General features: G+C 51.8%; 11 protein-coding genes, 2 long non-coding RNA genes, 1 other non-coding gene and 4 pseudogenes across 41 annotated transcripts, besides 79 other annotated features; 7 read left to right on the forward strand and 11 right to left on the reverse strand.

Annotated features, from left to right (window-relative positions):
* Positions 12,185–12,685: an enhancer, noted in NCBI's record as "H3K27ac hESC enhancer chr7:100727119-100727619 (GRCh37/hg19 assembly coordinates)". NCBI's record gives its function as "activates a minimal SCP1, AML or CMV promoter by ChIP-STARR-seq in naive H9 embryonic stem cells {active_cell/tissue: H9 hESC(naive)}" and the evidence as "EXISTENCE:reporter gene assay evidence [ECO:0000049][PMID:30033119]".
* Positions 13,389–13,438: an enhancer, noted in NCBI's record as "active region_26398". NCBI's record gives its function as "activates an Ori minimal core promoter by ATAC-STARR-seq in GM12878 lymphoblastoid cells {active_cell/tissue: GM12878}" and the evidence as "EXISTENCE:reporter gene assay evidence [ECO:0000049][PMID:35858748]".
* TRIM56 (tripartite motif containing 56) lies at positions 13,828–26,314 on the forward strand. Of its 2 annotated transcripts, NM_030961.3 has the most exons (3): positions 13,828–13,918; positions 15,353–15,515; positions 15,659–26,314. In NM_030961.3, exon 3 carries the CDS (start codon positions 15,660–15,662, stop codon positions 17,925–17,927), a length of 2,268 nt encoding a protein of 755 aa, NP_112223.1. In that variant the 5' UTR covers positions 13,828–13,918; positions 15,353–15,515; position 15,659; the 3' UTR covers positions 17,928–26,314. The 2 variants fall into 2 exon arrangements, with proteins under 2 accessions (NP_112223.1, XP_011514891.1); XM_011516589.4 differs by lacking the exon at positions 15,353–15,515.
* Positions 15,520–16,160: an enhancer, noted in NCBI's record as "H3K27ac-H3K4me1 hESC enhancer chr7:100730454-100731094 (GRCh37/hg19 assembly coordinates)". NCBI's record gives its function as "activates a minimal SCP1, AML or CMV promoter by ChIP-STARR-seq in naive H9 embryonic stem cells {active_cell/tissue: H9 hESC(naive)}" and the evidence as "EXISTENCE:reporter gene assay evidence [ECO:0000049][PMID:30033119]".
* Positions 16,161–16,800: an enhancer, noted in NCBI's record as "H3K27ac-H3K4me1 hESC enhancer chr7:100731095-100731734 (GRCh37/hg19 assembly coordinates)". NCBI's record gives its function as "activates a minimal SCP1, AML or CMV promoter by ChIP-STARR-seq in naive H9 embryonic stem cells {active_cell/tissue: H9 hESC(naive)}" and the evidence as "EXISTENCE:reporter gene assay evidence [ECO:0000049][PMID:30033119]".
* Positions 27,739–28,446: an enhancer, noted in NCBI's record as "H3K27ac-H3K4me1 hESC enhancer chr7:100742673-100743380 (GRCh37/hg19 assembly coordinates)". NCBI's record gives its function as "activates a minimal SCP1, AML or CMV promoter by ChIP-STARR-seq in primed H9 embryonic stem cells {active_cell/tissue: H9 hESC(primed)}" and the evidence as "EXISTENCE:reporter gene assay evidence [ECO:0000049][PMID:30033119]".
* Positions 28,447–29,154: an enhancer, noted in NCBI's record as "H3K27ac-H3K4me1 hESC enhancer chr7:100743381-100744088 (GRCh37/hg19 assembly coordinates)". NCBI's record gives its function as "activates a minimal SCP1, AML or CMV promoter by ChIP-STARR-seq in primed H9 embryonic stem cells {active_cell/tissue: H9 hESC(primed)}" and the evidence as "EXISTENCE:reporter gene assay evidence [ECO:0000049][PMID:30033119]".
* Positions 28,515–28,809: an enhancer, noted in NCBI's record as "tiled region #10406; HepG2 Activating DNase matched - State 5:Enh, and K562 Activating DNase unmatched - State 1:Tss". NCBI's record gives its function as "activates a minimal TATA promoter and a strong SV40 promoter by Sharpr-MPRA in HepG2 and K562 cells {active_cell/tissue: HepG2 | K562}" and the evidence as "EXISTENCE:reporter gene assay evidence [ECO:0000049][PMID:27701403]".
* Positions 28,562–28,706: an enhancer, noted in NCBI's record as "145 bp enhancer 54 fragment used in the MPRA reporter construct; PK_construct_3480". NCBI's record gives its function as "activates an SV40 promoter by MPRA in HepG2 and K562 cells {active_cell/tissue: HepG2 | K562}" and the evidence as "EXISTENCE:reporter gene assay evidence [ECO:0000049][PMID:23512712]".
* Positions 28,607–28,751: an enhancer, noted in NCBI's record as "145 bp enhancer 153 fragment used in the MPRA reporter construct; PK_construct_3835". NCBI's record gives its function as "activates an SV40 promoter by MPRA in HepG2 and K562 cells {active_cell/tissue: HepG2 | K562}" and the evidence as "EXISTENCE:reporter gene assay evidence [ECO:0000049][PMID:23512712]".
* Positions 28,629–28,639: a transcriptional cis regulatory region, noted in NCBI's record as "NFE2L2 motif; enhancer 54 activity is reduced when this motif is scrambled". NCBI's record gives its function as "necessary for full enhancer 54 activity {active_cell/tissue: HepG2 | K562}" and the evidence as "EXISTENCE:site-directed mutagenesis evidence [ECO:0005528][PMID:23512712]".
* Positions 28,674–28,684: a transcriptional cis regulatory region, noted in NCBI's record as "NFE2L2 motif; enhancer 153 activity is reduced when this motif is scrambled". NCBI's record gives its function as "necessary for full enhancer 153 activity {active_cell/tissue: HepG2 | K562}" and the evidence as "EXISTENCE:site-directed mutagenesis evidence [ECO:0005528][PMID:23512712]".
* Positions 36,156–37,106: an enhancer, noted in NCBI's record as "H3K4me1 hESC enhancer chr7:100751090-100752040 (GRCh37/hg19 assembly coordinates)". NCBI's record gives its function as "activates a minimal SCP1, AML or CMV promoter by ChIP-STARR-seq in primed H9 embryonic stem cells {active_cell/tissue: H9 hESC(primed)}" and the evidence as "EXISTENCE:reporter gene assay evidence [ECO:0000049][PMID:30033119]".
* Positions 36,156–37,121: a biological region, named in NCBI's record as "H3K4me1 hESC enhancer GRCh37_chr7:100751090-100752040".
* Positions 36,902–37,121: an enhancer, noted in NCBI's record as "active region_26399". NCBI's record gives its function as "activates an Ori minimal core promoter by ATAC-STARR-seq in GM12878 lymphoblastoid cells {active_cell/tissue: GM12878}" and the evidence as "EXISTENCE:reporter gene assay evidence [ECO:0000049][PMID:35858748]".
* Positions 37,107–38,057: an enhancer, noted in NCBI's record as "H3K4me1 hESC enhancer chr7:100752041-100752991 (GRCh37/hg19 assembly coordinates)". NCBI's record gives its function as "activates a minimal SCP1, AML or CMV promoter by ChIP-STARR-seq in primed H9 embryonic stem cells {active_cell/tissue: H9 hESC(primed)}" and the evidence as "EXISTENCE:reporter gene assay evidence [ECO:0000049][PMID:30033119]".
* Positions 40,259–40,760: an enhancer, noted in NCBI's record as "H3K4me1 hESC enhancer chr7:100755193-100755694 (GRCh37/hg19 assembly coordinates)". NCBI's record gives its function as "activates a minimal SCP1, AML or CMV promoter by ChIP-STARR-seq in naive and primed H9 embryonic stem cells {active_cell/tissue: H9 hESC(naive and primed)}" and the evidence as "EXISTENCE:reporter gene assay evidence [ECO:0000049][PMID:30033119]".
* Positions 45,771–46,004: a silencer, noted in NCBI's record as "fragment chr7:100760705-100760938 (GRCh37/hg19 assembly coordinates)". NCBI's record gives its function as "represses an EF-1alpha promoter that drives an FKBP-Casp9 reporter gene in an ReSE screen in HepG2 liver carcinoma cells {active_cell/tissue: HepG2}" and the evidence as "EXISTENCE:reporter gene assay evidence [ECO:0000049][PMID:32094911]".
* Positions 45,771–46,472: an enhancer, noted in NCBI's record as "H3K27ac-H3K4me1 hESC enhancer chr7:100760705-100761406 (GRCh37/hg19 assembly coordinates)". NCBI's record gives its function as "activates a minimal SCP1, AML or CMV promoter by ChIP-STARR-seq in naive H9 embryonic stem cells {active_cell/tissue: H9 hESC(naive)}" and the evidence as "EXISTENCE:reporter gene assay evidence [ECO:0000049][PMID:30033119]".
* Positions 50,089–50,708: an enhancer, noted in NCBI's record as "H3K27ac-H3K4me1 hESC enhancer chr7:100765023-100765642 (GRCh37/hg19 assembly coordinates)". NCBI's record gives its function as "activates a minimal SCP1, AML or CMV promoter by ChIP-STARR-seq in primed H9 embryonic stem cells {active_cell/tissue: H9 hESC(primed)}" and the evidence as "EXISTENCE:reporter gene assay evidence [ECO:0000049][PMID:30033119]".
* Positions 50,295–50,589: an enhancer, noted in NCBI's record as "tiled region #9046; HepG2 Activating DNase unmatched - State 1:Tss, and K562 Activating non-DNase unmatched - State 8:EnhW". NCBI's record gives its function as "activates a minimal TATA promoter and a strong SV40 promoter by Sharpr-MPRA in HepG2 cells, with weaker activation in K562 cells {active_cell/tissue: HepG2 | K562}" and the evidence as "EXISTENCE:reporter gene assay evidence [ECO:0000049][PMID:27701403]".
* Positions 51,329–51,946: an enhancer, noted in NCBI's record as "H3K27ac hESC enhancer chr7:100766263-100766880 (GRCh37/hg19 assembly coordinates)". NCBI's record gives its function as "activates a minimal SCP1, AML or CMV promoter by ChIP-STARR-seq in naive H9 embryonic stem cells {active_cell/tissue: H9 hESC(naive)}" and the evidence as "EXISTENCE:reporter gene assay evidence [ECO:0000049][PMID:30033119]".
* Positions 54,327–55,106: an enhancer, noted in NCBI's record as "H3K27ac-H3K4me1 hESC enhancer chr7:100769261-100770040 (GRCh37/hg19 assembly coordinates)". NCBI's record gives its function as "activates a minimal SCP1, AML or CMV promoter by ChIP-STARR-seq in naive H9 embryonic stem cells {active_cell/tissue: H9 hESC(naive)}" and the evidence as "EXISTENCE:reporter gene assay evidence [ECO:0000049][PMID:30033119]".
* SERPINE1 (serpin family E member 1) lies at positions 55,451–67,594 on the forward strand. 12 transcript variants are annotated; one of them, NM_001386459.1, is made up of 10 exons: positions 55,451–55,591; positions 56,740–57,011; positions 58,768–59,001; positions 60,222–60,416; positions 62,042–62,240; positions 63,841–63,941; positions 64,062–64,148; positions 65,348–65,431; positions 65,752–65,774; positions 66,355–67,594. In NM_001386459.1, exons 2-10 carry the CDS (start codon positions 56,741–56,743, stop codon positions 66,442–66,444), a joined length of 1,284 nt encoding a protein of 427 aa, NP_001373388.1. In that variant the 5' UTR covers positions 55,451–55,591; position 56,740; the 3' UTR covers positions 66,445–67,594. The 12 variants fall into 12 exon arrangements, with proteins under 12 accessions (NP_001373388.1, NP_001373395.1, NP_001373394.1 ...); NM_001386466.1 differs by having other exon boundaries at positions 56,740–57,035; positions 65,752–67,594; NM_001386465.1 differs by having other exon boundaries at positions 64,062–64,163; positions 65,752–67,594.
* Positions 55,887–56,666: an enhancer, noted in NCBI's record as "H3K4me1 hESC enhancer chr7:100770821-100771600 (GRCh37/hg19 assembly coordinates)". NCBI's record gives its function as "activates a minimal SCP1, AML or CMV promoter by ChIP-STARR-seq in naive H9 embryonic stem cells {active_cell/tissue: H9 hESC(naive)}" and the evidence as "EXISTENCE:reporter gene assay evidence [ECO:0000049][PMID:30033119]".
* Positions 56,667–57,446: an enhancer, noted in NCBI's record as "H3K4me1 hESC enhancer chr7:100771601-100772380 (GRCh37/hg19 assembly coordinates)". NCBI's record gives its function as "activates a minimal SCP1, AML or CMV promoter by ChIP-STARR-seq in primed H9 embryonic stem cells {active_cell/tissue: H9 hESC(primed)}" and the evidence as "EXISTENCE:reporter gene assay evidence [ECO:0000049][PMID:30033119]".
* Positions 63,669–64,170: an enhancer, noted in NCBI's record as "H3K4me1 hESC enhancer chr7:100778603-100779104 (GRCh37/hg19 assembly coordinates)". NCBI's record gives its function as "activates a minimal SCP1, AML or CMV promoter by ChIP-STARR-seq in naive and primed H9 embryonic stem cells {active_cell/tissue: H9 hESC(naive and primed)}" and the evidence as "EXISTENCE:reporter gene assay evidence [ECO:0000049][PMID:30033119]".
* Positions 66,459–67,234: an enhancer, noted in NCBI's record as "H3K27ac-H3K4me1 hESC enhancer chr7:100781393-100782168 (GRCh37/hg19 assembly coordinates)". NCBI's record gives its function as "activates a minimal SCP1, AML or CMV promoter by ChIP-STARR-seq in naive H9 embryonic stem cells {active_cell/tissue: H9 hESC(naive)}" and the evidence as "EXISTENCE:reporter gene assay evidence [ECO:0000049][PMID:30033119]".
* Positions 72,102–73,042: a silencer, noted in NCBI's record as "S6 fragment used in the reporter construct". NCBI's record gives its function as "represses activity of a beta-globin enhancer-driven SV40 promoter in transfected K562 erythroleukemia cells {active_cell/tissue: K562}" and the evidence as "EXISTENCE:reporter gene assay evidence [ECO:0000049][PMID:30886051]".
* Positions 72,395–72,689: an enhancer, noted in NCBI's record as "tiled region #4233; K562 Activating DNase matched - State 5:Enh". NCBI's record gives its function as "activates a minimal TATA promoter and a strong SV40 promoter by Sharpr-MPRA in K562 cells {active_cell/tissue: K562}" and the evidence as "EXISTENCE:reporter gene assay evidence [ECO:0000049][PMID:27701403]".
* Positions 82,565–82,804: a silencer, noted in NCBI's record as "silent region_18474". NCBI's record gives its function as "represses an Ori minimal core promoter by ATAC-STARR-seq in GM12878 lymphoblastoid cells {active_cell/tissue: GM12878}" and the evidence as "EXISTENCE:reporter gene assay evidence [ECO:0000049][PMID:35858748]".
* Positions 82,565–82,909: a biological region, named in NCBI's record as "Sharpr-MPRA regulatory region 5920".
* Positions 82,615–82,909: an enhancer, noted in NCBI's record as "tiled region #5920; HepG2 Activating DNase unmatched - State 4:PromP, and K562 Activating DNase unmatched - State 1:Tss". NCBI's record gives its function as "activates a minimal TATA promoter and a strong SV40 promoter by Sharpr-MPRA in HepG2 and K562 cells {active_cell/tissue: HepG2 | K562}" and the evidence as "EXISTENCE:reporter gene assay evidence [ECO:0000049][PMID:27701403]".
* Positions 82,823–89,623, forward strand: AP1S1 (adaptor related protein complex 1 subunit sigma 1). Its single transcript, NM_001283.5, has 5 exons — positions 82,823–82,864; positions 84,941–85,119; positions 85,724–85,832; positions 87,406–87,543; positions 88,866–89,623. The coding sequence occupies exons 1-5, from the start codon at positions 82,862–82,864 to the stop codon at positions 88,911–88,913; spliced, it is 477 nt and encodes a 158-aa protein (NP_001274.1). The 5' UTR covers positions 82,823–82,861; the 3' UTR covers positions 88,914–89,623.
* Positions 83,229–83,729: an enhancer, noted in NCBI's record as "H3K27ac hESC enhancer chr7:100798163-100798663 (GRCh37/hg19 assembly coordinates)". NCBI's record gives its function as "activates a minimal SCP1, AML or CMV promoter by ChIP-STARR-seq in naive H9 embryonic stem cells {active_cell/tissue: H9 hESC(naive)}" and the evidence as "EXISTENCE:reporter gene assay evidence [ECO:0000049][PMID:30033119]".
* Positions 84,708–85,907: an enhancer, noted in NCBI's record as "BRD4-independent group 4 enhancer chr7:100799642-100800841 (GRCh37/hg19 assembly coordinates)". NCBI's record gives its function as "activates an origin of replication core promoter dependent on BRD2, P300/CBP, MED14 and CDK7 cofactors, and independent of BRD4, by STARR-seq in HCT116 cells {active_cell/tissue: HCT116}" and the evidence as "EXISTENCE:reporter gene assay evidence [ECO:0000049][PMID:35650434]".
* MIR4653 (microRNA 4653) lies at positions 87,820–87,902 on the forward strand. The gene has a single exon (NR_039797.1). It is a non-coding gene; the product is annotated as a microRNA 4653 (primary transcript).
* Positions 90,856–98,299, reverse strand: VGF (VGF nerve growth factor inducible). Of its 3 annotated transcripts, XM_011516549.4 has the most exons (3): positions 98,251–98,299; positions 95,494–95,571; positions 90,856–93,210 (listed from the first exon to the last, which is right to left on the reverse strand). In XM_011516549.4, exon 3 carries the CDS (start codon positions 93,188–93,190, stop codon positions 91,343–91,345), a length of 1,848 nt encoding a protein of 615 aa, XP_011514851.1. In that variant the 5' UTR covers positions 93,191–93,210; positions 95,494–95,571; positions 98,251–98,299; the 3' UTR covers positions 90,856–91,342. The 3 variants fall into 3 exon arrangements, with proteins under 3 accessions (XP_011514851.1, NP_003369.2, XP_005250618.1); NM_003378.4 differs by lacking the exons at positions 95,494–95,571; positions 98,251–98,299 and adding an exon at positions 93,721–93,916; XM_005250561.6 differs by lacking the exons at positions 95,494–95,571; positions 98,251–98,299 and adding an exon at positions 93,333–93,916.
* Positions 91,085–91,174: a silencer, noted in NCBI's record as "silent region_18475". NCBI's record gives its function as "represses an Ori minimal core promoter by ATAC-STARR-seq in GM12878 lymphoblastoid cells {active_cell/tissue: GM12878}" and the evidence as "EXISTENCE:reporter gene assay evidence [ECO:0000049][PMID:35858748]".
* Positions 91,735–91,784: a silencer, noted in NCBI's record as "silent region_18476". NCBI's record gives its function as "represses an Ori minimal core promoter by ATAC-STARR-seq in GM12878 lymphoblastoid cells {active_cell/tissue: GM12878}" and the evidence as "EXISTENCE:reporter gene assay evidence [ECO:0000049][PMID:35858748]".
* Positions 91,945–92,084: a silencer, noted in NCBI's record as "silent region_18477". NCBI's record gives its function as "represses an Ori minimal core promoter by ATAC-STARR-seq in GM12878 lymphoblastoid cells {active_cell/tissue: GM12878}" and the evidence as "EXISTENCE:reporter gene assay evidence [ECO:0000049][PMID:35858748]".
* Positions 93,847–93,946: a silencer, noted in NCBI's record as "silent region_18478". NCBI's record gives its function as "represses an Ori minimal core promoter by ATAC-STARR-seq in GM12878 lymphoblastoid cells {active_cell/tissue: GM12878}" and the evidence as "EXISTENCE:reporter gene assay evidence [ECO:0000049][PMID:35858748]".
* Positions 97,161–97,331: a silencer, noted in NCBI's record as "fragment chr7:100812095-100812265 (GRCh37/hg19 assembly coordinates)". NCBI's record gives its function as "represses an EF-1alpha promoter that drives an FKBP-Casp9 reporter gene in an ReSE screen in phorbol 12-myristate 13-acetate-treated (for megakaryocytic differentiation) K562 erythroleukemia cells {active_cell/tissue: K562(+PMA)}" and the evidence as "EXISTENCE:reporter gene assay evidence [ECO:0000049][PMID:32094911]".
* A 543-nt stretch (positions 98,300–98,842) lies between the features above and the next one.
* On the reverse strand, positions 98,843–108,640 carry NAT16 (N-acetyltransferase 16 (putative)). 3 transcript variants are annotated; one of them, NM_001369694.1, is made up of 5 exons: positions 108,389–108,640; positions 107,444–107,483; positions 102,843–103,158; positions 101,643–101,867; positions 98,843–100,998 (listed from the first exon to the last, which is right to left on the reverse strand). In NM_001369694.1, exons 3-5 carry the CDS (start codon positions 103,152–103,154, stop codon positions 100,426–100,428), a joined length of 1,110 nt encoding a protein of 369 aa, NP_001356623.1. In that variant the 5' UTR covers positions 103,155–103,158; positions 107,444–107,483; positions 108,389–108,640; the 3' UTR covers positions 98,843–100,425. The 3 variants fall into 3 exon arrangements, with proteins under 3 accessions (NP_001356623.1, NP_940973.2, NP_001356624.1); NM_198571.3 differs by lacking the exon at positions 107,444–107,483; NM_001369695.1 differs by lacking the exon at positions 108,389–108,640 and having other exon boundaries at positions 107,444–107,583.
* Positions 99,900–100,514: an enhancer, noted in NCBI's record as "H3K27ac-H3K4me1 hESC enhancer chr7:100814834-100815448 (GRCh37/hg19 assembly coordinates)". NCBI's record gives its function as "activates a minimal SCP1, AML or CMV promoter by ChIP-STARR-seq in naive H9 embryonic stem cells {active_cell/tissue: H9 hESC(naive)}" and the evidence as "EXISTENCE:reporter gene assay evidence [ECO:0000049][PMID:30033119]".
* Positions 100,515–101,128: an enhancer, noted in NCBI's record as "H3K27ac-H3K4me1 hESC enhancer chr7:100815449-100816062 (GRCh37/hg19 assembly coordinates)". NCBI's record gives its function as "activates a minimal SCP1, AML or CMV promoter by ChIP-STARR-seq in primed H9 embryonic stem cells {active_cell/tissue: H9 hESC(primed)}" and the evidence as "EXISTENCE:reporter gene assay evidence [ECO:0000049][PMID:30033119]".
* Positions 101,129–101,742: an enhancer, noted in NCBI's record as "H3K27ac-H3K4me1 hESC enhancer chr7:100816063-100816676 (GRCh37/hg19 assembly coordinates)". NCBI's record gives its function as "activates a minimal SCP1, AML or CMV promoter by ChIP-STARR-seq in primed H9 embryonic stem cells {active_cell/tissue: H9 hESC(primed)}" and the evidence as "EXISTENCE:reporter gene assay evidence [ECO:0000049][PMID:30033119]".
* Positions 101,881–102,093: a silencer, noted in NCBI's record as "fragment chr7:100816815-100817027 (GRCh37/hg19 assembly coordinates)". NCBI's record gives its function as "represses an EF-1alpha promoter that drives an FKBP-Casp9 reporter gene in an ReSE screen in K562 erythroleukemia cells {active_cell/tissue: K562}" and the evidence as "EXISTENCE:reporter gene assay evidence [ECO:0000049][PMID:32094911]".
* Positions 102,393–102,898: an enhancer, noted in NCBI's record as "H3K4me1 hESC enhancer chr7:100817327-100817832 (GRCh37/hg19 assembly coordinates)". NCBI's record gives its function as "activates a minimal SCP1, AML or CMV promoter by ChIP-STARR-seq in primed H9 embryonic stem cells {active_cell/tissue: H9 hESC(primed)}" and the evidence as "EXISTENCE:reporter gene assay evidence [ECO:0000049][PMID:30033119]".
* Positions 102,542–102,601: an enhancer, noted in NCBI's record as "active region_26400". NCBI's record gives its function as "activates an Ori minimal core promoter by ATAC-STARR-seq in GM12878 lymphoblastoid cells {active_cell/tissue: GM12878}" and the evidence as "EXISTENCE:reporter gene assay evidence [ECO:0000049][PMID:35858748]".
* Positions 108,421–109,143: an enhancer, noted in NCBI's record as "H3K4me1 hESC enhancer chr7:100823355-100824077 (GRCh37/hg19 assembly coordinates)". NCBI's record gives its function as "activates a minimal SCP1, AML or CMV promoter by ChIP-STARR-seq in naive H9 embryonic stem cells {active_cell/tissue: H9 hESC(naive)}" and the evidence as "EXISTENCE:reporter gene assay evidence [ECO:0000049][PMID:30033119]".
* Positions 108,515–108,809: a silencer, noted in NCBI's record as "tiled region #2161; K562 Repressive non-DNase unmatched - State 20:ReprD". NCBI's record gives its function as "represses a minimal TATA promoter and a strong SV40 promoter by Sharpr-MPRA in K562 cells {active_cell/tissue: K562}" and the evidence as "EXISTENCE:reporter gene assay evidence [ECO:0000049][PMID:27701403]".
* Positions 110,877–111,094: a silencer, noted in NCBI's record as "fragment chr7:100825811-100826028 (GRCh37/hg19 assembly coordinates)". NCBI's record gives its function as "represses an EF-1alpha promoter that drives an FKBP-Casp9 reporter gene in an ReSE screen in HepG2 liver carcinoma cells {active_cell/tissue: HepG2}" and the evidence as "EXISTENCE:reporter gene assay evidence [ECO:0000049][PMID:32094911]".
* On the reverse strand, positions 121,233–129,383 carry MOGAT3 (monoacylglycerol O-acyltransferase 3). 5 transcript variants are annotated; one of them, XR_001744700.2, is made up of 7 exons: positions 129,093–129,383; positions 128,755–128,862; positions 128,581–128,651; positions 126,973–127,177; positions 126,538–126,712; positions 124,209–124,447; positions 121,233–121,254 (listed from the first exon to the last, which is right to left on the reverse strand). XR_001744700.2 is itself a non-coding variant. In NM_178176.4 (7 exons), exons 1-7 carry the CDS (start codon positions 129,199–129,201, stop codon positions 124,293–124,295), a joined length of 1,026 nt encoding a protein of 341 aa, NP_835470.1. In that variant the 5' UTR covers positions 129,202–129,383; the 3' UTR covers positions 123,354–124,292. The 5 variants fall into 5 exon arrangements, 3 of the variants coding, with proteins under 3 accessions (NP_835470.1, NP_001274076.1, XP_005250366.1); XR_001744701.2 differs by having other exon boundaries at positions 121,234–121,251; NM_178176.4 differs by lacking the exon at positions 121,233–121,254 and adding an exon at positions 124,534–124,736 and having other exon boundaries at positions 123,354–124,447.
* Positions 124,018–124,518: an enhancer, noted in NCBI's record as "H3K4me1 hESC enhancer chr7:100838952-100839452 (GRCh37/hg19 assembly coordinates)". NCBI's record gives its function as "activates a minimal SCP1, AML or CMV promoter by ChIP-STARR-seq in naive H9 embryonic stem cells {active_cell/tissue: H9 hESC(naive)}" and the evidence as "EXISTENCE:reporter gene assay evidence [ECO:0000049][PMID:30033119]".
* Positions 130,160–131,622, reverse strand: DGAT2L7P (diacylglycerol O-acyltransferase 2 like 7, pseudogene; annotated as a pseudogene).
* Positions 130,535–131,342: an enhancer, noted in NCBI's record as "H3K27ac-H3K4me1 hESC enhancer chr7:100845469-100846276 (GRCh37/hg19 assembly coordinates)". NCBI's record gives its function as "activates a minimal SCP1, AML or CMV promoter by ChIP-STARR-seq in primed H9 embryonic stem cells {active_cell/tissue: H9 hESC(primed)}" and the evidence as "EXISTENCE:reporter gene assay evidence [ECO:0000049][PMID:30033119]".
* Positions 131,343–132,149: an enhancer, noted in NCBI's record as "H3K4me1 hESC enhancer chr7:100846277-100847083 (GRCh37/hg19 assembly coordinates)". NCBI's record gives its function as "activates a minimal SCP1, AML or CMV promoter by ChIP-STARR-seq in naive H9 embryonic stem cells {active_cell/tissue: H9 hESC(naive)}" and the evidence as "EXISTENCE:reporter gene assay evidence [ECO:0000049][PMID:30033119]".
* On the reverse strand, positions 131,947–132,918 carry RPSAP46 (ribosomal protein SA pseudogene 46; annotated as a pseudogene).
* Positions 134,331–145,928, reverse strand: PLOD3 (procollagen-lysine,2-oxoglutarate 5-dioxygenase 3). Its single transcript, NM_001084.5, has 19 exons — positions 145,513–145,928; positions 145,042–145,133; positions 144,757–144,893; positions 144,510–144,673; positions 144,255–144,367; positions 143,436–143,499; positions 141,454–141,551; positions 141,189–141,290; positions 140,877–141,002; positions 140,600–140,721; positions 140,193–140,297; positions 139,938–140,063; positions 138,879–139,020; positions 138,678–138,791; positions 138,440–138,508; positions 137,200–137,304; positions 135,925–136,071; positions 135,126–135,251; positions 134,331–134,783 (listed from the first exon to the last, which is right to left on the reverse strand). The coding sequence occupies exons 1-19, from the start codon at positions 145,619–145,621 to the stop codon at positions 134,628–134,630; spliced, it is 2,217 nt and encodes a 738-aa protein (NP_001075.1). The 5' UTR covers positions 145,622–145,928; the 3' UTR covers positions 134,331–134,627.
* Positions 145,034–145,556: an enhancer, noted in NCBI's record as "H3K27ac-H3K4me1 hESC enhancer chr7:100859968-100860490 (GRCh37/hg19 assembly coordinates)". NCBI's record gives its function as "activates a minimal SCP1, AML or CMV promoter by ChIP-STARR-seq in naive H9 embryonic stem cells {active_cell/tissue: H9 hESC(naive)}" and the evidence as "EXISTENCE:reporter gene assay evidence [ECO:0000049][PMID:30033119]".
* Positions 145,034–145,584: a biological region, named in NCBI's record as "H3K27ac-H3K4me1 hESC enhancer GRCh37_chr7:100859968-100860490".
* Positions 145,355–145,474: a silencer, noted in NCBI's record as "silent region_18479". NCBI's record gives its function as "represses an Ori minimal core promoter by ATAC-STARR-seq in GM12878 lymphoblastoid cells {active_cell/tissue: GM12878}" and the evidence as "EXISTENCE:reporter gene assay evidence [ECO:0000049][PMID:35858748]".
* Positions 145,535–145,584: a silencer, noted in NCBI's record as "silent region_18480". NCBI's record gives its function as "represses an Ori minimal core promoter by ATAC-STARR-seq in GM12878 lymphoblastoid cells {active_cell/tissue: GM12878}" and the evidence as "EXISTENCE:reporter gene assay evidence [ECO:0000049][PMID:35858748]".
* Positions 145,725–146,004: a silencer, noted in NCBI's record as "silent region_18481". NCBI's record gives its function as "represses an Ori minimal core promoter by ATAC-STARR-seq in GM12878 lymphoblastoid cells {active_cell/tissue: GM12878}" and the evidence as "EXISTENCE:reporter gene assay evidence [ECO:0000049][PMID:35858748]".
* Positions 146,105–146,224: an enhancer, noted in NCBI's record as "active region_26401". NCBI's record gives its function as "activates an Ori minimal core promoter by ATAC-STARR-seq in GM12878 lymphoblastoid cells {active_cell/tissue: GM12878}" and the evidence as "EXISTENCE:reporter gene assay evidence [ECO:0000049][PMID:35858748]".
* Positions 146,318–146,859: an enhancer, noted in NCBI's record as "H3K27ac-H3K4me1 hESC enhancer chr7:100861252-100861793 (GRCh37/hg19 assembly coordinates)". NCBI's record gives its function as "activates a minimal SCP1, AML or CMV promoter by ChIP-STARR-seq in primed H9 embryonic stem cells {active_cell/tissue: H9 hESC(primed)}" and the evidence as "EXISTENCE:reporter gene assay evidence [ECO:0000049][PMID:30033119]".
* ZNHIT1 (zinc finger HIT-type containing 1) lies at positions 146,512–152,537 on the forward strand. 2 transcript variants are annotated; one of them, XM_011515739.3, is made up of 5 exons: positions 146,512–146,832; positions 150,951–151,121; positions 151,824–151,903; positions 152,020–152,189; positions 152,284–152,537. In XM_011515739.3, exons 1-5 carry the CDS (start codon positions 146,766–146,768, stop codon positions 152,303–152,305), a joined length of 510 nt encoding a protein of 169 aa, XP_011514041.1. In that variant the 5' UTR covers positions 146,512–146,765; the 3' UTR covers positions 152,306–152,537. The 2 variants fall into 2 exon arrangements, with proteins under 2 accessions (XP_011514041.1, NP_006340.1); NM_006349.3 differs by having other exon boundaries at positions 146,512–146,564.
* Positions 155,400–155,576: a silencer, noted in NCBI's record as "fragment chr7:100870334-100870510 (GRCh37/hg19 assembly coordinates)". NCBI's record gives its function as "represses an EF-1alpha promoter that drives an FKBP-Casp9 reporter gene in an ReSE screen in HepG2 liver carcinoma cells {active_cell/tissue: HepG2}" and the evidence as "EXISTENCE:reporter gene assay evidence [ECO:0000049][PMID:32094911]".
* Positions 159,897–160,818: an enhancer, noted in NCBI's record as "H3K27ac-H3K4me1 hESC enhancer chr7:100874831-100875752 (GRCh37/hg19 assembly coordinates)". NCBI's record gives its function as "activates a minimal SCP1, AML or CMV promoter by ChIP-STARR-seq in naive H9 embryonic stem cells {active_cell/tissue: H9 hESC(naive)}" and the evidence as "EXISTENCE:reporter gene assay evidence [ECO:0000049][PMID:30033119]".
* On the reverse strand, positions 160,441–167,167 carry CLDN15 (claudin 15). 2 transcript variants are annotated; one of them, NM_001185080.2, is made up of 6 exons: positions 166,285–167,167; positions 165,712–166,171; positions 162,625–162,789; positions 161,180–161,261; positions 160,951–161,067; positions 160,441–160,862 (listed from the first exon to the last, which is right to left on the reverse strand). In NM_001185080.2, the coding sequence occupies exons 2-6, from the start codon at positions 165,926–165,928 to the stop codon at positions 160,757–160,759; spliced, it is 687 nt and encodes a 228-aa protein (NP_001172009.1). In that variant the 5' UTR covers positions 165,929–166,171; positions 166,285–167,167; the 3' UTR covers positions 160,441–160,756. The 2 variants fall into 2 exon arrangements, with proteins under 2 accessions (NP_001172009.1, NP_055158.1); NM_014343.3 differs by lacking the exon at positions 166,285–167,167 and having other exon boundaries at positions 165,712–166,149.
* A 651-nt stretch (positions 167,168–167,818) lies between these two features.
* FIS1 (fission, mitochondrial 1) lies at positions 167,819–173,428 on the reverse strand. Its single transcript, NM_016068.3, has 5 exons — positions 173,307–173,428; positions 172,354–172,486; positions 169,177–169,253; positions 168,489–168,594; positions 167,819–168,250 (listed from the first exon to the last, which is right to left on the reverse strand). The coding sequence occupies exons 1-5, from the start codon at positions 173,349–173,351 to the stop codon at positions 168,153–168,155; spliced, it is 459 nt and encodes a 152-aa protein (NP_057152.2). The 5' UTR covers positions 173,352–173,428; the 3' UTR covers positions 167,819–168,152.
* Positions 168,267–168,810: an enhancer, noted in NCBI's record as "H3K4me1 hESC enhancer chr7:100883201-100883744 (GRCh37/hg19 assembly coordinates)". NCBI's record gives its function as "activates a minimal SCP1, AML or CMV promoter by ChIP-STARR-seq in primed H9 embryonic stem cells {active_cell/tissue: H9 hESC(primed)}" and the evidence as "EXISTENCE:reporter gene assay evidence [ECO:0000049][PMID:30033119]".
* Positions 173,072–173,121: an enhancer, noted in NCBI's record as "active region_26402". NCBI's record gives its function as "activates an Ori minimal core promoter by ATAC-STARR-seq in GM12878 lymphoblastoid cells {active_cell/tissue: GM12878}" and the evidence as "EXISTENCE:reporter gene assay evidence [ECO:0000049][PMID:35858748]".
* Positions 173,212–173,451: an enhancer, noted in NCBI's record as "active region_26403". NCBI's record gives its function as "activates an Ori minimal core promoter by ATAC-STARR-seq in GM12878 lymphoblastoid cells {active_cell/tissue: GM12878}" and the evidence as "EXISTENCE:reporter gene assay evidence [ECO:0000049][PMID:35858748]".
* Positions 178,757–178,896: an enhancer, noted in NCBI's record as "active region_26404". NCBI's record gives its function as "activates an Ori minimal core promoter by ATAC-STARR-seq in GM12878 lymphoblastoid cells {active_cell/tissue: GM12878}" and the evidence as "EXISTENCE:reporter gene assay evidence [ECO:0000049][PMID:35858748]".
* Positions 178,955–179,908: an enhancer, noted in NCBI's record as "H3K27ac-H3K4me1 hESC enhancer chr7:100893889-100894842 (GRCh37/hg19 assembly coordinates)". NCBI's record gives its function as "activates a minimal SCP1, AML or CMV promoter by ChIP-STARR-seq in naive H9 embryonic stem cells {active_cell/tissue: H9 hESC(naive)}" and the evidence as "EXISTENCE:reporter gene assay evidence [ECO:0000049][PMID:30033119]".
* Positions 180,337–180,736: an enhancer, noted in NCBI's record as "active region_26405". NCBI's record gives its function as "activates an Ori minimal core promoter by ATAC-STARR-seq in GM12878 lymphoblastoid cells {active_cell/tissue: GM12878}" and the evidence as "EXISTENCE:reporter gene assay evidence [ECO:0000049][PMID:35858748]".
* Positions 180,777–180,906: a silencer, noted in NCBI's record as "silent region_18482". NCBI's record gives its function as "represses an Ori minimal core promoter by ATAC-STARR-seq in GM12878 lymphoblastoid cells {active_cell/tissue: GM12878}" and the evidence as "EXISTENCE:reporter gene assay evidence [ECO:0000049][PMID:35858748]".
* Positions 194,332–194,509: a silencer, noted in NCBI's record as "fragment chr7:100909266-100909443 (GRCh37/hg19 assembly coordinates)". NCBI's record gives its function as "represses an EF-1alpha promoter that drives an FKBP-Casp9 reporter gene in an ReSE screen in HepG2 liver carcinoma cells {active_cell/tissue: HepG2}" and the evidence as "EXISTENCE:reporter gene assay evidence [ECO:0000049][PMID:32094911]".
* RNU6-1104P (RNA, U6 small nuclear 1104, pseudogene) lies at positions 198,288–198,388 on the reverse strand (annotated as a pseudogene).
* AZGP1P2 (AZGP1 pseudogene 2) lies at positions 215,826–218,122 on the reverse strand (annotated as a pseudogene).
* Positions 218,231–218,781: an enhancer, noted in NCBI's record as "H3K27ac-H3K4me1 hESC enhancer chr7:100933165-100933715 (GRCh37/hg19 assembly coordinates)". NCBI's record gives its function as "activates a minimal SCP1, AML or CMV promoter by ChIP-STARR-seq in primed H9 embryonic stem cells {active_cell/tissue: H9 hESC(primed)}" and the evidence as "EXISTENCE:reporter gene assay evidence [ECO:0000049][PMID:30033119]".
* Positions 218,916–219,025: an enhancer, noted in NCBI's record as "active region_26406". NCBI's record gives its function as "activates an Ori minimal core promoter by ATAC-STARR-seq in GM12878 lymphoblastoid cells {active_cell/tissue: GM12878}" and the evidence as "EXISTENCE:reporter gene assay evidence [ECO:0000049][PMID:35858748]".
* Positions 219,839–220,748: an enhancer, noted in NCBI's record as "H3K27ac-H3K4me1 hESC enhancer chr7:100934773-100935682 (GRCh37/hg19 assembly coordinates)". NCBI's record gives its function as "activates a minimal SCP1, AML or CMV promoter by ChIP-STARR-seq in primed H9 embryonic stem cells {active_cell/tissue: H9 hESC(primed)}" and the evidence as "EXISTENCE:reporter gene assay evidence [ECO:0000049][PMID:30033119]".
* Positions 220,749–221,658: an enhancer, noted in NCBI's record as "H3K27ac-H3K4me1 hESC enhancer chr7:100935683-100936592 (GRCh37/hg19 assembly coordinates)". NCBI's record gives its function as "activates a minimal SCP1, AML or CMV promoter by ChIP-STARR-seq in primed H9 embryonic stem cells {active_cell/tissue: H9 hESC(primed)}" and the evidence as "EXISTENCE:reporter gene assay evidence [ECO:0000049][PMID:30033119]".
* Positions 221,659–222,567: an enhancer, noted in NCBI's record as "OCT4-NANOG-H3K27ac-H3K4me1 hESC enhancer chr7:100936593-100937501 (GRCh37/hg19 assembly coordinates)". NCBI's record gives its function as "activates a minimal SCP1, AML or CMV promoter by ChIP-STARR-seq in naive and primed H9 embryonic stem cells {active_cell/tissue: H9 hESC(naive and primed)}" and the evidence as "EXISTENCE:reporter gene assay evidence [ECO:0000049][PMID:30033119]".
* Positions 222,568–223,477: an enhancer, noted in NCBI's record as "OCT4-NANOG-H3K27ac-H3K4me1 hESC enhancer chr7:100937502-100938411 (GRCh37/hg19 assembly coordinates)". NCBI's record gives its function as "activates a minimal SCP1, AML or CMV promoter by ChIP-STARR-seq in naive and primed H9 embryonic stem cells {active_cell/tissue: H9 hESC(naive and primed)}" and the evidence as "EXISTENCE:reporter gene assay evidence [ECO:0000049][PMID:30033119]".
* Positions 225,297–226,205: an enhancer, noted in NCBI's record as "H3K27ac hESC enhancer chr7:100940231-100941139 (GRCh37/hg19 assembly coordinates)". NCBI's record gives its function as "activates a minimal SCP1, AML or CMV promoter by ChIP-STARR-seq in naive H9 embryonic stem cells {active_cell/tissue: H9 hESC(naive)}" and the evidence as "EXISTENCE:reporter gene assay evidence [ECO:0000049][PMID:30033119]".
* Positions 227,960–229,693, forward strand: LNCPRESS1 (lncRNA p53 regulated and ESC associated 1). Its single transcript, NR_146480.1, has 2 exons — positions 227,960–228,213; positions 229,116–229,693. It is a non-coding gene; the product is annotated as a lncRNA p53 regulated and ESC associated 1 (long non-coding RNA).
* Positions 228,289–228,954: an enhancer, noted in NCBI's record as "NANOG-H3K27ac-H3K4me1 hESC enhancer chr7:100943223-100943888 (GRCh37/hg19 assembly coordinates)". NCBI's record gives its function as "activates a minimal SCP1, AML or CMV promoter by ChIP-STARR-seq in primed H9 embryonic stem cells {active_cell/tissue: H9 hESC(primed)}" and the evidence as "EXISTENCE:reporter gene assay evidence [ECO:0000049][PMID:30033119]".
* Positions 230,454–231,155: an enhancer, noted in NCBI's record as "H3K27ac-H3K4me1 hESC enhancer chr7:100945388-100946089 (GRCh37/hg19 assembly coordinates)". NCBI's record gives its function as "activates a minimal SCP1, AML or CMV promoter by ChIP-STARR-seq in primed H9 embryonic stem cells {active_cell/tissue: H9 hESC(primed)}" and the evidence as "EXISTENCE:reporter gene assay evidence [ECO:0000049][PMID:30033119]".
* Positions 231,156–231,858: an enhancer, noted in NCBI's record as "H3K27ac-H3K4me1 hESC enhancer chr7:100946090-100946792 (GRCh37/hg19 assembly coordinates)". NCBI's record gives its function as "activates a minimal SCP1, AML or CMV promoter by ChIP-STARR-seq in primed H9 embryonic stem cells {active_cell/tissue: H9 hESC(primed)}" and the evidence as "EXISTENCE:reporter gene assay evidence [ECO:0000049][PMID:30033119]".
* Positions 236,654–239,686, forward strand: EMSLR (E2F1 mRNA stabilizing lncRNA). Its single transcript, NR_110115.2, has 2 exons — positions 236,654–236,895; positions 238,831–239,686. It is a non-coding gene; the product is annotated as an E2F1 mRNA stabilizing lncRNA (long non-coding RNA).
* Positions 237,325–238,152: an enhancer, noted in NCBI's record as "H3K27ac-H3K4me1 hESC enhancer chr7:100952259-100953086 (GRCh37/hg19 assembly coordinates)". NCBI's record gives its function as "activates a minimal SCP1, AML or CMV promoter by ChIP-STARR-seq in naive H9 embryonic stem cells {active_cell/tissue: H9 hESC(naive)}" and the evidence as "EXISTENCE:reporter gene assay evidence [ECO:0000049][PMID:30033119]".
* IFT22 (intraflagellar transport 22) lies at positions 239,261–250,170 on the reverse strand. 6 transcript variants are annotated; one of them, NM_001287525.2, is made up of 6 exons: positions 250,018–250,159; positions 249,774–249,846; positions 247,303–247,379; positions 246,471–246,560; positions 244,687–244,889; positions 239,261–243,629 (listed from the first exon to the last, which is right to left on the reverse strand). In NM_001287525.2, the coding sequence occupies exons 5-6, from the start codon at positions 244,862–244,864 to the stop codon at positions 243,481–243,483; spliced, it is 327 nt and encodes a 108-aa protein (NP_001274454.1). In that variant the 5' UTR covers positions 244,865–244,889; positions 246,471–246,560; positions 247,303–247,379; positions 249,774–249,846; positions 250,018–250,159; the 3' UTR covers positions 239,261–243,480. The 6 variants fall into 6 exon arrangements, with proteins under 6 accessions (NP_001274454.1, NP_073614.1, NP_001124293.1 ...); NM_022777.4 differs by lacking the exon at positions 249,774–249,846; NM_001130821.3 differs by lacking the exon at positions 249,774–249,846 and having other exon boundaries at positions 247,303–247,410.
* Positions 249,882–250,001: a silencer, noted in NCBI's record as "silent region_18483". NCBI's record gives its function as "represses an Ori minimal core promoter by ATAC-STARR-seq in GM12878 lymphoblastoid cells {active_cell/tissue: GM12878}" and the evidence as "EXISTENCE:reporter gene assay evidence [ECO:0000049][PMID:35858748]".
* Positions 250,171–260,972: the final 10,802 nt, after the last annotated feature.

Consider the following 260,972-nt stretch of genomic DNA (forward strand, 5'->3'; position numbering starts at 1 on the left):
AAAGTACAAAACTAACAGCCGAAAATGTAGGAGAATCCCTTTGAGACTTTTGTATAGGGAAAGACTTTTTGAGCTGGATCCCCCGAACACAAACCATATGGAAAAATAAGTTTTCTGTTCAACAAAGAGCACTGCAGAAACAGTTAAGATACGAACATCTCCCTGGGAAAAGACCCGTGCAATGTCTGACATTGACAAGCGATGAATATCCAAGAAACTCCCATAAATCAATAAGAAAATGACAAGCAACCCAGCCGGGCGTGGTGGCTCACGCCTGTAATCCCAGAACTTTGGGAGGCCGAGGTGGGTAGATCACTTGAGGGCAGGAGTTTGAGACCAGCCTGGGCAACACGGCAAGACCCTGTCTCTACAAAAATAAAAACAAACAAACAAACAAACAAACAAACAAAAAGTAGCCAGGTGTGGTGGCATATGCCTGTATTCCCAGCTGCTTAGGAGGCTGAGGTGAGAGAATCACTTGAGCCCAGGAGGTTGAGGTTCAGATCGCACCACCGCATTCCAGCCTAGGTAACAGGGCAAGAACCTGGAAAGAAAGAAAAGAAGAGAGGGGAAGGAAGGAAGGAAGGAAAGGAGGGAAGGAAGGAAGGGGAACAACTCAAAGAAAAATAAGAAAAGATAATTATTTCTTTTTTTTTTTTTTTTTACTTTTCTTTTAGATGATATTATTATTCTACTCACTAGACCACCAGGGAAGGCAAAGATTATGAAACCTAAATGGCTAACAAACATGTTAGAAGGTATTCAGTCTCACCGGTAATTGGTAATTTTATACCCATCTGATGGCAGGGCGACTCTGGAGACATGGGAACTGGCGGGAGCACAGGTGGGCACAGTCATCCGGACAGCATCTGGCTCAGTAGTAAAAACTAAGTTATACGTAAACCGAATGACCCAGCAATGCACCTCCTAGAGAAACTCGCCTGTGGATAGGTCTTAAAAACCTGAAAGCAGACTGCCTGGCAAAGGGGCTCACCACCGTAAGCCCAGAGCTTTCCGTGGCCAAGGCAGGAGAATCGTTCAAGCACAGGAGTTTGAGACCAGCCTGGGTAACCTAAAGAGATTCTGTCTCTACAAAAAATCTAAAAATGAACTGGGCATGGCGGCAGGTGCCTGTAGTCCCAGCTACTCGGGAGGCTGGGGTGAGAGGATTGCTTGAGCCTGGGAGGTCGGGGCCTCAGTGAGCCATGATGGCACCACTGCACTCAAACCTGGATAACAGAGCAAGACCCTGTTTCAAAAAATGTATGTATAAATAATTGTCATTAGTTCATGTTTATCAATAGTTTATTCAAATACTCCATTTCTTGGCAGGGTGCGGTGGCTCACGCCTGTAATCCCAGCACTTTGGGAGGCCGAGGCGGGCAGATCACGAGGTCAGGAGATCGAGACCATCCTGGCTAACACAGTGAAACCCCATCTCTACTAAAAAATACAAAAAATTAGCCGAGATCGCGCCACTGGACTCCAGCCTGGGTGACAGAGTGAGACTCCATCTCAAAAAAAAAAAAAAATTTAAAAATTAGCTGGGCATGGTGCCACACACCTGTAGTCACAGCAACTTGGGAGGCTAAGGAAGGAGGATGGCTTGAGCCAAGGAGGCTGAGGCTGCAGTGAGCTATGATTGCACCACTGCACTCCAGCCTGAGTGACAGAGCGAGACCCTGTCTCAACAAGAAGAAGAAGAAGAAGACGAAGAAGAAGAAGAAGAAGAAGAAGAAGAAGAAGAAGAAGAAGAAGAAGAAGAAGAAGAAGAAGAAGAAGAAGAAGAAATAATAGAGAGGAATTAAAAGTTATAAAGTTGATTTAATGAATATATATATTCATTATATACACACACACACACACACACACACACATATATATATACACACACACAATTCTGGTCCCAGAAATTGAAAGAAGATGCATTTTTCTCAAGCACGCATGAGATGTTTATAAGTCCATAATTAGTCCAATAAAATATATCTCAGTAAATATCAAAGGAAAGCAAGAACAAAAACACTCAAAGGCCAGTGAGGAGGTTACTGCAGTGGTTCAAGCCAGAGGTGACAGTAGCTCTTCTCTGTGTAAGGTTGGTGGAGGAGGGGAGGAGAGGTTGGATGCTGGATGCATTTTGAAGGCAGAGCTGACAAGTTCGCTAATGGTCTGGGTACACACTGCAATGGAAAAAAGAGCAGTCAAGGATGACAACGAGAGATCTGGCCTGAGTACCTGGAAGGATGGATTTGCATTTCAGAGATGGTGATGTCTGGGAGAGTGGGGAGGGAGCAGGTTGGGGTGGAAGAGACTAGAGATCCATTTTGGGGCATATTAAGAATGGGATGCCTGTTAGACCTACAAGTAGATAAGTCCAGTGGGGCCATCCGTGGGACATGAATCTGGAAGTCGGGGGGAGGTCTGGTCTGGAGATGAAAATTGAGAAATACCATTCTAGGCCAGGCACAGTGGCTCACACCTGTAATCCCAGTACTTTGGGAGGCCAAGGCAGGCGGATCACCTGAGGTCAGGAATTCGAGACCAGCCTGGCCAATATGGTGAAACCTCATTTCTACTAAAAATACAAAAATTAGCCAGGTGTGGTGGCATGTGCTTGTAATCCCAGCTACTCGGGAGGCTGAGACAGGAGAATCACTTGAACCCAAGAGGCGGAGGCTGCAATATGCCAAGAATTCACTATTGCACTCCAGCCTGGATGACAAGAGCAAGACTCCATCTCAAAAAAAAAAGAAATTACCATTCTATAAAGGATGGATATAATATCATTGCTATGGTTTGGGTGTTTTACACCTCCAAACCTCATGTTGAAATTTGCTTTTTTTTTTTTTCTTTTAATAGGGTCTTGCTCTGTTGCCCAGGCTGGTGTGCAGTGGCATGATCATGGCTCAGTGCAGCCTCAAACTCCTGGGCTCGAGTGATCCTCCCACCTCAGCCTCCCAAGTAGCTAGGACTACAGGCATGCACCACCACACTCAGCTAATTTTTGTATTTTTTGTAGAGATGAGGTCTCACTGTGTTGCCTAGGCTGGTCTCAAACTCCTAGGCTCAAGCTATCCATCCACCTTGGCCTCCCAAAGTGCTGGGATTACAGGCGTGAGCCACCACATCTGACATCATGTTGAAATTTGATCCTAGTGTTGGAGGTGGGGCCTAATGGGTGGTGTCTGGGTCTTGGGTCAGATCCCTTATGAATAGATTAATGTCTTCCCTGAATGGGAAGTGAGTGAGTTCTTACTCTATTAGCTCCCTCAAGAGCAGGGTTGTTAAACAGAGCCTGGCACCTCTCCCCCGTCGCTCTTGCTTTCTCTCTCATGATGTGATTTCTGCACACGCCAGCTCTCTTTCACCTTCCTCCATAATTGGAAGCAACACTTTGGGAGGCCAAGGTGGATGGATAGTTTGAGCCCAGCAGTCTGAGACCAGCCTAGGCAACACAGTGAGACCTCATCTCTACAAAAGAGGCCCTCACCAGATACAACTGCCCAGTTTTGAACCTCCTAGCCATCGGAATCATGAGCCAAATAAAACTTTTTTCTTTATAAATTACCCAGCCTCTGACCAAGCGAGGTGACTCACGCCTGTAATCCCAGCACTTTGGGAGGCCGAAGGGGGTGGATCACCTGCGGTCAGGAGTTCAAGACTAGCCTGGCCAACATGGTGAAACTCCGTCTCTACTAAAAATACAAAAATTAGCTGGACATGGTGGCACGTGCCTGTAATCCCAGCTACTCAGGAGGCTGAGGCAGGAGAATCACTTGAACCTGGGAGGTGGAGGTTGCAGTGAGCTGAGATCATGCCACTGCACTCCAGCCTGGGCTACAGAGTGAGACTCCATCTCAATCAATCAATCAATCACCCAGCCTCAGGTATTTTTTTTAATAGCAACACAAAATGGACTACGGCAGTCATTTAAAGCCGTAAGACCGGATGGGATCCCTCAAGGAGGGAGTGTGGACAGAGAGGAGGTCTAAACGCATGCTGATGTTTAGGGTCAGGATGGTAGAAGAACCCAGAGAAGGAATAGCCAGGGGGTAGGAAGAGAACCAACGGAGATGAGAGGCCAAGATACCAAGAGAAGAGAGTTTCAAGGAGGAAGCGACTTCCTCTGTCAAATACTACAGTTGAGTAAGAGGAGCACAGACAATGGGGAGGTGATTGATGACCTTGTCCAGAACAGCTTCCCTGGAGTGTTGAAAACAAGAGCCTGTCTGGAGTGGGTCCCAGAGAAAAAGGAGAACAAAGGCAGACATTGTTCACTGGTAGGGGCATGCAAGGTCAAGCAGGGAACTGGCTTTCTTGTGTTGTTGTTGTTGTTTTTTTAATTTTTATTTATTTTTGAGATGGAGTCTCACTCTGTCGCCCAGGCTGGAGTGCAGTGGAGCGATCTCGGCTCACTGCAATCTCTATCTCCCGGGCTCAAGCGATTCTCCTGCCTCAGCCTCCTGAGTAGCTGGGATTACAGGTGCCGGCCACCACGCCCAGCTAATTTTTGTATTTTTAGTAGAGATGGGGTTTCACCATTTTGGCCAGGCTGGTCTCGAACTCCTGACCTTGTGATCCCCTCACCTCGGCCTCCCAGAGTGCTGGGATTACAGGCGTGAGCCACTGCACCCGGCCTCTTGTGTTTTTAAGATGGGAAATAGGCTAGGCACTGTGTCTCTACTGTGACCCCAGCACTTTGAGAGGCCAAGGCGGGAGGATCACTTGAGGCCAGGAGTTTGAGACCAGCCTGGGCAACACAGTGAGACCCCCCCCCATCTCTACAAAAGATAAAATAGCCGGGTGCAGTGGCTCACTCCTGTAATCCCAGCACTTTGGACTTTGGGAGGCTGAGGCGAGTGGATTGCCTGAGCTCAGGAGTTTGAGATCAGCCTGGGGAACACGGTGAAACCCTGTCTTTACTAAAAATACAAAAAATTAGCTAGCTGTGGCAGCATGTGCCTGTAATCCCAGCTACTCGGGAGGCTGAAGTGAGAAAATCGCTTGAGCCTGGGAGTTCAAGCCTGCAGTGAGCTATGGTCACAGCACTGCACTGCAGCCTGGGTGACAGAGCAAGACCCTGTCTCTAAAAACAAAAACAAAAACAAGAACAAAAGATGGAAAATATGCTAAAAGGATCTAGTGGCAAAAGGAAATCTCAGTAACACTGACTCTGTCTTTACTTAAAATTGTGATATTATGTTTATTATGGATGTCTTGTAATTTTATTTTTTAAGTATTGCATTGAAATATTAATTATTAACATATCCACAAAAAATGTATGCTGATTAGTAACATTTTTGGTGCTTCTTTAGATGTTATATCTGAGACCCTGGTGGAAGGAGTAGTAAAAGGAGAAAATGGAATCTTTGAGGGAGTTTTCCTGGTATAAACAGGAACTGGAGGCCAGGCACTGTGGCTCATGCCTGTAATCCCAGCACTTTGGGAGGCTGAGATGGGCGGATCACCTGAGGTCAGGAGTTCAAGACCAGCCTGGCCAACATGGTGAAACCCCATCTCTGCTAAAAAATACAACAATTAGCCAAGTGTGGTGGCGGGCGCCTGTAATCCCAGCTACTCAGGAGGCTGAGGCAGGAGATGCATGAACCCAGGAGGTGGAAGTTGCAGTGAGCCGAGATCACGCCACTGCACTCCAGCCTGGGCGACAGAGCAAGACTCCGTCTCACAAAACAGAACAAACAGGAACTGAGGATGGGCCCCTGGGTCTGGCAGCCTAGAAGGGACACATAGGGCCTATGATGATTGGCAGGAGCAACCACAGGCTGACAGGGACCTCCCCAGGCTCTGCCCACTGGTCTATGCACCGTCCCTGCCCTTCTCCAGCTGCCTGGCACAGCTGAACATGCAGGGACATGGTATTGTCATGGGGTCTTATAAGAGCTGCTATGGACACTGATGGGGAGAGTGACCACGCAAGAACAGTCATTCTAGAATTAGTCCACAGAATTGGCTAAGGAGGAAAAGACAAGGAAGGCAGTAGTTGCCGTGGCAACATTATGGTTTACTGGATGAAGGAAAGGTGGTTTTTATGGGTGACTGGGTAATTGACTATCGCCCGGAGCCAGCAGGCAGCGTTAGCAGGGGACAGAGCTCCCTCTAGTGGGCCTGGATGGCAAAGATGGTTCAGAGTGGATGGTGCTGCGGGCACTGGGAGCACAGGTATGCCTAGCAATTGGGGAACAGGCAGAGGAAGAGAAGCCAGCAGGGCAGAGGGGAGGGGGCAGAGGAGGAGGGGGAAGAGGGGGCGTCGACCTAGAGAGGCGTGAGTTTTGAGAAGGAAGTGATCACAGCTTCAAAAGTCAGAGAGGTTTATAGGATAAAAGGTAAAAAGAGGCTACCTGGGCTGCCACACATGTTTCGCTATCACTACACATCTGATCCTGAAGCCTTGGCACTGGGAGAAGAGGGATGGGCCTAGGATTACAATTTTACTTTTTTTTCTTCTTTTCTTTTTTTTTCTTTTTTCTTCTTTTTTCTTTTTCTTTTCTTTTCTTTTCTTTTTTTCTTTTTTTTTTTTTTTTGATGTAGAATCTCACTCTGTCGCCCAGGATGGAGTGCAGTGGCACGATCTCAGCTCACTGCAACCTCCACCTCCCAGGTTCAAGCGATTTTCCTGCCTCAGCCTTCCAAGCAGCTGGATTACAGGCGCCCGCCACCAGGCCTGACTAATTTTTGTATTTTTGTAGAGACAGTGTTTCACCATCTTGGCCAGGCTGGTCTCAAACTCCTGACCTCAAGTAATCCACCTGCCTTGGCCTCTCAAAGTGCTGGATTACAGGCATGAGCCACCACGCCTGGCCTAATATTTTATATTTTAAAATTTGCTTCATTGGGCTATAATTTATATAAACTAAAAACCATCCATTTAAGTATATAGTTCAATGAGTTTTGACAAGTGTACATAGTCGAGTAATTGCCAACACAATCCTGATACAGTACATTATAAAAATAAAGAAATTGACATTGGTCCAATACCATTAACTAGACTACAGATCTTACTCAGATTGCAGTAGTTTTTACATGCACTCATGTGTGTGTGTGCATGTATGTGTGTGTGTGTGTCTGCATAGTTCTATGCAATTTTTAAAAAATATTTTTTATTTTTTTGGCTGGGTGCAGTGGCTCACGCCTGTAATCCCTGAACTTTGGGAGGCCAAGGCTGAGGTCAGGAGTTCAAGACCAGCCTGGCCAACATGGTGAAACTCCATCTCCACTAAAAATACAAAAATTAGCCAGGTGGGCGCCCGTAGTCCCAGCTACTCAAGAGGCTGAGGAAGGAGAATCTCTTGAACCCGGGAGGTGGAGGTTCCAGTGAGCCTAGATCGTGCCACTGTACTCCTATTTCTTTCTTTCTTTTTTTTTTTTTCCTGCTTTCTGGATGATTTCCTTAATTAAAACCTTCCAATTACTATGGCTTCAGGCCAGGTGCAGTGGCTCACACCTGTAATCTCAGCACTTTGGGAGGCCGAGGTGGGCGGATCATGAGGTCAGGAAATCAAGACCAGCCTGGCCAATATGGTGAAACCCCATCTCTACTAAAAATACAAAAATTGGCCAGGCGTGGTGGCACGCGCCTGTATTCCCAGCTACTCGGGAGGCTGGGGCCGAAGAATCTCTTGAACCCAGGACGCAGAGGTTGCAGTGAGCTAAGATTGAGCCACTGCATTCCAGCCTAGGCGACAGAGCGAGACCCTCTCAAACAAACAAAAAACCGTGATGGCAGATTTGAAAGACACAATAGAAGGGTTGGAAGGTTTTAATTAAGGAAGTCATCCAGAAAGCAGGAAAAAAAAAAAAGCCGGGCGCAGTGGCTCATGCCTGTAATCCCAGCACTTTGGAAGGTCGAGGCGGGCGGGTCACCTGAGATCGGGAGTTCGAGACCAGCCTGACCAACATGGAGAAACCCCGTCTCTACTAAAAATACAAAATCAGCTGGGCATGGTGGCACATACCTGTAATCCCAGCTACTCGGGAGGCTGAGGCAGGAGAATTGCTTGAACCTGGGAGGCGGAGGTTGCGGTGAGCCGAGATCACGCCATTGCACTCCAGCCTGGGCAACAAGAGCGAAACTCCATCTCAAAAAAAAAAAAAAAAAAAAAAAGAAACAGGAAAAAGAAAAGAGAAGAGAAAATATAAAATTAGAGGAATCACTCAGGAGGCGCAACTCTGAATGGTGAGAGCTCAGAGGAAGAAGCAGAGAAAATGGAGGGGAGAGAATTTCCACAAAATCCTTGAGAGAATTTCCCACACCTCAAGGCACCTGTTGGCAGATTTTTTTTTTTTTGAGATGGAGTCTCACTGTGTTGCCCAGGCTAGAGTGCAATGAATGCAATGGCACAATCTCACCTCACAGAAACCTCCGCCTTCCCCACTCAAGGGATTCTCCTGCCTCAGCCTCCAGAGTAGCTGGGATTACAGACGCCCCGCCACCACACCCGGCTAATTTTGTATTTTAGTAGAGATGAGGTTTCACCATGTTGGCCAGGCTGGTCTCGAACTCCTGACCTCAAGTGATCCACCCACCTCAGCCTCCCAAAGTGCTGAGATTACAGGCGTGAGCCACTGTGCCCAGCCATGTTGGCAGATTTAAAAGAGCCACTACATGCCCAGCAGGATGTACTCACTGTGAAATTCTGAACACTGGGATCAAAGAACATTCTGAAAGCTTCCAAAGGGTACTGGATCCTTGAGAGCTCATTGCTTAGCACTTTGGGAGGCTGACACGGGAGGACCACCTGAAGCCAGGAGTTCAAGACCACACTGCCCAACATAGCGAGACCCTGTTTCAATAAGAAATAATAAATAAAAATTATTTAAAAAAGAATTCTATGGGCTGGTTGTTAAATAGTGGTGGTGTGCATGATTTTTGTTTGTTTGTTTGTTTGTTTTTTGAGACGGAGTCTCGCTCTGTCGCCCAGGCTGGAGTGCAGTGGCGCGATCTCGGCTCACTGCAAGCTCCGCCTCCTGGGTTCATGGCATTCTCCTGCCTCAGCCTCCTGAGTGGCTGTGACTACAGGCATCCGCCACCACGCCCAGCTAATTTTTTCGTCTTTTTTAGTAGAGACGGGGTTTCACTGTGTTAGCCAGGATGGTCTTGATCCCCTGACCTCGTGATCCACCCGCCTCGGCCTCCCAAAGTGCTGGGATTACAGCTGTGAGCCACTGTGCCCGGCCCAGGGTTTTTTTTTTTTTAAGAGGAGGTGACAGTTTACTAGCATATTACTAAATCGTTAAGTAAATTACGGCAGATAATTTATGAAGCCATTAATTCTAAAAACTACAAAGAATATGTAAAATCCTAGAAAATATCTTGTCAGCTGGGCGTGGTGGCTCATGCCTGCAATCCTAGTACTTTGGGAGGATGAGGCAGGCAGATCACCAGAGCTCAGCAGTTTGAGACCAGCCTGGCCAACACAGTGAAAAAAAAATTTTAATATCTCTACAAAAAAATACAAAAATTAGCTGGGCATGGTGGCATGTGCCTGTAGTCCCAGCTACCCGGGAGGCTGAGGCAGGAGAATTGTTTGAGCCTGGGAGGAGGAGGTTGCAGTGAGCTGAGATTGAGCCACTGCACTCCAGTTCGGGCAACAGAGCAAGACCTTGTCAAAAAAAAAAAAAAGAAAGAAAAAGAAAAAGAAAAAAAAGAAAAGAAAATATTTTGTCAAATGACAACATTACAACAATTCTAGTTATAGATCTAGTGGGCTTTTGCCATTCATGAAGGGAGCCACCTGCCATTCTAAGAAATATGCTGAGATCTCACACTGTAACTGCAGAACAGTGAGTTTGTAAGGAAGGAACAAGGAAACAGAAGAGTAGAAAAACAAGCTAATTGGTTAACCTTAGGTTACTTCATGTTGCTTTTGTGGAAGGTTAAAGCAGTGGGGACTTCCTTATTATGTTCACTCAAGTAGATTGGAATCCCTTGTTTTCAAGAAAAACTGGTCTGTTTGGGAATCTGTCTGCTTCCTCAAACTCTCGGTTTGATGATGTGGCATTTAGCATGAGTGACTCCATTTTGGTTTGGTCTGGTTGGCAGGAGTCTAATGTAGGAGTTCAGTCCACACAATAGCCTCCCATAATTTTGTTTGTTTGTTGTTGTTGTTGTTGTTATTATTATTATTTAAGACAGAGTCTCACTCTGTTGCCCAGGCTGGAGTGCAGTGGTGCGATCTTGACTCACTGCAACCTCTGCCTCCTGGGTTCAAGTGATTCTCCTGTCTCAACCTCCCAAGTAGCTGGGATTATAGGAGCATGCTACCACGCCTGGCTAATTTTTGTATTTCTAGCAGAGACGAGGTTTTGCCATGTTGGCCAGGGTGGTCTCGAACTCCTGACCTCAGGTGATCTGCCCACCTCAGCCTCCCAAAGTGCTGGAATTACAGGTGTGAGCCACTGCCTGGCCTGTTTGTTTTTAGAGATGAGATCTCTGTATGTTGCTGTGGGATGCAGAGGACTAGAGAGACCAGTATGGGTGAATACAGGAGGATATTTATTTTAAGGTGTGTGCTGGCTCAGTGGATTCACATCCAAAAAGCTGAGCCTTAAACAAAGACTGAGCGGGATTATTATAAGCAAACTTATAGAAGCAAAACAAAGACAGTTAATCATATAATAACAGGTCATATAATCTATAGCATAACTGATGGCTTGGCATAACTCATGGCCTTGCATAGCTGGTGGCCGTATAGCTGCATTGAAAGAAAAAACAAGAACTGGCTAAATACAGACATTTGTCCTTCTTTTTTTTTTTTTTTTCCTTCACCTTTGCTTCGGAGGGGGACTGTCTGGAACCTATTCCTTTGGTTTTGACTTCTCGAGCAGCGTTATCTTATAACTGTCCTTGAAGTGAGTTTGTTAGGCAGAGGAAAATTTGTTCTTCTTTTCTTTTTAACCCTTATCTTCCCACATTCTGGGCCTTGGCTTTTACTTTTCTTGGAGTGAATGAATGCAGTACTTATTATTACTATTATTTTTAAATTTCTGCCTCAATGTTAACCCAGGCTGGTCTTGAACTCTGGGACTCAAGCGATCCTCCCACCTCAGCCTCCCAAGTAGCTGGAACTATAGGCACATTATTTTTTTTAATGACTTGTGACACAGCCCCGGGAGATCCTGAGAACATGTGCCCTCTTTCTAATTTTTTATTTTTTCCGTAGAGACGGGGGTGGTCTCAGTATGTTGCCCAGGCTGGTCTCAAACTCCTGAACTCAAGCAATCCTCCCACCTTGGCCTCCCAAAGTGCTGGGATTACAAGCATGGGCCACCACACCTGGCCTCATAATTTTGTTTACCAGTTGGTATAGGGCTAAGTTTTATAGACAAAATTATATGTACCCTGTAAATATAATTATGTAAAATACGGACAGAGACCAAAGGACATACACACAGGAAAGAAATAGTTAATTGTGTTACAATGATGATATGAGTGTTTTAAAGTATCCACATTATAATTTAGGATTAAAAACCTCTGCTGGGGGCCGGGCCTGGTAGCTCATGCCTATAATCCCAGGACTAGCCTAGGCAACATAGAAAGACCCCATCTCTGCAAACAAACAAACAAAAAACAAACAAACAAATGTCTGTGCTGGCCACTCCCTCTAATACCTATAGGACAAAGTCCAAACTTCCCTGCTGGAAGCCTTATAATGGCCTTCCTTGACCATTATATTAAGACCTTACGAGATTCACAACAGGGAATTTAATTTTAATTTTAATTTTTTTTTTTTGTAGAGAGAGTCTTGATCTGTCACCCAGGCTGGAGTGCAGTGGCATAGATCATGGCACATGCAGCCTTGAAGTCCTGGGCTCAAGCGAACCTCCTGCTTCAGCCTCCTGAATAGCTGGGACTTCAGGTGTGAGCCATCAGGTAGCTAATATATATATTTTTTGAGATGGAGTCTCACTCTGTTGCCCAGGCTGGAGTGCAATGGTGCGATCTAGGCTCGCTGCAACCTCTGCCTCCCAGGTTTAAGCAGTTCTCCTGCCTCAGCCTACCGAGTAGCTAGGAAGGCTAGGTTTTGTTTTGTTTTGTTTTGTTTTTTAGTAGAGACGAGGTTTTGCCATGTTGGCCAGGCTGGTCTCGAACTCCTGGCCTCAAGTGATTCTCCCAAAGTGCTGAGATTACAGGTGTGAGCCACTGCACCTGGCCTGTTTTTCTGTCTTCACCTTGGTTGCCCGTCTGGTTGGTAGCATTCAACAGTGCTGACCCCCTCGTCCTTCTAGAAGTGCAGCATTTCCTGCCTTGGCCTCTGTGACCCTCTCTCTTTTGGATTTCCACCTACCTCTCTGGCATCTATGTCTCAGCCCCTCCACCTTTCACCTGGACCCTGAGGTCAGGCTCCCTTCTGTCCTCTCGGCTGCTGCCAGAGTGAGCTCTTACAGCTTCAGTTTCCTACTTAAATTCCGCCATGTGGATAAAAAGGTACAAACATGCATAGGTATGTCATGAATTAATTACGGTAAAATGATAATTGTAGAACAGAAGTGGTGGAGATATGGGTGTTCACCGCAATTCTTTCAACTTCTTTGTGCTTTGAATTTTTCATAAAATGAGGCTGTGCATGTTGGCTCACGCCTGTAATCCCAGCACTTTGGGAGGCCAAGGTGGGTGGATCACTTGAGGTCAGAAGTTCGAGACCAGCCTGGCCAACATAGTGAAACCCCATCTCTACTAAAAATACAAAAATTAGCTGGGCGTGGCAGTGAGTGCCCGTAATCCCAGCTACTTTGGAGGCTGAGGCAGGAGGATCGCTTGAACCCGGGAAGCGGAGGTTGCTGTGAGCTAAGATCACACCACTGCACTCCAGCCTGGGCGACAGAGCGAGGCTTTGTCTCAAAATAAAAATTATTTTTTCATGAAATGTTGAGGGAAATCTCCTGCAATGATTCTTTTGTCTTTTTTGATAAAATGCAGGCTTCTCTGCCAACACTCTCGTATCCTCTCCACACACATCATCCTAAATGGGGATGTACCCTTGCTGCTCCCAGTACCTGGAACAGGAACATTCTTCTCAGTGTTCTCCAGCCCTCTATGCCCTCTTACTGTTTTATTTTTTAGACAGGGTCTTGCTCTGTCATCCAGGCTGGAGTGCAGTGTCACCATCATGGCTCACTGCAGCCTCGACCTCCCAGGTTCAAGTGATTCTCCTGCCTCAGTCTCCTGAGTATCTGGGATTACAGGTATGCGCTACCATGCACGGCTAGCGAATTTTTTATGGAGACTGGGTCTCACCATATTGCCCAAGCTGGTCTTGAACTCCTGGGCTGAAGCAATCCTCCCGCCTTCTTTAAACTCATCTCATTGATGCCTTCTCCAGGAAGCCTGTGCTGTTCCCTCAGCAAGAGGCTTCTTACCTGATCCCCCACAGCCTCTCCTACAGCTCAGCAACGGTTTATGGAATGAAAGGCCTCTCTTGAAGCTTTGCAGGCACCTGCCTGCCTGAGGTGTTAGCAAATCTGCAGACCCGCCCTGAGGCCATGTGTCTAGTTACCCTGGTCTCTGAATCACAGATGAGCTCTCATTTCTTCCCACAAATAAACCCTGTGACCCTCCACCCTCTACTCAGAGAACCCGCCCTCAGGTAGTTCCCTGTTTGTGACATACACACACTTAGCCCTGAGGCTGGACTGACAGGCCGACCTGGCTGGTGGACTCCAGCCCAAGCCTGCCAGCTGCCTGCCGGGGTGGGGGCCTTGGCGGGAGAGGACGGGGCCGGGTGGGGAGGAAGGCGGGGCCTGAGGCTGTGCGAGGCGAGTCGGTGTGTCCCTGGCTGGGACGGAAGTTGCACCACAAGTACAATTAGTTTCAGTTTTGTTTCTTTTCCAGGCACCCAGCAACGGCGGCCTCCAGGCCTCAGGCCCCCTCACCATCCTAGAGGTCAAGATCAGCTCTGGCTAGGTAAGGGGTGGGGGGCGGCACAGCTATAGGAAGGACCGAGCGGAGGGAGTAGGGGGAGGGGAGTGGAGAGAGAGCGCGGGAGGAGGAGGAAGGGAAGGAAAGGGAGGGCGTGAAGAGGCACCCGGAAGGCAGGAGGAGAGGGCAGGAGGGAAACTGCACTCGCCTCCCTCCCGCTCCGTGGCCACAGGTCCCCGCAAGAAAGACCCCGTCCCACTCTCTGAGGTCTCCTCCCAGCTCCAGAAAAGGGGACATTCCACCTAGTCTGCCCAACAAGTAGGTCTCAGCCACTGTGCCAGGAGCTCGGGACTCCCTCCCTCCAGAGGTTTCTGGAATGCATTCAGCAGGAAAAGCTAAAAGAACAGGACTCCAGGAGATAAGCCAAGGCCAAGTCTATCAGAGGGTGAGCCAGCAGCGGGAAGGGGACCAGCCCTTCCCCTAGCGTTTTTTCTGCCCGCTCCAGAATCCGCTTTAGAAACTGTTAAATGCAGAAAGTGGGGCCTCCACCACCCGCGATGCTGCCCCAGGTCTAGCAGAAGACAGGTGTAAGGCCAGGCGGGTGCGGTGGCTCATGCCTGTAATCCTAATGCTTTGGGAAGGCCGAGACGGGAGGATAGCCTGAGGCCAGGAGTTGGAGACCAGCCTGGGCAACATAGCAAGACCCCATCTCTACAAAAAGTGATAATTTTTAAAAAATGGGCTGGCTGGGCCCCTGGGCATGGTGGCTCACGCCTATAATCCCAGCACTTTGGGAGACCGAGGAGGGCGGATCACCTGAGGTCAGGAGTTCAAGACCAGCCTGGCCAATAGGGCCAAACTCCATTTCTACTAAACATACAAAAATTAGCCGGGTGTGATGGTGCGCACCTGTAATCACAGCTACTCGGGAGGCTGAGGCAGGAGAATCACTTGAACCTGGCAGGTGGAGGTGGCAGTGAGCCAAGATCGCACCACTGCACTCCAGCCTGGGCAACAGAGTGAGACTCTGTCTCAAAAAAAAAAAAAAAAAAAAAAAAGGCTGGGCATGGTGGCACATGCCTGTACTCCCAACTACTCAAAAGACTTGAGTCTAGGAGTTTGAGGCTGCAGTGAACTACGATCACGCCACTGCACTCCAGCCTGGGTGACAGAGGGTGACCCTATTGCTAAAAACTAAAATAAAATAAAAAGAAGGCAGGTGTATGGGGCTTGGAGGATTAAAGCCCCCTAAGCTACTGCAAGATCCTACCCCAACTGGCAGGACCTAGGCATCTCTGCCCACTGGGATCCCCGTCTGTGTCCTTACTGCCTGCTCCTCGCACCCTGGCACCCTATACAGCAGGACCCCAGTACCTGTGCACACAGGAGGGCTTCCACCATGTTTGCCACAAGGCCTGTGGACTGGGGACACTGAGGATTCGATTATTAGCTAAGGCCAGGGACTCCTGGTCTTGTCAGTTCTCACAGGTCTGACCCAACAAGTAGCACTGACATTTTTACGTTTGCTGGATGTACACACGGAAGTGGAGGAGGAGGAGGAGAAGGAGGAGGGCAGCTCCTTAGCTCAAGAGCAAGTGGCCCAAGGCCTCAGAAGACTAGAAGGAAGTTCCTGGCCATTCAGGTGAGACCTCAGGTTCCTTCCCGGCCATTTGGGTCAGCCCCTAGCCCTGGGGATCCGTGGGGCTTGAGGACGGGCGGTAGAAGCTAGAGGGTGAGCTGGTGAAGGTGCCTTCTCAACTCTGATCCTGACGCCTCTGCCTGCAGCATGGTTTCCCACGGGTCCTCGCCCTCCCTCCTGGAGGCCCTGAGCAGCGACTTCCTGGCCTGTAAAATCTGCCTGGAGCAGCTGCGGGCACCCAAGACACTGCCCTGCCTGCATACCTACTGCCAAGACTGCCTGGCACAGCTGGCGGATGGCGGCCGCGTCCGCTGCCCCGAGTGCCGCGAGACAGTGCCTGTGCCGCCCGAGGGTGTGGCCTCCTTCAAGACCAACTTCTTCGTCAATGGGCTGCTGGACCTGGTGAAGGCCCGGGCCTGTGGAGACCTGCGTGCCGGGAAGCCAGCCTGTGCCCTGTGTCCCCTGGTGGGTGGCACCAGCACCGGGGGGCCGGCCACGGCCCGGTGCCTGGACTGTGCCGATGACTTGTGCCAGGCCTGTGCCGACGGGCACCGCTGCACCCGCCAGACCCACACCCACCGCGTGGTGGACCTGGTGGGCTACAGGGCCGGGTGGTATGATGAGGAGGCCCGGGAGCGCCAAGCGGCCCAGTGTCCCCAGCACCCCGGGGAGGCACTGCGCTTCCTGTGCCAGCCCTGCTCACAGTTGCTGTGCAGAGAGTGCCGCCTAGACCCCCACCTGGACCACCCCTGCCTGCCTCTGGCTGAAGCTGTGCGTGCCCGGAGGCCGGGCCTGGAGGGACTGCTGGCCGGTGTGGACAATAACCTGGTGGAGCTGGAGGCAGCGCGGAGGGTGGAGAAGGAGGCGCTAGCCCGGCTGCGGGAGCAGGCGGCCCGGGTGGGGACTCAGGTGGAGGAGGCGGCTGAGGGCGTCCTCCGGGCCCTGCTGGCCCAGAAGCAGGAGGTGCTGGGGCAGCTACGAGCCCACGTGGAGGCTGCCGAAGAAGCTGCTCGGGAGAGGCTGGCGGAGCTTGAGGGCCGGGAGCAGGTGGCCAGGGCCGCAGCCGCCTTCGCCCGCCGGGTACTCAGCCTGGGGCGAGAGGCCGAGATCCTCTCCCTGGAAGGGGCGATCGCACAGCGGCTCAGGCAGCTGCAGGGCTGCCCCTGGGCACCAGGCCCGGCCCCCTGCCTGCTCCCACAGCTGGAGCTCCATCCTGGGCTCCTGGACAAGAACTGCCACCTTCTTCGGCTGTCCTTTGAGGAGCAGCAGCCCCAGAAGGATGGTGGGAAAGACGGAGCTGGTACCCAGGGAGGTGAGGAGAGCCAGAGCCGGAGGGAGGATGAGCCGAAGACTGAGAGACAGGGTGGAGTCCAGCCCCAGGCTGGAGATGGAGCCCAGACCCCAAAAGAGGAAAAAGCCCAGACAACCCGAGAAGAGGGAGCCCAGACCTTGGAGGAGGACAGGGCCCAGACACCCCACGAGGATGGAGGACCCCAGCCCCACAGGGGTGGCAGACCCAACAAGAAGAAAAAGTTCAAAGGCAGGCTCAAGTCAATTTCCCGGGAGCCCAGCCCAGCCCTGGGGCCGAATCTGGACGGCTCTGGCCTCCTCCCCAGACCCATCTTTTACTGCAGTTTCCCCACGCGGATGCCTGGAGACAAGCGGTCCCCCCGGATCACCGGGCTCTGTCCCTTCGGTCCCCGGGAGATCCTGGTGGCGGATGAGCAGAACCGGGCACTGAAACGCTTCTCCCTCAACGGCGACTACAAGGGCACCGTGCCGGTCCCTGAGGGCTGCTCCCCTTGCAGCGTGGCCGCCCTGCAGAGCGCGGTGGCCTTCTCCGCTAGCGCACGGCTCTATCTCATCAACCCCAACGGCGAAGTGCAGTGGCGCAGGGCCCTGAGCCTCTCCCAGGCCAGCCACGCGGTGGCGGCACTGCCTAGCGGGGACCGCGTGGCTGTCAGCGTGGCGGGCCACGTGGAGGTGTACAATATGGAAGGCAGCCTGGCCACCCGGTTCATTCCTGGAGGCAAGGCCAGCCGGGGCCTGCGGGCGCTGGTGTTTCTGACCACCAGCCCCCAGGGGCATTTCGTGGGGTCGGACTGGCAGCAGAATAGTGTGGTAATCTGTGATGGGCTGGGCCAGGTGGTTGGGGAGTACAAGGGGCCAGGCCTGCATGGCTGCCAGCCGGGCTCCGTGTCTGTGGATAAGAAGGGCTACATCTTTCTGACCCTTCGAGAAGTCAACAAGGTGGTGATCCTGGACCCGAAGGGGTCCCTCCTTGGAGACTTCCTGACAGCCTACCACGGCCTGGAAAAGCCCCGGGTTACCACCATGGTGGATGGCAGGTACCTGGTCGTGTCCCTCAGTAACGGGACCATCCACATCTTTCGGGTCCGTTCTCCGGACAGTTAAAGGGGCTAGGACTAGGGTGAGAGGGAGTGGGGAGGGAGAGGGCAGGAAGGAGGCAGAGCTGTCCGTGGGAGGTGGAGGCCGAGGACATTTTCCTGAAGGGCAGGGGTTGGCAACTTTTCAACATGGAGTGCCAAACTGCTAACCCGTCTTCTAGTGTGTGAGAATAGGGACCAAGGTGGTGGCGTGACCTTAACTCTCAGAAGCAGAGGAGGCAGGTGGGTGGAGGGGGATGCTGGGAGTTCACCTGCCTCTTGCTTTTTGTGGGTGGCTGCTGCCACCACCGCCGCTGCTATATAGTTTAGGTTTCTGAGGTTTGTGAGCCTGTCCTGCTTTGCATTCTTCAAAACCATTCCTGATAGAGTAGCCGAGGGAGAGTCTTGGGGCCAAGAAGGGCCCAGGGTGGGTCAGGCGTGTGCACTGTGGAACAGAGCTGAGACCCCGGCCCCCCTTGGACTGGCACAGGGTCCTACAGAGTCAGAGGAGGCCTGAGATTTCGAATGGGCAGTGAATGGCCTCTTCTGCCAGCCACAGGCAGGATGCTCCTTGATCACGGCATCCCCCGGCGGTAGTACAGGGTGAGCTTGCAGGAGGGTCTGCAAGTGCAGACAGCAGCTGGGGCCAAAGAGGTGTTAGGTTCAAAGGCTGCGAAGAGAATAGGCTACTGGAAAACCAAACCCAACAGAATTCACGTCCAAAAATCCACATTCTCCATCGCTTCTCAGCCTTTTGGCTAAGATTAAGTATTAAAAAAAAACCAGGCTCTGCCAGGCGCAGTGGCTCATGCCTATAATCCCGGCACTTTGGGAGTCTGTGGCAGGAGGATTGCTTGAGGCCAGGAGTTTGAGACCAGCCTGGGCAACATAGCGAGACCCCATCTCTACAAAAGATTAAAAATTAGCTGCGTGTAGTAGCATATGCCTTTCAACGTAGCTACTCAGGAGGCTGAGGTGGGAGGATCCCTTGAGCCGAGGAGTTTGAGTCTGCAGTGAGCTATGATCGCACCACTGCATTCCAGACCCCATCTCGAAAAAAAAAAAAAAAAAAAAAAACAGAAACAACAGAAAAAGCAGGTTATCCATCACTTCTCAGCTAAGATCAAGTGTTAAAATAAATAAATAAATAAATAAATAAATAAATAAATAAATACCAAGTTATGAGTGTCAGAGCAGGGGAGCCCTCCACGCAGCCACGGAGCCAGTCTGAGGGAAGAGGTACATAGGATAGAAAAATCTCTAGGCTCCAACGCTTCTGCTTCGGTGTCTTTCCATTTCCCAGGGTCTATGTGTTGCCTTCTCTTCATTTTCCAGCAAAATTCCTTTTGAGATATGTTGGCCTTCACTCGGCTGAACTAGGGGGTGAAGGAAGGTTGTCCTCTGTGGGCCACTATTGCTGGGGAAACAGCTAAACCCTGCAGGCCAAGTGGAACTTGGAGGTGCCAAGAAAACCTAGAAGGTGCAATGGGGCTGCGACGGATAGAGGTGTCAAACCAGAAGGGAGGAACCCGTCGGAGGTGGGCTGTGACCACCGGACCTTTTCATAAGTGGTGGCAGTGGTAGAATTGAGGGGGCAAGTAGGCTTGGAGAATGTTTTTAGCCAGGGGCTGTTGAGAGATGGCAGAAGGGGGTCTTAATGTGGGGACTGTGGACAGTGGGGCATTCGTGGGAACCAGAGGGATTTTGGACAAGTCCAGATGGAATGTGCAGGGCATAGGTAGAGGGAAAAGAAAATCCCTTTCTGGGAAAACCATTTCTTGTTTATTGAAACAATGCAGGACATCATCAAAGTCCGGGTGGACACATTCCATTATCTACAAATTACAAAGGTAGGCACAGCAAAGAATAATGAAGATTATAAGAAAACCAAGCGCCAGGCACGGTGACTCAAGCCTGTAATCCCAGCACTCTGGGAGGCTGGGGTGGGTGGATCACTCAAGGTCAGGAGTTCGAGACCAGCCTGGCCAACATGGAGAAACCCCATCTCTACTAAAAATACAAAAATTAGCTAGGCGTGGGAGCGGGCGTCTGTAATCCCAGCTACTTGGGAGGCTGAGGCAGGAGAATCATTTGAACCCAGGAGGTGGAAGTTGCAGTGAGCTCAGATCGCACCATTGCACTCCAGCCTGGGTAACAAGAATGAAACTCCATCTCAAAAAAAAAGAAAAAGAAAAGAAAGAAAACCAAGGTCCCTCTCCCTCTCCCTCTCCCCACGGTCTCCCTCTGCCTCTCTTTCCATGGTCACGGTCTCCCTCTGATGCCGAGCCGAAGCTGGACTGTACTGCTGCCATCTCGGCTCACTGCAACCTCCCTGCCTGATTCTCCTGCCTCAGCCTGCCGAGTGCCTGCGATTGCAGGCGCGCGCCGCCACGCCTGACTGGTTTTCGTATTTTTTTGGTGGAGACGGGGTTTCACTGTGTTGGCCGGGCTGGTCTCCAGCTCCTAACCGCGAGTGATCCGCCAGCCTCGGCCTCCGGAGGTGCCGGGATTGCAGACGGAGTCTCGTTCACTCGGTGCTCAATGTTGCCCAGGCTGGAGTGCAGTGTCGTGATCTCGGCTAGCTACAACCTCCACCTCCCAGCCGCCCGCCTTGGCCTCCCAAAGTGCCGAGATTACAGCCTCTGCCCGGCCGCCACCCCCTCTGGGAAGTGCGGAGTGTCTCTGCCTGGCCGCCCATTGTCTGGGATGTGAGGAGCCCCTCTGCCCGGCTGCCCAGTCTGGGAAGTGAGGAGCGCCTCTTCCTGGCCGCCATCCCATCTAGGAAGTGAGGAGTGTCTCTGCCCGGCTGCCCATCATCTGAGATGTGGGGAGCACCTCAGCCCCGCCGCCCCGTCTGGGATGTGAGGAGCGCCTCTGCCCGGCCGCGACCCAGTCTGGGAGGTGAGGAGCGTCTCTGCCCAGCCGCCCCGTCTGAGAAGTGAGGAGCCCCTCCGCCTGGCAGCCGCCCCGTCTGAGAAGTGAGGAGCCCCTCCGCCCGGCAGCCGCCCCGTCCGGGAGGGAGGTGGGGGGTCAGCCCCCTCCCGGCCAGCCGCGCCGTCCGGGAGGGAGGTGGGGGGTCAGCCCCCGCCCGGCCAGCCGCGCCTTCCGGGAGGGAGGTGGGGGATCAGTCCCCGCCCGGCCAGCCGCCCCGCCCGGGAGCGAGGTGGGGGGCGCCTCCGCCCGGCCGCTGTCCCGTCCGGGAGGTGGGGGGTCGCCTCTGCCCGGCCGCCCCGTCTGGGAGGTGAGGAGCCCCTCTGCCCGGCCACCACCCCGTCTGGGAGGTGTACCCAACAGCTCATTGAGAACGGGCCATGATGACGATGGCGGTTTTGTGGAATAGAAAAGGGGGAAAGGTGGGGAAAAGATAGAGAAATCAGATTGTTGCCGTGTCTGTGTAGAAAGAAGTAGACATGGGAGACTTCATTTTGTTCTGTACTAAGAAAAATTCTTCTGCCTTGGGATGCTGTTAATCTAAGACCTTACCCCCAACCCCGTGCTCTCTGAAATATGTGCTGTGTCCACTCAGGGTTAAATGGATTAAGGGCGGTGCAAGATGTGCTTTGTTAAACAGATGCTTGAAGGCAGCATGCTCCTTAAGAGTCATCACCACTCCCTAATCTCAAGTACCCAGGGACACAAACACTGCGGAAGGCCGCAGGGTCGTCTGCCTAGGAAAACCAGAGACCTTTGTTCACTTGTTTATCTGCTGACCTTCCCTCCACTATTGTCCTATGACCCTGCCAAATCCCCCTCTGCGAGAAACACCCAAGAATGATCAATAAAAAATTAAAAAAAAAAAAAAAAAAAGAAAACCAAGAAGATGGGAAAACCATGCAGAATTGATTTGACGAGGAAAGCCTTGGTCTCTAATACATGCAATGACTAGAACAGTATTTGGTCAAAGAACCACATAAGCTCTGTACCCTGGAGGAAATGTATGCAGGCAAGGACTAGTAAAATAAAAAATAATAATAATTAAAAAAAAAAAAAAGAAAGGCTGGACGCGGTGGCTCACACCTGTAATCCCAGCACTTTGGGAGGCTGAGGTGGGTGGATCACCTGAGGTCAGGAGTTTGAGACCAGCCTGGCCACTACGGTGAAACCCCATCTCTACTAAAAATACAAAAATTACCCGGGTGTGGTGGCGCATGCCTGTAATCCCAGCTACTGGGGAGTCTGAGGCAGGAGACTCGCTTGAACCTGGGAGGCAGAGGGTGCAGCGAGCCGAGTTCACCCCATTGCACTCCAGCCTGGGTGTCACAGTGAGACTCTGTCTCAAAAAAATAATAAATAAATAATTAAATCCACTTGCAGTGGTCAAAAATAAATGTTAAATAAATGGGTGAGAAATCTTGCGGAGAAATAGACTCCTGGCACTATAAAAATGATCCTGGAGAATAATTTGGCTAGACTTTGCAAGAATGACAAAAATGATTATAAGAATCAGTTGTCTCACTTTGGGGAATACATTCTGGGAAAATAATGTAAGAGAAAAAATATTTGCATACAGACATTTGAGGCTGCTCTGTATATTACAGGCAAGAACTGGAAACTGTTCGGCTGCAGGGTGACAGCTAACTAGATTGTGGTTTATTAGGGGAATGAGCCTTTCTTTGTGTATGACAACTATGAAAACTATTGAGAAGAAATAGTTACGTGATACAGTCATAATCCTCAAAAACGGAGAATCAGGAATTATGATCAAATAGTGATAGTAACAAGGAAAACATCTGTCTAAATAATTACTGAGTAGAAATAGGTTCGGAATTTGTAAATAGTCATTAATTTGGGAGATTGGGGTTTTTTTTGTTTTGTTTTTTGTTTGTTTTTCATTATTTTGTGCTATTATTCATACGTGTACATTTCTACTTCAGTTTTTATTATCCATTACATAACATACATGCTTGATTATTTGCTTCAAGGAAATACACCTTTATAAGTAATACTCAATAACTACTGGGTTTGAGAATGAAGGTGTCAGAACGAATGAGATTGTCCTATGAAAGAAGAGGCAGGAGCCAGGGAGGAGGATCCCACCCGGCCGGGGCTCAGCCAGGAGGCAGGGCCATTGGGGCAGGGTGGCAGTCCAAGGAACCGCTCTGGGAAGGTTTGCAAAGGTCGGGGTCCCCCCTGCCAGGTGATCGAATTATCGTGGAGTGTCTGGAAGGCGGGGGAAGTTTTGTTGAGTTCACCAAATAACTCAGACCAACTGGAAACCAAGTGGAGTTTCTACAGGACCAACTAGAATAGGGATCAGCTACATGGGGGCGGGGGGAGGGGGGCAGGGAACGGTGTCTGTCTTCATTGCAGCTCTGTCTGCAGAGCCAGCACTGTGATACCTCATAGTAGGTGCTCAGTGAATGTCTGTGAAGTGAATTACTATCTAGACAAGGATGAGACTGGTATGACTCTCCAAAGCTTTCCCACCTCCAAAACCTCGGCTTGTGGGGAATCTCCAGTAGGGGGCACTGTGGACACGGTTCGCATCTGCCTCCCAAGGCTGGGCTCCGCGTCAAAAAAAAAAAAAAAAAATGAGACTGAGCCAGGTGCAGTGGTCACTCCTGTTATCTCAGCACTTTGCGTGGCCAAGGCGGGAGGATGTCTTGAGGCCAGGAGTTCAAGACTAGGCTGGGCAACATAGCAAGACCCCATCTCTACAAAAAAATTTTTAAATTAGCCAGAGGTGGTGGCATGCACCCGTAGTCCCAGCTGCTCGGGAGGCTGAGGCAGAAGATTGCTCGAGCCCAGGAGTTCAAGGCTGCAGTGAGCTCTGATTGTGCCACTGCACTCCAGCCTGAGTGACAGAGCAAAACCTGGTTTCCTAAGGGGGGGATAAAAGAGGGAGAGATGAGATCGGGGTGTCCCGCTTCTGTGCATGTGGAGGGGGTAACTGGGAACCGTGTACTGTAGGGGATCGCACACCTTGGGGTGGAAACAGCAGCTCTCCGGAGTTGCATGGGAGCCATGGGCAGTGGTCCTGGCTGGTGAAATGATTCTAGCCACGTGGCCCACCCAGGGGGCAAAACAATAGAAACCTTCAGAAATGAAACGTCACCTGGCTGCAAGAAGATAGTCCCACAGGCGCCCTAGAGATGGGGATGCCAAGTGGCTTCTCGGGAAGCTGTAAGAATCCACAGGGCATTGTAAGATGGAGGGAAATATTAAGTTTTCTTCGTAAAGAGGTGAGGGGGGCGAGAGCAGCAAAGGACACTGGAAAATGAGAAGCATGGATGGGAAGTGTTGCATTGAGCATAATTTGGAGGTAAAATCTCCAACACCGTAACTGAGTGGCCTGGGGACCTGATAGAAAGCCCTGCTCAGGACTAAGGCAGAGTTCCCAGTTATATCGCAGATACAAAGAGACCAGGAACACGCTTGTAATCACAGCACTTAGGGAGGCTGAGGCGGGTGGATGACCTGAGGTCAGGAGTTCGAGACCAGCCTAGCCAACATGGTGAAACCCCCATCTCTACTAAAAATACAAAAATTAGCCAGGCGTGGTGGCACATGCCTGTAATCCCAGCTACTCAGGAGGCTGAGGTGGGAGAATCGCTTGAGCCCGGGAGGCAGGGGTTGCAGCGAGCTGAGATCGTACCACTGCACTCCAGCCTGGGCAACAGAGTGAGACCCTGTCTCAAAAAGAAAAAAAAAAAAGAGAGAAATCAGGAACATCATGAAAGATACAGCAAAATGTTTTACCCCAGCCCACTGCACCACACCTGGGATTGTGACAATTAACTTGATAAATTGTTCCTTTTCCTGTTCGGAACTGACTAGGTTGTGCGTGGATGGACCAGTGAAAAGAAAATCCTGTTTGGGTAGGGAAGAGGGAAGTAGAAAACCTCTTTCGTATTCTTGGTGTCAAGAAATGGGAAGAGAATGAGGGAGCAGAGACCTGGGTTGAGTGTTGGCTCTGCACTAAACAGCTGTGTGATCTTGGTCTAGTGCCTTAACCTCTCTGAGCCTCAGTTTGTACATCAGTAACATTGGGATAATGACATCCACATGCCCACTTCACAGAGCTGCTGTGAGGACTGGATGAGAAATGTAGAGAAGTATTTCGGACACCATAAAGCTCAAATACAAGGTGTTGGTTAGGAAAAGTTTCAACTGACTTGTACCCACCTGATACCCCTCCATCAGCATAAGCGTGTATGAGGATGTTAGGTACATGTGTTGTGAGTGAAAGCTCTGGAACACCCGAGTAGAGCTTTCTGCAAATCAGCTTCTCCTTCAGAGGAGACCATTTTGTTTTGCTTTCCAGCAGTTACTTGAAGAAGCCTTATCTGAAGTCACAACAGTGACTTCAGGAATAGAAGGGACCAATGGCCAGCTTGCTGAAATGTAATGCCATTCTTAAAAGCCAGCTAAGAATCAGACCGTATTAGTTAAGGACCCATAAGAGTAGACATTTAGAAAAAGTGAAAAATGGCAAGAGTGGCCCAATCTTTTGAGAGTTTAGAGAAAATATCATTTGGAAAGGGAGTAGCTCTCCTTCTATTTTAGCCTTATTATTACGGTATCTATAAAGCAATGCCATATTCTAAATCTGCAGAAATAAAATTCTAAGGGGCGAAAGTCCAAGGCAGAAGTCAAAAGTTTTGCAAGGAAACCGATGAGGTTGCTGACCTGAGCTGGGCAGGGTTGAACAGGCGAGTGCCAAGATCAAGGTCTCTGATTGTCTCTCCTTGAAAGGTAAGCAGAGAACTAGGGCTATCCCATAAATTAAGTGGGAGATTGGAAAGGGGTGCGGACTTCTGTATTGGGGAGAAGGTCTTGGATGAACTGGGGCAGAGAACTGCCAGAGAGAGTACCTAGGAATACGTTGTTAGCAGGAGAAAGACCAAGTTCAGATGCAGACTTGGGAAAGTAGGTAACTTGACCAAAGGTAGCAAAATTAGACTACCCAACTGGATTGTGAATGCAGTTTATGAAATGGATCAGGACAGGAGCAAAAATAGATTTTCTAGAAACTGCAGACTCCTGTGATTGGAGCAGTATACAAAGTACAGCAACATCAGACTAGATCTCACCTGAGGTGCTGGGTGAGAAATCTTAGGGACCAGATGGAAGAGGGCCTGTGTATAAAGACATTAGGAAGGAGGTTTGGGAGGGCAGCCTGACTTGTCTCCAGAGAAAGTTAGAACTGGTTGACTTAGCAACCAAGGGACACTGGGTCAAAGACGAGGAATCAGGACGTCGGTGCCTAGTGACTGAGCGCCAGCCCAGCCCATTTCTCTACATTGCCATGGGCTAAACCCAGTGTGCTGTAAACTCTTCAGTTCCTTTGGTTATGGATTTTGTATCTTTTCTGTGTTTCTTAATAAAGTTCTTTTGAAAAATGGGAACCTTTCTCAGATGGGAATTTTGTATCTTTCCTCTGTTTCTTAATAAAGTTCTTTTGAAAAATTGGAACCTTTTCTCAGAAGGGTTTATGGATACGGGGAACCTTTTTTTTTTTTTTTGAGACGGAGTTTCGCTCTTGTCGTCCAGGCTGGAGTGCAGTGGCACGATCTTGGCTCACTACAACCTCCACCTCCCAGGTTCAAGCAATTCTCCTGCCTCAGCCTCTTGAGTAGCTGGGATTATAGGCACAAGCCAACACGCCTGGCTAATTTTTGTACTTTTGGTAGAGACGGGGTTTCACCATGTTGACCAGGCTGGTCTAGAACTCCTGACCTCAAGTGATCCACCCGCCTCAGCCTCCCAAAGTGCTGGGATTACAGGCGTGAGCCACTGCACCCGGCTGGATACAGGGAACCTTTAACAACCAGGCCCAGATAGTGAAGGAAATCAGGTCATCAAAGCCACCCAATGGTAGGTAGCTCCCAGGGTGGCCACACAGATTCCTTGGGGACATTGCAGAAGCATGCACCTTCTGGGTGGGAACCAGTAGGTGATCTGGCCCATGCTGGCGCATGCAGGGCTCCACCTGGGCACACGCAGGTGTGATATGCAGGAAGTACATGAGGGACCCAGGTCATGGTGGCTGTGCCCACCACGTGGGGCTTTGTTTTGGGGTTTGTGGAAGCCAAACAAGCACCTGTGGGTACCTTCCCTTTTCTATTTTTTCTATTTATTTTTTTGAGACGGAGTCTCTCTCTGTCATCCAGGCTGGAGTGCAGTGGCGTAATCTCGGTTCACTGCAACCTCCACCTCCCGGGTTCAAGTGATTCTCCTGCCTCAGCCTCCCGAGTAGCTGAGATTACAGGCACCCACCACCATCCCCTGCTAATTTTTGTATTTTTAGTAGAGACAAGATTTCACCATATTAGCCAAGCTGGTCTCCAGCTCCTGACCTTGTGATCTGCCTGCCTTGTCCTCCCAAAGTGCTGGGATTACAGGCGTGAGCCACCGTACCTAGCCCCCTTTTTTTATTTTTTATTTTGTTTTTTGAGACAGGGTCTCACTTTGTCGCCCAGGCTGGAGGGCAGTGGTGCGATCTCGGCTCACTGCAGCCTCAACCTCCAGGGCTCAAATGATTCTCCTGTCTCAGTCCCTCAAGTAGCTGAGATTACAGGCACTCACGACCATACCTGGCTAATTTTTGTAGAGATGGCATTTTGCCATGTTGGTCAGGCTGCTCTCAAACTCCTGGGCTCAAGCGATCTGTCCGCCTCGGCCTCCCAAAGCACTGGGATTACAGGCGTGAGCCGCCGCATCCAGCTGCATCTGTGGGTACTTTCCAGCCTGTGGCATTTGGGGTCCTCCCTGCAGGGGGGGCGGGTTCTAGGAACATCTACCTACTGGCCAAACCCACTCCCCTAACCTGGTATCCAAGAGCCCCCAAAAAAGCTTCCTTCCTCTCCCCTCCAAGTTTTCCCAAAGAGGAAGAGGAATGATCTCAGCCTCTGGCCTCCCCATCAAATACAGGAGAACCGATAGCAGTGGCTGAGATCTTGCCTTCGCCTGCTCCCCATCCATTGACTCCCAGAAGCCTTCACATTCTGTTACATATGAGAAAACCAACCGAGGCTTGGCGAGGCTTGCTCAGAATAAGTCGATTTCAATTTAGACTGAGAACTGTCTGACTCCAAAGCTGCCCTTCCTAGCACCCAATGCCCAGTTCTCTGCCTTCTCAAGCAGCTCAAATCCTGGCCGAGTCACTTGAGCCTATCTGTATCTCTGTTTCCTCATTTATAAGATGAGTGAGTGGATGAAATAAGATCTGAGATGCTAAGCCGGGTACAGTGGCTCACGCCTGTAATCCCGGCACTTTGGGAGGCCAAGGTGGGCAGATCACCTGAGATTGGGAGTTGAAGACCAGCCTGACCAACATGGTGAAACCCCGTCTCTACTAAAAATACAAAATTAGCCAGGTGTGGTGTCGCATGCCTTTAATCCCAGCTACTTGGGAGGCTGAGGTAGGAGAATTGCTTGAACCCGGGAGGCAGAGGTTGCAGTGAGCCAAGATGGCACCTTTGCACTCCAGCCTGGGTAACAACAGTGAAACTCCATCTCAAAAAAAAAAAAAAAAAAGATCTGAGATGCTGCCCCGTGCTAATAAACCAGGCCCTGGTCCCTATTAGGAGAGGTCTGGAATTTTGACCTAAGGGGGGTGCTCAGAGACACACCATGCACCCTGCTGGCATCCTGTTCAAGGCCCCCAAGACGGAGATGGAGAGACACAATGACAAGCGGGGAGGGAATGCTTTGAATGGCTTGGCGGGGGAGAGGGCCCTCGGCTGCCGGTGACAGCCTGAATAAGAATTCTGCAATTCATCCTCTGATGACTCAGCTAGTTGGACCGGCGCCTCTGCCAACCCTGGGGAGCATGAGTCAGCAGCTGAGGGGGCCGATGGCAGGAGAGATCGCTGTGGTCCATGTGAGCAGTGACTGTAGGGAGAACGGCCTGTTCCCAGCTCCTAACCCCAAGGCGGAGCATCTGCCTCTGCGGTCGGACACACACGGGCCTCAGGTTCTTAGCCATGTGGCCAAGCCTCCTCCCTCAGACCCGATCTCTCCTCCTTTGCACTAGTGCAGTCACAGCCCCAGAAACGCAGGGGTCACGTCTGCTCCCCACAGCCTTGGTGAGCAGCCGTATCTGCAACAAGAGACTCTGCTCCTCCCTCCTCTTCACTCTTTCCGTGGGGTTAGATTGACCTCCCAAGCACAGCAACGAAGCCCATGCCGGAGAAGAGGAGAAGGAGGGACGTGGCGCAGGCCAGGTACATGGCTGGGCAGATGGCCACGGCGTCCTTCCCTGCTTCTGGGGGTTGGGGAATGGGTTTCTCGGGGGTTGATATTTTTGCTCAGGGGCCAACTCAGAAAACCTTCCTTCACACTTGGAAACAGCCGTATCTATGTTGCCTCCCGTGATCGTAGGTTAGGGACGGTCCATCCACTTATTCACTTATTAGAAGAAAACAGCCAAAGCAAGCCAAGGTGCAGCAGACCCCCGAGTCCAGAGAGCTGCTGGTGGCACAAGGCCGCAGAGTGAGGCGCACACGCAGACCTCACCCCCTCCAGCAATGCCTGCCTGCCATGCCTGGCAGCTCTGATCATCATCTAACTTTTTTTTTTTTTTTTTTGAGACAGAGTCTCTGTCACCCAGGCTGGAATGCAGTAGTGCAATCTCAGCTCACTGCAACCTCTATCTCCCAGGTCCAAGTGATTCTCCTGCCTCAGCCTCCTGAGCAGCTGGAATTACAGGCACCCGCCACCATGCCCAGCTATTTCTTCTATTTTTAGTAGAGACGGGGTTTCACTATGTTGGCCAGGCTGGTCTGGAACTCCTGACCTTTAGTGATCTGCCCGCCTCAGCCTCCCAGAGTACTGGGATCACAGGCATGAGCCACCGCACCCGGCTTCACTGCCTAACTTAGATTGTTCACATGCAGCTCCTTCCCTGCCTACAAAACCCTTCAGGAGGACAAGGGCTTCTAATTCATAGTGGGCACTCCATAATCAGGTATTTTGGAGATATCTATTGGTTGAAATAACGAATGAGTGAATGTATGCTAAAGCCTAGTCACTTTCGTTCAGATCGCATATACACTCCAGGGCAGGTGGCAACTCTATTGAGGGGGTGAGACCCTTCTGCAAAAGAGATTTATTAATTATTCCTTTCCTTGGAAGGGAGGCATGAGTAAGAATGAAGTTATTTAAGCTCAGTGGCTCATGCCTGTCATCCCAGAGCTTTGGGAGGCGAAGGAAGGAGGATTGCTTGAACCCAGGAGCTCGAGACCAACCTGAGCACTATAGCGAGACACCATCTCTACAAAAAGTTTAAAAATTGGCTGGGTGTGGTTGTGTGCACTTATAATCCCAGCTACTTGGGAGGCTGAGAGCAGGAGGATCGCTTGATCCTGGTAGGTGGAGGTTGCAGTAAACTGAGATTGTACCACTGTACTCCAGCCTGGGTGACAGAGCGAGACCCTGTCTCAAAACAAAACAAACAGAAAGATAATAACCCCTCCCTGCTGGGCTTTTTATTTTTCCATACCTCTCTAACCTTCTAACATACTCTACCCTTTCATTATGTATTCTGCTTATTGTTACCGATTTTCAACCCCTGTAGAATGCAAGCCCCATGAGGACGGGGGACTTTGTTTTGTTCACTGATAGGTCCGGAATAGTGCCTGGGCTATAGTACATGCAGAATGAGTGAATGAGTGAATGTATGCAGGAATGAGAGTGGGATGCAGTGTACATTTCCTCCCAGCCAGGCTCCTTTCTGCCTGCCATGCATACCACATGGATTCTCTTTTGGTCCTCTCAGGAATTCTATGTGGGGGGGGTATCACTCCCATCCCCATTTTATTTTTTTTATTTTTTTATTTTTGAGATGGAGTTTTGCTCTTTCGCCCAGGCTGGAGTGCAGTGGTGCGATCTCTGCTCACTGCAACCTCTGCCCCTCCAGGTTCAAGCGATTGTCCTGCCTCAGCCTTCCGAGTAGCTGGGATTACAGGCATGTGCCACCACACCCGGCTAATTTTTGTATTTTTAGTACAGACGGGATTTCACCATGTTGGTCAGGCTGCTCTCAAACTCCTGATCAGCCTCAAGTGATCCACCCGCCTCAGCTTCCCAAAGTGCCGGGATTACAGGCGTGAGCCACCACTCCTGACCATCCTCGTTTTAAAGATGAGGAAGGTAGCCGGGTGTGGTGGCTCATGCCTATAATCCCAGCACTTTGGGAGCCGTAGCCTGTGTATCGCTTGAGCCCAGGAGTTTGAGACCAGCCTGGGGAACATGGTGAAATCCCATCTCTACAAAAAATACAAAAAATTAGCCAGGTGTTGTGGCGTGTACCTGTAGTCTCAGCTACTTGGGAGGCCGAATTGGGAGGATCATCTGAGTCCGGGAGGTTGAGGCTGCGGTGAGCCATGATTATACCACTGCACTCCATCCTGGGCTACAGAGCTAGACCCTGTCTCAAAAACAAACAACCAAAGAAATAGGCAGCGTGCGGTGGTTCACGCCTGTAAACCCAGCACTTTAGGAGGCCAAGGCGGGAGGATCACAAGGTCAGGAGTTCGAGACCAGCCTGGCCAATATGGTGAAACCCCGTCTCTACTAAAAATACAAAAAAAAGTTAGCTGGACTTGGTGGCAGACGCTTGTAATCCCAACTACTCGGGAGGCTGAGGCAGGAGAATTGCTTGAACCCGGGAGGTGGAGATTGCAGTGAACTGAGATCACGCCACTGCACTCCAGCCTGGTGACAGAGCAAGACTCTGTCTCGAAAACAAACAAACAAAAAAACCATGAGGAAGGTGAGGCTAGAGAGATTATGCAACAAGGTCACCAGTAGTTAGGCAGAGGTGAAAGTCCACATGGCCACTCCTGGGCCAACTTCACCACACCCTGGGGGTCTGCACGAGAGACCTTCTGGGAATGCCACACCCCACTTAATCTGCCCAGGGTATTTCTCTATCTCCCTGCCCACCAATTTCATATGTGATCCCATTCCATCCCACAAAATATATCTGTGCCCTGAGGTACAGTTTCCCCTCAGCTAAGATTTTTTCCTGGTAGGAAAACAGGGAGTTCATGGAGACATAGAGGCAGCCTAGGACTGGGCAGGTGAGGTGTAAGGAGAGTGGGTCTGGGTTCAAGCTGGCCCGAGGCTCCCAGGCCTGGCACCCCCTGCCTTCCACCTGCAGAACAGGTCTTCAGAGGGAGGTATGTCTTGGAGCAGAGGGTTTTTGGGGTGGGCAGAGCTGTCCCTACAAGTTCAGCTCCAGGCAGCAGGAAATCCACAGAAATGTGAACAGGGGTTGGGTGCGGTGGCTCACGCCTATAATCCCAGCACTTTGGGAGGGCCAGGCGGGCAGATCATTTGAGGTCAGGAGTTGAAGACCAACCTGGTCAACATGGTAAAACGTCATCTCTACTAAAAATACAAAAATCAGGCTGGGCGCAGTGGCTCATGCCTGTAATTCCAGCACTTTAGGAGGCCATGGCGGGTGGATCACTTGAGGTCAGGACCAGCCTGGCCAACATGGTGAAACCCCATTTCTACTAAAAACAGAAAAATTAGCCGGGCCTGGTGGCACACGCCTGTAATCCCCGCTACTCGGGGGGCTGAGGCTCAAGAATTGCTTGAACCGGGAGGTGAAGTTTGCAGCAAACTGAGATCGCGCCATTGCACTCTAGCCTGGGCGGCAGAGTGAGACTCTATCTCAAGAAAAAACAAAAAACAGAAAAACAAAAACAAACAAACAAAAAATTGGCCAGATTAAGTGGGGTGTGGCTTCCCCGGAAGCCTTCATGCGCAGGCTTTGCCAGGGCTGACAAAGTTGTCCCAGGCTGGCCACGTGGGCTTTGATCTCTCCCCAACTATTTGCTCCCGTGTGATCCCTGGAGAGAGGAATGGAGACACTTGAATATCAGCAACAGGGGGCAGGATGCAGATCCTCCCTGCTCAGGAAGACACGCGTGGGTGTCTCCACCCACGGGAGAGCCTGTTGCAGGCGCCGGAGAGAGCTCCTGGTGCCTCCTGTGGGGGCTCCTGCACTTGGCCAGGGAAGGGCCTCCTCTTTGGTGTTTTTTTTTTTTTTACGTTTATGTTTATGTTTATTTTTCGAGATAGGGTCTTGCTCTGTTGCCCAGGCTGGAGTGCAGCGGTGCGATCTCAGCTCACTGCAACCTCTGCCTCCCGGGTTCAAGCGATTATCCTGCCTCAGCCTCCAGACTAGCTGGGACTACAGGCCCCTGCCACCATGCCCGGCTAAGCTTTGTATTTTTAGTAGATTTTAGATTTTACCATGTTGCCCAGGCTGGTCTCAAACTCCTGACCTCAGGTGATCCGCCCACCTCAGTCTCCCAAAGTGTTGGGATTACAGGCTTGAGCCACCACACCCGGCCTCCTTGGTGTTTAGATGGGGAAGGGGGTGTATCTCTGTGATCTGTCAGGGTGTTCCCAGGCAGGGCACTAGGCCAGCTCCTGCCTCATCAAAGGATCAAGACTGGAATTTCCCTCCATTTCCTATCATTTTAGTCCTCATCTGAGGACCACAGCTGCCAAGTCTGTCTCTCACGAGCACATGCTGGGCATAGGTGAGGGGCAGAGCCCTACATAAGCACCCCTATGCCCTGTCCAACCTCCCTCCAGAAGCCCCTGTCCTCAGACAGAAGGTGCATCCTCTCCACTTTGGGTCCTTCTCCCCTTCCAAGAAAGGGGTTCAGGGCAAGGAGAGCTTAACGCAGCTCCACCACTCACTAACTGGGTGACGTCTGCAGAGGTTACTTAGCCTCTCTGAACCTCTGTTCTTCGTCTGTAAAATGATCACAGTAAGATATGCCACGGGGTTCCTGGAATAAATGAGATTAATAACATAAACAAACCAGGTGCAGTGACTTGTGCCTGTAATTCCAGCTACTCAGGAGGTCGAGGCAGGAGGATCACTTGAGTCCAGGAGTTCAAGACCAGCCTGGGCAACATAGTGAGACCCTGTCTCTACAAAATACTTTTTTCTTTTTTGAGACAGGATCTCGCTCTGTCAGCCAGGCTGGAGTGCAGTGGCGCAATCTAGGGTCACTGCAACCTCTGCCTCCTGGGTTCAAGCCATTCTCCTGCCTCAGCCTCCTGAGTAGCTGAGATTACAGGTGCCTGCCACCATATCCAGCTAATTTTTGTATTTTTAGTAGAGACGGGGTTTCACCATGTTGGCCAGATTGGTCTCAAACTTCTGACTTTAAGTGATCCACCCTCCTCGGCCTCTCAAAGTGCTGGGATTACAGGCATGAGCCACTGTGCCTGGCCCATCTCTACAAAATATTTAAAAATTAACAAGGCATGGTGGTGCGTGCCTATAATCCCAGCTACTCAGGAGGCTGAGGTGAGAGGACCGTTTGAGTCTGGAAGTTTGAGGCTATAGTGAGCTATGATGGCATCCCTGCACTCCAGCCTGGATGACAGAGCAAGACTGTCTCTTAACAAAACAATAGGCCAGGCGTGGTGGCTTATGCCCGTAATCCCAGGACTTTGGGAGGCCAAGGTGGGCGGATCTCCTGAGGTCAGGAGTTCGAGACCAGCCTGGCCAACATGGCGAAACCCCATCTCTACTAAAAATACAAAAATTAGCCTGGCGTGGTGGCGCTCACCTGTAATCCCAGCTATTCAGGAGGTTGAGACAGGAGAATCACTTGAACCTGAGAGGTGGAGGTTGCAGTGAGCCGAGCTTGCGCCACTGCACTCCAGCCTGGGTGACAGAGCAAGTCTCTGTCTCAAATAATAAATAAGTAAATAAATAAATAAATAAATATAACAAGGCCAGGGCGGGGTGTTGGATGATCCTAATCACTGCTGTTGTCTAGCAATGACAATCAGAGACATCCTCACCACTTGGAGACACATCTGTCCCATGGCCTGGACAGTGACATTTTCGGGACAGGACACCAACTCTTCTGAACAATTGGAGACCCCATGCCAAGCATGATCTCTCTGGATTCCCCCCTTTCTGAAGCCTGCAGAACACCCTCCTAACGCCCGCAGAACGCCCTCCTCGAACTGGCATTTTCCTTCAGACGGACAGTGATGCTGTTGCTTCTCTAAGTTGCAATCACAATTGCGTCAGCTCCTCTGAGGTTCCTCCCAGGTCTCCTTAATTGGATTTGGAACATTTGCAGACAGACAGTCGCCTAAGGTAACTTCTAGAAGGCTAATATCCTCTCCTAAACTGAGTTTCTTCCTAATTAAGTTCTCAGAAGGAAATGTTCACTTTGGAGTACTTCACTGTTGGGCCCAAGCACTGCCCATTGTGCAGTATTCAGTTTATCTGTTGTTGGCTTTTTTTGTTTTTGTTTTTGTTTGTTTGTTTGTTTAAGACGGGGTCTTGCTCTGTCGCCCAGGCTGAAGTGCAGTGGTGCGATCTCAGCTCACTGCAGCCTCCGCCTCCCAGGTTCAAGCAATTCTCCCACCTCAGCCTCCTAAGTAGCTGGGATTACAGGTACCTGCCACCATGCCCGGCTAATTTTTGTATTTGTAGTAGAGACAGGGTTTCACCATGTTGGCCAGGCTGGTCTCAAACTCCTGACCTCAGGTGATCCACACACCTCGGCCTCCCAAAGTGCTGGGATTACAGATGTGAGTCACCACGCCCGGCCCGTTTTTGTTTTTTCAGAGATAGGGTCTCACTCTGTCGCCCAGCCTGGAGTGCAGTGGTGTGATCATAGCTCACTGCAGCCTCCAACTCTTAGGCTCAAGCAATCCTCCCACCTCAGCCTTCCGAGTAGCTGGGACCACAGGTGTGCGCCACCATGCCCAGCTAATCATTTTATTTTTTGTAGAGGAGGGATCTCATTGTGTTACCCAGGCTGGTCTTGAACTCCTGGGCTCAAGTGATTCTCCTGTCTCAGCCTCCCAAAGTGCTGGGATTACAAGCATGAGCCACTGCACTTGGCCCATATCATGCAGTATTAAGGGGCATAGGAGGAAAGTGTAGACCCAAACAGTTCCTAACCCCTAAATTCTTACCATCCAGTAGGGAAAGCAAAATGAATACATGGCAGTATTTTCAGTAGAGACAGGGTTTCACCATGTTGGCCAGGCTGGTCTCAAACCCCTGACAATGGAAAGCAAGCCAGTGCTGAACTCTGTGTGTGATCCTGTGGGTCCTATTGCAAGAATTTTCAGGTTCAAAGGACAGACAGCAGAGGGTGGTTTGGGGGGAAAGGTGGAAGCCCTAGAAGGCTCTGTGGACCACAGATCTGCAAAGGAGGGGAAACATTCCAGAGAGGAGTGTGTGTGGCCGGAGACTGGCCACAAAAGACCCCCAGAAGTTGAAGTGGGGGCAGCGAGTGGACCTGCCTAATTGCAAGAGATGGATGGCAAAAACAAAAATCAGATCTTGTGATGGGAGGAGAGGAACAGATGTGGCAAATCTAGATGTGCCCCCAACCCCGTGTTTACAGATAACTTCCCAGTTTCCCCTTTCACCCACACAGCTTCTGCTCATCTTCTGCAGAACAGGCACGGCGGGGTGGGGGCCAGGCGCAGTGGCTGACACCTATAATCCTAGCACTCTGGGAGGCCGAGGCAGGTGGATCACTTGAGGTCAGGAATTCGAGACCAGCCTGGCCAACTTGGTGAAACCTGTCTCTACTAAAAATACAAAAATTAGCCAGGCGTGGTGGCGCATGCCTGTAGTCCCAGCTACTTGGGAGGCTGAGGCAGGAGAATCGCTTGAACCCGGGAGGCGGAGATTGCAGTGAGCAGAAATCGCATCGCTGCACTCCAGCCTGGGCGACAGGGCAAGACTCTGTCTCAAAAAAAAAAAAAAAAAAAAAAAGAGGCACTGGGTTTGTTGGGAAACGTGGGGAGCCCTGGGGAGGCCCTGCAATTACCACAGCCCTGGCAGACGCCCATTACAAAAGCACAAACACACACACACACACGCACGCACGCTCATTCATCCAGCCAGCGGAACTAACGGTCTACTGGACAGGAAAGCCCTGTTGGAGAGAGAGGGTGGGGAATCCCGCCCAGGCCAAGGGGGACAGCCCTGCTGCCTTCCACCTGCTGCAGAGCTGCTGACCGGCTCTGATTCAACCCGGAAAACCAGCCCGGTGTTTTGGACACAACATGACCTTTTACCTGTGGGCCTCTCGGGATTCTCAGAAACAGCAACAGGTGGGGGGTTGGGGGGTTCCCGAGCCTGGGGCTTTCCTTCTGGGCTCAGCCCCCACCTCCGCCCCCACTTCCCTGATGAGCTGCTACCAAAGATAGACAAGAGCAAATGGAGTTTGGCATGTCATTTCCTGAAAGGATGGGGACTTGAAGACAAGGTCCCCTGGGCCCAGTTCCCGGAGTTTAGGTTCAAGAACGAGATGCTTGATCCACCCAAAGCAGAACGGCTTCTGCTAGCTCTAAATCGGTGGCTCAGAAAGAGAAGGGGGCTCCCAAACCTCCTAGACCCTAAAGCTCCTCTGTTGGTCTCTCTAATTTCCCTGGTGTCCCCTGTCCAGGAGCAAGGCCGTGGACACACAACAACTGCCTCTGCTTCCTGAGATGCTGATCCTTGGACCAAGCTGGCCAGTCCAGGGCTGAAGGGCTCAGGAGGAGGGAGAGGTCTCTGCCTGCAGGGCCCCAAGCATCTGCTGTCCCTGGCACGACCCGGGTTGTCTGGGTCTGGGGCCAGTCTCCTAGGGGAATGAGCTGGCAGGCTGGGTTGTACCCAGGGAGTGTGCCTGGAGGGAGACAGCCGTCGTGGTTCAGGCTGTGAATAACAGGAGCCTCATCTCTGCCCCAGAGCTTCAGGGAAGGGAGCACCTGGCACAGAAGTGACTAAGAGAGCAGGTCTGGGCGGGTAGCTGACGTGCAGCAAACAAGGGAATAGGAGGTTCCCCCAGGTTCCCACACACGGAGCAAATCCCACGGCCTGCCCTTTGGGGTCCTCCATGTCCAGACCCTCCAACCTGGTTTCTGCACACAACTGCTTCTCCAGGCTGAGAAGTCCTCCCGACCAGCCCCCAACCATACCCCTCTGCTCTATGCCAAGGTCACTGGACCCTTCCTTGTCTGCTCCAGGCCTCACACATCCCCTCTCTAGGGGCCTAATCTGATCTCATGTGTCACTCAAGAGCCTCTTGGTGTAAATCTCCTTAGAACCTTTTTTTTTGAAACAGGGTCTCACGACCAGGCACAGTGGCTCACGCTTGTAATCCCAACACTTTGGGAGGCCAAGGTGGGTGGATCACAAGGTCAGGAGTTCGAGACTAGCCTGGACAGCTTAGTGAAACCCCGTCTCTACTAAAAATACAAAATTAACTGGGCATGGTGGCAGGTGCCTGTAATCCCAGCTACTCAGGAGGCTGAGGCAGGAAAATCACTTGAACCCAGGAGGTGGAGGCTACAGTGAGCCGAGATGATGCCACTGCACTCCAGCCTGGGCTACAGAGTGAGAGTCTGTCTCTTTAAAAAAAGTTGTGAAGGAAGGGGCCAATGAAGGAACTCATAGGGAGCAGTGGGTCACACGGTGAGGGGCTTGAAGTATCCTGGGTTGGGGATAGGGGACAGGCATGCAAGGGTCACGTCGGGGGAACAGCTGAGATACGGAGAAACAGGATGAAGTCTGGTTAAGAGCTGGGGCTGCTGGAGCCAGTCTCTCTCTTAGCTGAGTGACTTTGAGCAGGATAGCAAATCCTCTATCTGTCAGTTTCCTCATCTTTCAGATGAGAATAGGACCAATACCTTATTTTGTTATTTTAAGAGAAAGAGTCTCTCTCTGTCATCCAGGCTGGAGTGCAGTGGCATGATCATAGCTCACTGCAGCCTTGAACTCCTGTCCTTAAGCTACCCTCCCTCCTCAGCCTCCGGAGTAGCTGGGACTACAGGTGCATGCCACCACACCCAGCTAATTATTAGTATTATTACATTTTTTTCTTTGGCGGACAGAGTCTTGCTATGTTTGCAAGACAGAGTCTTGCTGTGTTGCCCAGGCTGGTCTCCAATCCCTGGCCTCCAGTTCCTGGCCTCAAGTGATACTCCAGTCTCAGCCTCCCAAAGTACTGGGATTACAGGAGTGAGCCCCCACATCTGGTCCCCAATACCCATTTTTAATTAATTATTTATTTATTTTATTTTTTATTTTTTCTTGAGATGGGAGTCTCCCTCTGTCACCCAGGTTGGAGTACAGTGGCGTAATCTCGGCTCACTGCAACCTCCACCTCCCGGGTTTAAGCATTTCTCCTGCCTGAGTCTCCCTAGTAGCTGGGATTACAGGCACCCACGACCATGCCCGGCTAATTTTTATATTTTTAGTAGAGACGGGGTTTCACCATGTTGGCCAGGCTGGGCTTGAACTCCTGACCTTAAGCAATCTGCCTGCCTCAGCCTCCCAAAGTGCTGGGATTACAGGTGTGAGCCACCGTGCCTGGCTGTCAATAACCATTTCTTAGTTGTATGAAAATGAAATAGAATAATGAGTATGAAACAGGGCCTAGCAAACAGCAACTGCTATATGTATCTTAGCCCTGTTATTGCTGCAGTTTGGGGATGGGAACTTCAAAAACTCTAAAGAAAAGGCAAGCAGGGCCGGGTGTGATGGGTCACGCCTGTAATCCCAGCACTTTGGGAGGCCGAGGCTGGCAGATCACCTGAGGTCGAGAGTTCGAGACCAGCCTGACCAACATGGTGAAACCCCATCTCTACTAAAAATACAAAAATTAGCTGGGCGTGGTATGGGAGGCTGAGGCAAGAGAATTGCTTGAACCCGGGAGGCAGAGGTTGCAGTGAGCCGAGATCGCGCCATTGCACTCCAGCCTGGGCAACAAGAGCGAAACTCCATCTCAAAAAAAAAAAAAGAAAGGCAAGTAGACCCTGAGAGCTGAAAAACAAATGGATTCGCTGATCAAAGCCACCTAAACAAATTACAGAAGCAACCACAAATCCAGACTAAGGCGGGCAGGAATTTTTAGACTCTTTGCCTCAATCTTCCCTCCAGCCCTGCCAGCATGGGAGACTGGCCTGGGGAATCCCGGGGGCACTGTGTCGTTTCTTCTGTCCCTTCCAGATGGAAGCTTCTTTTCTAGCCCTGGGAGAAGGCTCATTCCTGCTCTGCTCAAGGCTAGCCTGGTCTGGGCCCTGAAAGAAAAGGAAATTGTCCCCTGTAGTACCACAGAGGGTGGCCCTAGACTGACCTCTTTCACCCCTAATGGAGCTTTCCACAAGCTCTGGCTCCTGAAAATCCTGCCCTGAAACCTGGAGCCCACTGGGCATGGTGGCTCACGCTTGTAATCCCAGCACTTTGGGAGGCCGAAACAGGAGGATTGCTTAAGCCCAGGAGTTTGAGGCCAGCTTGAGCAACACAGCAAGACCCCATTTCTACAAAAATTTTTAAAAATTTTTTGAGTGTGCTGGGTGTGCTGGCGTGCGCCTATGGTCCCAGCTACTAGGGAGGCTGAGGTGGGAGGATCACTTGAGCCCGAGAGCTTGAGGCTGCAGTGAGCCATGATCATACCTCTGAACTCCAACCTGGGTGACAGAGAGAGACCCTGTCTCAAAACAAAATCGAAAACAAATGAACAAAAAAAAACAAGGGCTGTCTTATTTGGTGGCCAGCAGCTGACTGGCCATTGAGGGCTATGGCCATTATGGCCTCAGCCACAGTGGAACCTCCTTAGCTGGATCCTCCTCCAGTTCTTCCCTTGATCCCCTGACTTTGGCAGTGGAATCCTGTTCCTCCCCATAGGAGCATATCAGCCTTGAAAGGCCAGAAAACAGTGCAGGGACCCATTTCTTCCAGCTGGTCCAACGCGGTGCCCCACCCAGCACTCCAGCCCTGCCTGGAAGACGCTAGATGCTGTGAGCTTCCCCAGGCCTGGGTTGTTTACCCCACTTGGGGCAGGAAGGCCCTGTCCCTTCCCTTGCCCCCGTGGGGATGACTCTATCCCCTACGCATTGTTTCCCTTCCGCTGGAATTTCTGTTCTTGAGGACTTCATGTTCTACCCCTCGCATAACGGTTTCCTCCTGTCCAGACAGGGCTGGCCACCAGCCAGGACCTTGACCATTCGTGCAGAGGATGGGGGCCGAACACAGCAAAGGGTTGAAGCAGGAAGAGGGAAGCTGGAATTCCTCCTTGGTCAGGGCCTTGGGGCCCCTTCTGCAGGGGCCTGCGGTGCATCCACTGTGGATGGGACTTCAGGCCCAGGCCACCACGCCAGAATACATATGTATATATATTTGTATTTTCTGTGGAGACGGTGTCTCACTATTTTGCCCAGGTCAGTCTCGAACTCCCAGGCTCAAGGGATCCTCCTGCCTTGGCCTCCCAAAGTGCTGGGATTACAAGCATGAGCCAATGCACCTGGTCCCCAATACCCATTTTTTTAGTTTAGTTGTATGAAAATGAAACAAAATAATGCTATGAAACAGGGCCTAGCAAACAAACAGCAAGTGCTCTGTGTATACTAGCCCTGTTATTGCAGAAGTTAGGGGAAGGGAACTTCTAAAACTCTAAAGAAAGCCGGGCGCGGTGGCTCACGGGTGGAATCCCAGCACTTTGGGAGGCCAATGCAGGCAGATCAGTTGAGGCCAGGAGTTTGAGACCACCCTGGCCAATATGGCGAAATCCTGTCTCTACTAAAGATACCGAAAACAGCCGGGCGTGGTGGCGCATGCCTGTAACTCCAGCTACTCGGGAGGCTGAGGCAGGAGAATCGCTTAAACCTGGGAGACGGAGGTTGCCGTGAGCTGAGGTTACACCACTGCACTCCATAGCAAGACTTTGTCAAAAGAGAAAGAGAGAGAGAGAGAAAGAGCGAAAGCGAGAGAGAAAGAAAGAAAGAAAGAAAGAAAGAGAGAGAGAGAGAGAGAAAGAAAGAAAAGAAGAGAAAGAAAGAGAGAGAGAGGGAAAGAAAGAAAGAGAGAAAGAGGGAAAGAAAGAAAGAAAAGAAAGAAAGGAAGAAAGAAAGAACTGTAAAGAAAAAGCAAGCCAGCTGGACGCAGTGGCTCATGCCTGTAATCCTAGCACCTTGGGAGGCCGAGGCAGGTGGATCACCTGAGGTCAGGAGTTCAAGAGCAGCCTGACCAATATGGTGACACCCCATCTCTACTAGAAATAAAAAAATTAGCTGGACGTGGTGGCACGTGCCTGTAGTTCCAGCTACTTGGGAAGCTGAGACAGAAGAATTGCTTGAACCTGGGAGATGGAGCTTGTAGTGAGCCCAGATTGTGCCACTGCATTCCAGCCTGGGCAACAGAGGGAGACTCCATCTCAAAAATAAAATAATAATAATAATAATAAAATAAAAAGTAAGCTGGCCGGGCACAGTGTCTCATGCCTGTAATCCCAGCACTTTTGAAGGCCGAGGCAGGTGGATCACTTGAGGTCAAGAGTTCGAGACCAGCCTGACCAACAAGGTAAAACCCCGTCAACTCCACCTCTACTAAAAATACAAAATTAGCCGAGCGTTATGGTGCACGCCTGTAATCCCAGCTACTTAGGAGGCTGAGGCAGGAGGATCACTTGAACCCGGGAGGCGGAGTTTGTGGTGAGTTGAGATTGTGTCATTGCACTCCAGCCTGGGCGACAGAGGGAAACTCCGTCTCAAAAAAATAAACAAAAAGAAGAAGAAAAAGCAAGTGGTCCTTCCCCTCTGCAGTGGAGCAGTGTGAGTCCATGGAGCAAACCCAGACTGGACAGATGAGGAAGTTCCACGCAGGTGGGGACACACCTTACCACCTTGAATTTCATACTCCCAAATCGGGTTCTCCCACCATTTGCTGCAAGACTCTCCCAGCTAATGAGGAAGGCAAGCAGCTCAGATGGACAGGTAACAGTTGAGGCTAACCTCCAATGTCATCACAGGGCGGGGGTGGTTCTGCCCAATACCTGTGCCAACTCTCCCGCCCATGGCACTCCCTGTAGGGTTTTGTGAGGTGGGGAGAAGGGGGAGATGCGGTGGGGATGGCGATGGCCTCCTCTCCCCTGTCTTAGCCCCTAGCCTGAGTGCTGATTGCAGGAAAGAGCCCAAGTCTGATCCCGGGGGTGCTCAATGCGCCCAGATCATCCTGCCCTCCCAGACAGAGCAGAAGGGGCCCCGGAGCCCTCTGTCAAGTCTTAGCTGCCTCATATCTGCCACCTCAGCCCCCCTCACCCCAACAGCCCCGGCTCCCTCCCCCAGGCACCCGGGAAGGCAGTGCTGTTGTGTGAATAACAGTTACTTGTCCTGCCTGCATCAGCCGTTACTCACACAGTCCCGGGAGATCCTGACACAGATGGGGGTGGGGGCACAGAGGGGACTCATCAGAGCCCCCCAGGAAGGGGACTCAGGGGGAGAGCATGTCATAACTCTCAGATGGGGCTTCGGGCCCTGGGAGTAGTGGGGGCATCAGGATTGCAGCCTGGAGGGGTCAGCTTTGGATCCGAGTTCTTTGTTTGCTTCTTGTCTTTTTAATTTGTTTTTATTTTTTAATTTTTATTTATTTATTTATTTTGAGACCGCTCTGTCACCTAGGCTGGAGTACGGTGGCGCGATCTTGGCTCACTGCCACCTCTGCCTCCTGGGTTCAAGCAATTCCCAAGCCTCAGCCTCCCAAGTAGCTAGGATTACAGGCGTGTGCCACCACACCCAGCTAATTTTAGGATTTTTAGTAGAGACGGGGTTTCACCATGTTGGTCAGGCTGGTCTTGAACTCCTGGCCTCAGGAGATCCACCTGCCTTGGTCTCCCAAAGTGCTGGGATTACAGGCATGAGCCACCACACCTGGCCTTTTTTGTCTTTTTTAGAGACAGGGTCTTGCTCTGCAGCCTAGGCTGGACTAGAGTGCAGTGGTGTGATCACGGCTCACTGCAACCTTGACTTCCTGGTCTCAAGAGATCCTCCCGCCTCAGCCTCCCCAGTAGCTGGGACCACAGGTGTGCACCACTGCACCTAGCTAATTTTTTAATACATATATTGTAGCGACAGGGTCTGGCTATATTGCCCAGGCTGATCTCAAACTCCTTGCCTCTAATGATCCTCCAGTCTTAGCCTCCTGAAGTGCTGGGATTACAGGCATCAGCCACCTCACCCAGCCTAGATCCAAGTTCTTACTGTGGTATTAATGACCTAGTTGGGCCTCCTTTTCCACAGTTCTTACAGGCCAGTGCCAGACACAGGCCAGAGCCCTTGGTGGCCTTCCCTGCCCCAGCAGGCCCTGGCCCAGCACGACCTGCTGACTGTCTGGAGTTTCATCACCTTAGAGCCTCATTGGTGAATCCCCTTCTAGCACAGGAGACCCTCAGGAAACCAGTGGGCTCAAGAAAAGATATATTTTTTAAAATAATTACTTTTCTTTTTTTTTCTTTTGGAGACAGAATTCCACCCTGTCACCCAGGCTGGAGTGCAGTTGGGGCGATCTCACCTCACTGCAACCTCCACCTCCCAGGCTCAAGCAATTCTCCTGTCTCAGCCTCCCGAGTAACTGGGACTACAGGCGCGCACCACCACACCTGGCTAATTTTTGTATTTTTAGTAGAGACGGGGTTTTGCCACGTTGGCTAGGCTGGTCTCGAACTCCTGACCTCATGTAGTCCGCCCATGTGAGCCGTACGCCACCAGCCACGATGCCCAGCCAAATAATTACTTTTTTTTTTTTTTTTAATGAGATAGAGTCTTGCTCTATCACCAGGCTGGAGTGCAGTAGTGCGATCTCAGCTCACTGCAAGCTCTGCCTCCCAGGTTCAAGCGATTCCCCTGCCTCAGCCTCCCAAGTATCTGGGACTACAGGCGGCCGCCACCATGCCTGGCTAATTTTTTTTTTTTTTTTTGTATTCTAGTAGAGATGGGGTTTCACCATGTTGGCCAGGATGGTCTCCGTCTCCTGACCTCATGATCTGCCCGCCTTGGCCTCTGAAAATGCTGGGACTACAGGCAAGAGCCACTGCCCCCGGCCACCATTTTTGCAACCTACTAACGACTTTCTATGGATGGATGCAGTTGGTCATTTCATTCATACCATCCGCTGAAATCCTAATGCCACTGTTATGGAATTGGCATCATTATCTCTACTTTACAGGAAAGAAAATTAAGACTCAGGGGAGAAATGGGAGTTGCCCAGAATTTCCTGCTTGTACATGTGCCCTGTCGGCTTCTTTCTCCAGAGACTGGGGCTCTAGAAGGTAAAGGACCTGTTCACGATCGCCCAGCTCACTGGAGCCAGAGCTGTCTGGTTATAGCAATGGCCATGGGAGAAGTCTGCGTCCAGAGCAAACACAAAGGGCTCAGTAGCAGGTTGGATTTGAATCCTTTTTTTTTTTCTTTTTTTTTGGAGATGGAGTCTCGCTCTGTCCAAGCAGGAAGAGGCCAGGCGAGGTGGCTCACCCCTGTAATCCCAGCACTTTGTGAAACTAAGGCGGGCAGATCACTTGAGATCAGGAGTTCGAGACCAGCCTGGCCAACATGGCAAAACCCCATCTCTACTAAAAATATAAAAATTAGCCAGGCGTGTTAGCATGGGCCTGTAATCCCAGCTACTCGAGAGGCTGAGGCAGGAAAATCGCTTGAACCCGGGAGGGGATTGCGCCATTGCACTCCAACCTGGGTGATAGAGCAAGACTGTCTCAAAAAAAAGGAGGAGGAAGCCAAGTGTGGGCAGCCTCGGGAAAGTCCTCCTACGTGGCATTCGGTCTGCACTGGAGTAGAGGGCGTTGCTCAGGACAGAGACTACCTCACAAGCTCCTGAGACAAGGACAGTGTTGGTCCTATGCATCTGCGAAGGTCCCATAACAACCACCCCAGAAAAGACCCTAAGATGCCACTCCATGCTCTCACTGGCTGTGTTGGAGGAAAGCAGGAGGCAGCCATCCCATGTCCCACACCCCCGGCCAGGTCAGGCTCCCTGCTCCCCTCCTCTCCTACACCTCACTGCTCTCCAGCCCTCCAGCCACAAACCTACACAAGGGGGTCTGGGATGGGCTCTGGGCCCAGACAGATCCAAGCAAGCCAGCAGCCCAGCTGCATGACAGTGGTGAGGAGAGCTGAGGGGGCCCAGGGTGACTCAGATGAAGAGACATGCAAGAAGCCTGCTCCCATATGGAGGGGAAGCTGGGCAGATAAGAATGGCCAGTGACTCTGGGCATGCTGGCATCCCATGGTGAATTCCATCTGCACTGTATCACCCAGACGGCTTCATCCCTGGGACCTCCACCCCCACCCATCCCCCACTGACCTTGGGTCACCGTCTCTCTGGACACCTGCCCAGCTCAGTGGGAGCTCAGTCTTTATAGTCACATCCAGAGCCAGAATGGAGACTAGCAAAAGAACGTCTGTGTCCAAGCCAGGCGTGGTGTTGCGAGCCTATAGTTCCAGCGACTCAGGAGGCAGAGGTGAGAGGATCACTTGAGCCCAGGAGTTCAAGACCAGCCTGGGCAACATAGTGAGACCCAATTTCTTTGTTTTCTTTCTTTTTTTTTTTTGAGATGGAGTCTTGCTATATTGCCCAGGCTGGAGTGCAGTAGCATGATCTCGGCTCACTACAACCTCCACCTCCCAGGTTCAAGCAATTCTCCTGCCTCAGCCCTCCTGAGTAGCTGGGACTACAGGTGTGCATCACCACACCCGGCTAATTTTTGTATTTTTAGTAGAGACGGGGTTTCATCATATTGGCCAGGCTGGTCTTGAACTCCTGACCTCGTGATCCGCCCGCCTCAGCCTCCCGAAGTGCTGGGATTACAGGCTTGAGCCACTGTTCCCAGCCGAGTGAGACCCCATTTCTACAAAAATGTTTTAAATTAGCCAGGCCTGGTGGTGTGCGCCTGCAGTCCCAGCTACTCAGGAGGCTGAGGCAGGAGGATGGCTTGAGCCCAGGAGGTAGTGGCTGCAGCGAGCCATGATCGTGCCACTGCACTCCAGCCTGGGCAACAGAGCAAGACCCTTTCTCAAAACAAACAGGAACAACAACAAAGAACAGAATGTGTCCAGAGAAAGGCGTAAAGAGAGACACAAGAATGTAGAGAATGAGGAACGAGTTCTGGTAAAGATGAACGAAAGTGAATCAGAGTCAGATAAGCCACATATGTGGGTAAAGAGAAGTGGATGGAGGGATGGAATCTGGCCAGTGGCCTGGAGGCACCCTGCAGGCCTGCACTACCTCATCAGCCTGACGTAATCAGCTCCATGTTCACATCTACCCCAGGAGCCCGGTGCTCCACCATTCCCTGCCATTGAAATTCCCCTTGGTGACCACACTGGGGGCACATTCCTTTTCTCTTTTTTTTTTTTTTTTTTTTGAGACAGAGTCTCACTCTGTTGCCCAGGCTGGAGTGCAGCAATGCAATTACGGCTCACTGCAGCCTCAAACTCCTGGACTCAAGTGACTCTCCTGTCTTAGCCTCCCAAGAAGCTGGGACTACAGGCACATGCCACCATGCTTGACTCATTTATTTATTTTTTGTAGAGGTTGGGGGGGGGGGTCTCCCTGTGTTGCCCAGGCTGGTCTCGAACTCCTGGCCTCAAGCAATCCTGCCACCTTGGCTTCCTAAAGTGTTGGGATTACAGGCATGAGCCACTGTGCCCGGCCAGGAAGGCTCATTCTTGCCTGATGGTGAAAGGACATTTGGAATACCCACATTACAAAAGACCCAGCACTAAGTGCCCTCAGGAAATAAGACACTTTGATGGCCACATAAGTTTAAATACAGAAATAACTGTAAGACAAGGGAGAATGCAAATATATAAAAGTGATAAAAGCTAAAAATTAGCTGGGTGTGGTCGTGCATGCCTGTGGTCCCAGCTGCTCAGGAGGCTGAGGTGAGAGGATTGTTTGAGCCCAGGAGTTGGAGGCTGCAGTGAGCCATGATCACACAACTGCACTCCAGCCTGGGCAACAAAGTGAGACCCTATCTTAAAAAAAAAAAAAAAAAATAGACTGGGCGCGGTGGCTCATGCCTGTAAACCCAGCACTTCGGGAAGCTGAGGTGGGAAGATCAGTTGAGCTCAGGAGTTTGAGACCAGCCTGGCCAACATGGTGAAACCCTGTCTCTACTAAAAATCCAAAAATTAGTTGGGCATGTTTGTGCAGGCCTGTAGTCCCTGCTACTCAGGAGGCTGAGGCACGAGAATTGCTTGAACCCGTGAGGTGGAGGTTGCAGTGAGCTGAGATCGCGTCACTGCATTCTAGCTTGGGTGACTGAGTGAGACTCTGTCTCAAAAAAAAAAAAAGATAAAATTGGCTATGGTAGAGCATACATTTTTTTTAAGTGATTAAAGCATTATAGGTGCCATAGAGGAATCGATGAGAGATGGGAGATGGAGGCTGCAGGGGCCTAGCCTGGAAGAGTGGGTCGAGCTCAACTCCATTTTGGTAAATCAAGTCTCCTTCCTCCCTGGTATGCTCAGAAAATAAGGATACACTTGGGACAAAAGCGGGGTACATCCATGACCTGCAGCCCAGAGGGGAATATCTTCCTGGGATCTGAAACCTGCAAAGTCAGCCAATGGGAGCGTGTCAGGACCAGGGAGACAGCAGAAGGATCTGGTATGAAACAGATGAGAGGGGCTGCCAGGCATCCCCTCGGGTAAGCAGCCAGCCCACTTCCGAGGCATTTAACGCCCACGCTCCGCTAAATGCTGAGAGACGTAAAAACAAACACCTCAAACATCCATCCCTCAAGGAGCTTGCATTATATCAAAATGAACAGCTCAGACTGTCTGGGTTCCTGTCCTGGCTCTGCTGCCCACCAAGAGCGGCTGCCACAAAGGAGAACATTTGTTCTTGCCAAATGTGTTGGACATTTGGCAGATGACGTTTTATGTAATTCTCATTGCAACCTTGAAAGATGGGAATCGTTATCTGTCTTTTACAAATAAGAATACTGAGGCTGTGATCCCTAAATCATAGGGAAGGAAGGAAGGGAGGGAGGGGGAGGGGAGGAAGAGGAGGAGGAAGAGAAGGAGAAGGAGAAGGGATTAAGTTTTACCTAGTCACATAGCCAATGTCAGATTCCTAACTAGTGGCCGGGTCTGTCTGATCCAATGATCACTATTCTCTCATTTATGGTGTAGTCACTGTGTGGCTTCAACCACAGTGGACCTCTCTGGACCTAAGTGCCCTCACTTGTAAATTAAAAGAACTGGGTTAGGGCCAGGCATGGTGGCTCATGCCTGTAACCACAGCACTTTGGGAGGCTGAGGCAGGTCGGTCACTTGAGCTCAGGAGTTCAAGAACAGCCTGGGCAACGTGGCAAAACCCCGTCTCTACCAAAAATACAAAAAATTAGCCAGGTGTCATGGTGTACATCTGTGGTCCCAGCTACTGGGAGGCTGAGGTGGGAGGATCACTTAATCCCGGGAGGTAGAGGCTGCAGTAAGCTGAAATGGCACCACTGCACTCCAACCTTGAGCCCAGGAGTTTGAGACTAGCCTGGGCAACATAAAGAGACCCTCATCTCTGAAAAAAAAAAAATTAGGCGGGGCACAGTGGCTCACATCTGTAATCCCAGCACTTTGAGAGGCTGAGGAAGGCGGATCACTTGAGGTCAGGAGTTCAAGACCAGCCTGGCCAACATGGTGAAACCCCGTCTCTACTAAAAATACAAAAATCAGCTGGGCGTGATGGCAGATGCCTGTAATCCCAGCTACTTGGGAGGCTGAAGCACTATAATTGCTTGAGCCTGGGAGGTAGAGGTTGCAGTGAACTGAGACCACACCATTGCACTCCAGCCTGGGCAAGAAGAGCGAAACTTTGTCTCAAAAAAAAAAAAAAAAAAAAAAAAAAATTGGCGGGGCATGGTGGTGCACACCTGTAGTCCCAACTAGCAACTCCTCAGGAGGCTGAGATGGGAGGATCTCTTGAGCCTGGGAGGTCGAAATGCAGTGAGTCATGACTGTGCCAAGGCTGGGAGCCATGATTGTGCCACTGCACTCCCACCTGGGCAACAGAACGTGGCCCCCACTCAAAAAAAAAATGCAATTGTGGACAAGCAAGGGCTACATTGGGTAAGGCAGCACCAGTTAGAGTGTTAGGGAGTTTAAAGAGAAATGACCGGCCAGGGGCTGGCAGGGGAGAGGGGATACAGCAGGAGAGGAGGGGGAAGTCAGTCACAGAGCCAGGGTAAGGAAGGGCCCCTGGACAGGCTGTCCCAGAGCCACGATCTTAAATAAAAGGCAGTGGAGGGCCAGGCGCAGTGGCTCACGCCTATAATCCCAGCACTTTGGAAGGCCGAGGTGGGTGGATCATGAGGTCAGGAGATCGAGACCAGCCTGGACAACATGGGGAAACTAGTCTCTACTAAAAATACAAAAATTAGCCAGGCATGGTGGCGCATGACTATAATCCCAGCTACTCGGGAGGCTGGGGCAGGAGAATCGCTTGAACCTGGGAGGCGGAGGATGCAGTGAGCCAAGATCACACCTCCGCACTCCAGCCTGGGCAACAGAGCAAGACTCCATCTCAAAAAAAAAAAAAAAAAAGGCGGTGGAGACACCCAGCACTGGTTCCCTCCTAGAGAAGGGGAGAGAGCCGAGCCCAAACACAGGCTATTTTTGGAGTTGTGTTGTTTGGAGAGCAACCAAGCCAGAAATAGTGCTGTTAGCAAGACCCTGCCTTCTCCAACCCCCGGCTCTCCCAGTGAAATCACCAGGAATCAGGGAGGCTGGGCCCCACATTCCAGGGAGCCTGTGTAACAGGCAGTGCTCTCTTCCCCACCGGAAGGGCTTGGGAGCTGAGCATTTGACTGTAAAAGGGATTCTGGGATTCCAGAGGGACAGAGGGACTGAGTCAGAGAGAGAGAGAGAGAGAGAGTGGAAATGGGGGGCAACCTCCTGCAGCGGAGGAGAGGGGACAGGAGGGAAGGCTCGGGGAAGAAAGGGTAGGCAGGAGGTCAGAGAGAAGGGAGCAGGAAGCGGGAGGCTCAGAGAGAGAAAGGGAAAGTGAAAAAGAAAGCGGGGAAGACAGAAGCAAAGAGGAAGAGCAGAGATCGGGCCAGAAGGCGGGAGGTCAGGGGGCGATGGGTGGTGGGAAGGCCAGTGTCCACCCAGGGCCCACCAGTGGGTGGGGGACAGAGGGACAGTCATGGAAAATCTGAGTGTGATCTACAGTCACGAACCACCTGCTCAGGGACAGATGGAGACATCTTTCCCAGTAGCTGGAATCAGAACTTTCCCCTGAAATCCACAGCCCGGTAACTCACTCTCTTATCTCTGACCCTCCGGAAGCCAGAGATCTAGCTATTTCATCAGCATGGACTTTTCTTTCTGTGCCCGTGTGACCCCTTACAAAAGAGCTCAAGCTGGAAAGAGAGGATTGGATCAAGAAAGAGAGAACTTAGGATTCAGGGGAAAAGGGGAAAGTGATAACCCCTTGAGTCAGATTCTGAGAAGAGGGTTTCTCTGAGAGGTCGGTGGGGAGCAGCCCGCAGGCAGCTGGACCCTGGTATGGAAGGGCTCGGCTCCTAAGGCAGGTAAGAGAAGGCAGGGCCACGTGCATGAAGTAGAGGCAGGGGTCATGGCCAAGTCTGGGTTCTTTTTATTTATTTATTTTTTTGAGACAATCTTGCTCTTTCGCTCAAGCTGGAGTGCAGTGGTGCAATCTCAGCTCTCTGCAACCTCCACCTCTTGGGTTCAAGAGATTCTCCCACCTCAGGCTCCTGAGTAGCTGGGACTACAGGTACGTGCCGCCATGCCTGGCTAATTTCTGTACTTTTTTTTTTTTAGTAGAGACGGGGTTTCACTCCAAGTCTGGGTTCTAGAGTAGCTAGGCAGCCCCAGCTCATCAGAGTCAATGGAGAAATCGGAAACTTCACATGGACCCGATAACACAGGTTTTGCCTCAGTTTCTAATACACATCTTCCCTATGCCTACAAGTTTCCACCGATTTGGGAAAAGACCTCTTAGTAAGTCAGCCACTTCTGAGTCCAAAGTAAAACGCTCCCCACCCTCCACCCCAATCAGGACTAGAGCTGCTCCCCAGCTCTCCCGTGCCCAAGGATGGAATGTCCTTTTTGCTCTTTGCTTTGTCCTTTGAGACAGGGTCTCTCTTTGTCACCCAGGCTGGAGTGCAGTGTTGCAATCATAGCTCACTCCAGCCTTGAGCTCCTAGGCTCAAGCGATCCTCCTACCTCAGCTTCCCATGTAGCTGGGACCATAGGCACACGCCACCACACTGGGCTAATTTTTTTTTTTTTTTTGGTAGAGATGGGATCTCACTGTGTTGCCCAGGCTGGCTCAAATTCCTGGGCTCAAGTGATCTTCCTGCCTCAGCCTCCCCAAAGACTGGGATTACAGGTGTGAGCCACCACACCCAGCAGGGGTGTCTATTTTGGATTGGCATCAGGATCATCCACCCAATCTATGAGTGGGGACTAAATTGGTGACTGCTCCTGCAGAGCTCTGGCTGTCCACAGAAAACAGCAGAGACCTGGCAAGGTATGGGACAATGGCTCCTGGTATGACAGGCAGAGGAAGGGATGGAGGCTAAGCTGCAGCCTGGAGAGGCTGGCGTCAGACACCTGAGGAGGCCACATCTAGCTATGTCTAGACCCATTGAACTTTCAAGTCTTCGAGGCTTGGTACTGCCTGATCCCTGTTCCCCTCTGATCCTTAAGGTCAGAGAGCAAAGCCTTGCGGGGTACTTTTTTTTTTTTTTTTTTTGAGACAGATTCTTGCTCTGTCACCCAGGCTGGAGTGCAATAGCATGATCTCGGCTCACTGCAACCTCCACCTCCCAGGTTCAAGCGATTCTCCTGCCTCAGCCTCCCAAGCAGCTAGGATTACAGGCACGCACCACCATGCCTAGCTGATTTTTATATTTTTAGTAGAGATGGGGTTTCATCATATTGGCCGGGCTGGTCTTGAACTCCTGGCCTCAAGTGATCCACCTGCCTTGGCCTCCCGAAGTGCTAGGATTACAGGTGTGAGCCACCATGCCCTGTCTTGGGGTACTTTTGAGGACAAGAGTTAAGTTCGGGACTGGGCATGTTGGCTTATACACTTTGGGAGGCAAAGGTGAGAGGATTGTTCCAGCCCAGGAATTTGAGACCAGCCTGGTCAACATAGCAAGACTCTGTCTCTATAAGAAAAAATAATAATTAGCTGGGCGTGGTGGTGCTTGCCTGTAGTCCCCGATACTTGCTTGAGCCCAGGAGTTCAAGTCTGCAGTGAGCTATGATCACATGACTGCACTCCAGCCTTGGTGACAGAGTGAGACCCTGTCTCCAAAAAAAAAAAAAAAAAGAGATGGGTTTGGGGCTGGACTTGTCTTCTTCCAAGAGGTCAGGGCAGTTGCTTCTTCCTCACCGCTAACCACACTCTCAGGGACTCCAAACCACAACTAAGAAAAGGAAAAAGACATAAACAAGAGGCAGTTTCACAGGAAGAGTTCTCCTAATGTGTCTGTGAGCCTAACTTTCCGACTGTGGTTCTCCTCTCTTTCCCTGCCAGCTGTGAGAAAACAAAGCCTAAGGCAGATTAAAAAGCAGGAGGGCTGCTCAGTGTGGTTGCCCTTGGTATCTGTTTACTGAAAAAATCCAAAACAAACATCCGACGCTTCCACCCACTGAAACTTCCTGTGACTCTGCTATCAGCTGTTGCCATGGATTCTCCCAACTGAACCCCACCACATACACTAAACCCAACAGTCCGTGGACCCCAAGTATGCCATCTCTCCAATACAGGACCCCCTGGGCAGCACCCTGGCCACCCTTCCATCCACAACATCCAGACCACACGGCCAAGGGCACCTGACCCTGTCAAAACCCCAAATCCAGCTGGGCGCGGTGGCTCATGCCTGTAATCCCAGCATTTGGGAGGCCGAGGCAGCCGGATCACGAAGTCAGGAGTTCGAGACCAGCCTGACCAACATGGTGAAACCCCGTCTCTACTAAAATACAAAAATTAGCCGGGCGTGGTGGTGCACACCTGTAATCCCAGCTACTCGGGAGGCTGAGGCAGGAGAACCACTTGAACCTGGGAGGCGGAGATTGCAGTGAGCCAAGATAGTGCTACTGCACTCAGCCTGGGCAACAAAATAAGACTCCGTCTCAAAACAGAAAAACAAAAAAAACAAAAAACAACAACAACAACAAAATCCACTAGTCTAGCCCTACATGCTCACCCACTGCTAGCCAGTTTCCACCCTCTACAGCAGAGGTACCCAACCTCTGGGCCAGGGGCCCGTACTGGTCCATAGCCTGTTAGGAACCAGGCTGCATAACAGGAGGTGAGTGGCAGGTGAGTGAAATTTCATCTGTAGTTACAGCCACTCCTCATCACTCGCATTACCACCAGAGCTCCACTCCCTGTCAGATCAGCGGCGGCATTAGATTCTCATAGGAGCTCGAACCCTATTCTAAACTGTTCATGTGAGGGATCTAGGTTGCAAGCTCCCTATGAGAATCTAATGCCTGATGATCTGTCACGGTCTCCCATCACCCCTAGATGGGACCATCTAGTTGCAGGAAAACAAGCTCAGGGCTCCCACTGATTCTACACGATGGTGAATTGTGGAATTATTTCATTATATATATTACAATGTAATAATAATAGAAATAAAGCACACAATAAATGTAATGTGCTTGAATCATCCCGAAACCATCCCACCCTGGTCTGTGAAAAAATTGTCTTCCATGAAACCAGTCCCTGGTGCCAAAAACGTTGAGGACCACTGCTCCACAGAATCTATCGGTCACTCTTCCTCCCCTCACCCCCTTGCCCTAAAAGCACACCCTGCAAACCTGCCATGAATTGACACTCTGTTTCTATCCCTTTTCCCCTTGTGTCTGTGTCTGGAGGAAGAGGATAAAGGACAAGCTGCCCCAAGTCCTAGCGGGCAGCTCGAAGAAGTGAAACTTACACGTTGGTCTCCTGTTTCCTTACCAAGCTTTTACCATGGTAACCCCTGGTCCCGTTCAGCCACCACCACCCCACCCAGCACACCTCCAACCTCAGCCAGACAAGGTTGTTGACACAAGAGAGCCCTCAGGGGCACAGAGAGAGTCTGGACACGTGGGGAGTCAGCCGTGTATCATCGGAGGCGGCCGGGCACATGGCAGGGATGAGGGAAAGACCAAGAGTCCTCTGTTGGGCCCAAGTCCTAGACAGACAAAACCTAGACAATCACGTGGCTGGCTGCATGCCCTGTGGCTGTTGGGCTGGGCCCAGGAGGAGGGAGGGGCGCTCTTTCCTGGAGGTGGTCCAGAGCACCGGGTGGACAGCCCTGGGGGAAAACTTCCACGTTTTGATGGAGGTTATCTTTGATAACTCCACAGTGACCTGGTTCGCCAAAGGAAAAGCAGGCAACGTGAGCTGTTTTTTTTTTCTCCAAGCTGAACACTAGGGGTCCTAGGCTTTTTGGGTCACCCGGCATGGCAGACAGTCAACCTGGCAGGACATCCGGGAGAGACAGACACAGGCAGAGGGCAGAAAGGTCAAGGGAGGTTCTCAGGCCAAGGCTATTGGGGTTTGCTCAATTGTTCCTGAATGCTCTTACACACGTACACACACAGAGCAGCACACACACACACACACACATGCCTCAGCAAGTCCCAGAGAGGGAGGTGTCGAGGGGGACCCGCTGGCTGTTCAGACGGACTCCCAGAGCCAGTGAGTGGGTGGGGCTGGAACATGAGTTCATCTATTTCCTGCCCACATCTGGTATAAAAGGAGGCAGTGGCCCACAGAGGAGCACAGCTGTGTTTGGCTGCAGGGCCAAGAGCGCTGTCAAGAAGACCCACACGCCCCCCTCCAGCAGCTGAATTCCTGCAGCTCAGCAGCCGCCGCCAGAGCAGGACGAACCGCCAATCGCAAGGCACCTCTGAGAACTTCAGGTAGGAGAAAAGCAAACTCCCTCCAACCTCTTACTTCGGGCTTAAGGCAGAGAACTCGCCTCCCCAGAATCTCCTCCCTCCATGATCCCCCGCTATTCCTCTATTTTCTTTTCCTCGGACCTGCAGCCTTGGGTCGACCCTGCCCTAGGGGTGACTGCAGGAGAGCAGGGAGGATGGTCAGGCGTCACCAACAACCCCATCACCCAGTAACAAGAACCTTGACTCTCTCAGTCCCTCTGCATCAAGACACTTACCCATTTCCCACCTCATGCCTGCTAACTTGAATGAAACAATCGCTGGGAAAGCATTAAGAGAATTAAGGCTGGGCACTGTGGCTCATGCCTGTAATCCCAGCACTTTGTGAGGCTGAGGCAGGCAGATAACTTGAGCCCAGGAGTTTGAGACCAGCCTGGGCAACATGGCAAAACCCTGCTCTCCCAAAAAAATACAAAAATTAGCTGGGCGTGCTGGTGTGCCTGTATTCCCAGCTACTTGGGAGGCTGAGGTGGGAGGATTGCTTCAGCTGGGGAGGCGGAGGCTGCAGGGAGCCAAGACTGAGCCATTGCACCCAGCCTGGGTGACAGAGCAAGACCCTGTCTCTAAAAATGAATGAAAGGAAGGAAGAAAGAGAGAGAAAGAGAGAGAGGAAAGAAGGAAGGAAGTAAAGAAGAAAGAAAGAAAGAAAGAGGAAAGAGGAAGAAAGAAAGAAAAGAAAGAAAAGAAAAGAAAGCAAATTTAAAGCTTATGCAAATCAAAGATGTTGTGATAATTGATAATTGAGTCTGGGCTAAATTCCCCCTGGGCTGCAAAGGCAGAGAGTGGTAATGACTTCTCACCTGCTTTTCTTCTAAGGCTTTTTTACGGGACACAGAGGGAAGGGAGATGGACTGGATTCCAAGATTCCCACAGGGCAAGATGGGCGAAGACTCCCTGCCACTGCCCGGGGATAAGTCAGTCTGAGTGAGACGGAGTGGGATGGGCTTAGAACCTGAACATGTCATGGTCTCTTCCTGCACCTTGCCCTAGTGTTCACTTACCACCTGCTTGCAGGAAACAAGAAGAGCAGGGCCCACAGCTGGCCAGCTCCCCTCCCCTCCCGCCTGTCTTCCAGAACGATTCCTTCACCAGCCCTCTTTCCATTGCTCTAGGATGCAGATGTCTCCAGCCCTCACCTGCCTAGTCCTGGGCCTGGCCCTTGTCTTTGGTGAAGGGTCTGCTGTGCACCATCCCCCATCCTACGTGGCCCACCTGGCCTCAGACTTCGGGGTGAGGGTGTTTCAGCAGGTGGCGCAGGCCTCCAAGGACCGCAACGTGGTTTTCTCACCCTATGGGGTGGCCTCGGTGTTGGCCATGCTCCAGCTGACAACAGGAGGAGAAACCCAGCAGCAGATTCAAGCAGCTATGGGATTCAAGATTGATGGTGAGCCACGGGACACCAGGGGAGGTGGGTGGCATGCAGAACAGACCTACCAGAAGCCAAGGAAAGGCTGGCTCTGGCTTAGCCGAGCCAAGCCCCATACAGCTGTGCTGCAGGGGCCACCCCATCTTCTTCCCACTACACTCCAAGTCACTGGACCCTTGAATCTCCAAGGGTGTCTGACCAGTAGATTTACCGCTTATTCACCACCGTGTGATCTTAACCTCGTTAAGTTTGCCCATCTACAAAATGAGGATTATTTGCTGTCCTAAAGAATTCATGAGCCGGGCGCGGTGGCTCAAACGCCTGTAATCCCAGCACTTTGGGAGGCCAAGGCGGGCGGATCATGAGGTCAGGAGATCAAGACCATCCTGGCTAACACAGTGAAACTCCATCTCTACTAAAAATACAAAAAAAATTAGCCAGGCGTGGTGGCAGGCGCCTGTAGTCCCAGCTACTCGGGAGGCTGAGGCAGGAGAATGGCATGAACCCAGGAGGCAGAGCTTGCAGTGAGCTGAGATCGTGCCACTGCACTCCAGCCTGGGCGACAGAGAGAGACTCCGTCTCAAAAAAAAAAAATAAAAGAATTCATGGAATTACACTTGTGAAATACTTAGCATAGCCATCACTATAGGAAAAAAATCTAAGGCCAGGCACAGTGCCTCATGCCTGTAATCTCAGCACTTTCGGAGTTTGAGGCAGGAGGATCACCCAAGGCTAGGAGTTCAAGGCCAGCCTGGGCAATACGGTGAAACCCCGTCTCTAATAAAAATATAAAAATTAGTCTGATGAGGTGGTGCACCTGTAATCCCAGCTACTCAGGAAGCTGAGACACAAGAATCACTTTAACCCGGGAGGTGGAGGTGGCAGTGAGCTGAGATCACACCATTGCACTCCAGCCTGGGTGACAGAGTGAGACCTGTCAAAAAAAAGAAAAGAAAGAGAGAGAGAGAGAGAAGAGAGAGAAAGAAAGAAGAAGAAAGAAAGAAAGAGAGAGAGAGAAAGAAAGAAAGAAACAAAGAAACAAAGAAAGAAAGGAAAAGAAAAAAAAAACTAAGGCCAGGCAAGGTGGCTTATGACTGTAATTTCAGCACTTTGGAAGATTGAGGCAGGAGGATCACTTGAGGCCAGAAGTTCGAGACAAGACTGAGCAACAGGGAGACCCCTGCCTCTACAAAAAAATTTACAAATTAGCCAGATGTGGTGACACATACCTGTAGTCCCAACTACTCAGGAGGCTGAGGTGGGAGGATGGCTTGAGCCCAGGAGCTGGAGGCTGCAGTGAGCTATGATTGTACCACTGCACTTCAGCCTGGGCAACAAAGGGAAGCCCTGTCTGAAAAAAAAAAAAAAAGAAAAAGAAGAAGAAAGAAAATATTTAGGGTTCATCCAGGAGGCAGAGGTTGCAGTAAGCTGACATCGCGCCATTGCACTCCAGCCTGGGAGACAAGAGCAAAACTCCAACTCAAAAAAAAAAAAAAAAAAAAAACAGGAAGAAAATATTTAGGGTTCATAATTTAAGAACAGAGAAAAATATTCTAGCCCAAAGAAAGGGTTGGGATCTGAGACTTTTGAAGAAAGGAAGGAGATACAGAAAAGAGATTTCATCCTGGAATGAAATCTCCCTCCAGAGAGCCCTGGGAAAGCACGGTAGCCCCCATCCATCAGAGTGGAGCCCCTTGTGGGGGAAGTGGGCTCGGCTGGGAACCCTCAATTCAGCATAAGCCTCACATGTCCTCTCCTCTCTGTCCCGGTGCAGACAAGGGCATGGCCCCCGCCCTCCGGCATCTGTACAAGGAGCTCATGGGGCCATGGAACAAGGATGAGATCAGCACCACAGACGCGATCTTCGTCCAGCGGGATCTGAAGCTGGTCCAGGGCTTCATGCCCCACTTCTTCAGGCTGTTCCGGAGCACGGTCAAGCAAGTGGACTTTTCAGAGGTGGAGAGAGCCAGATTCATCATCAATGACTGGGTGAAGACACACACAAAAGGTGAGCAGGCAGGGAAAGGAAACCCATTTCCTGGGCCTCAAGAGAAAGGGAATTTGGAAATAAATCCACATATCCCAGTTGGGTGCAGTAGTTCACACCTGTAATCCCAGCCCAACACTTTGGGAGGTCTAGGCGAGAGGAAGGCTTGAGGCCTGGAGTTTGAGACCAGCCTGGCCAACATAACAAGACCTCATCTCTTCAAAAAATTTAAAAACCAGCCGGGCATGGTGGTGCACACCTGTAGTCCCAGCTACTTGGGAGGCTGAGGTGGGAGGATCACTTGAGTCCAGCAGTTCAAGGCTGCAGTGAGCTATGTTTGCACCACCACACTCCAGCCTGGGTCACAGAACAAGACCTCATCTCTAAAAAACAAACAAAAACCAAATCCACATATCCTAAAAAATGCTCCTTTTCAGCATTCTCTTCTCTATGGACAAAGGGCTGGATGCTTTAAGAACCAAATCTTAGGCTGGGCACGGTGGCTCACGCCTCTAATCCTAGCACTTTGAGAGGCCAAGGCGGGCAGATTGCCTGAGCACAGGAGTTCGAGACCAGCCTGGCCAACATGGTGAAACCCTGTCTCTGTCAAAAATACAAAAAATTAGCCAGGTGTGTTGGCGCATGCCTATAATCCCAGCTGCTCGGGAGGATGAGGTTCAAAGAATCACTTGAACCCGGGAGGCAGAGGCTGCAGTGAGCTGAGATCATGCCACTGCACTCCAGCCTGGGTGACAGAGCAAGACTTTGTCTCCAAAAAAAGGAACTAGACGGGTTCATTTAAACCCCTGACTGCAGCCCTTTGACATACATCCAATTGAGGACTGGGGACTCCGGGAAACATCTAAAAGGCTTAAAAACTTTGTCTAACTTCAGCCGGGCATGGTGGCTCACACCTGTAATCCCAGCACTTTGGGAGGCTAAGGCAGGTGGATCAAAAGGTCAGGAGTTTGAGACGAGCCTGACCAACATGGTGAAACCCCGTCTCTACTAAAAATACAAAAATTAGCCAGGCATGGTGGCAGGCGCCTGTAATCCCAGCTATTCGGGAGGCTGAGGCAGGAGAATTGCTTGAACCCCGGAGACAGAGGTTGCAGCGAGCCGAGATCGCGCCACTGCACTCCAGCCTGGCAATAGAGTGAGACTCCATCTCAAAACAACAACAACAACAACAACAAAATCGTCTAACTTCCTGATCTTCCTGATCATTGATTTTCCCATAGGTATGATCAGCAACTTGCTTGGGAAAGGAGCCGTGGACCAGCTGACACGGCTGGTGCTGGTGAATGCCCTCTACTTCAACGGCCAGTGGAAGACTCCCTTCCCCGACTCCAGCACCCACCGCCGCCTCTTCCACAAATCAGACGGCAGCACTGTCTCTGTGCCCATGATGGCTCAGACCAACAAGTTCAACTATAGTAAGTCCAAGAGCCCCTTCCCCACAGCCCACAGCAACTGCATCTCATTCCTGGGGTCTCCCAAGGAATACCCAAAATGTCACCCTCTGAGGGAGGAAGACCACAGGGAATGCTCCCCTTTAAGGGAGGAGAGACCCTAGAATATACTCCAGCTTTGACAAAGATTTCCCAAGCAGGAGACATCAGGATAATGGGAACAGAAGACAGGAGGTTTATCCCATGAAGGATGAAGAAGCTGAAATCCAGAGATTCCCTCAGGGCCACATTTGTCCACCTGACTCCAGGGTCTCATCTTCGTGTGTTGCTAGTGTGATTACCTGGGGATGAGAAATCCTGCTGGGGGAGTTGAGGTTAAGAGGATGAGGACTCCAGGTGCTGTGGCTCACGCCTGTAATCCCAGCACTTTGGGAGGCCAAGGCAGGTGGATCAGGAGTTTGAGGTCAGGAGTTTGAGACCAGCCTGGCCAACATGGTGAAACCCTGTCTCTACTAAAAATGCAAAAATTAGCCAGGTGTGGTGGCAGGCGCCTGTAATCCCAGCTACTCGGGAGGCTGAGGCAGGAGAATCACTTGAGCCCGGGAGGTGGAGGTTGCAGTGAGCCGAACGAAATTGAGCCACTTCACCCCAGCCTGGGCAAAAGAGTGAAATTCCATTCAAAAAAAAAAAAAAAAAAAAAAGGATGAGGACTGGGATGAACTGGTGGCTGGGTGTGGGGAAAATGGAAGTGAAGGAAGGCCAAAAGAGACAGAGAAGGCCTGGCGCGGCGACTCACGCCTATAATCCCAGCACTTTGGGAGGCTGAGAAGGGGGATTGCTTGAGGCCAGAAGTTGAATACCAGTCTGGGCAGCATAGCAAGACCCTGCCTCTACAAAAAAAAAATTTTTTTTAATTAGCCAGGCTTGGTGACATGCATCTGTAGTCTACTCAAGAAGCTGAGGTGAGGCCAGGCACGGTGGCTCACGCCTGTATTCCCAGCACTTTGGGAGGTCAAGGCGGGTGGATGACCTGAGGTCAGGAGTTCAAGACCAGCCTGGCCAACATGGTGAAACCCCATCTGTATAAAAATACAAAAATTAGCTGGGCATGATAGCAGGTGCCTGTAATTCCAGCTACTCAGGAGGCTGAGGTGGGAGAATCTATTGAACCCGGGAGGGGGAGGTTGCAGTGAGCCGAGATCATGCCATTGCACTCCAGCCTGGGCGACAGAGTGAGACTCCTTCTCAAAACAAACAAACAAACAAACAAACAAAATACAGAAGCTGAGGCGGGAGGAACATTTGAACCGGATTCGGAGGCTGCAGTGAGCTATGATTGCACCACTGCGCTCCAGTCTGTGTGACAGTGAGACCCTGTCTCTTACACACACACACACACACACACACATGCACACACACAGAGAGAGAGAAATTAGAAGATACTGAATTGGCAGAAGAGAAGGGAAATAGAAATTAAAATACTGAATAGGGGAGCAGTGAACAGGGGATACCCAAAAGCCAAGAGCGAGAGAGAGCCTGGCTTCCAGAAATAGTGGAGAAGCCAGGAGAACTAGGTGAAAACCCAGTGCTGGGTTGCCATCAGCGAGAGCTGGAGCCATTTCCAACGAACCATCTTGTCGTCTTCACAGCTGAGTTCACCACGCCCGATGGCCATTACTACGACATCCTGGAACTGCCCTACCACGGGGACACCCTCAGCATGTTCATTGCTGCCCCTTATGAAAAAGAGGTGCCTCTCTCTGCCCTCACCAACATTCTGAGTGCCCAGCTCATCAGCCACTGGAAAGGCAACATGACCAGGCTGCCCCGCCTCCTGGTTCTGCCCAAGTAAGCCACCCCGCTATCTCCCCGACCTACCAACCCCTCTCTCCTGGCTCCCTAAAGTCACCGCCCCCAGGTTGAATTTCCCAGATCTGTGATGCTTGCAGGACATGCATGTGTGGGAGGCTGATGGGAAACTGTGGCCTGGGTTTGATTATGAGTCTTGCAATCATCCCTCCCCCTGTTTCTGCTGGAGGGCAGGGGACAGCTCTTCCTGACCACACCCCCACATTGACTATCCCCAGAATACCCAGCAAAAGCCCCCAAAAGGAGAGTCAGAGAAATGAGGGAGGTGGGGGCCCAATCAGTCCACATCTACTTAGGGTCGCCCCATCAGCACTTCCATCCCCAACCCTTTCAAGTCAACATCCAAACAAAAGAAATCACTTCCAAGGACGGAGCAGCTCAAAGCGCAGCTTCTAGCTGGGGTTCCAAGAAAGCAGATTTTTCGAAATCCTTCTGCAGAAGGAAGCAAAGAGATTTTTTGAAATCTTTCTGCAGAAGGAGAAGGCTGGAGCTGGGGAACTCCAGAATTATAGGGAAGCCTCCCACCACGCTCATCCCAAATTTCCGGATGCTATAATGCCAGGCTTGGGGAAAGAGGAGAATTTAGTTGGTTAGCTGGTGCGTGCTCTCACTTGCATCCTCTCTCTTCCTCTTTTTTTTTTTTCTCCTCTCTCTCTGGCTCATAAAAATGGAGGTAATTAGTTGTGCCCTGGTGAGAAGCAGAGAGTGCACAAAGGCCCCCTGCTTGAGTCCTCTTCAGGGTTAGCTCTCAGAAACACAATCTGCAGAACAGATTTTTGTTCCAACATCCTTGCAGGAGAATTTGCCCTTAGCTTCCCCCACCCCAGCCAGGCTGAATAAAATTATGCTGAAACTACTGTCTTATTTGAGGAAAGTAATTAGTCATAGGTGGGAGGGGGTGGGGAGATTGCAGAAGAATGTTCATGAATATTAGGATTTTCAGCTCTAAGGGGGGACTTTGTAAACAGCTTTAGAAGAAGAACCAGGCCGGCTGGGTGTGGTGGCTCATGCCTGTAATCTCAGCATTTGGGGAGGCCAAGGCGGGCGGATCACTTGAGGTCAGGAGTTTGAGACCAGCCTGGCCAACATGGTGAAACCCTGTCTCTATTAAAAATACAAAAATTAGCCAGCCGTGGTAGCGAGCGCCTATGATCCCAGCTACTCCGGAGGCTGAGGCCAGAGAATCACATGAACCTGGGAGGTGGAGGCTGCAGTGAGCCGAGATCACGCCACTGCACTCCAGCCTGGGGGACAGAGCAAGAATCTGTTTCAAAAAAAAAAAAAGAAAAATAGGAAGGAAGGAAGGAAAGGAAAGGAAAGAAGAGAGAGAGAAAGAAAGAGAGAGAGAGAAAGAAAGAAAGAAAGAAAGAAAGAAAGAAAGAAAGAAAGAAAGAAAGAAAGAAAGAAAGAAAAAGAAAGGAAAGAAAGAACGAACGAACCAGGCCTCCCTCTCCAACCTTCACCTCCGTCCCTATTCTGGCCACTTGATTCGGGGGACACCTGGTAGGGGATGGGGAAAGGTGGGAGCTGCCAGCCAGAGGGGACCCCGGCTTGAGCAGCCTCTTGCTGCTATCTGCAGGTTCTCCCTGGAGACTGAAGTCGACCTCAGGAAGCCCCTAGAGAACCTGGGAATGACCGACATGTTCAGACAGTTTCAGGCTGACTTCACGAGTCTTTCAGGTAAGAAGACTTTCCTTTGCATTTTCTCACCCCAGTGGACTGCGGGGGCCCCTAAGAGGAAAAAGGAACCTCTCCTTGAGAGCGGCAGCTGATCTAATCCTGTATCCACATCTGTTTCAGACCAAGAGCCTCTCCACGTCGCGCAGGCGCTGCAGAAAGTGAAGATCGAGGTGAACGAGAGTGGCACGGTGGCCTCCTCATCCACAGGTGAGTCTGGCTCAGGTGAGGCTCCACGGGTGTCGCCTCCATCGCCCTTCAGGATAACTGGTCCCCAGACCCGGAAAGGACCCCGCAGCCCTCTCGGCACAGAGCAGCTCTGTCTGTGCTCAGCCATCACCCACTCCCCACCTGTTTCTCAGCCTGGAAAACGGGCTTGGGACCATGGAACCCTGTTTCCTCGCCTGATGGCTCCTAAGTTCCCTGACTGTGAAAAGGCCTCCTAAAGAAAAACCCAAGTTGTTCCCACAGTGGGAAGTAAACTTAAGAAACATGCTTATCAGGCTGGGCATGGTGGCTCCCACCTGTAATCCCAGCGCTTTGGGGGACCAAGGCAGGTGGATCACTTGAGGTCAGGAATTCGAGACCAGCCTGGGCAACATGGCAAAACCCTATCTCTACTAAAAATACAAAAATTAGGCAGGCGTGGTGGCATGTGCCTGTAGTCCCAGCTACTTGGGAGGCTGAGGCAGGAGAATCACTTGAATCCAGGAGGCAGAGGTTGCAGTGAGCCGAGATCACGCTGCTGCACTCCAGCCTGGGCAATAGAGCATGACTCTGAAGAAAAGAAAGAAAGAAAGAGAGAGAGAGAGAAAAGAAAGAAAGAAAGAAAGAAAGAAAGAAAGAAAGAAAGAAAGAAAGAAAGAAAGAAAGAGAAAGAAAGAGAAGAAAAGAAAAGAAAGAGCTTATCAATAAGCCCTTAAAGGATTTAGATAAATGTGTGTAAGGGAAGAGCTGATCCATTGCTACCAAGCTCCTGGAGGAAACCAGGTCTCAGAGGATGTCCCTAAACTTTTAAGGTTCATATTCAGGAAAACAAACAACTTCCAGCTGGGCTTAGTGGCTCACACCTGTAATCCCAGCACTTTGGGAGGCCGAGGCAGGAGGATCGCTTGAGCCCAGGAATTTGAGACCAGCCTGGGCAATATAATGAGACTGTGTCTCTACAAAAATTAGAAAAAAATTAGCCAGGCATGGTGGCATGCACCTGTAGCCCCAGTTACTTGGGAGACTGAGGTGGGAGGATCACTTGAGCCCATGAGTTCAAGGCTGCAGTGAGCCATGAAGGTGCCACTGCACTCCCACCTGGGCGACAGAGGGAGACCCTGTCTCTAAGAAAAACGGCGGGGGTGGGGGTGGTGCCAGTGCCAGCATCCCTCTGTTCTAAGACATTGTCCCTTCTCTTGCAGCTGTCATAGTCTCAGCCCGCATGGCCCCCGAGGAGATCATCATGGACAGACCCTTCCTCTTTGTGGTCCGGCACAACCCCACAGGTGAGCCTGGAACCCATCACGTTCCACATCCTCCCACCCATTCTTTCTCTCAGGAACTAGTCCCGACAGATGCAGACATCCCTCTATCCCTGAGAGGGCTCTGGGCAGGGAACCCATAACCCTACCCTGCTTCCTGTCCCAAGAGGAGGCTACCTTCTATCACCCACAGACAGTGCCGGGTCCCCGCTCTGTGACTCAGGCAGCTGCGACTCCAGACAGCTCACTCATCTGCCTAGATCTCAGTCCTTCCACCCACATCCAGCCTGATGAGCTGTCCCACTCCTTCTGCTTCTCAACCCCCATGGTTCTTCCACCCTCAGGAACAGTCCTTTTCATGGGCCAAGTGATGGAACCCTGACCCTGGGGAAAGACGCCTTCATCTGGGACAAAACTGGAGATGCATCGGGAAAGAAGAAACTCCGAAGAAAAGAATTTTAGTGTTAATGACTCTTTCTGAAGGAAGAGAAGACATTTGCCTTTTGTTAAAAGATGGTAAACCAGATCTGTCTCCAAGACCTTGGCCTCTCCTTGGAGGACCTTTAGGTCAAACTCCCTAGTCTCCACCTGAGACCCTGGGAGAGAAGTTTGAAGCACAACTCCCTTAAGGTCTCCAAACCAGACGGTGACGCCTGCGGGACCATCTGGGGCACCTGCTTCCACCCGTCTCTCTGCCCACTCGGGTCTGCAGACCTGGTTCCCACTGAGGCCCTTTGCAGGATGGAACTACGGGGCTTACAGGAGCTTTTGTGTGCCTGGTAGAAACTATTTCTGTTCCAGTCACATTGCCATCACTCTTGTACTGCCTGCCACCGCGGAGGAGGCTGGTGACAGGCCAAAGGCCAGTGGAAGAAACACCCTTTCATCTCAGAGTCCACTGTGGCACTGGCCACCCCTCCCCAGTACAGGGGTGCTGCAGGTGGCAGAGTGAATGTCCCCCATCATGTGGCCCAACTCTCCTGGCCTGGCCATCTCCCTCCCCAGAAACAGTGTGCATGGGTTATTTTGGAGTGTAGGTGACTTGTTTACTCATTGAAGCAGATTTCTGCTTCCTTTTATTTTTATAGGAATAGAGGAAGAAATGTCAGATGCGTGCCCAGCTCTTCACCCCCCAATCTCTTGGTGGGGAGGGGTGTACCTAAATATTTATCATATCCTTGCCCTTGAGTGCTTGTTAGAGAGAAAGAGAACTACTAAGGAAAATAATATTATTTAAACTCGCTCCTAGTGTTTCTTTGTGGTCTGTGTCACCGTATCTCAGGAAGTCCAGCCACTTGACTGGCACACACCCCTCCGGACATCCAGCGTGACGGAGCCCACACTGCCACCTTGTGGCCGCCTGAGACCCTCGCGCCCCCCGCGCCCCTCTTTTTCCCCTTGATGGAAATTGACCATACAATTTCATCCTCCTTCAGGGGATCAAAAGGACGGAGTGGGGGGACAGAGACTCAGATGAGGACAGAGTGGTTTCCAATGTGTTCAATAGATTTAGGAGCAGAAATGCAAGGGGCTGCATGACCTACCAGGACAGAACTTTCCCCAATTACAGGGTGACTCACAGCCGCATTGGTGACTCACTTCAATGTGTCATTTCCGGCTGCTGTGTGTGAGCAGTGGACACGTGAGGGGGGGGTGGGTGAGAGAGACAGGCAGCTCGGATTCAACTACCTTAGATAATATTTCTGAAAACCTACCAGCCAGAGGGTAGGGCACAAAGATGGATGTAATGCACTTTGGGAGGCCAAGGCGGGAGGATTGCTTGAGCCCAGGAGTTCAAGACCAGCCTGGGCAACATACCAAGACCCCCGTCTCTTTAAAAATATATATATTTTAAATATACTTAAATATATATTTCTAATATCTTTAAATATATATATATATTTTAAAGACCAATTTATGGGAGAATTGCACACAGATGTGAAATGAATGTAATCTAATAGAAGCCTAATCAGCCCACCATGTTCTCCACTGAAAAATCCTCTTTCTTTGGGGTTTTTCTTTCTTTCTTTTTTGATTTTGCACTGGACGGTGACGTCAGCCATGTACAGGATCCACAGGGGTGGTGTCAAATGCTATTGAAATTGTGTTGAATTGTATGCTTTTTCACTTTTGATAAATAAACATGTAAAAATGTTTCAAAAAAATAATAAAATAAATAAATACGAAGAATATGTCAGGACAGTCACTGCCTTCACCTTCTCCATTTCACACCGGTGGTACAAGAAATCAGAAGCCTAGGCCAGGTGTGGTGGTTCATGCCTGTAATCCCAGCACTTTGGGAAGCCGAGGTGGGTGGATCACCTAAGGTCAGGAGTTTGAGACCAGCCTGGACAACATGGTGAAACCCCGTCTCTACTAAAAATACAAAAATTAGCCGGGCGTGGTGGCTGGCGCCTGTAATCCCAGCTACTCGGGAGGCTGAGGCAGGAGAATCACTTGAAGCCAGGAGGCAGAGGTTGCAGTGAGCTGAGATTGCATCACTGAACTCCAGGCTGGGTGGCAGAGCGAGACTCCCTCTCAAAAAACAACAACTACAAAGACAACAACAAACCCAGAATCAAAATCCTGTTGGTCCATAGACCTCATGGGTGGAAGAGACCTTCCTACATCCAGGTTGGCCCAACATGGGGGAGTCCATGAAATGGTCACCTCAGCTCTGCCACAAGCCCCAAGGATAAGTTGATTCTGCCCCTGGGAATCATCCTCAAAAAGGAAAAAAATGTTCCCCTGCCATAAACTTTCCACTTATGCAGATGGGCCTGCTCGTAAGTCACTGTCACTGTGGGTTCCCAACTCTGTTCATGACACTTCCTTCCAGCACCAAATGCTTCCCACCCCTCTACTCCCACTCCCCATTCTTCAAACCCAGCTCAAGTTCCAGTTCCTCCACCTAGGACTTCCCATGGATCCAGCCAATATCACTCTCAGGTCCGGCGCAGTGGCCCACGCCTGTAATCTCAGCACTTTGGGAGGCCGGGGCAGGAAGATTGCTTGAGGCCAGGAGTTTCAGACCAGCCTGGACAACATAGTGAGACTCTTCCTCTAAGAAAAGAAAGAGAGAAAGAGAGAGAGAAAGACAGAGGAAAGAGAGAGAAAAATAAAGAAAGAGAGAAAGAAAGAAAGAAAAAGAAAAAGAAAGAAAGAACGAAAGAAAGAAAGAAAGAAAGAAAGAAAGAAAGAAAGAAAGAAAGAAAGAAAGAAAGAAAGAAAGAAAGAAAGAAAAAGAAAGGAAGGAAGGAAGGAAAGGAGGGAGGGAGGGAGGGAAGGAAGGAAGGAAGGAAGGAAGGGGATCAAAACATCATCACTCTCAACTCGACACTGACTGAGTTTTCTTCTCCCTGGTCTGTAACAGTGCTTGGATTCTCGAGTGTTCCTTAGCTTTGTGTGTGTGTGTCTTACCCTCCCCAAGCCCATCAAGGTATCAGGTTTCTTGAAAACAAGGCTCTCTTGTTATATATACTCTAGCATCTTCTTGAAAATGGCTTCCTGAAAAGTCTTTTATTATCTTTCTCCAGCATCTCGAAGGCTTTTGGCAGAGGGCACACTTCCCTCCATTAGTTTCTGTTCAAATATTCAAAAATAATTTTTTAAACTGAAAAAAGACCAATAACCATCTGTTGAACTTGTATACTGTCTAACTCCAGAACCCTGAAGATAGGATTCAGAGATGCAGCCCCCTGAACACCCAGCTCATTTCTATTGCTTTTTAAACAATTTTTTGTAGAGACGGGGTTGCACCATGTTTTGAACTTTTGGGCTCAAACAATCCTCCTGCCTCGGCCTCCCAAATTGCTGGGATTACAGTTGTGAGCCACCATGCCCAGCTTGGCTCAGGTGTACCTTTCAACCTCCTTATACCCTGAAAGTATGACTAATTCCAGGCCCCAGGCTAGTGGCTGAAAAGTTACCTGTCTCTAACAGATTTGCTTGGAAAGCTAAACAGCCTCTTTTTGCACAAAATGCTTCAAAAAGCAGAACAAATTAGCCCTAACTCTGCAGTATACAGTTCAAAAACTGCTCATCCATGCTGAGATGGCTCTAGAGGAAAAAGAGTTCTTCAAAAAGCCCCCTCACCACAGAGGAGGCTTGTTCCAGGAAATGCCCCATTTAACAGACTCTCAGCTATTGTGAGGACAAAAATGATGTAGACTCACAGCACGAGACCTGCCCAGCCCTGTTTGACTTTGCCTGGCCCTGTCCCTTGCCTGTTCTAAGTTTGTCTTCCCTTCTCTATTTTTTTTTTTCTTTTAAGACAGGGTCTCGCTTTGTTGCTGAGGCAAAAGTGCAGTGGCACAATCTTAGCTTATTACAGCCTCCATCTCCTGGGCCCAAAGCCATCCTCGCACCTCAGCCTCCCGAGTAGCTGGGACCACAGGTGTGCGCCGCCAAGCCCTGCTAATATTTGCATTTTTTGGAGAGATGGTGTCTCACTATATTGCCCAGGCTGGTCTCGAATTCCTAGGCTCAAGCAATCCACCTGTCTCGGCCTCCCAAAGTACTGTGATCACAAAGTGCTGGGCCACCATGCCTGGCCCGCTGTTCTTTAGGGATGAAAAATTAACAAGATCTGCCTCCAGCTACCGTTATTGTACATTTCTTGTAAACCTCAAACAGTGGAATTATTTATCTGCTCATCTGTGGGCAAAGAGTATGAATGTTGTAAATCCCTTAATGGTAAAAATATTCAGTCAAAAGCAAATTTGTCAAGGAGACACCATCTTTTTTTGAAATCATTTTTTTAGGTGGTTTCTCAAGTAAGCTTTGTTGAAATAATAGTAGCAAGCGGCTGGGCGTGGTGGCTCAGGCCTGTAATCCCAGCACTTTAGGAGGCCAAGGTGGGCGGATCACCTGAGGTCAGGAGTTTGAGACCAGCCTGGCCAACAAGGTGAAACCCTGTCTCTACTAAAAATACAAAAATTAGGCCGGGTGTGGTGGCTCACACCTGTAATCCCAGCACTTTGGGAGGCCAAGGCGGGTGGATCACGAGGTCAGGAGTTCAAGACCAGCCTGGCCAGGTTGGTGAAACCCCGTCTCCACTAAAAACACACAAAAAATTAACGAGGCGCAGTGGCGGGTGCCTGTAGTCCCAGCTACTCAGGAGGCTGAGGCAGGAGAATGGCGTGAAACCAGGAGGCAGAGCTTGCAACGAGCCGAGATCACGCCACTGGACTCCAGCCTGGGCAACAGAGTGAGACTCCGTCTCAAAAAAAAAAAAAAAAAAAAAAGTAGCAAGCACTCAGGAAAACTGAGACACAGAGAGGTTGAGTAACTTGATCTCATTATTATCATTATTTTAGAGAGGGGGTCTCTGTTGTTTAGGCTGGAGTGCAGTGGTGCAATCACAGCTCACTGCAGCCTTGAACTGCTGGGCTCAAACAATCCTGTCTCAGCCTCCCAAGCAGCTGGGACTACAGGTGCGCACCACTCACTACCCAGCTAATTCGTTTTCTTTCTTTTTTTTTTTTTTTTAAAAAAAAGTCTCGCTCTGTCACCCATGCTGGAATGCAATGGCTTGATCTCTCTGCTCACTACAACCTCCGCCTCCCGGGTTCAAGAGATTCTCCTTTCTCAGCCTCCTGAGTAGCTGGGATTACAGGCATGTGCCACCATGCCCGGTTAATTTTTGTATTTTTAGTAGAGATAGGGTTTTGCCATGTTGGCCAGGCTGGTCTCGAGCTTCTGACCTCAGGTAATCCACCTGCCTCAGCCTCCCAAAGTGCTGAGATTACAGGTGTGAGCCACTGCACCTGGCCCCAGCTAATTTTTTAATTGTATTTTTTGTAGACACAGGGTCTCACTATGTTGTCCAAGCTGGTCTCGAACTCCTGGGCTCAGCCTCCCAAAGTGCTGGGATTACAGGCGTGAGCCACTGCACCCGGCCCCAGCTAATTTTTTAATTTTATTTTTTGTAGAGACAGGGTCTCACTATGTTGTTCAAGCTGGTCTTGAACTCTGGGGCTCAGCCTCCCAAAGTGCTGGGATTACAAGCATGAGCTACTGTGCCCAGCTGCTGCTATCATCATTATTACTTAACAGCCACAGGCAGTTGGGCACCCTGTGTTCCCTGCCTCTACACCATATTGCCTCTCTCTGTGGCACGTGTGAACAGGAACAGGTCTCCCGAAACACCAAGAAGGGCTCAGACGTAGGCAGGACGCGGTGGCGAATCACTTGAGGTCAGTAGTTTGAGACCAGCCTGGCCAACATGGTACAATCCCATCTCCATTAAAAATACAAAAAAAAAAAAAAAAAAATAGCTGGGCATTGTGGCGCACAACTGTGGTCCCAGCTGCTCAAGAGGCTGAGGCAGGAGAATCATTTGAATCCAGGAGACGGAGGCTGCAGTGAACTGAGATCGCACCACTGCACTCCAGCCTGGGCGATAGAGCAAGACATCAAGAGAGAGAGAAAAAAGGAAAGAATGAAAGAAAGAGAGAAAGAAAGAGAGAAAGAAAGAAGAAAGAAAGAAAGAAAGAAAGAAAGAAAGAAAGAAAGAAAGAAAGAAAGAAAGAAAGAGAAAGAAAGAAAGAAAGGGAAAGGAAGGGAAAGGAAAGGGAAAGGAAAGAAAAGAAAGAAAATGAAGAGAAGGAAGGGAAGGAAGGGAAAGAAGAAAGAAGGGAAAGAAAGAAAGAAGGGAAAGAAAGAAAGAAGAGAAAGAAAGAGAGAAAAGAAGGGCTCAGACGTGGTCGAGTATAAAGGTGCTGGCCAGGCAGTGGCTCATGCCTGTAATTCGAGCACTTTGGAAGGCCGAGGCAAGTGAATCACCTGAGTCCAGGAGTTCGAGACCAGCCTGGGCAACATGGCAAAACCTCGTCTCCACAAAAAAAAATACAAAAATGAGCTGGGCGTGGTGGCGGGCGCCAGTAGTCCCAGCTACTCTGGAGGCTGAGGTGGGAGGATTGCCTGAGCCAAGGAGGTCGAGGTTGCAGTGAGCCAAGATCACGCCACTACACTCCAGCCTGGGGTGACAGAGCAAGACCCCGGCTCAAAAAAAAAAAAAAAAAAAGTGCTGCCCTCACGTGCCAGTCATCAGCAGCTTGTGTGTTGCCACCAGCCGCGGGGCCAGCCTGAACACTTGCTTCCTGAACCAGGTCTTTGATCTCCTCGCCACCAGAGGTCGCTTTCGCTCCAGTGGAAAGCTCTTCCCTGAAGCAAAGCAGCTGTGGCTTCCACCAAAATCTTGCCAAGTTGGAACTCCATTCAATTTAACGAGTATTTATTTAAAAGCTGACCTTTAGACTGGGTACTGTGAAGCATTAAAAAGAAAGTGTCAGCTATTCTTAATAGCAGATATCTAATGACAAGGGACATCAAAAAGCTGGGGAAAAAAAGCTATGCTGACCAGGTGCAGTGGCTCATGCCTGTAATCCCAACATTTTGAGAGGCCAAGGTGGGAGGATCACTTGAGGCAGCCAGGAGTTTGGGACCAGCCTGGACAACATGGCGAAACACTCAACTAAAAATAAAAAAACTTAGCCAGGCGTGGTGGTGCATGCCAGTTACTCTGGAGGCTGAGGCCGGAGGATCACTTGAGCCCTGGGAAGTCGAGGCTGCAGTAAGCTGTGATTGCACCACTACATTCAAGCTGGGGCAACAAAGTGAGACCCTGTCTTGAAAAAGAAAAAAGAAAAGAAAAGGAAGAAAAGCTATGCAAGTCACTGCAAAAATAATGGAAAGGAACACTGTATAAATGATCGCTATAGTCTGAAATAGAGTGTAGACTCATCAGAGGAGGGGCTGTTTGAAACCATAAAGGATAGGCTGGGCGCGGTGGCTCACGCCTGTAATCCCAGCACTTTGGGAGGCCGAGGCGGGCAGATCACGAGGTCAGGAGATCGAAACCATCCTGGCTAACACGGTGAAACCCCGTCTCTACTACAAATACAAAAAATTAGCCGGGCGTGGTGGCGGGCGCCTGTAGTCCCAGCTACTCAGGAGGTTGAGGCAGGAGGATGGCGTGAACCCGGGAGGCGGAGCTTGCAGTGAGCCGAGATTGTGCCACTGCTCTCCAACCTGGGCGACACAGCGAGACTCCTTCTCAAAAAAAAAAAAAAAAAAAAAAGAAACCATAAAGGATAAATCAGATGGGTTTGGGGTCTATAGGGAGGGAATGGCAGGGCATTCCAGAAAACAGCATGAACAAAATCACGAAGGAAAACGTATAGCAGGGCAGATGCAAGGGACACGTGAGAATGAACTCTCAGATCTCCAGCTGGTTTCAGCCTGTCCCCTCCTCCCTCCTGATAACCCAGCCATTCCTCTCTAGGCCCTCACCTAATCTAGTCCAGCAAGTCTTCCCTGGGGCCCTTGAATAAGCCACAATTTCGTGTTACCCCCCTCATGTCCCAGGCTTACAGCTTGCAAGGCTAGAAAAAGGCAGTAACATCAACCACAATGGAAAACCAAGAGGGGATAATTTCAGGGGAAGGAAGTGGCAACACGTTTTTGGCAAGTGAAGTTTGAGATGACAATGGAATACTTACTTTATTTCATTTTATTTTTAAAAAATGGAAACCGGCTGGGTGCAGTGGCTCACACCTGTAATCCCAGCACTTTGGGAGTCCAAGCATGTGGATCACATGAGGTCAGGAGTTTGAGACCAGCCTGGCCAACATGGTGAAACCCCGTCTTTACTAAAAATACAAAAATTAGCCGGGCATGGTGGTGGGCACCTGTAAACCCAGCTACTCGGGAGGCTGAGGCAGGAGAATTGCTTGAACCCTGGAGGCGGAGGCTGCAGTGAGCCGAGATCACACCATTGCACTCCAGCTTGGGCGACAGAGTGAGGCTCCAAAAAAAAAAAAAAAAAAAGGAGGAGGAGGAGAAGGGGAAGGAAAGGAAGGAAGGAAGGAAGGAGGGAAGGAAGGAAGGAAGCAAGGAAGGAAGGGAGGGAGGAAGGAAGGAAGGAAGGAAATTGGGCATTTCAGGGAATTGCTGGGGCAGCCAGAGAACCAAATTGGAGGGAGGTCTCACACTATTGCACTAGGAACAATGCCCCACATCAAACCTGTGCCCCTGCCTGTCCTGTGGATGCAAGACACCGCTAATAGCGCCACTCCACTGCCACCCTAGGAACTTGATCCTCTGTCCTTCTGCCAGGGTCTTAACTACTTTCCATCTCCTCATGCCCACCCCAGTCTCTCCTGGAGCAAAGTCTGGCAGGTGCACAGATGGGCAGAGTCCAGCTGACATGCCCATGCTATGCCCAGAAACAACGCTGCAAAAGTGAATATCTGGAAATTGCAAATACTACTCTGGGAGGTTGGTCTATCTGCTCCCTAAATTCATAAGACATGGGATTCCCACACTCCAAGAAGGGGGGTTAGAACCTGAGTGCTGAAAAGAATGACAAACATCAACCACAGAGAGTGTTCCAGCCGGGTGTGGTGTATAGGATTACGTCTGTAATCCCAGCACTTTGGGAGGCCAAGGCAGGAAGATCACTTGAGCCCAGGAGTTTGAGACCAGCCTGGGCAACATAGCGAGACCTGGTGTCTGCAAACAATTTTTTTTTTTTTTTTTGAGACAGAGCCTCACTCTATTGCCCAAGCTGGAGTGCAGTGTCGAGATCTCAGATCATTGCAACCTCTGCCTCCCGGGTTCAAGCAATTCTCCTGCTTCAGCCTCCCAAATAGCTGGGATTACAGGTGTGCGCCATCACGCCCGGCTAATTTTTGTATTTTTAGTAGAGACAGGGTTTCACCATGTTGGCCAGGCTGGTCTTGAACTCCTAACCTCAAGTGATCCACCCACCTCGGCCTCCCAAAGTGCTGGGATTATAGGTGTGAACCACCACACCCAGCCCTACAAACAAATTTTTAAAAATAGCTAGGTATGGTGGTGCATGCCTACAGTCTCAGCTACTTGGAAGGCTGAGGCAGGAGGATCACTTGAGCCCATGAGTTTGAGGGTGCAGTGATCATGATCACACCACTGCACTCCAGCCTGGGCAAGAGAGTGAGACCCTGACTCTAAAAAAATTGAAAAAAAAAGGTGGGGAGGAACATGGATCATAGACTCACAAAGATGAGAGGCTTCAGAATCCATCTGGCCACCTCTCAACCACCGCAGGAACCACCTCTACAACCACATGAGAAAAGGCATGGGGAGGTGTCAGTGTGGTTTGTAAGATGACAGTACAAACACCATTCCTAATAGTGAAGAAGAATCTCACCTCTTCAGCTAGGTGCAGTGGCTCAGGCCTGTAATCCCAGCACTTTGGGAGGCCGAGGCGGGTGGATCACTTGAGGTCAGGAGTTTAAAACCAGCCTGGCCAACATGGTGAAACCCCGTCTCTACTAAAAATACAAAAGTTAGCCAGGTGTGGTGGCATGCGCCTGTAATCCCAGCTACGCAAGAGGCTGAGGCAGGAGAATTGCTTGTACCCAGGAGGCGGAGGTTGCAGTGAGCTGAGATCGCGCCATTGCACTCCAGCCTGGGTGACAGAGCGAGACGCCATCTCAAAAAAAAAAAAGAGAAGAAGAAGAATCTCACCTCTTCCATGTTTCCATTTATACAAGTGGCACCACTAACCCTCCAGGATTTTTCTCCCTTCCTCTCTACTTAGATGATGATCAGCTTCAGATCACCAGCTCCTTTGAGGCATCTCTCCTGATTTGTCCCTCGCATTTCATCCTGGAGTCAGGATTCCCAAAACTCTCAGACGATCTTTCAGCTTTCCAATTGTCCTTTCAAATTCTTCCACATATGACTATAAGATTAATCTTTTTTTTTCTGAGACAGGGTATCGCTCTGTCACCCAGGCTGGAGTGCAGTGGAAAAATCGACTCACTGCAGCCTCTACCTCCTGCACTCAAGCGATCCTCCCACCTCAGCCTCCTAAGTAGCTGGGACCACAGGCACGTGCCACCATGCCTGGCTAATTTTTTTTATTTTTTCTAGAAACAGGGTCTTCGTTGCCCAGGCTGGTCTCAAACTCCTAAGCTCAAGCAATTCTGCCACCTCAGCCTCCCAAAGTGCTGGGCTTACGAGCCTGAGCCACCATGTGCCTGGCCAAGATTAACTTTATTAACACTGTTTTCACCAAGTTATTCACTGGTTCACACAACCATAATGACCCTAAACTGCCAACTGCATCAAATCTCAATTCATCTCCATGCACAAGCTGTATCGGATCAACTAACTCATAGATCCTCCACATTCATCATTCACTAACAATGAAGAAATCCAAGTTGGGTGTCGTGGCTCACGCCTGTAATCCCAGCACTTTGGGAGGCCAAAGCAGGTGGATAACTTGAGGTTAGGAGTTCGAGACCAGCCTGGCCAATATGGTGAAACCCTGTCTCTACTAAAAATACAAAAAAATTAGCTGGGTGTGATGACGCATGCCTATAGCCCCAGCTGCTCAGGAGGCTGAGGAGGGAGAATCGCTTGAACCTGGCAGGCAGAGGTTGCAGTGAGCCGAGATCATACCACTGCACTCCAGCCTGGGAGACAGGGCAAGACTCTAGTTTCAACCACTTGAATTCTATGACTCCCTACAAGCAAAACCCATATTTCTTTTCATTTGTAATTTCTTTAATTTTTTGAGACAGGTTCTTGCTCTGTCATCCAGGTTGGAGTGCAGTGGTAAGATATCGGCTCACTGCAACCTCCACCTGCCAGGCTCAAGCGATCCTCCCACCTCAGCCTCCTGAGTAGCTGGGACCACAGGTGTGCGCCACCATGCCCGACTAATGTTTGTATCTTTTGTAGAGACAGGGTTTTGCCAGGTTGCCCATGCTGGTCTTGAATTATTTGGCTCCTGCAATCCTCCCACCTCAGCCTCCCGAAGTGCTAGGATTACAGGCGTGAGCCACTGTGCCTGGCTGCAAAACCCACATTTCTAACAATTCTCTCATGAAGCCTATCTTTTCTGCAGTTAGGCGTATCACATTGAGGCAAGGAATTTTAAAGAGTGTCGGCTTTCCAAGAAGTGTAGGAGTTGATATCTCTCGAGCTTCCAAACTTCTGCAAGCTGCTGCCCGGCCCTCTGCTTTATTTCTTTTTCTTTTCCTTTTTTTTTTTTTTTTTTTTGAGGCAGAGTCTTGCTCTTTAGCCCAGGCTGAAGTGCAGTGGCGTGATCTCTGCTCACTGCAGCCTCTGCTTCCTGAGTTCCAGCAATTCTCCTGCCTCAGCCTCCTAGGTAGCTGGGATTACAGGCACCCGTATTTTTAGTAGAGATGGGTTTCACCATGTTGACCAGGCCTAGTCTCGAACTCCTGACCTCAGGTGATCTGCCCACCTCGGCCTCCCAAAGTGCTGGGATTACAGGCCTGAGCCACCACACCCAGCCTGCTTTATTTATCTCACCACTCATACCACTCATTCCTTCCTTATACCTTCTCATCTCTCTCCTAAGCACATTTCCTTTTTTTCTTTTTTTCTTTTTTTTTGAGACAGAGTCTTGCTCTGTCTGGAGTGAAGTACAATGACACGATCTAGGCTTACTGCAACCTCTGCCTCTCGGGTTCAAGTGATTCCCTAGCCTCAGTCTCCCGAGCAGCTGGGATTATAGGCACCCGCCATCACCCCTAGCTAATTTTTTTGTATTTTGTAGAGACAGGGTTTCACCACGTTGGCCAGGCTGGTCTTGAACTCCTGACCTCAGGTCATCCACCTGCCTCCGCCTCCCAAAGTTCTGAGATTACAGGCACGAGCCACTGCGCCCGGCCATACTTCTAGTCCTTGCTTTCATTCCATATGATTTATCCTTTCTAATCCTAACAACTTGCTTTATTGATCTTATTCTTGACCTACAAATGATACCAGGTGAAGGGGTGGGTTGCCCCCCACACCTGTGGGTGTTTCTCGTTAGGTGGAACGAGAGATTTGGAAAAGAAAAAGACACAGAGACAAAGTATAGAGAAAGAAATAAGGGGACCCAGGGAACCAGCGTTCAGCATATGGAGGATCCCGCCAGCCTCTGAGTTCCCTTAGTATTTATTGATCATTCATGGGTGTTTCTCCGAGAGGGGGATGTGGCAGGGTCACAAGACAATAGTGGGGAGAGGGTCAGCAGACAAACACGTGAACAAAGGTCTTTGCATCATAGACAGGGTAAAGAATCAAGTGCTGTGCTTTTAGATATGCATACACATAAACGTCTCAATGCTTTACAAAGCAGTATTGCTGCCCGCATGTCCCACCTCCAGCCCTAAGACGGTTTTTCCCTATCTCAGTAGATGGAACGTACAATCGGGTTTTATACCAAGACATTCCATTGCCCAGGGACGGGCAGGAGACAGATGCCTTCCTCTTGTCTCAACTGCAAGAGGCATGCCTTCCTCTTATACTAATCCTCCTCAGCACAGACCCTTTACGGGTGTCGGGCTGGGGGACAGTCAGGTCTTTCCCTTCCCACGAGGCCATATTTCAGACTATCCCATGGGGAGAAACCTTGGACAATACCTGGCTTTCCTAGGCAGAGGTCCCTGCGGCCTTCCGCAGTGTTTGTGTCCCTGGGTACTTGAGATTAGGGAGTGGTGATGACTCTTAAGGAGCATGCTGCCTTCAAGCATCTGTTTAACAAAGCACATCTTGCACCGCCCTTAATCTATTTAACCCTGAGTTTGACACAGCACATGTTTCAGAGAGCACGGGGTTGGGGGTAAGGTCATAGATTAACAGAAACTCAAGGCAGAAGAATTTGTCTTAGTACAGAACAAAATGGAGTCTCCTATGTCTACTTCTTTCTACACAGACACAGTAACAATCTGATCTGTCTTGCTTTTCCCCACAACCAGGATAGTCCAGCCAGCTAACTGTCTGTGCCATCTTATTCTTGACCTAATAAATAGCTGCCGGGCTTGGTGGCTCACACCTGTAATCCCAGCATTTTGGGAGGCCGAGGCGGGTGGATCACGAGGTCAGGAGTTCGAGACCAGCCTGGCCAACATAGTGAAACCCCGTCTCTACTGAAAATACAAAAATTAGCTGGGCGTGGTGGCATGCACCTATAATCCCAGCTACTTAGGAGGCCGAGGCAGGAAAATCACTTGAGCCCAGGAGGTGGAGGTTGCAGTGAGCCGAGATCACACCATTGCAGTCCAGCCTGAGCGACAGTGCAAGAGTCTGTCTCAAAAAAAAAAAATAAATAAATAAATAAATAAGTAGCACCACAATAGTTCAGGCAGCCAATAATCTATGCCACTGGTAAGATATTCCACTAGTATATGTCATATATCTTAGACGATGGTGTTGAAAAGCCTAAGGTGGAGGCAGAGGAGAAAAGAAAACAAAAGCAAAAGGAAGAAGAAAAAGTAAAAGAAGAAAGAAGTTGGGCCCGGGCGCGGTGGCTCACACCTGTAATCCCAGAACTTTTGAGAGGCCAAGGCAGGCAGATCACTCGAGGTCAGGAGTTTGAGACCAGCGTGGCCAACGTGGTGAAACCCCATCTCTACTAAAAAAATAAAACTTAGCGGGGTGTGGTGGTAGATATCTGTAGTCCCAGCTACTTGGGAGGCTGAGGAAGGAGAATTGCTTGATCCGGGGAGGTGGAGGCTGCAGTGAGCCGAGATCGTGCCACTGCACTCCAGCGTGGGCAACAAGAACGAGACTCCGTCTCAACAACAACAACAACAACAAAAAAAAAAAAAAAAAAGGAAGAGTCTGGGAAGAGGAAATGATAGGTACCATTATGAAGTGTTTACAGATACTTGCTATACATTACCTCTAATCCTCAGAACCACCTTGCAAGATATGTACTACTGTCCTCTTTTTTTTTTTTTTTTTTTGAGACAGAAGGCTGAGTCAGGAGGCTGAATCAGGAGAATCACTTGAACCCGGGAGGTGGAGGTTGCAGTGAGCCGAGATTGTGCCACTGCACTCCAGCCTGGGCAACAGAGCAAGACTCCATCTCAAAAAAATAAATACACAAAATAAATAAATAAAGTGGAGACAGGAGGTGAGGCCTTACCAACAATTGCATCATGTGCTACTCAAAAATAATAGCACATTAGTTGCCAACAATTATCTACCATTAACTTTTCTGCATGACAAAATTTAAGATTTTCTCTTATCCTTCTATCCAGACCTCTTTACTTTATCATTTGTGCTAGGGAAGCAGGAGCCTCAGAGAGCCAGCATAAAGCCATTTTAAGTTCAGCTCCATCTTGAAACTAACAAGGCACATTCCTTGTCAGTCACAACCCAAAGCTGTTTACAGTTGGGGAAACAGCTTAAAGATACCTGCAAGGACAGACTCCTCCAACTACAGAAAATCCAGATGCCCCAATACCCATAACAATATGTGCCTTTAAGATAATTATAGTTCTGGCTGGGTGTGGAGGCTAAGGCAGGATTGCTTTAGGCCAGGAGTTCGAGATCAGCCTGGCCAACATTGCAAAACCCCCTCTCTACTAAAGATACAAAAATTAGCTGGGTGTCGTAGCACATGCCTACAATCCCAGTAGTGAGACCCCATCTCTACAACAAAATATTTTTTTAATTAATTGGATGCACTGGTTCATGCCTGCAGTCACAGCTACTTGGGAGGCTGAGGTGAAAGGATGTAGCTGTAATCCAGCTATTAGGGATGCTGAGACACAAGAATGGCTTGAACCCAGGAGGTGGAGGTTGCAGTGAGCTGAGATCACGCCACTGCACTACAGCCTGGGCAACAGATCAAGACTCTGTCTCAAGAAAAAAAAAAAAGGAAGAAAGATAATTAAGTTTTGCTTTGATGTACTTACCTACTAGAATGTCAAGGATAGTTAAATTAACAGAATAATAAATTTTGTCATGCCATTGGCCCATCTGCACATTGACTCGGCTTAGTTTAGTCTCTACAAAAACAAGACCCCTATATAAGAAAAACTTAAAGGTCAGGGGCGGTGGCTCATACCTGTAATCCCAACACTTTGGGAGGCTGAGGAGTGTGGATACCTTGAGTCCAGGAGTCCCAGACCAGCTTGGGTAGCATGACAATACCCTGTGTCTACAAAACATACAACTATTAGCTGGCTGTGGTGGTGCATGCCTGTAGTCCTAGCTACTTGGGAGACTGAAGTGGGAGGATCGCTTGAGCTCAGGAGGTGGAGGCTGCAGTGAACTATGATCATGCTACTACACTCCAGCCTGGGCAACAGAGTAAGACCCTGTCTCAAAAAAAGAAGAAAAAAAAAAAGAAAGAAAGAAAAGAAAAACTTAAGACAGTGTGTTCCTCTGTTTGCTTTCTGAGGACGCCCTACTCCGTAAGGGTGTAGCTTTCAATAAACTCTCTCTTCTCATCGCACTCTACGACTTGCTTTGGGTTCCTTCCTGCATGAGATCCAAGAATTCTCTCTTGGGGTCTGGATCGGGACCCCTTTTTCCAGTAACATGTAGACACACACACACATTCAGTTTAAAAGCCCATATTACAACGTACATCCACCTCATCTTCACACTGAGATTTGGGTGACATCTGTCCCTTTTTGAGTTTTGACCCAAGTTAACCTTTTAAGACGCTCTTTATTTCTTCCCCTTTTGCCTCAGTTCACGTTCCTCCCCCTTCTCCTTACATGCCTTTTATAGCAGCCTCTCCTTTTCTCTTTTATTCTTTTTCTACACATTTCTCTTACTGTAAAATCAGAAGCCAGGCGCGGTGGCTCACGCCTGTAATCCCAGCAGTTTGGGAAACCGAGGCGGGAGGGTCTCTTGAACCCAAGAGTTCGAGACCAGCCTGGGCAACATAGTAAGACCCCCGTCTCTACTAAAAAAAAATTAAAAATTAGCTGGGCATGACGGTGTGCGTCTGTAGTCCCAGCTACTCAGGAGGCTGAGGCGGGAGGATCGCTTGAGGCCAGGAGTTCAAGGCTGCAGAGAGTCACGATCCCACCACTGCACTCCAACCTGGGTGACGCGGCCAGACCCTGTCTCTAAAAAGAAAAAAACTAGAGGGGTGTATCTATCACGCTTTCAATAGATATTCAGCTTGGGTTCTATACTTTTCTCATGACCCTTTGTCTTTCTGTTTTCCAGGTCACTCCTCCTCCCCTACACTTAATTCCCACCCTGCTCCCTTTTCACGGCCCACTCCCCTTCCAGGAGTCCTGCCTGCTGCTTCGAACTCCAATGATCGTCCCATTCACCTCTCACCCCTTTTCCCGCCTTTTTGCCCCACAAGGCTCCAAAGCGCGAGGACCTTATTGTCCTCCTCCCCCATCCTCCAACCAGCCCACAGGACAGCCGCGTTACCATGACGACCGGGCTCCTAGAAGCTGCAGTCAAGGACCTGGTTGCCATGGTTTCCGCTTCTCCGCCTCCAGCCCCGCCCGCGCTCCCCGCGGCGTCGGCGCCTGCGCAGTGCGTGGCGCGCCGGGAGTCAGAGCCTGGGCGGGACGGGGCGGGGCTTCGGGCGAGAGGGAGGGCAGCAGGAGAAAGGATAAGAAAGGGAGTGGGACTGGCGCCTACGGTGGCCGAAGTGGGACGCGCCGAGCCGGAGGCTGCAGGATGGTAGGCTGTGCGAAGAGGGAGGGGAGGGGGAAGCGAGGGGCGTGGGCTGCACCTGCGGGGGTCCTCGGGGGCCGCCCTCGGGGTGAACCGCCCTGTCTTCCCTCTGGTCCTCAGAGGCCTCCCTTGCCTCGGCGGGTGGGCGAGCCGGGCTCGGGAGGAAGAGGGGGAGGTGGCATTCGGGAGAGGGGCGGGGAGGGGGCGCATTTGCAGGGCGAGCGGGGGCTGACGAAGGGGCGGCGGGGCCGTCCCGAGCCGGGAGGGGCGCTCTGGTCTTGGCCCCTGGGGTCCCTCGATCCCCGCTGCAGGGAAGCCGCCCGAAGCAGAGGGTTGCGGGAGTCTCTTTGCTGAGGGAGGGAGCGGGGGTCACCAGTCACCGAGACCCCCTTCCCGGGCTGCACAGGCGGGAGCGGGGACCCGGGTGGGGAGAGGGGTGTGGGAGGGGAGTTTCCGGGTCGGAAAAGGGAGCGCCCTACTGCGTTCGTGGCCGTGCTTGCCTAGAGGCTGGGCCCAGGTAGGGAAGCGAAGTGGACTCGTGGTTTTTCTCCGAGGGACCCAGGCTTTGGGATCCCGGGCTCCGGGGCTCTCTGCCCCCCTTCCCATTCTCTTTCCGGAATCCAGGCCTTCCGTCTTCCTGCTTGCTCCCCACCCCCCTATTTGAGCGCCGCACGAGGCTCCCCAGCGCCCCTCTTTTCCCCTCCACCAAAAAAATCAGTTCTCCTGAATTCTGATTTTTCACTTACTAAGCTAGTACAGTGCCACACACCCAGGGATTCCAAGCCTGGGCATGTCCATGAATAGAAGAGCTACTGGGGTAAGGAGAAGACTCCAGGATGTGGCCCAGACCCCCCGGAACTGGGAAGCTGGGGTACACTGGGCAGTGAGGGTTCTGTCTTCCATCCCACTTGACCCAGCTTGCTGTCTGTTCTGCAGACATTCTTTTAGGGGAACCCCCTGGGTGGCGGGGCCCTAACTGAGGGAAATTGGTCACCTGGTGTCTGGGGAGGAGTGGGCGCTTAGCAGGAGGCACCCTAAAAGGAAGAAAAGTTAAAGAGAAATGTCGAAGACCAAATGCCTGGGTGCCTGCAGAGAGGAAGATAGGATTTGGGCATCTGCATACCCTGTGTGGTGTTGGAGATACATACTACAGAGGAGGATACCCCTGGGCATAGGCCTGGCACTGGAGGATGATATGTTTGGGAGATCATTAAGATCTTATGGCTATGATGGGGTGGAAAATTGAGGTAGCTTCTCCAGGGACAAAATACCAGATTTCAGCATGGTGATGGATAGAGAGAGGGTGGAAGAGAACAGGCATTTCTTTGGCGTCGGTTACTGTCGTCTTGTCACTGTGCTAGGCATTTTACTTACCTTTAGAAAGCAGACCAGAAAGCAAGAGGTCAGGGAATCATGGTAATAATAGTAATAACTAACGGCCGGGCGCAGTGGCTCATGCCTTAATGCCAGCACTTTGGGAGGCCTAGGTGGGTGGATCACCTGAGGTCGGGAGTTCGAGACCAGGGCCTGGCCAACATGGTGAAACCACATCTCTACTAAAAATACAAATATTAGCCGGGCGTGATGGCACGTGACTGTAATCCCAGCTACTCAGGAGGCTGAGGCAGGAGAATCGCTGGAACTTGGGAGGCGGAGATTGCACTGAACAGTGATTGCGCCACTGCACTCCAGCCTGGGCGACAGAGAGAGACTCTGTCTCAAAAATAATAATAATAATAGCTAACATGTTATACTGCCTGCCTGTGCTAGGGACTTGCATATATCAAATCATTTAGTCTCACCTAACAACTGTGCAAGGCAGGTACAATGTCCATTTTACACATAAGGAAACTGAGGCCCAGAGACTTACAGTAGTAATTGGGCCAAGGCCTTGCATAACTAGTAGAGCCAGGATTTGAACCCAGCTGACAGACTCAGAAGCTCTGACTTCCCCCTGCTGGTGGAAACACCCAGCCTTGAGAGCAAGGGGCTGGATGTTGGAAGAAAGTAGAGAAGAATTAGCTGGAGATAAGTTTGGGGAATGTGTGGTTACCCTCGGTTCTGCCCTCCCATCCCCCACAGATGCGGTTCATGCTATTATTCAGCCGGCAGGGAAAACTGCGGCTGCAAAAATGGTACCTGGCCACTTCGGACAAGGAACGGAAGAAGATGGTGCGCGAGCTCATGCAGGTTGTCCTGGCTCGAAAGCCCAAGATGTGCAGCTTCCTGGAGTGGAGGGACCTCAAAGTTGTCTATAAGAGGTGACTCCCCACCTACTTTCAGACCTGCCTAGATTCAAGTTGGGCAGTGGGTTAAAATGTCTGAGAAATGGTCGTCCTGTAGGTCAGGGAGACCTGGGAGCTGAGGACATCTGGAGGACAGTAATGAATGTCAGCTTCCTTTTTTTTTTTTTTTTTTCTCCCCAAACTCTTAAAGAAGTTCTTGTTTACCACTTGGTTTTGCTCACGTGCAACACCTGCCTCACTCACGTGTCCCTTTGGGCCCTGTCTTGCCCCACTGCGCATGTCCCTTGCAGTCAAAGGTCCTGCCCTACTTTTCCTAACACACACGCACACACACACCCTTTCCGGTTCCTTCTCCTCGGAGCAGGTAAATTACTTGGCTCAGGTTTTTGCTGAGTCAAACTTAGGAGGTCAGAGGGCAGGAAGGAAAAAGCATGCGTTCTTTGCATGTTTTTAAGACAGCACAAAGAGGCAGGTGAGTTACTCTTTACATGCCCTAGGGCCACCTCACCTGTGGCCAGCCAGGGCACAGACCACCTCCAGGCTGGTGAGAGGTTTGAGACCAGAATGCCTGGGTCCTGAAGCAAGCTTGTAGCGATGTCTCATGCGCTCCTCTCCGCAGATATGCCAGCCTCTACTTCTGCTGCGCCATCGAGGGCCAAGACAATGAGCTCATCACACTGGAGCTGATCCACCGATACGTGGAGCTCTTAGACAAATACTTTGGCAGTGTAAGTCTCCTCTGCCCACCAGTTTCCATTCCCAGCAATCCCCTTTGGTAATCCACCAAACTTTGAGGCCCCTCCAGTCTCTGCCCTGGAAGTTTCAGGGGAGAGGTGAAGTTGGAGCAGTAAGAACAGTAATTAATTTCCCTTTTTAAGCTTTAAGCCTATTAACCATGTCCCATAATCGTCCCTGAGTGGGGAAACTGGGGGCAGGATCAGGCACTTAATCTCCACTTAGAGCTTAGCTCGGACTTTTCACACAGAGACCAAGTTCAGATGTTTTGATTAGTTCAAATTTTTATTTTTTTAGAGACACAGTCTCACCCTATCACCTGGAGGAATGCCGCCTATGGCTGGAGTGCAGTGGCACAATCGTAGCTCACTGCAGCCTTAACCTCTGGGCTCAAGCCATCCTCCTGCCTCAGTCCCCTGAGGAGGTGGGACTGCAGGTGCACACCACTATGCCCAGCTAATTTTTGTATTTTTTTTTTTAAGAGATGAGGTCTTGCTATGTTGCCCAGGCTGGGTCTCTAACTCTGGGGCTCAAGTGATCCTCCCACCTCAGCCTCCCAAAGTCTGGGATTATAGGCGTGAGCCACTGTACCCAGCCCCATATTCAGATTTTTATCACTGGTTGCTGATCTTGGATTTGCATTGGAGTTTTCTGGAGAATTTTTTTGAATGGCAATGTCCAGGTTCCACTCCCAGAGATTCTGAATTAACTTATCTGAGGGACAGCTCAGATCTTAGATGGGGCGTAGTAGTAACTCCATAATTTGTGTTATAAAGTGCTTTTGCGTCCTCTCGTTTGCTCCTTATCCCATCCTAGCAGTAGGTGTTGGTATCCCCATTTTTGAGGCCAGAAAACTGAGACTTAGAGATGTTTCATGACTTGTTTAGCTAGATGGTTAGTGGCAGAGCCCTGCTTGGAACTCAAGTCTTCCACCCCATGGTCCAGAATTCCCTCTTTCCCTGCCCCACAGTGTCCAGGAAGCGGGGCTACCACAGCCTTTGGTGGGAAGAACGTCACAGATTTTGGGGGGAAGGCAAGGGGAACCATAGACAAAGGTAGATAAGGCAACTAATGTTTCATGATCAGGAGGAAAGATGCAAGAGGAAGAGGGAAAAAAACTGATCCAAGGCAAGGCGCGGTGGCTCACGCCTGTGATCCCAGCATTTTGGGAAGCTGAGGCAGGTGGGTCACTTGAGGCCAGAAGTTCGAGACCAGCCTGGCCAACATGGCAAGACCCTATCTCTACAAAATATTTTAAAAATGAGGTGGGCGTGATAGCATGCACCTGTAGTCCCAGCTACTCAGGAAGCTGAGGCAGGAGGATCACTTGAGCCCAGGAGTTTGAGGCTGCAGTGAGCTGTGATCATGCCACTGCACTGCAGCCTGGACGACAGAGCAAGAGACCCTGTCTCTAACAAAATAACGAAACAAAAAAACTGAAAAAGCTGACCAATGACTAAGGCTTGGAGGTTGGGGGCAGAACCCAAGGTGGGAGGCACGGTCTTGAAAAGGAAGTGGCTCCAGTTGCCCCTCCATGCTCAACTTAGCCTCTCCCCGCCCTCCCAGGTGTGCGAGCTGGACATCATCTTCAACTTTGAGAAGGCCTACTTCATCCTGGATGAGTTTTTGATGGGGGGGGATGTCCAGGACACCTCCAAGAAGAGTGTGCTGAAAGCCATCGAGCAGGCTGACCTACTGCAAGAGGTACGGGCCAGGGACAGTGAGGAGGAGGAGGAAGCGCACAGTGGCGGACAGGGTCCTCCCTCCCCTGGACACCCGGCCTGCCCTGCCCACCGTCGCCAAGGAGCCCCCCCTCCCTGTGGTATCTGACCCCCACCACGCCCAGCTCTCCAGCTTACTCTCAAGCCCTGACCCCATGGGGTGGGAGGTAGGGTGGCAGATAGCCCACCTGTGCACCCCTCATTCCAAGCTCTGTCCTTCTCCCAAGCCCCCAGATGTCTCGTGGCCACCCAGTCTCCTTTGTCCAATTCTCTGAGCAAGGCTTAACACCAAAGGGTTAAGGGTTTGCTCTGGAGTTAAGGGTTGCTTGGAGAATTGGAGAAGGGGCACCTGGTAGGTCATTCTTTTCTTCCCTGATTTCTTCCCCCACCTCTCTTTTTTTTTTCTTTTTTTTTTTTTTAACACACACATACTCCAAAGCCTCTGCGTCTCAGGAGGAAAAGGCTATGGGGATTTGGGGGCTGGCAGAGGGCACCTGGATGTTGGTTCTCCCTGCTCCCCAGCGCCCCCGCCCTCACCCCATTACTGCCTGCCCCCTCTCTGCTGTGCCATCACCGAGCCCTGGTGCAGGGAGATGAGTCACCGGAATCTGCAGTGATGAGCGAGCCCGGCCTGAGCTGGCTCTGAGGAGGGGGAGAGATGGGGGGCGAGGGAGGGCTCATCTTTGCAGTGGGAGAGAGGGCAGAACTGAACTTGCCACCTCACTGGTCGAGCTTCACCTTCCCACACACGCACACACACACACCCTGGCGCGCACACACACACACACACACACATGCCCTGGCACACACACCCATCGTGTCACCAGTGTTGCGCTCAGACCCTAATGACGCATCTCCCTGCAGCCTGGTTCACCTTCCCTCAGGGACCTGGCACTCACCTCCCTCTGCCTTTTCCCCACTCTGAAAAACAGGACCCAGTCAGCTGTACCCCCCAGGGCCCCAGAAAGATCCCCCACCTCCTTGTCCCGGCTTCACTCCCTTTACCCCCAGGTGTCAAGGCGGGGCCCCTGCTTACCAAGGTCCTGGCTTTGGGTTCTCTGGGTGGTGACGGACTCAACCTGGACCCCCCCTGCCACTGTTGGCTGGCTCTGGGGCTGGCCCTGGGAGGCTGGTGGGTGCCCCATGAAGGGCTCACTGGTCCGGCCTTGGGCTCACATTGGCTTCTCTCCCCCTCCCCCGTGTCTGTGCCTCCCCCGTCTGACTCTTCCTCGTGACTGCTGTCTTGCCCACCCTGTCGGCCTCTCCTGGTGTCTCTGCGTCACCCTCTGTCTGTCTCTGCCTTAGGAGGATGAGTCGCCACGGAGTGTGCTGGAGGAGATGGGTTTGGCATAGCCCCTGCTGGGCCGGGGTGTGGCGATGGGGTCCTGGCAGCGTGGCGGGAACGGCTGCTTCTCCTCTGCCCAGGGCCCTGTTCTTGGTGGGACTCGGCTGCCCCTCCTCTGCTGCCTCACCTTTCGGAGTGAGCTGTGGGCTCAGGCCCTTCAAACATTCCCTCCCTCCACCCCCTACCTCCACTTTCCCCTTTTCCCACTGAAGGTTTTAGAAGCTAGGAGGCAGGAAAATGTGACCCAGATGGGGGTGCTATTTGGCTTTTATTCCCTGCCTTTGCAGAACTGATGTCACCCCAGATGTCCTTCCCTCCCTAATAACTGTAAATATATAAATATGTCAGGTTAAAGGGAAAAGGTGTTCAGGGCACTTCTTGTCCTCTCTGTCCCATAACCTACCTCCACCCTCCCCCTAGCCAGCCAGGCAGCTTCTCTGCCTGGGAGGGGAGCCTGGACCCCCCTCTTTCTCCTTGGCTGCAGTGGGGCCTTTATCCAGTGCCAGGGAGGAACAACATAGTTAATTTTTTTCTAACCTTGCCACTTTGAGGGAAGGAAGGGTTGGGGGAAGGGCAAGCTTTATGGGACCCTGGTCCTGGCCCTGGCCTTTCACTCCAGTTCTGGGTGAGGCAGGAGCTGGGAGGGGTGGGGAGGGGGAGGGGGAAGTGTCTGCCTTTATGTCCTTTCTTCTGAAATAAAAGTAAAAGCATTTCTGGACTTTGCTGGCCTTGGGCTCTGTGAAGGAAGGCAGGGCTGCTGGCATCATCGGGAGGCCAAGGGGATCCTGCCAGCCTTGGGAAGAAACGGAGAGCACGCAGTTAAATGAGAATTCCAGATACACAACAAATCATTTTAGGGATAAATGTGTTGCATGCAGTGTTTGGGACACATTTAACTCTAAAACTGCATCTGTTGTGTATCTGGAATTTCAGATTTCATTTCCTGTATTTTATCTGGCCACCCTACCTTAAACGGATTTTTATGCCCAATGCGTCTCCAAACGGGCTGCCCCCAACTCCCTGAGCTGCCTTTATGGAAGGAGGAGCAACTCTTCAGGATGCGGGTCTGTTGTGGGTGATTTCGTTTGCCCAGTTTAGTTTTATTTGAATCAGTTCACAAGTACCTGCGATTAGAAAAGGCTTAAGATGGGAGGCCAAGGTGGGGAGGTCGCTTGAGCCCAGGAGTTCCAGACCAGCTGAGCAAGCTGGCAAAACCTCATCCCTACAAAAAATGCAAACATTAGCTGGGCATAATGGTGCACACTTGTAGTCCCAGCTACTCAGGAGGTTGGGGTAGGAGGATCACTTGAGCCCAGGAAGTCGAGGTTGCAGTGAGCTGTGATTGCACCACTGCACTCCAGCCTGGGCAACATAGTGAGACCCTGTCTCAAAAAAAAAAAAAAAAAAAAAGTTAAGAAGTGGCTTTAGCCAGCATGTCTCTGTGGCTGCCACTCCCTCCTCCCCGCATTTCTTGCAAAGTACCTAGGACCAGGAATGTAGGGATCAGTGGAGGGAGGTGGGTGGGTGAACACAGGAAACTCCGGCATTACCCGCGCGGCCCCAGGATCTTGGGAAAAAGGAGCCCACTGGCACCCAGAGTTGTGGCACCTTCTGCGGGTCGCCTTTTTCTTTTGAACCAGAGGTCGCTGGACTGATCGCAGACAATTGGCTCTTTTATTGCATTCCGCTGGGCCTCTCTCTGTCAAGCCCTGGGGAAAGATGACTTTACCACCAGCCCCCAAGCTGGAAGTGGAATTTCGGGTTTCTTAATGGGTGCGAGCCACATTCTTCTCCTCTAAAAACAGTTTGAGGACTTTCCCCACTTACCCCTTGCCTTAGTTTGGGGGCAGGAAGCAGGAGGAGACGGGGACTGTGGCTGGCGCTTCCCTCACCGCCCCTTGGGAAGGACCACACAGGCCCAAGGGGACGGGTGAATAACCGAGAACAAAGTCCTAATAAAATAGTCACTTTTATTTCTTAGCAAAACTATTTCCTCCGTGAGGGGTATTTACAACAGAGAAAGGAAAGAAGGGGTCAATTCACAGCGACTTGGAGAGGCTGGAGGGGCTCGTGGGAGGCCCGAAGGGCTGGAGACAGACACACTTCACACAATTAACTGGAACTGCTTTTTCCGGTTTCCGACGGGGACGTCCCCAGAGGGACTTGATGGGGCCGGGGCCCCGCGTGGCAAGGGAACTCGCACAAACCACCCGCCCTCCTGGGCTGGCCCCCGGTCACCCGCGGGTGAGCTCTGGGAGTTCGGGCTCAGGACCCGGGAGGGGGGTCTGGCAGGTCCCGACGCAGCCCGGGGACAGGGGCAGGGCCAAGGGGCAGGGCCGGGGCGCATGCAAACACCGAGGGGGAGCGGGCAACACGGAGGGGGGCGCCGGCGCGCGCGCGCGGCGGGGGCGCGCGGGGGCGGGACCGGGAAGGGCAGTCACGGGCGCCGGAGCAGCACGTGCTCGATGTAATTCTCCAGCTCCTCCTGCTCCTGCAGCCGGCGCTCCTCCGCCTCCGCCTCCTCCTGCGCGCGCCGCGCCTGGGCCTCCCGGCCGGGATAGTGGCGCGAAGGCGGCAAGGCGTGGTGGTAGTGGCGGCGGCGCAAGGCCGAGGGCGGCTGCAGTGTCCGCGGCCGGATGTAGTTGGGGAAAGGGTGGTACGGCCCTGGCGGGTACACCTCGTCCTCCTCCCGATCCCAGGGCGGGAGCACCTCGTTCCAGTCCGGCAGCTCGTCTCGTGCGGGAGCGGGGGCGGGGGGCGGGGGCTGCGGGGAGCGGACGTGGGTGGGGGCGGGGGCGGCACGGGGGGGCGGCACGGGCTCGGGAGGGGCGTTCTTCTTCCGCTTCCGCTTCTCCTCCACCTCCTCGATGATGCTGACCACGTCGTCCGCTGGCAGGTGGAGTTTGGTGGACAGCTCAATGAGGCTGTCGATCGTCTGCGGATCCATCTCCTCGTCGTCCTCCTCCTCCCCGCCCTCCTCTGTCCCCTCGGCCTCCTTCCGCCGGTGGCCCGGCGTCTCCTCCTGGGAGCGCTTGTCCTCGGCGCCGGCTTCCCCGTCCTCCTCCTCCGCGAACAGGAGCGCGTTCTGCCGCGCCCTCTCCGCCTCCTCCGCCTCTGCCTCCGCCTCGGCCGCCTCCTCATCCTCTTCCCCCACCCTCTCCTCCCCGCCGCGTCTCTCCTGCTCCGCCTCCTCCTCCTCCCTTGCACTCTCTCGCTCCTCCGCCGCCTCCTGCAGCCCCCGACCCCCGAGGCCGCGCTGCCGGGCCCCGCCCTGCAGCAAATACTGGAGCAGCAGGTCCGAGGCGAGGTCGGCCAGCCGCTCTTCCTGCGCCGCGGCCTGCCGCGTGGCCTCCGCCTGCCGCCGCCCGGCCTCCACCTGCGCCAGCCCTTGCTGGAGAAGGCGCTCGCCCGCCTCGGAGCCGCCCAGGAGTGCGCTCTCCGGCCGGCGCGCCTTGGGGAACGGGGCGGCCACGCCTTGGTACGCCTTGGACAGGGGTGCCAATGCCTCGCCTAGGTGTGTTTTGGGGGAGGACACTCCTTCCCCGAACTTGTGGGTTTCGGGAAGGGGCCCGCTGTCGGGCATACGCGCCTGGAATTGAGAGGGGGCCGGGGGCGGCAGGGGCGCGCGCTCCGGGACACGCGCCTGGAACTCTCCCCAGGAAGCGCGCCATACGCGCTCTGGCCCCGGGCTCTCCAGATTCACTCGGGTCAGCGTGTGCGTGCGGGTTTCCGTCTCTGCTGCCGCCGTCTCCTGCTGGCGCTTGGCGCTACTTGGACTGAAATCTCGCAGTTCCTGGAGCAGGGACGCTAGCGCCTCGAGCTCCTCGGAGGGATCGCTCGCCTCGGGCCCATTCTCCGGAGTCTGAGGGCGAGGCGGAGCCGCGGGCTCCGGGCTCTCCGGCGCCGGGAGGCTGTGGGTCTGGCTGCGCACGGTCTCGGTCAGCAGAGCTTCAGCTGCTTCTTCCTCCGGCCCCTGCTGGGAGCCGCTTGGTGCCGGGGGTGAGGCGGGACGGTCGAGTGCCTGCAGCAGCACCGCGGCCAGCGCCCGGGGATCCACGCCCTGGAAAAGCTCTCCCTCGTCCTGCGGCTCGGAATTCCGAGCGCCTCGGACCTCTGGGGCGCTGCCATCCTTTGGCCCGGGCACTGCGTCCCCGGCTACCGGCTCTTTATGCTCAGAGCTGAGAGGAGGAGGCTGCGCCTCAGGGCGACCAGGGGGTGCTGCCCCTAACCCGTTGATCAGCAGAAGGCAGAAGAGGGCGGAAGCCGACAATCTGAGGGCTTTCATGACCAAGAGGCTGCCGGAGACTGAAAAATAGAAGGGACCAAAAAAAGAGGATTTCTGTAAGAATTCCCCTCTCTAGGTCTACGTTCCCTTCCCCCACCTTTCAGCAGGAAACCCGGGGCTTCCCTGATCCCCCAAACCTTACCCAGAAGAGGAACGTTTAGGAGCAAAGGAGGAAGATGTTGTGCCGATCTCTGGAGCCGTGTAAATGGGAAAATAACCCCCGAAGCCCTCGCTTACCCAGGGCCTCCTCGGCCCCTTCCCTGAGCCATCTCACTGCCATCGCCCACGTACTAAGCAGCAGCAATATGGGGGAAAAAAAAATCTCTGCTCCCTCCCCGTAGGACTCCCCGGATGGTGCGTGGGCGACTTCAGCAGCAAGAGAAAAAGCTGCGACTCCCCCGTTTACCGGGGACCCTTACCAGGGGGCTCCCCGCTGTGTTTGCAACACCCCCATCGAGAGGAGAGAGAACCCTCCCTCACGCCCACGGCTGGCTGCCGAGGGTTTGAGGGACGAACAGCGGAGTATTTACCAGCTGGTGTCACGACGCGAGAGGTGGAGAGGAGGGTCGGGGCAGGGTGGGGACAGGGGAAGATCGGGACGCGTCCGCCTCGGCTCCGAGCGGTGGCCGGGGTAGGAGCGACGGTCGAGGTCTGGCGTCCCGTGGGCTGGGCTCAGCTGGGTCGGCGCGGCTCCGGGCGGCTAGCTCGCTCCGGCTTCAGCACGCTGGACAGCGCCCGCGCCTCCACCGCCTTATAAAGGGGAGCGCGCGGGGTCACGTGGGCGCGCCCCGCCCCATTGACGTCAATGTTCATTCATGGGGAAGCGGGCGGCCGCCCGGAGGAGGAAGGACGCCCGACGATTGGAGGGTGCCTGCCTCTCCCGGCCTGCGCCTGCGCGCTGGGGCCTTCGGCTGAAGGGGTGTGCGCTAGCGGAGCTCCGGGAAATGAATGAATGAATGAATGAATGAAATGCTGAAGCGGGCAGGGCGGGGGGCTATGAATGAATGAAGGAGGGACGAGGAGAAAAGGATGAATGAATGAATGGGAGAATGAATGGAAGGGTGGATGCAGAGGCGCTGGAAGGCGGGAGGGTGGGTTGCAGAGCAACTTGGAGCTGCTGGATGGAGCCCGCGTTGCTGAGTGGAATAGAAAAAGGGTAGTCCCAGCGTCTGACTGGGCACCAGTGGGAGCTCAATACTGGGGAGGGGAAGGATAAAGATTCAAGAGCCGACCAGGGGGCCGGGTTCCCCACCCCGAGACCACGCGCCCAAGGACGGCGTGAACCTGAGTGCAGAGGGACAGATCTGCACGCCTGCGGGCGCTGTCCGCGAATCGGCAGTGCGGGTGGCAGCCCCCTGACAGGGGCAGATGGGTGGATCTTGCGGTTTTGGTAATCCCATCGGGAAGGGTCCGAGTCGGAAGAGAAAAGGGAAAGAATGAGGATGTGTGTGCCTCTGGGTCGTGTCTGTTTCACGATCCGTGCTGTGTCTGGAGAAAAAGGTGTGTCTGTCCTTCTGTCCCCTGACTGCCGCTTGTGTCAAGGCCCCCCGCTGTGCCCCCTTCGGCCCATCTCTTCCCACACTCCCCCAGTCGCTTTCCCTCCTGCCGCTCCCCTCCCCCAAGGACGTTTGGAGGGCGAGACCAGAGCAGGTGGGGAGGGGGTTGCGCAGGTGGGGGGGGGGTGACTCAACTCCAGCTCTCTCCACCGCTTAAAGGGAAGGTTTGAACGCGATGGGAGGGGGACCTGCAACGTCAGAGATAGCCCCTCTCTGCCACCAGCCCCTTCGACCGTATCTCCTGCCAGAGAGGTTGGGGCTGGGGGCTTGGACAGCTAGAGGTTCCGGGGGTGGGGGGCGATGACGCACAGATTTGCGCAAAGAGAATCCATCAGAGAGCTGGGTCCGGTGAAGGGAGACCAGCCGTGGGCGGGGGTGGGGGGGAGGACGGAAATGGGGAGGGGGCAGGGGAGAGGAGAGGGTGGCAAGGGGGGCAGCCACTGCAGGAATGAAGGGGAGGGAGGGAGGAAGCCTGGAGGGGGCTGCGGTGCTGGCAGAGAGCGGTGCGGGGGCGTGGGCAGGGAAGGGGGGAATGACAATGACACACGCCAGACACACACGAACTGCGGACATAGGGGTGCTCGTGGGCACACGCAGGGCACCCGCACCCTGAGACTCTGGAAACCAAGGTCAGGGCTGTCTGTCAGGGTCTTAGAGACTCTTTCAGAAACGGTCCTCGCCCCCCTCCTCACCTCTTCCTGGCACTGACCCTCCTTCTAACCTCCCCCTCCCTACACACACACTCACGTGCTTTCTCTCTATAACCAGCAGTGGCTTCTCGCTTCCATCAGTGGCTCGACTTTCCCAGAAGAAAGCCCATCAGCTCTGCGGGGAAAGAAATGGGGAGGAGTGGAGAGGGAGAAAAGAGAGAAGAGATGGGGGCAGGGGAGGAGGAAGGAATGAAGGGATCTGGAACAGGTAGAAGGAGCAGGCTAAAGGAGAAAAAAAAACTGAGAACCAAGGTGACAGTGGAGATTCCAAAGAAAGGAGGGAAAAGAGGGGGTAGGAGACCCCGAGGCGATGCCTCCCATCCCCACGCACAACTAACCACGGCCTCCCCTCCTTCCTCTCCCCGCCCCCATGTCCCCTTCATCTTCCCAGCCTGGATACAGAGAGCAGTGGGATGGGGAGGGGGTCACGTTACCTTCCTGAGGAGGATGAATCAGAGAGAGATGGCTCAGACATCTGGAGAGGGGGAGGGGAAGCCATCCAAGAGAGAAGGGAGAGGGGAGGGAGGGAGCCAAGGGGGCTGACTGAGTGGCTGATGGGGATCAGAGACCAAGTTGCAAGATGAGAGAAGACGGGCACCTGGAGAAACTGTATTTGCCTGTTGGCTTGTGTATGCACACACACCTGCGTGTACATGTACATGGCTTGTGCATGTGTGTTTATGTGTGTATGGAGATGAATGAGATACATGGCCGGGGCGGGGAGAAAAAGAAAGGGAATGGGGGGAAGCAATTGTGTATTTAATCAGATCAAGAGTGGATGGGCATGGTAGTGTTTCCAATTTAACTATGTGATGTTCTATTCCAGTCTGTGTGGCTGTGTTTGTGTTTGCTTCCAGGTGTGGGTGTGTGTGCACGCGCGCGTGTGTGTGTGCTGGGTTGTTTTTTTTTGTTTTTTTTTTTTATCTCTTCTGCATGCCTGTATGCCCATGCAGTTTGGAGTCTTTGAGCACACCCAGTTCTGGGCATCCGCTGGTGTCCAAAAAGTGTGCCTGGCTTGGTGGTACACAACAATGTGTGTGTAAGCACACACATGCCCCCACTCCACATCCCTCCCTTCCTCCACTTAAGCTCACAAGCCCAGGAGAGTTTCTCAGAAATCAGCATCCCCAAGGCTCCAGTCGTCCTGTCGTGAGGGAGCGGGGTGGATATGAATGCCTGGGGCACAAAAGGCTTGGAGATTCCACAATCTGGGTCTTGACTCTGTCTGCATGGTCTCTGGACTCATTCTGTTTCTGCCTCTCTCCATCCCAGTTCCCTACCTGGGTCAGCTCATTCACACACTACTCGCCTCTACTGGGGGTGAGCTGTGCCCTTCATACCCTGCTGCCTCTAGGGGCTTCTGGACTGGGCACAGGTTCTTGGGATAGGGAAAGGAGGGAGACAGTAGAAAAAGAAAGAGAAGTGAAGAGACTGGGAGAGACAGAGTGCTGGAAAAGGCAGAGCCCATATGGGGACCTAGTTGGGGATGCCTGGTATTGGTTCTGACTTGTTTGTGTGAATCCATCATCTCTCTTTGTATTTGTTTCTAAATCTCCCTCCAAGAGGGTAGCTGGAGAAGATGGGGTCCAGCATCGTAGGGTTCCAAGCTGAAGATGTGGAAAACCAGGAGAGTGGGGAAGAGCACTGGGTCTTTTCCCTGAGAAGGTCTGGGAGAGAAAGAGAGAGCAGGGGCTTGTGGACCCCGAAGCTCACCGGTCCCCTCTTCTCCTCCCCCTCCCCCCAACCGGTGACTCACCTCTGCAGCCTTTAACTGCGTCAGCCATGGTGGAGGGGCAGGCAGGGAGGGGGCACTTTATGAGAGGGGAAGGGGTCTCCACTTTGAACTTACAGAAGATGCTGAAGGCCCCCTGAAAATTGCCCCATTTAGAACACACTCTTGCCCTATCCTCTCCCCATCCCAGAGCTGGGGAATCCTGGGGAAGGGACTGAGGGGTGGGCTGGGGGCTACGGGAGGGTCTGGAATGATGAGTGATGGGAAGGGGGTGCCCACCCTGATTTTTAGTCCTGAGGTCCCATTCGCCCTCAGACCCCCACCCACTCCTGAGTGGGGGAGGGGAGACCCAGCAAGCGGGGGAGGGCAACGCCGCAGAGATGAGTCACCAAGAAAGAGAGAGAGAAAGAGACAGAGATGGGGAGAGACACGAAGAGAGAGCCACTGGAGAGACTAACACACACACACACACACACACTCAAATACACACACAGACACACACACACCATCAAGGTGGTATCCACCAAGAGAAAGAAAACCACTTCTGTCATCCTGAACCAGCCTCCTTCAACTTCCACCTGTCACACACATAACACACTGTCCTACAGAATCACACTGAGATTCGGAGACACACCCACTTACACAAACACAATGTCACACCTAGCCTAGCAGTTACCCAGACCTAGGCTGGAGATGTGTGCAGGGCAATGGAGGTGTGCTCTAAGTGTTCTCACTCATTCCTTTTACCAGGTGGAGGGAGGGGCGCCAAAACCCTCAAGGAATGCGACTTCAGAGACCCAAGACGCGGTTGCAGGGACTCACAGGCTGCGCTGTGCACACTCGACAATACACACAAGTCGCCTGCCTCCCCGTCCACACGCACATAGTAACATATCAAGCATCGTCCTCATCAAAAAGCAACAGAAAAAAAACCACTTGAGGTACCTGATTCTGGGGTACACCAGGCACGTTGTCCCGAATCCATCCCACCCAGACACCCCCTGACTCGTACACACATGTACAGAAACGCAGACACACAAAGACGCCCACGGACACACTCACACGGACGAAAACCACCTTGTGCTGCCTTGCCCGCGTCCGCGCACGTCCTGGCGCCCCCGTGTGTTACTTTGGGGGATCGCAGTCTCCGCCAATCCAGAGCAGGCTTCGCGGGGGCGGTGCCCAGGCTCTCTCCACCTCCTCCACCCACCACGGGTTGCCCACCTAGAAAAGGGGAAAGCGATACCGGCTGGCCACGGGCAAGTCTGGAACTGGGGGTTAGATGCCTGGATCCTGGCTGATGGAAGCTGGTCTTGGATGCCAAGTGGGACTTGGGAGAAGAACTCACAGAATTTGGGTAGCAGCCGACTCCCAGGTCCAGGGAAAAGCGAGGCCCAGGGCGAGTCAGGAGGCCGTGCTGCTGCCCACCTCGGTCCTGAGCAGCGGCTTCTTTCCTCCGCTTGGCAGGGGTGGGGTAGGGGCGCACAGCCAGCAGCCCTCCTCAGAACCCCTCTCCACCTCCCCCCTCTCCCCGGGAAGTCATTAGCCCCATTGCCACAGGGCTTAGAGATCCTCTCTGATACAGGCTGCTGGGGAAAGGGGAAGATAATGTGTCTCATTTCTCCCCATTGGGAAGTGAAACAGACACAGAGGGTGGCCAAAAGGTCCATTTTATTGTCATACAATCGTGGTCACCGTGACAAGGAGGGTGGCAGCGTGGCCAGGCACAGGATGCACCCAAGGAGAGCAGCACAGTAGCAAAACCAGAGCTGCGGAAAGTGGCGAAGCGGCGGCTGCCCCTACCCCCCACCTTGTCCACATTCTTCCACCTGCTGGTGTCCACCTCTGCCCACATCTCGGATCCCATCCCAGCGAACCCCAAACTCACTGTCAACATTCTCCTAGCACCTACGCATTGCCCAACAAGAAGTTCAAGCTAACATCATCCCACAGAGTGAAGTTCTAGGTCATGCTCTAGGCTTGGGACACCCGGGTTCTATTCGCTGGGAGGCTCCTAGCTACTTTGAATGACTTAGAAGTCACTTTGATCTTTCCCAGCCTTCTGTTTTCTCCCTCTGCCTTTGATGTGGGGAACCAGTATTGGAGACAGCGCTGTGCAGATGCAGCTGTTACTACTTGCAATTAAATAGAAGACTCTCAAAGTTCTAAAAGCATAAATGATCCAGAGAAAGGGAGTGGTGTCCAGAAATACCAGGAGGTGGGAATTCCAGTTGCACTAGAAGGCGGCCTGGTTGGAACCAGGAGACAGCCCCTATGCCAGGCTGAGGGACCCGCCCTCCACTGTACCAAACTCTTCAGCTAGAACCACACCACACACACACCACCACCACCACCACCACCCCGCCCGGCTCGGGTGAGCTGGGGCACGGGGGAGCCTGCGAAATAGCAAAGTTGTGCAAAGCAGGAGGAAACCCCAGTGAGAGAGGCAGGCTCAGAAAGTGCATCACCAGATGAACAAGGACCCAAATGGGGGAGCATTCTAAATACATTTCATTTTACAGTATCACTCTCTCTCTCTCTGGATTGCACACTGGGCTGGTGATGGGAAGGAAAACAGGGACAGAAAAATGGGCACTGCGGTGTTAAGCGTCGTAGAGATCCAGCGAGGATGAGGATGAGGGGCTAGAGAGAAGTGGGGAGAGGGCACTGATCTCTGGCACCAGAAGCTTGAGCAGGGGGAGGGGATTGGGGTGTGGAGGGCAATGCAGGACCAGTTTTTAGGGCTTTAGAAAGGGCAGAAGGAAGAAAAGAAACGCGGATTGGGCGGCTGCGCTCGGGAACGAGGCTGGGCATCCCACACACTCCTGAGTTCTTCCACCCACGAGGGGGCAGAAGGGAGAAGCCAGGAAAGGGGGAGTTCACGCCCCGGGTGAGGTGATGGAGAGGGAAGGAAGGACTCTGAAGCCTGTGCGGGGACCAGTTCTTTGGAAAAACAGAGGGTGGATAACAGCAGCTCAAGGCCCCCACCCCCAGCCCCCACCTAATAGTCCGCAAGTTCAGGTCAGGGAGTGGGCAATGGTGTTTGGGGGAGCTAGAGGCAAGATAGTAAGGGCAAAAGGGACAGAGTGGGGGGACCTGCGCCGGTAAGGGCAGGAGGGCAGGAGTCAGAGGGGACTTCCCAGGAGACGCAGCGTCGGAAATGGCAGGAAAGAGGCTGGCTGGGGAAACTGCGGAAGGGGGCGGGTCTTTTTCCCCCTCCCCGCCAGAGGAGAGGCCTCAGATGTCGGCCTCCAGCAGGTACTGTTCAGTATAACCCTTCACCAGCTCCAGTCCCAGCCCGACCTGGCAGAAGTCAGCCAGCTGTGACCACAGCTGGGGCTCCAGGAAGAGCTGGCACATGACGTTGAGGCCAACGAGGCGCGGGGCCTGGCGCTGCAGGTGCCACAGCAGCTGGCTCTGCACCTGCGCGCCGTCGCTACCGAAGGCGTCGATGTTGAGATAGCGCCAAGTGCCGTCCCCTCCGTGCGGGATGGGGAAGGGGCGCGTGCACAGCGTGAGCACGCGCGGGCGCGCGCGGCTGTCCACGCGCCACTCCAGGCCCTTGGCCGCCAGCAGGCGCAGGTTGCTTTCGCTAGGCCGGTAGGGCTGCCAGTCCTGGATGATGGTCCCGCCTGGAAGCACGTCGCGCTGCACGGAGGGTGACAGCAGGAGGCGTGCCACGTCGCCGCCTGCCTCGGACACGGCCTCGGTGGGCAGCGGCGAGAAGGTGCCAGAGGTCCGCAGCGCCGCCAGCCGCGCGCCCAGCCCGGCCAGCAGCGCGGACGCGTTGAATCGGACCAAAAGGATGCCCTGCGGGGGGCACGAGTGAGCGCGGGGAGGGGGGGCGCAGCAGGGCTGGCGAGCCCGGCGCCTCTCGGCAGGCATCTTCACTCCCACGTTCACGCCCACGGGCTCCCACCTGGGTCCCTCTGGAGGAGCGACCGTGAGGGCTCCGGGCCGAGTGGGGTATGGGAAAGCCTGGGTTTCAAGGGTACCAGACAGGGACCAGGGGCACGGGCTCCCAGTACGTGGATCCCCAAGAAGAGGTGGGATCAGTATGGAGTAGCCAGGGAACTGAGGGTACGGGTCCCCGGGTCTCCAGGGACGTGAAAGCCAGGGAGGCCGATCAGTCAGTAGGATTGGGAGGAGCAGAGGGAGGACAAAGGCTCAGAGGAGATGGCTTGGGGCCCTGAACAGAGGCAGGATCCTAGGGGAGGCAGGGTCCCCGAAGTTGGGAAGTAAGGACTAGGGTTTCAGGCTGGGAGTCGGGAGTTTGACTTCCCCTGGGTCAAAGGGTCTGGTAAGGACTGGGAGTCCCAGGGCAAGGCTCATGGGCCGCGCCACTCGGTAAAGCCCAGAGAGAGAGCAAGCCCGTGTTCTGCTGGGGGTGGGGAGGGTCTCCCCATATGCCCCAGCAGAGAGGCCCAGCCATCCGAGCTCCCTGTCCTTCTCACCTGCTTGGTGATTAGGCGGTATTTCTTCAGCTCCCGGGGGCCCAGCTGGTCGTCCCGGGTGAGCCGTGCCACCTTGACCCCCGGGTGCTGTCTCTTGACCAGCTGCGAGCAGAAGCGCTGCAGCAGCCCGGCCACGCCCTTCCCGCGCTCCCAGGGCGCCACGCGCAGCCCCTCCACCAGCACCGTCTCCCCGGCGTCGATCACGTTCACCGACTCCAGCGCGATCTGCGGACCGAGGCCGTTAGCGCGGGGCCCTCCCCGCCTGCGCCCCTGCCAGGGCTGTCGGTTCACTGGGCTCTCCTCTTCCCACACGCTGAGCACTCCGCGTCACCACCCGGGCACCAGGCCAGGCCTGGGGTAGCACGGCACTTGGGCCTCAGATTACAGAGCCGGCAGAACAGTCATTCGCCGGGGCTTCGTCCACCTTTTTATTTTTATTTATTTTAAATTTAGGACAGGGTCTCCTCACCCAGGCTGGAGCGCAGTGGTGCTATCACAGCTCACTGCAGCCTCAAACTCCTGGGCTCAAGCGATCCCCTACACCCCCAAGACTTCCTAGTAGCTGGGACAACAGGCACGCACCCCTACTCTCGGCTTTTTATTTATTTTTATTTTTTGGAGACAGGGGTCTCGCATGTTGCCCAGGCTGGTCTGGAACTCCTAGCCTCAAGTGATCCTCCTGCCTCGGCCTCCCAAAGAGCTGGGGTTACAGGAGTTAGCCGACGCGCCCGGCCCCTTCCACCTCTTGAGATGCTCCAGCTCCGAGTGTGTCAAGTTCCGGACCGCTCACCACGCCCCTTCCTTGGCTCCTCCCCCGGGAGTTTGCCACGCCCCACTTCCTCTTAGCTCCTCCCCCAGCCCAAATCTAAGCTCTTCCTGCTCCCACCCCTAGCCTACCCTCTCTCTCCTGCTCCCCACCTCCTTTGCTTTTACCCCCAGAAATTCCTCCGGTGGATCCTCGAACTTTCAAACGCTCACCTGTCCCTCTGGTTCCTCTGCTTTAGGAGTCCTCCACCCCACCCTCACTGACATAGCCCCTGGATCCGCACTGCACGCCCTGCACTTTGGTCCCAAAGCAGGCTCTATTTCCGCAGCCTCCAGAGGAAGGCTGGGGAGAAGCTCTCATCCTCCTCTTCCTAAGATCCACGCACCCGCAGGTGGCTTCACCCCATGTCACCTGGGCCGTGCCCCCGGGCTCACCACGCCTCCGTTGCGCTTGGCCAGCACCACCGTGCGGTCGGGGTCCCGGAGCCAGCTGTGGTAGCGGCTAGGAAGGTAGTCCAGGCCGCCGTAGATGCCCCCCGAGATGGCCAGCACTTCCTCAAACTCCCGTTCCGTGGCCACCACGAAGTCCAATGGCTCGGCCTCAGCCTCAGGCCCCGATCCCGACCTGGGCTCGGCCTCCACCTCCTGTGGCCGGGTTTCAGAGCTTGGCTCTGCATCTCGGGCAGTCTTCTTTTCCGGCTTAGGGACCTCTGAGGTGGCTGTGCCACAGCTGGCTTCCAGCTTCATGACCCTGCAGAAAAAAAGAGAATTCAGCACCTGGATCAGCCCCTTTGTTTCCACATCTGGGCCCCTGCACACAAACGGTCCTAATGCCCCTTCCTACACAAATAGCCTTTCTTTTTCTTTTCTTTTATTTATTTACTTATTTACTTATTTATTTATTTATTTTTTGAGACGGAGTCTCGTTCTGCCGCCCAGGCTGGAGTGCAGTGGCGCGATCTCGGCTCGCTGCAACCTCTGCCTCCCCGCTTCAAACTATTCTCCTGCCTTCACCTCCTGAGTTGCTGGGACTACAGGTACGTGCCACCATGCCTGGCTAATTTTTGTATTTTTAGTAGAGACGGAGCTTCACCATGTTGTCCAGGCTGATCTTGAATTCCTGACTTCAGGCGATCCTCCTACCTCAGCTTCCCAAAGTGCTGGGATTACAGGTGTGAGCCACCACATTGGCCCCTTTCTTCATTTCTTCTTCTTATTTTTTTTTTAATACAGATAGGGATCTCACTACTTTGCCCAGGCTGGTCTCGAACTCCTGGGTTCGAGATCCTCCTACCTTGGACTCCCAAAGTGCTGGGATTACAGGTGTGAGCCACTCTACCTGGCCCACACCCTTTCTTTTCTGCTGTCCACACAGACCCTGGGAGTGGAGGTCTCCCAGCTCCCTCCCTCTTCCCACCAGCTTTCAGAAATCTCAGCTCTACCCACCCCACTCTTATGGGATGCTCCCTAACAGTCAGAAACTTAGAACCCTGTGAGATCCCCATAGACCAGCCCCAGATCCAGGGACCCAGGCAAAAGAAAAAAGGCACTTGGGGGTAGTTTTAAAAAAAAAAAAGAAGAAGAAGGCTGGACACGGAAACTCATGCCTGTACTCCCAGCACTTTGGGAGGCCAAGGCAGGTGGACTGGTTGAGTCATGGAGTTTAAGAACAGCCTGGGCAATATAGTGAGACTCTGTCTATAAAAAAAATTAGCCAGGCATGGTGGTGCAGTGGGCCTGTAGTCCCAGCTGCTCTGAGGCTGAAGTGGGAGGATCGTTTGAGCCAAGGAGACAAAGGTTGCAGTGAGCCGGGATCACACCACCGCACTCCAGCCTGTGTGACAGAGAGAGAACCTGTGTCAAAAAAAAAAAAAAAGAGGCACACTCCTTCAAGGATCCCATCACCTCTCTAAGACCTCTGCAAGGACAACATGAGAAAGAAACTCCCACTGTCACCCCTCTGTCCACAAGAAAGTTCCCAGAGAACAGTGGAGGGCTCACCCTCACCCCATTTCCTGCCACTACCAGCTACAATCCCAGCCAGGGCCAAGGGGGAGGGTGTAGACCCCAAATATCCTCCATATTGCTGCCCCAGTTCCCTGTCCCCCCACCTCCACCTCTTGACATACACATTCAAATATAAACAAGATAGATAGCTCCACTAGAAAATGTCAAGCCAGCCTAGCATGGCGGCTCAGCCGAGGCGGGTAGATCACCTGAGGTCAGGAGTTCGAGACCAGCCTGGCCAGCGTGATGAAACCCCATCTCTACCAAAAATACAAAAATTAGCCAAGCATGGTGGTGGACACCTGTAATCCCAGCTACTAGGGAGGCTGAGGCACAAAAGTCACTTGAACCCGGGAGGTAGAGGTTGTAGTGAGCCTGAGCCGAGGTTGAGCCACTGCACTCCAGCCTGGGCAACAGAGTGAGACTCTGTCTCAAGAAAAAAAAAAAAAAAGAAGAAGAAAATGTCAAACCATTCTTTCTAAGCCAATCAATGCCCCCCGCCCCCGCCCCTTTCCTTCCTTCTGCCCCTCTTCCCCATAGGGAGACTTGGGCTCTGTCCACTCCAGGACTAGGAATTGTTTGAAAAGTGTTCTGTCGGAGCTCCACCAAAATGAAAGAGAAAGCCCCCTATCCAAGTCCCAGCAACTTCTATTTCTGGGCCTGTCTCTTCCAGATCAGCCAAATCAACCAATCAAATCCCCCCTCTCTCTTTCAGCCAATGATAATGCTCACCTCAGATAACCTACGTTAAGCCTCATTAACCAACATCCCAAGGGCACACAGACCAGCTATTCTGTGGGGGTGATATTGACTTATTGACTTAACTGGAATTTTTATTTTTTTTTTTAACAAAAGTCTTACCTAGGTTTGGGGAAGGTTGACCAGCAGTGGGACCAAGGAGTGGTTTGCACTTCCAAGCCATAAACAGAGCTTGCCTAAACGCGGTATGCTTGCTATACAAACCAAGCTTCAAGACAAGAGTTCTATCTCCCTCTTTGTTTTCTGATTCTTTCTCATCTGATTCCAACACCTGGAGATTACCTGGATATGGAGCCAGAATTATCAGAGAGGAGGAAGCCAGGCTCAGAGGATTTAGATCCTCTGCTGGGGCCATTAGAGACCATCAGGTTCAACCCATTCATTTCATAATCAAGGAGATTAAGAGCCTTGCCCGAGGTGACTCAGTCTGGGCAGAGCCAGGCTAAAAGTTAAGTTTCCTTGGCTTCCAGGCCAGGGGGGAGACCTCTTATTATTATTGTTGTTGCTTATTTGTTTATTTTATTTTGTTCTTTTGAGTCGGGGTCTCGCTCTGTCACCCAGGCCGGAGTGCAATGGCATCATCGTAGCTCACTGCAGCCTCAACCTCCTGGGCTCAAGCGATCCTCCCACCTTAGCCTCCCGAGTAGCTAGGACTACAGGCATGTGCCACCACACCTGGCTACTTTCTAAAATGTTTAATTTTTTGTAGAGATGGGGGTCCCACTATTTTGCCCAGGCTGGTCTTGAACTCCTGGGCTCAAGTGATCCTCCCACCTCCACTTCCCAAAGTGCTGGGATATTAGGTGTGAGCCACCATGCCCAGCCAAGATCTGTTTTTAGTGTATCTGGATCTCTGACCCCAGCCTGAAGAGCAAGGAGGGGAACTACTGGGTCCTTGAACAGGAGTTGAAGGGCCCAGGTGGGATAAGCTGATGAAGAACCAGAGATGCGGTTGCTAGGAACTCCCTCACTGTCTGGCCCACACTGTCAGCAATCCCTATGCCAACACACAAGCCTCCATGCCTGGAACCAGCCCAAGCCCCAGACCTCTTGCACCACGCTCTGAGGACAATGGGTCCCAGAGAACAGCAAGTTAGCTCCTGACTCCATCTGCAGCTCCAGGCAACATGAACCAGCTGTTCATGGGTCCCAGGAAAATGCAAGCTAGTGGTTCAGTGGTGCTTCCAGCAATACCCTCACTACCCCCAAAGGTGATAAGTTGTGAGCAACCGGTAGACTGGAACCCACCTGACTCATTCAAGACATTTGGCTCCAGTCTCCTTCCCTTGCTTACAGTGGGGAGACCCTTTCCAAATGGCATTTATACGTCTCAGATAAGGTTGTTTGTCGTGGGAGGTAAGGGTAGGGGTGGACGTGGGGAGTTCCCAGAGTCATGGGGAGGGAAGAACTTTCCAATGCATCCCCCATCTTTCAACCCAGGCACCACCTCTACCCCTGTTCCATTTTGGGGGACATGAACAAAGGTTCCCAGGTCCTTAAACCTTGGAGGAGGCGAGTAATAAAACAGGTCAGCGACTCCAGGCCAAGCCAAAGCTGTGGGCTAGCCTGTAACCCTTGCTTCACATGGTGACCACTTCCTACCCTCCAGTCCAGCACCCTCCAGCCTGGCTCCGTGGAACTCTTAACTCTCATCAGATGTCTAGGCAGAGGCGGAGGCAGCTGGTGAGTCCAGGGCACTGTCAGAAATGTAGTCCAGGTATCTCCTGGACCAAGCGCCCTCCTAAAAGAGGGACAGCATTTCTTGGCCGGGCGTGGTGGCTCATGCCTATAATCCCACCACTTTGGGAAGCCAAGGGAGGCGGATCATCTGAGGTCAGGAGTTGGAGACCAGCCTGACCAACATGGAGAAACCCTCTCTCTACTAAAAAAAAAAAAAAAAAAAAAAAATACAAAAGTAGCCGGGCGTGCTGGCGCATTCCTGTAATCCCAGCTACTCAGGAGGCTGAGGCAGGAGAATCGCTTCAACCCGGGAGGCCGAGATTGTGGTGAGCCGAGATCACGCTATTGCACTCCAGCCTGGGCAACAAGAGTGAAACGCTGTCAAAAAAAAAAAAAAAAAAAAAGAGGAATAACATTTCTCTCTTCATGTCTATCCCCACATCCTTGGGGACATTCTTTAAATCTCATAAATATGAATGATCTCTTTGGGGAGGGGGTGATCAGAGTCATAGCTGGGCATGATCGGAGTCAGAGCTGGGAATGCCGGCAGCCCACCCACCCGCACCCCACTCCCACCACACCCCACACACCTGAAATATCGATGCCCTTGAGGCCGATGGCTTCTTGACACTGGGGGAGGGAGGAGAGGGAGGGAAGGGAGAGCCCAGTCGCCGGAGAGGCGGAGACAAAGAAGGCAGCTGCACAAAGCGCCCAAAGATGAGAGCGAAAAGGACGGGAATGGAGGCAGAGAGCAGACAAAAGCGGACAGGAGATGCGGCCGCAGGGGACAGGCAGGGAAGCCGGAGGAGGCTTCGACACCGAATCACAGACATGACACCTCGTGACTCTGGGCCCAGCAGATGAAAAAAAAAAAATCCTAGCACGCACCCCCTCCCCTGGGACACTGTAAATAGAAAGCAGCGTGACACACCCCCTTCGCCCCGGGGTATGGGGGGCGGGGATCCGTGGAGGGGAAGGGGTCAAGGGGAAAAGAAAGTCAGAAAAAAGGCCGTAAGAGAACAACCTTGGAAACAGAGACGGGGAGAGGCGATGAAGTGGGGGCGGGAGAGAAGGCCTAGGGGGTGGGCAGAGGCAGGGGCCGAGGAAGATGGCCCAGCCAAAGGGGGTGGGGGGAGGGCCCCAGAGGGCCACAGTAGTGGAGAAGGGGGGGCTGTCCTGCAGGGTCTTCCCGAGTGAGGGTCTTCCCTCTGCCTCTACCCCGGATTGGGGGCTTGGGCTTGGGGGAGAGGGAGATTGCAAAGGGAGCGATCTGCTTGGCGGGGGTTCCCCTGGGCGCCGGACCCTGGGGACAGGTGGGAGCGACATGGCAACAGAGGGGGGCGGGGGAGCGCTTCTGGACACCTGAAGCGCAGCCTCTGACTCAGTTTTCTGGGTCTTCGGACTGGGAGGGGCTGGGCAGAAGGGGGCGCAGCCGCTTGGTCCCCCTGAGGGGCGGTGGCCTTCTGCTGCCCCATTCTGCGGTGGAGGAGCACGCTAGCCCCCTCCCCAGTCCCCAGGCCCGGCCGCCCCCCTACCTCGCCGGAGCCGGAGCTGGAGCCAGGGCCGAGATGCCGCAAAGCCAAGCGGGGCGGGCGGCGGGCGCAGACACCCCCGGTGCCAAGAGAGAGGTCCCTTTGGAGCCCCCAAGAGTCAAAGGAGGATGACGCGCGGGGACTCGGCCGCGCTGTCGGAGCCCGACTCTAACGTCGGTCAGCGCTGGGGCAGCGCCGCAGCTCCGTTGGCGACGCGGGCCGGGGCGCCCATCGGTTCAGGGGTTCGGGTGGCACGCGTGGCTCCCCCGGCGACGCTCCGGCGGCAGCTTCGAGGGGCGGAGACCCCGGCGACGCGGAAGAAACCCGGGACGGATCCGGAGCGGACTCGTGCCCTGCTGGCGGGGCCGGGGGTCGGGGTGCGCCCTGGGCAGCTGGGTGGCCTCAAGCCCTACTGGCGAGACTCCGCCCTGTGTCCCGGCTGGGGAGTGGGACTGAGGATGGTGGTGTCTCGGGTTTTGGTGGTGGTGATGCTGGTGTTGCTGGCTTAGTTATCTCCCCACCCCACGCCCAGCACCTCCGTTCTCTGTCCGGGGGTCCCCCACTGCCCTGAAGTACCCCTCCTCCAGGAGCCACCCCTCAATGGAATCTCCTCTCTCCATTATAAGAGCGGCTGGGAAGGGGACTCCGAGCCTTCGTCCCCGGAAACTGATAGAGGGAATCAGAAACCCTAGAACACCGGGAAGGCGAAGAGACATCAAGAGACAGAAGTTGAAAGGCTGAAAAGGGCAGAGGGAGGCCAAGATCTCTCCATCTTCTCACCACTGCGTGGGTGCCTGAGCACCCTGGTTCCCCGGGTGCACAAGGCCCCTAAATCCACAATGTACCCCACGGGACAGCAGGCAGAAAGACCTCCAGGTACACAGCGCACACCCAGGCACATTCACACAGACCTCTGCACTCAGGAGGCGCTGCACCCCACGCTGATCCTGGTGGCTGGGGAGGAAGAGGGAAGTGTGGAGCTGGGACCCGGGTGGGTGCAGCGCTGCCCCTGCTCTAATAAGGCGGTGGCCCAGGCTCTTAACTCCTACAAGGTTCTCCATCCCACCTATAAAGTGAGCTCAAGACTGGGTGCGGTGGCTCAAGCCTGTGATCCCAGCACTTTGGGAGGCCGAGGCGGGGGAATCACTTGAGGTCAGGAGTTCGAGACCAGCCTGGCCAACATGGTGAAACCCCGTCTCTACTAAAAATACAACAATTAGCCTGGCCTGGCCGGGCACGGTGGCTCATGCCTGTAATCCCAGCACTCTGGGAGGCCGAGGTGGGAGGATCACCTGAGGTCAGGAGTTCAAGACCAGCATGGCCAACATGGCGAAACCCCGTTTCTACTAAAAATACAAAAATCAGCCGGGCACAGTGGCCTGCACCTGTAATCTCAGCTACTTGGGAGGCTGAGGCAGGAGAATCGCTTGAACCCGGGAGGCAGAGATTGCAATGCGCCGAGATCGTGCCACTGCACTCCAGCCTGCGCGGCAGAGCGAGAATCCAACTCAAAATAAAATAAAATAATAAATAAAGTGAGATCAGAACACCTTCAGTTCTACCCTGTAAGGAGCCAGGAAAGTGATGGACAAAGCCCTTTAGCAACTGTAAACTGCTTTGGAGATGCAGGGAATAATTTTTTTTTTTTTTTTTTGAGAGGAGTCTCACTCTCGCCTAGGCTGGAGTGCAGTGGCGCGATCTCGGCTCACTGCAAGCTCTGCCTCCCGGGTTCATGCCATTCTCCTGCCTCAGCCTCCCCAGTAACTGGGACTACAGACGCCCGCCACCACCCCCGGCTAATTTTTTGTATTTTTAGTAGAGACGGGGTTTCACCGTGTTAGCCAGGATGGTCTCGATCTCCTGACCTCGTGATCCGCCCGCCTCGGCCTCCCAAAGTGCTGGGATTACAGGCGTGGGCCACCGTGCCCGGCCGATGCAGGGAATAATGTTAAGGCCTTTCAAGGTCTGCTGGAGTCCTCTCTCCAGGGGCCGCCCAGCTCTCATGCTCCCCCTACCCTCTCCCCCACCCCAAAATTCATTGTTCACCCATCTTATTCCATTTTTTCTTTCTTTACTTTCCGAGGTGATAACTTCATAATCAGGCAAACTGATCCCATTGGATGTGCCAATGCAATAAGAAGGAAGGTCATGTTCCTGGAATCCCACATACAGGAATTCCAACCGAGGGTTAAAGGGCTAAACAGGAATAACACCAAGGGTTAAAGGGATGAGAATCCCGACTTCTAGGCTGAGGCAGGGCAAAATGCAACTGACAAGTTACTCAACATTTTTTAATAGGACTTCCCCCCATTTCTGATCTCTGAAAGTGCTAACACACTGTGCGTCTCACCAAACTGCAGATTGCAGTTAAGGTGCCATATGCTTCATGATGGGAAAGAACTTCAAAAAGTTACAGGTTTCAAGGAAAAAATCACTAGTGGCCAAAGGGAGAGACCATCATATGCTAATCCCGCCCCTTTCGCCAGAAGCCACACCTTCCACCAACAGAAACTCTTGGATTGGCCCAACCCTCACACACTTCCAGTTCCATCAGCCATTCAGAATTAAAAGTTTACCAACGTTTCGGCCCCTCCCCTTAAGTCCAAGCCACTCAGAAGCAAGTTGTCACTGTAAGTCCCGCCTCCAAACAGCTCACTGGGCCAATGGAAAGCCATCTTGTTCCAGGCTTCATTCTCACACATCTAGGAGAGCCGGTTTTCCTCTCAGCTAGAGAACAAGTGGCTTTCAGCTGCCTGAGTGCTCAGAGGTTGCAGGGAGGCGGCCTATTCTGGGATGGAGGAGAGATCTGGCTGAGAGGAGACAGCCCTGGCGTGGCTGGCCTAGGTTCCAGGATTACCCTCTACCCAGTAGAGTGGTGGTGATGTGGGGTGAACCACTGAACCACCCAATGTTTACTAAGCACTGTAGCTTAATCTCCATAACGCTGTAGGGGAGGGCGGATTGTTTAGCCATTTTACAGAAGAGCAAAGTATATTCTGAGAAGGCTATGGACCAGATCCCATAGGAATTTTTTTTTTTTTTTTTTTTTTTTTGAGACAGTCTCTCTCTGTCGCCCAGGCTGGAGTGCAGTGGCGCGATCTTGGCACACTGCAGCCTCCGCCTCCCGGGTTCAAGCGATTCTCCGGCCTCAGCCTCCTGAGTAGCTGCACCACCACGCCCAGCTAAATTTTTTTTTTTTTTTTGAGACGGAGTTTCGCTCTTGTTGCCCAGGCTGGAGTGCGGTCGCGTGATCTCGGCTCACCGCAACCTCCGCCTCCCGGGATCAAGAGATTCTCCTGCCTCAGCCTCCCAAGTAGCTGGGATTACAGGCATGTGTCACCACGTCCAGCTAATTTTTGTATTTTTAGTAGAGACGGAGTTTCTCCATGTTGGTCAGGCTGGTTTTGAACTCCCAACCTCAGGTGATCCACCCGCCTCGGCCTCCCAAAGTGCTGGGATTACAGGCATGAACCACCGCACCCGGCCATGCCCAGCTAATTTTTGTATTTTTAGTAGAGACAGGGTTTCACCATATTGGCCAGGCTGGTCTCGAACTCCTGACCTCAAGTGATCCTCCTGGCTCAGGCCTGTAATGCCAACACTTTGGGAGGCCGAGGCAGGAGGATCTCTTGAGGCCAGGAGTTTGAGACCAGTCTGGGCAACATAGTGAGACCTTGTCTCTACCAAAAATAAAAGAATTAGCCGGGCACAGTGGTGTGCACCTGCGGTCCCAGCTACTCAGGAGGCTGAGGTAGGAGGATCGCTAGAGCCCAGGAGTTTGAAGTTGCAATGAGTTCTGATGGTGCCACTGTGCTCCAGCCTGGGTGACAGAGCGAGACCTTGTCTCTCTCTACACACACACACACACACACACAGACACACACGTATATATGTATATATATGTGTATCTATGTGTGTGTATATATACACATACATACATATATACACACATATATATATGTATATATGTGTGTGTATATATATAGAGAGAGAGAGAGAAAGAATAAAGCGCCAATCAGTATTAGTGCCATTAATAATGGAGATAGGCCAGGCGCCGTGGCTTACGCCTGTAATCCCAGCATTTTGAGAGGCCGAGGCGGGTGGATCACTTGAGGTCAGGAGATCAAGACCAGCCTGGCCAACATAGCAAAACCCCTTCTCTACTAAAAATACAAAAATTAGCCGGGCATGGTGGCACGTGCCTGTAATCCCAGCTACTCTGGAGGCTGAGGCAAGATAATCACTTGAACCCAGGATGTGGAGGTTGCAGTGAGCCGAGATAGTGCCACTGCACTCCCGCCTGGGCAACAGAGAGAGACTCGGTCTCAAAAAAAACTTTTTTTTTTTTAAGAGACAGGATCTTGCTCTTTCGCCTAGACTGGAGTGCAGTGGCACAAATCATAGCTCACTGCAACCTCAAACTCCTGGGCTCAAGAGATCTCCCACCTCAGCCCCCTGAGTAACTGAGACTACAGGCACATGTCACCACACCCAGCTAATTATTGTATTTTTTGTAGAGGCAGAGTCTTGCTATGTTGCCCAGGCTGGGCTTGAACTCCTGGTCTCAAGCCATCCTCCTGCCTTGGCCTCCCAAAGTGCTGGGATTACAGACATGAGCCACCTCGCCAGGCCATAATAAGCCACCTTGAATCTTCATACTCGCCAAGCTGAAAGCCTGGGCATCTCAGGATTCTGGTGACCAAGACTTCCTCCTCTGGATTTTTGCTTTTGAGTGTTTCCCTCTTAGACCCCTCTTCTCCCTGTCCCACTGTGAAATCATTGCGAAGTCTTCTGCCATCCCCCTTATCACACCCCATTCGGTGACCTATCTGGACAATTCCCCAATCTATGAATCAAGTCTCGACCTTCCAGGCTGTCTCCAACTATCTGTGGAACATCTGTGTTGTGATGAGAGCAGTGAAATAAAAGATGTGAATGATTTACAGGAAATGACCTGGATCCCTCATAAGCTTTTTCTCTTTTTATTTTATTTTTTAAATTTTTCATAGACACACCATCTTGCTACGTTGCCCAGGCTGGTCTCAAACTCCTGGCTTCAAGTGATCCGCCCACCTTGGCCTCCCAAAGTGCTGGGATTACAGGCGTGAGCCACCACCTCTGGCCAATACCTTGCATGCTTTACAACATTCACAATCAGCTCCTCTTGCAGACAGAGGAAGGAGACCAGAGATGAAAGGGTTAAGTAATTGGCTCCAAGTCACAGAGCCAGTGAGCTCCTAAAAGGCTTGCTCAGAATGATAGACTAAAAGGAATCATCTAGATCATCCCACAAGGCAGATATCAGAGATGCCACACTCTCCTGGTGAGTCATGAAGTCACGGCTTTCTCAGCCTCAAAGAGGATGTAGCACCCAACTTCCAGTAAGGATGAAATAAAGTAATGTGTGTAAAGTGCCTGGCAGAGCATTCCTGGCACAACATTTCAATTGATGGTAGGTATTATTATCCAGCCAACTGGAGCAGCAATTCTCACATGGGGTGTATCACAGCCTGTACTTTGGAATTCAGGCATAACAGAAGCCTCTTGTTTATTCTGCAGTCAGGACTGTCAGGGCTCGAGGAACACCCACAGGAACTTCAGGAATCAGGCAAGAGAAAGAGGGAAAATCACTACGTGTGACCATGAACTGTTTTATTTGATTTTTGGAGACAGGGTCTTGCTCTTTTGCCCAGGCTGGAATGCAGTGGCACAAACACAGCTCACTGCAACCTCAAACTCCTGGGCTCAAGTGATCCTCCTGTCTCAGCCTCCCAAGTAGTTGGCAGCACCGATGCGCACCACCAAGCCCTGCTAATTTTTAAAAAAGTTTTTGTAGACACAGAGTCTCACCATGTTGCCCAGACTGGTCTTGAACTCCTGGGGTCAAGTGATCCTCCTGCCTCGGCCTCCCAAAGTGCTGGGATTTCAGGTGTGAGCCACCGCACCTGGCTATAAACTATTTACTTATTTATTTATTTATTGAACAGAGTTTCGCTCTTGTTGCCCAGGCACGATCTTGACTCATTACAACCTCTGCCTCCTAAGTTCAAGAGATTCTCCTGCCTCACCCTCCCAAGTAGCTGAAATTATAGGCATACACCACCACACCTGGCTAATTTTGTATTTTTTAGTAGAGAAGGGGTTTCACCATGTTGGTCAGTCTGGTCTCAAACTCCTGACCTCAGGTCATCCATCCACCTTGACCTCCCAAAGTACTGGGATTACAGGTGTGAGCCACCACGCCAGGCTTAATATAAACCTCTTTTAGAACAGGGATGATGTCACAGTTATTTTTATGCCACTGGTACTTAGGTACTTAGTTCGGTTCTTGGCACATAGTAGGTGCTCAATTCGTATTTCTGAATGCACGAATGCCTCCAGCCTATGTCTGCAGTTGGGGACAGTGAGACAGACGGATCACTTATCTCAGGTCACCCAGTTGACCTGAGGTAAAGATAAAACCTGACTCCTGGTATCCCTGTTTTCTGTTTGTTTGTTTGTTTTGTTTTTGTTTTTGTTCTGAGACGGAATCTCACTCTGTTGCCTGGGCTGGGCTGGAGTGCAGTGGTGCCATCTTGGCTCACTGCAACCTTTGCCCCCCGGGTTCAGGCCATCCTCCTGCCTCAGCTTTCCGAGTAGCTGAGATCACACTCAGCTAATTTTTTTGTATTTTTAGTAGAGATGGGGTTTCACCATGTTGGCCGGGCTCTCAAGTGATCTGCCCGCGTTGGCTTCCCGGTCTGTTTTTTTTTTTTTTTTTTTTGAGACAGAGTCTCCCTCTGTCCCTCTGTCCCCCAGGCTGGAGTGCCATGGTGGTGGGATCTCAGTTCATGGCAACCTCTGCCTCCCGGGTACAAGTAATTCTCCTGCCTTAGCTTCCCAAGTAGCTGGGATTACAGGCACCCACAACCACACCCAGCTTTTTTTTTTTTTTTTTTTTTTTTTTTAAGTAGAGATGGGGTTTCATCATGTTGATCTCACATGTTTCATCACATTTAGTAGAGACAGGGTTTCATCATGTTGATCATCACCTGATCTCAAGTGATCCGCCTATCTGGGCCTCCCAAAATGCTGGTATTACAGGCATGAGCCACTGTGCACCCTGATTCCTAGTATCCTAATCCCAAACCAATCCATAGCCCAGCCTCACACTATACTTCTGAAGGTTAGAAGTGTGACTAGCGTGCTTAGATGTACATGAAGTTTCACATCTGTGCTCCTCCAATTGTCAGCTTCCTCTTTCCCATGCACATAAACCAATACTGGCTACAAGGTCTGTTCATTTATTCAGCAAGCATTATTGTCATCTTCTCAGGGCCTGGTTAATTCCACTTCTTCTTACAAGTAGCTCACTTTAGCTGGCTGTTAAAAATACACTGTTTTGAGCCGGGCGCCGTGGCTCACGCCTGTAATCCCAGCACTTTGGGAGGCCGAGGCGGGCGGATCATGAGGTCAGGAGATCGAGACCATCCTGGCTAACACGGTGAAACCCCGTCTCTACTAAAAATACAAAAAATTAGCTGGGCGTGGTGGCAGGTGCCTGTAGTCCCAGCTACTCAGGAGGCTGAGGCAGGAGAATGGCGTGAACCCGGGAGGTGGAGCTTGCAGTGAGCCGAAATTGCACCATGGGACTCCAGCCTGGGCGACAGAGCGAGACTCGGTCTAAAAAAAAAAAAAAAAAAACCACTGTTTTATTTATTTATTTGTTTATTTTATTTTATTTTATTTTTGAGATGGAGTTTCACTCTTGTTGCCCAGGCTGGAGTGCAAATGGCGCTATCTTGGCCCACCACAACCTCCGCCTCCCGGGTTCAAGCAATTCTCCTCCCTCAGCCTCCTGAGTAGCTGGGACTACAGGCATGTGCCACCATGCCCAGCTAATTTTGAATTTTTAGTAGAGACAGGGTTTCTCCATGTTGATCAGGCTGGTCTCGAACTCCTGACCTCAGGTGATCCACCTGCCTCAGCCTCCCAAAGTGCTGGGATTACAGGTGTGAGCCACCATGCCTGGCCTAGGCTAGACCAGCCTGGGCAACATAGCAAGACTTTGTCTCTACAAAAAAATTTTAAAAGTAGCCAGGTGTGGTGGTGCACACCTGCAGTCCCAGCTACTCAGGAGGATGATGTGGGAGGATTGCTTGAGCCCAACAAGTCAAGGCTGCAGTGAGCCCTGATCGTGCCACTGCACACTGCAGCCTGGGTGACAGAGCGAGATCCTATCTAAAAAAAAAAAAAAAAAAAAAAAAAAAAGCCCAACACTTTTTTATCTGGAGAATATTTAACATACACAAAACCAGAGAGAATACATATTTCAAAGTATCACTTTGTATATGATAAATATATATAGTTTTAGCCAGGTGTGGTGGCTCATGTCTGTAATCCCAGCACTTTGGGAGGCTGAGGCGGGTGGATCACTCGAGACTAGCCTGGCCAACATGGTGAAACTCCATCTCTACTAAAAATACAAAAATTAGCTAGGCGTGGTGGGGCACACCTGTAATCCCAGCTACTTGGGAGGCTGAGGCAGGAGAATAGCTTGAACCTGGGAGGCGGAGGTTGCAGTGAAAATTTACAGAACAATCTCATTTCTTCCACAAATAAGTTGGAAGAAGAGACAGAGAGAGACGGAGAGGAAATCTACAGATTAAAAGAAAATTAAGGCTGGGCACGGTGGCTCACACCTGTAATCCCAGCACTTTGGGAGGCTGAGGCAGGCAGATTGCTTGAGATCAGGAGTTCGAGACCAGCCTGGCCAACATGGTGAAAACCCATCTCTACTGAAATTACAAAAATTAGCCCGGCTGGGCGCGGTGGCTTACGCCTGTAATCCCAGCATTTTGGGAGGCCAAGGCGGGTGGATCACGAGATCAGGAGTTCAAGATTATCCTGGCCAACATGGTGAAACCCCATCTCTACTAAAAATACAAAAATTAGCTGGGTGTGGTGGTGTGCGCCTGTAGTCTCAGCTACTCGGAAGGCTGAGGCCGGAGAATCGCTTGCACCCGGGAGGCGGAGGTTGCGGTGAGCCAAGTTTGGGCCATTGCACTCCAGCCTGGGCAACAGAGTGAGACTCCATCTCAAAAAAAAAAAAAAATTAGCCGGGCGTGGTGGCATACACCTATAATCCCAGGTACTCGGGAAATTGAGACAGGAGAATTGCTTGGACTCGGCAGGAGGAGGTTGCAGTGAGCCGAGATCCCACCATTGCACTCCAACCTGGGTAACAGAGCGAGATTCAGTGAAAAGACAGAAAGAAAGGAAAAAAGAAAAGAGAGAAAGAGAGGAAGGGGAGGGGAAGAAGGGAAGGAAGGAAAAAGGAAGGAAGGGAAAGAAAAAAAAAGAATCTTGTGGCCAAATGTGTGGGGGTTTTTTCCCCACACACCAAGTAAGCAATCAATTCTGCAGCCGGTGTCTTTCAACCCAGTTCAATCTGGACACTACCTGGAGGTAGTGATAGATCCCACGTGGAGGCTCAGTCCCACAAGACTGTCCCCCACTACCAATGCCACTCACAAGCCTCAGGTTATTCTACCTGCACGTCTGACTGACCGGCTATATACTGGGGGTCCCATGACCCCCTGTTGGGTTCAATTAATTTGCTAGCACGACTCACAGAACTCAGAGAATCACTCACTTATATTCACCTGTTTATTATAAAGGATATTACAAAGGTTACAGATGGGCCAGGTGTGGTGACTCATGCCTGTAATCTCAGCACTTTGGGAGGCTGAGGTGGGAGGACTGCTTGAGGCTAGGAGTTTGAGACCAGCCTGGGCAACATAGCAAGACTCCATCTCTAAAAATAAATAAATAAAATGAACAAACAAACAAACAAAAACAAAGGATACGGATCGGCCAGAGGCAGTGGCTCAAGTCTGTAATCCTAGCACTTTGGGAGGCCAAGGAGGAAGGATTACTTGAGCTCAGGAGTTCGAGACCAGCTTGTGCAACATGGTGAAACCCTGTCTGTACAAAAAATAATACAAAAAATTAGCCAGGCATGGTGGTGCACGCCTATAGTCCAGTCTACTTGACAGGTTGAAGCAGGAGGATCACTTAGGCCGGGGAGGCGGAGGTTGCAGTGAGCTGTGATGGTGCCACTGCACTCCAGCCTGAGAGACAGAGTGACAGCCTGTCTCAAAAACAAAAACAAACAAACAAAAACAGGGCTGGGCTCATGCCTGTAATCCCAGCCCTTTGGGAGACCAAGGCAGGAAGATCACTTGAGGCCAGGAGTTCAAGACCAGCCTGGCCAACATGGCCAAACCCCATCTCTATTAAAAATACAAAAATTAACCAGGCATGGTGGCACATGCCTGTAATCCCAGCTACTTGGGAGGCTGAGGCAGGAGGATTGCTTGAACCTGGGAGGTGGAGGCTGCATTTCAGCCCGGGTGACAGAGTGAGACCCTGTCTCAGAAAAAAGAAAACAAAACTATACAGATGAAGACATGCCTAGGGTGAGGCATGGGGAGTGGGGTTTGGAACTCCATGTCCTCCCAGAGTGCACCACCCTCCAAGAACCTCCACATTCTCACCTATCCAGAAGCTCTCCAAACCCAGTCCTCAGGTCTTTTACAGGGGCTTCCTTGGATAGGCATGATTGACACCAGTGTAGAAGTGTGATTGGAAGCTGGGGCGTGGTGGCTCACGCCTGTAATCCCAGCACTTTGGGAGGCCAAGGTGGGCGGATCACTAGAGGTCGGGAGTTCGAGACCAGCCTGACCAACATGGAGAAACCCTGTCTCTACTAAAAATACAAAATTAGCCAGGTGTGGTGGTGCATGCCTGTAATCCCAGCTACTCAGGAGGCTGAGGCAGGAGAATTGCTTGAACCTGGGAGGCAGAGGTTGTGGTGAGCCGAGATCGTGCCATTGCACTCCAGCCTAGGCAACAAGAGCAAAACTCTGTCTCAAAAAAAAAAAAAAATGTGATTGGACAAAAAGGGTACCACCTAATACTAACACACCGAGTGGGGAAGCCCAGCCAGGCCTGTCTGTTCAGATTCTCCTCGGCCTCTCTCTGTGTAGTGTTCCTTCCTCCAGGGGATGGGGCAGGACCCTTTCTGAAATGAGGGTCTCATGACCCACAAGCAGACAAGGTAGGTCAGAGCATCTCTTAATAACCAGCTTCAGACAGAACGGCGAGGGAAGAAGATTCCGTATATTTTTAGTTTCTATGGCCTGCCTAGGTGAGAAAAAGGAGCAGGAGAGAGGAGGCCAGGAGGAGGTCAGAGACAGACAGATTGTGTTTTCTGAAGCCTGCTTCTGAGGCCAAAAGTGCCCCCACGTTCTAACAAAAGACTGTCTTTCACTTTTATCGCTCTGAAGCTGTTCCGAAGTTGCTTCGGGAATTGAGGACATAGGCCAACTACTCTAACAAGAGAAGGGCCGATTGTTTTAGTTACTTAGGAAATAACAAGGGCTTTGGGAGTTATGAGCCAAGAACCTCGGACCTATATATAGGATCTATAAATGGATATATAGATAATAGCACAGTGCCATTAAAAAAGAGACCTGAGAGAGACCCTCCTCTCTTCTCCGTGTGAGGTTAGGGCAAGAAGATGACACACGTGATGAAGTGAACCCTCTCCAGACGACATTTCGGCTGGTGCTTTGATCTCGGACGTCCCAGATTCCAAAACTTTGAGAGCTATATATATATATTTTTGAGACGGAGTTTCGCTCTTGTTGTCCAGGCTGGAGTGCAATGGCACAATCTCGGCTCACTGCAACTTCTGCCTCTCGGGTTCAAGCGATTCTCCTGCCTCGGCCTCCTGAGTAGCTCGGATTACAGGCATGCACCACCACGCCCGGCTAATTCTGTATTTTTAGTAGAGACAGGGTTTTGCCATGTTGGTCAGCCTCTTCACTCTTGTTGGCTGGGCACGGTAGCTCACTCTTGTAATCCCAGCGCTTTGGGAGGCCGAGGTGGGATGATCACTCCAGCCCAGGAGTTCAAGACCAGCCTGGGCAACATGGTAGAACCACTGCGCTCCAGCCTGGGTGACAAAGCTAGATCCTGTGTCAAAAAAACAAAATAACAAAACAAACAAAAAAACACAGAAGGTCGTGACAGATTTTTTTTTTTTTTGAGATGGAGTCTCACTCTGTCATCCAGGCTGGAGTGCAGTGGCGCAATCTCTGCTCACTGCAACCTTCGCCTCCCGGGTTCAAGTGGTTCTCGGACCCCAGCCTCCCAAGTAGCTGGGATCAGGGGCACCTGTCACCATGCCCAGCTAATTTTTGTATTTTTAGTAAAGATGGGTTTTCACCATGTTGGCCAGGCTGGAGAAGGTCGTGATAGATCTTTAAGCAGAGCTATGGGGATGGCGAGGAGGGCCCTGGACCAGCCTGGCAGGTTGGCAGGTTGGGGAAGGTGTCTTGGAAATGGAACCTAAACTGAGTCTTGAAACTCCCCTTCCAGATAAGAGGTGCTGGGTCCCTCAGGTGGGAAGGGACAGCCTGAGTAAAGCCCAGGGCTGAAACACAGCCTGGTTTGCAAGAACAAGCAGTTCTGGGTCGTCTGCCCTGGGTGGGGCTGCACCTTGGACCCAGCCTGTAGGCAGAGGCTGGCTAGCCCCCGAGGACTTCAAGCAAGAGAGGGACAGATTTGCCTTCTGTGTAGAGACCGCCCTCTGGTGGCCACATGGAGGATGGCAGGAGAGAATGGCGCCGAAAGAAAAGCGGCAGGCTGAGCTCATAAAGCTGCGAATGCTGTTCCTTCTTCCTCTTTTTCAAAAGACGGATTTTGGGCCGGGCTTGGTGGCTCACGCCTGTAACCCCAGCACTTTGGGAGGCCGAGGCGAGCGGATCACGAGGTCAGGAGATCGAGACCATCCTGGCAAACACGGTGAAACCCCATCTCTACTAAAAAAAAAATACAAAAAATTAGCCAGGAGTGGTGGCAGACGCCTGTAGTCCCAGCTACTCGGGAGGCTGAGCCAGGAGAATGGCGTGAACCCGGGAGGCGGAGCTTGCAGTCAGCGGAGATCGCGCCACTGCACTCCAGCCTGGGCGACAGAGCGAGACTCCATCTCAAAAAACATAAATAAATAAATAAAATAAAATAAAATAAAAGACGGGTTTTGCTCTGTTGCCCAGGCTGGTGCTGTGGTGCAATCTTGGCTCAGCCTGTAACTCCTGGCCTCAAGCGATCCTCCCACCTTGGCTTCTCAAACTCTGGGATGACAGATGCATACTACCATACCCCGCCCATCCCCAGTGTCTGGAAAATGTGCCCACTGGAGAAATCTATTGGCCGGATTGTGACTGGTTGGATGCTCCCACGGCAGGAAAGGGGGAAGGACAAGTGGCCACGTCGAGGCCTGCCTGAACTCCAAGGGTATCCAGGCCGAGGTTGCTCAAACCCAGAGCTGATTTATTTTTATTTTTATTTGTTTTTATTTTTTGACACAGTCTTACTCTGTCGCCCAGGCTGGAGTGCAGCGGTGCAATCTCGGCTCACTGCAACCTCCGCCTCCGGGTTCAAGCGATTCTCCTGCCTCAATCTCTGGAGTAGTTGGGATTACAGACACCTGCCACTACGCCCAGCTAATTTTTGTATTTTTGGTAGAGACGGGGTTCACTATGTTGGCCAGGCTGGTCTTGAACTCCTGGTCTTAGGTGATCCTCCTGCCTCGGCCTCCTAAAGTGCTGGGCTTACAGGCATGAGCCACCATGCCTGGCCTGAACGAAACATTTCTATGCTCCAACTTAAAATGAATGTAGAACTTATTATCTGAGAATGACCCAGGGAAGTCATGGGACTGCCCATATTTTCATGCAATAAAGGGAAAATTCTTCCCACAAATAAATTTTATAGGACGGTAGAAGCAAATATAGGGCATTCCAATTACATTTCAATGAGTTATTCTTGATGAAGTCCTGGATACACAAAGCCAGCCAGCAAATAGGATTGACCAAAGTCAGAGGATGCTGTGACCACCCCAGGGCTCTTTTTGTTTGTCTGTTTGAGACGGGTCTCGCTTCGTTACCCAGGCTGGAGTGCCGTGGCACGATCTCGGCTCACTGCACCCTTGACCTCCTAGGCTTAAGAGAGTCTCCCACCTCTACCTCCCAAGTAGCTGGGATGACAATCATAAGCCACCACACCTGGCTAATTTCTAGAATTTTTTTTTTCATTTTTTTCATTTTTTTTTCTTTTTAGCCGGAGTTTCACTCTTGTTGCCCAGGCTGGAGTGCAATGGTGCGATCTTGGCTCAACACAACCTCCGCCTCCCGTGTTCAAGCAATTCTCCTGCCTCAGCCTCCTGAGTAGCTGGGTCTACAGGAGAGCACCACCACGCCCAGCTAATTTTTGTATTTTTAGTAGAGACGGGGTTTCACCATGTTGGCCATGATGGTCTTGATCTCTTGACCTCGTGATCCACCTGCCTCAGCCTCCCAAAGTGCTGGGATTATAGGTGTGAGCCACAGCAGCCGGCCATAGGACATAAGCTTTTTTTTTTTTTTTTTTTTTTGAGACGGAGTCTGGCTCTGTCTCCCATGTTGGAGTGCAGTGGCACAATCTCGGTTCACTGCAAGCTCCGCCTCACGGGTTCACGCCATTCTCCTGCCTCAACCTCTCAGTAGCTGGGACTACAGGCGCCCGCCACCATGCCTGGTTAAGTTTTTGTATTTTTAGTAGAGACGGGGTTTCACCTTGTTAGCCAGGATGGTCTCGATCTCCTGACCTCGTGATCCGCCCGCCTCAGCCTCCCAAAGTGCTGGGATTACAGGCGTGAGCCACCGCGCCCAGCCTCAGCTGTGTTCTTAACTCTATTTTTCCTTCACTGGGGATGGTACCATTTCCCCGTCCTGTTAAGTGCCCTTGACTGCTCTTACCTTTAGCTCTTGGAATTCCGCCATCTACCCTAACTTCACCTCCATCTAAATCCTGCTCACTCTTCAAAGCCTGCCTCTCCACGCATCCTCCCTCCTAACTCCATCCCAATGCCCAACAGCTCTTTGCTAAGCAGATGCCTTTATTTACAGACAAAGAAGTAAACAGGCAAAAGGAAGAGGCTTGTCCAAGGTCATGCCACAGACTGAACTCTCACTGGGAGGACAGTTCAGGGTCCTGATACCCAATCTAAGGCAGCAGCTTTGTAGCACATCAGGATGGGGGCAGGTCATGCCTGGCCATGTTCACTTCCAGAACGATTATAGCTTTAACAACATTTTTTTTTTTTTGAGATGGAATCTCGCTCTGTTGCCCAGACTGGAGTGCAGTGGTGTGATCTCGGCTCACTGCAACCTCTGCCTCCTGGGTTCAAGCGATTCTCCTGCCTCAGCCTCCGGAGTAGCTGGGATTATAGGCATGAGCCACCATGCCCGGCTAATTTTTGTAGTTTTAGTAGAGAGGGGGTTTTGCCATTTTGGCCAGGCTGGTCTTGAACTCCTGACCTCAGTTGATCCACCTGCCTCGGCTTCCCAAAGTGTTGGGATTATGGGCATGAGCCACCACGCCCAGCCTACTACAGCTTTAACAGTCTTTTTTTTTTTTTTTTTTTTTTTTTTGAGATTGAGTCTCGCTGTGTTGCCCAGGCTGGAGTACTGTGGTGTGATCTCAGCTCACTGCAACCTCCGCCTCCTGGGTTTAAGCAAGTCTCCTGCCTCAGCCTCCCAAATAGCTGGGATTACAGGCACATGCCACCATGCCCGGCTAATTAACAACATTATTTTTTAATTTTTGTAGAAATGAAGTCTCACTGTGTTGCCCAGGCTGGTCTTCAACTCCTGGGCTCAAACGATCCTCCCACCTTGGCCTCCCAAAGTGCTGGGATTACAGGCATGAGGCACTGCGCTGGGCCCAGAACTACCTTTTATTGGAGGCATGGAGTCCACAGTGGGTGGAGGTCTCAGTGCCTTGGGCTCAGGGGCTCAGCGAAAGGCCGCGGCCAGGCCTAGATGAAGGTGAGGCAGGTGGAAGCGGGGACCCCACAGCTTTCCTTGTGCTCCTCGAAGAGCTGCTCCAGGGCCGTCATGTAGAGGGCGTGATAGTGATTGACTTCCTCCTCGGTGGGGTGGAGGCGCTGGGGGACGGGGATGGGGCGGCCCACTGCAGGGAGAGGGAGACAGGTGGGCGAGGGATCCCTGATGCCCACGCAGCTGCTGGTGGCCGTCCCCCCGGAGGTGGGCACTCACCCACAGTGGTGATGGGCACAGCAAAGGGCAGCAGGCCCCAGGAGGTGGCTGAGAAGAGACCGCGACCCCAGAAGATGCAAGGAGAGAAGCCCATGAGCTTCTTGAAGGTGAGCTGGCACCAATGCTGCCAGGAGCCTGTGGCAAAAGCCTTAAGTCTAAAGATGTCATTCTCCCCAAAGGAGTACACGGGCACCAGGGACGCCCTGGGAAGGAGCAAGAGAGAAGAGGGGGCTCAGGCTGCTGGACTGCTCCGAGATGGGCACCCCCAGGGGCTACAAGTCCTTCCCACTACGTCCAGATGCTACCTCCCAGGGTCATTCAAAGCACATGACTATGGCTACAAAGAAAGATCTAGAAGACAGGACTCGCATTTCTTTCTCTTTCTTTTTCTTTGTTTTAGAGAGAGGGTCTTGTAACCACACCTGTAATCCCAGCATTTTGGGAGGCCACGGTGGGAGGATCATTTGAGGTCAGGAGTTGGAGACCAGCCTGGCCAACATGGTGAAACCCCCGTCTCTGCAAAAACATAAAAATTAGCCAGGTGTGGAAGTGGGTACCTGTAATTCCAGCTACTACAGAGGCTGAGGCACAAGAATCGCTTGAACCTGGGAGGCAGAGGTTGCAGTGAGCTAAGATCACACCACTGCACTTCAGTCTGGGTGACAGAGTGAGACTTTGTCTCAAAAAATAAATAGGCTGGGTGCGGTGGCTCATGCCTGTAATCCCAATACCTTGGAAGGCTGAGGTGGGTGGATCACCTGAGGTCAGGAGTTCGAGACCACCCTGACCAATATGGTGAAACCCCATCTCTACTAAAAATACAAAAATTAGCCAGACGTGGTGACGTGCACCTGTAGTCCCAGGTACTTCAGAGGCTTGAACTCGGGAGGTGGAGGTTGCAGCGAGCCGAGATCACACCACTGCACTCCAGCCTGGGTGACAGAGCAAGACTCCATCTCCAAAAATTAAAAATTAGAAAATTTTAAAAAATAAATAATTTAAAAAATTTTAAAAGAGACAAGGCCTTGCTCTCTTGCCCAGGCTGGAGGGCAGTGGTGCAATCATAGCTCACTGCAGCCTCAACCTTCTCCGCTCAAGCCATCCTCCCACCTCAGCCTCCCGAATAGCTGAAACTTCGGGCGTGCACTACCACACTTGGCTAATTTATTTTATTTTATTTTTGTAGAGATGATGTCTCCCTATGTTGCCCAGGCTGGTCTTGAACTCCTGGCTTCAAGTGATCTTCCTGCCTTGGCCTCCCAAAGCACTGGGATTGCAAGTGTGAACCACCACGCCCAGCCGGGACTCACATTTCTTGAGACACAGTTGTGTAGTGGGCCTTCTCATAGTCATTTTCTCATTCGGTCTTTGCAATAACAACATCGTGGCAAGGTAGGTATCAGCCCTCTTCGCAAGTAAAGAAACAAGTCCGGCCGGGCACGGTGGCTCACGCCTATAATCCCAGCACTTTGGAAGGCCAAGGTGGGCGGATCACTTGAGGCCAGGAATTCGAGACCAGCCTGGCCAAAATGGTGAAACCCCGTCTCTACTAAAAATACAAAAATTAGCCCGGAGTGGTGGTGGGCGCCTGTAGTCCCAACTACTCGGGAGGCGGAGGTTGCAGTGAGCCGAGACCACGCCTTTGCACTCCAGCCTGGGCGACAGAGCGAGACTCTGTCTCAACAACAATAACAAAAAAAGAAACAAGTGCAAGGTCTTGCCTTTGAGTTGGGGTCAGAGAGGGAAGCCAGGGCTTCTGAGACCGAGGGCCCTGCTATTTGCATTATGGTCCTGTCTCCACGGATGTGGGAGGGAGCTTAGGGTAAGCGGGCCCCATGTTTGGTACCGAGTCATGCCCTGGAGAGCCCACGTGGGCCTCGGTGCAGGGCAGGGCGCTGGTCTCTGGGCACCCGGATCCCCCATGCAGGGACCTAGATGTCTGGGGACTGAGAGAGGGCATAAACCAGCAGAGAACTGACAGGTAGGGCCTGCACGCGCACTCACCCGTGCCTCAGCGCCAGGCGCACGAAGCCTTTGCGCTTCTGGAGCGTAAGGCAGTGCTCCCCGGGGACTGAATACAGGGCCTCGTGCGCACCCCCCACCATGATGACCACGGCCTGCCCGAGCTGGGGCTGGGACAGGATGAAGTCCAGGCTCTGGCGGCTCACCGGACAGAGTCCTGTGGGCAGGAGGAGGTGGAAAGTAGTTCCCATCTGCCTCCACGGCACCCCCGCCCCTCACCCAGCCTTTAGTTCCAAGCCCCCTACCCCCATCTCCAAGGCGGGGAACCTACCCAAATGCTCACTGCAAGTCTGGGCAGTGCTCAGGCTGGCCCCTGTCCTGGGTGGGGGACTTATTATGGGGGGGGGTGGTCCCAGAGGGGCTGGGGAACATCTGGTCAGGAGTCTCCTCCCGTTCTCCTCCTCCCATTCGGCTCACCAAAGGACATGATGTAGTCGCGATAGACCGGGAGGTAGAAGAGGCCAGCCAGCACGGCTAACCAGGGCCGGAGCCCCGGGAAGAGCTGGGAGAAGCCATTGCTCTCGGTGGAGAAATTACAGAGGAAGCCTGTACACATGATCCCATGAGGGTGGGCGCCCAGCACGTAGTTCCGATCCGGGGGCAGCTCTGCTGTTTTCACCAGCTTCGGGGTGTTGAGCAGGATGAAGGGAGGATGGAAGGCAAGACACCGGCTGAAAAGAGGGGCCCTCCACCCCAACAGAGTTCCGAGTTAAAGGTTCTTAGGATAGGGTCAAGGGCCACCCCAGCAGAGTTCCGAGTTAAAGGTTCTTAGGATAGGGTTAAGGGCCCAGGTTTTTTTTTTTTTTTTTTTTGAGATGGAGTCTTGCTCTGTAGCCCAGGCTGAAGTGCAGTGGCACGATCTCGGCTCACTGCAACCTCCGCCTCTTGGTCCCGGTTCAAGCTATCCTCCTGCCTCAGCCTCCCGAGTAGCTGGGATTACAGGCATGCGAAACTATGCCCAGCTAATTTTTGTATTTTTAGTAGAGACGCAGTTTCACCATATTGGCCAGGTTGGTCTTGAACTCCTGACCTCGTGATCTGCCTGCCTTGGCCTCCCACAGTGCTGGGATTACAGGCGTAAGCCACCTCACCCACTCTCTCTTTTTTTCTTTTCTTTTTTTGAGGCAGAGTTTTGCTCCTGTTGCCTAGGCTGGAGTGCAATGGCATCATCTCAGCTCACCACAACCTCCGCCTCCCTGGTTCAAGCAATTCTCCTGCCTCAGCCTCCAGAGTAGCTGGGATTACAGGCATGTGCCACCATGTCCGGCTAATTTGTTTGGTATTTTTAGTAGAGATGGGGTTTCTCCATGTTGGTCAGGCTGGTCTCGAACTCCTGACCTTAGGTGATCCACCCACCTCAGCCTCCCAAAGTGCTGGGATTAAAGGCTTGAGCCACCACAACCGCCTTTTTTTTTTTTTTTTTTTAGAGACGGTCTCACTCTGTTGCTCAGGCTGGAGTACAGTGGCGCAATCATGGCTCACTACAGCCTCCAACTCCTGGGCTCAAGCAATCCTCCCACCTCGGCCTCCCAAAGTGCTTGGATTACAGGCATGAGCCATGGTGCCCCACCAAGGCCCCGCTCTTGAACATCATCCACTCCCAGGCCGGGCGCGGTGGCTCAAGGCTGTAATCCCAGCACTTTGGGAGGCCGAGGTGGCTGGATCACTTGAGGCCAGGAGTTTGAGACCAGCCTGGCCAACATGTTGAAACCCTGTCTCTACTAAACTACAAAAATTAGCCAGGCATGGTGGCGGGCACCTATAATCCCAGCTACTAGGGAGGCTGAGGCATGAGAATAGCTTGAACCTAGGAGGCGGAGGTTGCAATGAGCTGAGATTGCACCACTGCACTCCAGCCTCGGTGACAGGAGACTCAGTCTAAAAAAAAAAAAAAATCCATTCCCTGTCCCACTGCCTGAGCTTAGGCAGCGGGGAGCTCAGGCCCCAGCACAAGGAAGGGCTCCTAGGTGTGGGAGGGAGATGGGGAGAGGTAGGAAGCAGTTTTTCTGCAGGGTGACCCATCACCTTGACAGGATAATAATCCCTTAGTTGTCTCCAAATTGCCCGGTTCCTTATCCACTCCGAACGCCTTCCACCTGCGGACAATGAGATACTGGTGGACGAACCCCCGGAGTCACCTCCCCTCACCCCCCATGTCCCCACCATCTCTGGCTACCTGGGCCCCCATCCGGAGCTCACCTTGGTTGGGTGTGTCCCAGTCCACATAGAGCCACACCAAGTAAAAAACAGAGAAGGGCCAGAGTGACGTGAAGAGGAGGACAAAGACAAGAAGGGAGAAGAAAGGGCCTGGGGGAAGGGAGAGAAAGAAAAGAGTTCACTTCTGAAACTCCATCATTCCCTCCAGCTGCTCCCTTCCCTTCCTCCCCTTCAGAACAACCAGCTCTCTCCTCTGGCCCTCTCCCAGACCAGTCACCTGGTCACTGTCCTCAGGCATGCAAGCCAGCAGCCCAGCCACTCTCCCTCCAAGCCCTACTCCCCTGGCAGACCCCAGGCACCCACGCCTCCCCAGCTCTCACCCATGAAGAGGAAAGTGAGCACATATTGGTAGGCGCCCACTGCTTCTAGATGCTGCTTCTGCAAGGTTTTGGAAGTGGTTGGGGGCTGCAGGGTTGTGGCAACTCCCATTGCAGAAGCTCCCCTCTTCCAGCAGGATCCCAGAACCCGGAGGACAAACGATGAAGGCTTGGATGTGGACCTGGGCAGACTTTCTCCCTACAGGAGCCCAGCTTTGGGGGCCTGGCTAAGTCGCAAATCACCTCCCAGAGTAGCGTGTGTCCGTAGGTGTGTGAGTGGGGAGATCTTTGGATCCAGAGCCCCAGATGTCTCTGGGTTTTTTCTCAGCCTGATCTTTGAACTTCCTGTCAGTCACCAGTCTGGGCTGGCTGCTGGGTGGGGCTGGGAGGCGTAAGGGGTGTGCAAGGGAGAGGTGACACCCGAGTGCCTCAGGAATTGATGTTGGAGTGGACAAGAGTGATCTGGCTAGCCCCACCCACTGGGTCCCAGGTGCTGGAAGGGGCCAGAAGCCCTGCTGAGACTATTTGACCTCCAGTCGGGGTGGGGGCAGGGCCTGGTCCGGGGCATCTCCAGGAATGTCAAGGTCACCACCCCTGCCTGGACCTCCCCCGCCATGCACAAACACACACAGGCTGCAGGTCTGTTTCCCACTTTAATTTTTTTCTTTTTCTTTTCTTTTCTTTTTTTTCTTTTTTTTTCACACGTCTCGGTCACCCAGGCTGGAGAGCAGTGGCACGATCTCGGCTCACTGCAACCTCCGCCTCCCGGGTTCAAACGATTCTCCTGCCTCAGCCTCCCGAGTAGCTAGGATTACAGGCGCGCCACCACGTCTGGCTAATTTTTTTTTTTTTTTTTTTTGGATTTTTAATAGAGATGGGGTTTCACCATGATGGCCAGGCTGGTCTCGAACTCCTGACCTCAAGTGATCCACCCGCCTCGGCCTCCCAAAGTGCTGGAATCACAGGCGTGAGCCACCGTGCCCTGCCGCCAGTCTTTAATTTCACTTCCCCACCTGCAGTCACCCAGCGGACAGGCGAGGCCAGGCGGTGGGGCGCGCCTCCGTGAGGACCAGGTGTCTGTCGGCGGGGACACCATAGCGCGCCTGGTGCTCCTCGAAGAGCTGCGTGAGTCGCCCCACGTAGCGCGCTTGCAGCGTGTCCACCTGGGCCGGACTGGGCGGGGGGCTCTGCTGCACGGGAATCGCCGACCCCACTGCGGGCGGGACGGGAGGCGATCTGGGCTGGGATCCCCGGTTCTCCTCCTCTTTTCCTCCTTGGGGATAGGCGGGAACAGAGTTCAGGGCTGGCGCGGTGGCCAAAGGCCAGTCTGGGTGGCCCCAACCCGGGACGGGGAGGGAGCGGGCCCTGGGCCAGGATCGCGGGGCGGAGGCCGGGGCTCACCTACGGTGCGGATGGGCGCGCGGAAGGGCAGCGGGAGGCCCCGGCGGCCCAGGAACAGCTGCAGGGCCACGCTTAGCAGCGGACGCAGAGCCTCCTGCGTCCTCTGCACCCACGAGCTCTGCGGGTTCGGGAACTGCTGGAAGAGCTCATTCTCCCTGGAGAAGACAGGCACTAGGGAGGCCGCAGGAGAGCATGGCGCGGCTGACTCCTGGCCCCGGGGTCCGCGGGTGGCGCCACTCTCCTCCTCCCCGGCCCGGCAGCCCTGGGGCGTCCCCACCGGGTCACGCTCGGGTCCTCACCCGAGTTCCAGAGCTGACTTAACCAATCTCTTCTGATTCCGAATCGGCAAGCTCAGTTGTCCGGGTTTTGCCTCCAGCGCCTGCAGGGGCCCTCCCACGCCAGGACAGCCACCTGGCCACCACTGAGGCAGCGGGGCCTTGACAAAGGAGACCAAACCTGGGGGGAGGGCAGAAGCTGGGGGACCCAACGCCTGGGTCTTATTTACTTATTTATTTAGGGACGGAGTCTTGCTCTGTTGCCCAGGCTGGAGTACAGTGGCCTGATCTTGGTTCACTGCATCCTTGACCTTCAGGGCTCAAGTGACCCTCCCACCTCAAGCCTCCCAGTAGCTGGGACCACAGGTGTGTACCACCACACCTGGCTAAATTTTTGTTTTTGTTTTTTCTTGTGTAGAGATGGGGTTTCACTGTGTTGCCCAGGCTGGTCTTGAACTCCTGGCCTTAAGCGATCCTCTCGCCTGCGCCTCCCAAGTGCTGGGATTACAGGTGTGAACCACCGCACCCAGCCAAAGCCTGGGACTTGGAAAGAAGAGTGGAGAGGACATGGGGAAAGGAGAGCTGGGCCCCAGTGTCCCCTGGGAAGAGGATGGTGGGGCGGGAGACAGCAGCAAGGTCCTCCTCTTCTCACCACCTGACATGATGTAGTCCTGGAAGAAGAGGAGATGGAACCAACAAGGCAGCATGAGCAGGTGTGGCGGGAGTTTGGGGAAGAGGCAGGAGCAGCCCGTGGGCTCTGTGCAGAAGTTGGCGAAGGCTCCCACGACCAGGACCCTGTGAGGGTGGAAGTCAAAGAGGTAGTTCCAGGAGGTGCCCAACTTTGCAGTTTTAACTAGCTGGGGAGCAGACGGGCGCACCCCACCCCAACGGTGAGATTGCACTTTGGGAGATGGTGGTCCCAAGAGTCTATTCTGAAGCCCCAACCGCACCCAGCACCCCACAGCCCAGGTCCTCACTGAGAGGGGGAAGTAGTCACAGAAATGTCTCAAACTGCCCAGTTGCAAACCCAGGCAGATCTGCGGGCTCCAGCCCTGGGTATGTTTCTATCCCAATAGAGCCAGACCAGGTAGAGGACCGCCAGCATCCAAGCCCAGCCGAGGAATGCAAGAGCCAGGCTGCCAGGTGCACCTGGGCTGGAAGATGGGGCAGGGGGAGCTCACAGTACAGGTGTTTAAGACCATTCAGTTGTTGCTCCTACCCATCCAGTGGCCTGAGTGGTGGGAGCTGCAGACCAGTCTTCTGTGGCAGGCTGAATGCTCCAGTCTTCAGTAGGGAACTGCTAGATAGCACAGAGGGCACCTGCACGCCTTCAGACCAGTCTGCAACCTCAGGTTGAGTAGCAGTGAACTCAGGAGCCGGAGCAGTCCATTCACCCTGAAATTCCTCCTTGTCACAGCCTTTTCAGCAGCAGCCTGCTCTTCTTTTTCAATGTCTTCATGATCTCTGTAGAAGTAGAGATCAGGCATGACCTCCCACGGGTGTTCACAGGAAATGGTGCCACGCATGCGCAGAACTTCCCGAGCCAGCATCCACCACATCAGACCCACTGAGTGAGCTCCCTTGTTGTTGCTTGGGATGGCAATGTCCACATGGCGCAGAGGAGAATCTGTGAGACACAGAGCAAGGTAGGTAGGTTAACATAAGATGCCTCTGTGAGAGGCTGCTGATCAGCCCTGGGGTCAGTAAACACAAGAAGCCGTGGCTCCCGGAAGGCTGCCTGGATCTGGTTAGTGAAGGTTCCAGGAGTGAAGCGGCCAGCGATTGGAGTGGCTCCAGTGGCAGCAGCAAACTTCAGCACGGCCCTCTGGCCAGTATTTCTGGAGGGTATGACACTGACATCAGCGGGGTTTTCAATGGCAACAATGCCACGAGCTGCCAGCAGAAGCTTCTCCCAGGTCCTCTTCAGATTTGGGATGTAGATGCCATCACTTTTCCTTTTATACATGTACTGTTCCATCTGTAAGTCAAGGTTGGTGCCACCTAATTGGTTTCCTGCTGCAAGGAAATTAAGGACATCTTCCTCCTTCATTTGCAGGACATCAAGGGCTCCGGATGTTGTGAAAGTTTCTCTTTAAGTTACAACAGGAATCCAGAACAACGCCGGATGGAGCCCTCTGTGGGTAGCGTGGAAAGCTTTTTTTGTTTTGTTTTTTTGTTTTGAGACGAAGTCTTGCTCTGTCACCCAGGCTGGAGTACCGTGGCACGATCTTGGCTCACTGCAGCCTCCGTCTCCTAGGTTCAAGCAATTCTCCTGCCTCAGCCTCCTGAGTAGCTGGGATTACAGGCCTGTGCCACCACACCTGGCTAATTTTTGTATTTTTAGTAGAGACAGGGTTTCACCATGTTGGCCAGGCTGGTCTCAAACTCCTGACCTCAAGTGATCTGCCTGCCTGCCTCGGCCTCCCAAAGTGCTAGGATTACAGGCGTGAGCCACTGAGCCCGGCTTATTTATTTTTTTGAGTTGGAGTTTCATTCTTGCTGCCCAGGCTGGAGTGTGATGGCGCGATCTCAGCTCACTGCAACCTCCCCCTCCCAGGTTCAAGCAATTATCCTGCCTCAGCCTCCCAAGTAGCCGGGATTACAGGCGCCCGCCACCATGCCCAGCTAATTTTTGTATTTTTTAGTAGAGATGCGGTTTCACCATTTTGGCCTGGCTGGTCTTGAACTCCTCACCTCGTGATCTGTCCGCCTCAGCCTCCCAAAGTGCTGGGATTACAGGCATGGGCCACCGTGCCCAGCTTAATTATGTATTTTTTAAGTAGAGACAGGGTTTCACCATGTTGGCCAGGGTGGTCTCAAACTCCCAACTTCAGGTGATCCATCCACCTCAGCCTCCCAAAGTGCTGGAATTACAGGCGTGAGCCATCGCGCCCAGCTAATTTATTTTTTGTAGAGATGGGGGGGGTCTCGCTATGTTGTCCAGGCTGGTCTTGAACTCCTGGCCTCCAGTGATCCTCCGCCTGCCTTGGCCTCTGAAAGTACTGGGATTATAGGTGTGAGCCACTGTGCCCAGCCTGGGAAGTCCCTCTTTTGGTCTGTGCCCTCTCATGCACTTTTTTTTTTTTTGAGATGGAGTCTCACTCTGTGGCCCAGGCTGGAGTGCCGGGGCACAATCTCAGCTCACTGCAAGCTCTGCCTCCCGGGTTCATGTCATTCTCCTGCCTCAGCCTCCTGATTAGCTGGGACTACAGATGCCCGCCACCACGCCTGGATAATTTTTTGTATTTTTAGTAGAGACGGGGTTTCACCGTGTTAGCCAGGATGGTCTGGATCTCCTGACCTCGTGATCCGCCCCCCTTGGCCTCCCAAAGTGTTGGGATTACAGGCGTGAGCCACCGCGCCCGGCCCCTCTCACACACTGTCTCCAGCTCAGGCAATACAGGGGAAGGGGAAAGTGGGAGCCAGGGAAGCTCCCAGGTTCCCACGAGGGTCTAACATTCTGCCTCTCCCTTTTCCTCTTGTCTTCGCTTTTCTGGGTCTCTCCCCTCTACGCTGCTGGCAGGAGGGGAGATGGGGTTAATGGGCAGACCAATGGACTCAAGACTTACAAACTGTCCTTTATTCAGAGTGAGACTGCGGAACATTAATAATTTATCACGCGGGGAGTCCCCAGAAGCCCTGTGCCCACGAACCCCTGTGGGCGGAGGAGAGAGGCGGGGACTCCGGGAGCTTCCTGAGAGGGCCGTGTCTTGGGAGCAAGGTGACATATTCAGTTCAGGCACGCGGAACATGAACTCAGGAAGTGGGGAGACAGAGAGACCCATCCCCCAACTCCCAGGACGGGGGCCAGGCCCCCTAAAAAGGCACAATGGCAGGGCAGGTTTGGCAGAGTGGTTGAGTGTCAGGGGTCGACAAAGGACACCATGATGTAGCGTGTGCCCCAGGTCGTTGGCAGCCCCTCGTGGTAGTGGGTGAGGCGGCCGGGGTGCAGGAGTGCCCAGCCCTTCCTCGGGGAGGAGATCACACAGTCGTAGCGCAGGAAGCGGCAGCCACCTCCCTGGAAAGAGAAGGGAAAGGAAACATGGAGTGAGCAGACGTGGGGCCTGGGGAGCAGGCAGATACACGGGGCAGGGCGGCCAGACCGGGGGGCACGGTGCAGCAGACCGGGGTGACAAGGGAGATGGCAGATATGGCAGACACCGGAGGCTGGGGTGCCTGCAGACAGGAAGATCCAGGAGGAAGCAGAGGCCGCCTGCCCAGAAGCGATCCAGGAGCTGATACCCACAAAGTCACTGGGAAATGGGCAGGGAGGGGAGCTGGGGGATGCACGCAGGGGCTCTAGGTGGGGACCCGAGGGTCCTGAGGTGAAGCGTGGGTGGGTAGTGTGACTGGGGCGCACCTCATAGTCCAGGCCCTTGTGGTTGAGGGCAACGTTGAGGGTGAAGGTGGATGAGTCGTGGTGTGGCCGCAGAGACGGCTGCTCGTCTGGCCGGTAGCGAACCACAAAGTTCATCACCGCCCGCGCCTGGGGGAGAGGAGGGAAGAGGCTGCAGGGACAGCTGCGGGCGCAGGGGGTCTTTTATTTTGTATTATTATTATTCTTTTGAGATAGTCTCGCTCTGTCACTCAGGCTGGAGTGCAGTGGTGCGATCTTGGCTCGATCTTGGCTCACTGCAACCTCTGCCTCCCGGTTTCAAGCAATTCTCATGCCTCAGCCTCCCGAGTAGCTGGGATTATAGGCACCTGCCACCACACCCGGCTAATTTTTGTATTTTTAGTAGAGACGAGGTTTCACCATCTTGGCCAGGCTGGTCTTGAACTCCTGACCTCAGGTGATCCACCCACCTCAGCCTCGCAAAGTGCTGGGATTACATGTGTGAGCCACCACGCCCGGCCATCGCAGGGTGTCTTCAGGGAGATGACGGTCCCTGTCCAGGGAGGGGAGGGGAGGGGCGGCGGGACCCCTGCGTAGGAGGCTCTCGCTGCTCACTGGCATTAAATTAGGGCCAAGCCTCACCTTGGGTCTCAGCCTGGCGCCCTCCCTCCCCTGGGGTGCCTCCTGCAGCGTCTCATTCCCCTGGGAACTAAAATGCATGGAGCCCAAATGCTGCCGGGGCCGAAAGGGGTCTGCGTGGAGACTTCCTGTCCGGGACTGGGGTGGGGAAGGTGGGGAGGCAGCTGGCAGGTGGGCAGCGCACCTTGGTGTGGTAACCGGGAAACAGGCTCTCGGTCATGGGGCCCACATACGTCCGCAGCAGCTGCAGCCACTGGTCCTCGTACCCCACCTGCTTCATGTGGATGTCCACGGTGGGCACATTCTCGTAGCCTCCAGCCAGCCTTGAATCCTGGGGGCGGCGGGCACTGAGCCACCCGCCCCTCCAGCCATGGCGCTCCCCACCCCAGGGCAGTCCAGCCTCCTTCCTCCCGTCCTCCAGCCTTCACACCTGTGTTCCTCTGTGCAGAACAGTCTTCTTTGCTACTTCTCGGCCTGACTCACTGCTCCCGGCCCTTCAAGTCTCAGCTAAGATGTCACCTGTCCTGTGAAGCTCCCTACTCCTCCCAAGTCTGGGTCAAGGCTTCCCCGTGGCTTCTATTGCACCCAGGCTGCTCATCGCAGCCTTAGAAGCTGTGTGGTGGCTGCTGCTCACAGCAGGGCAGAGCTCGACCGGCATGAGGCATTCCTGCAGTGCAGTCTAGGACAGTGGCCCAGGAATGATTTCCTTTTCTCTTTTTTTAGAGACAGAGTCTTGCTCTGTCACCCAGGCTGGAGTACTGCGGCATGATCATAGCTCACTGCAGCCTCTAACTCTGGGGCTCAAGTGATCCTTCTGCCTCAGCCTCCTGAATAGCTGGGACATGCCACCATGCCCGGCTAATTTGTTGGTTTTTCTGAGATGGAGTTTCACTCTTGTTGCCCAGCCTGGAGTTCAATCTTGGCTCACTGCAACCTCTGCCTCCCGGGTTCAAGCAATTCTACCTCAGCTCCCGAGTAGCTGGGACTACAGGCGCCCGCCACCATGCCCGGCTAATTTTGTGTTTTTAGTAGAGATGGGGTTTCTCCATGTTGGTCAGGCTGGTCTCGAACTCCTGACCCCAGGTGATCCACCTGCCTCGGCCTCCCAAAGTGCTGGGATTACAGGCGTGAGCCACCGCACCTGGCCCAAACTCGGCTAATTTTTAAATTTTTTGTAGAGACAGGGTCTCGCTATGTTGCCCAGGCTGGCCTCAAACTCCCCCTGCTCGAGCAATCCTCCCGCCTCAGCCTCCCAAAGTGCTAGGATTACAGGCATGAGCCACTGTGCCCAGCAGTAAATATTTCTTGAATACATGAATGAATGCAGTTGTGACCCCAGGGTCTGCCTCCCCCCTGGGAACCCCTCTTTGCTCCCATTTTCCTGATTCCATTGTTTGTTTACCAGATCCTGCACCTCCTCCTCTGGGAAGGCCTCTGCCCTCCTCGCCCAGGCCCTTACCTCATGCCGGCCGCCTGACCACTGGCCGTAGTGCTCCATCTCTGCCACCAGCTCATCACACATTTGTTCTGACAGCAGTGGGAACCAGTACACGTCCGGGCATGGCTGAGGATGGGGCGAGGGAGAACAGGGCTAGCTGACGCCGCAGAACGGGGAAGGGGACAGGCAGCAGGCAGAATGGGAAGGGGCAGGGAGGAGCAGGGAAGGCTTTGTGAGAGCAGCCGGGGACCCGCCAGGTAGGGGCTGAGGGAGTGGCAAGGCTGAGGACCGGTTTCTGGCACAGGAGAGGTGGCAGAGGGTCCTGGAGCCCCTCGTGCTGGGACAGTGGTTTCCAAACTTCCGTAACAGTGCATACCTCTTTTTTTTTTTTTTGAGATAGGGTATTGCTCTGTCAACCAGGCTGGAGTGCAGTGGCACAATCATAGCTCACTACAGCCTCGACCTTCTGGGCTCAAGCGATCCTCCCGCCTCAGACTCCCAAGTAGCTGGAACTACAGGCACATGCCACCATGCCAAGCTAATTTTTTCTTTTCTTTTTTTTTTGAGACAGGGTCTCGCTGTGTCACCCAAGGTGGAGTGCAGTGGCGTGATCTTGGCTCACTGCAACCTCTGCCTCCCAGGTTCAAGCGATTCTCCCACCTCAGCCTCCCGAGTAGCTGGGACTACAGGTGCACGCCATCACACCTGACTAATTTTTGTGTTTTTTTTTTTTTTTTTTTTGGTAGAGACAGGATTTGCCATGTTGGCCAGGCTGGTCTCGAACTCCTGACCTCAGGTGATCTGCCTGCCTCGGCCTCTCAATGTACTGGGATTACAAGCATGAGCACCACTCCTGGCCTCATTTCTTATTTAATTTTTTTGTTGTTGTTGTAGAGACAGATTCTCGCTATGTTGCCCAGGCTGGTCTTGGACTTCTGGCCTCAACCGATCCACCCACCTTGGCCTCCCAAAGTGCTGGGATTACAGGCATGAGCCACTGAGCCCAGCCCCATTCTTCTTTTAAGATGTGATTTCAAGCATAACACCAGTATACCCAATATACAGGAGAAGAGGCTGTCTGATCAATGCTGGCTTTGGGGGCAAGAGTCCTTTCTGTTCGGCCTCTGCCTTCATCTTGTCTGAACAGAAAACCCTCAGATCTCTGGGGAACTCAGTGTGAAAACTTTGAATCCAGGCGGGGGCCCCCAAGAGGCGATGGCCATGAGGGCAGGGGGTGGGTGGGGAGGCTGCGTGGGCTCACCTGCTCCACGATTCCTTCCCCTTCCAGGGCCCGGCTGTAGTTCTCGTGGATGTACTGCTCCTTCCAGTCCTGTGAGAGGGTGGGGGGCACATCAGATCTGTGCCCCCCTCGCTCCCAGCCCCCAGGGGACCGCCCCCTCCCACTCAGTGTCCTGCGCTGGCAGCAGCCATCACGTTTGGTGTCTTCCTTAGCACAAGGCGGGGAACCTGTGTGCTCTGGGCGTGGGGTCCCCACTCACGACGGGGTTGTCGAAGATCTGCCAGAGGTCGGGGTGCAGGTGCTCCGTGTCGTATCTGGAAGTGGCCAGGAGCCGGCCAAATTCATGCTGATTGCTCAGATGGAGGAAGATGCCCTGTAGTGGGGTGGGGGTGTCCGTGATGCAGGCGATGCCTGGAGTCTGGGGGACTGCCCCCAGGCCAGACCGTGCACCCGCGCTCACCTTGTCTCGAAAGCTCTTACAGAAGGCCATGTCCGGGTCTGTGTCACTGCCCGAGAACACATCCCTCTGGGGCAGCTCCATCCGCAGGGTATCACCCCGGATCACATAGGCCTGGGAGATGTATGGTACATTCCACACACCCCTGGAGGCACCGACACCGCGGTCAGCTGGGAGGACAGCCCCCCAAATTCTGCCCAGCTCATCCCGGGAAGTCCTTCTTCCCTCAGGGTATCCCAGTCCCTGAACATAAGGCCCCTGCATGTCCCTTGTCAAGCACTGCTGGTCCCAACCACCCCACCTCCCAAAATGCGGTCAGTTCCTACCCCAAGCTGTGGCACTTCTTTTTTGTTTCTTGTTTTTGGTTTTTGAGACGGAGTCTTGCTCTGTCACCCAGGCTGGAATGCAGTGGTGTGATCTTGGCTCACTGCAACCTCCACCTCCCAGGTTCAAGCAATTCTCCCACCTTAGCCTCCCAAATAGCTGGGATTAGAGGTGCCAGCCACCATGCCCGGCTGATTTTTGTATTTTTGGTAGAGATGGGGTTTCACCATGTTGGCCAGGCTGGTCTCGAACTCCTGACCTCGAGTAATCCACCTGCCTCTGCCTTCCAAAGTGCTGGGATTACAGGCGTCAGCCACCGCGGCCGGCCCTTGTTTTTTATTTTCTTGAGAAAGGGTCTCCCTCTGTTTCCAGGCTGGAGTGCAGTGGTGGAAACATGGCTCACTGCAGCCTCAACCTCCCAAGTTCAAGTGATTCTCCCACCTCAGCCTCCGTAGTAGCTGGGACCACAGGCACGCACCACCGTGCCCAGCTAATATTTTAAGTTTTTTGTAGAGATAGGCTCTTGCTACGTTGCTCAGGCTGATCTTAAACTCCCAGGCTCAAGCAGTCCTCCTACCTCAGCCTCCCAAAGTGGTGGCATCAAAAGTGTGAGCCACTGCAGCCAGCCTCATGGCACCTCTGACTGGTGACCACTCCAAACCCCTGAGAGTAGGGGGCTTGGGTCTACCTGGGCCCCGGGTCGGAGGAGGCGGGGGGCTGCAGGCTGGCGGGACTCACACTCGCTTCCGCTGCACCAGCTCCACGTAGTCCTCGGAGCGGGCGTAGTACTCATCGGGGCTCAGGGCGCCCCAGAAGTTGGACCACAGCTTGCCGTGGCGGGACAGCATGGGGGCGATCACCTTCCTGCGGACAGGTGGGGGTGAGGGCTGGGCAGACGGGAGCAGGCCTGGGGAGCCCGGTGCCCAGGGCAGGAGTGGGGTTCCCGGGGCCTGTTGGGGTGCCCTCCGGCTGCGGGGAGAGGGGGTAAGCCACCTGTTCTCCTCAATGAGGATACGCAGGGTCTGCAGGTTGGTGAGGACAGCGTCGGCGTCCAGGCTGAAGTAGAACTCACACTCGGGGTCCTGCCGACACAGGTCCCTGGAGGTGAGAGGCGAGCTGAGACGGCGGCAGGTGGGGAGGCGGTGTGGATGGGGTAACTGGCCCATGCCCCCAGGAGAAGAGGAGGGAGGCAGTGTCTATCCTTCCTTCCCCAGGCTCTCTGCTGTCTGGGTGAGCTGGCAAGGGCAGGAGTGACAGCATGGGGGCTGCAAGGATGCGAATGGGGAGGCCCAGGAGGGGCTGGATGGGTGACAGGTGAGGCAAGGGCCAGGCAGCAGGTGGCAGCACCCCTGACCCTACAGCCTCATCCCACCCTCTCCTCCCCGCAAGCACCCGCTCACATGGCCATGTCCCTGGCCTCGCCTGGGCTCAGAGCCTCCTCCGGCCCCACGAGCTTCACAGCTGAGAAGTGGTCCTGGAGCTGCGGCCAGGAGTCAGCGATGTGGGGTTCATGGAAGACCTCCTGGGAGGGGAAGACATAGGGGGATGGGCTCAGAGGGCAGGGAGGCGGCACCTGAGGGATGGGGGTGCAGGAAGGAGATGGGGGTGGGGGCACGAGAGTTCTGATCAGGGCAGGGAAAGGGTCCCTCAGGAGAGGCTCCAACAGGGGAGTCTCACGTTGTTGTGCAGGAAAAGGGTGACCCTGTCGGGGGGATAGTCCAGGAGTAGCAGCCGCTGCAGGAAGCGGGGCAGAAACGGAGTAGGCTGTTCCACAAACACGGCCAGAAACACCCGGGGGGGAGGCTGGAAGATGCAACACGCAGGGACTCAGAGAGAAGCCCGGACTTCCCTGCTGCCCCCACCCAACCTCCACCCTGACAGGTGCAGGGACCCAGGAGCGATGCCCCCACCGCCCCCCAGTCCGCTGTCCTTGTACCTCCTGCTCAGCACGCTGCCCTCTCGTGCCCCTCCCTGGCACCCCCACCTCACCTGCCCCCCCGGGAGTGTCCTCCGGTCCTGGTTGCAGAAGCCACAGCCTCCCTCAGGAGTCCAGCCATTGGGGACGTAGTTTCCCAGGTAGTTGAGCTGCAGCTGTTGGGGACAGACTGAGGCTGAGTGGCTGAGGCCTCCAGGGGTGGAGGTGGGGGTCAGGCACCTCTGATATGGGGGCTGGGAAGGGCCAGCTTCTCAGAAGGGTTGGAGGTGCCTGGGGGTTGGGGCAGGGCGGGGCGGGGGTTGAGACCACTGGTGGCACCTTAGTGGGACCGTTTCCATGGACCACAATGGGGAGCGTGTCGTAGGCCACGTTCCGGATACGCACACGGTTCCGATCAAACTTTAAAACCACTTCATCTGGGGAAGAAAAAGGCCAGGCTTCAGACCCCCTTTCTCTGGGAGCTACCAAGCAACACATTCTTCTAAATATGGGGTCCCAAATTCTCCAGGGAATAAAGGGACACCAGGGCTATCCTGGAGTGTGGCTCGTTGTGGGCAGGAACCTTTGGGTTCTGACCAGGCTGCTGGCCCAGAGAGCTCCACTGCCTACTACCTGCGTGATCACACCGCAGCTGGGCGAGGAAGGGGAGGGTGAGCTGAGCGGGAGGCCAGTAGGAGCCTCAGCATCCCTACCCCTCCTCATATTCTCTCTCTCCTTGTTTTTTTTTTTTTTTATTTTTATTTTTTGAGATGGAGTCTCACTCTGTCACCCAGGCTGGAGTGCAATGGCGTGGTCTCGGCTCACTGCAACCTCTGCCTCCTGAGTTCAAAAGATTCTCTTGCCTCAGCCTTTCAGGTAGCTGAGACTATGGGCACATGCCACTACACCTGGCTAATTTTTGTATTTGTATTTTTTGTTTTTTATGCTGAGATGGAGTCTCACTCCCAACACGCAGGCTGGAGTGCAGTGGCACGATCTTGGCTCATTGCAACTTCCACCTCCAGGGTTCAAGCGATTCTCCTTCCTCAGCCTCCCGGGTAGCCAGGATTACAGGCGCGCACCACCATGCCCGGCTAATTTTTGTGTTTTTAGTAGAGACAGGGTTTCACCATGTCGACCAGGCTGGCCTTGAACTCCTGACCTCAGGTGATCCACCTGCCTCGGCCTCCCAAAGTGCTAGGATTACAAGCATGAGCCACCACACCCAGCCTAATTTTTGTATATTTAGTAGAGACTGGGTTTCACTATGTCAGCCAGGCTGGTCTCAAACTTCTGACTTCATGATCTGCCCGCCTCAGCCTTCCAAAGTGCTGGGATTACAGATGTGAGCTGTCGCACCTGGCCTTTTTTTTTTTTGAGAAGGAATCTCACTCTGTCACCCAGGCAGGAGTGCAGTGGCGCAATCTCGGCTCACTGCAAGCTCTGCCTCCCGGGTTCCAGTGATTCTCCTGCCTCAGCCTTCTGAATAGCTGGGATTACAGGCACCCGCCACCACGCCCAGCTCATTTTTGTACTTTTTTTTAGTAGAGACGGGTTTTCGCCATGTTGGCCAGGCTGGTCTCAAACTCCTGACCTCAAGTGATCCTCCTGCCTGGGCCTCCCAAAATGTTGGGATTACAGGCGTGAGGCACCGTGCCTGGCCTCTCTCTCTCCCCGTTCTCCCCATCCCCTGAGGCAAGTCACCAACCCCTCCACAAGCTGTTTTCCTCATCTGTACAAGAAGGATAACCAGGGACCTTCCCTTTGTTAAATGGAATCACAGAAGTAGACCGGGCACAGTGGCTCATGCCTGTAATCCCAGCACTTTGGGAGGTTGAGGCAGGCGGATCACCTGAGGTTGGGAGTTCGAGACTAGCCTGGCCACCATGGTGAAACCCTGTCTCTACTAAAAATACAAAATGAGCTGGGCGTGGTGGCGCATGCCTGTAATCCCAGCTACTCGGGAGGCTGAGGCAGAAGAATCACTTGAACCCGGGAGGTGGAGGCTGCAGTGAGCCAAGATTGGACCACTGCACTCCGGCCCGGGCAACAGAGCGAAACTCTGTCTCAAAAAAAAAAGTCCCTGGCCCGGTGCCCAGGCACAGCATGTGTGCAACAGATGCCAGACACGTTTTTGCTTCCCTTGCTTCTGGTAGTACCATCAGCACAGTGCAACTTACACAACCAGCCACTCAGACGCCTGACAAAACCACATAGAGGTGGGCTTGGATCAGCCCAGCTCCTCCAGAAGCCTCTCCCAGCTCAAGACCCCTAGCTGCAGAGGCTGCGCATCGCCCACCTGCGGCTGTCTTCCTCCTCACCTAAAGCCCCGTTGAGGTTCTGAAAGATCCGAGACTTATGATCCAGATTAAGGCTGAGTTTCTCCTAAATGGAATGAGATGCGATGGAGTGGTTAAAATGGAAGGAGTGGAAAGGACATCATTTCTCACTTTTCTCTCTCTTTTTTTCTTCTCTTGCTTTTGTTGCTTAGGCTGGAGTGCAATGGCACGATCTCAGCTCACTGCAACCTCTGCCTCCCGGTTTAATTGATTCTCTTGCTTCAGCCTTCCAAGTAACTGGGACTACAGGAGAGTGTCACCACGCCTGGCTAATTTTTGTATTTTTAGTAGAGACGGGGTTTCACCATGTTGGCCAGGCTGGTCTCAAACTCCCAATCTCAGGTGATCCACCCGCCTCAGCCTCCCAAAGTGCTGGGATTATAGGCATGAGCCACCATGGTTTTCCTTTTTTTGTGAGAGACAGAGTCTCATTCTGTCACCCAGGCTGGAATGCAGTGGTGCAAAACATCCTCAAACTCCTGGGCTCAAGTGATGGTCCCACCTCAGCCTCCCAAGTAGCTGGGATTACAGGCGTACACCATGAAGCCTGGCTAATTTTTTCTTTCTTTTTTTTTGTAGAGATGAGGTCTCAACTATGTTGTCCAGGCTGGTCTTAAATTCCTGGACTCAAGCAATCCTCCTGCCTAAGCCTCCCAAAAGTCTTGGATGACAGGCGTGAGCCACCACGCCCAGGCACACATTTTTCTCTTTGCAACCCCCTTTGCTCCCCAAATCCCATTCAGCCTGAGGCCTCCACTCCCACAGAGCTGCGGGATGCGCCCACTCCTCTGCCTTCCCTACCCTCAGTCCTGGGTCCAGGTAGAGCCGTGTGTAGAACAGCTGGTCGTCGTCATCATCCTTGTACTTCCACTGGCGCACGATTTGGTGGATGGTGGTGGCAAAACCGATGAATCCTGGCGGGGAGGGGGAGTGTTGACCTCGAGACTCCCAGGGTCCCAGGGCCTGTCCCCCAGGCTGTCTCCAGCCCTCAGGCGCCTTTAACACTCTGTGTCCCACCGCTCTTGGCCCCTCTGCCTTGGGCACTCTGCCACTCACCACCAGAATTGAGGAAGCGCTTCCCCGTGCCCACCTCAGGGTACTGCTCCGCCAGCCCCCACTCGGGCCAGCAGAAGCTCTCTGCAGAGAAGAGCAGGCGGCTGCCACTCTGGACGAACTTCTTCAGCAGCTCTGTGGGGCTGCCGGCCAGAATCACGTCGTAGCTGGGTGAGGAAGGGGAGGATGGGCAGGGGTCCACTGGGAACCTCAGCATCCTTACCCCGCTCCCTATCCCCAGCCCCGTTACCTATCCACAAACATGATGATCATATCCTCCCGGTCAGCGTATTTCTCCATTTCCTTCTTTAACCACCGGACCTTCTGTCCTCCACCAACTGTTCGAGCCACATCACCCCCTCGCCACTCCTCTCCCAGGCCCAGGGTCTGTGGAGAAGATTGCCCCGTGCCAGGCAAGGGGTGGGGAGTTGTGGGGGGAACTCCTGACCAGGCTTACCGTGGGGACCTGGGCATCCAGACTTCAGCCCACCCCTCCTGCTGGGACCCCCTCCCAGGGGCCTTTCCCTCTCCTCACCCGCACAGTGTAGTTGAAGAACTCCGCAGAGCGCAGGAAACGCAGGTACCCCTCGGTTTCAGCTGTGGCCACAGTGATCACCAGCAGCTTCTCTGTTACCAGAGGGAAATGGCACTTGAGATCCACCGCCCAGCTCCGGGCCTCACGTGCTTTGCTGTCCTCCCTCTCACTCGACTTCCCTCCCTTTCTTCCTTCCCATTCTTAAACTCTTCTCACCCAGGAACACTCTGACCCCAAGGAGGGCAGGGTGGGAGTGGTGCCCAGGAATTCCGAGTCCCTTTGCATAGGGAGGCTGGAAACCCCAGTTCAGGGTAGTGATGGGCGAGGGGCTTGGCGCGACTCAGCCTCAAGAGCACGCTGGGCGGGGGACGGGCCAGACACCTCCTCGAGCCTCCGACCCTCTCCGGGCCAGGCTGGCAGGCACGCCAGCCTCTGCCCCCTCGGCCGTGCCGGGCCTCCCCGGGATCTCACCTGGGTTGACCGGGTCTCGGCCCCGGGGCCGGTCGGAGGCTGAGGCCGCAGGGGGCAGCAGCAGCGGCAGCAGCAGCAGGAACCGGGGTCCAGGCCCCGAGGAGGTCATGGTGGGGAGCGGGCCCAGACAGCACCCAGGATCCTGGGATCTCCGCTACGCGCCTGGATCCCAGCTCCGGAGGGGAGCTCTGGAAAGGGGGCGCTCGGGCTGCTGTGCGGCCGCCGCGGGGAGCAGCTTGGCTGGGGCTACGCCCTGAAAAAAAGGCGTATCCGGAGGCTACAGAAAGCTCCAGATGCCGGCGCCACAGACAAGGCGAGGATTGTCCCGGGCGCACGGGAGGCGGGGGAGGGGCGGCGGCTCGGGCCGGCGGGCGGGAGACAGGGACTCTGGGCTGAGCCAGCCGCTTGACACATGTGGAAGCTGAAACCTGGACAGGGGAAGTGACCCCTGGCGGAGGGTCGGGCGGGACGCGGGGGCGGGTCCTGGCCGCAGCCCTGCCCAGAGAGTGCGGGCGGAAGACGGGGAGAGCGAGAGGCTGGCGGCGACAGGGAGGGAGGAAGCCTAGGAGTCCGCCGCGGGACGGAGGCCTGGGGGAACTGGGAGTTCAGCTTTCTGCAGAGGGCCACTAGGAACCTCGGATTGCCCACGGAAGCCAGCCACTTTCTTTGACAGTCCAGCCCACCTCCTCTTCTGCCCGGAGAAGCTCCAGGGGCTGCCTTTGTGATCACAGCATCTTCACAAGGACCAAAGGAAAATAAGATTTCTTGTAAGAACACCGTGACCACATCTTTAAAATGACCCATTTCGTGGCTCCCACAAGATTTACACCTCCACACTGAGGCCGGAAGTGGTTTTGCCCCTATAAAACATGGCGAAAAGCTTTCTTGTCTCCAAGGAAACGCCACGTAATGAGTCAAAGCTGTGGCGCACGCGCAGAAGTACAAGCTACCGGAAGTGATGGCGCCCCTACTAAAGCCTTGGGGTTAGTACGCGTGCGCAGCAGTTTCTTCCGACAGTTGTGTTGTGCCAATGGTGGAGAAGAAAACTTCGGGTATGTGAGCCCCCGCGGTTCGCCCCCTTCCCCTTCCCAAGTCAGTCCTAGAATTTTCTTACCTAGTCATTCCTCTTTTTTGGTCTCGCTCTTTCGCCTAGGCTGGAGTGCAGTGGCATAGTCATAGCTCACTGCAGCCTCGATTTCCTGGGATCAAACCATCCTCCCACCTCAGCCTCCGGAGTGGCTGGAACTGCAAGCATGAGGCCCCACGCCTGGTTAATTTTTAATTTGTTATGTGGTGACGGGCTCTCGCTATGTTGCCCAGGTTGGTCTCCAACTCTTGGCCTCAAAGCGATCCTCCTGCGTGGGCCTTCCAAAGTGCTGGGATTACAGGCGTGAGCTGCCGCGCCCGGCCCCAGCTATTCCTCGTAAATCCCTTCCTCAGCCCTCGGGTCCTGGCGTTGACCCTTCATTCACGTTTTATTGGTGCCTGCTCCAAGCCGGGCGCTGGGGATGAAGAGGAGAAAGACCCCTCTTATCCAAGCATTGGCTTTTTCTGGAAGGGGGGCAGAAACGCAGACCTAACACTGTATTTTACTGTGATTTGTGATTTGTGCTATGGCAGAGGGAAGCACAGCGCCTGGGAACAGGGAGACGTGGCATCTAGCCCAGGTTCTGGGAGGCAGGGGACTGTGAAAGCTTGAAGGAAAAATGAAAAAGCTTGAATTGAGTCTTGAAAGTCTAGTTAGGGTTTCTCTCAGTGGGAACCTCACGTGCAAAGGCAGTGAAGCAAGAAAAAGCAAGTCGCTTAGGAAGCCAAGTTCACAGTTTGGATCTTACAGAGTAATAAGAAAGGATCGAAGGCTGGGGAAAGGTTACATTTTGAAAGGCATTATACACACTGCCCAGGAGTTTGAACTCTGTAGGGAAACACTGGAGAGCCAGCAAAGACTTTTTTTTTTTAGACAGAGTCTTGCTCTGTCACCCAGGCTGGAATGCAGTGGTTCTATATAACTCACTGCAGCCTCAACCTCCCATGCTCAAGTGATTCTTCCACCTCAGCCACCTGAGTAGGTGGAACTACAGGTGGGTGCAGGCCACCATGCTGGGCTAGTTTTTATATTTTTTGTTGAGATGGGTGTCTCACTATGTTGCCCAGGCTGGTCTTGAACTCCTGAGCTCATGTGATCCTCCTGCCTCGGCCTTCCAAAATGCTAGGATTACAAGTATGAGCCACTGCGCTTGGCCCTTTTAGTTTTTCTTTCTTTCTTTTTTTTTCTTTTTGAGACGGAGTCTTGCTCTGTCCCCCAGGCTGGAGTGCAGTGGCGCAATCTCGGTTCACTGCAAGCTCTGCCTCCCGGGTTCACACCATTCTCTGGCCTCAGCTTCTGGAGTAGCTGGGACTACAGGCGCCCGCCACCACACCCAGCTTATCTTTTGTATTTTTAGTAGAGACAGGGTTTCACCATGTTAGCCAGGATGGTCTTGATCTCCTGACCTCGTGATCCACCCGCCTCGGCCCCCCAAAATGCTAGAATTACAGGCATGAGCCACTGCGCTTGGCCCTCTCAGTTTTTCAAAGGCATCGCAGTCTCCCAGCCATCAGTTTTTTCATGTTGGCCTCAAGGTCTGAAATACCCCGCTGTCTCCCCTAGCCAGGTCATTCACCAGTTAGGCCTTAACCTAGACTTACCTTCTTCTGGGAAGTCTTCCCTGACTACTCCAAGGCCAGGTTGGGTGTTTCTGTCCTGGGCTCTGCAGCACTTTATACTTCCGTATCCTAGCCTACTCCATGCTGTACTTACTGTGTTTGTTTCATTAATCATTTGTGTTTGCCACTGGACTGTAAGCTTTGGCATCCCTAAAACCTAGAGCACTGCCTGGCATTTGGAGGGGAGACAGAGTAGTACAGTGATCATAATCATATTTTTTTTTGTTTGGTTGGTTTTGGGTTTTTTTTTTTTTTTTTTTTTTTTTGAAACAGGGTCTTGCTCTGTCACCCAGGCTGGAGTGCAGTGGCACAAACACAGCTCACTGCAGCCTTGAGCTCCTGGGCTCAAGCAATCCTTGCGCCTCAGCCTCCTGAATAGCTGGGACTACAGGTGTGTCCCACTACACCTGGCTAATTTTTGTATTTTTTTTGTAGAAACATGGTTTTGCCATGTTGCCCAGGCTGGCCTCGAACTCCCGCGCTCAAACAATCCACCCACCTTGGCCTCCCAAAGTGCTGAGATAACAGGCATGAGCCACTGCGCCTGGCAAGGTCATGCTTTTTGATGCTGGGTAGTTCTTTGACTCCTGACCTGGCCACTTGTTAGCTATGTGAACTTTGGACACATTTCTTAATCTCTGAATGTTGGTAAATTGGGGATGATGATACTGTCCCATACAGCTGTTGTAAGGGTTAAATGGTTCAAGTGTTGCAAAGAGCTGAGCACGTGCCTGGCTCATAGTAAGTGTCCAACAAGTGATAGCTACTGGGGCTGCTGCTGTTATTATTATGCTTAACAGGTGGTTAATGAATAAAGAGATATATTATGCAAAATTATCAGAATCTGGCAAACAGCTGATAAGGCAATGAGGAAAGAGGTTTTTTGTTTTTTGTTTTTGAGACAGGGTCTCTCTCTGTTGCCCAGGCTGGAATGCAATGGCGCGATCTCAGCTCGCTGCAACCTCCACCTCCCGGGTTCAAGCGATTCTTGTGCCTCAGCCTCCCGCGTAGCTGGGATTACAGGCATGTGCCACCACACCCTGCTAATTTTTGTATTTTTAGTAGAGACATGGTTTCACCACGTTGGTCAGGCTGGTCTCGAACTCCTGACCTGAAGTGATGAGCCCACCTCAGCCTCCCAAAGTGCTGGGATTGCAGGGGTGAGCCACTATGTCCAGCCGAGGAAAGAGGTTTAAAATAACTTCTAGGTTTCTGGTTTGGATGTCTGCATAGACGGTTCCATTTGCGTAGAGAGAATCTGCAGGAGAAGCAGACTTGGATGGGAATTTTTTTTTTTTTTTGAGTTGCAGTGTCCACAGGGCCAGTGGGTGATTTCTTTTTTCCTTCTTTCTTTTTTTTTTTTTTTGGAGACAGTCTTGCTTTGTCACTCAGGCTGGAGTGGTGGCGCGATCACGGCTTGCTGCACACTGCAGCCTCAACCTCCCGGGCCCATGTAGTCCTCCCACCGCAGCCTCCCAAGTAACTGGGACTACAGGCATGTGCAACCACGCCTGGCTTATTTTTTAATTTTTTGTAGAGATGGGGTTTGGCTATGCTGCCCAGGCTGGTTTCTAACTCCTGGCATCAAGCGATCCTTTGGCCTCCCAAAGTGCTGAGATTACAGGCGTGCGCCACCACACCCGGCCTCACCAGGCGCTGGCTGCATGGCCAGTTCTGGAGCCCGGGAGCAGGTTCTGTGTTGAGGGAGTCACTCTGGGAGTCATTTGCTTGTGGGTGATCATCAGAGCCCTTTGTTTGGAGTCAAAATCCCAGGAAGAGTGCATAGACTGAGCAGAGAAGAGGGCCAGCCACCTCCATAGAGGCAGGGAGAGCAGCCGAGCTGGAGCCGGAGGATTCCTGGACATGGAGAAGGCCTGCAGTTTTGTCAAGGAAGCAAGCAAAGGGTCTCTTTCTACTCGATGAAGGTAGTCGGCACCGCCACAGGGTGGACAGGGCTCAGGTCCAAGGAGGAGGAGGAAGGCACACTGGAGCCGCTCTGGGGCCCAGAGCGTGGGTGGGTGGTCCCCCAGGATGACCAGGCAGGTGTCAGATTTTGGGGTTCAAGGAGAGGATGGGAGGTGAAAAAGTGACACATCACGTGAGTTGCTGTGAAGGAGAAGGAGCTGTGAAGCCGAGTAGACACATGAGCGTCGCCAGCTCTTTGATGGAAAGTGCCGGTTGAGGAGGAGGGGTTGAAGATGGGAGAGGGAGGGAATGGGCTGGAGGTGAAGGCTCGGGGTCAGTGGTGGGACTTGGGGCGCTCCAGGGCAGGGGTGTGCCCACTTGGCATCACGTTTGTGGGTAGGTGGCCTGGAAGATGAGCGTATCCAAGCATGGGTGGCCCCTGGTTCCTTTGAGGTAGGAGGTGAGATGCTGAGTGTGAGGGCCATGTGTATTGAGGGCCCAGGACAGCCTGGAAGCCCCAGGGCGCTGTGACCTCCCCAGTCAGCAGTGAGCTGTCTCCAGGCCGGGGCTCACTGGCTGGGACTGGGATTGAGAGGAAGGCGGAGAAAACAGGCAGGAGAAACTGAAAGGGTCTCAGCTGGCGGGACAGGAAGTGTGGGCCCAGGGCTTGGCCCGGGAGGAGACAAGGGGACCAAGGGCTTGGCAATGGGGATGAGATCAGAGAGCTGCAGCTTCCACCCCGGGTGCCTTCCTCGCCCTGCCCAGAGCGGCGGCCACACTGCTCTTTCTTGGAAGCCCTGTAACTTTGCGTGCCCTGCTCCATCCAGTTCGCTCCCAGGACCCCGGGCAGCGGCGGGTGCTGGACCGGGCTGCCCGGCAGCGTCGCATCAACCGGCAGCTGGAGGCCCTGGAGAATGACAACTTCCAGGATGACCCCCACGCGGGACTCCCTCAGCTCGGCAAGAGACTGCCTCAGTTTGATGACGATGCGGACACTGGTGAGGCGGATGGAGGAGGAAGCGGGGGATGGGACTGAGAGGAGGGCGGGAGAGTCCGCCCAACTCAGGCTGTGGGAGGACCCAGGAGCTCCTGGTGCCTCTGCCAGTGACTGGCTCCCATGGCTGTGAGCAACCACACCCCCTTTCTGTGCCTCAGTTTCCTCTCGTGTATGTGAAATAAACAAGAGAGACTGGATAAGCTCTGACACGAAGCCTTAGGCTTGGGGGCATGGAGGTGACTGTCAGCTGGGATTGGAGAATTGGGGTGGAGGGCAGAGGCTGGTAGCGAGGGGCCGACTTAGAGCCAGGAGGGCAGGGCCAGGTGTGGTGGCTCACGCCTGTAATCCCAGCATTTGGGAGGCTGAGGTGGGCGGATCACTTGAGGTCAGGAGTTCAAGACCAGCCTGGCCAACATGGTGAAACCCCATCTCTACTAAAAATACAAAAACAAAATTAGCCAGGCATGGTGGTGGACACCTGTAATCCCAGCTACTCAGGAGGCCAAGGCAAGAAAATCACTTGAACCCAGGAGATGGAGGTTGCAGTGAGTCAAGATCGCACCACTGCACTCCAGCCTGGGTGACAGAGTGAGACTGTCTCAAAAAGAACCAGGAGGGCACATGGGCATGGGGAGTGATGAACCAGAGAAAGCTGCTGTCTTTCTGGGCAAGTGCCAAGCAACGGATCACCCTTGACCCCTAGGAAAGAAAAAGAAGAAAACCCGAGGTGATCATTTTAAACTTCGCTTCCGAAAAAACTTTCAGGCCCTGTTGGAGGAGCAGGTGAGAGGAGGGTCGGCCTGGGAGGACCCCACAGGGAAGGGGTGAGCCTGGCCCGGGCAGGTGTTCGCTGCGTGGGTGGGCGGAGGAGTTCTAGAGCCGGCCCCTTGTCTCTGCAGAACTTGAGTGTGGCCGAGGGCCCTAACTACCTGACGGCCTGTGCGGGACCCCCATCGCGGCCCCAGCGCCCCTTCTGTGCTGTCTGTGGCTTCCCATCCCCCTACACCTGTGTCAGCTGCGGTGCCCGGTACTGCACTGTGCGCTGTCTGGGGACCCACCAGGAGACCAGGTGAGCATGAGACCTGCTGTCCACTCCCACTCCCTCCTTCCCACAGCCTCCCCAGACCTCTCTCCCCTCATCCTGGCTTCCCCTCTGTCTGCAGGTGTCTGAAGTGGACTGTGTGAGCCTGGGCATTCCCAGAGAGGAAGGGCCGCTGTGCACTGCCCGGCCTTCAGAAAGACAGAATTTCATCACCCAATGCAGGGGGAGCTCTTCCTGGACCAAGGGAGGAGCCGCTCATTCACCCAACAAAACTGTGTCTTATCTGCCAGGAAAGACCAGCCTCACTCCTGGGAACTGTCTGGCAGGTAGGCTGGGCCCCCCAGTGCTGTTAGAATAAAAAGCCTCGTGCCGGAAGCCTTCCTGTTTGGTCGTGGTGTGTTTGAGGTGATGGTAATGGGTCACCCGTCTCTCCTGCTCACGGCTCTGTCTCTCTTCCTCCTGCCTCCCACTCACCCCTGCCACCGTCCGCCCCTCTGTGTCCCTGATCGCGAGAGATTCTGTCCCATTTTCCTGCCACCCCCGAGCCCCTGCCCTCCTTGGCTGCTTCTTTAAGTCTTTTTGGTTATTGATTTAGTTGTTTAAACTATTTTATTTATTTATTAGAGACAGGGTCTCGCACTGTAACCCAGGCTGGAGTGCAGTGGTGCGGTCTCAGCTCACTGCAACCTCTGCCTCCCAGGTTCAAGGGATTCTCCTGCCTCAGCCTCCCAAGTAACTGGGATTACAGGTGGCCACCACCACGCCCAACTAATTTTTTTATATTTTTAGTAGAGTTGGGGTTTTGATGTGTTGGCCAGGCTGGTCTTGAGCTCCCAACCTCAGGTAATCCACCCGCCTCGGCCTACCAAAGTGCTGGGATTATAGGCGTGGGCCACTGCGCCCGGCCATGTTTTTCCTTTTTATTTCTCCAGTTGCTATATTTTCAAAGTACAGCTAGGTTCCAGGGATGGGTGACAGGGAGGTGGCGGGAGGACTGTGGAACATGTGCAGAATGGTACCGCGGAGGGACCTTGGCCTGTCTTCCTCTCAAGGTACTTAGGCAAAGGGGAGTGGTCCTTGTCCTTGGTGCTGCCAGACTGAGGGAGCAGTTGTCCTTAGGAAGCCCCTGTTACCAGGGGCTGCAGTGTGTGAAGTTATTAGCAGTACGGAAAACCCAGAAGTTTCTGGGAAACATGGGGGAATTCATGGTATAGAGCAAATTTGTCCAACCTGCAGCCTGCATGTGGCCCAGGATGACTTTGAATGCAGCCCAACACAAATTCATAAACTTTCTTAAAACATTATGAGATTCTTTTGCGATTTTTTTTTCTTTTAGCTCATCAGCTATCGTTAATGTTAGTGAATTTTATATGTCTCCTAAGACAATTCTTCTTCCAATGTGGCCCAGAGAAGCCAAAAGAGTGGACACCCCTGGATTAGAGGCCCCTGGTCTGGGTGGCCCTGGGTGCTGTGACTCATGTGAACTTCTTATACCCATACCTTGTCTAAATGAATTGCAAGCTGTAATCTCGTAAGGTCCTTTTGGTTGCTGTATTAAGGCCCAGAACCCTGTTAACCTCATAGCAAAGCAAGTGCTTAGTAAGTATCCATTGAACAGATGGCCTCATTAAGATATTAGAGAGATCCAGCAAAGTCAACGTTAGGCACCATTTTTTTTTTTTCTGAGATGCAGTCTCGCTCTGTTGCCCAGGCTGGAGTGCAGTGGCGCCATCTCAGCTCACTGCAACCTCCACCTCCCAGGTTCAAGTGACCCTCATGCCTCAGCCTTCTGAGTAGCTGGGATTACAGGCGCCTACCACTATGCCCAGCTAATTTTTGTATTTTTTGTAGAGATGGGGTTTCACCTTGTTGGCCAGGCTGGTTTCGAACTTCTGACCTCAGATGATCCACCCGCCTCGGCCTCCAAAGTGGTGGGATTACAGGTGAGAGCCACCGTGCCTGGCCAGTCACCATGTTAGGCCTTCACTTTTGGGTACTTTCCTGGGGGTTGGCTCAAGTATTCCCCAGGGTTTTCTTGAGGAACTGCCTCCCTTTCTCTGAAGACTTGCAGCTGGGCAGGCAGTACTGGTTTTGGTGTCAGCTTCATGTTGGGGGGCTGATGTCAGGATTCAGAGACAATCCAGGTGAGGTGGTTTTTCAAGATGGCTCAAAAATCTTTGTCCTCCCATTAAAAAGTGGAGTGTTACGGCCAGGCAAGGTGGCTCACGCCTGTAATCCCAGCACTTTGGGAGGCTGAGGTGGGCAGATCACTTGAGGTCAGGAGTTTGAGACCAGCCTGGCCAACATGGTGAAACCCTGTCTCTACTAAAAATACAAAAATTAGCTGGGCATGGTGGCGTGTGCGTGTAGTCCCAGCTACTCTGGAGGCTGAGGCAGCAGAATCGCTTGAACCTGGGAGGCGGAGGTTGCAGTGAGCCGAGATCACGTCATTGCACTCCAGCTTGGGCAACAGAATGAGACCCCGGCTAAGAAAAAAAAAAAGGCCGGGTGCAGTGGCTCACGCCTGTAATCCTAACACTTTGGGAGGCCAAGGCAGGTGGATCACCTGAGGTCGGGAGTTTGAGACCAGCCTGGCCAACATGGTGAAACCCCATCTCTATTGAAAGTACAAAAATTAGCCGGGCGTGGTGGTGGGCACCTGTAATCCCAGCTACCTGGGAGGCTGAGGCAAGAGAATCGCTTGAACCCGGGAGGTGGAGGTTGCAGTGAGCTGAGATCTCACCATTGCACTCCAGCCTGGGCAACAGAGTAAGACTCCATCTCAAAAAAAAAAAACAAAAAAAACAAAATTAGCCAGGCATGGTGGCATGTGCCTGTAATCCCAGCTACTCAGGAGGCTGAGGCAGGAGAATCGCTTGAACCCGGGAGGCAGAGGTTGCAGTGAGCTGAGATCGCGCCATTGCATTCCAGCCTGGGCAACAGAGTGAGACTCCGTCTCCAAAAAGAAAAGAAAAGACTATTTCGGGGCTGAACAACACCATCTGTGCTTCTCCGTGGCATCCTAGGCTGGGATTCCCGTCCAGCTTGCACTGTCAGCACAATCTCTTTGGATTCTTTCCTAACTTAGCTGACTGTTTCATATTTTGTGGTTATAAAAAGAGGCACACTGGTTCTGTTCAATGTAAGATTTCTCTCCCCAGTGACGTACTCCGCCTTCCAAAATGACCTTGAGAGGACAGGGCTGGACCCTGAAGGCCTCTGGTTGCTCTCTGATGCCATCCATGACATTCTCTAGGAAGCTGAGTCCAGGGACTTTGGACCCCCATTGAAAAACCATAATTCGGCCAGGCAGGTGGCTCACGCCTGTAATCCCAACACTTTGGGAGCCCGAAGCAGGCGGATCACTTGAGGTCAGGAGTTCGAGACCAGCCTGGCCAACATGGTGAAACCCAGTCTATACTAAAATTACAAAAATCAGCTAGGTGTGGTGGCACACGCCTGTAATCCCAGCTATTTGGGAGGCTGAGGCAGGAGAATTGCTGGAACCCAGGAGGCAGAGGTTGCAGTGAGCTGAGATCACGCCATTGCACTCCAGCCTGGGTGACAGAGCAAGACTCAGTCTCAAAAAAAAAAAGAAAAAAGAAAGAAAACCATAATTCCCCAAGGACAGCCTGAAACAATTTTGCCAGCTTCCTTCATGCTAGGGAGATTTTTTCCTACCTTGGGAGACACCTGGTCTTTGGGAAATGTATACTCTGCTCTAAGGTTCTAGAAGGTAAACCTAGTGTCATGTGATAAGGGCAGCACCCCCCTTTCCTGGGAGCACAGAGGAGGAAGAGGTTGGTGCCAGGGTTTGGAAGTGTGGACACGGGTGGTTACTCCTAAAAACTTCAATGAGGCTGGGTGCTGTGGCTCAGGCCTGTAATCCCAACGCTTTGGGAGGCTGAGGCAGGAGGGTCTCTTGATCCTAGTAGTTTGAGACCAGCTTGGGCAACACAGGGAGACCCCATCTCTACAAAAAATTTAAAAATTGGCCGGGCACGGTGACTCATGCCTGTAATCTCAGCACTTTGGGAGGCCGAGGCAGGCAGATCACGAGGTCAGGAGATCGAGACCATCCTGGCTAACACGGTGAAACTCCGTCTCTACTAAAAATACAAAAAATTAGCCGGCCTGGTGGCGGGCACCTGTAGTCCCAGCTACTCGGGAGGCTGAGGCAGGAGAATGGCGTGAACCCGGGAGGCGGAGCTTGCAGTGAGCCGAGATTGCGCCACTGCACTCCAGCCTGTGCGACAGATCAAGACTCCGTCTCAAAAAAAAAAAAAAAAAAAAAATTAAAAATTAGCCAGGTATGGTGGCGCACACCTTTAGTCCCAGCTACTCAGGGAAGGATGGCTTGGGCCTGGGAGGTTGAGGCTGTGGTGGGCAGCAATCACTTTACTGCAGTCCAACCTGGGCAACAGAGCAAGACCCTGTCTCAAAACAAAACAAAAAAAAGATCTTGATTTTAATTGATGTGAGTTAGGAGAGCCAAGAATTCTGGGAAGCAGGGCAATTGTGTCTTCAGTCTTGGAGAAATCCTGGTCTGAGTACTAACTAGTGGTGTAGCTCGGACAGGTCACTTCACCTCTCTGATGCTGTTGGAGCCATGCTGCAGCTATTGCAAGAATTCAATACACCTAGCCCGAGACCTGACTTCTAGTGAGTACGCAGCAAATGAGAGCGCTTGATGATACTGCCAAGACCTAAAGCATGTTGTTGAGTTTTTCACAGCCAGCTCCCTGGGGACTAAACCCAGCACCTGGCCCAATTGTCAGGTAGCCAGCAGTTTGCATTTACATTTCTTTTTTTGAGACAGAGTGTCACTCTGTCGCTCAGGCTGGAGTGCAGTGGCATGATCTTGGCTCACTGCAACCTCCACCTCCCAGGTTCAAGTGATTCTCGTGCCTCAGCCTCCTGAGTAGTTAGAATTACAGGTGCCCACCACCATGCCCCGCTAGTTTTTGGATGTTTTTTATTTTTTCTTTTAATTTTTTTGAGACAGGGTCTCACTCTGTCACCCAAGCTGGAGTGCAGTGGCACGATCTCAGCTCACTGCAACCTCTGCCTCCCTGGTTGTTCAAGCGATTCTCCTGCTGCAGCCTCCTAAGTAGCTGGGATAACAGGCACCCGCCACCTCGCCTGGCTAATAATTTTGTATTTTTATTAGAGATGGAGTTTCATTATGTTGGCCAGGCTGGTCTCGAACTCCTGACCTCAGGTGATCCGCCAACCCCGGCCTCCCAAAGTGCTGGGATTACAGGTGTGAGCCTCTGCGCCCGGCCAGTGGTTTACATTTGTGTTTGCTCCTAGGCTGTGGGTTCTTTGAGGGCACAGGCCCACTCCAGCTTCTAGCAGGGAAGCAGCTCAGTATGTGTTCTGAAAAAGGGCAAATGTCTCCATAACCCTTTGTAGTCACATGTCCACCCGGGAAGAAATCAAAACTCAACCTGGTGACCATATTAAGGCACACACTTAAATGCCGAGTTGTAAAACTGGGCACAGGTTGTTTTTCCTGAAGGGGGAAGAAGTGAGAAGAGGCAGGCTGGTGTTGGGAAAAGGAGGTAGACATGTGGGGGTGGCACACTGAAGACTTTTGGAAGTGCCTGGAGGTGTCAGCAGTTGTAATTGACTTTTGTCTTCCTTCACTATAGGGAGCACTCTCATGGCCTTTCAGGATTGTAAGACACTTTTTGTTTGTTTTTCAAGACGGAGTCTCGCTCTGTCGCCCAGGCTGGAGTGCAGTGGCACAATCTCAGCTCACTGCAATATCCATTTCCCAAGTTCAAGCAATTTTCCTGCCTCAGCCTCCTGAGTAGCTGGGATTATAGGTGTGTGCCACCACTCCTGGCTAATTTTTGTATTTTTAGTAGAGTTGGGGTTTTGCCATGTTGGCCAGGCTGCTCTTGAACTCCTGACCTCAGGTGATCCGCCCACCTTAGTCTCCCAAAGTGCTGGGATTACAGGTGTGAGCCACTGCTCCTGGCCCTAATTTTTATTTTTTTAGTAGAGATGGGGTCTCGCTACGTTGCCCAGGTTGGTCTTGAATTCCTGGGCTTAAGGGATTCTCCTGCCTTGGCCTCCCAAAGTGCTGGGATTATGGCCATGATCCACTGAGCCTGGCCTGTAAAAGACACTTCTACTGAGCCTGGCCTGTAAAAGACAGAAGACGGTGTGGAAGGAGAGGATTGCAGTTGGTCACAGACTTGTTGGCCACAGGACCCTTTATGTAGGGAGCAGCTCAAAAGGCACCAGGGCATCTGGCCAGGCGCAGCGGCTCACACTTGTAATTCCAGCACTTTGGGAGGCTGAGGCAGGCGGATTACCTGAGGTCAGGAGTTTGAGACCAGCCTGGCCAACATGGTGAAACCCTGTCTCTACTAAAAATACAAAAAAATTAGCTGGGCATGGTGGCGCACGCCTGTAGTCCCAGCTACTTGGGAGGCTGAGGCAGGAGAATCTCTTGAACCTGGGAGGCCGAGGTTGCAGTGAGCCAACATCGCACCACTGCACTCCAGCCTGGGTGACAGAGCAAGACTCTGTCTCAAAAAAAAAAAAAAAAAAAAAAAAAAAAGCACCAGTGTTTCTGGCTGGAGCCCAGCCAAAAGGATCCCAAGGATCCCAGCCCCAAGGTGAAGGTGTGTCCAGGGCCCAGGAAGCAGCCTGGTGTGATGGTGGAGCACGGTTTATCCGGAGGAAAGGGAGCAATGGGGATGGAGAGGTGGGCCAGGCCCAGGCAGCATGTCAAGTTCATAACTGTCTGGGGCTTTCTTCTGGCGGGGCCAGGAGCTGCCAAGGCAGGGCGGTCGGTGGTTCTCCAGGAGTGCATTAGGAAGACCGTGCTTGAGACGCCCAGTTGGGGGAACCCTGTAGTTGTGGGGGGGCAGGAGAGTATGAGGGCCTGCCCCAGGACCAGCAGTGGAGAAGAGAGAGAAGTAGATGGGTGTGAAAAACACCATAGAGGGAGAGTCTGGAGGATTTGGCAATGAACGGAGGAGAGGAAGTGGTGGAGCAGAGGGGAGGGAGAGGTTGTCCATCTGCAGACAGAGATGTCAGCCATGCTGGTGACAGGGGTGATGGGGACTGCAGCTCTGCGGAAAGTGATGAATTCGATGTGTCTGGAGCCCACATGGTAGGAACATACATGTACTTCTGAAGCGCAGGGGAGAGGCACAGGTGGAATGCCAATGCAGATCTCTCCATTCCAGGGGAGGGTTGGTGAGGGCGAATGAGATGAAGGAGAAAGGGGAGGGGCTGTGGTCAGAATCCAGGGCTCCCCAAGGGACTGGCCACTTGTTCGCACTGCAGAGGATAGTGCTGGGATGGGGCTCCATTGCCCACTTTGCTGGATACCAGGCTTCTTCCTAGCGGCCTCATTGTCCTTTTGTTTTCTCTCTTTTTTTTTTTGAGACAGGATCTCCCTCTGTCGCCCAGGCTGGAGTGCAGTGGTTCACAGCTCACTGCAGCCTCCAACTCCTGGGGTCAAACGACCCTCCCACCTTGGCCTCCTGAGTAGCTGGGACTACAGTAACGCACCACCATGCCCAGCTAATTTTTGTATTTTTTTTTTTTAGTAGAGAAGGGGTTTCACCATGTTGGCCAGGGTGGTCTTAAACTCCTGACCTTAAGTGATCCTCCTCGCCACCCCCCCTCCCCCGCCTCAGCCTCCCAAAGTGCTGGGATTACAGGCATGAGCCACCACACCTGGCCTCACTGTCTCATCTTAAGCGGGTGCAGCTCTGTGCTTAGCACCCACTGGGCCTGCAGCAAACCCACCCACAACCCAGAACCGTGTCTCAGCCGGACACCACCGAGGTGCACACATACCCACCGACAGACCTCCAGAGGCTCTTCTGGAAGGTACTGTACCTTCCCCGGAGAAAGTCTCTGCACCATTCCCAAGTTAATGTTAAACAGAATTTCAAAAGGCTTATCACTCCTGATAACCATCCATGCTCAGGCCCAGGGCACGCAGCTCTGCTCTAGACTGGCCATGGAGAGTGAAAGGAGCAGCTTGGGGTCTCAGGCTGGCCAGGGGCCATCTCTGCTATTTCCAGTTTCCTGCAGCCGGGACTTCCGGGATCTGCTCCTTGGTGACTCTTACCAGCAATTATGTGCCACTGGCGAAATCACTTGCAACCCCTCTTCTATTTTGCTGTACAACACAGCCCCAAAGTGGTGGACAGGGTGGCAGTCTGGGGTCCCAGACCTGAACCGACCCCTGGCACCACCCCTCACCCCTTGCTTGGCCGGCCGCTTCTGACACCTTCAAGCCCTGAACGGTCACAATATGCATTTATTAATGAATGTATTTATACACAATACAAACGTGCGGGGACACCGTCCCCTTCACAGCCCAGAACCCAGGGTCAGAAGATGAGGGATCCAGCCTCAGAGGGGAGATATGCGACTTCCCAAGAGCAGTTCTTGGCCTGGAGGGGCCATGAGAGTGCAAGACACGGGGCCGTGGCCGGGGCGGGGCTACGGGAGCGGGGCGTGGCCGGCCCCTGAGGTTACTATAGGGGAATGGGCCCCGGCCAGGTCCCCTCTCCTTGGGGCAGTGGGAAGACAGCGGGGCCCACGGGCCAGAGCTGCTACACGTAGGCGTTTCTGCCGTATTTGCCAAAGCTGCTGTCGCCTTCTTGGTCCGAGGTGGCGACGGGCATCACGGACACTGGAGCCTGGTAGGGCCGCCGGGCGCTGCGGGGAGGGCCCGGGGTCAGAGCGGGGGCGCGGCCCTCCTCTCTCCAATCCCGCCCGGCCCCAGCCTGCGCCTCACCCTGCTCACCTGGCGGCTGGGTCCTCGTCAGAGCCGCAGCAGCAGGCGGAGCAGAGGCAGAGGCCACCCAGGATGGAGATCAGTGAGGCGCTCCACCCCAGGTAGAGGGCGGGGCCCAGCTCGTACCTGCGCACAAGGGCGGCGCGGGGGCGGGGGACAAGTGAGACGCCAGCCGGGGGGCAGGGCTGAGTCCCACCCGCTGCCCCGAGGGCGGGGGGTGGGGGGTTTCCTCACTCACTTGGTTCCGGGGTACAAGGGGTCGAAGAAGTCCCGGGTGATGTTGAAGGCGTACCAGGAGATGGCCACCATCCCGCAGATACCTGGGGACCGGAGGACGACCCCAGTCCAGTCCAGGGGGAGGGATAGTGGGGGAGGGGGCTTAGGGGAGAGGCAGGCAGGGGCTGCCCAGAGTAGGACGGGGGCACCAAGTCCCAGAGCAGCAATTTCACTCAATTCCTTTCTCCCCACCCCAGTTTATAAGCCTTCCTCCTTCCTGGGGTCAACTTCTCAGGGTAGCCCTTAGGCCCCAAGTCCAGCCCACCCAGCTCATCTCACACTACCTCAACCTCCTCCTGCCTCTTCTCTCTTTGGTCCCAGATCTACCTAGTTCATGCCCACCTCTAGGGCCTTCATCCCATCATCTCCTCACCCAGATGGAGCCCCATCCAAATCCCGCCCACCCTTGAAACCTTGAAAACCCAGCTGGGCCATGGGAGTCCAGGGTCGTCCTTTCCTGAAGCCAGGCAGACCCCCGGGCTAGCACCACCCTACTCACTGGGGGCTTGTCCTCTTGCAAGCCACCTGACCTTTCTGGGCCTGTTTTACCTCTGGAAAACAAGCAATACCCACCCTACCTCAAAGGCTTATTGTGAGGCAATGGGTACAGAAATGTTCTGCAAATTGAAAAGCAATGGCCAGATGGCATTGTTTTTGTTTTTTGCTGAGACGGGTTCTCACTATGCTGCCCAGGCTAGTCTGGAACTCCTGGGCTCAAGGCAGTTCTCCTGCCTTGGCCATTTTTTTTTTGACAGTCTCACTCTTTCACCCAGGCTGGAATGCAGTGGCACAATCTTGGCTTACTACAACTTCTGCCTCCCAGGTTCAGGTGATTCTCCTGCCTCAGCCTCCAAGTCAGTGGGACTACAGGTGCCTGCCACCACGCCTGGCTAATTTTTTTTTTTTTTTTTTTTTTTTTTTTTTGGTATTTTTAGTAGAGACAGGGTTTCACCATGTTGGCCAGGCTGGTTTTGAACTCCTGACCTCAAGTAATCCACCCACCTCAGCCTACCAAAGTGCTGGGATTACAGGCATGAGCCACCATGCCCCGTGGTATGGCACTGTGGACGTGCACTGTGTGTGTGCGCCATAGCGTGCACCCTAACTCTGCTCCCCAGCTAGGATGTAAGCTCCCGGAGGCAGCCGCTCACTCTTATCTTCGAAGTCCCTCCCACACCTGGCCGTGGCCAGCCCCTACTGGGAGCTCAAGAAACACTGCCGATGGGCTGATTTGCAGCCAGGAGATCTGGGGAGTACAGATGAGGCAGGGGTGAGCAGGTGTCCATGCAGCAGGGTAGGGGAGGTGAGCATGAGGAGTGGGAATTGGAGAGGAGATTAGATGAGGACAAAGCAGCCTGAAGTCTGCGGTTGAGGGGGACCCCCGCCCCATCACCTTCCCCCAGTTACCGGCCAGAATGTGGAGGGCCCCTGCGGTGGCCGCCAGCTTGGCTTTCCTGGAGAGCTCCAGGCCCCCAATGTTGGTGCAGCGCAGGCCCGCTATGCCTAGCAAGAGGCCGAGGAAGCCCAGGAGGATGGCGGTGATCATGAGTGCCCGGCAGGCCTGAATATACCCTGGGGGTGGGCACAGTTGTCAGCCTTTCCCATCTCCCCTCTGCGACGGAGCCAGCCCAACAGCCCCTCACCATCCCAGGTTCAAGTGATTCTCCTGCCTCAGCCTCCCCAGTAGCTGGGATTACAGACACGCACCACCACGCCCGGCTAATTTTTCTGTTTTTAGTAGAGACAGGGTTTCACCATGTTGTCCAGGCTGGTCTCGAACTCCTGACCCCAAATGATCTGCTTGCCTCGGCCTCCTGAAGTGCTGGGATTACAGGCATGAGCCACTGTGCCAGGCCCCCCTCACCTTCTTGCTCTCTTGTACCTAACAGTCCCCACATCCTCTCCTTCCCCTGGGCTCCTCCAGCCTACCCAGTTGCAGTCACCCTTCCCTCCTTAGGCATCTGGGCCCCTCCCACCCTGCTCCCCACTCCTCCCATGCACCTGGCACGCTTTGCTTGTGCCTGGATTACAGGCTTTCTCCTGGGCACTCTTGACACCTGAGCTGGGCAACTCTATTCTGGGGGCCGTCCTGTGTACTGTGGGATGTTCAGAAGCCTCCCTGACCTCTACCCACGGGGTGCCAGTAGCAACCCCCTCCCCACAAGCTGTGACAATCATTGTGCAAAGTCGCCCGGCTGAGAACAACTGCCCTATCAGGTTGCTCTCACGTTGCTGGGTATACAGAAACCACAGCTAAGCATCGCTGTCGCCTTCCCCACGTCTGATTCCACTCCAAGTCCTTCACTGTCCTAGCCCAGTGCTGGACATTTTGACCTTGGTTTCTTCCTGGAGTAACAGGTAGGGGGCAGCGGTGCTGTACAGCAGAGGGCCTAGGGCAGTTTTAGAGACAGGGTCTTGCTTTGTCGCCCAGGCCAGAGGACAGTGGCGCCACTACAGCTCATCACTGTAGCCTTGATTGAACTCCTGGATGCAGGCGATCCTCCTGCCTCAGCCTCCTGAGTAGCTCAGGTTACAGGTGTGGACCACCACACCCGGTGGAGTTTCTGACCTAGGTGGAATCCTGGGCCCAGGACCGATCCAGGTCAGTCTAGCTCAGTCTTTCAGTGCCTCAGTTTCCCTTTTCTCAGAGCTGGAGGCTGCGGGCTCCCTCTTGCTTCCCCCTTCTCCTCCCTTCTCTGTCTTTGATAGTTGCCAAGCATTCCAAGGACCTTGCACCCCTTTCCCGGGTGGGGCATAACTGTTGGTGCTGAAGGGGAAAGGCTGGGTCCCTGCCAGGAGATGCAGGGTGCAGAGTCGGGGGGTAGGCAGGAGGGACAAAGTTCTCTGGGAGCACTTTCTTCCTCCCAGCCACTCCCTCTGGGGCTGACACGAGTCTGAGTCCCCAGGTGGCTCTAGCAGTCAATGGAGAGATTATGGAAGAGCCCAGGGGCACATGGGCTGCGTGGCCAGGGGCTGGGGTGCACGGTTGGGAGACGCAGTCAGGTCCCTCTCCCAGGACCACCCCAGCCGTGGAGTCTGAATGCCGGCTCCCCTCTCCTGCCTGTGTGATTCAGGGTGGGGTGCTGCACCTTGCTTCTGTAAAAGTTTCCCCCTACTTCCCCACTGTGGAAAAATGTAGGCAGAAGCACCTAGCCCAAGGCCCGGAACCTGGTCACCCTCTACCCCTGTGCCCTGGGGACTCTGGCACCATCTTTCATGCAGTTGCCAGGGGTGCCCCTCTCAGGTGTGCAGGCTCACAGCAGAGCCCCCTCCTCACAGCATGATGTGTCTGGGAAGTGGGTGTAGGGGCTGCCTCCAGTGTCCCTTCTGGACACTCAGAACTCTGGGGTTCTGGCCCAAGTTGTACTCAGCTTTTATAGGGTTTTTTTTGGGGGGGGGGCCCGCCGGCCCTGCATACAGTCAGTCCTAGAGAGATGGATGAAAACAGGAAGCCTCTGCCGCTGCCTCAGGAGGGGCTGGGAGTAGTGGGGGCACAGGAGACCCACCCAGGCCCCCTAACTGCTCAGAGCAGCTCCAACATCCCCGGGGGTGAGCTCTCAAGCCCCGCTTCACAGCCAGTGTCGCCCTCGGCTCCTTCCCTGCCACACGGTGCCTGGTGAGTGGACTGGCCCTGAAGGACCCAGGAGGGCGTGCAGCGGCACCACACACAGTTCACGGTCGCCAGCGCTCAGTCTCTGGCATAGGGCAGACGGAAGGGAGACTGCCCCGGAGAAACAATGGGGCGGCCTCATCTTAGCGGGGAGCAGGGAGCGGGAAGGTGCCGCAGCCACAGAAAGAACTGCCCTGGGCCCAAAGAGCTGTTGGCTCCAGCCCTCTAAGACCCCAGAAAGACACTGTCCTGGAAGCCCCACACACCTGCACACACACCGCCTCCTTACAGCGGACGCTCAACCTGCAACTTGCAAGACGCCTCCCTTCACAGGGGCCCTTTATAGACATCAGCCGGACAAGGAGACCAGTGCCCCCCGACAGTGAGGCTGGGGAGTCTGTGGAGCCTGGAAGTTGATCAACCTCTAAGAATCCAAGATGGGGCCTCCTCCCCCTGCCCACCCCAGCAATCCCACCCCCAAAACATGCTCAACCGTACTGAGTGCCTATGTGTGTTAACATCACGCTAACATTCTGCACTTTCTCAGTCACCTGTGAACTGGGACTCTCACCCTAACCCTACAGGTGGGAGATGAAGCTGGTTTCATCATTTGCCCACAGCACAGGGCTGGGAAAGGGGGTCTGATTCTGGTGCCTGCACCTGTAACAGCTAAAAGCGCCACACTAGCGCAGGGGGCCACGTGTGGCAAGGTCTTCACTCCAGTTCTAGGCATGGGCCGCCCCCAGCACTCCTGGCTGCGGGAACTCAGACCCGCAGAGCTTAATTCAGGGCTCCCTGCATCCTCACGGAAGTACCCGCCCTCCCCTGGGGTCTCTGCAGCTTCCCCGCCGCCCTCTCTCCCTGGAGCGCTCCCCACCCCATACCAGAGAGGGCCAGCATGGACGGGAACTCCCAGCAGTTGTAGACGCCCAGGGAGTCGGTGGCACAGCTAAACCAGAGGTTCTCGAAGATGGTGTTGGTGGTGATGACGTTCCCGTGCACAGTGGACACTCGCCAGTAGCTGTTTGGCAGAGTCACCCCCAGCATCAGCAGCCCCACAGTTGCCATGAAGAAGCCAAAGGTTTCCACAGCCATCGACATGGTGGGATGCAGGACCCTGGGGGGCTGGTGCCCCAGAGAGGGGGAGGGGCAGAACCCCTAGGGAACTGGAAGGGGCTGCGGCTAAGGAGGGTTGTCCAGGCAGGCTGGGGTGGAATCAGCCTCAGCCTCTGCCTGCCTCTTCCTCGGGCTCAGGTCCGTCTCCACTTTCTGCCTCCCTCCTGCTCTGTGGGTCTCTCTGCTTCCTGGCAGGTCAGAGGAATGAGCTAAGCCTGCGCGCGGCAGCTGTTGACGAGATGGAGGGAATAACCGAAACGGGCCAAAAGTCCACCCCCTCCCCCCAGCCTCTGGGCTGCCCCGGGCTCCCCGCCCCACGAGGGTGGGGGGGGCAGACTTACCCTGGAGCCACTGACGGATACAGCCAAGGAGGGGCCCCCAAGGGAGGCACTGGGAACTGAGGGGAAGCGTCTGTCTCTGACTCAGCTTTCATTGGGGGCCAAAGAACGGAGTAAGAGGGACAAGGAGTGAAAAGATGACAGAGACAGACGTGAGAGCAATAAGGGACAGAGACGGAGAGAGAATGAACAGCAGCCTTCAGTGGTGAAGGACGGAGGAACCACGAGAACAATCTAAGATACTCAGACCAAGGGGTTGGGGCGTATGAGTCTCTTAAGGAAGATCAAGCTGGAATGAGGGGATGGGAGGGTAGGAGACCCACAGCTCTGGGCTCCATCCAGCCTGGAATGGAACTCGGCCCCACCATCCATTCACCAGGGAACTCAGGCGGGGAGTTTTAGTCCCCTGAGCTTCTGCTCTGTCAGTGACATACCCGACTGCTTACTGCAGGGGCTGTGGTGAGAACTGGGACCAGGGGCCGGGCGCAGTGGCTCTCGCCTGTAATCCTACCACTTTGGGAGGCTGGGCTGAGACGATTGCTTGAACTCAGGAGTTCAAGACCAGCCTGGGCAACACACTGAGACCTCGTTGGGACCAGGGAGTCAAGCCCCCCACACATAACCAGCGCTTGGCACCGGGAACTGTCCTGGATGTGAGTGTCACAGGGCTGAGGCCACCAGGGAGTCGCTCTCACCCAAAACTCAAATTTCCTCCTAAGTTGATCTTTGACTCAGCATCGAGCCTGGTCCTGCTGGCCAACAGCCTGGAGCGTGATCCTGTGGCTAAGCTCTGCAACCTGTTCCCAGTTATCAGGGACTGTCACCCACTCTATTCGTTAATGATGATGGATTAGCAGCCTCTGGTCCCCATCCCGAGCCAGTGCAGAGCACCTGTCCCAGAGCAGACACTCTCATCTCCTGCTCCGGTTCCCTAGGGCTCTGTCCCTGGGGGCCATCAGCGCTGGCTGCGCACCTCCCTGGCCCCACGGCCCTGCTGGGCTTCTCCGGCCTCCCCTCAGGTGTCTCCTCCCTACTCCTGTGCTGGCCTGGGCTGTGGAACGAGAGGTATGCGGTGAAGCAAAACAGGCCCATGCCGAGCCTGGCACGAGGGGGCGAAGCTGGCTAGGTGGGGCTGAGTCCTGACCTTCCAGCCCACAGGCGAGAGCTGGGGCTCCCTGGGCTCTGACCTCTCCCGGGACCCCCGCCTACTCCATGCCAGATGCAGGATTCCTTCCCCTACTGGGCTCCCCCTCCCCCAGAGGAGGAGGTAGGAGGAAGGGGAGGCCACAGGAAGACAAAGGGAGGGGAGGGTGGGGAGGAGGAAGCCAAGGGGGCCTGCTGTGGAAAACTCCACAGAAGTAGCTGAGTGGGTCAGAGGAGAATGCAGGCCTGAAGCCCGGCCTGGCCCCGAAGTTCTGCCCGCCCATGCTCAGGTCACTGCCTTCTCCCAGGACTCTGGGACCATGGAAAAGCCCCATGTCTCCGAGCTGCCCGGCACTCTCAAGGACATGGCTTCAGGAAAGGGAGGAAGGAAGGGTGTGGGCTCTGGGCTGCGGGGTGGACAAAGAACCCCGTGCCAACCTGGAGGGCAGGGGCAGGAGAGGACCAGGAGTGACGTCTCCGCCCCCTGTGCCCAGCGTTCAGAACCCACCCCTCCCCTCAACGCAGACACGGGGGTTCCCAAGCCACAGCCCCGTTTTATTTACACTCATCCCAAAGCACATGATGGGGCTGAAGGACGAATCTCAGGGGAGCAGAAATTAGCTGAAGGCCACAGAGGATAGAGACGGGGGGCAGGGGGAGAACAGGGAAAGGACAGCGAGGATGGACAGGCCCTCCTGGAGCGTTCTCCGTGGGCTCCCGCGTCTCCTTCAGGATTTGGACTTGGACACAGCAAGTCCGATGAGTCCGGCCAGTCCCGCCACACCCAGGGCCATGCCTCCCACGATGGCCATGCCCACGAGTCCATCTGGGGAAGGAAAGGGACAGTGTCAGGAGCCCGGCCCCTGCGGAAACCCTGACCGTCCCCTTCCGCCAGCCCTGCCCCTCAACAGAGGCACACCCCTACCTGGAGTCGCAGGGCAAGGGGCTCTAAGAACTGGAAGGGGTGGGGCTGAGGGGCTGCCTGGAGGGGTTCATTTACAGAGAGACCAAAGTGCCCAGGCGTGGGGAAGAGCGGGGCTGAACAAAGGGGCCGAGGCTGTCACCTTTCTTCATGGCCTTGTCAATGAGCCGCTCCAGTTCCTTGGCCTGGTTGTTCTGGGGCTCTGTCTGCAGCAACCCGCGGACGTACTTTAAGGCCTTCTCGTATTCCTGCGCTCGGGGAAACGCGCACGCGTCATACACACCGCAGTGTTTTTTTGTTTGTTTGTTTTTTAATAAGAGACGGGGTCTTGCTCTGTTGCCCACGCTGGACGGCAGCGTCGCAATCACAGCCCACTGCAACCTCAAACTCCCAGGCTCAAGCAGTCCTCCCGCCTCAGCCTCCTGAGTAGCCGGGATTACAGGCGTGAGCCACTGGGCCGGCTACACCTCAGTATCCACCACTCCCCCTGCCCACGTGAAGGGCCTTCCCTTCTTCAGCCCTGGGGGCTCCTCCCTCGACCTCCACCCACTCCCTCCCTCCAGCCCCACCCCACGGAGTAGAGTCCACAAACAACCCCAACTCTGCGGGAGATAACAGCGCAAGGCTTGGGCCTGCACCCAGTCTCTTGACGTCACCTTCCTCCCCACCCCCTCGCCACTCTGATCTTCCCTCGGAGTCCTCATCTGACACCGCTCTGCACCTCTGCACCCCTTCAGCCTTCCCGCTGTCCAGGGCTCCACCCTGGAGGACACAGTAAGAAGGTCCTGCAGCCCCAGAGGAGGGTGAAGGGAACGGGGTCCCCACCTCACCTTGAGCCGGTAGTTCCCCACGGCCAGGTAGAAGACGTAATCCCGCTGTTCCTCCTTGCTCCCTTTGGGCAGCAGCTCTGGGGAGGGGCAGAGAAGAGGGTGAGAAATGCTTCTTTCCTAATACTTTCCTAATACTGTGTCCCAGAGGCCCCTTCCACTCTCTGAATGCCTCTGTGATCCTGGGAGGGTCACAGTCCTAAGCCTCCCTTTCAGCTCCAGTCACTCCCAGCACCCTAGCCAGAGCTCTGGGACAGGGTGAACCCCAGCTGTGCCAACACCCCAGTGACAGAACATGCCTTTTATCAGTATTACAGTCAACTGGTCCATCCAACTGAAATGAGGAAATCGGGGCCCTGGAGAAGCCAAAGGCAGCGTGACTCAGTTTTGGCATCTGCTGTGGTATTTTTTTTCAGACGGAGTTTCACTCGTCGCCCAGGCTGCGGTGCAATGGCGTGATCTCGGCTCACTGCAACCTTCGCCTCCTGGGTTCAAGCGATTCTCCTGCCTCGGTTTCCCGAGCAGCTGGAATTACAGGTGCCCGCCACCACGCCTGGCTAATTTTTGTATTTTCAGTAGAGATGGAGTTTCACCATGTTGGCCAGGCTGGTCTCAAACTCCTGACCTCAAGTGATCTGCCTGCCCTGGCCTCCCAAAGTGCTGCCGTTGTGGTTTTAACTAAACTGCCTGCTGTACAATTATTGTTTAAAAAAAAAAAAGTTAGGACTCCCTCCCCCTTTAAAAAAATCAGCTCAAAACTCACCTTCAATCAGCCTTCCCCGAAGACCCCACCTGACTTTGTCTTCCTTCCTTTTTTTTTTTTTTTTTTTTTTTTTTAAAGAGACAGGGTGGGCCGTGAGCCGTAGCTCATGACTATAATCCCAGCACTTTGGGAAGCTGAGCCGGGCGGATCACCTGAGGTCGGGAGTTTGAGACCAGCCTGACCAACATGGAGAAACCCCGTCTCTACTAAAAATACAAAATTAGCCGGGCGTGTTGGCACATGCCTGTAATCCCAGCTGTTCGGGAGGCTGGGGCAGCAGAATTGCTTGAATGCGGTAGGCAGAGGTTGCGGTGAGCCAAGATTGCACCATTGCACACTCAGTCTCGGGAAAAAAAAAACAAAAAACGGAGACAGGGTCTCGCTCTGTCACTCCAGTCTGGAGCACAGTAGCATGTCCATGGCTCACTGCAGCCTCAAACTCCTGGGGTCAGTGATCCTCCTGCCTCAGCCTCCCAAGTAGCTGGGACTATAAGCACACACCACCATGCCTGGCTAATTTAAACATCTTTGTTACACAGACAGGCCAGGTGGTCTCAAATTCCTGACTTCAAGCCATCCTCTGGCCTTGGCCTCCCAAAGTGCTGAGATTACAGGCATGAGCCACAGTGCCTGGCCCCACCTGACTTTCTTAATTCAGAGACTTCCCAGAGGATAACTGTACTGTATGCACTAGAATTTGTTGCTAAATAATTCTGCAGGTGTTTATAAATCTTCCTGTCTGTACTGTTTTCTCAACTAGACTGGCAACACTTAGAGAGGCTGTTTCTTCTACACCTACACCCTGCTGTAGAATAAACCTGAAAATCTGAATTGCCGAAGTAGACAAACATAGGGTAAAATTATTTGTATCTTTTAAGAAAGAGTCTTATTTTTATAGTTTTTTTTTTTTTTTTTTTGAGACGGAGTCTCACTGTGTTGCCCAGGCTGGAGTGCAATGGCGTGATCTTGGCTCACTGCAACCTCTGTCTCCCGAGTTCAAGTGATTCTCCTGCCTCAGCCTACTGCGTAGCTGGGATTAAAGGTGTGCGCCACCAGGCCCAGCTAATTTTTGTATTTTTAGTAGAGACAGGGTTTCACCATGTTGATTAGGCTGGTCTCGAACCCCTGACCTCGTGATCCGCCTGCCCTGGCCTCCCAAGGTGCTGGGATTACAGGTGTGAGCCACTGTGCCTGGCCATTTTTATAGATTTTCAATAGGCATCCTTTGCTAACACAGTCAGCATTCTGTATTCATAGATTCAACGAACCATGGATCAAAAATACTCAGAAAAAAAAAAAAGATAGTTGCATCTGTATTGAACATGAACAGACCTTTTTTTCTTGCCATTATTCCCTAAACAATACAGTATACTATTTACACAGCATTTACATTGTATTTGGTATTATAAGTAATCTACAGATGATTTAAAGTATATGGGAGAAGGTGCACAGGTTACATGTAAATACCATGCGATTTTATATACGGGACTTGGGTGGCTATTGGTATCTGTGGGGGTGGGGTTCCTAGAACCAATCCCCCATGGCTACAGAGGGATGGCTGTACACTGACTGTGTGCTTATAAATGATTATTTGAACACAAGGAGCTACAGAGAAACTAAGTGGTTAAGTATTGTGGCCTCTGACAAATGATGACCCACCTAAAACCAATAGGAAATAGGGTTCCCATCCAAAAAGCACTATCTGGCTGGACGAGGTGGCTCACACCTGTAATCCCAACACTGTGGGAGGCCGAGGTGGGCAGATCACCTGAGGTCAGGAGTTAGAGACCAGCCTGACCAACATGGTGAAACCCTATCTCTACAAAAAATACAAAAATTAGCTGGGCGTGGTAGTGGGCACCTGTAATCCCAGCTACTCAGGATGTTGATGCAGGAGAATTGCTTGAACCGGGAGGTGGTGGTTGCAGTGAGCTGAGACAGCGCCACTGTACTCCAGCCTGGGGGACAGAGCAAGACTCCGTCTCAAACAAAAACAAAAAACAAAAAGCACTATCTGCTCACAATTTTGTAGGACAGTCCTCTGTACCTCTTCCATGCCACAAAAGATTCTCAATAGCTGCTAAGCAACACGGTGGTGGTGTTGGGGGGAAGGGCATGGGCCTAGGTCTCACAAAACAGGAGCTTCTAGTCCCAATTCAGCCATTAACTGATTAGTTGGGTGACCTCAAGTCACTTTCCCAGATCAAGACAGTCCTGGGGGAACTGACATGCTACACTCTGTCTGGCAAAACAATGGTGGGCGGTAAGTAGCCAAAAGTTCACTGGGAGACGTCAAGCTAAGTATAGCCCTTGGTGCAGTAAATCTACCGGAGACAACTCAGAGGTGCCTGGACTACGGGGCCCACATCGCAGAGCAGCCCAGATGGCAGCGGGAAAGGGAGAGTACAGCGCCTCACCCTCGAGCAGCACGATGCCTTTACGGATGTCATCATTGTACTTGCTCCGCACCAGGCACCAGGCGTACTCAAACTGCGTGCTCTTGGACACCGAGCCTGCTGCCTTCTCAGACTGAAATTTCTTTTCAAACTTCTGCCACAGGGGAGGAAAGGAATCATTTAGAAATGTAGGGCGTCAACCATTCTCTATCTGGACATGCCATCTCCCTGGCTCTGCCCCTTTCCCTCGCAGGTCTCGGTATCTGGCACCCCAGCTTCTGCTATCTCCATGCCCGGGACCCAGGCTTTCGGCTCCTCCGGGCCTGCGGGCCAGCTCTTGGGACAGAGGCCCCCGGTCTCCCCTCCCCGCGGCGGTACCGAGCGGAGATGCCACCTGGTGGCAGCTCCAGGCACCGCTCCCGGAGCAGCTGACCCCGGCGGCCGAACAGTAAACACGCTGTCAGAACTGCTCAACAGCCCACGCGGTCCTCATTTGAGGCTGCTGGCCCCATCCTGCCCCACCCTGCCGGGCCTGGACCTTTTATTGTCCAGGAATAGAAGTAGTGCCTACCTCCTAGAGCTACAAAGACTGAGATCTGGCATGCGATGCCTTAGCACCGTGCCGGACGCAGTAATAGGTGACACCTTATGATGGTCACTGTATTCCTCCACCGCTGGAGGAGCGCCCTGAGCTCACAGCTCCTGCATGATCCCAGATCCCGTCAGTCTAACCACGGTCGGGCTCCAGGCCCGTAGTCTGAGGTGTGGGGGGCTCAGGACACTACAACTCCCAGGAGCCTCTGCGGCATAGCAGGCCCTCCGGGCAGGAGCCAGGCGCTGTGGAGGCTGCCGGGAGCCGTAGTTCGGCTTCCCTCGGCCAAGCCGATGCCGGGAGGAGGGTTCGGCCCCTACCTGACTCTCCTCAGGACCCGCCCTCCGACCTTCCCTTTCCCTCTGTCCGGGCCAGGCCTCACCAGCAGGTCCTCCACAGACACCAGCTCGTTCAGCACGGCCTCCATGGCCACTGCCCCCGCGAGCCTCACACTACAGTCTACTGTGCCACAGTCTCCATGGCCCAGTGGCAGGGGCGGAGAACCACTTCCGGCGTCCGGCGGATGCTGGCACGACCTGGCGACGCCCCGCCCCTTCCTCTCAGTTCAGCAGCGCCGGCGGGGCGCTAGTGCGCAGGCTCGGCCGGTCCCTCCAGCCCGCAGACTGCGCGCAGGGAGACCTTCCCCAGGTTGGTCTTCCCAGGTGCCTCAGCCGGTGCCTTCCTCTGTGGAGGCTTCCCTAGGGAAACTGGAGGCCATGTCTTGGCGGTTAGCCCCCAGGATGAAAACAGCAAAAAGAGGGTGGGTAGCTGACCAGAGATCACAGTACATTAGGGTGCCAAGCTGACGCCCCTCAGAAATCTAGGACCTTGGAGGCCACGTGACTATTCATCGCCTGCAACAAAATCTTAACTAGAACCGGGAGCCCGGCGCGTAGCTCACGTCCGAAGCCCAACAACTTGGGAGGCCGCGGCGGGAAGATCGCTGGAGGCCAGGAGTTCAAGACCAGCCTGAGCAACATAGCGAGACCCTATCTCTACAAAATTTTTAAAAAAATCAACCGGCGTGGTGGCGTGCACCTGTACTCCCAGCTACTGGGGCGGCTGAGGCAGGAGGATCGCTTGAGTCCGGGAGTTCGAGGCTGCAGTGAGTTATCGCGCCACTGCACTCCAGCTTGAGCGACAGAGACCTTGTCTCAAAAAACCCACCAACAGCAGCAAACTAGTATCGGGGTTTCTTGGGCCTCTGCTGACTCTCACAATGCAAGAGCAGAGGCAACTGGATCTGTAAACCACACAGCCACACAGGGGTAGTCATAGGAGACACTATCAACGGGAAGTTTTTCAAAAAGCAACGGCCCCATTATTGGCAGAGAAGGTCCAATTTTCAATATTATTTACATAAACCATTTTGGGAGTGCACCCCAGGCGGGAAACCTGCCACATGGGGTCACGGGCAATGGGGAGCTTAGCAGTGAGGAGCTATCAGAGCATGGGAAGGAGAAAGGTGTGGACACCTCTGGCTTCAGTTTCTGTGCAGTGAGGGGACTGGGTAAGTAGCAACTTTCAAATTCTTTTCCCCTTGAGTCACATTGGAGTGTAAGTTCCTTGAGGGCAGAGACTTACCTTGCTTATCCAGCATCTAGCACAGGGCTTGGCAGAGAGTGAGGGCTCAATAAATATTTGTTGAATAAACACGGAAAAAGCAAATTAATTGTAAACAAGGCACTGCACATGCAGGGGATAATCATCCAGACACCTTCCGCGTTTGCAAAGCCCCTTTAATTTTTATTATTTTTTAGAGACAGGGTCTCATTCTGTGGCCCAGGCTGGAGTGCATGCAGCGGCACAATCAGAGCTTACTGCAGCCTTGACCTCCTGAGCTCCTGTAATCCTCCTGCCTTAGTCTCCCAAGAAGCTGGGACTACAGGTGTGCACCACCACACCCAGGTTGTTTTTTGTTTTTTGTTTTTTTTTTCCGAGACAGTTTCTCGCTCTGTCACCCAGGCTGGAGCGCAGTGGCACAATCTCGGCTCACTGCAACCTCCGCCTCCTGGGTTCAAGCGATTCTCTTGCTTCAGCCTCCCAAGTAGCTGGGATTACAGGCGCCGGCCATCACACCCAGCTAATTTTTGTATTTTTAGCAGAGATGGGGTTTTACCATGTCAGCTAGGCTGGTCTGAAACTCTTGACCTCAGGTGATCAGACTGCCTCGGCCTCCCAAAGTGCTGGGATTACAGGCGTGAGCCACCGTGCCCAGCCAAGCCTCTAATATTTTTCTCCTCATAATAGTCTCGTGAGTTAGAAAGACAAGAGTTATTCTTCCCTATTTGGCGTGGATGGTTGAAATGACTGATACAGTAAGCTCTGTAAGCCTTGAGAGAATCCCCAGGTTGGGGAACTGGCTGCCCACTAGCATAAGCCTCAAGGGGAAAACTTCATGTTCATTCAGAGAAGTATACAGCACCTAATTTTGCCTGGGCCTTGGGGTGGCACAAAGGACACTAGGGCTGAGTGCAGTGGCTCACGCCTGTATTCCCAGCAGTTTGGGAGGCCAAAGCGGGTGGATCACCTGAGGTCAGGAGTTCGAGACCAGCCTGGCCAACATGATGAAATCCCATCTTTACTAAAAATACAAAAAATGCACCTCTGCCCAGCCGCTGTGCAACCTTCCAAGTGTGAAGTGACAGCCTTGTATGTGATCTTTCTGCCCTCCCCAAGTTTGCATTTTCAACATTAAAGTTTACTTTTTAATTAAAAAAAAAATATATATATATATATATGCACACAAAAAAAATTAGCCGGGTATGGTGGTGGGTGCCTGTAATCCCAGTTACTTGGGAGGCTGAGGCAGGAGAATCGCTTGAACCCAGGTGGTGGAGGCTGCAGTGAGCCGAGATCCCATCACTGCACTTCAACCTGGGTAACGAGAGCGAAACTCCATCTCTAAAAAAATAAAAAATAAAAAAGATGGACACGATATGAAGCAGGTGACTGAAAACAGGACTGAAGACGGGAGGCAAACACTGGCAGGGCAGGGGACACAGGAAGATGAAGGGGGCACTCCTTCTATTAGGAGGCTCCTTTTTGGGGGGCAGCCTGAACCACAGTCATGTTTATATTTGCTGCAGCCCTTGGTAGAGGCCTGGTGCATGGCAGAAGCACCATCAGGATTTGCTGAATGTCAACAAGGGATGAAGGGAGAGTGATTTACTCAGGTGGCTCAGTTGTGTGCCAATGAAGAGATCCGTAGTCTGTAGCTTTTCAAGTCTAGTTAGCATAGTCATCCACCTCCGACATAGTGATAGAAAGTAGTCCCTGTTAATTTTACACCCAATGGCTGAGCGCGGTGGCTCACGCCTGTAATCCCAGCACTTTGGGAGGCCGAGGCGGGCAGATCACGAGGTCAGGAGATCGAGACCATCCTGGCTAACATGGTGAAACCCCGTCTCTACCAAAAATACAAAAAAGAAATTAGCCGGGCGTGGTGGCGGGCGCCTGTAGTCCCAGCTACTCGGGAGGCTGAGGCAGGAGAATGGCGTGAACCCGGGAGGTGGAGCTTGCAGTGAGCCGAGATCACGCCACTGCACTCCAGCATGGGTGACAGAGCGAGACTCCGTCTGAAAAAAAAACCCTTTCATGCCTTCTCATTGCCCTTAAAACAAACACAGCCTTCAAGGTCCGTTAGGATCTAGCCATGCTTAATTCTCTTCCTCATCTATCACTACCTCTCCTGGTATGTACTATGTACACTGGCCCTATAGGCCTTCCTTCAGCTCTCAAACCCCTGGTGGCCACAGCTCCGCTACACAGGCAGTCCTCTCTGTTTGGAACATCTGTCTCCTCCTCCATTGCTTATTTGGCTCATTCATTCCCTCATGATTTAATTCATTCAAGAAATACTAATTGAGCTCCTGCTGTGTAGTAGGTGCTCAATTAGTTGCCTACAAATAGTAGCCTGGCACAGTGTAAGCCAAGGTGGAGCTTACATTTTCATGGGGAAAACAGAAAAAAATAACTCAACAAATAAAAGCACTGTGACATAATAAGACCTATATATTTGGGGCCAGGCCCGGTGGCTCATGCCTGTAATCCCAGCAGTTTGGGAGGCCGAGGCGGGCAGATCACCTGAGGGCGGGAGTTCGAGACCAGCCTGACCAACATGGTGAAACCCGTCTCTACTAAAAATATAAAAATTAGCCGGGCGTGGTGACAAGCACCTGTAATCTCAGCTATTGAGGAGGCTGAGGCAGGAGAATCGCTAGAACCCAGGAGGTGGAGGTTGCGGTGAGCACAGATCGCGCCATTGCACTCCAGCCGGGGCAATAAGAACGAACTCTGTCTCAAAAAAAAAAAATATATATATATATATATACATATATACATACACACACATATATATATTTGGTCTCTGCCCTGGTTCCCAACACAAAGGTCCTAAAATCCTTGTAATTTCCTGAGTGATAGAAGTAATAAGAGCATCTTTTTTTTTTTTTTTTTGGAGACAGCGTCTCACTCTGACCCCAGCTTTGACTGCAGTGGCGGGATCCTGGCTCACTGCAGCCTCGACCTCCCAAGTCAGGCGATTCTCCCACCTTGGCCTCCCAAGTAGCTGGGACCACAGGCACACACCACTACACCCGGCTAATTTTTGTATTTTTTTGTAGAGACGGGGTTTTGCCATGTTGTTCAGGCTGTTTTGTTGCCCAGGCTGGTCTGGAACTCCTGAGCTCAAGCAATCCGCCCGCCTTGGCCTCTCAAAGTCCTGGGATTACAGGTGTCAGCCACGGCGCCCGGCCAATAAGAGCATCTTACACAGAGCTCCAAAATCCCTTGCAACATCCTGAGTGACAGGAGTGCCTTTTCTTCTAATGAAGTGACTCGCTGGGCTCCTGGACAGCATCAGGATGAGGGCTGGTCACCAGGAAGACCAAGCCAGGATTTGAAGTTTAGCCTCTTAAGCTTGAACTTTTAGCCTCCCCCCTCATCCTTTGGGGAAGAGAGAGGAGCTGGAGATTGAGTTAATAATCGATCATGTCTACGTGATCAAGCTTACATAAAAAGCCCTTAACTTGGCTGGGCACAGTAGCTCACACCTGTAATCCCAGCACTTTGGGAGGCCGAGATGGGTGGATCATTTGAGGTCAGGAGTTCGAGACCAGCCTGGCCAATATGGTAAAACCCTGTCTCTACTAAAAATACAAACATTAGCCAGGCAAGGTGGAACGTGCCTGTACTCTCAGCTACTCGGGAGGCTGAGGCAGGAAAATCGCTTGAACCTGGGAGGTGGAGGCTGCAGTGAGCCGAGATTGCACCACTGCACTCCAGCCTGGGCGACAGAGCGAGATGCTGTCAAAACAAAACAAAACAAGGCAGGCGCAGTGGCTCACGCCTGTAATCCCAGCACTTTGGGAGGCCGAGGCGGGCGGATCACCTGAGGTTGGGACTTAGAGACCAGCCTGACCAACATGGAGAAACCCCGTCTCTATTAAAGATACAAAATTAGCCGGGCATGGTGGTGCATGCGTATAATCCCAGCTACTTGGGAGGCTGAGGCAGAAGAATCACTTGAACCTGAGAGGCGGAGGTTGTGGTGAGCCGAGATTGCGCCATTGCACTCCAGCCTGGGCAACAAGAGCGAAACGCTGTCTCAAAAAAAAGAAAAGAAAACAACACAAAACAAAACAGAACAAAAATTACTCCTCTGGGAAAATGATGAAAGAAAAAAAATGGAAGAAAAGGAAGACATGAAGATATTCATTCCTGCATTATCTGTGAAGGTAAACAAACAACAAAAATGCCAGGGAATGGTTTTATTAAATGATAATACATCAATATAATGGAATAATATACAGCCTTAAAGTCACAGTCACATGGATTCTATGCCTGTGGACAGTAATACTCAAAACAAAACAAAGAAGTATCTACTTCTCAAATTCAGACAGGTGGGTGAGCAGAAAGGAAACTGACATCTTAGGTTGGTGAGACTAAGACCTAGAACTGGTGTATATGGGCAGATTCTGGGCTCTGGACCCCTCCCTGGAGTACACCAGCAGCTGGGGCCTATTTTGCACTTCCCGCTTCAGCCTTTTGCACAAGAAGGGCTCAGCAAACACCCGCTGAACAGGATTCCATATTTGCGTTCTTCCAATTTTCAGTAATCTGTCTCCTCTACTTCCCAGTTCCATCTGCTATCCAGTTAGAAAGTCCTGTCAACTATCAATTAATTCATTCACCCATCAAAACATTTAAGAACCTACTATGTTTAGGAGGCTGAGGTGGGAGGATTGCTTGAGCTCAGAAGTTCGAGACCAGCCTGGGCAACACAGCGAGACCCCAACACTAAGTTAAAAATAAATACATAAAAATCTTACAAAAAGAACCTACCAGCCGGGCATGGTGGTTCATGCCTGTAATCCCAGCACTTTGGGAGGCTGAGGTGGGCGGATCACCTGAGGTCCGGAGTTCCAGACTAGCCTGGCCAACATGGTGAAACCCCATCTCTACTAAAAATACAAAAATTAGGCAAGCATGGTGGCGGGCACCTGTAATCCCAGCTACTTGGGAGGCTGAGGCAGGAGAATCGCTTGAAACCAGGAGGCGGAGGTTACAGTGGGCCCCAAGATCGTGCCATCGCACTCCAGCCTGAGCGACGAGAGAGACTCCATCTCAAAAAAAAAAAAAAAAAAAAAAAAGAACCTACCGTGTGCCAGGCCAGTCGCTCTTCTAAGTGCTGGGTAAGACAAATGAACTAAAGAGGTAATAGTCCTTGCTCTCATGAGAGTTACATGTCAATGGAAGAGACACAAGACTGCTCACCAATAAACACATGTCAGGCCGTCCCTGCCTCGATTCTGTCACCATACCCAAACAGGCTGCATACTTTTCCTCCTCAACCCAACCTGGTTACCTGGTGTATTTCGAAGTGCAAATACAAGCTCATATGTCCAGATGAAAATACAGCCTAGGCCGGCCGTGGTGGCTCACGCCTGTAATCCCAGCATTTTGGGAAGCCGAGGCGGGAAGATCACTGGAGGTCAGGAGTTCGAGACCAGCCTGGCAAACATGGCGAAACCCCGTCTCTACTAAAAATACAAAAATTTGCTAGTTGTGGTGGCGCGCGCCTGTAATCCCAGCTACTCGGGAGGCTGAGGCAGGAGAATCGCTTGAACCCGGAAGGCGGAGGCTGCAGTGAGCCAAGATCTAGCCACTGCACTCCAACCTGGGTGACAGAGCTAGAATCTGTCTCACAAAAAAACAAAAACAAAAAAAGCCCCTAAAATACCGTCTAGGCTACTCAGGATCCTGTTTAAATTTCTTACCACGCACACGAAGCCCTCCAGGCCCGCCCCTGCTCACCTTTCCAGCTTCATCTCCAGGCACCCACGCACCCCGCACACGCAGATGTCTTCACGACAGCCACTTTTCTTCTGCTCGGAGCGTTCCTTCTACCCACCATGCCCGGTCAACAGATCCTCAACCACTAGACACCAGAGGTGTCTACACCGCAGGCTCGGCGAGGCTCGGGGACGGTCCCCTCCTCTACGCGGCCTCCCGTCCCTTCGGCTCCTAGGAGGCGCGGCATCCTGTACCTTGGAAAACAACGCTCTTCCAGTCCTACTGTCCTTTAGCTGGACACGGACCGTGCCTCGTTCATCTCTCTGACAAAGGCCGGGAACTCAAGAAATCATTTCTTGAGTGAATGAAAGAGTAACGGTAGGAGGTCCGAACAGAACGCTCAGAACCTCCGGGCGACTAGGCTTCCGGGTGTCGGTTTCGTTGGCTCCCGAGAGGGAGGAGGAAGCGCTTCTTCTGGGGCCGCTCTAGGAGGAGGACTCGGTGGGCTGGAGGACTCGGAGCAACGCTCAAGGCATCTGCGCAGGAGCCACCCTAGGCGGGGAGGCGGGGCCGAGCGAAGCCCGGTGCGGGGCACGGGGACCCCACTGGCCAATGAACGACTCAGCTCTGCAGGAGGGGCGCGGCGCCACGCCACCTGGAAGTGAAAGAGAATGTCCATCGCTTTTATCAGATTATTTTATTTTCAGAAGTTGTCATCTCGGGTACTAGGCTTAGTACCTGGGTGACGAAACCATCTGTACAACAAACTCCCGTGGCACAAGTTTATCTATATAACAAACCTGTACGTGTACCCTGAACCTAAAAGTTTTTAAAAAGTACTGATCGGCCGGGCGCGGTGGCTCACTCCTGTAATCCCAGCATTTTGGGAAGCCGAGGCGGGCGGATCACGAGGTCAAGAGTTCGAGACAAGCCTGACCAACATGGAGAAACCCCGTCTCTACTAAAAATACAAAATTAGCCGGGTGTGGTGGCGTATGCCTGTAGTCCCAGCTACTCGGGAGGCTGAGGCAGAGAATTGCTTGAAGTCGGGAGAAGGAGGTTGCAGTGAGCCGAGATCGCGCCACTGCACTGCAGCCTGGGCGACAGAGCAAGACTCTGTCTTAATAATAACAATAATAATGCATGAAAGAAAAGAATCAAGTATTATAGGTTGGGCACGATGGCTCCTGCCTGTAATGCCAGCACTTTGGGAGGCCAAGGTGGGGGTACCACTTGAGGCCAGGAGTTTGAGACCAGCCTGGGCAACATAGTGAAACCCCGTCTCCACAAAAAAATTACAAAAAATAAGCCAGACACGGTGGTGAATGCCTGTAGTCCCAGCTACTCGGGAAGATGAGATGGGAGCATTGCTTGAGCCCAGGAGTTCATGACTGGAGTGGGCAGAGATTGTGCCACCGCACTCCAGCCTGGGCAACACAGTGAGACCGTCTCAAGAAAAAAAGAAAGAAAGAAAGAAAAAGAAAGGAAGGAGGGAGGGAAGGAAGGAAGGGAGGGAGGGAGGGAGGGAAGGAAAGGAAAATAAAAGATCAAATAGGTATTAGCATGCTCCTTTCTTTTTTCTTTTTCTTTTTTTTTTTTTTTTTTTTGAAACAGAGTCTTGCTCTGTCTCCCAGGCTGGAGTGCAGTGGCATGATTTCAGCTCACTGCAACTTCTGCCTCCCGGGTTCAATCGATCTTCCTGCCTCAGCCTCCCAAGTAGCTGGGTTACAGGTGTGCACTACCACGCCCGGCTTATTTTTGTATTTTTAGTAGAGACGGGGTTTCACCATATTGGCCAGGCTGGTCTCGAACCCCTGACCTCAAGTGATCCTCCCGCCTCGGCCTCCCAAAGTGCTGGGATTACAGGCAAGAGCCACCGTGCCCAGCCAGCATGCTCCCTTTTTGCTAAGCTACACAAGGGAGTCCAGATGTATTCATTCATTCATTCGCCCGTTCATTTAGCAAATATTTATCCAATATGTGCAAATTATTGGTAGAAAAATGAGTCTAGAGTTGACTCAGGTCAGCTAAGGACAGCATTCCTACTCTACCTGCTACCTCACGTTCTAAAAGGTAACAGTTACAATTGTTATTTTTGATGGTGTCACTAGCACACTTAATGGCTTTATGCACAGTTTTTTGTTGTTTTTTGTGGTGTTGTTGTTTTGTTTTGTTTTGTTTTGAGATGGAGTCTCACTCTGTCGCCCAGGCTGGAGTGCAGTGGCTTGATCTCATCTCACTGCAACCTCCTCCTCTTGGGTTCAAGCTATTCTCCTGCCTCAGCCTCCTGAGTAGCTCCGATTACAGGTGCACGACACCACGTGCAGCTAATTTTTGTATTTTTGTAAAGATAGAGTTTCACCACGTTGGTGAGGCTGGTCTCAAACTCCTGACCTCGTGATCCACCCACCTCAGCCCCCCAAAGTGTTGGGATCACAGGTGTGAGCTACCGCGACAGGCCTTTTTTTTTTTTTCTTTTTGAGGCAGGTTCTTGCTCTGTCGCCCAGGCTGGAGTGCAGTGGCCCGATCACAGCCCACTGCAGATTCCACCTCCCAGGTTCAAGCAATCTTCCCGCCTTGGCCTCCTAAAGTGCTGGGATTCCAGGTGTGAGCCACTGTGCCTGGCCCAGAATTTAATTTATCATAGCAATGATGTAGAGTTGTGGTTGCAGTAGAAACGGTTTAGGAGGATTTAGCTCCCTGTAATCCTCATTAGCTTTCCCTTCCCAAAACCACCCCAAGTAATTAGATTATGGTCTTACTGATAATCTGAATACTTAGGGTGTAGACACAGCTTCACCCCCTTTCAACTACACTACTACCCCCAAGTCCCTCCTCTATAGCTATTCTAGAACTTTCACTGGTCTGCTCCCCTTTTTCCTCCATATCCTAGTTCCAAGCTTGTAAGTATCTAAGACACCCCATATTAGTCAGTTGTTTCAAGGTGATCACAAAGGAAACCTTGACTAGTTATCACCAAGAAATAGATCTGCAGTCTGGGCAACATAATGAGACTGTCTCTACAAAATATTAAAGAATTAGCCAGGTGTGGTGGCGTGCACCTATAGTCCCAGCTACTCGAAAGGCTGAGGTGGGAGGATTGCATGAGCCCGGGAGTTTCAGGCTGCAGTGAGCTATGATTGCACCATTGCACTCAGTCTGGGTGACCGAGCAAGACCCTTTCTCAAGAAGAAGGAGAAGCTGGCTGGGTGCAGTGGCTCATGCCTATAATCCCAACACTTTGGGAGGCCAAAGTGGGTGGCTTACCTGAGGTCAGGAGTTCGAGACCAGCCCGGACAACATGGTGAAATCCCATCTCTACTAAAAATACAAAACTTAGCTGGGCATGGTGGCACATGCCTGTAATCCCAGCTACTCTGGAGGCTGAGGCAGGAGAATTGCTCGAACCGGGGAGGCAGAGGTTGCAGTGAGCCGAGATCACCCCACTGCACTCCAGCCTGGGCAACAGAGTGAGACTCCGTCTCTAAATAAATAAATAAACAAACAAAAATGAGCTGGGTGTGGTGGTGGGCGCCTGTAGTCCCAGCTACTCTGGAGGCTGAGGCAGGAGAATCACTTGAGCCTGGGAGGTGGAGGTTGCAGTGAGCCGAGATCGTGCCACTGCACTCCAGCATGGGGCGACAGAGTGAGACTCCGTCTCAAAAAAAGAAGAAAAAGAAGAAATCAGTCTTCAGTAAAATCAACTGATCAGCACCACAAGAATAAACATGATAAGCATATCTGTTAACCAGAAAACTCAAAACTATTTTCACAGGATGTCTGTACATCACCTTATATTCAACACACAAATACTTTCTGTTGTTTACTCTGGAGTAAAGTTGTTATCAAAGACAAATCTCATCATGCTATATTGATACTCAGAAGGACTTTTCCCCTTAAGCTTGCGTCTAAAACTCCATGGATATCCAATCAATAGCTTCCTTTTTCATTGAATGGGGAATTGGTGATATTTACATTTTCTATTGTTTCTACATGTGAGACTGGGAATGAGAAGATGCCGAATGGAAAGGAGGAAGGTTTTGCAGAAGTGAAATCACTGTCTGGATGTGACTCACACCCATAATCTAATCCCGGCTCTTTGGGAGGCTGAGGCAGCAGGATAGCTTGAGCTCAGGAGTTCCAGACCTGCCTGGGCGACATAGCAAGACTCGGCATCTATTTATGTATTTTAAAAATTGTGGTAGAGAAAAATTCCATGACTGTGATAAATGTGGGAAAACCTTCAACCACAATCCAAACTATAAACAAATTTGTGTGTGTGTATATATATATATATCATTTTTTTTTTTTTTTGAGACAGAGTCTCCATCTATCACCCAGGCTGGAGTGCAGTGGTGCGATCTCGGCTCACTGCAACCTCCACCTCCCAGGTTCAAGCGATTCTCCTGCCTCAGCCTCCTGAGTAGCAAGCACCACCATGCCTGGCTAATTTTTGTATTTTTAGTAGAGATGGGGTTTCACCATGCTGGCCAGGCTGGTCTTGACCACCTGACCTTGTGAACCGCCCACCTCGGCCTCCCAAAGTGCTGGGATTACAGGTGTGAGCCACTGCGCCTGGCCAAATTTGTATAATTAATACAAGAGAGAAACGTACTTAATGTGGAAAAGCTTTCAGGGAAAATGAATACTCATTTGGTATATGATAATTTACATTGGGGCGACTACTCACATCTTTGAGTGTTTTGAATATGGGAAGTCTTTTGTTCAAGCCTCACGCTGCATTCAGTTTCAGGGAATTCACCTTAGAGAGAAACCAGGTGGCTGGAAAGGGAGTGGAAACATCTTCAGGCAGGCCTCCAGGCTTCTTAGGCACCAGGAATTCACAGCAGAGAGAGAGGCCCTGTGAGTTGGAGGCTTTCAATCAGTGCTCAAACCGGGGGCCACATTGGTTATTCATACCAGGAGACAAACCATACAAGCATAGCACAGGTGGGAATGCATTCTGGAAACATATAAAACTGGCCAGGCGCGGTGGCTCATGCCTGTAATCCCAGCACTTTGGGAGGCTGAGGCGGGTGGATCACGAGGTCAGGAGTTCAAGACCAGCCTGGCCAACGCAGCTAAACCCTGTCTCTACTAAAAATACAAAAATTAGGCAGGCATGGTGGCGCGTGCCTGTAATCCCAGTTACTCGGGAGGCTGAGGCAGGAGAATCGCTTGAACCCAGGAGGCAGAGGTTGTGGTGAGCCAAGATCACGCCACTGCACTTCAGCCTAGGCAACAGAGCGAGACTCCATCTCAAAAAAAAAAAAGGGTAAAACTTACTCAAAGCTGAGTGCATTGGTGTGTGCCTGTAGTCCCAGCTGCTCCAGAGGCTGAGGAAGGAAGATTTGCTTGAGTCTAGGATTTCGAGGCCAGCCTGGGCAACAGAGCAAGACCTGTTCCCTTAAAACAAAACAAAGCCAGGTGTGGTGGCTCATGCCTGTAATCCCAACACTTTGGGAGGCCGAGGCAGGCAGATCACTTGAGGCCAGGAGTTAAAGACCAGCCTGGCCAACATGGTGAAACCCTGTCTCTACAAAAAATATGAAAATTAGCCAGGCGTGGTGATGCACGCCTGTAATTCCAGCTACTCAGGAGGCTGAAGCACGAGAATCAGTTGAACCTGGGAGGGGGAGCTTGCAGTGAGCCAAGATCGTGCCACTGCACTTCAGCCTGGGCAATAGAGTGAGATGCTGTCTGAAAACAAAACAAAAAAGAGAGGCTGGGCAAGGTGGCTCATGCCTGCAATCTCGGCACTTTGGGAGGGTGAGGTGGGAGGATCGCTTCAACTCAGGAACTCAAGACCAGCCTGGGCAACATAATGAGGTTCTGTCTCTACGGAAAAAAAAAAAAAAAAAAAGAAGGCTGGGCGCGGTGGCTCATGCCTGTAATCCCAGCGCTTTGGGAGGCTGAGGCTGGCGGATCACAAGGTCAGGAGACCGAGACCAGCCTGGCCAACATGGTGAAACCCCATCTCTAGTAAACGTACAAAAATTAGCTGAGCATGGTGTCGGGCACCTGTAATCCCAGCCACTTGGGAGGCTGAGGCAGGAGAATTGCTTGAACCCAGGAGGCAGAGGTTGCAGTGAGCCGAGATGGCACCATTGCACTCCAACCTCGGTGACTGGGCGACAGGGCGAGACTCCGTCTCAAAAAAAATAAAAAAGGCTAGGCGCGGTGGCTCACGCCTATAATCCCAGCACTTTGGGAGGCCGAGGCAGACGGATCACCTGAGGTCAGGAGTTCAAGACCAGCCTGGCCAATATGGTGAAGCCCCATCTCTACTAAAAACACAAAAATTAGCCAGGTGTGGTGGCCATGCTTGTAATCCCAGCTACTCAGGAGGCTGAGGCAGGAGAAGCTTGAACCCAGGAGGCGAAGGTTGCAGTGAGCTGAGATCACGCCACTGCACTTTAGCCTGAGCGACAAGAGCGAGACTCCGTCTCAATAAACAAACAATAAAATAGCCATGTGTGGTGGCATGTGCCTATAGTCCCACCTACTCAGGAGGCTGAGGCGGGAGGATCACTTCAGCCCAGGAGATTCAGGATGTAATGAGCTATGATTGTGCCACTGCACTCCAGCTCGGATGACAGAGCCAGATGCTGTCTCAGTAAAACCAAAACAAAACAATCAACTTTTCAGCACCAAATAATTCACATGAGAGAGAAACTCTCTTTGTGCAGAGCATGCAGGAAATTGCTTGGAGGAAGTTCAATCCTTTCTCCTCATCAGATAATTCCCACTGGAGAAAAAACCTTATAAGTGCAAGCAATGTGGGGAAGTTTTCAGTGGTGATTGAGCCTCATTCATCATCTGACACTTCATGTTGGAAAAAAGCCTCAGGGAATGTGAAGACGATGGAAGAGGTTTCAATCCAATTTCACCTCTTTTTTTTTTGAGATGAAGTCTTGCTCTGTCACCCAGGCTGGGGTGTTATGGTGCAATCTCAGCTCACTGCAACCTCGCCTCCCAGGTTCAAGCGATTCTCCTGCCTCAGCCACCCAAGTAGCTGAGACTACAGGCATGCACCGCCACACCCAACTAATTTTTGTATTTTTAGTAGAGACAGGGTTTCACCATGTTTGCCAGGCTGGTCTTGAACTCCGGGCCTCATGTGATCTGCCTGCCTCGGCCTCTTAAAGCACTTGGATTACAGGCGTGAGCCACCACACCCGACCACCAAGCTCATCTCTTATTGGCTATTAGAGAATTCACAGTAAAGAAATGAGCTGGGGAAGCTTTCTGAGGGCACTAAAAGTTTATTAAACATCAGAGCATTTATACCACAGATAAGTTCTGCAGACATATGATTTTCACCAGCCTGGGAGACATGGTGAAACCCCATCTCCACGAAAGATACAAAAATCAACCAGACATGGTGGTACTTGCTCATATTCCCAGCTACTTGGGCGACAGAGGCAAGAGGATCGCTTGAGTCCAGGTGTTTGAGACTGCAGTGAGCTATAATCTCACTGCTGCGCTCCAAACTGGGCGACAGAGTGAGACTCTGTCTCAAAAAAAAAAAAAAAAGAAGGAGAGGAGAAGAAAAAATAAGTAACTATTGGGTACTAGGCTTAGTACCTGGGTGATGAAACCATCTGTACAGCAAAGCCCCGTGACGCGAGTTTGGCTATATAACAAAACTGCACATGTACCCCTGAGCCTAAAATAAAAGTTTTAAAAAAAGATTTTTAATGTACAGCGTTATAAATTATTCTGAAGTTTGTAATCCTCTCCTTTTCAAAACTCTCTTAGTACTTCCATAATGCCATTTAGGTCCTGTATTTTGACTTATATGAGGTTTTCTCTTATATCATGGGGGGTTTAACACGTATTTATTAAATCTAAGAAGTAATAAATATAGGAAAAAACAGACCTTTAGAAGTCCAGAACTCCATCAAATATTGAAGGAACTTCAAGGACAAGTCAGAGTCTTTTTTTTCTTTTTCTTTTTTTTTCTTTTTTTTTTTGAGGTGGAGTTTCCTTCTATCACCCAGGCTGGAGTGCAGTGGCATGATCTCACTGCAGCCTCCACCTCCTGGATTCAAGCAATTCTCCTGCCTCAGCCTCCCAAGTAGCTGGGACTACAGGTTCCTGCCACCACCCCCAACTAATTTTTGTATTTGTAGTAGAGACGGGGTTTCACTATGTTGGCCAGGCAGGTCTTGAACTCCTGACCACGGTGATCCATCTGCCTCTGCCTCCCAAAGTACTGGGATTACAGGCGTGAGCCACCACATTTGGCCAATTCTGCGTTGTTAAGGATTGCTTCAGATGGGTAATGGTGGGGCAACCAGGCTTAAGTTCAAAATTTAATGGAATAATCTTCATTTGTAGGGTAAATTGAGGATACCCATGTGATGAAAGATGCTTGTTTGTTTTATATTAAAATCTTAGAATTTTATAGAAGGAAATGATTGAAGACTTTTTTATTATTATTTAAAAATTTTAGGCTGGTCACGGTGGCTCATGTCTGTAATCCCAGCACTTTGGGAGGCCTAGTCGGGAGGATCACTTGAGTTGCTTGAACTCAGTAGTTCAAGACCAGCCTGGGTAACATGGCGAAACCCACATCTCTATAAAAATTTAAAAAATTAGCCAGGCATGGTGGCATGTGCCTGTAGTCCCAGCTACTTGGGAGGCTAAGGTGGGAGGATTGCTTGAGCCTGGCAAGTGGAGGTTGCAGTGAGCTGAGATTGTGTCACTGCACTCCAGCCTAGGTGACAGAGTGAGACCCTTTCGCAGAAAAATAAATAAACAAATAAATTTTAAAAATAGAGATGGAATCTCACTCTGTTCCCTAGGCTGGTCTCAAGCAATCCTTGTGCCTCAGCCTCACAAAGTGCTGGGATCACAGGCATGAGCCACCACACCTGGCCAATTCCACAATTCCACATTGTTTTGTTTTTGAGGTCGCCCAGGCCGGAGTGCAGTGGTGTGAGCATGGCTCACTGCAGCCTCCACCTCCTGGGCTCAAGTTATCCTCCCACCTCAGCCTCCCAAGTAGGTGGAACTACAGGCATGTGCCACCATGCCCAGCTAATTTCCTTGATTTTTTTTTGTAGAGAGGAGGTCTCACTATGTTGCCCAGGCTGGTGTCAAACTCCTGGCCTCAAGCGATCTGCCCACCTTGGCCTCCCAAAGTGCTGGGATTACAGGCATAAGCCACCACATTCGGCCAACTTTGCATTGTTTTGTTGTTTCATTTTGGTTTGTTTTTGAGGCAGAGTCTTATTCTGTCTACCAGGCTGGAGTGCAGTGGTGTGATCTTGGCTCACTGCAACCTCTGCCTCCTGGGTTCAAGTGATTCTCCCACCTCAGCCTCCCAAGTAGCTGGGATTACAGGCATGTGCCAACACGCCCAGCTGATTTTTGTATTTTTAGTAGAGACAGGGTCTCACTATGTTGCCCAGGGTGGTCTCAAACTCCTGACCTCAAGAGATCCTCCCACTTTGGCCTCCCAAAGTGCTGGGATTACAGGTGTGAGCCACCACACCTGGCCAGTAATTGAAGATCTTCAATTCAGTTGCTCACTTTTTTTTTTGAGACGGAGTCTCACTCTGTTGCCCAGGCTGGAGTGCAATGATGCAATCTTGGCTCACCACAACCTCCGTCTCCTGGGTTCAAGCAATTCTCCTGCCTCAGCCTCCCGAGTAACTAGGATTATAGGCATGCGCCACCACGCCCAGCAAATTTTGTGTTTTTTGTCGAGATGGGGTTTCTCCATGTTGGTCAGGCTGGTCTCGAACCTGACCTCAGGTGATCCTCCTGCCTCAGCCTCCCATAGTGCTGGGATTACAGGCGTGAGCCATGGTGCCCGGACGAGTTGCCCATTTTTTAATTGGCAAACATGATCAAAGAGGTTGGGTAATTTTCTCAAGGTGTGGTAGTGGGAATTGAAGCCTTTCTAGGTCTCTTGACTCTATAAATTGTCTGCAGTAATTTTTCTATTCGCTATTATCTTTTTGATATGTGGTAGGTCAACTTATTTTTTAAAAAGTAATTTTGAGGTAAAATCATCTGTTTCTGGTCAAAAGTCAGGTAGCTAAGTCCTTCATGAAGAGGAATGCCTGCATGAGCTAGATTACTCAAAGCGTTATAGTATAAAAGACACCCCCTCCCATCTCTTGGAAGCCTTCAAATGCTCGAAAGAATGTTCCAGAAGGCCGGCTGTGACTAGGAGCTGAATAGAGGCTGCTTCCTCTGAAAAATAAGATCACGTCAAGCTGGGCAAATCTGAGAGCTATGAACCTTCCTAAATGTCAAAATTGCTAAGGTATTTTTAAAACTCGGAGGCTTTTATTGACTTAACGACTGAGAAGATGAAAGCAGTGGAAAACGTGAAGAAATCACGCTTTTGTTAGGTGTTGAATTGCCGGAGATGTATCTGTGTCATGAACTGAATTGCATCTCCCAAATTTATATGTTGAAGTCCTAACCTCCAGGACCTTAGAATGTGACTATATTTGGAGATGGGGTCTTTAAAGAAGTTAAGTTAGAATGAGGTCATTGGGGTGGGCCCCCACCCAATCTGACTGGTGTCCTTATAAGAAGGGGAGATGGGGCCGGGTGCAGTGGCTGATGCTTGTAATCCCAGCACTTTGGGAGGCCGAGGCAGGCAGATCACTTGAGGTCAGGAGTTCCAGACCAGCCTGGACAACATGGTGAAACCCCGTCTCTACTAAAAATACAAAAATTAGCTGGGCATGATGGCACGCACCTGTAGTCCCAGCTACCTGGGAGGCTGAGGCAGAAGAATTGCTTGAGCCCGGTAGGTGGAGGTTGCAGTGAGCCGAGATTGCGCCACTGCACTCCAGCCTGGGCGACAGAGGGAGACTCTGTCTCAAAGAAAAAAAAAAAAGAAGAAGAAGGGGAGATGGGGCCGCGCATGGTGGCTCACGCCTGTAATCCCAGTACTTTGGGAGGCTGAGGTGGGGGGAATCACTTGAGGTCAGGAATTGGGATCAGCCTGGGCAACATAGCAAGACCCTGTCTCTCCAAAAAAAAAAAAAAAAGGTTGTGGGGTGATAGATTAGGACACAGACATACACAGAGGAAAGAGGACATGAACACAGGGAGAAGGTGGACATCTGCAGGCTAAGGAGAGAGGCCTCAGAGAGAATCAACCCTGGCGTCACCTTGGCCTCAGCCTCCCAGCCTCCAGAACTGTGAGGAAATAGATTTCTGTTGTTTAAACCATCCAATCTGTGGAACTTTGTTCAGAAAGCCCTAGCAAATTTACTGCAACATGCAAAAGCGGGCTAGCTCAGCAGGGCACAGTGGCTCACGCCTGTAATCCCAGCACTTTGGCCGAGGCGGGTGGATCACCTGAGGTTGGGAGTTTGAGACCAGCCTGACCAACATGGAGAAACCCCATCTCTACTAAAAATACAAAATTAGCCGGGCATGGTGGCACATGCCTGTAATTCCAGCTACTTGGGAGGCTGAGGCAGGAGAATCGCTTGAGCCCGGCAGGCGGAGGTTGCGATGAGCCGAGATCACACCATTGCACTCCAGCCTGGGAAACAAGAGCAAAATTCAGTCTCAAAAAAAAAAAAAGTCAGCTAGCTCATGTCTTTTTATTATTTTTGAGACAGGATCTTGTTATGTTGACCAGTTTGAAGTGTGGTGGTACAATCATAGCTCACTGTAGCCTTGACCTCCTGGGCACGAGGGATCCTCCCGTCTCAGCCTCCAGAGTAGCTGGGACCACAGGCATGCACCACCATGCCTGGATAATTTTTATATTTTTTGTAGAGATGGGGTCTCTTTATGTTTCCCAGGCTGGTCTCGAACTCCTGGCCTCAAACAATCCTCCTGCCTCTACTTCCCGAAGTCCTGGGATTACAGGCATAAGCCACCACGCCTGGCTTCATGGTACTGAAACACTCTACAGAGTACTGGTAAGTACACAATACAATTTTCCTTTAGATTCAGTTTTTCTATCCCAGAACTTGCTGAATGTGATTCCCAGGCAAGCCTTGTGCATTCCTGGACTGTTTCCGCCATGCATTCTGAGTGTGGGATGCAGAAACAGATTTTCAGATATGAGTGCTTTATTAACTCCCAAAAGGCACAAAGAAAAAGATCTTTGGTCCAGGCACAGTGGCTCACACCTGTAATCCCAGCACTTTGGGGGACCAAAGCGGGCGGATCACTTGAGGTCAGAAGTTGGATACCAACCTGGCCAACAAGGAAAAACCCCGTCTCTACTAAAAATACAAACATTAGCCGGGCAATGTGGCAGGCCCCTGTAATCCCAGTTACTTGAGAGGCTGAGGCAGGAGAATCACTTGAACCCAGGAGGCGGAGGTTGCAGTGAGCAGAGATCACACCACTGCACTCCAGCCTGGGTGACAGAGCAAGACTCGGTCTCAAAAAAAAAAAAAGAAAAAAGAAAGAAAGGAGGAAGGAAGGAAGGAAGAGAGGAAGGAAGGGAGGGAGGGAGGGAGGGAGGGAAAAGAAAGAAAAGAAAGGAAAAGAAAAGAAAAGAGAAGAAAAGAAAAGAAAAAGGTATTTGCACATTTCTGATCACAGAGGCCCTGAAGATGGATCTGCTGGCCTTTTACTATTCTTAGAAACCTGCTTGGTGTTTGGGAGGAGGGTTGGAGAAGGAGGCAAGAGCTGACCTTCCTCGCCCTGCAGAAGCATGCGGGGGTGGCTGTTCTGTGTTCAGTGAGGCATCACGTGTTTTCCTCCCCTTCTCTGGCCAGGCACTGGTTGTCCCATGTGCCCTTAGCTCTCAGAGCATCCAGCTCTGCCAACCTTGCAGGAAGATCTGGGGGTAGAGGGATTGGGGGAGAATCTTTATTGGGGCCACACACTCTGCAGCCTCATAGGACTGGTGGGGCAGGAGCCAGGGTCCAGTTGACCCTGATGAAAAGTTTAATGAAGATATGTAGCCCAGCTCTGGTCGGGCACAGTGGCTCTCACACCTGCAATCCTAGTGCTTTGGGAGGCTGAGGCGGGTGGATTGCTCGAGCCCAGGAATATGAGACCAGCCTGGGCAACATGACGAGACACCCCTCTTTATTTTATTTTAATTTTATTTTATTATTTATTATTTCTTTATTTCTTTATTTTTTGAGACTGAATTTCACTCTTGTCGCCCAGGCTAGAGTGCAATGGCGCGATCTCGGCTCACTGCAACCTCCGCCTCCCAGGTTCAAGCAATTCTCCGGCCTCAGCCTTCCGAGTATCCGAGTAGCTGGGATTATAGGCACGTGGCACCATGCCCGGCTAATTTTTATATTTTTAGTAGAAATGGCGTTTCATCATGTTGGCCAGGCTGGTCTGGAACTCCTGACCTCAGGTGATCTACCCGCCTTGGCCTCCCATAATGCTGGGATTACAGGGGTAAGCCACCATGCCCGGCCGATGCCCCTCTTTATAAAAATACATAAAATTAGCCCGATGTGGTGGTGCATGCTCGTAGTCCCAGCTACTGAGGAGGCTGAGGTGGGAGCATTTCTTGAACCTGGGAAGTTGAGGTTGCAGTGGACTGTGATCATGCTGCTGCACTCCAGCCTGGGGGACAGAGCAAGACCCTGTCTCAAAAAAACAAATAAATAAATAAAGCAATTATTATAATATGATGGTCAAAGTGTTCTTATTCAGTTAGCCTCTCACCAGAGCTTAGCGGAAGGGTCTTCAACTCCAGACTGCAAGTTAAGGAAAAGTTTTGAAGAGGTAATGGCAGAAATGAGTTTTTTTCTGTTTTTGTTTTTTTGTTTGTTTTTGAGACGGGATCTCGCTGTGTTCCCCCAGGCTGGAGTACGGTGTTGCAATCATAGCTCACTGCAGCCTGGAACTCCTGGGCTCATGTGATCCTCCCATCTCAGCCTCCCAAGTAGCTGGGACTACAGGTGCACCACCACACCCAGCTAATTTTTTAATTTTTTTGTAGAGACAGTGTCTTGCTATGTTGCCCAGGCTGGTCTCAACCTCCTGGGCTCAAGCGATCCTTTCTCCTCGGCCTCCCACAATGTTGAGATTAGAGTTGTGAGCCACCATGCCCACCTAGGGTGATATTCTGGTTTTTTTTTGTTTTGTTTTTGAGATGGAGTTTCACTGTTGTCATCCAGGCTGGAGTGCAGTGATACAGTGGCGCAATCTTGGCTCACTGCAACCTCCGCCTCCTGGGTTCAAACGATTCTCGGGATTACAGGCATGAGCCACCGCGCCTGGCGTCCATATCTCGGAAAATTTTCGATCTGTGGTTGGCTGAATCCATGCATGGGGAACCTGCAGCTATAAGGGTCAACTGTATTGGCCTCGTCAGTCAGGAAGTGGTCCTTCTTCTGTTTTCTGGAGATTACGTGTAATTAGTGTCGATATTTCTTTAACTATGAGTAGACTTCTCCAGTGAAACTATCTGGGTCTGGAGATATCTTTTTCAAGAGTGGGAGGAAAGAGTTAATACAACAGGTCTGTTTCCCCCCTTTCTCACTTATCTCTGTAGCCAAGGTGATGGCTGTTTGTCAAACTCTGAAAACCAAACTTCTGGAATATTCACATAGTTACTGGTTCAGATGTTATTCTCCATGGCCAAAACAGTGAGCCCAGATGAACCAGGCTGTCAGCAGATTTAAAGTAAACATAAAGATTCATGATACTTGGCCAGGTGCAGTGGCTCATGCCCGTAATCCCAGAATTTTGGGAGGCCAAGGCGGGCGGGATTGCTTGAGGTTAGGAGTTCAAAACCAGGCTGGCCAGCATGGGAAAAACCTGTCTCTACTGAAAATACAAAAAATTAGCTGAACATGGTGGTGAACGCCTGTAATCTCAGCTACTTGGGAGGCTGGGGCAGGAGGATCACTTGAACCTGGGAGACAGAGGTTGCAGTGAGCCAAGATCACACCACTGCACTCCAGCCTTGGTGACAGAGCGAGACTCCGTCTCAAAAAAAAAAAAAAAAAAAAAAAAAAAGAAGAAGCAGCAGCTACAGTAAGCTATGATCATGCCACTGCACTCCAGCCTGGGTGACATAGTGAGACCCCATTTCTAAAAAAAAAGAAAAAAAGATTCATGATGCCCAACCTGTGGTTAAGGGCTGTGTTTGGTCACATGGCAGGAATGTTGCCCAGGCTGGAATGCAATGTCGCGATCTCAGCTCACTGCAACCTCCGCCCCCTGGGTACAAGCTATCCTTCCGCCTCAGTCTCCTGAATAGCTGAGAATGCAGGCGTGTGCCACCACACCTGGCTAATTTTTTTATATTTTTAGTAGAAACGGGGTTTCACCATGTTGGCCAGGCTGCTCTCAACCTCCTGACCTCAGGTGATCTGCCCTCCTCAGCCTCCCAAAGTACTAGGATTACAGGCACGAGCCATCACGCCCATCCCACAAATGTTTTAATTTTTTTTTTTTTCCAGATGGAGTCTCACTCTTGTCACCTAGGCCGGAGCACAGTGGCGTGGCCTTGGCTCACTGCAACCTCTGCCTCGCGGGTTCATGCGATTCTTCTGTCTCAGCCTCGCGAGTAGCTGGGATTACAGGAGCCCACCACTATGCCTGGCTAATTTTTTTTTTTTTTGAGACGGAGTCTCGCTCTGTCGCCCAGGCTGGAGTGCAGTGGCGCGATCACAGCTCACTGCAAGCTCTGCTTCCCGGGTTCACGCCATTCTCCTGCCTCAGCCTCCCGAGTAGCTGGGACTATAGGCGCCTGCCACCATGCCCGGCTAATTTTTTTTGTATTTTTAGTAGAGACGGGGTTTCACCGTGTTAGCCAGGATGGTCTCGATCTCCTGACCTCGTGATCCGCCTGCCTCGGCCTCCCAAAGTGCTGGGATTACAGGTGTGAGCCACCGCGCCCGGCCCCTGCTAATATTTTTGTATTTTTAGTAGAGACAGGTTTTCACCATATTGGCCAGGCTGGTCTGGAACTCCCGACCTCAGGTGATCCGCCTGCCTTGGCCTCCCAAAGTGCTGGGATTACAGGCGTGAGCTACCACGCCCAGCCTAATTTTTTTTTTCTTTTTAATAAAGACGAGGTCTCACCATGTTGCCCAGGCTGGTCTCAAACTCCCGGACTCAAGCAATCCTCCCACCTCGGCCTCCCAAAGTGCTGGGATTACAGGGGTGAGCCACTGCGACTGGCCTGACCACACAAATTTTGACACCAGAACTCAAGTGGAATTTCCTGGGCAAGGACATCTCACACAAGTCCTTGCAGTTTGCTCCTGGAAAAGATATGTCTGTGCATTCCTGCAGAGAGAGGATAAAAAAGTGTGCATTTGACCTCTCCAGCCTTCATCTATTAATACCCTTTTTCCTGCTGTTCTTGTATTGTATCCTCCGCTGTAATATATCTTCACCTAGAGCATAACTTTATCTGCAGTCACGTGGGTCCTTCCAGGGAATCACCAAACTAGCTGTATGTGACCACGAAGACAAGAAATTGTTTTATTAAAACTATGAATTCAAGGCCAGGTGCAGTGGCTCAGGCCTATAATCCTAACACTTTGGGAGGCTGAGGTGGGTGGGTCACCTGAGGTCAGGAGTTTGAGACCAGCCTGGTCAACATGGTGAAACCCTGTCTCTACTAAAAATACAAAAAATTAGGATTACAGGTGGTGGGCTCCTGTAATCCCAGCTACTCAGGAGGGTGAGGTGGGAGAATCGCTTGAACCTGGATGGCAGAGGTTGCAGTGAGCCGAGATCGTGCCACTGCACTCCAGCCTGGGTGATGGAGTGAGTCACCATCTCAAAAAAAAAGGGGAATTCAGCTGGGCATGGTGGCTCACACCTGTAATCTTAACACTTTGGGAGGCAAGGCAAGTGGATTGCTTGACCCCAGGAGTTGGAGGCCAGCCTGGGCAACTTGGCAAAACCCCATGTCCACAAAAAATAAAAAAATTAGCTGAGTGTGGTGGTGGGCGGCTGTAGTCCCAGCTACTCAGGAGGCTGAGGTGGGAGGATCACCTGAGCCCAGGAATTCAAGGCTGCAGGGAGCCGTGTTTATGCCACTGCACTCCAGTGTCGGTGACAAAGTGAGACGCAGTCTCGAAATGAAATAAAATAAAATAAAAAACCATGAATTCCATTTTTAAAATTGTTACAAGACTTTAAAAATTATGTTTCATATTGAGTGTTTTTTGGTAGTTTGTAGTTTTCAAGAAATTGGTCCATTTCTTCCAGCTTGTTGGATTTATATGGGTAGAGTTGCTTGGTATCCTTACTATCCTTTTATCAGTTTTTCTGGGTTTTTTTTTTTTTTTTTTGAGATGGAGTCTCGCTCTGTCACCCAGGCTGGAATACAATGGTGCAATTTTAGCTCACTGCAACCTCCACCTTCCTGAAGCGATTCTAGTGCCTTGGCCTCCCGAGTACCTGGGTTTACAGGCGCCCGCCACCACACCTGGCTAATTTTAGTATTTTTAGTAGAGACAGCGTTTCACCATATTGCCCAGGCTGGTCTTGAACTCCTGACCTCAGATGATCCACCCACCTCGGCCTCCCAAAGTGCTGCGATTACAGGCATGAGCCATCGCACCTGGCCTTGTTTTTTTGTTTTGTTTTGAGGTTTTGAGATGTAGTTTCACTCTTGTTGCCCAGGCTAGAGTGCCATGGCACGGATCTCGGCTTACTGCAATCTCCGCCTCCCAGGTTCAAGCGATTCTCCTACCTCAGCCTCCCAAGTAGCTGGGAGTACAGGCATGCACCACCTCGCCTGGCCCTCTTTTTTAAAGACAGAGTCTCACTCTGTTGCCCAGGCTGGTGTGGAGTGATATGATCTCAGCTCATTGCAGCGTCTGCCTCCCGGACTCAAGTGATCCTCCTACCTCCAGCCTCCCGAGTAGCTGGGACTAAAGGCGTGTACCGCCATGCCTGGCTAAGTTTTGTATTTTTATTTTTATTTATTGTTTTATGGGGGCTACAGCGGCAGGTGGCAAGGCGCCACGCCTGAGTGGGGATGGCGAGATTGTTCTCCAATCGCCAACCTCAATGGTGCAACGGGAGACGGACATGGGAAGGCTATGACGTCACGGGCCCTGTGACGTTATGGCAGGATACGGGGAAGGGAAGCAAAGCGAGGTAACGGGCAGCGGACTATAGCAAGAATATGGAATGCATCGCGAATCTGTGTGTCATCCTTGCGCTGGGGCCATGCTAATCTCTGTATCGTTCCAATTTTAGTATATGTGCTGCCAAAGCAAGCACAATTTTTGTATTTTTTGTAGAGACAGGGTCTTGCCATGTCACCGAGGCTGGTGGCAAACTCCTGAATTGAAGTGATTCGACCGCCTCGGCCTCCCAGAGTGCTGGGATTACAGGCATGATTCACAGCACCTACCCTCAAATGGATATTTTAAAACAAAAATACAACAACAAAAATTTAAAACTCACTGGATGGACTCAGTAACAATATGAAGGTGAGGAAGAGTCAGTAGACAAAGGTGGATTGATAGAAAACACTCAAACTAGCTGGTCACGGTGGCTCACGCCTGCAATCCCTGCACTTTGGGAGGCTGAGGTGGATGGATCATTTGAGGTCAAGAGTTCGAGACCAGCCTGGCCAACATGGCGAAACCCCGTCTCTAGTAAAAATGCAAAATTAGCTGGGCGTGGTGGTGCACACCTGTAATCCCAGCTACTCGGGGGGCTGAGGCAGGAGAATTGCTTCAACCTGGGAGGTGGAGGTTGTGGTAAGCCAAGGTCGTACCATTGCACTCCAGCCTGGGCAACGAGAGCAAAAAAAAAGAACAACAACAACAAAAAGAACCAAAACTGGGACTGGGCACGGTGGCTCACGTCTGTAATCCCAGGACTTTAGAAGGCAGAGGTGGGTGGATCACCTGAGGTCAGGAGGTTGAGACCAGCCTGGCCAACATGGTGAAACCCCATCTCCACTAAAAATACAAAAATTAGCCAGGTTTGGTGGTGAATGCCTGTAATTCCAGCTACTCGGGAAGCTGAGGCAGGAGAATTGCTTGAACCTGGGAGGCAGAGGTTGCAGTGAGCCGAGATCGTACCACTGCACTCCAGCCTAGGTGACAGAGCAAGACTAGCATCTCAAAAAAAAAAAAAAAAAAAAAAAAAACCGGAAAGAAAAGAAAAAGATCAATGGGATTACTTGGCGTATTTCTGTTTCTTTCAGGGAGATTTATCTGAAGAAAGAGAAAGGATTATTTCAGTATTCTCTGAAAAGCTTATTTTGAAAAGAGCCCTAGATCTTATACATAATTTCCTCATGATTCTCCAGAATTCTAAAAAGGGAAGCACATTGTTAATGTTATATATTTTTTTCATAGGGCTATTTTTAGACTGGACAGAATAGCAGAATAGTTTGTGTTTTGTGTGGACTTCAGAGTACATTGAAGCCTGTAAAATAACCACTCTTGTTACACATCTATATCCAAAGTCATATGACTCCAAGCATAGTATGACCCTTGTATATTACTAAAGACTACCCTATTGTTATGGTTTTGCCTTTTTTTTTTTTTTTTTGAGACGGAGCTTTGCTCTTGTTGCCCAGGCTGGAGTGCAGTGGCATGATCTCGGCTCACTGCAACCTCCGCCTCCCGGTTCAAGCGATTCTCCTGCTTCAGCCTCCCAAGTAACTGGGACTACAGGAGAGTGCCACCATGCCTGGCTAATTTTTGGATTTTTAGTAGAGACGGGGTTTCGCCATATTGGTCAGGCTGGTCTTCAACTCCTGACCTCAGATGATCCTCCCGCCTCGGCCTCCCAAAGTGCTGGGATTATAGGCGTGAACCACCACGCCTGGCCATGTTTTTGCTTTTATGATGTGTTTATTATAATTAGAATTCGATGCTGCTGCAGGATATGAGTAATTATTAAGAGAAAATATGACTTTTTAACAAAGCAGTTCCAGGAATACATTGTAGAGAAAAAAGATGACTACTTAAAATAGGGCTATTGTTAAAATGTTATCTATATTAAGGAACCTTCGTGAGATCCCCGACATCATTGTGAACACAACCTTTTGTGATTATGTTACATGATTTTTCCTTCATCCTTTTTCATTTTATCTAAGTTCTTGGCCATGCAGACACAACTGACAACACTTAACCCCTTTTGAAGACATTTTTCAATCTCTAAGTGACTACTAACTCTAACATATCTATCTTGTTTTTACCACAGCATTTTGAAAAATCAGAGTAGGCTGGGCACAGTGGCTCACGTCTGTAATCCCAGCACTTTAGCGGGCTGAGGCGGGCGGATCTCCTGAGGTCAAGAGTTCGAGACCAGCCTGGCGAACATGGTGAAACCCCATCTTTACTAAAAATACAAAAATTAGCCGGGCATGGTGGCGGGTGCCTATAATCCGAGCTACTCAGGAGGCTGAGGCAGGAGAATCACTTGAACAGCCCGGGAGGTGGGGTTTGCAGTGAGCTGACATCACACCATTGCACTCCAGCCTGGGTGACAGAGCAAGACTGTCTCAAAATAAAAAAAAAATAAAATAAATAAAGAAAATAAAAATCTGATTAATAGGGAAAATCTATATGTATATTTAGAAAAAAATGCTTTTCAGGACTGCGCGCAGTGGCTCACGCCTGCAATCCCCGCACTTTGGGAGGCTGAGGCAGGTGGATCACCTGAGGCCGGGAGTTTGAGACCAACCTGACCAACACGGAGAAACCCTGTCTCTACTAAAAATACAAAATTAATCGGGCACGGTGGTGCATGCCTGTAATCCCAACTACTTGGGAAGCCTGAGGCAGGAGAATTGCTTGAACCCGGGAGGCGGACATTGTGGTGAGCAGAGATCGCGCCATTGCACTCCAGCCTGGGCAACAAGAGCGAAACTGCATCTCAAAGAAAAAGAAAAAATGCTTTTCAAATTTTTGCATTTCTGACAACTAGACGTCCCCACCTGCCAACCAGTCTTGTGGCCCCCACCCAGGATCTGACTCAGCCCAAGAGGACAGCTTTAATTCCCTGTGATTTCATCTCCTCCACCCAACCAATCAACAGGCCCCCTACCCTAGCCCCTGCCCACCAAACTATCTTGGAAAAATCCCTAATCTCCAAGCCATTGGCAAGATTGATTTGAATAACATCTCCACCTCCCGCGTGGCATAGCTGGCTTCGCATCAATGAAACTCTTTAATGCCATGGTCTTGAGTGGACTTTGTTTATGTGGCAGTCAGGAAGAACCCCTTGGGCCATTACAAACATGGGGACATTGTGGAGAACCATTTTAGGGACCCCATCCCATTGAGTGCCACGAATACAGAAAAAATCCATGATCCCATTTACATGTTTTAGAAGTGAGAGAAACTCCAAATAAGATATGGCCAAGTTGTGCAACAGAATTTAGAATTTATTCAATATTACAGTGTTTGTATCACAGAGAACATCTTTGTCATTTATATAGGCAATTTTCCCTGGGGCTTCCATGCTATTGAACACTGTAACATTTATTTTGGAGAGAATCCCTGGGGATGGGGGAGGCATTGTCAACATTCCAATGCAGCATCAGCTAATTCAGATGCAACAAAGACTCTATCAATGCAGAAACGTGCAAAGAGCTTTCGGGAAAGTACAGCTCATTCAACATCGGAGAATTCACAATGGAGGAAAATCATATGTGCGTAATGGATGTAAAAATGCTTTGAGATGGTGCCCAGAGCTAATCAGACATCTGGGATTTTGTAGCAGAGAGAGGCCTTGTGAGTATAATGGATGAGGAAGAACCTTCAATCAGAGTTCCATACTTAGACAATATCAGCTAATTCAGTTGGGACTTAAAATGGTCATACGTAATGAAGACGGAAAACTCGGGGAAGCGTGGAGAATACGGAATGTGAGATCATCCACACTGGAGAGAAGCCTCGGGAGTATAATTAGTGTGGAAAATCACTTGGGGACAAGCTTAGCTTTTTCATCATTGGAGAATTCACACAAAAAAAGGAATGAGCTTGGACAGATCGTGGGAGAACTTTCAGGCACTAATCAGGCCAATTCATCCCCGAGAAAAACCTTGATGACGAAGAAGGGGAAAAAGTCTTCCAGTTTTTTTCCTTATTGGATTTCACAGAATCCTCAGTGATATATAGAGAAACTTGCTGGAGGAGTTCAGGGTTTATTAATATTCACATTAAAGCATTAATCCCATTAAAGTAGGGGTTTAAACTTTTTTACTTCTTTCACCCCAATCAAAGCTTTCATTCCTTACATCTCTATTGAGTGAATGAAGCAACAGGCAAACATCAATGGTGCATTGGCTTTGCCCTTCAAAACGTCATACAAGCCGGGTGTGGTGGCTCATGCCTGTAATTCCAGCACTTTGGGAGGCTGAAGCGGGTGGATCACGAGGTCAGGAGCTCGAGACCAGCCTGGCCAACATAGTGAAACCCTGTCTCTACTAAAAATACAAAAATTAGCCGGGCATGGTGGCACATGCCTATAGTCCCAGCTACTCAGGAGGCTGAGGCAGGAAAATCTCTTGAACCCAGGAGGCGGAGGTTGTGGTGAGCCGAGATCATGCCTCTGCACTCCAGCCTGGGCAACAGAGCGAGACTCCATCTCAAAAAAAAAAAACAAAAAAACAAAAAATCATACAATATGTGGGGTGCAGGACAGTATTGAGAGGTGCTGGGTTTGGTGCCAGAATCTGGCAGTTGCAAATTCTAATATCATCGCAACACACGCGTGGGTGGGCCCCATATATCTGATGAACTTCCAGGGGCCACATCTCTACAAATGCTGAAGATTATTTGGAGATGGGAAAATGGGGCTGGGGGTGCTTTTTCTCCAGGTCTGAGAAAAATGAAGTAATGTGTATTTCTTTCTTTCTTTTTTTTTTTTTGAGACAGAGTCTTGCTCTGTCACCCAGGCTGGAGTGCAGTAGCACGATCTTGGCTCACCGCAAGCTCCACCTCCCGGGTTCACGCCATTCTCCTGCCTCAGCCTCCCCAGTAGCTGGGACTACAGGCGCCCGCCACCACGCTCAGCTAATTTTTTGTATTTTTAGTAGAGACAGCGTTTCACCGTGTTAGCCAGGATGGTCTTGATCTCCTGACCTCGTGATCCGCCCACGTAGGCCTCCCAAAGTGCTGGGATTACAGGCGTGAGCCACCGCGCCTGGCCAGTAATGTGTATTTCAAAGATACATTAGGAGGATGCCAGTTTATCTTTGTTTTATATTTTCAAAAACAGAGATTTAAAGAGGACGGGCTAGAGCTCTTGCATTCAGCTTCTCATTTCATAAGGGAAGAATCAGGCATATGTCTTGTGTTGAAGCAACACACACACACACACACACACACACACACACACACACACACAACGCGTTGTTTGGCGAAAGTCGGACCAGAAGAAAGCTTTCTCTAATCCTCATCAACTGATTGCTTCTCTCCTACCAGCCTCGTTCCTTGTCCTTGGACCAGCATTCTAAGTCTTCCAAAATACATTCTTGCCTCTCCCTACAGTAACTCTCCCATTGAGTTCTTAATAGAGGTGAGTTAGGTTTTGCAGATTTCTGGCTCCTCGCTCTGCTTAGAGAAGCCAGAAAGAGGCCGGGCACGGTGGCTGATGCCTGAAATCCCAGCATTTTGGGAGGCTGAGGCAGGTGGATCACGAGGTTAGGAGTTCAAGACCAGCCTGACCAACATGGTGAAACTCCGTCTCTACTAAAAATACAAAAATTAGCTGGGTGTGATGGTGCATGCCTGTAATTCCAGCTGCTCAGGAGACTGAGGCAGGAGAATCACTTGAACCCGGGAGGCGGAGGTTGCAGTAAGCCAAGATTGTGCCATTGCACTCCAGCCTAGGCGACAGTGAGACAAAAAAAAAAAAAAAAAAAAAAAAAAAAAAAAAGAAGATGTCTGGAACTTTCCCAGATATCTCTTTCTTTCCTTGTCTGTGTCCCCTAGGCCTTGGGGTTAGGACTCAGAGCTGGGATTCCTCTGTAGGCAAGGACCAATCCTGATTCTTATTCCTTCCATATAAGCAATAATTCCATTTCTAATGTCTAAACTTAGGTTGATTTTCCACTGGGAGTTATAGCAAGAGCCACGGGTTTCTGAGAAGGGGTGAGGGATGCTTTAGGCTGCAATAGCAGAAATCTGCCTAGAAAATAAAGACACGTGACTTACAGATCAGAGACTGGAAGTGGGGGGTCCAGGATAGGTATGGTGGCTCAACGCTCTCATAGAGGACGTAGGCTCTGCCATCCTTAGTGTGTGGGCTTTTCCCCTTGGTCTTGTTGCCTCATGGTCTCAAGATGGTCCAGATCCCAGCCATCTCCCCATACTTTTGTTGTTGTTGTTGTTGTTGAGACAAAGTCTCACTCTATTGCCCAGGCTGGAATGTAGTGGCGTGATCTCAGCTCACTGCAACCTCTGCTGCCCGGGTTCAAGTGATTCTCCTGCCTCAGCCACCCAAGTAGCTGGGATTACAGGCACCTGCCACTGCGCCCAGCTAATTTTTGTTGTTTTTTTGTTTGTTTTTGTTTTTTGGAGACGGAGTGTTACTCTGTCACTCAGGCTAGAGTGCAGTGGCGCCATCCCGGCTCACTGCACCTCCGCCTCCGAGGTTCAAGTGATTCTCCAGCCTCATCCTCCTGAGTAGCTGGGATTACAGTCATGTGCCACCATGCCCTGCTAATTTTGTATATTTAGTAGAGACGGGGTTTCACCATGTTAGCCAGGCTGATCTCGAACTCCCGGCCTCAGGTGATCCGCCCACCTCGGCCTCCCAAAGTGCTGGGATTACAGGCGTGAGCCACCTCTCCTGGCAAGTGGGACGGCATGCTGCATGGGCCGGGAATCCCCATATGTTTCACCAGCACAGCTAAGTCATCTGCCCACTTTTAAGCCAACTGACAGCCAAGGGAACGAGCGGCAAACTGGCAGCAGTGACACCCACAGGCAGAAGGCAGCCCAGGGTTGGCTTGTCTCGGCCTTTTGTGGAGTCCCAACTCTGTTGTCACCCTCTCCTCCTTTATCCTCTTGCCAAAGCCAAGCTCATTTTCCCTCCACAATGAGGGGATTTTCTCCATGGTATAGCTGATTTTGGTTTTGCTTCAACGGCCAAGTTTCTTCTCCAGTGTAATTTCGGCCAGCACACTGGTCCGACCAGGCCCTACTTGCCCTCAGGACATCTTGTGGCTTACTAATTCTACTGTCTGCTTTTTCCGCCCCAGTTTCCAAAAGGGAATTGGCTGGCCTGGGTGACTTCCCTAAATTTTTGAGCCAGATGACTTCAAAAATCATTGGCCAGCCTATATGGGATCCTGGTCCAGTGAACTGTATATTTGGGGACTTGGTGGGTGGAAGAGAGGCAGGGTCACATGGTGTCACACAGCTGCCTGGGCAGCGGTTTCCATGGAGGGGCCAGGGGTAGCACAGGTGATGGTGCAATGGCCTAGGGCATCCATAGAGGGTTCTCAGAGCCCAATAACTGTACTAGACAACAAGGCTGCTCTGTCGGGAAGAGAGACCAAGTGGAAGAACATGAGGCACCAGTCACGTGACTGCAAAAGCCACTTTGGACATTTCAGCCCCAATAGCTGCTGCGAGAACAGGAGGCCTCAGACATAGTGGAGCAGAAATAAACCAGAATACAAGACTCACGAAACTGAGGGCATCATCACATTCTTGAGTCCGAACGGCCTCAAGGCTTCCATGGCTCGAGAACGTCCCCCAGTTCCCACAGCAGAAATTCCAGTGCCTGTGGGTAGAAAACTTGAGTTCCCTCATGAACATGGCTTTAATAGGGATTGGAAGTGTTTCTTGCCTACTAGACTTAGGATCTTGGGAAACTTTTTGGCTTTGACAGGCTGAAGAAGGGACTGTGGAGGTAGGACTATTTCTTTCTTATTCTTTTTCCTTTCTTTCTTTTTTTTTTTTTTTTGAGACGGAGTCTCGCTCTATCACCCAGGCTGGAGTGCAGTGGCACGATCTCAGCTCACTGCAACCTCCATCTCCCAGGTTCAAGCAATTCCAGGCAGGACTATTTCAAGATAGCCATGTAACAGACAGAAAACGGGCTGGTTCTTCCAGCAAATGGAATTTTAAAATTCCTCAATGGGGCCGGGCGCGGTGGCTGACACCTGTAATCCCAGCATTTTGGGAGGCCAAGGCGGGCGGATCTTGAGGTCAGGAGATCGAGACCATCCTGGCTAACATGGTGAAACCCCATCTCTACTAAACATACAAAAAATTACCTGGGCATAGTGGTACGCACCTGTAGTCCCAGCTACTTGGGAGGCTGAGGCAGGAGGAGAATCGCTTGAACCCGGGAGGTGGAGGTTGTAGTGAGCCGAGTTCATGCCACTGCACTCCAGCCTGGGAGACAGAGCAAGACTCCGTCTCAAAAAAAAAAAAAAATTAGCCAGGTATGGTGATGTGTGCCTGTAGTCCCAGCTACTCAGGAAGCTGAGATGGGAGGATCACTTGAGCCCAGGAGGTCAAGGCTGCAGTGAATTATAATCATGCCACTGCATTCCAGCCTGGGCAACAGAGCAAGACCCCATCTCTTAAAAAAAAAGAAAGTTACCACTTTGGGGAAATTGCAGACTCTAAGCCTAAACTCTACTGGCCCGATACACATGGCAAAATATTTGGTCAGGATTCTGGAAGAATATCAAAGAATTCACAGGGCAGAGGAAAGCTTTGAATATTATGAATGAGGGAAAATTTCCATTCATCTCATAATTCATACTAGAGAGACTCCCAATGAATGGCACCAGCGGAGGAAAATCCTCAGACGGAGGCAAGCAGTTATCGGAGATGCGAAAATCACAGGGGAGGACGTGGCACAGAATAGCGTGGAACCCACGTCACAGCTTGCGCCCAAGAGCATCACACGGGAGAGAACCTGCGTCCTCAATGAACGGCGTTCCAAAAAAGCACAACCGCACCAAGCATCAGATAAGCCATTCTGAGCTCAGTCTTTGGAATGTAATGAATTGGGGGTGGTGATCATTTGAGAAGAAATCAGCCCTTATTCATCAGCTGATGATTCCCACTGGAGAGAGGGCGGGTGCTCGTCACGGATGACGAAGCTCTGGGGGTGCTCCGATCACATATAACACAAGAGGCTGCAGAGGGGACCCAAGGGGGGCTGTCAGGGGGCCTCAGGGTACACGTGACATAAAACGGTTACAAGAGGAAAACATGATGAAAAGGGCAAATTTAGAAAGTGATTTCAGGCTGGGCACTGTGGCTCGCACCTGTAATCCCAGAACTTTGGGAGGCTGAGGTGCGGCGGGGCAGGGGAATCACTTGAGGCCAGGAGTTCAAGACAAGCCTGGGCAACATAGCAAGACCCCATCTCTACCAAAAATCAAACATAAATCAATAAAACATTTTTAAAAGCTTTTCTTTTTTGGAACTTGTCCTGTTAGCACCAGCAATGGCTGTGGGGAATGCAGACACCCTTTGGGGGAGTTTGCTCAGATGACACAGTCGTGCACATGTGATCCTTGGGGCAACTCACAGGGGTGCCCTAATGCCATGTACAAGAATCCAGGCCCAGGCCAGGCGCCGTGGCTCACGCCTGTAATCCAGCATTTTGGGAGGCTGAGGCGGGCAGATCACCTGAGGCCAGGTGTTCCAGACCAGCCTGGCCAACATGTTGAAACCCCGTCTCTACTAAAAATACAAAAATTAGCCATGCATGGTGGTGTGTGCCTGTAGTCCCAGATACTTGGGAGGCTGAAGCAGGAGAATCACTTGAACCCAGGAGGCAGAGGCGGAGGTTGCAGTGAGCCGAGATCACACCACTGCACTCCAGCCTGGGTGACAGAGTGAGAATCTGTCTCAAAAAAAAAAAAAAAGAGGCTCGTGGCCTCTGGGGAACACGCCCCATGAGAAACTGTGGTGGTGGCTGCTTCGTTCATTCCTTCATTCTTTTCATATCTTTGGAGCATCTGTTCTGTGCCTGGCACTACTCTGTGGGGGGATAGAGGACAGGGCAACCTTGGGGGTCAGAGGAGGGTCAGGGAAGTAGCAGCTGCTATTTCAGATTACAGGTGTGTGTGTGTCCCAAGGTTCCAGAGGGGAGGGAGCTTAGGTGGGGGCTCTGGGAAAGAGGGAGGAAGACCCTGATCTAATGACTGCCTACCACGTGTCAGGCTGGCAGGCGATGTCTCACAGCAACCCTGCAAGCTTGGTCCTGTTTTCTGCACTTTGCAAATGGAGAAAATAAGGCACATGTACAGCTGGTAAGTGGTAGAGTCGGTACTGAGACTGGGTTGGCCTCACTCCAAATCCCATTTCTCTTATTTATTTATTTATTTTTAATTTTTATTTTTTTCTGAGATGGAGTCTTGCTCTGTCACCCAGGCTGGAGTGCAGTGGCGTGATCTTGGCTCACTGCAACCTCCGCCTCCTGGGTTGAAGGATTCTCCTGCCTCAGCCTCCCAAGTAGCTTGGCTTACAGGTGTGTGCCACCAAGCCTGGCTAATTTTTGTATTTTTAGTAGAGACGGGTTTCACCATATTGTCCAGGCTGGTCTCAAACTCCTGACCCTCATGATCCACCCGCTTCGGCCTCCCAAAGTGCTGGGATTACAGGCATGAGCCACTGTGCCTGGCCTCTTTTTTTTTTTTAATTTTTTAGAGACAGGGTCTCACTCTGTCACCCAGGCTGGAGTGCACTGGCGTGATCACGGCTCACTGCAGCTTCAACCTTCTGGGTTCAAGCTATCCTCCTGCCTCAGCTTCCCGAGCAGCTGGGATTACAGGCATGCACCACCACACCTGGCTAATCTTTGTTTTTTGTAGAGATGGGGGTCTTACTATGTTTCCCAGGCTGGCCTCAAACTCCTGGCCTCAAGCAATCCTCCTGCCTCAGCCTCCTAAAGTGTTAGGATTACAGGTGTGTGCCACCGTGCCTGGCCCAAATCCCATTTCTTTCCACCATCACAAGGAACAGAACTAGTCCTTCAGCAGCACTGTTCCCTGGGATGTGTCTGCAGAGGCTTGGGAGACAATGAGAGGCACCCAGTGAACAGGGAGGAAAGGGGGTGGAAGGACATGTACTGGCTTTTGCAGACCCTCCTCAGGGAACAGTGAACACATTCATTCCTTCATTCACACATTTAGTCAGTTTTTTGCAGCAACAGGATCTCGTTCTGTCAGCCTGGCTGGAGTACAGTGGCACAATCATAGCTCACTGCACCCTTGAGCTCCTGGGTTCAAGCGACTGTCCCACCCTTGGCCTCCTGAGTAGCTAGGACTACAGGCCACGCCACCACACTTAGCTAAGTTTTTAATATTTTGAAGAGATGGGGTCTCACTATGTTGCCCAGGCTGGTCTCAAACTTCTGGCCTCAAGCGATCCTCCCACCATGGCCTCCCAAAGTGCTGAGATTACAGGTGTGAGCCACTGTACCTGGCCATATTTAGTAAAATCCTTACTGAGCCCTATGGGGTGCCAAGCACAGCGTCGAGGTGCTGGGGATATGCATGCGTGAGGCTGACACGTGCTTACCCTCATGGGGCTTCCATCTGAGAAGGCAGGCAGGCACTCCAGCACGCTAAGTGGTGTGACAGGGGCTCATTGGGCCCCATGGAAGCTCAGAGAATGACATAACACAGACTCGCAGCGTGGAGGGAGACTTCTGGGAAGAGATAACTCCTTATGAAAGGCTGGGAAGGCCAGGTGGGGTGGCTCATGCCTGTAATCCCAGCACTTTGGAAGGCCGAGGCGGGCAGATCATGAGATCGAGATCGAGACAATCCTGGCCAACATGGTGAAACCCCGTCTTCACTAAAAATACAAAAATTAGCTGGGTGTGGTGGCGCACACCTGTAGTACCAGCTACTCAGGAGGCTGAGGCAGGAGAATCGCTTGAACCTGGGAGGCAGAGGTTGCAGTGAGCAGAGATTGTGCCACTCTGCCCTTCAGCCTGGGCCACAGAGTGAGACTCCATTTTTTTTAAGAGAAAAGAAAAGAAAAGAAAAAAGGAAAGAAGGAAGGAAGGAAGAAAGGAAGGAAGGAAGGAAGGAAGGAAGGAAGGAAGGAAGAAAGAAAGAAAGAAAGAAAGAAAGAAAGAAAGAAAGAAAGAAAGAAAGAAAGAGAAAGAAAGAAAGAAAGAAAATGCTGGGAAGAGCCTTCTGGAAAGGTGCATGCAGGAGGGTCTGCTGGTGGCAGAGCTGAGTGATCGCAAACGCAGCTGACATGAGCCCAGTGCTGTCTGGTAACAGTATGTGGGGTGGCGGGTGGCAAGGAAAAAGGCCGGAAGCGAGACCAGGGCATCCGGGGCCCAACAGGCCTTATAAGGAGTTCAGACTGGGTCCTAGGCAATGATGGGAAACCGGTGAAGGGTGTGAAGCTGGGGGTGATGACCCGTGAAGCCCGAGGCTGCAACACAAGGGGAGAGCTGTCCAAAGGTTCGCCAAATTCTGGCCGGGCGCGACGGCTCACGCCTGTAATCCCAGCACTTTGGGAGGTGGAGGCTGGTGTATCACCTGAGGTCAGGAGTTCGCGACCAGCCTGGCCAAGGTGGTGAAACCCCATCTCTACTAAAAATACAAAAATTAGTTGGGCATGGTGGCGCATGCCTGTAGTCCCAAATACTCGGGAAGCTGAGGCAGGAGAATCGCTTGAACCTGGGAGGCGGAGGTTGCAGTGAGCTGAGATCGCACCACTGCACTGCACTCCAGCCTGGCGACAGGGCGAGAATCTGTCTCCAAAACAAACAAACAAACAAAAAAACAATCAGCCAGGCATGGTGGTGGGTGCCTGTAATCCCAGCTACTTGGCTGAGGCACGAGAATCGCTTGAACCCAGGAGGCAGAGGTTGCAGTGAGGCGAGATTACACCATTGCACTCCAGCCTGGGCAACAGAGCAAGACTCCATCTCAAAACAAAAACAAAACAAAAAAACAAAAGAAAAAGCTGTACGCAGGAAGGTCTGTGGGTGGCAGAGGTGAGTGATCGTAATCGCAGCTGACATAAGCCCACTGCTGTCCAAAAACAGAGGCTGTGGGGTGGCAGGCGGCAGGGAAGGAGGCTGGAAGCTGGACCAGGGCATCCTGGGCCCGACAGGCCTTATGGGTCCTGGGCAATGATGGGATATTGGTGAAGAGTGTGAGGCTGGGGGCGATGGCCTGTGAAGCTGGAGGCTGCAACACAAGGGCAGAGCTGTCCAGAGATTTGCCAAATTCGGGCAGAACGATGCAAGAGTGAGCATGTGAGTTCTGTCTTTTTTCCCTCATGAACCAAGGTTTCCAAGAGGCGCACTGAGCAGTGAGCAGGAAAGCTAGGAGCGACTAAGGGTGATCCGAGTGGGAGCTGCCAGCACCAGGTGCCAGAGCTGCGGTTTCCAGCTTTGGGGCCAACGTTCTTAAGCACACATCCCCCTCTTGTGGTCGAGAGCGGTATTGCCGCTGAAGAGAAAGGCTAGAGACCTCCTCCAGGTTCTCATCCTGAAAACCCCAAGGTATAGGCCAGGGGCTGCATCTACGTTGTGAACCCCACGAGATTTCCCACTTCTTTTTAAGAAAGATCTGATTGCTGGGCGCGGTGGCTCATGCCTGAAATCCCAGCACTTTGGGAGGCCGAGGCGGGCGGATCACAAGGTCAGGAGATCGAGACCATCCTGGCTAACACGGTGAAACCCCGTTTTTACTAAAAATACAAAAAATTAGCCGGGCGTGGTGGCGGGCGCCTGTAGTCCCAGCTACTCGGGAGGCTGAGGCAGGAGAATGGCGTGTACCCGGGAGGCAGAGTTTGCAGCGAGCCGAGACTGCGCCACTGCACTGCAGCCTGGGCGACAGAGCGAGACTCCGTCTCAAAAAAAAAGAAAAAGAAAAATCTGTTTTAGGCCGGGTGCGGTGGCTCACGCCTGTAATCCCAGCACTTTGGGAGTCCGTGGCGGGCGGATCATTTGATGTCAAGAGTTCGAGAGCAGCCTGGCCAATATGGTGAAACCCCGTCTCTACTAAAAATACAAAAATTAGCCGGGTGTGGTGGCGGGCGCCTGTAATCCCAGCTACTCTAGAGGCTGAGGCAGGAGAATTGCTCGAACCCGGGAGGCAGAGGTTGCAGTGACCTGAGATCGCACCATTGCACTCCAGCCTCTCCATAGACTCCATCTCAAAAAAAAAAAAAAAAAAAAAAAAAAAAAAAAAATTCTGATTAATGGGGAAAATCTCCATGTATGTATACTTAGAAAAAAATGCTAGAAAGACACTGAAACGTTACCAGAAATTCTTTCAAGAATATGTGACTAATTTTTTTCACTTTCTTTATATGTATTTCAAAATGTTCTATTTCATGCCTGACTTTTGTTGATAAGACAAAAAATGTATTATGATTTAAAAAAAAAGAAAGGCCGGGTGCGGTGGCTCACGCCTGTAATCCCAGCACTTTGGGAGGATGAGGCGGATGGATCACGAGGTCAGCAAATCGAGACCATCCTGGCTAACACAGTGAAACCCTGTCTCTAATAAAAATAGAAAAAAATTTAGCTGGGCGTCGGGGCGGGCGCCTGTAGTCCCAGCTACTTGGGAGGCTGAGGCAGGAGAATGGCGTGAACCCGGGAGGCAGAGCTTGCAGTGAGCCGAGATGGCGCCACTGCACTCCAGCCTGCGCGACAGAGCGAGACTTCGTCTCAAAATAAATAAATAAAATAAAGAATAAAATAAAGAAAAAAAAAAAAAAGAAAAGAGGCCAGGTGCGGTGGCTCACGCCTGTAATCTCAGCACCTTGGGAGGCCGAGGCGGGTGCATCACGAGGTCAGGAGTTTGAGACCAGCCTGAACAACATGATGAAATCCCATCTCTCTACTAAAAATACAAAAATGAGTCAGGCTTGGTGGCGCGCGCCTATAATCCCAGCTATTTAGAGGCTAAGGCAGAAGAATTGCTTGAACCCGGGAGGCAGAGGTTGCAGTGAGCCGAGATCGCGCCATTGCACTCCAGCCTGGGCAACAGAGCAAGACTGCTCAAAAAAAAAAAAAAAATTTGGCTGGGCGCGGTGGCTCAGGCCTGTAATCCCAGCACTTTGGGAGGTCGAGGCGGGCAGATCACCTGAGATCAGGAGTTCGAGACCAGCCTGACCAACATGGAGAAACCCAGTCTCTACTAAAAGTACAAAATTAGCCGGGCATGGTGGCACATGCCTGTAATCCCAGCTATTCCGGAGGCTGAGGCAGGAGAACCACTTGAACCCAGGAGGCAGAGGTTGTGGTGAGCCGATTGCCCCATTGCACTTCAGCTTGGGCAACAAGAGCGAAACTCCCCCCCCAACCCCCGCCCCCCAAAAAAAAGAAAGAAAGAAAGAAAGAAAAGAGACCAGGCATGGTGGCTCATGCTTGTAGTCTCAGCACTTTGGGAGGCCGAGTGGGGAAGATGTTGTGAGGCCAGGAGTTTGAGACCAGCATGGACAACATAGCCAGATCCATGTCTCAAAAAAAAAAAAAGAAAAAAAGAAAGAAAGAAAAAGAAAAGAAAAAGAAAAAAGAGCAGAAGTGACAGACAAGTGGCCCGAGAGGGGACTAAGGTGGAGGCAGGTCCTGGTGAGGAGCCGCTGCCTAGCCATCTCCCGCACTCTTCCAAACCTGGTGGTGACAACACCACGCCAGGCTTCCCGAAGGACACCCTCCCCGTGTGCCTCTCCAGACACATCCTTCGTGTCCCTTCAGCTCACACATATGTGGCCTCTCTCGGCCATGACCTTGGCAGTCCCTGCCCCTAGGCCTTTTTCTCACGTGCTCCCCTTCCCCTCAAAGTCAAAGCCCTCTGACCTGGTCACACTGGTGGGCCTGACCTCCAGTTCTGGGCGATCTAGAGGTCTATTTTTTTTTTTTTTTTTTTTTTTTTTTGTGAGACAGTCTTGCTCTGTTGCCCAGGCTGGAGCAACCTCCGCCTCCCAGGTTCAAGTGATTCTCCTGCCTCAGCCTCCCGAGTAGCTGGGATTACAGGCACGTGCCACCATGCCCGGCTCATTTTTGTATTTTTAGTAAAGACGGGGTTTTACCATGTTGGCCAGGCTGGTCTCGAACTCCTGACCTCAGGTGATCCGAGGTCACTTGGCCTTCCAAAGTGCTGGGATTACAAGCATCAGCCACCGTGCCCGACCTGATCACTTCTTTCTTCCTTTCTGGTGTTTGATATCTTTATCCCAAATCTCTAAATTCCCAAACTTCTTGCCCATTAGCCACAACTCTCAGAAATGGACCTCATAGGGCAGGGGACACAGCCTCTTTGTTCTGATGATAAAAGCAGGTGTTTACCCAGCACTGGTTGGTGCTGTTGGCATAGACTCTGAAAGCTCTCAAGCTGTCTGGGCTCACATCCCAGGTTTCTCCCCACCCCCACCTGGTGTGTTGCATGAACTGGAGCCAGTCACCTCCCTGGGCCTCTATTTCCTCAGCTCTGAAACAGCAATGCGAACAGCACGGTTTCAGGGGGCTATTCTGGAGCATTATATATGCTCATAGATGGGCCTGGCACAAAGTAAGTGCTCAGTAAATGTCAGCTACTCTTATTTCCTAATACCCTGTATTCATCTCTTCATCCTCCTTCCTCGTAATTATCCACTTTGCCATTTCTATTCCTGTCCATCAAAGCTTCTCCCAGTGTCTTTCCTGATCACTTGTGCCCCCTCCTCTCCTACTGCTGACACGCACCCCGGGCCATTTTCCTTACCAAGACCTCCTATCCCTCATCCTTCAAATGTCTGCTTATCTCTTGCCTCCTTTGGGAAACCTTCAGATCCCATGTAGCACCTTGGGCATTTTTGTACTTAGAAGCCCATCTTTTGACACCCACTCCATGATAATTTAACACCAGCAGTTCACCAGGCCTGGGGTTGGCTGCCTTGGGGCTGGCAGTGTGGTTTAGGAGAAAGAACGCTGGGCCGGGGGCAGGGGGACCATCTCTGCACGGGGTCTGCCACCAGCTCCTCCGACCACAGTGCAGGTGGCCCTTCCTGGGTCTGCATCTTATGGTGAGGAGGAACTTTAGGGCTGCAGGGATCTCTAACAGCCTGTGGTTTTGAATGCAGCACTTCCTGAGCCCCCAGCATGGGCTACGGTGTGTGCTGCGTGCTTTTCTCTGTTCATTCCACAAATTTCAATTGAGCCAATATTGGCTGTACCCTGTCCTAGGTGATGGGGCTGCAAGGGAGATCAGGACAGACTGTGACATCCTTCATAGAACAGACATAGTTAAATATTACAGACTTGTTTGGAGGTAGGTCTCAGTGCTCCAATGTTTGCAGATTTTGACCAGATATTTTGGGAACATTTCACTGTCAACAGGTAGGACTGGCAGAGCCACCAGGTGAGCCCAGGTCTGAGTGACTTTGAGAGTGGCTCACTCTCCAGGCACCCTCCCTGGACAGGGGTGAGTCTGATGCCTTCTCGTGGGGAGATCAGCCTCCGACGGGTGGGGTGTGGAGGTGATAGGTCAGAGGTGCCTGGATAGGAAGTGACTCTGCCATCACTTCCTGTGTGAGCTGAGGCCTGGGATGAGGATGGGGCAATCGATGGGGAAGTGGGGAGCACTGTGCTGTGGGGTGGGCGGGATGCGGACATATCTGTGTTTCTGCTGTGTCTCCTGTTCCTCCTCTGGGATTGGGACTATTTCCATCCTGCTGACCCCTTGCCACTCACACTTGGGGGGCTGCCTCTTGGGTTAGACCTTCCACCCCCGCGGTCTGTTGTTCACTGACCGTTACTGTCATTGTAATACTCCATGATGTTGTTCAGGGTCTCCATAAAGATGTCCTCCCTGGCCTTCTGAACTTGGCTCTGCTTCTCCCAGTCCTCTACTCCTTCCACGTGTCTCCATGGTCCCAGGGGCTCAGGCTTCCTGTCTTCACTGTTGTAGTGGAAGAAGGCACGGCCATTGAGGAAGACAGTACCCTGCAGCCTGTGGGTGCCTTTGCCAGGCCTGGACAGCCCAGTGTAGAGATAGGTCAGAGAGTAATGACCTGCAAAAGAAAAGACTCTGAGGGCTGGGGTCCATGCAAGGGTGTCCCATTGTGGGGCTGCAGAGGGCCAGGAGGGGAGGCCTGGCCACTGGCCTCTTCCTCCCCAGCTCTCTCCTCTGCCATCAGCTTCACACCATTGGAGCCTCACTCAAGGAAACAGGCTCTACTTTCATGCTGGGGATGATATTTCAGAGACCATTCTGTGTCTTCACTACAGAAGTTAATCTGCTTGGCACAGAAGAAGATAACATTTCTCAGCCTCCTTATAGATAGATTGGAACCATACGACTGAGCTTTGTCAAACAAGAATGTGACTGGAAGTGACTGATGTCTTTCTTCTGGTCCAAGACCCTACCACCTGGCTTTCCCCTACTGTCTCTTATCCCTTTTGTTGATGACTATGGAGACCACAGGATGAAACAGAAGAGTCCCAAGATGCAAACAGCCCGGATCCCTGAGTCACCCTGTGGAGGAGAGGAACCTTGCCCAATCTGCATTGAACTTAACATGAGAAATAAACATTTCTAGTCTAACCGGACAAATACATATAGTTAGAAAGTGTAGGGAGGTGGATTTACTAGAAAACTCAAGAAGTGACCTAGAATGGATCAGCATAGGGTAAGGCTAGGAGACCTCTCGGAATTCCTGGCATTGTACCTTGCAGTTTGGTACAAGATGGAAGTTGAGAGAGTGGGACATTTCCACAATTAGTTCCATAGTTAATTTAGAATATAATTTACACGAGTGTTAGTAACGTTGGAGGTCATATGGCAGATTTCTAATTTAAGTACTGAAGTCATTCTTGCTCATGAATTTCTGAATGTGATTAGCTTTTAAATCAGTAGACCCTGAGTAAAACAGATTACCCTCTACAGTGTGGGTGAGCCTCATCTAATCAGTGGAAGGCATCAAGAGAAAAGGCTGAGGTCCCCCAGAGAAGAAAGAATTTTGCTTCCAGACTACCCTTGGACTCAGGACCGCAACACCAACTCTTTCCTGGGTCTCCAGCCTGCTGGCTTGCTTTGCTGATTTAGGACTTTTAGCCCTCAGAATTGTATGAGCCACAAGAAATATTAAATAAAACTCCTCCCTTTCTCTCTTTTGTATACACACACACGTATATAATTAGTGTATATACACAGTGTATATTCATATATACATATATGCATGTGTATACAATGTATATTAGTTTTGTTTCTCTGGAGAACCCCGAATAATTAAGATTTTGGTGCAGAATGGGATTAATATTGTAAATGTGATTATTATAAAACTAACATGAAACACCTATTCTGACAACTTGTAAATGTCATAAATTTTTAACTCACACAACTGAGAAGCCATTCGCTTCCATGTCTTTATCCTGCACATTCTCATGCCACAGCCTCCTTCCCCTATCCTAGAAGTGACTCTTGATCTCCCCAAGCTCCCACTGTCTTCTTTTCGGGCCACTAGCCTTCCAGACCCACTGCAGTGGTGTCTGAGTGTGGGATTTGGGCACGGGTTTCCTTCTAGCACCATCCCTCCAGCCGACCTCCCTTCCCACTTTCCCCTTGGGGCTGCTCTCTCTTTCCCTCAGCGTCAGGCAGGTGTACCCAGCCATCGGAAGGAGGGAAGGAACAGGAGCAGAAGCAGCTCCAGGCATGTGGTTCCTGCTCCGTCCTGGCTCTCCACCCCAAGCAGGTCGCTTGGTCTTTGGAGTCTTTGTTTTCACGTAAACTAAGGGGTTTTAGATTCAGATTCCTGAAGGTCTTATTTTGGGTGAGGGCAGAGGCTCCCTGAATGCTCCTGGAAGTGTGTGAGCTGAGGGAGTTGACAGCCTTGGGCACCCGTTCCTGCCGTATACCAGGGAATCCCAGCTGCATCCAGCCCTTCTCCCAGCCATATGTCCTGTTCCTCACCTCCTTCCAGTCCTCTCCAGCATCCATCCTTTGCTTTCCCTACTCACCATCTTGGGTCTCCTGGGGGATAGCAGGACCCAGAAGGTGCAGCAGAGACAGCAGGACAGGCACCATTCTTACCATTGTGTCTGCTTGGAGGGTTCTGGGCCGGAGGCACAGGTATTATCCTGGGTCCTGGGGCCATGCCCAGGGGAGGTGAATCTACAGGCCAATGGGAGTACCAGGCCGGGCTCCTCCCCTGACAGTAAGAAAGAAGTATGCACAAGCCAGGCTGGGCAGAGATTGTGACCAGTGAGTCTATACACAGGATATGCAAATTCAGAGCTGAGACAGTTGATCTCTGGACTGAGGCTTTGTGTGTGCCTGGGGCGGAAGGATGCCAGTGTGTGGGAGGTGTGTGTGATGGGTGGCAGGTGCCTGGGATGTGTCGCCCTTCCAGTCTATTATGACACCCTCTGGGGTCACTTGGGTGTTGTCAGACCACACTTCATCTCTGCCTTCTGGAAAAAGCCTCAACATGTCCAGGACGTGGACCTGGGTAGACCCCAGCTGGGGTGGGACCCTCACTCTCCTCCCACACCCGATCCTGCCAGAGCTGTCTGGAGGACATTCCCATTCCCATCTCTCCCTCTTTCCTTTAGGTGCCTGTGGAATCCCAGCCTTCCATGATGGAAGCAGAAATAGCCGCATCCTCCTTTTGCAGCCTCCCTGGCAATAGAAGGAGCAGGTGTGCACAGGGTTTATGCTCAGCAAGCCGAAGCTACTGCCTTGGATATCGGGTCAAGTGTTAGGGAAACAAAGAGGGGGGCACAGTGGACAATGTTTTCTGGTGGTCTTGGCAGGGGTTGCAACTGCCAGCTCCCGGGGCAGTGGGGCTGCAGTAGCTGCGGGGGGCGTCTTGAGCTTCAGTCCCCCGGGATGTTGTAGATCCCGTGCTGTGGCCTCTGCTGCCCCCTGCTGGCAGCTTCTGTGTGTTTACCAGGCCGGTTGCTGGTGTGATTTTGACTGTTGCGCTCCTCTGGAATTCTGAGCCTGGGTTCTCCATCCTTTCTGTGGATTCTGAGAGCTAACCAATAAATACGTTTATTTTCTGCTTAAGGTCAGAACTGCGTCAGAACTGCATGACGTTTCTAGTAACAAATGCTCCTGGCGGATGCGGAGATTGGTACAAGGATTGTTTCCAGGCAGTAGTTACTCAGGGAAATGGAGGGCTGGGAAGCTGAGATTGGTTACGGGGCCAGATTGGGGCTGAACGCAGTGAAAACACAGGGGTCTTGGGGGATCCTGGCAGGCCTGGTGTGCAGTGATAACTTCAACAGTTGGCTGAGGTATCTGTTGTGGTAGATTGGAATGAAGTACCCATTGAAGGTGCTGACTTAAAAAAAAGTCACAAAGCCAGGCGCGGTGGCTTAAGCCTCTAATCCCAGCACTTTGGGAGGCTGAGGTGGGCGGATCACAAGGTCAGGAGTTCGAGACTAGCCTAGCCAATATGGTGAAACCCCGTCTCTACTAAAAATACAAAAATTAGCTGGGTTTCGTGGCGTGTGCTTATAATCTGAGCTACTCCGGAAGCTGAGGCAGGAGAATCGTTTGAACCCGGGAAGCGGAGGTGGCAGTGAGCCGAGATCGCGCCACTGCCCTCCAGCCTGGTGACAGAGCGAGACTCCGTCTCAAAAAAAAAAAAAAAAAAGTCACAAAATGGGTTATTGGGTTATTTAATTTAAAAGGAGAGCTTGGGTCAGGCTCAGTGGCTCACACCTGTAATCCTAGCGCTTTGGGAAGCTGACGTGGGAGGATCTTTTGGGGCCAGGGATTCTAGACCAGCCTGGGCATGGCAGCAAGACCTCACCCCTACCCAAAAGAAAAAAAAAATTAGCCAGGCATGGTGACGTGTGCCTGTAGTTGCGGTTACACAGAAGGCTGAGGCAGGAGGATCACTGGAACCCAGCTATGATGGTGCCACTGCATTGCAGCATGGGTGACAGAGTGAGGCTCAGTCTTTTTTTTTTTTTAGAGGGAGTCTTGCTCTGTTGCCCAGGCTGGAATGCAATGGCACAATCTCAGCTCACTGCAACCTCTGCCTCCCGGGTTCAAGCGATTCTCCTGCTTCAGCCTCCTGAGTAGCTGGGATTACAGGTGCCTGCCACCATGCCTGGCTAATTTTTGTATTTTTAGTAGGGATGGGGTTTCGCCATGTTGGCCAGGCTGGTCTCCAACTTCTGACCTCAAGGCTCTGCCCGACTTGGCCTCCCAAAGTGCTGGGATTACAGGCGTGAGCCACCGCACCCGGCTGGGAGGTCTATATTTGGGCTGAGTCCTAGAGCCTATGCTTTCCAGGCAGAGCCAACACAGAGGAAGCAGGTAAGGGAGGGGCTTTGTGTGGGGTTGGAGGTGGCTGCTGCAGGACAGGGCACAGCACAGCCACAGTGGCCTCACTCCGATTGGCTTCACTGGCTCTCACAGTACAGATCCCCTCAGGCAAGACCCCAAATGCAGTAAAAAGTAGATTCTTCTACAGCGAGACCCAGTGAGGAAACAGCTGGTGCACAGACTAGTAGAAAAATAAAGTGACTGGAATCACAGCATTGCAGACTCTGAGGCCAAAGGCTCCAGGGATTGGGTTAAGAAGCAGTCCTGTGCTGCTCCCAGGACTGTGGTGGGAGCAGCGGCAAAGTGGCAGTTCCTGGGACTGGGGCAGGCCGGGCAGATTCCTCAATCCTTTTGTGGAGGTGAAGGCAACTCCATCTTGGATGCTGATCGCCACGTTGACTTATCATTAACCCTAGTTCCGGGAAGGCCTCTGAGATTTTATTTTTTTGAGATAGAGTCTCACTCTGTCATCCCAGCTGGAGTACAGTGGCCCGATAGCAGCTCACTGCAACCTCTGCCTCCTGGGTTCAAGCAATTCTCCTGCCTCAGCCTCCTGAGTAGCTGGGATTACAGGCGCCCATCACTACACTCGGCTAACTTTTGTATTTTTAGTAGAGAAGGGGTTTCACCATGTTGGCCAGGCTGGTCTTGAACTCCTGGACGTCAGGTGATCCTCCTGCCTCGGCCTCCCAAAGTGCTGGGAATACAGGCATTAGCCACTGTGCCTGCCCTAGACTGCCTTTGTATGACTAACAGATTAGCCACAAGATTAGAAATTATGGTTTAGGAGTCATGCAGCTGGAGGCTACAAAATTCTGACCCTTCCTAACCCACTCCTAAAATCAGTGCTTGAAATTTTTTTTTTTTTTTTTTTTTTGAGATAGAGTTTCACTCTTGTCACCCAGGCTGGAGTGCAATGGTGTGATCTCAGCTTACTGCAACCTCTGCCTCCCGGGTTCAAGCAATTCTCCTGCCTCAGCCTCCCAAGTAGCTGGGTTTATAGGCGTCCACCACCATGCCTGGCTAATTTTTTGTATTTTTAGTAGAGGGAGGGTTTTGCCTCAGGTGCTCTGCCCACCTTGGCCAAAGTGCTGGGATTACAGGTGTGAGCCACCGTGCCCAGCCTGGTGCTTGAGATATTTTGCAGACCCTGCACTTGATGGATCAGCTGGCACCACCCAGATGGATAAACTGGCTCAACCATCTTGTGGCCCCACCACCCAGGAACTGACTCAGCGCAAGAGGACAGCTTCAACTCGCTGGGAATTCATCTTCAACTCAACCAATCAAAACTCGACTCACTGGCCTTCCCCCATACACCAAATTATACTTAAAAACCCTGATCCCCGAATGCTCAGGGAGACTGATTTGAGTAATAATAAAACTCAGGTCTCCAGCATAGCTGCCTCCGTGTGAATTATTTTCCAAGGCAATTCTCCTGTCTTGATAAATCGGCTCTGTCTAGGCAGCGGACAAGGTGAACCCGTTGGGCAGTTCTACTCTTCCTTGGGCCCCTCAGCTTCCTTGGACTTTGGGGATAGGTTTGCATAGACCTGCCACCTCGGAACATCCTTCCTCCTATTGTAACTGCCCAAGGGGTTCACCTTGCCCGCAGCCTAGACAGAGATCAAGACAGGGGAAGTGCAATAGAGAAAGATAATTCACCCAGGGCCAGCTGTGCCAGAGACTGGAGTTTTATTATTACTCAAATCAGTCTCCCTGAGTCGGGGATCAGACTGTGTTTTTTTTTTCTTCTTTTGAGACAGAGTCTCTCTCTGTTGGCCAGGCTGGAGTGCGGTGGCGCAATCTCTGCTCACTGCAACCTCCACCTCCCAGGTTGAAGCGATTCTCCTATCTCAGCCTCCCTAGTAGCTGGGACTACAGATACCCACCACCACGCCCAGCTAATTTTTGTATTTTTAGTAGAGAAAGAGTTTCACCACATTGGCCAGGCTGGTCTTGAACTCCTGACCTCAAATGATCCACCCACCTCAGCTTCCCAAAGTGCTGGGATTACAGGCGTGAGCTTTTACAGAGTTTTTAAGGATAATTTGATGGGTAGGGGACCAGTGAATGGGGAGTGCTGGCTGGTTGGTTGGGGTTTGAAATCACAGGGAGTCAGAAGCTGTTCTCTTCTGCTGAGTCAGTCCCTGGGTGGGGGCCACAGATCTGGTTGACAAGTCCAGGTGGGGCCATCCGGTTGATAGAAATGCAAAAACCTGAATAGCCATCTCAAAAGGCCGATCTTAGGTTCACAATAGTGATGTCACCTTCAAGAGTGATTGGGGAAGTTGCAAATCTTACTACCTCCAGAATAACGGCTGGTAATACTTAGAATTCCAGCCCTTCTTATTCTAACTTCATGGCTGGTGGCCTTTCTTTCATTTTACAAGAACAATTTAGCTTTGGGGAAAGGCTATTATGTTTAGTTTAAACTACAAACTAAATTCTTTCCCAAGGCTAGTTCCGCCTACACCCAGGAATGGATGAGGACAGTTTAGACGTTAGAAGCAAGATGGGGTTGGTTAGGTCTGATGTGTTTCGCTGTTACGATTTCCTTAGTTATAATTTGCAAAGGCGGTTTCACTGTGTTCCCACCAGGGGTTGTGGAAAGGGAAGGTCGGGTGTCAGAAAAGGGTCTTTCAGGCTAGAGTGAGGCCTCTATTCTTGGGGTGGGTGGTTGGAGACCAGGACAGAGGAGTGCCCCCGTTTAGATATGGCCTTGTGAGGGCTGGCCTCTGGCTATCCTAAGCACAACAAGCCTCGCCCCCACTTATCCTCACCTGGGGCTCCTCTTCCTTCAAGGCTGGGGCACCCGAGGAAGGACATGGATGATGACACAAAAGCAACTCTCATTTCCTACATGTCCTTGAGTTTCAGGCATGGGTACTGCTTCTCCGAAGACCCCTGAATACAGGGACACAGGTGCAGTCACATGACTTAGGCCTTTTTTTTCTGTTTTTTGAGTCGGAGTCTCGCTCTGTCCCCCAGGCTGGAGGGCAGTGGCGCATTCTTGGCTCACTGCAACCTCCGCCTCCTGGGTTCAAGCGATTCTCCTGCCTCAGCCTCCTGAATAGCTGGATTACAGTTGCCCGCCACCACGCCCAGCTAATTTTTGTATTTTTAGTAGAGATGGGGTTTCACCATCTTGGCCAGACTGGTCTTGAACTCCTGACCTCATCATCCACCTGCCTCGGCCTCCCAAAGTGCTGGGATTACAGGCATGAGCCACTGCACCCGGCCACTTTAGGCCTTTAACTCTGCCATAACTCCTTTTCTTTAAAACATTGATTTTTTTTCTTTGATTTTTGAGACAGGGTCTTACCATGTCACCTAGGCTGGAGTGCAGTGGCCCGGCCCAATCTTGGCTCACTCTGTAACCTCCACACCCCAAACTCAAGGGATCCTCCCACCTCAGCCTCCAGAGTCCCAAATAGCTGGGACCACAGGCGCATGCCACTACATCTGACTATTTTTTTATTTTTTGTATTTTTAGTACGGAGAGTCTTGCTATGTTGCCCAGGCTGGTCTAGAACTCCTGAGCTCAAGAATCCGCCCACCTCGGCCTCTCAAAGTGCTGGGACTATAGGCCTGAGCCACTGTGCCCGGTCTGGAGTCCGCATTTTTAACTAGATCTCAGGTCATTTGTGTGCACACTGAACTTTGAGAAGCTCTGATTTATTTATTTATTTAGACAAAGTCACACTCTGTCACCCAGGCTGGAGTGCAGTGGCGAGATCTCAGCTCACTGCAACCTCTGCCTCCCAGGTTCAAGTGCCTCTCCTGCCTCAGCCTCCAAGTAGCTCCAAGATTACAGGCGCCCACCACTACGCCTGGCTGATTTTTGTATTTTTAGTAGAGACCAGGTTTCACCATGTTGGCCAGGCTGGTCTTGAACTCCTGACCTCAGATGATCCACCCGACCTCAAATGATCCGCCCATCTTGGCCTCCCAAAGTGCTGGGATTATAGGCATGAGCCATTGTGCCCAGCCCAAGAAGCTCTGATTTAAAATGCAGTACCCAATAAATTGATGAAGGTAGTTGAAACAATCTCTAATATATGTGACAGTTTAGAGTTTATAAAATAATTCCATATTTGTTATTTCATTTTATCTTTTTTTGTTTTTTGTTTTTTTGAGACAAGAGTCTCACTCTGTCACCCAGGCTGGAGTACAGTGGTGCAATCTCGGTTCATTGCAACCTCCACCTCCTGGGTTTAAGTGATTCTCCTGCCTCAGCCTCCCGAGTAGCTGAGATTACAGGCGCCTGCCATCACATCCGACTAATTTTTGTAATTTTAGTAGAGATGGGGTTTCACCATGTTGGTCAGGCTGGTCTTGAACTCCTGACCTCAGTCAATCTACCGCCTCAGCCTCCCAAAGTGCTGGGATTACAGGCGTGAGCCGCCGCACCCAGCCTACTTGAGTAGTTTCCTTTTTTTTTTTTTTTTTGAGGTGGAATCTCGCTCTGTTGCCAGGCTGGAGCGCAGTGGCATGATCTCGGCTCATTGCAACCTCCTCTTCCTGGGTTCAAGTGATTCTCTTGCCTCAGCCTCCTGAGTAGGTGGGATTACAGGCGCCTGCCACCACGCCCAGCTAATTTTTTTGTATTTTTATTAGAGACGCGGTTTCACCATGTTAGCCAGGATGGTCTCGATCTCCTGACCTCATGATCTGCCCGCCTTGGCCTCCCAAAGTGCTGGGATTACAGGCGTGAGCCACCGCGCCCGGCCAAGGATCTTTTTTTTTTTTTTGAGATGGAGTCTCACTCTGTCACCCGGGCTGGAATGCAGTGGCACCATCTCAGCTCACTGCAACCTCCGCCTCCTGGGTTCAAGCAATTCTCCTGCCTCAGCCTCCCGAGTAGCTGGAATTACAGGTACGTGCCACCATGCCTGGTTAATTTTTGTATTTTTAGTGGAGATAGGGTTTTGCCATGTTGGCCAGGCTGGTCTCAAACTCCTGACCTCAGGTGATCCGCCCACCTCTGACTCCCAAAGTGTTGGGATTACAGGCGTGAGCCACTGCGCTGGGCCCGATTAAGTATCTTTAGATGGGAAGATGATCCTGGAGTATCCAAGTGGGCTCTAGAAGATGCAATTAGAAGTGTCAGTATAAGAAAGAGAGAAGAAGATCTGAGACGGATACCTAGAGAAAGCAATGTGGGAGCTGGGCATGGTGGCTCACGCTGTAATCCCAGCACTTTGGGAGGCTGAGGCACATGGATCACCTGAAGTCAGGAGTTCGAGACCAGCCTGACCAACATGGCGAAACCCCCCAAAATACAAAAATTAGCCAGGTGTGGTGGCAGGCACATGTAATCCCAGCTACTCAAGAGGCTGAGGGATGAGAACTGCTTGACAGCCCGTGGGGCGGAGGTTGCTGTGAGCTGGGATCACGCCATTGCATGGTAGCCTGGGCAAAAGAGTAAGACTCTGTCTCAAAAATAAAATAATAAGGCCGGGCGAGGTGGCTCACGCCTGTAATCCCAGCACTTCGGGAGGCCGAGGTGGGCGGATCACGAGGTCGAGAGATCGAGACCACCCTGGCCAACACGGTGAAACCCCGTCTCTACTAAAAATACAAAAAAAGCCGGGAATGGTGGCAGGCGCCTGTAATCCCAGCTACTTGGGAGGCTGAGGCAGGAGAATCGCTTGATCCCGGGAGGCAGAGGTTGCAGTGAGCCAAGATTGCACCATTGCACGCCAGCCTGGGCAAAAAGAGTGAAACTCTGTCTCAAAAAAAAAAATAAATTAATAAAATAAAATAAAATAATATAAGTCAGCAGGCGGTGGCTCATGTCTGTAATTCCAGTACTTTGGGAGGCCGAGGCAGGCGGATCACCTGAGGTTGGGAGTTTGAGACCAGCCTGACCAACATGGAGAAAACCCGTCTCTACTAAAAATACAAAATTAGCTCGGTGTGGTGGCACATGCCTGTAATCCCAGCTACTTGGGAGGCGGAGGAAGGAGAATCGCTTGAACCCAGGAGGCAGAGGTTGCGGTGAGCCAAGATCGCTCCATGGCACTCCAGGCTGGCCAACAAGAGTGAAACTCTGTCTCAAAAATAAAATAAAATAAAATAAAAAAACACAGATCTGGCCACATTAATTTTCCGTGAAAAAATCTGTCAGTGGCACATTAATGCCTGTAAGATGATGCCAAACTCCTTGCCTGGCCTGAGGTGCTCTTCACCGTCTGGTCCCTCATCTTCTCCCTCATGCTCAAATACACAAACATACATGCACACATTGACACTCCTATGTTCACAATCGCTCTCACACACACACTCACACTCACTTGAGCCATGCTGCACTACAGAATTCCTATGATTGGGCTGTTTTAGCTTCTGTGAGTTTCATGAGCTCCTGCAACGTCTCTCATAGAAAGAAAGTTGTTTCATCTCAACACATGTGTGGCAAAAACTGGTTTGTTCAGCATGGAATAGAAAATGGTTCTGCTGCTGGGCGCAGAGGCTCATGCCTGTAATCCCAGCACTTTGCGAGGCCAAGGCAGGAGGATCACCTGAGGTTAGGATCTTTCCTTTAAAAGAACTGATTGTTGAAACCATGACTGTGAAATTCCACATTTAAACATATTTGTACCTCAACTCATGTTTTTCAATATCATGAAAAGTCCATCCAGGCCAGGCACAGTGGCTCACACCTGTAATCCCAGCACTTTGGGAGGCTGAGGCGGGCAGATCACAAGGTCAGGAGTTTGAGACCAGCCTGGCCAACATGGTGAAACCTCGTCTCTACTAAAAATACAAAAATTAGCTGGGCATGGTGTCAGATACCTCTAATTCCAGCTACTCCGTAGGCTGAGGCAGGAGAATCATTTGAACCTGAGAGGCAGAGGTTGCAGTGAGCCGAGATGGCGCCATTGCACTTCAGCCTGGGCAACAGGGTGAGACTCCGTCTCAAAAAAGTCCATCCACAAAAAATGCATATTTTTACATAAATGATTATTACAAATTTCTAACAATATGTGACATTTCAATATACATGATTATGTTGACATTACGCAGCTGTAAAAGAGAACAAGGCAGCCCGGGCCTGGTGGCTTATGCCTGTAATCCCAGCACTTTGGGAGGCCAAGGCGGGCAGTTCACTTGAGATCAGGAGTTCAAGACCAGCCTGGCCAACATGGCGAAACCCCGTCTCTACTAAAAATATTATACAAAAAAATTAGGCGTGGTGGCATGCGCCTGTATTCCCAGCAACTCGGGAGGCTGAGGCAGGAGAATCGCTTGAACCCAGGAGGCGGAGGTTGCAGTGAGCCGAGATCACAGGACTGCAGTCCAGCCTGGGACGACAGGGCTAGACTCCGTCTCAAAAAAAAAAAAAAAAAAGAAAGAAAGAAAAAGAAAAGAACAACGCGGCTCTGCGAGTACTGACACAAATCCCCAGCATAAAAAGTGAAAAATGCACACCTTTGTGGAAAAGTGTGAATAGTCTGCTCCCATTTCTATTAGCAAACACACCTGTGTGCACACTGAGCTTTCTGTCCAGTCTGGAAGGGGAGGGCGGGGCCTTCCCGGGAGTGAAGGGGATGGGGCCGACCCGGACCCTCCAGGGAACGCCCTTGAGTAACTCCCGCACTTGGGACCCCGTTTCCACCCAGGACCACAGGCTCAAGATGGCCTGGTAGATGCAGCCGGCACGCGCCTCTCCTCCGACGGGAACAGAAGGAGCCGGTAGGTTTTCACACTTGCAGCAGATCCGCTAAGAGAACGAGGGATTCAGCCGAGAAGCCACTGGGAGCCCGAGGAGTGGAGCAGAGGCACCCAGGCAGCCTGCGCGGAGAAATCGGATCGGCTGGGACGGCCTGCAGCCCCCGCGCGCGGGGAAAGGGTGAGTGAGAGACCCCGGGGCTCCGCAGTCCCGCTACCGACTTCCACAGCCCCCCGACCCTCGCGGGCCTCCAGAATGGGCAGCGGCCGAGAGATTCCCCAGCGGCGTTGCAGGAGCCCACGTGGAGCCCACGGGCTTCCCTGCCCTGAGCAGCTGCAGCTGCAGCCCCCGCCACCCCGAGAGTCCAGCCCCGAGGGCAGCTCCTGCCTTGCCTGCGGTTACCGCCGCCGCCAGCTGAGGGCCAAGGAGGGAGAGGGGAGGCCAGGCGCTCTCAGGAGTCCCAAAGGACAAATAACCCCGCCGCTGCCGCGGGACCCAGACGCGAGCCAGCTGCTCGCCCGCCCTGCCCCGCCTGAGCTTTCCGCCGGCAGCCTGGGGCCCAGCCCTTCCCTGTCTGTCACAGCCAGAGCCCAAACCCCGGGGGCCTGAGGACAGTCCGCTGGCGGTTCCGTCCCGCGAGGACTGGAGCACAGGGGCCTGGGGATTGGTGGCTGCGGGTTTTGTCCGTCACCGTTGGCGGCTGAACACTCCTCCCCGGGGTCTGAGGTCTGGGGCACAGCCTGCCGATACCACCACGGACAGGCCAGGGGACTCGCTTGCCCCTCCCACCCATCAACACCTGCTGCCCCCGGGCCTGAGATTAGCCGCATGCCCAGGCAGGGACTGTCACTACCAGCATTCGAGCAGGGCACCTAGACGCCCACGAAGAGACCCACAAATCGCTCCCCTGAACCCACTAACGCCAGGGCCAGTGTACACTGCTCTGGGGCTCAAGAACAGGCAAGCACAGTCTCCACTAATAACCACACCTTAAGTCACCCAAGTAATGTACAGAGCCTACACTTCTACCTCAAACCAAAGCCAAGATCCCCTACTTAACCACATCATATCTACATCTTCAGGAAGAAGTCCTCCCCTACAAAGCGAATTCACAAACGGAAGAAGTGACTGTTCCACAGGATGCGCAGATCTCAACGGAAGGACCCAGGAGACATGAAAAAGCAAGGAAATGTGACGCCTTCAGAAGAAACCAGTAATTCTCCAGCAACAGATCCCCATCCAAAAGAAATTCAGGAAAGCTCAAACAGAGAATTGAGCAGAGAATTGACCGGACTGATTGTAAAGAAGGTCATCAACATGGAAGAGTCTTTTGAACAACAACATAAAGAAATGAGGAAAAGAGGTGGGGAGATATATGAGATGATTACCTGCCAGAAAGAGGTTTTAAAATTCAACAGAAGAGTATTTCTGGAACTGAAGAAATCATTGGATGAAATACAAAGTACACTCAAAAGCTTCAATGATAGACTAGAACAAATAGAAGAAAAACTCTCAGGGCATAAAATCTGAAGCATTTTTCTCACTTTAAAGATTCATGGGTTGTACTCTGGCCATTAATGTGAACAAAACCTGCTGGGTTAGTTCTTATTCTGGGGTCTTGGGTAATCGTTAGAGCGAAATAAAAATAATTTCCCTTAGAGATGGTCGATTTTGCAAGATTAGTTATCATCCAGCAGTTAGGTAAAGATGATCTGATTCAGTTACTGAATCTGATCAGTACTGAATTCAGTAGGCACAGTAATCCTAACAGGTGAATGTAGCTGAAGTACATTGTCATGGTCAAGAAAAGCCACTCTCTCTAACAGATTGCCCACACAGCTACATGTCAGCCCTCCTCGCTGCAAACCTGACAAACACTGTAGCATTTTATTATTTATTTATTTATTATTTAGAGATGTGGTCTTTCTGTACCCAGGCTGGAATGCAGTAGTGCAATTTCACTGCAGCCTCCATTTTCCGAGCTCATGCAATTATCCAGTCTCAGTCTCCCAAGTAGCTGGGACTACAGGCATGAGCCATGAGGCCTGTCTAATTTTTTTTTTTTTTTTTTTTGGTCGGAGCTTTGCTCTTGTTGCTCAGGCTGGAGTGCAATGGCACGATCATGGCTCACTGCAACCTCCGCCTCCCAGGTTCGTGCCTCAGCCTCCAGATTAGCTGGGATTACAGGCACCCGCCACCACATCCAGCTAGTTTTTGTATTTCTAGTAGACATGGGGTTTCCCAATGTTGGTCAGGCTGGTCTTGAACTCCTGACCTCAGGTGATCCTCCCGCCTGGGCCTCCCAGAGTGCTGGGATTACAGGGGCTGAGCCACCATGCCCAGCCTCCTGGCTAATTTTTGAACCTTTTTGTAGAAACAGGGTTTCACCATGTTGCCTAGTCTGGTCTTGAACTCCTGAACTCAAAGTGGTCTGCCTGCCTCAGCCTCCCAAAGTGCTGTGATTGCAGGAGTGAACCACACTTTGCCAAGCACACCCTAGCATGTTAATTCATCATTCTTTTTTTTTGGAGACGGCGTTTTTGCTTTGCAGGAGCCGAGATCTCGCCACTGCACTCCAGGCTGGGCGACAGAGTTAGAATCCATCTCAAAAAAAAAAAAATTAAAATTAAAAGAAAAAAGCATCCAAAAATGCATACATCAACGTAAAGGATTTTTTTTTTTTTGGTGAGATGGAGTCTCGCTCTTGTCGCCCAGGCAGGAGTGCAGTGGCGCGATCTTGGCTCACTACAACATCCGCCTCCCGGGTTCAAGCGATTCTCGTTACTCAGCCTCCCAAGTAGCTGGGATTACAGGCGCCCGCGACCACGCCCGGCTGATATTTTTATTTTTAGTAGAGACGGGGTTTCCCCATGTTGGCCAGGCTGGTCTCGAACTCCCTACCTCAGGTGATCCACCCGCCTCGGCCTCCCAGAGTGCTGGAATTACAGGCGTGAGCCACCGTGCCCGGCCAAATAGTCTATTTATATTAGCAAACACACCTGTGTGCACACGGAGCTTGCGGACCAGTCTGGAAGGGGAGGGCGGGGCCGACCCGGACCCTCCAGGGAACGCCCTTGAGTAACTCGCGCACTTGGGACCCATTCCCACCTAGGACCATAGGCTCAAGATGGCCTGGTGGATGCCGCCGGCACGCGCCTCTCCTCTGGCGGGAACCGAAGGCGCCGGTAGGTTTTCACACTTGCAGCCGATCGGCTAAGAGAACGCGGGATTCAGCCGAGAAGCCACTGGGAGCCCGAGGAGCGGAGCAGAGGCACCCAGGCAGCCTGCGCGGAGAAATCGGATCGGCTAGGACGGCCTGCAGCCCCTGCGCGCGGGGAAAGGGTGAGTGAGAGACCCCGGGGGCTCCGCAGTCCCCCCACGGACTTCCACAGCCCCCTGACCCTCGTGGACCTCCAGAGTAGGGGGCAGCGGGCGAGAGATTCCCCAGCGGCGTTGCAGGAGCCCACGTGGAGCCCACGGGCTTCCCTGCCCTGAGCAGCTGCAGCTGCAGCCGCCGCCGCCCAGCTGAGGGCCAGGGAGGGAGCGGGGAGGCCAGAGGCTTTCATACGTCCGAAAAGACTAATAACCCCACCGCCACCGCGGGACTCAGACGCGAACCAACCGCTTGCCTGCTCTACCCCGCCTGAGCTTTCCTGGGGACCAGCCCTTCCCTGTCCGTCCTAGCCAGCGACCGAACCCCGGGGCCCTCAGGACAGTCCGCTGGTGGTTCTGCCTCCTGAGGACTTGCGCACGCGGGCCGGAGGCCTGGGGATTGGTGACTATTCTGCCTCTTCCGCCACCGTTGGCGGCTGAACACTCCTCCCCGGTGTCTGAGTTCAGGGGCCCAGCCTGCGGATAACACCTCAGGCTACCTACAGGCCCGGGGACTCGCGTGCCCGCCCAACCTGGTCAGCCACCACCAACACCAGCAGGGACCGCCTGGATTCCGGAGGGTTGCCCCCCCAACTGCAACTACCCTGCCCACATCACACCCACTGCCCCAACGCCTGAGATCAGCCACACCCCCAGCCAGTGGCTGCCACTACCAGCATTAGAGCAGGGCACCTAGAGACACACGAATCACTCCCCACAACCCGCTAATAACAGAGCCAGCATGCACTGCTCTGGGACTAAAGAATAGGTAAGATCAGGCCACCACTGGGGCCCAAATACTGGCCCACCTGGCCGCCTAGTCCCCAGCAACCACAGCCTCCACTAATAACCACACCCTAAGCCACCCAAGAAATCATACAGAGCCTACAGTACTACCCCAAATCAAAGCCAAAGTGCCCCAGCTAACCAACACCCTATCTACATTTTCAGGAAGAAGTCCTCCCCTACAAAGCGAGTTCACAAACTTGGAAGAAGCCACTTTCACAGGATGCACAGATCTCAACGGAAGGACACAGAAAACATGAAAAAGCAAGGAAATGGGGCGCCTCCAACGGAACCCAGTAATTCTCCAGCAGCAGATCCCCATCCAAAAGAAACAGAAGACATTTTGGAGAGAGAATTGAATATACATATTATACAGTTGTGGGCATAATACAAGCATCATTTGGAAAAGAACAGAGAAAAAAGATGGAAGGAGTTACCGTACTGCAGGAAAAAATTATCAACTCCAGTGATATTATTAAATACAACCTAACGACACTTCTGAAGCTGAAGAAATCACTGGATGAAATACAAAGTAAACTCAAAAGCTTCAGTGATAGACTAGAACAAGAAGAAGAAAGACTCTCAAAACTTGAAATCTGAAGCATGTTTCTTAAAGATTTAAAGGGTTATTATACTCTGGCCATTAATGTGAACGAAATCTGCTGGGTTAATTCTTATACTGGGGTCTTGGATAATCATTAAAGTGAAATGAGAATAATTTCTTTTTGAGATGATCAATTTTATGAGGTCGATTTTTTTTTTTTTTTTTTAATGAGACTGAGTCTTGCTCTGTCGCCCAGGCTGGAGTGCAGTGGCATGATTTCGGTTCACTGCAACCTCCGTCTCCCAGGTTCAAGAGATTCTCCTGCCTTAGCCTCCAGAGTAGCTGGGACTACAGGCGTGTACCACCACACCCAGCTTATTTTTGTATTTTTAGTAGAGATGGGGTTTCACCATGTTAGCCAAGGTGGTCTCAAACTCCTGACCTCAGGTGATCCACCCGCCTCGGCTTCCCAAAGGGCTGGGATTACAGGCATGAGCCACCGGGCTGGCTGAGATGGATTCTTGTTAGGCAGCAGTCATGGAAAGATGATTTGATTCAGTTGACATTAACAGTACGCACAGTAATCCTAACAGGTGAATGTAATTTAAGCTAAATTACCAGGCAATTGTCATAGTCTGGAAAACACACTCTGCCAGGTGAGGTGGCTCAGGCCTATAATCCCAGCACTTTTGGGAGGCCGAGGAGGGTGGATCACCTAGGGTCAGGAGTTCAAGACCAGCCTGGCCAACATGCTGAAACCCCGTCTCTATTAAAAATAGAAACAAAATTAGCCGGGCGTGGTGGCGGGCGCCTGTAGTCCCAGCTACCAGGAGGCTGAGGCAGGAGAATGGCATGAACCCAGGAGGCGGAGCTTGCAGTGAGCTGAGATCGCACCACTGCACTCAAGCCTGGATGACAGAGTGAGACCCCCGTCTCAAAAAATAAATAAATAAATAAACTTTTGGAGATAAATGCCAACAATCTTCCAAAATATCCTGGGTGAGCTGTACACCCATGCTGCTACAGTGTACTCACTAAAGTCAAAAGTTGGAAACACCTAAATAGCCAACAGATGAATGGATAAACAAAATGTGGTCTGGCCATATGATGGAATATTATTCTACCTTCTTAAGGAAAGAAGGTTTTTTGTTTTGTTTTCCAGACAGAGTCTCTCTTTGTCACCCAGGCTAGAGTACAGTGGCGAGACGTCGGCTCACTGCAACCTCCACCTCCCAGGTTCACACGATTCTTGTGCCTCGACCTCCTGAGTAGCTGGGATTACAGGTGTGCCCCACCATGTCTGGCTTATTTATTTATTTATTTAGAGATGGAGTTTCATTCTTGTTGCCCAGGCTGGAGTGCAATGGCGTGATCTCGGCTCACCGCAACCTCAAGCCTCCTGGGTTCAAGCAATTCTCCTGCCTCAGCCTTCCGAGTAGCTGGGATTACAGGCATGCGCCACCACGCCTGGCTAATTTTGTATTTTTAGTAGAGACGGTTTTGCCATGTTGGCCAGGCTGGTTTTGAACTCCTGGCCTCAGGTCATCCACTTGCCTTGGCCTCCCAAAGTGCTGGGATTATGGGCATGAGCCACCATGCTCACCTTAAAAAGGAAGGAAATTCTGACACATGCTGCAATCAGGTGAACCTTGAGATCATTAGGTTACCTGGAATAAACCAGTAACAAAAAAACAAATACCATATGATTCCCCTTGTATAAAGGACTTAGAGGAGGCAACATCAGAGACAAAAAATAGAATAGAATGGTGGTTGCCAGGGCCTGGGGGAAGGAGGAAAGGGGAGTTGTTCAATGGTTATAGAGTTTCAGTTAGGGATCATAGAAAGTTCTGGAGATGGATGGTGGTGATGGTTGCATAACAATGTGAGTGTATTTAATGCTACTGAACTGTATACTTCCAAATGGTTAGAATGGGCTGGTCCTGGTAAGGTGGGTGGATGGATTCAGCTCGCAAGTTTGAGACCAGTCTGGGGAGCATGGTGAAACCCCGTCTCTACAGTAAAAATTTGGCTGGTCGTGGTGGTGCGATCCTGTAGTCTCAGCTACTTGGGAGGCTAAGGTGGGAGGATGGCTTGGGCCAAGGAGATGGAGGTTGAAGTGAGCCCAGATGGCACCACTCCACTCCAGCCTAGGCTAAAGAGGCAGGCTGGGCACGGTGGCTCATGCCTGTAATCCCAGTACTTTGGGAGGTTGAGGCGGGCAGATCACAAGGTCAAGACTTTGAGATCATCCTGGCCGACAATGGTGAAACCCTGTCTCTACTGAAAATACAAAAATTAGCTGGGCGTGGTGGCATACGCCTATAGTCTCAGCTACTCGGGAGGCTGAGGCAGGAGGATGGCTTGAACCCAGGAGGTGGAGGTTGCAGTGAGCTAAGATCACACCACTGCACTCCAGACTGGCAATAGAGTGAGACTCCATCTCAAAAAAAAAAAAATAAAATAAAGGTTAGATTGGCAAATTTTATGTTATGGATAGTTTGTCACAAGATAGCAGTATTGTTAAATATGAAAAAATACTGAGTGACTAAATTTTTAGGTTTATAATATAAAAACAAAACATTTCTTTTTTTTTTTTTTTGAGATGGAGTCTCACTCTTGTTGCCGGGGCGGGAGTGCAATGTGCCATCTTGGCTCACCGCAACCTCCACCTCCTGGGTTCCAGCGAATCTCCTGCCTCAGCCTCCTAAGTAGCTGGGATTACAGGCATGCGCCACCACGCCCGGCTAATTTTGCATTTTTAGTAGAGATGGGGTTTCACCATGTTGGTCAAGCTGGTCTCGAACTCCCAACCTCAGGTGATCTGCCCGCCTTGGCCTTCCAAAATGCTGGGATTACAGGCGTGAGCCACTGTGCTCAGCCCCATCTTTACCTTTGAAAGGAATGATTGTTGAAATCATCTCTCTGAAATTTCACATTTAAACATATTTATACCCCCAAATCATGTTTTTCAATACTGTTCAAAGGCCATCTATAAAAATGCATATTTCAACATAAAAGATTTTTCAAACATCTAACAATATGTGACATTCCAATATAGATGATTATATTGATATTATTTAGCTGTAAAAAAGAATAAGGCAGGCCGGGCACGGCGGCTGACGTCTGTAATCCCAGCACTTTGGGAGGCCGAGGTGAGCAGATCACCTGAGGTCAAGAGTTTGAGACCAGCCTGGCCAACATGGTGAAACCCCATCTCTACTAAAAATACGAAATTAGGCAGGGCATGGTGGCGTGCGCCTGTAATCCCAGCTACTCAGGAGGCTGAGGCAGGAGAATCGCTTGAACCCGGGAGGGGGAGGTTGCGGTGAGCCGAGATCGCGCCGTTGCACTCCAGCCTGGCCAACAAGAGCCAGATTCCGTCTAAAAAAAAAAAAAAAAAAGAATAAGGTGGCTCTGTGAGTACTAACACAAATCCCCAGTATAGAAAGTGAAAAATGGCTGGGCGCCGTGGCTCACGCCTGTAATCCCAGCACTTTGGGAGGCCGAGGCGGGCAGATCACGAGGTCAGGAGTTCAGGACCAGCCTGGCCAACATGGTGAAACCCCGTCTCTACTAAAAATACAAAAATTAGCTGGGCGTGGTGGCGCTTGCCTATAAACCCAGCTACTCGGGAGGCTGAGGCAGGATAATTGCTTGACCCTGGACCCGGGTTGCAGAGAGCCGAGATCGCGCCGCTGCACTCCGTCTCAAAAAAAAAAAAAAAAGTGAAAAATGAACACTTTTGTGGAAAAGTGTAAATAGTCTGCTCCCATTTCTATTAGCTAACACACCTGTGTGCACACGGAGCTTTCAGTCCAGTCTGGAAGGGGAGGGCGGGGCCTTCCCGGGAGTGAAGGGGGCGGGGCCGACCCAGACCCTCCAGGGAACGCCCTTGAGTAACTCGCGCACTTGGGGCCCGTTTCCACCTAGGACTACAGGCTCAAGATGGCCTGGTAGATGCAGCCGGCACGCACCTCTCCTCTGACGGGAACCGAAGGAGCCGGTAGGTTTTCACACTTGCAGCAGATCCGCTAAGAGAACGCGGGATTCAGCCGAGAAGCCACGGGGAGCCCGAGGAGCGGAGCAGAGGCACCCAGGCAGCCTGCGCGGAGAAATTGGATCGGCGGGGACGGCCTGCAGCTCCCGCGCGCGGGGAAAGGGTGAGTGAGAGACCCCGGGGCTATGCAGTTCCCCCAGGGACTTCCACAGCCCCCCGACCCTCGCGGACCTCCAGAATAGGGGGCAGCGGGCGAGAGATTCCCCAGCGGCGTTGCAGGAGCCCACGTGGAGCCCACGTGGAGCCCACGGGCTTCCTTGCCCTGAGCAGCTGCAGCTGCAGCCCCTGCCACCCCGAGAGTCCAGCCCCGAGGGCAGCTCCTGCCTTGCCTGCGGTTACCGCCGCCGCCAGCTGAGGGCCAGGGAGGGAGAGGGGAGGCCAGGCGCTCTCAGGAGTCCCAAAGGACAAATAATCCCGCCGCTGCCGCGGGACCCAGACACGAGCCAACTGCGCGCCCGCCCTGCCCCGCCTGAGCTTTCCGTCCGCCGCCTGGGGCCCAGCCCTTCCCTGTCTGTCACAACCAGAGCCCAAACCCCGGGGGCCTGAGGACAGTCCACTGGCGGCTCCGTCCCCTGAGGACCTTGAGCAGGAGGGCCAGGGGCCTGGGGATTGGTGGCTGTTCTGCCCTTTCCGCCACCGTTGGCGGCTGAACACTCCTCCCCGGGGTCTGGGGTCAGGGACCCAGCCTGTGGGATACCACCCAACTGCAACTGTCCTCATCCACATCACACTCACTGCTCCAGGGCCTGGGATCAACCACGAGCTTAGCTGGGGCTTGCAGGGACCAGCCCCACAGGGTCGGGGGGCTTCTCCCTGTGTGCGGCGACGAGAGAGTGTAGAAATAAAGACACAAGACAAAGGGATAAAAGAAAAGACAGCTGGGCCCGGGGCACCACTACCACCAATGCGCGGAGACCGGCAGTGGCCCCGAATGTCTGGCTGCGCTGTTATATTTTGGATACAAAGCAAAAGGGGCAGGGTAAAGAGTGTGAGTCATCTCCAATGATAGGTAAGGTCACGTGGGTCACGTGTCCACTGGACAGGGGGCCCTTCCCTGCCTGGCAGCCAAGGCAGCGAGAGAGAGAGACAAAGAGAAAGACAGCTTACGCCATTATTTTTGCATATCAGAGACTTTTAGTATTTTCACTAATTTACTACTGCTATCTAGAAGGCAGAGCCAGGTGTACAGGATGGAACATGAAGGCGGACTACGAGCGTGACCACTGAAGCACAGCATCACAGGGAGATGGTGAGGCCTCCAGATAACTGCGGGCAAGCCTGACTAATGTCAGGCCCTCCAACAAGAGGTGGAGGAGCAGAGTCTTCTCTAAACTCCCCCGGGGAAAGGGAGACTCCCTTTCCCGGTCTGCTAAGTAGCCTGTGTTTTTCCTTGACACTGAGGCTACCACTAGACTACCGTCCGCTCGGCAAGGGGCGTCTTCCCAGAAGCTGGCGTTACCGCTAGCCCAAGGAGCCCTTCTGGTGGCCCTGTCTGGGCATAACAGAAGGCTCGCACTCTTGTCTTCTGGTCACACCTCACTATGTCCCCTCAGCTCCTATCTCTGTATGGCCTGGTTTTTCCTAGGTTATGATTTTAGAGCAAGGATTATTATAATATTGGGATAAATTAATTACTACCAACTAATGATTAATGATATTCATATATAATCATCTCTAAGATCTATATCTGGTATAACTATTCTTGTTTTATATTTTATTGTACTGGAACAGCTCGTGTCCTCGGTCTCTTGCCTCGGCGCCTGGGTAGCTTGCCGCCCACAGGGGCTGCCACTACCAGGATTCGAGCAGAGCACCTAGAGGACTCCAAATTGCTCCCCTGAACCCATTAATGCCAGAGCCAGCCTACACCGCTCCTGGGCTCAAAGACTGGCCCACCTTAGCCTCTTAGTCCCCAGCAACCACACCCTCCACTAATAACCACACCCTAAGCCACCCAAGAAATCATACAGAGCCTACAGTACTACCCCAATCAAAGCCAAAGTGCCCCACCTAACCAACACCCTATCTACATTTTTAGGAAGAAGTCCTCCCCTACAAAGCAAATTCACAAACTTGGAAGAAGCAATTTACACAGGATGTGCAGATCTCAATGGAAGGACACGGGAAACGTGAAAAAGCAAGGAAGTGGGACGCCTCCAAAGGAACCCAGTAATTCTCCAGCAACAGATCCCCATCCAAAAGAAATTCAAGAAATGTCATATAGAGAATTGTGGAAACTGATTTTAACCAAGATTAGAGGGATTCAAGAGACTTCTGAAAAAGAAAGTAAGGAAATGTCAACAGCAATTCTGGATATGGTTGAGGTATTTACCAACCAGATACAGAGTTTTCCAGAGCACATGGCAAATGTGGAACTGAAGAAATCACTGGATGAAATACAAAGTATACTCGAAAGCTTCAATGATAGACTAGATCAAGCAGAAAAAAAACTCTCAAAACTTAAAATCTGAAGGCTTTTACTCAATTCAAATATTTAATGGGTTGTACTCTGGCCATTCAGGTGAACAAAATCTGCTGGGTTAATTTTTTTTTTTTTTTTTTTTTTGAGATGGAGTCTCGCTCTGTCGCCCAGGCTGGAGTGCAGTGGCGGGACCTCGGCTCACTGCAAGCTCCGCCTCCCAGGTTCACGCCATTCTCCTGCCTCAGCCTCCTGAGTAGCTGGGACTACAGGTGCCCGCCACCACACCCGGCTTATTTTTTGTATTTTTAGTAGAGGTGGGGTTTCACTGTTAGCCAGGATGGTCTCGATCTCTTAACCTCGTAATCCACCCGCCTCGGCCTCCCAAAGTGCTGGGATTACAGGCGTGAGCCACTGCGCCTGGCCTTGGGTTGTTATACTGGGGTCTTGAATAATCATTAAAGGTGAAATGAAAATAATTTCCTTTTGAGGTGGTCAATTTTGTGAGATGGATTCTTGTTAGGCAGCTGTCATGGAAAGATGATTTAGTTCAGTTGACATTAATAATACGCATGGTAATCCTAACAGGTGAATGTGGTTCAAACTAAATTGCCAGGGAATTGTCATGGTCTAGAAAAGCCACTCTCTCCAGTAGACTGCTCACACAGCTACATGTCAGCCCTCCTCACTGTGAAAGTGACAGACACCCTAGCATTTTTATTCATCTCCCTTAGGTGCCTCAACTTTTTCTCCCACTCTCAGCTGAAAAGAGCTACATCTACCATTTCATCTACTTAGTGTATTTTCTTATTGGCTATGTTAAAAAATTACAAACATAACAATTATGAATGAAAAATAACTCCATGGCTGGGTGCAGTGGCTCACACCTGTAATCCCAGCACTTTGGGAGGCTGAGGCGGGTAGACCACAAGGTCAGGAGTTCAAGACCAGCCTGGCCAAGATGGTGAAACCGTCTCTACTAAAAATACAAAAATTAGCCGGGTGCAGTGGCAGGCACCTGTAATCCCAGCTGCTTGGGAGGCTGAGGGAGGAGAATCAGTTGAACCCGGAGGGTGGAGATTGCAGTGAGACTCTCAAAAAAACAAAACAACACAAAAAAATCTCCTAAGATGATTAAAACAAACTTGCTTCTACAATAAACCGTAAACTCACCGTATCTAGTGATTCTGTACATTAAATCTTTTGAACATGTTTACCAATTTGGTGTTATGAAAAATTTTTTAGAGGTTGTGTATGGGCTGGGCACAATGACTCATGCCTGTAATCCCACCACTTTGGGAGGCTGAGACGGGCGGATCACTCAAGGACAGGAGTTCGAGATCAGCTGGGGCAACATGGCAAAACCCCATCTCTACAAAAAGTACAAAAATTAGCCAGGCGTGCACTAATTAGTGGGCTGGACCATTACTGGTGTGTGTATCTCTAGTCTCAACTACTCAGAGGCTGAGCTGGCGAGATCAGTGGAGCCCAGGAGATTGAGGCTGCTGTGAGCTGTGGTCATGCCACTGCACTCCAGCCGGGATGACAGAGTGACACCGTGTCTCAAAAAAACAAAAAACAAAAAATTGTGTCTGTACTCCACTTTCCAACTGGATATAGTGTCCATATCAAGGTCATCTAAATAAATATAATGTTTTGGAGAGAGTTGTTTTTTTTTTTTTTTTTTTTGTGACGGAGTCTCGCTATGTTGCCGAGGCTGGAGAGCAGTGGCGCGATCTTGGCTCACTGCAACCTCTGCCTCCTGGGTTCAAGTGATTCTCCTCCCTCAGCTTCCTGAGTAGCTGGGATTACAGGTACCCGCCACCAGGCCCAGCTAATTTTTTGTGTTTTTAGTAGAGTCGGGGTTTCACCATGTTGGACAGGCTGGTCTCGAACTCCTGACCTTGTGATTTACCTGCCTTGGCCTCCCAAAGTGCTGGGATTACAGGTGTGAGCCACTCCACTCGGCACTTTTTTCTTTTTTTTGAGATGGAGTTTTGCTCTTGTTGCCCAGGCTGGAGTGCAATGGCACAATCTCGGCTTACTGCAACCTCCGCCTCCCAGGTTCAAGCGATTCTCCTGCCTCAGCTTCCCAGGTAGCTGGGATTACAGGCACGTGCTACCACGCCCAGCTAATTTTTGTATTTTTAGTAGAGACGGGGTTTCACCATGTTGGACAGGCTGGTCTTGAACTCCTGACCTCAGGATTTCCACCCGTCTCAGACTCCCAAAGTGTTGGGATTACAGGCGTAAGCCACTGCACCCGGCCTCCAGGCTCAAGCAATTCTTATGCCTCAGCCACATGAGTAGCTGGTATTACAGGTGTGTGCCAACATGCCTGGCGAATTTTTGTATTTTTAGTAGAGATGGGGTTTCGCCATGTTGGCCAGGCTGTTCTTGAACTCCTGGCTTCCATCAGTTCTCCCATCTTAGCCTCCCAAAGTGTTGGGATTACAGGTGTGACCCACTGCAACTGGCCAGGCACTTCAATTTTTTTTTTTTTGCTCTGTCACCAGGCTGGAGTGCAGTGGTGCGATCTCGGCTCACTGCAGTCTCCGCCTCGCGGGTTCAGGCAATTCTGCCTCACCCTTCTGAGTAGCTGGGACTACAGGCATGCCCCACCATGCCCAGCTAATTTTTGTATTTTTAGTAGAGACGGGGTTTCACCATGTTGGCCAGGATGGTCTCGATCTCTGGACCTTGTGATCCGCCTGCCTCGGCCTCCCAAAGTGCTGGGATTACAGGCGTGAGCCACCACGCCCAGCCAGGCACTTCAAATTTTTTGTCTCTGTGTGTCTGCGAATAACTGAGAAAGTGCCACAGTATTGATTTGGGGGTTACAAACATATTTTAGTGAGTAGGCAAATTCTCAAATACAAAATCTATGAATAAGGATCAAGTATACGTTCATTTGGCATTTTAAGTACCCCAGGTTCCCTCATTATCTGAGGGAGGGCAGCATATGAAACTTATTTAGACTTCTTCTTAAACATTTAATGTAATTTAATTTATTTGAGACAGGATGTCTGTTGCCCAGGCTGGAGTATAGTGGCGCGATCTCGGCTCAGTGCAATCTCTGCCTCCCAGGCTCAAGCAATTCTTATGCCTCAGCCACCTGAGTAGCTGGTATTACAGGCGTGTGCCAACACACCCTGTGAATTTTTGTATTTTTAGTAGAGATGGGATTTTGCCATGTTGGCCAGGCTGGTCTTGAACTCCTGGCCTCAAGTGATCCGCCTGCCTTAGCATCCCAAAGTGCTGGGATTACAAGTGTGAGCCACCGCTCCTGGGCTAGAACTCTTTTTTTTTTGAGATGGAGTCTTGCTCTGTTGCCCAAGCTGGAGTACAGTGGCGCAATCTTGGCTCACTGCAACCTCTGTCTCCCGGGCTCAAACAATTCTTATGCCTCAGCCTCCCAAGTAGCTGGGATTACAGGCACGCGGCACCACACCCAGCTGATTTTTCTATTTTTAGTAGAGATGGGGTTTCACCACGTTGGTCAGGATGGTCTCGATCTCCTGACCTCATGATCCGCCCACCTTGGCCTCCCAAAGTGCTGGGATTACAAGTGTGAGCCACCACGCCCCGCCTAGAACTCTTATAGAGAATGAAGAATGCGTTTTGATTTTCTTTTTTGCATATCCAAGACATTGCACTCAAGTTTCTGAATCGGCCTATTAGGTTGGTGCAAAAGTAATAGTGGCTTTTGCCATTAAAAATTAAAAATGGCAAAAACCACGATTAGTTTTGCACCAACCTAACATTTAGGAAAATGGAGAGTTCCACGAAGGTGGGAATTTCTGTCTTTTTCATTTATGCTGTCTATGGTCAGCAGCTAGAACAGCAGTGCACACACAGCAGGTGCTCAGCCAGTCGGTATTTGTTGGGTGAATCAAGGAATGAAAATCACATTCAAGCCAATACACGTGATTAAACTACTGTTGTATCATTGGGCTGCGACGGTTACAAGTCCACAAACTGTTTAACTGGACATATGTGAGGTGGTAAATCCCTCCATTTTACAGGTCTTTGGGAAGTTCTGGGGCCAGGAAATCCAAATTTGATAATAGGATTTTCTCAACTGAACTCAGGGCAGAGCACAGATGGTCTGAGTGAACGCCCTGTGTGACAGGTGCCTTCCTGCAGGTAGGAACACTTCCTCTGCAGTCAGAGGGAGAAGAAAACATCAGGAGCTGGATGTGATTTCAGATCTGCACCGAGAAACATGCTGATTTCACTGGGGATGTGGCAGTCCCAGGTGAAGGCTGGCTAGGTCATAATTGACATCTCCTCCCTGTCTCTGCTCTCAGACATGGAGTTGATTATGCTTTTTAAATACTTTATGAATTCCATCCGGATCTCCTCAGGGTCATCTTCCAGGTTTGAGTGCACCAGCTTCAGCTTGTTCAAGGGTGGCGCTTGAAAATGAAGATAAGGTTAATTAGGCAAAGAGTTTCCATGAAGGGCCCTTTATAGCTCCCAATGAAACTTCTAGAAGAAATTTAACTTTCTGAAGTTCACAGATCAAGTTGTCTTCTTGACACCAGAGAACAGAGAATGGGTTTGCTATACTGCCCCCTGGCGACAGGATGAAAACCTTACAAACCACTTTCCAGGTCTTCTGTTCTTAAACCAGAAAGGAATAGATTCTCTATTATTCTCATTTTGTTTCTGAATATTTTGTGAGTTCTTTTTCAGGATGACTGTGTCACCTCTGGGATGTGTGTTATGTGAATTGGAGGTTTTTCTCCAGAAAAGTTCTTTCAGAAAGAGTGCCCCCCTAGTTGTACCCAAGAATAGCTACAAGGATTTTCCCACTCTGTATTCTGCTCTTTTTTTTTTTGAAACAGAGTTTCACTCTTGTTGTCCAGGCTGGAGTGCAATGGCACAATCTCAGCTCACTGCAACCTCTACCTCCCAGGTACAAGTGATTCTCTTGCCTCAGCCTCCTGAGTAGCTGGGATTACAGGTATGCACCACCACCCCTGGCTAATTTTTGTATTTTTAGTAGAGATGGGGTTTCACCGTGTTGGCCAGGTTGGTCTAGAACTCCCGACCTCAAGTGATCCGCACACCTTGGCCTCCCAAAGTGTTGGGATTACAGGTCTGAGCCACCGCACCCGGTCTTTTCTCTTTTTTTTTTTTTTTTTTTGAGATGGTGTCTCGCCCTGTCACACAAACTGGAGTGTAGTGGTGAGATCTCAACTCACTGCAATCTCCGCCTCCTGGGCTCAAGCAATTCTCCTGCCTTAGCCCCCTGAGTAGCTGGGAGTACAGGCGCCTGCCATCATGCCTGGCTAATTTTTGTATTTTTAGTAGAGACGTAGTGGACTCACATGGAGAGGGTAACAATTGCCTAGGGTACAGTAGGTGCTCAGTAACTGGACAGAGCTGCTGGTTTCTAGGACATGGGACAATATGTAGGTGTCCAAAACATTCAAGACAAAAGAGGAAGAGAAATTCCAGTTTCCTTACACAAAGACAGGCTTCCTTTATCATCTCCAGAGCCTGGTTTGTGGTGTGCAATTAGCATACACTGTGTGTCCTGTAAGGACGGCTGTTGGACAAAGCAGGAATACCACATCTCCATTTCCTTCCGGTGGCTTGGGATGTCAGCATTGAAGACGATCACCACTCCATGAGCATCCTTCATCAGGGCCGGCCAGCAGGACTCAAACCTGCGAGGAAGAAAAGGAACAACAGGGAAAGTTAGGTCATTCTGGTTTCTAACTGTGGACTTTAAAAAGAATATCTTAGTATTAAAAGTTGGTCTATGACGGCTGGGCGTGGTGGCTCACACCTGTAATCCCAGCACTTTGGGAGGCCGAGGCGGGCGATCACGAGGTCAGGAGATCGAGACAATCCTGGCTAACACGGTGAAACCCCGTCTCTACTAAAAATACAAAAAAGTTAGGGGAGTGTGGTTGTGGGCACCTATAGTCCCAGCTACTCGGGAGGCTGAGGCAGGAGAATGGCGTGAACCCAGGAGGCAGAGCTTGCAGTGAGCTGAGATCGTGCCACTGCACTCCAGCGTGGGTGACAGAGCGAGACTCTGTCTCAAAAAAATAAAAAAAATTTTAAAAAAAGTTGGGGGATGACTTTTTTTTTTTAAGAGACAGGGTCTTGCTCTGTCTCCCAGGCTGAAGTGCAGTTGTGGGATCATAGCTCACTGCAGCCTCCAATGTGGGCCCAAGTGATCCTTCTGCCTCAGCTTCCTGAGTAGCTAGGACCACATCAGGTCAATTTTATTTTTTGTAAAGGTGGATGATTTCTTCATTAAAAAAAAATTATTATTATTATTATTATTTTTGGAGACAAGAGTCTGGCTCTGTCGCCCAGGCTTGAGTGCCGTAGCACGATCTTGGCTCACCGCAATGTCCACCTCCCAGGTTCAAGCGATTCTCGTGCCTCAGTCTCCTGATTACTGGTACACACCACCGTACTGGGCTAAGTTTTGTATTTTTAGTAGAGACAGGGTTTCGCTATGTTGGCCAGGCTGGTCTCAAACTCCTGAGCTCTGGTGATCTCCCAAAGCAATGGATTACAGGTGTGAGCCATGGTGCCTGGCCCCTATTTTTTTTTTTTTTAAAATGAGGTTTCATCATGTTGGGCCGGCTGGTCTTGAACTCCTGACCTGAGGTGATCTGCCTGCCTCAGCCTCCCAAAGTACTGGGATTACAGGCGTCAGCCACTGCGCCTGGCCAAGGTTGATGACTTCTAACTGCATCATAACCTAATCACTAAAGTGTATAAAGCAATGCATGTCAGCAAATCATTTATCAAGCTCCTCATACGTGCCAGGAAACATACTAGGCCCAACTTCATGGTGCCTGGTGGGCAGCTGATTTTTTTGTTTTGTTTTGTTTTTTGAGCTAGAAGTCCAGCTCTGTCGCCCAGGCTGGAGTACAATGGTGCGATCTCAGCTCACTGCAACTTCTGCCTCCCGGGTTCAAGCAACCTCCGCTTGAACCTCCAGGGTTCACTGCAACCTCCGCCTCCAGGTTCAAGCAGTTCTCCTGCCTCAGCCTCCCAACTGGGATTACATGTGCCTGCCACCAAGCCTGGCTAATTTTTTGTATTTTTAGTAGAGACGGAGTTTCGCCATGTTGGCCAGGCTGCTCTTGAACTCTTCTCCTCAGGTGAGCCACCCACCTTGGCCTCCCAAAGTGCTGGAATTACAGGTGTGAGCCACCGCCCCTGGCTTGGGCAGCTGATTTTTAAACCATTTGATGAAGTGACTTTCTTTAAAGGAAACATACTTAGCATCGCCACCACAGTCCCATAGCTCGAATTCACAGCCCGTGCCTTTGTTGTTGCTGGTAACATGCGGGTTCTCAAATTCTAGGATCCTAAAAGGAAAAAGAAGAGCAGTAGGCTGGGTGCAGTGGCTCACGCCTGTAATCTCAGCAGTCTGGGAGGCCAAGGCGGGCAGATCACTTGAGGTCAGGAGTTCGAGACCAGCCTGGCCAACATGGTGAAACCCTTGCTACACTAAAAATAAAAGAATTAGCTGGGCATGATGGTGTGCACCTGTGATCTCAGCTACTGGGGAGGCTAAGGCAGGAGAATCGCTTGAACCTGGGAGGCGGAGATTGCAGTGAGCTGAGATCGTGCCACCACACTCCAGCCTCAGCGACAGGACGAGACTCCATCCCAAAAAAAAAAGACGAACAGTAGCAGCACCAATAATGAGGCTGCATTACACTTTTGGAATGCCAACAGCAACAAAAGTAGGAAGTGGGTGATGGCTGGGCAGTCTTTTAAAATTGTTTTATTATTAATTTTGTTTTGAGACAGGGTCTCACTCTGTCACCCAGGCTGGAGTGCAGTGGCACGATCATAGCTCACTGCAGCCTCCAACTCCTGGCCTCAAACAATCCTTCTGCTTCAACCTAACATGTAGCTGAGACTACAGACACATGCCAACACACCTGGCTAATGTTTTATTTTTAGTTGAGACGGGGTCTCCCTATATTGCCCAGGCCTCAGGCGATCCTCCCGCTTTGACCTCCCAGAGCACTGGGATTAGAGGAATGAGCCTCCCTGCCGAGCCAGTTGGACACTCTGGGACACAGATTTGTCAGGGCTCACCTCACTCCTTGGGTTGGGCTGTATTCAGTGATGTCAGAAGATTCTGTCAGAAAGTTGGCCAAAACAGTTTTTCCACTCTGTGAAAATGAGTGCAAATAAAGGTCTTTGCTGAAAGGCAGAAAAGGAAACCAAAAAAATGACCCCAAGAGGTGGCCTGGAACCCGGTGTGGTGCAGTATAGGTCATGGGCACCCTGAGATCACTGGGGTGGTTACGACCTCACTGTCTTGCTCTAGTGCAGTGGGCACAGCCTGGTCTGGGGTCCAGGGAGCATGGGATTAAGGAGTTTTTATTTTTATTTTTTGAGACAGAGTTTCACTCTTGTTGCCCAGGCTGTGATCTAGGCTCACTGCAACCCCCGGGTTCAAACGATTCTCCTGCCTCAGCCTCCAGAGTAGTTGGGATTACAGGCGCCTGCCACCACGCCCGGCTTACTTTTGTATCTGTAGTAGAAATTGGGGTTTCACCATGTTACTCGGGCTGGTCTCGAACTCCTGACTTCAGGTGATCCACACACCTGGGCCTCCCAGAGTGCTGGGTTTATAGGGATGAGCCACTGTGCCCAGCCAAGGAGTTCTTTTAGGTCACAGAGAGGATCAAAGTCAGCCTGGGGACTCGTGGCTAGCTGTCTCATAATCTCACATGCAGCTGTTTGTCCATCTCGATTATATGAGTAATACACATTGCTTTTTTTTTTTTTTTTTTTTGAGACAAGGTCTTGCTCGGTTGCCCAGGCTGGAGTACAGCAATGTGATCATAGCTCACTGCAGCCTTGATCTGTAGGGCTCCAGTGATCCTCCTGCCTCAGCCTCCTGAGCCACCTGGGACTACAGGTGTGCATCACCATGCCCAGCTAATTTTTGTATTGCTTGTAGAGATGGGGTTTCCCTATGTTGCCCAGGCTGGTCTTGAATGCTTGAGCTCAAGTGGTCTCCCCACCTCAGCCTCCCAAAGTGCTGGCAGGTGTTAGCCACTGTGCCTGGCCTAAGACTTCTACAGGTTTTATTTTATTTTTTTTTTAGATGGAGTTTCGCTCTTGTTCCCCAGGCTGGAGTGCAATGGCGCGATCTTGGCTTATTGCAACCTCTGCCTCCCGGATTCAAGCAATTCTCCTGCCTCAGACTCCCGAGTCACTGGGATTACAGGCATGCACCACCAAGCCCAGCGAATTTTTGTATTTTTAGTACAGATGGGGTTTCACCATGTTACTCAGGCTGGACTCGAACTCCTGACCTCAGGTGATCCACCTGCATTGGCCTCCCAAAGTGCTGGGATTAGAAGCGTGAGCCTCCGCATCCGGCTGGGTTTTTTTTTTTTAATTATTATTAGTTTTTGAGACGGAGTCTCGCTCTGTCTCCCAGGCTGGAGTGCAGTGGCGCAGACTTGGCTCACTGCAAGCTCCACCTCCCGGGTTCACGCCTCAGCCTCCCGAGTAGCTGGGACTACAGGCACCCGCCACCACGCCCGGCTAATTTTTTGTATTTTTAGTAGAGACGGGGTTTCACCGTGTTAGCCAGGATGGTCTCGATCTCCTGACCTTGTGATATGCCTGCCTCGGCCTCCCAAAGTGCTGGGATTACAGGCGTGAGCCACCGCGCCCGGCCTTTTTTTTTTTTTTTTTTTTTTAAACGCATTTAGCCTTAGTCCATCTGAGCTTTATTTCTGTGGATGATGTGAAGTATACATGTAGATGTGATCCCCACTACCACGCCCCCAACACACACATTAATAGCCAATGGTTCCAGGACCATATAGTAAAACGCCCAGGACTCGAGCAAAGGCTCATGCCTGTAATCCCAGAACTTTGAGAGACTGAGGCGGGAGGACTGTTTGAGCCCAAGAGTTGGAGACCAGCCTAGGTGCTAGGCAACATAGCAAGATCCTGTCTCTACAAATAATTAACAAATTAAGGCCAGGCGCGGTGGCTCATCCCTATAATCCCAGCACTGTGGGAGGCCGAGGCTGGCGGATCACTTGAGGTCAGCAGAGACCAGCCTGGCCAACAAGGTGAAAACACACCTCTACAAAAAATACAAAAATTAGCCAGGGGTAATGGCGTGGGCCTGTAATCTCAGCTACTCAGGAGGCTGAGGCAGGAGAATCGCTTGAACCCGGGAGGCGGAGTTTGCACTGAGCCAAGATCATGCCACTGCACTCCAGCCTGGGTGACAGGGCGAGACTCTGTCTCAAAAAAACAAAACAAAACAAAAACAACAAATTTAGTCGGGCGTGGTGGTGCACGCCTGTAGTCCCAGGTACTCAGGAGGCTGAGGCAGGAGGACTGCTTGAGCCCAGGGAAGTCGAGGCTGCAGTGAGCTATGATCACACCACTGCACTCCAGCCTGGACGACACAGCGACAACCTGTCTCAAACAAAAGTCCAGACCCACAGACGCATTCATTAGGGGGATCCCGGGGGCAAAAGAAAGAGTCACGAAACCTAGGCTATGGTTCCAATGATGCCACTCAGTACCTTGGGCCTTCGGGGCTCATTAACACCGGGCTCGCCTCCACTACCTCCTCCGGGCAGTGGTTGGAATCAAGGTCTGAAAGCACCGAGTTCACGGAAAGGGCAGGGGCGCCAGTCGGGATGGGCGCGGTGGGCCCGGGTTCCCGCCTCCGGGAGCAAGCCGCAGATCAGACGGGTGGGGACCTGCGCTCGCCCAGGCCCCGAGGCCTGCTCCCCGCTCCCTCTGCCGCGCCGGGCCAGGACTTACCTCGCAAGGCCCCACGAAGAGGATCTTGGCTTTCAGCATAGTTGTCCGCCGCGGCTTAGCCGGCCGGAGCCCACGGGAGGCGGCGCGTCAGGACGGAGCTCTACTTGGCCGCTTTCGTTTCCATGGCGACGGAGAGAGGCCCGCAGGGCCGACGGGACTCGGCCACTTCCGGCGCGCGGGGCGGAAAGCGGGCGCGTCTGCGACTGGGAGGGGGTCGGAGAGAAGCCACAAAGCCCGGGCTGCAGACGCGGTTCTGCAGGGTTGGCCTGTATTTCTTTTAGAGACAGGGTCTCACTCTGTCGCCCAGGCTGGAGCGCAGTGGCGCGATCTCGGGTCACTGCAACCTCCAACTTTTGGGCTCAAACGATCTTTCTGCCTCAGCCTCCCGAGTAGCTGGCACTACAGGCATGTGCCATCACGTCCGACTAATTTTTAAAATTTTTTTATTTGTAAGACTGGGTTTTGCTATGTTGCCCAGGCTGTTTTCGAACTCCTGGGCTGAAATGATCCTCCCATCTCCACCTCCCAAAATTCTGGGACTGCAGGCCCGTTCCACCAGTCTCGGTAGAGACGCGGAAAGCAAGACTCCAGGAGGGGGCGGAATGGCCGTTTCCAAACCTTTGTTTCTCCCAATAATCCCGAGAGCTCAGACAGGCCATACAAGTGCCAAGCTGGCCTTGGAACCAGGCCTTGACTCCTTTATCACTGTGGCATGATATCACTGTGGCCGTCCACCTGGGAGCCGATTTATCACTGCCGTGGCACAGCTCAGAAAAAATCAGGTGAAAGTCTGGTTTCTGTAAAAGGATTCACCACTCACTATCATTCGTCTGACCTAGGAGAAACCAAAGAGATGATGACTGGAATCGTTTAGTCAGTGCAGGTGTCTAGAAACATTGCTGCTAAATTCAATCAGTTAGGTCAGTCTGAAAATACAGAGTCAAGTCAGAATTTTGGATAAGCCATGATATTAAATGTCTATGTGCCGAGAGTGCCGGTACAAAATATGCTAGCCCATAAAAGGGCTGAAATGACAAAAATTTCTAGTCAACCCCGTATCAAATCTTTAACCTTCGGTAACATAGTTACATAGTCTTTGTATTGAAAAGAACTACTTGGCTGGCCGCGGTGGCCCAGGCCTGTAATCCCAGCACTTTGGGAGGCCGAGGCAGGTGGATCACTTGAGGTTCTGCACAGTCCCTTCGTCCTGGTAGATTCTAGGCCAGATGGGGAGACCACCCTGCAGAGTGCCGCTTGTCAAGTGTTTTCCCATGCACATTCCCATGCACAGGTTTTTTTTTATTATTATTTTTATTTTTATTTTATTTTATTTATTTTATTTTTTGAGATGGAGTCTAGCTCTGTCGCCCAGGCTGGAGTGCAGTGGTGTGATCTCGGCTCACTGCAAACTCCACCTCCCGGGTTCAAGTGATTCTCCTGCCTCAGCCTCCTGAGTAGCTGGGATTACAGGCACATGCCATCACATGCAGCTAATTTTTGTGTTTTTAGTAGAGACGGGGTTTTGTCATGTTGGCTGGGTTGGTCTTGAACCCCTGACCTCAAGTCCTTTCTGATCTGCCCGCCTCAGCCTCTGAAAGTGCCGGAATTACAGGCCTGAGCCACTGATCCCACCCCCATGTACAGTTTAATTTTCATTTGCAAATGGAGCTATTACAGTAAGGCGAAGTGATGAGTATCCTAAATTGATGTCAGGGAGGAGGCGGGAACCATGGGCTTTCAGCAGCTCCAGTTCTCCTTTCTTTTCTTTTTTTCTGTTTTTTTTTTTTTTTGAGATGGAGACTTGCTCTGTCGCCCATGCTGGAGTGCAGTGGCGAGATCTCGGCTCACTGCAACCTCTGCCTCCTCGGTTCAAGTGATTATCCTGCCTCAGCCTCCCGAGTAGCTGGGATTACAGGCGCATACCACCATGCCTGGCTAATTTTTGTATTTTTAGTAGCAACAGGGCTTCACCATGTTGGCCAGGCTGGTGTCAAACTCCTGACCTCATGGTATCCGCCCGCCTTGGCCTCCTAAAGTGCTGGGATCACAGTGTGAGCCGCCGCGCCCAGCCCGGTTCTCCTTTCTATGTGTAAAGATGCCATTTCCCCTCTATGTACAGTAATGGTTGTGCCTCTTGCCAGGTCCAGAGTCCAGGCTTCCTCACCTCAGCGTTTACTTCATTGCACTGGGAGGTAGTTTGTGTGCTACAAATCTTAACAACACACGCCCTCACTGAAGGGTCTCATCGGTGTTTGGGTCCACTGATCACAACTCTAAGCCTGATACACCACAGATGCTGAATAGTGTTGGTTCTGGGCCAGTGCAGTGGCTCATGCATGTAATCTCAGCACTTTGGGAGACTGAGGTGGGAGGATCACTTGACACCAGGCATTTGAGACCAGCCTGGGCAATAAGAAAGACCCTGTCTCTACACACACACACACACACACACAGACACACAAACACACTCAGCCAGGTATGGTGGAATGCCTGTAGTCCCAGCTACTGGGGAGGCTGAGGTGAGAGGATCGCTTGAGCCCAGAAGCTTGAGGCTGCAGTGAGCCATGATCGTGCCATTGCACTGTAGCCTCAGCAACAGAACGAGACCCTGACTCAAAAAAAGTAAGATAAAGCCAGGTGCGGTGGCTCATGCCTGTAATCCCAGCACTTTGGGAGGCTGAGGTGGGTGGATCACCTGAGGTCAGGCGTTCGAGACCAGCCTGGCCAATATGGTGAAATCCCGTCTCTACTAAAAATACAAAAATTAGCCGGGTGTGGTGGTGCACACCTGTAGTCCCAGCTACTCAGGAGGCTGAGGCAGGAGAATCGCTTGAACCTGGGAGGCAGAGGTTGCAGTGAGCTGTGATCGTGCCACTGCACTCCAGCGTGGGCAACAGAGCAAGCCTCCATCTCAAGAAAAAAAAAAAAAGATAAAAGAAGTGTCAGTTTCATCTTCCCCTTCATAACACACACATAGAAACACATACATATTCATTTACTCTATAAATATTTAAGTTAATGAATGTTCCCTTAATCTTGCCAAGAACCTTTAGTTTTTGGCCCAGGTGAGAGAAATAAAAAATATGAAATGCGTTACATTTCTTCAATATATGTGCTGTATACATTTGGGATGATTATTGTAAATTATTGAAATACTTTTGCTTTATGACTTTCATTTTAATTAGAAGAGGTTGACTTCAGACAGCTTAATACCCAGGCTTTGATTGTAAAGTGAGCAATAGATCATTAGCGGGGGTGAGAACTGGGTGAACTCGGTCATTTTTCTCCTCCTTCTGTGATTCAATGCAATAAAATCTTTCTCTTGCAAAAAACCTAAAGAAATAAGTTTGACATATTTCAAATCCCTTCTATAAATTTTTGAAAAGATTTAATATAACCCCCAGCCATAAAGTCTTTGAGTTGACCCTCCACGGTCTCAATGATTACACATGCAGTTTTTATTACTAAAGAATAAATTGTGGGTTTCCCGTGACTCAAGGGAATCAAATGCCCTTCAATTACCTTCTCCTGCAGCGGGAGGATTTGAACCTTTTCCGTTCAACTCTTGAAGACAGGAATTTTACCAGATGGTTTGTAACCTGGAAATATTTTGTCCCCTATGAATGCTGTCATCTTTTTTTTTTTTTAATTTAAAAAAAGGAATAAAGCTGTAGCCAGAGATGATGTCCAGCAAGTTTGGTTTAGGACAAAATCAATGATGGACAAAATCAATTTAGGACAAAAAATGATCAACTTTTCATCAATTCTCATTAGAAAGCCTGAGCTATACTTTCAATATAAAAAATATTTCCCAGCCAACTGAAGATAAAGCTTTTGGCAAAGCAGTGAAACAGGGATATGGCTGGACCAGGAGCCTATAGCCTGCATTTGGCCGTGTCCTGTAGAAGGGATTTTGGGAGGTGGTGTTGTGCCATGGAAAGAGTACCGATTTTGGAGTAAGACAATTTGAAAGTAGGTGAGTGAGGCCAGGTGTGGTGGCTCACACCTGTAATTCTAGAACTTTGGGAGGCCAAGGCGGGCAGATCGCTCGAGGCCAGCAGTTCAAGACCAGCCTGGCAAACATGGTGAAACCCCGTCTCTACTAAAAATACAAAAGTTAGCCAGGTGTGGTGGCAGATGCCTGTGATCCCAGCTACTTGGGAGGCTGAGGCAGGACAATCGCTTGAACCCAGGAGGTGGAGGTTGCAGTGAGCCGAGATTGTACCATTGCACTCCAGCCTGGGCAACAAGAGCGAGACCCTGTCTCAAAACAAAACAAAACAAAACAAACAAACAAACAAACAAACAAAAACAACCACATACCTGAGACTGGGTAATTTATAAAGAAAAGAGGTTTAGACCTGGCACAGTGGCTCACGCCTATAATCCTAGCACTTTGGGAGGCTGAGGCTGGCGGGCAGATCACAAGGTCAGGAGTTCAAGACCAGCCTCGCCAACATGGTGAAACCCCGTCTCTACTAAAAATACAAAAATTAGCCGGGCGTGGTGGTGCACATCTGTAATCCCAGCTACTCGGGAGGCTGAGGCAGGAGAATCTCTTGAACCCAGGAGGCAACTGTTACAGTGAGCCAAGGTTGCACCACTGCACTCTCCAGCCTGGGCGACAAGAGCAAAACTTCCTCTCAAAAAAAAAAAAAAATTATAAAATTAGCCAAGCCTCAGTTTTTCTCTCACTAAAATGGGGATCCTAGAATTGCTTGAATCCAGGAGGCAGAGGTTGTAGTGAGCCAAGATCGTGTCACTGCACTCCAGCCTGGGCAATAGAGTGAGACTCTCACAAAAATAAAATAAAACAAAATAAACTAAACTGAGGATCCTAAAACTAATCCTATAGGGTTGTTACGAGGATTGAATGTGATGAGGCATGCAAGTTATTTAGTCTAATTCCCGGCACATGACAGATGGTTGATATCTGATAGCTGTGATCACTTATAGCACTCATAGGCCTTTAGAATATTTTTGTGATGCGTTTTTTTTTTTTTTTTTTTTTTTGAGATGGAGTTTCGCTCTTGTTGCCCAAGCTGGAATACAATGGCGCGATCTCTGCTCACTGCAACCGCTACCTCCTGGGTTCAAGTGATTCTCCTGCCTCAACCTCCTGAGTAGCTGGGATTACAGGCATGTGCCACCACTCCTGGCTAATTTTTTATTTTTAGTAGAGACAGGGTTTCTCCATGTTGGTCAGGCCGGTCTTAAACTCCCGACCCCAGGTGATCTGCCCGCCTTGGCCTCCCAAAGTGCTGGGATTACAGGCGTGAACCACCATGACCGGCCTCATGATGCTTTTGACTAATGTCTCCACACCCACAGAATTTTCCCATTGCATTTTTTTTTTTTTTGAGACAGGGTCTGTCTCTGCCACCCAGACTGGAGTGCAGTGGCATGATCTCAGTTCATTGCAACCTCCACCTCCCAGGTTCAAGCAGTCCTTGTGCCTCAGCCTCCCACAGGTACATGCCACCATGCCCAGCTAATTTATTTATTTATTTTTTCGAGATGGAGTCTCACTCTGTCCCCCAGGCTGGAGTGCAGTGCAGTGGTGCAATCTCGGCTCACTCTAAGCTCCACTTCCCGGGTTCACGCCATTCTCCTGCCTCAGCCTCCCGAGTAGCTGGGACTACAGGCACCTGCCACCACGCCTGGCTAATTTTTTTGTATTTTTAGTAGAGACGGGGTTTCACCGTGTTAGCCAGGATGGTCTCGATCTCCTGACCTCGTGATCCGCCCGCCTCAGCCTCTAATTTTTAAATTTTTTGTAGAGATGGGGTTTTGCCATGTTGCCCAGGATGGTCTCGAACTCCTGAACTCAAGCGATCCACCTGCCTTGGCCTCCCAAAGTGCTGGGATTACAGGCGTGAGCCATTGCGCCGGGCTGTCCCGCTACATTGATTATATCTTTTGAGCACTAAAACTTTATGGTTTTTTCTGCCTCCCTTCGTTGCCCTCCCAGGAGAAAGCACTTACATGTTTAACTTACTGCAGATAAATTAATGTCTCTAACATATGATGCACGCCTGCTGAAATTTCTTTTTTCTTTTAGGGACAGGGTGTCACTGTGTCACCCAGGCTGGAGTGCAGTGGCGAGACCATAGCTTACTGCATCCTCGAGCTCCTGGGTGCAAATGATCTTCTCATTTCAACTTCCCGAGTGGCTAGAACCACAGGGTGTGCACCACTATGCCTGGCCATTTTTTTAAAAAACATTTTTTTGTAGAGATGAGGTCTCCCTAAGTTGTCCAGGCTGGTCTCCAACTCTTGGCCTCAAGTGATCCTCTCATCTCGGCCTCCCAGCATGAGCCACCATGCCTGGCCTAAAATTTATTTTTATATAGCCATTTTGTGCTTGCTAATGTGAGCTGATTTCCTGCTTTTCCAACTTAGTTTGCTCAAAATTCTGTATATTTTATCTGCTTAAAGTGAAGGCTACAGTACATGAAACAGGCAGCTGCAAAGTCCAACTACACTCATGACCTAAAAAGTCTTGATATACCCTCCACACTGCATTTACGGTCAAGGGCAAATGAGATCCTATAGGCACACAAAATTATATCTGATAGTGCCCAGGAATGACTGACACACCTGTGGACTGCTTAGAGCACCTGCATTACTGGGCTTGCAACTTTATACATTCACAGAAAGACTTGCTTTTATTTATTTATTTATTTATTTATTTATTTATTTATTTACTTATTTATTTATTTGAGACAGACACTCTGTCGCCCAGGCTGGAGTGCAGTGATGAGATCTCAGCTTACTGCAAACTCCGCCTCCCAGGTGTAGGTGCTTCTTCTGCCTCAGCCTCCCGAGTAGCTGGGACTACATGTGCCTGCCACTGCACCCGACTAATTTTTGTATATATATATTTTTTCGAGACGGAGTTTCTCTCTTGTTGCCCAGGCTGGAGTGCAATGGCATGATCTCAGCTCACTGCAACCTCCACCTCTCAGGTTCAAGCAATTCTCCTGCCTCAGCCTCCCGAGTAGCTGGAATTACAGGCATGCGCCACCACGCCTGACTAATTTTGTATTTTTAGTAGAGATGGGGTTTCTCCATGTTGGTCAGGCTGGTCTTGAACTCCCGACCTCTAGTGATCTGTCCGCCTCAGGCTCCCAAAGTGCTGGGATTACAGGCGTCAGCCTCTGTATCCAGCCTAATTTTTGTATTTTTAGTACAGACAGGATTTCACCATGTTGGTCAGGCTGTTCTTGAACTCCTGACCTCAAATGATCCTCCTGTTGGCCTTCCAAAGTGCTGGGGTTATAGGCATGAGCCACCATATCCAGTAACACTTACTTTCCTAATGCCATTTCAAATTGGTCGCATTACTCCTTCTTGAGTCAGGCTTTAATCTGATATTTAACCAGGATAATTCTAAAGTCTTTTTCTCCCCTGAATAAAATTGCTGCCTTCATATAAAGCTGTTTTATTTTATTTTTATTTTTTATTTTTGAGATGGAGTTTCACTCCGTCGCCCAGGCTGGAGTGCAATGGCGTGACCTCGGCTCACTGCAATTTCTGCCTCTCAGGTTCAAGCGATTCTCCTGCCTCAGTCTCCCGAGTAGCTGGGACTACAGATGTGCACCCTCACGCTGGCTAATTTTTGTATTTTTAGTAGAGATGGGTTTTCACCATGTTGGCCAGGCTGGTCTTCAACTCCTGACCTTGGGTGATCTGCCCGCCTCGGCCTCCCAAAGTGCTGGGATTACAGGCGTGAGCCACCGCACCTGATCTCTGTTTTTTATTTTATTTTATTTTATTTTATTTTTTGAGATGGAGTCTCACTTTGTTGCCCAGGTTGGAGTGCAGTGGCATGATCTTGGCTCACTGCAACCTCCGTCTCCCAGGTACAAGTGATTCTCCTGCCTCAGCCTCCCAAGTAGCTGGGATTACAGGCACATGCCACCACACCTGGCTAATTTTTTTTTTTTTTTTTTTTTTGAGACAGAGTCTCCCTCTGTCTCCCAGGCTGGAGTGCAGTGGTGTGATCTCGGCTCACTGCAACCTCTTCCCCACTAGGTTCAAGTGATTCTTCTGCCTTAGCCTCCTGAGTAGCTGGGACTACAGGCGTGCACCACTATGCTGACTAATTTTTGTATTTTTAGTAGAGATGGGGTTTCACCATATTGGCCAGGCTGGTCTCGAACTCCTGACATCGTGATCAGCCTGCCTCGGCCTCCCAAAGTGCTGAGATTACAGGCGTGAGCCACCACTCCTAATCTCTATTTATTTTTTTCTACAAATAAAATACTTTAAAAAATACAGGCACAAATAAAACATTCAGTAGTTGTTTCTCATCAAAGACACACTTTGATATCTAAGTGCATGTCAACATCACATGGACCAGTCCACAATTGAACTGAGTGTAGAAGTTTCCTTTTCGTCATGTGACAGCCACGCTGAAGGAAGACACGCTTGGGTGTGGAGCAGAGCTGGGCGGATTTTGGCAGCCCCTCTAGGAGAAATGTTTTGGGAAAGACTCCTTTTCCACACAAAGCATCCCGGCCAGCCGAGCAGACCCATTCGTGGGCCTTAATCTCGTCTGAAGCGCCCTGGGAATCCACCCACACAGAACATTTCCTACATCCCTTGTCTTCAAAGCACTTTGCCACGGTTATCTAATCAATCTCCAGAGCAGTTTTTGGAAGGGAAGATGGTTTTCCTCAAGTCATGGTGCCTGCAAGTCAGGACTGCACAAGACAATGCGACCAGGAGCAGGAGGCTGTTTCCTGCCCCGGGAGAGTCCCCTGCTCTGTCGCGGACTCCGCCTGTTCCCTTCAAATCTCTTGGTGGAAATGGGGGCTGGAAGTCACGTTCCCTAGTCTATGAGCTGAAAGCCGTCATCTGTAGCCATTGCCAATGAAGGGGTTTCGTTCAGTGTAAACACTACCAATGTGACTTAGGGTAACTATAAGTCTTTTGATATTTTATTTTTATTTTTATTTTTTGAGATGGAGTTTTCACTCTTGTTGCCCAGGCTAGAGTGCAATGGTGAAATCTCGGCTCACTGCAACCTCCACCTCCCGGGTTCAAGCAATTCTCCTGCCTCAGCCTACCGAGTAGCTGGGATTTGGCGGGGGGCAGTGGCTCATGCCTGTAATCTCAACACTTTGGGAGGCTGAGGTAGGCGGATCACCTGAGGTCGAGAGTTTGAGACCAGCCTGACCAACGCAGAGAAACCTTGTCTCTACTAAAAATACAAAATTAGCCAGGTGTGGTGGCATGTGCCTGTAATCTCAGTTACTCGGGAGGCTGAGGCAGGAGAATCGCTTGAACCTGGGAGGCGGAGGTTGCGGTGAGCCGAGATTGTGCCATTGCACTCCAGCCTGGGCAACAAAAGAGAAACTCTGTCTCAAAATAGAAAAAAAAAGTAGAGATGGGCCTGGGCTAGGCGGCTTGTGCCTGTAATTGTAGCACTTTGGGAGGTGGGAGGATTGCTTGAGCTCACAAGTTTGAGACCAGCCTAGGCAACGTGGCAAAACCCTGTCTCTACAGAAAAATGCAAAAATTAGCCAGGCATGGTAATGAATCCCTGTAGTTCCAGCTACTTGGAAGATGGAGGTGGGAGAATCACTTGAGCCTGGGAAGTGGAGGTTGCAGTGAGCTGAGATTGTGCCAATGCACTCCAGCCTGGTTGACAGAGTGAGACTCTGTCTCAGAATAAATAAATAAAAATAAAAATAGAGACTGGATCTTGCTATGTCGTCCAGCCTGGTCTTGAACCCCTGGGTTCAAGTGATCCTCCTGCCTTGGCCTCCCAAAGTGCTACGATTACAGGTGTGGGCCACTGAGCCCAGCCTATGAATGTAAGTCTTGTCTGAACCTCTGTAAAACAGGAATAGTCGTCCATATGTCATGGGATTATTGGGAAGATAAAATGAGATCACGTGAGATCATATGAAGACACTTGGCACATGGTAGCCAGACATTAATTCACTCAGGCAAAACAACCAACCACCAATCAAATAAACCAAACACGGTGGCTCATGCCTGTTACCCCAGCACTTTGGGAGGCCGAGGCAGGTGGATTGTTTGAGGCCAGGAGTTCGAGACCAGCCTGACCAACATGGTGAAGCCCCGTCTGTACTAAAAATACAAAAATTAGCCGGGCATGGTGGCATATGCCTGTAATCCCAGTTACTCGGGAGGCTGAGGCATGAGAATTGCTTGAACCTGGGAGGCAGAGGTTGCAGTGAGCTGAGATTATGCCGCTGCACTCCAGCCTGGGCGACAGAATGAGACTCTCTCGAAAACAAACAAAACAAAACAAAAAACCCAAAACAAATAAACCCAACAGCAGCAGCAGCAACAATAACAAAATGGCTTGATTCAATCAGTTCAGTGCTATCAGAAAAGCTTCACAGTTCAGGCTGGAGCGTGGCTGTTTCAGCTGTCATTGGGTGGGTTGCTGTGAGAGGCAGTGATGAAGGTACATGGGCTTTGGATCTGTGCAGCCAGAAGGCCTGAGTTCAAAGCTTGGCTCCACCACTTCCCTGATGGGTGATGCCGGACTGGTTACTTAAGTGCTTTGACCTCAGTTTTTCTGCCTGTAAAATGGCCATAATAACAACACCCTTGCCAGGCACAGTGGCTCACGCTTGTAATCTTGGCACTTTGAGAGGCCGAGGCAGGCGGATCGCTTGAGGCCAGGTGTTCAGGACCAGCCTGGCCAACACGGCGAAGCCCCATCTCTACTAAAAATACAAAAAAATTAGCTAGGCATGGTGGCACATGCCTGTAATCCCAGTTACTCCGGAGGCTGAGGCAGAATAATCGCTTGAACCTGGGAGGCGGAGGTTGCAGTGAGTCGAGATCGCGCCACTGCACTCCAGCCTGGGCAACAGAGGGAGACTCTGTCTCAAAACAAAACTAAACAAAACAAACGAAAAAACCCCAAAACCAAAAACAAACCAAAAAAACACCCGCTTTGTGGAATT

Source organism: Homo sapiens, chromosome 7, assembly GCF_000001405.40.
Source record: "Homo sapiens chromosome 7, GRCh38.p14 Primary Assembly".
Classification (NCBI taxonomy): Eukaryota; Metazoa; Chordata; class Mammalia; order Primates; family Hominidae; genus Homo; species Homo sapiens.

What these genes read in the sequence shown, in the direction of transcription:
- CLDN15 (NM_001185080.2), bottom strand. Translation starts at nt 165,928, where the DNA reads ATGTCGATGGCTGTGGAAACCTTTGGCTTCTTCATGGCAACTGTGGGG. An exon ending in GGCCCTCCACATTCTGGCCG is followed by an intron (nt 161,262 to 162,624) that starts GTAACTGGGGGA and finishes TCCGGTCCCCAG; the next exon opens with GTATCTGCGGGATGGTGGCC. An exon ending in GACGAGGACCCAGCCGCCAG is followed by an intron (nt 160,863 to 160,950) that starts GTGAGCAGGGTG and finishes CCCTCCCCGCAG; the next exon opens with CGCCCGGCGGCCCTACCAGG.
- PLOD3 (NM_001084.5), bottom strand. Translation starts at nt 145,621, where the DNA reads ATGACCTCCTCGGGGCCTGGACCCCGGTTCCTGCTGCTGCTGCCGCTG. An exon ending in ATCATCATGTTTGTGGATAG is followed by an intron (nt 144,674 to 144,756) that starts GTAACGGGGCTG and finishes TTCCTCACCCAG; the next exon opens with CTACGACGTGATTCTGGCCG. An exon ending in GGTCAGGCGGCCGGCATGAG is followed by an intron (nt 136,072 to 137,199) that starts GTAAGGGCCTGG and finishes CGCCGCCCCCAG; the next exon opens with GATTCAAGGCTGGCTGGAGG.
- NAT16 (NM_198571.3), bottom strand. Translation starts at nt 103,154, where the DNA reads ATGAAGCTGGAAGCCAGCTGTGGCACAGCCACCTCAGAGGTCCCTAAG. An exon ending in CCAAGCGCAACGGAGGCGTG is followed by an intron (nt 101,868 to 102,842) that starts GTGAGCCCGGGG and finishes CTCGGTCCGCAG; the next exon opens with ATCGCGCTGGAGTCGGTGAA. An exon ending in ACCGCCTAATCACCAAGCAG is followed by an intron (nt 100,999 to 101,642) that starts GTGAGAAGGACA and finishes TGCCCCCCGCAG; the next exon opens with GGCATCCTTTTGGTCCGATT.
- SERPINE1 (NM_001386460.1), top strand. Translation starts at nt 56,741, where the DNA reads ATGCAGATGTCTCCAGCCCTCACCTGCCTAGTCCTGGGCCTGGCCCTT. An exon ending in TATGGGATTCAAGATTGATG is followed by an intron (nt 57,012 to 58,767) that starts GTGAGCCACGGG and finishes GTCCCGGTGCAG; the next exon opens with ACAAGGGCATGGCCCCCGCC. An exon ending in GGTGAAGACACACACAAAAG is followed by an intron (nt 59,002 to 60,221) that starts GTGAGCAGGCAG and finishes ATTTTCCCATAG; the next exon opens with GTATGATCAGCAACTTGCTT.
- FIS1 (NM_016068.3), bottom strand. Translation starts at nt 173,351, where the DNA reads ATGGAGGCCGTGCTGAACGAGCTGGTGTCTGTGGAGGACCTGCTG. An exon ending in AGGCATCGTGCTGCTCGAGG is followed by an intron (nt 169,254 to 172,353) that starts GTGAGGCGCTGT and finishes GCCCCTCCCCAG; the next exon opens with AGCTGCTGCCCAAAGGGAGC. An exon ending in TGACAAGGCCATGAAGAAAG is followed by an intron (nt 168,251 to 168,488) that starts GTGACAGCCTCG and finishes TTCCTTCCCCAG; the next exon opens with ATGGACTCGTGGGCATGGCC.
- ZNHIT1 (XM_011515739.3), top strand. Translation starts at nt 146,766, where the DNA reads ATGAGGCCCCACGCCTGGTTAATTTTTAATTTGTTATGTGGTGACGGG. An exon ending in AGGCCCTGTTGGAGGAGCAG is followed by an intron (nt 151,904 to 152,019) that starts GTGAGAGGAGGG and finishes TTGTCTCTGCAG; the next exon opens with AACTTGAGTGTGGCCGAGGG. An exon ending in GGGACCCACCAGGAGACCAG is followed by an intron (nt 152,190 to 152,283) that starts GTGAGCATGAGA and finishes CTCTGTCTGCAG; the next exon opens with GTGTCTGAAGTGGACTGTGT.
- IFT22 (NM_022777.4), bottom strand. Translation starts at nt 250,056, where the DNA reads ATGCTGAAAGCCAAGATCCTCTTCGTGGGGCCTTGCGAG. An exon ending in GACTGTGGTGGCGATGCTAA is followed by an intron (nt 244,890 to 246,470) that starts GTATGTTTCCTT and finishes TCTTCCTCGCAG; the next exon opens with GTTTGAGTCCTGCTGGCCGG. An exon ending in TAAAGGAAGCCTGTCTTTGT is followed by an intron (nt 243,630 to 244,686) that starts GTAAGGAAACTG and finishes TTCATTTTCAAG; the next exon opens with CGCCACCCTTGAACAAGCTG.
- AP1S1 (NM_001283.5), top strand. An exon ending in CTCAAAGTTGTCTATAAGAG is followed by an intron (nt 85,120 to 85,723) that starts GTGACTCCCCAC and finishes TCCTCTCCGCAG; the next exon opens with ATATGCCAGCCTCTACTTCT. An exon ending in AGGCTGACCTACTGCAAGAG is followed by an intron (nt 87,544 to 88,865) that starts GTACGGGCCAGG and finishes TCTCTGCCTTAG; the next exon opens with GAGGATGAGTCGCCACGGAG.
- VGF (XM_011516549.4), bottom strand. Translation starts at nt 93,190, where the DNA reads ATGAAAGCCCTCAGATTGTCGGCTTCCGCCCTCTTCTGCCTTCTGCTG.
- MOGAT3 (XM_005250309.4), bottom strand. Translation starts at nt 129,201, where the DNA reads ATGGGAGTTGCCACAACCCTGCAGCCCCCAACCACTTCCAAAACCTTG. An exon ending in GGGATTATTATCCTGTCAAG is followed by an intron (nt 127,178 to 128,580) that starts GTGATGGGTCAC and finishes AACACCCCGAAG; the next exon opens with CTGGTGAAAACAGCAGAGCT. An exon ending in CGACTACATCATGTCCTTTG is followed by an intron (nt 126,713 to 126,972) that starts GTGAGCCGAATG and finishes TCCTGCCCACAG; the next exon opens with GACTCTGTCCGGTGAGCCGC.
- TRIM56 (NM_030961.3), top strand. Translation starts at nt 15,660, where the DNA reads ATGGTTTCCCACGGGTCCTCGCCCTCCCTCCTGGAGGCCCTGAGCAGC.